The sequence below is a fragment of the Anas acuta genome, chromosome 4 (genome assembly GCF_963932015.1).
Source record: "Anas acuta chromosome 4, bAnaAcu1.1, whole genome shotgun sequence".
NCBI lineage: Eukaryota > Metazoa > Chordata > Aves > Anseriformes > Anatidae > Anas > Anas acuta.
The window spans coordinates 46,992,621-47,280,978 of NC_088982.1; the positions used below are offsets into that span (position 1 = coordinate 46,992,621).

At 39.0% G+C, this 288,358-nt stretch overlaps 2 protein-coding genes, 1 long non-coding RNA gene and 1 other non-coding gene across 16 annotated transcripts; 3 read left to right on the plus strand and 1 right to left on the minus strand.

The window, feature by feature from the left end:
- Positions 1 to 5,086: 5,086 nt before the first annotated feature.
- Positions 5,087 to 39,209, minus strand: SPMIP2 (sperm microtubule inner protein 2). Its single transcript, XM_068681108.1, has 4 exons — positions 38,978 to 39,209; positions 31,582 to 31,811; positions 23,771 to 23,829; positions 5,087 to 5,360 (listed from the first exon to the last, which is right to left on the minus strand). The coding sequence occupies exons 1-4, from the start codon at positions 39,207 to 39,209 to the stop codon at positions 5,165 to 5,167; spliced, it is 717 nt and encodes a 238-aa protein (XP_068537209.1). The 3' UTR covers positions 5,087 to 5,164.
- A 1,049-nt stretch (positions 39,210 to 40,258) lies between these two features.
- On the plus strand, positions 40,259 to 46,953 carry LOC137856117 (uncharacterized). Its single transcript, XR_011096204.1, has 2 exons — positions 40,259 to 45,307; positions 45,510 to 46,953. It is a non-coding gene; the product is annotated as an uncharacterized lncRNA (long non-coding RNA).
- Positions 46,954 to 52,968: 6,015 nt separating this feature from the next.
- On the plus strand, positions 52,969 to 234,140 carry RAPGEF2 (Rap guanine nucleotide exchange factor 2). 13 transcript variants are annotated; one of them, XM_068681101.1, is made up of 31 exons: positions 52,969 to 53,452; positions 108,531 to 108,601; positions 113,443 to 113,499; positions 128,437 to 128,520; positions 147,464 to 147,539; positions 150,016 to 150,183; positions 152,797 to 152,814; positions 188,480 to 188,611; positions 196,575 to 196,752; positions 198,501 to 198,637; positions 198,983 to 199,141; positions 200,461 to 200,613; positions 200,939 to 201,103; positions 204,108 to 204,215; positions 204,313 to 204,516; positions 204,603 to 204,711; positions 207,538 to 207,784; positions 211,086 to 211,243; positions 215,644 to 215,884; positions 216,151 to 216,534; positions 218,163 to 218,374; positions 218,465 to 218,588; positions 219,368 to 219,391; positions 220,437 to 220,660; positions 221,546 to 221,731; positions 223,110 to 223,269; positions 224,229 to 224,305; positions 225,655 to 225,880; positions 227,355 to 227,914; positions 230,474 to 230,779; positions 232,026 to 234,140. In XM_068681101.1, exons 1-31 carry the CDS (start codon positions 53,384 to 53,386, stop codon positions 232,049 to 232,051), a joined length of 5,043 nt encoding a protein of 1,680 aa, XP_068537202.1. In that variant the 5' UTR covers positions 52,969 to 53,383; the 3' UTR covers positions 232,052 to 234,140. The 13 variants fall into 13 exon arrangements, with proteins under 13 accessions (XP_068537202.1, XP_068537195.1, XP_068537188.1 ...); XM_068681094.1 differs by lacking the exon at positions 224,229 to 224,305 and adding an exon at positions 108,042 to 108,069 and having other exon boundaries at positions 52,970 to 53,452; positions 223,110 to 223,262; positions 233,364 to 234,140; XM_068681087.1 differs by lacking the exon at positions 224,229 to 224,305 and having other exon boundaries at positions 52,970 to 53,452; positions 223,110 to 223,262; positions 233,364 to 234,140.
- Positions 234,141 to 259,478: 25,338 nt separating this feature from the next.
- On the plus strand, positions 259,479 to 259,597 carry LOC137856586 (U5 spliceosomal RNA). The gene has a single exon (XR_011096606.1). It is a non-coding gene; the product is annotated as a U5 spliceosomal RNA (small nuclear RNA).
- Positions 259,598 to 288,358: the final 28,761 nt, after the last annotated feature.

The following is a 288,358-nucleotide window of genomic DNA, read 5'->3' on the forward strand; positions in this document are numbered from 1 at the left end:
CCTTATATGCTGCGTTTCTGATCTGACATTCCAGATAGTTCTTTTATTGCATTTTCATAGGCTTGTCCCTGATATTCTGTCTCCAAAGGCTAAAATCTTTCTGTGGTTCAGGTCTTCTCCTACTGCTAATAATTAGGCAAAATTTTCATATTTTTGGTCTGTGAATTCTATCTGCTGGAAAGTAAATTTACCTCTGCATCTAGCTGTTAGCAGCTATCACTTTCTATTTCACAAGGTTAAGACAAAGTGAGAACCACAGAGCAAGTCACATATTCCTGACCTATCCTTGTAATGGCGAATGTGGGCGTGCATGTGTGTAGAGCTTTGAAACTGCTTCCCTGAGTGTATATAGAACTTCTCATGTACTTCATTTCATGTCACTCGTGAATATTGGGTGAATTTATTAAAAAAACAATTACGTTTCTCATAAAGCATTAGTTGGGTTTTTATCTGAACATGTTGATAATTCTTGAAAGATGTGCAGAAACACTTTTGCTCTTTTAGTGTTCTAAGGAAGTCGAAGGTCAGCCGACATTCAGTGATTTCAAGGCTAATGCCATAACAAGTAACATTTGATTAATACTACACCTACTAAAAAAACAACAAGCAAACAAGAAAAACTGCCTTCTGGTAAGACATTAAGCTAAGGACAGCATGTGAGCTGATGGTCAAAGCACTTGGACTTCCTTCAGCCCAGGCGAAAACTTTATAGTTCTTGCTGCTTTCTCTTACCATTTTGCTGCTCTTCAGAAATCATATGAAGAACTCCCTTGTTCTGACAGTTTTAGTGGAGGAGGAAAGGGGGGGGTTTGAAATTAAATTCCTTTATTGTTAAAAGGCTTTAGTCTGAAGAAAGTTAAATACCTATCTTTCCCCTCCACCAAAGATACTACCTCATTTGATGGGATTCCACCTTCTAGGGCTTTTTTGACTCTAAGTCTTTAACTTGGTTTTGGTAGCATCTTGCTGTTCATATAAATTAGTATGGCATGACAGGGCAGTAGGTATTTACAGATGTTGTGTTAGACCTCTTTAGGGCATGTTCCTGTTTTTATTTTAAGTGAATGAGAAGTAATATGAATGTACAGAGGTGTTTAAAATGTAGCTTAATTTTCAAATATTCCAAAGTTTTTATCAGTATTATGTAGTTTTTGTAAACTTAAATGCGTATTTTGTTTAAGTGGGAGTGCACAAGTCTTTCCAAAATCCCACATAACTGCAGTTTACACAGTGCAATTTAAAGAATGTATTTTTTTTCTGGCAAGACTAAACCATACGCAGAGGGGAAGAATTAGCTATTAAATTGTAGTATTTAATTGAACTCCTTAACCTAAAACAATAACAAGAGTTAAACACTTTTAATTTAAATAGTTACTTTCTGATTTGATATATACAGCTGTCTTCTGCCCAAAAGAAACAAATACACACTGATTCTGGAATTCTTTAATTTGTATTTCTAATGACATACTCTAGATGGTCTTCCCCACTCCCTATTAAAATGCATCTTTTCTCTAGAAGTCAGAAAGCCTTTTCAGACACAAACTCCTGCATATAAATTTCACACAATGATCACTTATCCCTCAAGTATAACCTCTTCTTCAGTTAAGAGGCCCCAATCAAAACTGAGTCTGAACTGCTGAATACACTCTAGATGTTTTTTTAGGTCAAGTGTGTTAGTTTGACATATATAGCAGGCTTTCCATAGCTGATAAAAACATGTGTTGCTATTGCATGCTTGGAGAGCAAAGGCTTTTTTTAGGAATGACTGAATACTAATGTCAGACTACATGTTTTTGGTGTTTTTTCTTATAGTTGTTTATGTACGCTATCATTTTGGTCTATTTCTTTGCGGCATTTGGTGCAATAAACTTTCTGAAATGAATGTGAGTGGTATTTGGTATCTTCCTTTTTACAATTTACTTCTGAAAATGTTGTTTTTGTTTTTTTTTTTTTTTGTAGTTTATACTTAACAGTGCATGGACATCCAATAACCAATTAGTGCAGTAAGTGAATGTTGCAAGAATCTAATAGGAAGGCTTCACAAGATTTGAAACTTAATTGAATACTATTCACATCTTTGGAAGCTGTACTCCAATTATGTATGTAAACAACAACTCTTATTGTATGAAGTCTAACTGCAAGGAATAGTGGTAAGTGAGGATCTTAATGGTTGGCATAGGTCCTGCAGAGGTTCCCTGTGCCTGTGTGACTAGCATCTAGCTCAAACGCACATGAGAAGAGCTATGTGTTGCTGTTGCATAGTACATCCATTTCTTAAAAATCACTCAATGTAAAAGGAATTAATGACCACCTTGTGAGTACTAGACTATAACATTGTTGGTGGACTTAAATTAGTTTTATAAGGAAGTCTTTAACTTGTGTCAAACCCTCCATGAACTAAACTTCAGTTTAGCATTGCAGACTGAAAAAGCTGAGTTCATGTTATGAGCACACGTACATCTGATTTTCAGTTGTGATATTTGCTTGGTTTAGAACTATCAGCTGGGTGTTACCTAGAAGGCAATGAGCAGCTCGAAACACTGGAAGCCTAGGATCTGCAGAGCACTTTAGGTTCTGCAGCTTATCGGAAAGTCTTCATAAAATAAAAACAGAGAAGAAAGGATCACTTGCAATTATGCTTAACATCTTCGAACAGGTGGGTCTTGCTTGTACTGTGTAAGTGCTTATCTGTAGAATGAAATTTTCTGAGATTCATTTGTTGGTCAGGCTAACAAGGATTGCATATAACAAAAGCCTACGAACTTCGGTATCAAGGGCTTTTCATTGTTCTCTGAATATAATTCCTGGCTTTCTGGTTTTGCTGTAGTGGTTATCAACGTTGAAGTCTTTGGAAATCGAGCATAAGGAAATAAGGAGATCTAAGATACTAAATGCTTCTGTACACAGTTGAAACGAGGAGAAATGTCTGCTGTGCTGTCTGCTACAACTCTGGTGTAGTCTGTGCAGGAGTACTAACAAACACAGTCACCTGCTATAGCTTTAGCTAAAATTGGTGTCTATGACAATGGAGGTTTTTTTTTTTTTTGAAAAGTACATTGAAATGTTAATGCTGTGGTAAGCTGTAACCTCAGTCCAAATTGTGTAGCTGCCTCCCTATTCTGCATTTAAGTGAGAAGGTTTGAAATGATTTAATAGTTAATGCCTGTAATAAGGTGAAAAACCTGTTACTCCATCCAGTCTTTCCTCCTGTCATACTGGCTGCATCTGCAAGCTTCTTGTGTTGTCTCTTGCTCTGTGTTCATTGGCTTGCTCATGTGCAAGTGCAACGTGTTTCAAGAAAAAAAGTTAATACTGAGTTCACAAGTTGAATTTGGCTCCAATAAATGCAAGTGTAGGGCAAAGGAAGAGGGACAGGACCCCCCTCAGCTAGGAACAAGAGAGAGAATGAGTTGGAGATCCAACTCTTGATGTCTCTGCTCGTGGGTCATTGTATTGGCTTGGGGGGTTGTGCTGTGGAGCAACCTTGGTTTTCACACAGGGTTTGTAAGGTCCCATGAAGTTTTTCTGCTCTGTTTTAACCGATTTTTTTAAAAAAAGTGTGGTTATGCTGTTGCTCTTGACAACTTGTTACACTTTTTTTCTGAACTATGCTTAGCCATTCTCTTCTAGACTTTGTATGGTATGGACTGCCTGGCAGGTTAGCAAGAGGCAGAGAAACAGACAGACAGGTGTAACATAGCCAAGCACTGGGAAGGGGTGGGGACCTGTGTTAATAAATACTTTGGTGTGTCTAAGACTACCTTCTACCTTTTGGCTTTTAAAATTGACAACTCTGCATTGTCAATTTTAAAATTTGTCAATAAACTGCAGTAAACTCTGTGCTTATATCAAAAAATGTGACTCAAAATATCAGTGAATAACTGATTTAACCTTCTAAATAAATGGCAAAGAAATACAGAACCTATGAAGAGATTCTCCTTACATGTAATAAGGAATTCAAGGTTACAGTAGACATGAGTAAACATGAGCAGTATCATAAGGCAACCATGTCTTGTGCCAGTATTCCACCATTGTCTTTCTCACTAAATGAAAAAGTTTTGTTAATCATCTATGCACCATATCCTTTGAATTTCCAAGTATTTGCAGTCAAAGAGAACACAACTGTCAATGTTAAATGGGATTTTGGATATAAGGGATATGTAGCTGAGTGATAAACCATGAGACTGTGACCTATAAGTCTTCCAATCACATATAAAATTAGCTTAAGTAGCCACATGCTAGTAATCCACATGCTGGAAAATTACTCTCATAATAGTTGCAGTCAGTTGCTGGTTTGGCACAATCCCAGAGCTAAAACAGTTTAAGTAGTACAAGTAGAGTAGCATCTTGTCTAGAAATCCTAAAGGTCAACACAAGGCCAAAGGGCTTAGAAGTGACAGCCAAGCACTCAAAAATAAATATAATCTCATAAATTGGATTTCTTCTGTTTGGAGTTGCAGTGATGCCATTTGCAATCTGGCATTTGGTATTTGAGAGACTCCTGTGAGGAGTCTCACAAGTAAGCTCCCACTTCTAGGGGAAGGGAACTGTTTGTGGATGCAGAAATATGGATCAATGCTTACGTCTGCTTGAGATCTTCCTGGGGTGGTTGTGCTGTCTGATAAAAGTGCTGTGGAGTCAAGGACTTCGATAATGGGCTCACAAGAATGTTTTCCCTTCTAACGTGGATTCCGATCCTGTATATAACACGTTTGTCTCAAATCTGTCCTTAATTTTATCAACCATTTAACCTTATTTTACAACCTCATCTTTTTCCCAGGTAAATTAAAGCCTGGAAGGTTTTCTCCTCTTTTCTACTTGTTACTCTTATGTAAATGTTTTCATTTTTCTTTCTTTGGTGTTTTATGGTAGTGTAGCACTTTTTTTTTTTTTAAGGTTTGCAAAGGTCATTTTAGCTTTAAGATGGACAAGTCTCCTAAAATTCTTCATGTCAGTTTTGAAAATTATAGATGTTTTGCATTGAGCATTTTTGAACTGTTTTTGATTCCCTGGAATGTGTAAAGTTTTTGACATTTATTCATGGTGTGGCCCTGCTTTATGTGAAATTGAAAATCCTATGCCACATCTCCAAACCAATAGCTTCTCCTTCCTTCTGTAGGTGGTGGGTGGCTGTAAGGGCCACTGCAGCCTTGGTGCAAGCACTTTAACTTTTCAGGTGTGTTTCTAATGGAGAAAACCCCTCACCTTTTGATTTGGGAAGTGCCGGTGGTTGAGCTGCCTGAATCACAGCTGCCCATTTGCTGCGTGGGTGAAGGTAGCCTTCGTATCTGCCCAAGTCCCAGGCGAGCCTGGCCCGTGCACCGTGGCCTTGTTGTTCGAGGATGTAGGGAGCAGGCTGCCTAATGTGAGCATGAAACAAAAATGGAATTAGTGCTGAGGAAAAAGGTGTTTTGTTTTCTCTTCCCCCTTTGTCCTGCTTTTTACAATAATGACTTCATCCTGTAGGGGCTGGATGTCTCTGACAGAAAATGGCAGCTAAATCTGGAGACTCATTGAGCGGGGTCTCCTGCATGCCTACCTGATGTGCCTCACAGGGTAGGTGAGGAATGGACCTAACTGTGTCAGCGCTGTACAATGAGGGATGTCACAAACACCAGCCTTTCAAGTGAGTGTGTCAGGCCCCTGGTATTTAAAACATTCATGTTAGGCCTAGCTATGGCTACACCCCCTAAGGTAGATAGCCTTCTCTGGGCTTTCATGATGCCACCTTCCTGCCACAGGAATGCAGTGGTCTCGCCTGTTGCCTAGTACTGGGTAAACATGCAGGGCCAAAGATGTAATGCCCGTTTGTAATGTTGCTAAATAAATTCTGAGTGCTGTGGGTAATTTGTTGGCTACTGGGTGTGGCTGGAGGAGTAGCTGTGTGCTATTACGTGCTTGCTTCTGCGCTCCTGGTAGCTGAGGAAGCTGGTAACTCAGGAATGCTGTTTCCATCTTCAAAAGGCTTCCTTTCCAGAGCCGCGTGATGCTTAAACTACACTGCTGCTAAGTAGCTAATCCAACTAGTTCATCGCTGGGATCATACTAAGCTTTATAGAAAAGCTGGCTTACCCCTCCCCCCTCACTTCTTAAATTAGCTTTCTCTGCTTTTGTTCAAAATACATAATGCTTTTTCTGCGTGTGTTTTTGTTGATAGTAGCTGCTCTGCCAGCCCCGGAGAAAGCAAGTATGGAGGTTGCGATTGGAGCTGTGAGGAGACTTCAAACTTTGGTATGGTCTGAGAGCTGACAGCTGGGTGGATTCCATTCCAGGAGACAAAGTGCTTGAAGCAGGAGTCCCTCATGATGTCTGTCCCAAAGGATCCAGGTGGAAAATCTCACCTGTAGGTGTTGCTATTTGCACAAAGTCCCGCTCCTTCTTCAAGAAAAGGGGATTGCACACAGAAGAGCTTGGTAGCTCTCTGGGGTGCCATCTCTGGCAGCACCCCGCTATGCTTTACATTGTAATGCTTCCCGTAGTTTGATGGTTGGCTACCATTGTGCGCACTTGTCTCAGCTGTGAGGCTGGGCTGAGTTACACTACAGTTGGGGTTGAAGCATGGCAGTGAACTTCAGAGTGGACTTCTTGAATTTCAGGGCACTTTTACGTACTCTGCAACAAGCATGGAGTGTCCTGATAGCACAGCTACATGTATGCCTGCTAGCATAGTATAGCACTGAGCAGCAATGCTAAGATGGTCTCTGGAGTTACCATACCTCTTCCTGGTCACTAACATACCTTAATCTTAGTGCTGTGCTGAGTTAACCGCACTGATTAACCCCATTCCCAATTCTTGATGAAGTCAGACCAGTGGCAGAGCAGGAATTTTCACCCTGTGCCTGTGGCTCAACATCAAAGCAGCTCCTGTTTGTTTTCCTAGCATTTTGGTAATTGCTGCAATTCCTTACAGAAAGGTGAGGTGTTGGTCCAAAGGCATGCAGGGATGCCATGGCTGAAGTTAGTGCCTGATCTTCTGAGTCACAAAATACATTTGTCATCTGACAGTCCTACTGGCTGGGCTGAGGAGGAGGAAGAGGAGTAGCATACTGCTTCATTTTCCCTTTCTGGCAATTCCTTTAAAAGCCAGAGAAATAGTGTCTGGCATCCAGGCTTCTGTCTGTCTGTCTTTTGGGGAAGAAAAGAGGAAACTAATTCTCTCACTCTTAAATGCTGCCTTGAAAGCTCATTGTGTACAATCACAATTGTGTCTGTAAGGGTAGAGATTTAGCTGAAAGTATTTACCACACAGGTACTGCCAAAGAAATATAATTGTTTTCCAAGCACCTGCTTCTCTACTATTACACATCTTTATTCTTTGCTTGGGATGCGTTAAAGACATGGAAAAAGTAACTCATGACAAGCTGCTGAGCAACACTTAGAAGTAGCAGCAGTTGGCATCCACTCCAGGGAAGTGCTAGTTTTCAGGCAAATAAAAGCAGAAGTGAAAGATGAAGCTTGTCTCTGAATGAGCTTCTCATTTGCAGCAGTGGGAAGGTGTTAGAGGCAAGCATGTGGAGTGTACAAGATGCTAATTTACTGCTTCACAGAAACAGCGTATGCTGTCAATTTTTAGATTGACGGGCAGGTAGTTGAGATAAATGCTGTATGGCAATGCAGAATCTTAACATCTTTCTATTTCAATATAGGAAACAGATATAATGCATGCTTCCTCTTGAAGCACACTGCAACCAGTGTAAATAGCTTTACCCTATGTGAAAGGGTAGGGGCAGGAGGAAATACAAGAAGAATGAGCAGAAAAGTAAAACTATGAGTCATAAATTGCAGTTCGCTCCACCGGTGTCTGTTATGAGTTCCTAATTCAGTCTTGGTGCTGCTTATTTTAATCTATACGGTGGGAATCAGAAGATCAAAAGCAGCCCTGACCAGCCAAGATGTGATTGTCACTCTTGGAGGGGATGAGTTGCCATGGCAGTCCCGGCAGTTGTTCCCAAGGGGCGGCCTGATCCTGGCCAGCTGCTGGGCAGCTGAGGACAGAGGGTCCCCTTGGGGGGAAGGTGCCTTTGGGATAATTAGACAAACATAAACTGCGTCTCAAAACAAAGGATTTCAGATGATTTCTTCCTGCTGCTGGAGATTAAGTAGTGGCTCTTGTTGCAAAAACAACGTGCTGAGAGACACCACAAGTTGCTGAAGAGAAAGGCAAGTGTCAAGCCCGGGCGTAGCCTGAGTTATTCTCAGATGCCAAGGGGAAGAAATGCAAGGTTCAATGGCAAGAGAAAGAACAGGCTATGTGCCTGCTATGGGAAGGAACACACATGGCTGTGGTCTCTGCATTCAGTGGACTAGGTTCCTGTGAGGCCAGGTCTGAGCTCACCATCCCGGTGCCTCGCAGCAGGTGAAGGTGATCACAGGTCTGCCCCCTTCAGCACAGTCCCCTTCACAGGGGGATGGACTGGGAGTCCTGGGCTGTGGGTTTTGTGTTAGTTAAACCACTCGACTGCTGATTCCTTGTTTGCCAGCAGAAATCTTCCCTTGTGTACTTCCTTGAAGCAGGATGCCAGACTAGAGCTGCTACCCCTGCCTTGAGCTCCCACAGCCAGGTGCCGAGGATGAGGGGGAAGCATGGCTCCTCTTCCCACCATTGCCTACTGTTACTTCAGCTTAGCTGTGACAGGGAAGCTGGACCCTGGAGGTGGGGCGAAGTAACACAGCTGCATCTGTCTGTAATACAGAAATGTGTGTTTTGTAGCACTAGTGCCAATTCAATTTTTATTTCCCCCAGCTGCAGTCAGTGTTAAAAGCAGGTTTCAGCTGGCTTGCCTAGCTCCAGCAGGGCATCAAAGAGCTCAGCACTGCAGCCCCTGCTGCCCTTCGTGGTGCATTGCCTCGGGCCTGGTTCTCACTGCACCGGGGAGTGCCTGAGGCACCCCATTGAAACTGCTCCTCACTGCTTCCTTCCAGGCCCTTGCCCCCACTGCGGCCTTCAGTGAGGGTAGCTGCCACTACTGCTAATTGCAGTAATGTCCTAATGGGTAACTTCTGGAGAAGTACAGTGCAAATCCATGCAGTTTCCAGTCTGTGACAGTTTCCTGATCATTGGGGTGAGCTGGGGGAGCCAAGCATCTCCCCTGGCTGTGAGGCCTGCAAAGGGCACCGCGCAGCTCTGCGTGCTTCAGGAGGGGACTTGCCTTTTGCATGAGTTATGTCTGTGACTGTCAAGTGCTCTGAGCACAGGTGAAGGAAGCTGCTGATAAATGAGGTGTAGCAGCTGCTGAATTGCTGTCATGCTGGCTGGGGAAAGGCGAAGTCACCAGAGAATGAAGATGAAGTGCTAAGCATATTTTGCACTTGGAAAGCGGCTCTGTGGAGATGATGGGGAAGAAAGCACCATGTAAAAGGCTTTCTGACTTCTGCTGCAGCTGTTGTTTGTCAGGCCTGATATTCCTCCATGCAAGGAGCTGCCCCCGCTCAGCTTCTTCAGATAGGATCAAAGGGGTCAGCTGGAAAAATCCATAAAGAGGTGGAACAACTTGAGGAAGAATGCAAAGGGCTTGAGCAGCAGCTACTAGGAAATCAAGGTCAAATAATGCCCCAGTGGCTGAGGCTGCACGCAGAAGCCTGAACTCTCAGGACCCAGCTATCGTGACTGGGTAAAAGATGGAGTCCATACCTCTCACTAGTTAATCTCTAGTGTGTGAGAAGTGGCTGTGTGCTGACATCTGCAGAGAACAAGAAACTGTTTCTTCTTTTGGTGCATTTGGCTCACGTGAGCCTGGGGCTTTGCTCTAGGCCTCGTGCGAAATCAGCAGCACCCTGCAGTAGCAGCAACTATTCAAACTGCTGCGGTTGAGGCATGGGAGCCCAACTGGAACTCAGCCATCTCGTTAAGTTAGCCAAAAACTTTATTAAGAATACAAACTTCTGTTTTTTTAGACTTGTACTTCAGTGTACTTTGAACTTGTCCTCACTTATTTTGGTTGTCCCTCCCTCCAGTTCAGGGCTTGTGACCACTAGTGCTATTTGTACCTTTTGCAATATGTTATTTCAGTTATACATTAAACACAGTGAAGCTGAAGTTTCTGTAATTTACTTAACTTGAGCAAAGGAAGCTAGATGATAACTGGCAGCTATTAAAAACTTCCCTTAAAACCAGCAAGAGAAACAAAGCTGCCTTCTCTCTTTCACTCTTGCTAGTACCCCGTGCCTCCTGGTGTGGTGGAAATTCAATTGAAAATTTTCAGTAAATGTGACCTCTGCACATCTGAACTTTGAAACTTTAACACTTTGAATTAAAAAGCATTTTGGTAGCATAAGTCTGATAGCCTACGGTCTTCACAAATCACTCAGAGCTAAAGACCCTGGCTGCTCTGCTTTGCTGAGCAGCTGACTCCAGCCTAACCACCACAGACTAGATGGACATACTGTGTTGCAGCTACTGTCTGCCAGTATCTGCTAGAAATTGTATAGCTTTCTACATTTTTTAAATGGAAAGCTCTTACCACAATTGACAAAGACTTGCTTCTAAAAATACAGTTTTGTAAAATCAGGTATATCCTCATCCGAACTGATGAATGAAGTACGATTGTTTAGTTTCTGGCTAAATATCTTAACACCAGTCTGCACAAGCGAGTATCTTCTTTCCTGTGTTCTTACAGATGCAGTAGCCATATGCAAATAGTTAAAATGCCGGCAGAAATAAGTTTTTTTCACTCCATCTTTAGAGCACTCCGATTTACCTTTAACATCAGTTCTCTCTGCATTTCTCACTCTAGAGGTCATGAGTGAGACGTGGTGTCTGAAATGAAAAGAAGGGACTTTGATTCTCAAAAGAGCTGAGATAGAAGATGTACAACCACAGCCTCTGTTAACAGTTTTTTCCTGCTTGTTGTGGGCTACTGGCAGTGTGGCCCATCATAAGGGTGCTCATGTTCATTTTCCCTGTCAGATCCCCCAGAGGAAGCCCCTCTCTTGATTTAGCGACCATATGCTCCCTTAGCACAAAGAAGCAAGGGCAATCCAACCGTACGTGAGTGAATGGTGGCTTCCAGAGGCATGTGAGCAAAGTGGTGATTTAGTCCTTCAACTTGACAGATCTGGGCTCTTTCACCATCTCTGTCTGCCCAGGCATTGTGAAACCTCTTAGCACACTGCAAAATTCCTCAACTGTAATGCCTCTTTCCCAAAGGTGCAATAAGGTGAAAAGTTGGCCTCTCAGCCTGTCATTTGGCATGCTTGCCGTGAGGTTGTAGGGCAAAGTACATGGCTGATTCATTTCTCTACCATGAGCCTGCCTGTGCTGAGGTATAATGCGGCATTGCTCCCAGGGGCTTCCAGCTGTGCTGAAGCAAAATATGCGTTTCTTGACCAGACTGATTTCTGCAATTTCTGCACGTTTTGCAAAACAGTTGACAGTACTGCTGAGCAAAATTTACAGCCAGAAGACTCAGCCCCTTCAGAAAACCAAAGAGAGGTTGCAGTGCATTGTATGTATTTCAATAGTTAATTACTAGGGCTCCTAACACGCATGTTGAACTGATGCTAATGTTAATGGTGTTTTTAGTCACCCTTTTCAGCTGAAAAATGCTATCACGCCAATGAAATGAAAAGCTTAAAGTGCAGAAAAGAAGGGTCTGCAGCCAGCAGTTTGCCTACTTAACAAACTTCCCCAGCTCCCAGCCTGTATCCGTGCTCTCTTAGTATGTGAAAAATGCTCTCTGTGCCACAGTGATGTCATGAGCCCAGAGCCCGATCGCTGCTGATGGGTTCCAGCTGGGCTGCTGATTGCTGGGAGGCACTGCAAGCTAAGCACATCCTGCCCTGGTGGAAGAAGCATCCAAAACCTACCTCATTCCCAATGTCTCCTGACCAAAAGCCCTGATTAGTTAGGAAAATGTTGACCTTCTCTGCTATATCTCAAATGCAGCAGCTTGCTGCTCATTTTGAGCTCTCTCTACCCGCCCTCTTGCTGATTGCTGCATTAGCTCCACGCAGGTGTCCACTACCTCAATTGAAACCTGTATTAATGGAGAAGTTTTTATATTAAGCTGGCCAAGAGATAGGGGCCATCTTTAGAAAGAAATCCTGTTTTGATGAGAGGAGGCACTCCAAAGAGATGTTTAATCACTGAACATCAAGCGATAATTAAGGTAAAGTTTTATATTATTCATGTTAATAACAAAATGGCACACTGCATGGGCATGCACTGGTCCAGTTACTCTTTTCATAACCAGAATCCTTTCTTTGCTTTCTCTACCCCATCCGTAATATTTTTTTCTCCTGTTCATCTTGGCATATCTAAAATTAGATGAACAGCTTTCCCAGGCAGGCACCTGTCCATGCATATCAAGTTTCTGGTGTACTGTTTGAAGGCCACAAATAGATTAGTTAGCTCTTTTCCTTACTGTACTGTCTCAAAAGGGAAACTGCTGAGGCAAGGTCTTTTAGGAATGTAAATGGCTGTCTATCCTACAAATGAAGAAACAAAGATAAATGTCAGCCACGTGTGACTCCTTGGGAGATGACTCGTTTCCAGCTGGATTGCTTTGGTTCAGACATTCCAAGCCAACACTGTTTTCACTGTTGAATTAGGAAATCAGGAATTTAATTGATGAATCTGGTGCATGTATTTTCAACAAATTGTATGTGTTTTAGAGCTTCATCTACAGTACAGGGTTTGGAGATTACTTGTGTGCTTCTCCCCTATCTGAAGTCTGGATTCAGCGCAGTAGAAGACTGCAGGTGAAACCAATTTTTTTCCAGGCTGGGTGTTGTGAAGTGGGCTCTGTGCAAGCTGGGCACACGCATGAGCAGAGCCTAGTACATGTGTTTGCACGCATGGCTTCTCAAGAGTTCTGGCTCTTCTTTTGTGGTGAATGCTCTTTGCTAATCCTTTTCACTTAGGACAGAATAATTCCTGATGTTTGTGGTTATTCTTCTTTTGAAGCAGGTTATACACAAACTGCGGTGGCACATCCAGGCTACAGTTTCAGAAACACTGCTTGAATTTAGTGTTGATGAAAGTCTGATGTTCCAGCTTGGAGTCAACGCGTCATGTGTCAGGCTTTCAGCAGCATTAACTTGCCAACACCTATAATAAAATCCTTATCCATCTGGCTATCCTTAACCACAAAACCAACAGAAAATCTCAGTTACTATCCAGCTCCAAACCTGTTTTCTTACTGAACCAATCTGGATGTGTCATAAGCCATTTAAAAGCTCACATCAGTAATGTTCAGTGGTTTTGTTTGAATATTTTGCAATTTAGAATGCTAATTCTCTCTTGAAACTTTCCTTGAGTAAGAAAGCATTGATTATGATTTTTTAAAATATATATAAGTTGCATAGATTGGTCCTTGATTGATGTTCAAGATACAGTTATGCAAATAAACCTGTATGTATCAGGATAAGAAACTCACGTCCACATACCATTTATTCTGTAAGGCAGTCAACATTTCTAGGTTGTCAACTCTTTGGTTAATTATTTGCATTCCTACCATGCCTCAGCTAAGAGGCAAATCTGATAATCATTTATGCTGCTACAGTAATGATTTTTTATTACATTGGCAAAGAGAAATTAAAATAGAATTAAGGTTGCAGAGGGCAGCATTCACTGGTAGGAAGAGAGGTGAATGAGAAAACGTGGTTTTACCCCACTGGGTTTTAAGGCTGTTTGCTAGACAGCAAGGTCTGTTGAGGCCCAAGAGCTGTCTGTTCGTTTTCAAGTTCCGAACCAAAATGTGTGTGGGAGAGGACTGGTTGAAGAAGGACATCTCCACCTCTCCAGCTTCTGCTTTTGTCTCCTCCTGGCTTACAGCCTTTTTCCCATCCTCTGTTCCTGTTTAGGGGCCCTCATGTTCCCACCTTTTCCCATCTTCACCTCTCTCACTTCACAGTTTTCCTACCTTCTCACTTAGACCTAGTCTGCCCTTTAACTGTTCAAAGGGCCCAGAGCACATACGATCACTGAATTTATATAATAAATGATTATAGATTTCTTTTGAGGATAATGAACTGTTGCCCCAAGCTGTACGGCTTGATCAGGTGAAAACTGCTAAAGCACAACCTCATCATGGTGGCAAGCTTGAGAAATTTCAAGTCTTGATTCCAGAGGTGTGAGAGCAAACAAAACCCATTCCTTTTATTGATTTTATTTTTAATAAGGGAAAAACAATGTAATTCCTCAATTCTGAAATAAAGATGATCTGTTATAGCTGAATTTTTTTAAAACCTGAGACTGCCCATCCACCAACAGGCATTTTAATGGAGTGGTGCATTAGGAAAATATTTAAATCACCATCAAGCACTTTGTTAAAAGGAACGATAATTACAGGTGGTGTTGCCTCTAATGCTTGGCATACAGAAACCTGACCTACTTTTAAATATCACTCAGGACAAAAATGAGAAGAATGAACATCACAGGTAGTACTGTGTTCCTGCCGTCTATCTGGACTGATGAGTATTCATATTTTTGCTTGAACAACATTTTAGAAAGACAAAAAATCAGCAAAATTTTCTTCCTTCATTAACTAAGTGCCTAAGAGATAAATGGCAAAGAGCTAGGCTCATCAAGTCAATATGAGGTTGCAGATTAAATGAGGCAATAAATTTAGCCCAGATTAAAAGTAAATTTTCTTGTAGCATAAAAATCGCCTTTCAAAGTTGTTGGAAATTTTACAGAATGCAGGCCAAATTTATAGGGACTAACACTTTGGAGCTATAGATGAGAATGCAAAAGCAGTGTACGTCTATGGGAATGGCTACAGTCACTGGAACCAGAGCACTGTGCTGCAGATGTTTGGGCAGGGAGGAGAAACTCCCTGAAACTGAAGAAATATTAGTTTGTGTTAAATATTCAAAGTTTAGTGCCAAGTAACTATCTTCTAAATAAATGCTGAGGCATATTACGTACAATTAGGCTAAAACCAATGAAATAGTTTCAGTGTAGTTATTGTTTTCTTCAATATTATTATTTTTTCCCCGAGGAGACTTTTGACAATGCATTTCTCATATATTATCCAGTTTATGGAATTATATGTCTTATTCTACATATGCCTCTTTTAAAATATTCAATAGTGTGTTTTTTAATTTATGACTGAATGCTTCAGCATCTGAGGAGGTAGGTAAATACTGTTTGTCTCATTCTTGTAGCTAAGGCAGCTGGGGAATAGGCAAGTCAATGCTTTGTGATATGATGTATTGGCATTTTGCTTGTGACTAGCAGCCTTCTCAAAACTGAAAGCATGACCTTTTGTGAAATGGCATTCTTTTATTGAACAAATGTGTTTTTAATGTATTCTGTTATAGCTGCTTGCTGTTGTGATTATATGAAATTGAACTGCCTTTTACAACATTAAAGGCTAGAGTGGGAACAAAGGGGCTGAGCTGGTTTTCGCTCTTTATTCTCTTCTGCAAATCTGCAAAAAAGATTTGTTGTAGCCTGTGCTGCAAATATTAGATCTTAGATTCTATGGTTTTGCTACAGGGTAGCCTGAAGTCATGAGTTAGTGATGTGATAAAGGGGAAAACTGAGCTGCAATGCTTTTTTATCACGTGTGTTTGAAAAAAGTAAAAACGTTTAGTCAGGCCGACTGAGTCTTTTCCCATTTGCTTGCAGCTTTAACTGGCACTGTAACCAGCAGTGGCCAAGAACAGGTTATGTGAGTTCTTTGTGAAACCCCTTTATGCAAGAGGCAACATCCTCTTTCCTTCAGCTGGAGGCTAAGAAAACTGCAGGTCAAATTTCTGCTTATGCCAAAGCCACACTTCTCTGTGGCCCCACAGCAAGCACAGCATCAGCAATTGTAATTCCTGACAGTTCTGAGGGGAGAGGAAACCTATTTATTTTAGAGAAATATGGAAGATATGTTCATTACCAAGAATGTATCAGCAGAAGGCACAAGAAAACAACGTTTATGCTTCACGGTTTAAAACAAAAATGTATTCTAGGTCTTGGATGTAAGGAAAAAAAAAAAGAATTGGTGTGCAGCTGGCAGCAAGAAGGTAGGAAAACTGACTTCACCTTTGGGGACATGACAGCTAGGAACTGGGACTATCAGCTTCATCTCTGAACATGTCCACAGTTTGAATGGTTTTGCTGCTGCTCACTTGGATAGATACTACTAAGCACCTAGGCAAAGCTCAGAAGAATGCCATCCTAGCCTTATTGTTAGTCATGGGTGCGTCCATGGAGATAAAAGCTGCTGAGAATGTAAATGGTCTCTTTGTTACAAAGAACTGCAAGATGTTAGTTGTTGGGATATTAAATATTTCTTTTTGTCCAAAAGGAAGAGAGTAGGAAAAATGCATTAACACTGGGAAGAGAAAGACCTTCATTAGTAACATCTGGGGTAGACTATTCCATTAACACAGACGGTGGGAAACAGAAGTCCAGAGGGGCCCAGTAGGCTCCCCATGGTGTTTGTGACTTGAGAGCCACTTGGGACAGCGCTTGGAGTGGTTTTTGGATCTGCTTCTGAGGATGCAGAATGCGTCTTCCTTTGACAGATCCTTTCCCATCCTCTCAGCATAAATTGTGGTCTATTTGGGGAATATCTCCATGGTGTAACTGGTCTCTGCAGAGGGAGGCAGCTGCCAGCACTTCCTACAGCAGTCATGCACTGGCTGGGCGCAGTTTGGCGGCTCTGCGTGTCTGACTCATGGTGGATCTGGGCCTGAGGTTTCAGGGAGTGGGAGGGGGGGTGTTGTTGTTTTGTTCCATTTTTATGTTTGTGCCTAAATTAAGCACTAAGGAATGATGAAGAAGAAGAAGGATGATCTTGTGGTGAAATGTATTCAAGTGGCAAGCTGTAACTGGGAACTGTTTCTGGCTCCACCACATCTATGGGCAAGGGCAAATAATTTGAAATCTCAGGGTTTTCCCATTTATAAGATGAGGATGAAAGGGCTTGTGAGAGTCTGAATGCTTGGGTACTTTGCTTCCCAACAGAAAGAGCTAGAGAAAATAAAATCATGGCTTTCAAATCAATAGTAAAAGCAGACAGCAGATAAATTTTCTGTCGCTGCCCCTTCCTTGCTCTGGCAGCATGGTTCTGGCTCTTGGGGGGCTCTGGGGCGAGGAGGAGGATGCCCAGCACTGCCCCACACAAAGCTGCTCTGCTGCGTGGCAAGGCAGGCTCTGCCTCGCGTGCCAGGGATGGCAGACGGAAAGCGATAGACGCTAAAGATAAGTTTATCTTTTCTGTGGTGTATCTGAACACGTAGTTTATCCTGCCACATGCACAGGGACAGCGCTGCACGAGAACACAAGGCGATTTATCTCCGGCTGTCTCTGACTACTCCAGTGGGCTTCACGGTACGACTCCGTTAATAACAGAGGAAGGGAGAGTTCATTCTGATTTTGCTTGCTCTAATGGGAAGTAATTCCCCTGAAGTCAGTGGGATCGCAGTAAGAGCTGTATCAATTCCTGCGCCCTCAGGCTGATGAGAAAAGTAATCTATGGTCATACTGCAGCAAGCACATTTTAGATATAGAAACAGCCCAAGGGAAGGGAAGCGCTCTGTAAATGATATCAAAGCAAGGCATTTAGCACACTAGCATTCAAAGCACAGGCGGCTGAGGAAGGCTGCCTCTTTGCCCAGCGTATGATGGCTGCTGCCCGGCCAGTTTTCTCCTCCCGACCTGTTTCCTTCACCAACTGGGAATCAGAAAATACTGCTGCATCATTTCTACAGACCCCTCCCTAGCATTTTGCCTTCCCACCTCAGCAAGAGGTTATCCTCTTCCACCCTCCTTCACCAGCCACCACTATGGGGCCAAAGAATTTCACAAGGCCAAAAATTTTCATCCCCAAAACAGACAGGCGTGTCGGAGAGGCAGATGGAAAATGACAGCCGCAGGCTTTTGGGTGAGCCCAGTCTCAGGCTGCTTGTGAGAAGACGGACTAAAAACATGAGGAAAAAGAGGATGCAGGGTGAGGAACTGAGGGGACAAAACCTGTCACTGCAGCTGGGACAGCCCTGCTGTGGGGCAAGCTCCGAGCACAAGGCTCAGCGATGGCTCCTGGCCTTCCCCAGCACTGGCCTGTGGCCCTCTGCTGAGACACCAGCCCAGCAGCTTGAGTGATTGAGCAACAGGGGGGAAACGAGAAAGGAGGGTGGGGGAAAGCTGAGAAACTTAAAAGAAGGTCAATGACACGGGTACTTAACAGGAGGAAACAGGGAATGGGATATTTCAGGGTGTTTGGCTTTGAGATAGCAACGTGGGTCTAAAAGGAAAGGGCATCTGATGTGGCCTCCCTGTGGTTATCGACAAGAAGTGGGGTGGGAGGGTGCAGACCCTGGCATCAACCAGCTGGATGCTCGTGTCTGTGGGGTGATGGAGGAGCAAGTTGGCCCCCCCCAAGGATCCATAAGAAGATCACAAATAAATGTTTTTTCTGTGTGCTGCCCCTGCTTTAATGCAGCCTGTCTTCATTCTGAAAGGGTGGCAGGCTCAGCGGGGAGAGAGGGGGGAGGCCAGAAGGAAGTGTTCACACCTCCCTTTCTTTGCAGCTGATCAGTCTTTTTTTCCTCTATAATAGAGTATTTGGGTACATTCCACGTACAACTCACACCTGATTAGTTAAAGGGGATTATATTAATGCAACTCAGAGTGTAGGCAATCTTAAATCAGCTTTAACTTTACAGAGGCGTATTAACTGCAGTGATTTATTTATTTTTTTAATCACTACAAGTATGTCCTCAGAGAAGATTGCAGCAGTTTTACTGCAGTAGCTGAAACCTTTGTGAGCTTTGTAAAGGAAAACCCTGCGTTTGCCAATTTCATGCCCTAGTCAGGAAAAAAAAACATTTTCACTTCTTAATTCAAGCCCATTCACTGAGTAAATGGCACGAAGAAATAGGTTAATTTGAGTGGTAGCCACAGGAAGAAGGGAAAATTTGGTCTGGATAGTTGAGGCTGGAAGTTCCTCATTGCAGAGCTACCGAGGAAAGTACCAGCTCTGGGAGGAGAAGGGGGGAATCATTTTAATGTATGGAGGGAAAAAGGGGAGCAAGGCTGGGGAAGCAGTTTGGATGGGGGCTGGGGATGCTGGTGGATACCTCAGCAGCTACATCATCAGGCCAAAACATCTCGGTTACTAAAAACTGCCTACAACTTGAGTTATTTGCTTTTTCCAACAAGGAAAATATTATGTCTTGTGGGAAGTCATGAGGATGACATACCCAAGAACACTGCATATTTGATCACTAATAATATAAAGTAAACATCTTTTAAATATTTCCAGCAACATCTGTCCTAGTTTAACTACTGGTTCATGTTGCAGTCTTTTATGGAATAATATTCATCACAGAAAGCAGAGCGTGTGTCACCGCCATCCATTACAAGAATTAAACTTGTGGGATTTTCCCTGTTGAAGCTGATTTCCTTCAACATTTAAAAAATGCTTTCTTCTAATTTTCCACCATTGCGTGACCCTGATTCTCCAAAAATTTAAATGCTTGCCTATGATCTAATATATCTAATACTTGGCTTGGATAAAAACGGAGCATGATGAGATACTGATTTAACTCATACAGGGTGTGTGTGGGGGGAAATCCAGAGAAAGATGCTGCAACAGTTTAATAAAAATATGAGCTTACCTTTCTGGAGAAAAAAATAATAATAAAAAAGTACCTTTGAGCAGCTATAAGAGATTATTCTTGTTCTCCAAAGGGGGAAAAGAAATCAATGTTACATAAAGGTAAAAATAGCAAAGAAAAGAATAACAAAGAGGTATGTGGACAAAACTCCTTTAGCCTTGGATGCTGAAGTCACCTGAATGAGGCACATTTGCCTAGTACTAAGATATATGGATTATATGTAATAGAAGCTAATGTAATAAGTAGGAATTTACATTAGCATTTGGGAGGAAAACATTTTTATTGACAAGCACTGATTTTTTGGTAGAAAGAGAAAAAAAAACAACCCTATGGATTATATAAATTAAAATTTATTATTTTTTTTGCCAGAAAAAAAAAAAAAAAAACAGCTAAGCTTCACAATTCATCCCACTTCTGAGTAAAAGTGTAGGCATGTCACAACTGAAATATATATATTTTTTTGGGGGGGGGGCGGAGGGGAAGTAATCCATGAATAGGCAAGTTTTTAATTTTTTTGTTTGTTTGTTTTTTGGTTAGGAAAAAAAAAAAGAGAAAAAAAAAAAACAACTTTATGTTTCCAGAGTAGTAAAATTCCAGCAACATTTAAAAATTTTCCATGTGAAGTCTCCATGAGTTTGAATTATGCAGAGAAGTCTTTGGTAGTCATGAAAGACAGAAGTATATTGACCCTTGAACTACTCTGGAAAAAGACAAAATTTTCCATCCCAATATACAAACTGATTGAGAGAAATCAAACCAAAAAAATGCAAGCAGCTCTGCAATGGCTCAGTCAGTGCTTTAAAGAAACCAGGGTGTGTCAAGTACCAGTTTCTCAGCAGAGATATTTTTCTCTCTCTCGGACCATCCTGACAGTGTTGCTGGACCAAGCTTGGGTAAGCTGTAAGAAGAGGGTAACTAACATAGTGCAGAAGGAGAAAAGATGGGCAGGAGAGGGAAAACCCCAGATTTTGCAATGAAGCAGATGTTCTGACACAAGATGGAGCCAACCAGTTTCACCGAGATCGCACCAGCTAAATCTGTCCCATGGCAGCAGTGCCTCTTGTCCACACAGTTCTCAAAAAAAGGACGAGCAAATCCTCCCACTGGATTCCCTCTGGATAGAGAAAGAGTTCAGCACTTCAGAGCATCAGTGAGCCTTCTGGCTTGGTCACCCAACAAAGAAGGAGAGCACAACTGTATGAGGCAGGGCTTCCCCATGGGGCTGTTCAGCCCTGGATGAGCCCAGTTTGTGTGCTTCATCTGTTGTGGTGATTGTCCATGCTAACAGCATAAGTTCCCTCATTTCTAGTTGGTATCAAAGCCAGAAATCTGGCATTCAGCCGGTAATATCATCTGGTATTATCAGCTGGTATATCATATCTGGTATTGCAGCCTCCCTGCCCTGTAAAGGCTGTTGGACTCTGTCTTTGGCTATGGAGGTAACACAAAGGGCAGGAGGAGTGGGACTGAAACAGCAAATGTAACTAGGCTGGTTCCCCCCTCTCTCTCTCTCTTTCTCTCTCGATTAGATGCAGACTCTGCAAATCAGAGATAGCAAGACTGTCCTAAAGATACTGAGTTAGTTTCCATAGCAATGAGATCTATGAGTTCTCAAAATATTCAAGTCTCTATTAGGCTAGAAGCAGATAAAAATAATTTGCTTACATAAAGGCATGCCAGATCTCATCCAGCAAAGCACTCGTTTTTAAGCACATGAGTATCGAGATATTGGAGCTCCATCTGTACCTGGCTGTTTCACTTGCCTGGGAAAGAAACGCTCTTGGTCAAAGTGCCTTTTTGTACCCAGGTAGCTCTTTCTCAACCCTGACACCCTGCACAGGACCCTTGTTTCCTGCTGTTAAGCCATCTTCAATGCAGACTTTGGGTTTTCCATGTTCCTCTCCATCCTTCCTCCATCATTCTCCTTAGTTCAGCCATGGGGCCACCACATGATCCAGGTGAGTTCAGAAACATTTGCAAAGAGGAAGAAGCACCCTCTGAAAATACATGTATTGAACAGGTGTGTGCTCATAGATGTCTCGTCTCACTGTGCTTCTTCAGCAAAGACCAGATGAAGTTATAAAGACATTACTGATCGTGCACCATGTTTTCTAACCAGAAACTTTCTTCAGCATCCTGACAGAGACAGCATGAGAGGATGGGGAGTCTCTGTCCCCACACCACATGGAGCACGCTGCTGTGGCACGTGTGAGGGAGGTGCTCTTGGTGACTCTGTAGCTATCCTCAATAAATGCCTCACTCTCATTAATTAACGTAATACAGGTTGGATGGAGCTCATTCAGAGTAACATTGCAAGGGCAGTCCTGCACAAAAAAAAAATGACTTCCACCTTTTGTTTTCAGTTGCTTTGCCGTAAAAAGGCATAAGAAGCTACCAGTGAGTATGTTTGAGTAAAGCCTTTTTCTAACCAGTGAACCTACTAAATCATATAACATCTCATCAAACTGATCTCTGAGAACACCACGTTCCATTAGAAAAATCTGAAATATGTTCCTTGTACTCATGAATTTCACCAATTATTTAGCTTAGAAATACTTTTCATATATTAGCACTGATTATAAGACTGAAGAGAATCATGACTGAAAGGTATGGTAAGGAAAAGAAAGAAGAGGCTATGGTGAAAAATAATCCCCTGTATATTTCAGACAGTATCTTAAAAAAAAAAAAAAAAAAAGACAGTGTTAATGACTTAAAGAATCCCAGCGTACCAGGAAGAGCTAATTTAATTTTCTAATAGTGCCCTCATTGTGAGACATTACATTAGCTAATTGAATGCATTTAATTTATTTGTTTCCAGCTTGGGTGACTTTGTTTTCCTATCCACCTTCCTATGATGTAAAGCAAATAAAACATTCTCCAACAGCAAGCTGCTGCTTCTTTGTTCAACAATCAATTTAAACCAGGATTACTTTCAAAGTGCTTAATAAGGTGCATGCTTTATGAATGCTTTACAAAAATGGCAAAGCTGCAATGCCGCCTGACAGCATTGGCTGTCGTCCAGGGATGGACTGAAGATATCGTTGGATCAGGGATTTTGTGGTAGCGCTTTTTGTGTTGTAGCTTGTCACCAGCCTACAAGAGTCTCAACAACACACTACTGTAATAACCAAAATAAGCAGTAAATTCATAACGCTTTCCTACTCCTGGCACACTAGGGAGCATACCCATGCTGTAGTTTAGGGAGCAATTACAGCTTTTGAAGACCAGCTGGCCCATCTGTTCCTGGTAGTGCTGCTACTACCAGCAACATGGAGTTCAGCTTGGAAGAGCTGCTCTGGCATCTGGGGCAGTGCAGGCGCCGATATGTCTGCTGAGCAGGGGCAGGATGGGTTTTGGCAGCCCTGGGAGCAGGTGGGCACATGCGGAGACCTGCTGTGGTGGTGGATGCACTTCAGTCATCACCTGCTGCTTCCCAGGCTAGTTCTAGGGAATTTAAGCATGTCCCATTTTCCATGGGATGTCACTGGCTTGCAGGCGTTAATGTACTCTATTTCCCAGTGGGAAATTCTAGGGGGAAGGAGAGGAGGTGCAACAAAACCTGTGAAGCTCTCTTTCTCCATAAATGCCCTCAGTCCTTTTCATGCCTCCATGTTTAACCTGGGTCTCCATTATAAATGCCTCAGTAGTCAAAGCTCCTGGTCATGGTGGACCTCTGGAAGTCTTTATGTTGCTAACACAATACAAGCTCTTTCCACATACATGGTTTTGATGGAGCAGCTTTGCTAGTCCCATAAGGGCTTTTTCTACTATCACTCTACAACTTCTGTAGCGTGTTCCCAGCTGAAGGTGATTGTTGCTAATTACTGCTTTATAAACCTGTGATTTCTTTCGAGATGCATTAACTAAAGTAAATGGGGAAATTAATTCTCATTGAAAAGTGAATGGGGTTCTGTGAAACAGGGCTCTCTCTTCAAAGGGGATTAAATATTCCCCCGAGAGCTCTTCCAGTTGCCTGAAACACATTGTAGTTTAGCTCTGGAATACTCCTATTGGTTTTTGACAAAATATCAGCCATATATTCTATTCTCAATGGTTTTCTGCAGCAATGGGTGCCAGCAGTAGGCTTTTATTAGATCTGTTGGGCTTGGCAGTCCAGTATGCTAATAATTTGCCTATTCCAGGAGCTCCTGAGGAACATCCTTATACAGCAGCAAATAGAGTAAATTTTCAACAATAAATAAGTGGTTACCATGGACTTTGGTATCGGTGTGTGGCTTGATCTTCAGCAGCCTGCCAAATGAGTCCTCTCTGTCAAAGAGAAACAGAAATGAGGTAAAATGTTAACCTTAAGGCACATCTGTAGTACCAAGAAGGAAGAATATAATATGTCCACTTAGGTGGCAATGTGACAACAAAGGTAGAGAAAGCAAAAAATGGCAATCATTACTTGGTTCCACATTCTGCAAGGGCTGCAGAGGTGAAGAACTTGACAGCAGTTTGACTCCTTTAAATTTCTGTAAAGAATTATCAAAAGAGGTAATAAAGTGTCACTTAGAGAAATGTGTCTCTGCAGCTGTTTTTAAGCAGAGGAACAGTTTTCAAAAAGGTGAGGAAGTATTTGAAATGCATCTAAAGGACACAAATGGGAAACAGAACAGGGATAATATGTGAAGTCCATGACAGACTGTGCCTCTGAGATCATGGGGCACAACACAGGCAGGGTAGCAGGTATCTCTGTTAAATATGTCGAGGCCTGACCACCAAGGAGAAGTTACATGTATTTTTTAAACTTAACTTGCTTGAGTGAGATGGCCACGTGCATTACATTTGTCTTGGGGAGAGCAGCAGTGCGGCACAGTGCGTGTGCTTGCCAGCAACACCCACACCCTGAGCAGTCTTTATGTTAATTCCCATCCAGCCTGTCTGAGGGCAGGACTCGGACCATATGCTGGGACAAAGTGGGTACAGATAGCTGAATCACAGCTCCTCTGAAGTTCAACAAAGCAGGAAGGCTGAATTGTTCTCTCTGACTTCTCGGCTTTATTTGCTCTGTGTGGTTGTTCAGGTCTTGCACAATTGAACAGCAAGAATGTCAGATGTCTACAAAGCATTAGCAACTGGGCTATTCCTTTTTCCTTCACCTATTGGATTCAAGCAGGATTGAAGCTGTAGCTCAGAATTTGCGCTGGCTATACTTAGATCAATGAGCTACACAAGTGTCATAGAATCATAGAATCATAGAAACACAAGGTTGGAAAGGACCTACAAGATCATCTAGTCCAGCCATCCTCCTATCACCAATACTACGCACTAAGCTACTAAATCATATCTCGTAGCATCTTGTCCAGGTACTTCTTGAACACTGTGATGGATGGTGACCCCACCACCTCCCTGGGCAGGCTGTTCCAGCACCTGACCACTCTTTGAGAGAAATAGGCGTCTGATATCTAATATATCAGATATTATTAAATATCAGACCTGATATCTAATCTAGATCTCCCCAGGTGCAATTTGTGGTCATTTCCTCAAGTCCTATCATTAGTTACCTGAGAGAAGAGGCCGACCCTCTCCTCATCACAACCTCCCTTCAGGAAGTTGTAGAGAGCAATAAGTCTCTCCTGAGCCTCCTCTTCTCCAGACAAAACAACCCCAGTTCCCTCAGCTGCTCCTCACAGGACTTGTGTCCTAGGCCCTTCACCAGTTTTGTTGCCCTTCTCTGGACATGCTCCAGGGCCTCAGTGTAATTCTTGTAGTGAGGGACCCAAAACTGAACACAGTACTTGAGGTGCAACCTCACCAGAGCTGAGTACAGGGGGACAATCACCTCCCTGGTCCTGTTGGCCATACTAATTCTAATACAGGACAGGATGCCGTTGGCCTTCTTGGCCACCTGGGCACACTACCGGCTCATGTTCAGCCGAGTATCGATCAATGCTCCCAGGTCCCTTTCCTCTTCACGGTCTTCTAGCCACTCTGCCCCATGCCTATAGAGTTGCATGGGGTTATTGTGGCCAAAGTGCAGGACCCGGCACTTGGCCCTATTAAACCTCATCCCATTCACCTCAGCTCAGCACTCCAGCCTATCCAGGTCCCTCTGAAGAGCCACCCTTCCCTCAGGCAGATCAACACTACCTCCCAACTTGGTGTTGTCTGCAAACTTACCAAGGGTACACTCAATCCCCTCATCCGGGTCATCAGTAAAGATATTAAACAAGGTAGGCCCCAGTACCGACCCCTGGGGGACACCACTTGTGACGGGACGCCAGCTGGACTTACTTCCATTAACCACTACCCGCTAGGCACAGCCCTTCAGCCAGTTCTTTACCCAGAGAAGAGTGTACCTGTCTAGGCCACGGGCAGCCAGTTTCGCCAGGAGAATACTGTGGGAGACCATGTCAAAGGCTTTGCTGAAGTCTAAGTAGACTACATCAACAGCCCTTCCCTCATCTACCAGTCTGGTCACACGATCACAGAAGGAGATGAGGTTGGACAAGCATGACCTGCCTTTTGTGAACCTGTGCTGGCTGGGCCTTCCCTTCCTTCTTGTTGTGCTGTTCTCCTCTTTCCCTTTGTTTTCCTTAGGACTGTGCTAACACAGCTGTGTCTGTCTTGTGCTAAAGGACTCAGAAATGCACTTCAAAAAATAAGCCTTCCCCTTCCTGACCAAAGGCTGAAAACAGACCCCTCTGTGAATGGGAACCAGGGCCACATCTGCAGCACTTGCACATCTGAACCTCAGGGCAACAATGGCTCTGAAGGACAACTGCATTTCCCTCACAGAACTGTAGTAGCCTGGTTAAAACCTTTATGAGGAGGTCATTGTATAGGCACCTATACTAAATGTGGATCTATCCTGTTTGCTGAGAGGGATCGGGGCTTGCCAGCACTTCCCTGGCTGGGAGGGGGACAAGACTCTCCTTCCTGCCCCAGATGCTGCTGCAGGCTGGAACCATCTGTCTCAGCAGTCACTGCAGCTTACATTTTGGGGGATGTGTGTGTGTGTGTTTTTCTCGTGATAAGGTGTGTAGAGAGATAAGAAGAGCATGTAGCAGCTCTGTTTCACAGAGATGCCAGGGGAGATAAACCCGAGCTGTTCTGTGGGTTTCTCTGGAAGACACGCACATTTCAGTGTGAAAACTCTTGTAAAAGTAACAGCAGCACATCACTCTGAAAACTTTATTTAGATTTGACTGCTCTGTACCTTTTGCACCGAAGGGAGATAATTCCTGCCTTGGGGAGGCTGAAGCTCCTGGGTTACCTTTGCTTACCCCAGCTTGAGGAACAGAGCTCCTCAGGAACACCTGTCCTCTGTGTATCAGCTGTGCCTGCTCAGGCTCAGCTTCATGCAGTCACGAGCCTCAAATCAACTGAATTCCTATGGCCTTCAGGGTAAAAAGCACAAGTCCCTGGCACCACCTGCCCTGTGCCCACATTCCTGTGTCTGGAGAGGCACTCTGACTGTTTCAAGAAAGTATAAGCAACATCAAGGATCAGGGGCTATGGGCCAAGCATGAGGCCAAAGCTAACGTGACAGAGCAATCAGCTTTTGAAATCAGTGGCTATTGAGCATATCTCACCCTGATGCCACTGTGATGGGCACATAGCAGTGTTGGTGGGAAGGGTCTGTTAGGTGAACCAGCAGCTCCTTGCTCCAAATGCAAGGTATGCACACATATATACATACGCGATCTGCCTTCGGATGTAGCTGAGGGCTTCTCAGGAGTCACATGTGGGAAGCTGAGTGCAATTACAAATAATGAGCCAAACTCCACACCTGTTTTTGACCAGTAGAGGGATTTTATACTCAGCTATGTTAGACTTAAATACCCTTCATCCAAAGGTATAAGCTTTGTTTTTAAGTCTCTTTTTGTATTAAAATGAAGTATGAATGTTGCTATTATATCTAGTTTTCCTTATTAATAGTGAGGGCTTATGCAGAACTATGAATGTGCATGATACTTAGCTCGTTAGGGAAGTTGCTTCTCTATGATAATCGCTCAAAGAGAGAACAAGAACTTCTTGCGATAAGGTTGTGTGGCACAAAAGGCAGTTATTTTTAGAGATGGAGGAGCATAATCTTCCTGAGCTTTCTGCATTGGTTTTTCTTCTCCATTATGAAATAGATTATTTCTGTAATAATTTTATTTACAGGAAAACAGCTAATGATGTTCATGAACTTGTGCTCGCTTTTGCAAACTTATGCAAAAATGAATATAACTGGAAGAAAACTGTTGTAACAACAGTTTTAAAACATCTTTTTTCTTTTATTTTGAAAGAAAAAATATGTGGTTTTGGTTTTCCATTCCTAGAAAAATGTTTTTTGTTTAGCCAAAGTATTTCCTCCCCTATATCTTCATGTTCATTGGACAAATGCAAGTAACAGGTTCTTTCATTCTTTTCTGTGGAGACAAAGAGAGTATCTGTTCTGTCCATTGATCACTTTAACTAAAGTTTTTTCTTTGCATTTATTCTAGCTGGTTGTTTTCTTTCTCCTATCAGAAATGTTACTGTATTCTTTATCTTGAAAAATTCACTGTACTACAAAATAATGTTTATGTCCCTACAAAGCTATTATTCAAAACGTCATCTAGAGAAATCATCCTCAAGGAACCAAAAGCACTTGTCTATGAAGAGAGCACATTTGTTTGGTGCAATCAAGGAGATATAAATAAGGGTTGCGAAGTGTCATCTCTATGGTGACAGCATTAAGACCATTGTTCAGCATGCACTGTGCTTTCACTTTCTGAAATTTGGGGGTCTTAGCTCACAATGCTTCTGCCAGGGTTAAGAATTACCACTTTGTACGATATGTTTGAAAGCATTATTTTAATAAGGCTGGATGTCTCGGATGTGCTTGGTTAGAGTATTTCAACAGTGTGAACAATGGTAAGAATAAGTGTTGGATTTTAGCTTAAATTGTTAAAGATCTTATGATAAACAATGCACTAAAAGCTTTTTTTTTTTTTTTCCCAATTAAAAAAAAAAAAAAGCTATTTGTTACAACTTCACTAAGCAGATTTTATTTAATCTGTGTTGACTAATATCTGAAGACCGGGAATGTAAGAACTGAAATTATTTGCTGATGCTTAGACATTTGAGAGAGACTGCATGTCTGCTATTGATTTGATGTGAAGAAAATGGTTTGGAACTTTCCATCCTAGAAAAAGCCCACTTAGTTAACAGATTTTATAGCTTATTTTGTATTTGTATGTTAAAAAATTACAGCAGTTGAATGCTTAAAAGCTCATTCTATATTGGAGAGTTCACTCTTTTTTCCATTATCAGATATTAATAATAAAATGTTTTATTATGCTAAATGTGACTGCTTTTTGCCACCCAGGGAAGGAAGGATCAAGGCAGGAGGGCCTTAGGTCTACCGTGCAGAGCTCAGCTTTTCCTGGCCTCTTGCATGACCAGAGCAGCAGAGGGTGTTGGGTTGTAAGAGCACATTTTTAGCAGCTTTCTCCATTAATGAGGCAGACCTAACCTCTCCCAGCTCTGCTACTAAAATCTGGGCTGTGTGTTGGCATATGGCATTGCCCTTGGAACATACCTCCTCGTGTTGGATGAGTCTTTCCTAAATGGCTACTGAAGAACACGTGGCTCAAAGGCAGTGTACCAGTGTGCCCCACTTTGGTTAAGATGGAAGAGAATTCAGCTGTGTTTCACTGACTTCTGAAAAGTGGTATCACAAACCTAGTGTGTGTGTATGACTCACACCAATACACACAGGCTATGGATGTGTGTAATACATGTTCACACCCTTATTTGTGTTGTCACAAGCTCTGACTCACACCAGGTTGGTTTCAGCGTGGAACGTTCCTTTGAGTAATGGCAGGAGGTGTTAGTCAATACAACAACTCTTCCCAGGACTGTACGTCTCTTCAGACTTCTCAGAGGAGTGATTGATTAGGATTCAGGGTTTGACCCAGAAAAATGGTGCACAGTGAGGGCAGAAAGGGTGTCCTCAGGGATGAAATGAGGCTTGCAGAGTGTTTGAATGCTCTTGACTTTTATCTCCTTGCATTTCATTAAAGCACAAAGGATCAACTCCTAGAAATTAAAGATTTATCAGTTTAGCACCAGCTATCAGTTCCTTTCACATGTATCTGATAGGCTTTTTAATGCCAGTTAACTCAGCCAAGCAGCTCCATCCACTTGTTACCCTTTAGCTGTAGCTACTTCCATGCTGTGCTACTGAATGCGTTCCTTTGTTGAATGGCTGTGAATAGGGGAAAATACACTGGAAAATGCTCTTCGCTGCTTCCAGGTGGAAGGATCAAACAGGACTATTTGCCCATCTATCTTGCTTTTCTCTCTGGGGAGGCAGTGGTGGTGATGAGTAGTGTGTATGTTTGGGAAGAGAAAACAAGATCCCCGTGAAGACCTAAAAGGGCAGCTGTTCACAGCTGATAACCTGGGGCCTGGTCACTTCTACTTGAGGGGACAACAAATCAGGTTCAATGTGGCACTCGGGCTTCTCTTCATAGATGCTCAAGAGGCACAGAAAACAAACTCAGAAACTGGTTTCCCGTGAATAGATTTTAAGTCAAGGCAAACTTCACATCTGCAGAAAATTCAGGTAGAAAATGGACCCTGAAGGGATTGTTACACACCACTCTGCCTACGTGGGATGGGTCCTCTCTTTCAGGTTTGTTCCTGGTCTAGAAATCTTTCATCAGCTTCCTGCATTAGTGCAAAAGCTAGATGCTTTCTTTTGGCTCCCTGACGCTGTTTCTCTTTCCATCTCTTCAAAAGCCTGTGCATCTGCTGTTCCTAGCAGTTTCCTAATCATTGTACCACAGATTTCCAGTTCCTGAGCCTTCTCTTTTTACTTCTTCTAGGTGTCTTGCTCTGCCCTCTGGGAGCTCCCTTTCTGCCCCACAGGCTTGTTTTCTCCTAGGAAGGAGAATTTCTCTTCCCTTCACTGTCTTCTCTTATTGAGTTACTTGTATTTTCATCATGGTGTCTAACACACAAAGAACTATGAAACATAGATACCTTCTGAAAAAGTGTTAACTGGATTTTTCAGAAGGGTATACTTGAAAGGATATAGTGTGCAATGGGAGCAATGCAGCACAATGTAAGAGTACCTTAGATATTGAAAAAGCTTGTATTAGGGCAAAAACACTGTTAGTGTTATGTATTCATACAGCCCTAAGCTAATCATTTTGGGCTTCTAAAACTACAACACAACAAACATAGAAATGTTAAAATATACTTGTATCATCACATGTGAATTTGTGTGTGTGTGTGTATACAAGAAAAAAATATATATATATATAACTATATATATATATGACTCAATTTCTGAAAACAATTTAGTTATATATATATATAACTATATATAACTATATATATATATATATAATTGTTTTCAGAAATCGAGTCATGGGACTTTTAGTTATAACCCTGTACAAATTAGAATTACCTTGAAGTCAGCTGTGGCTGGATGTGTAAGGGGTTCAAAACAAAGAGCAAGAAGAAATTCAGGTGTCTGAAGTTCCTTAGCTACTTCTGCTCCCCAGGTTCTGCTTGGGACTGAGTCACATGTGGGTTTGCAGAGCTACCAGATGTCTGTGAGCATGCAAGCCCTGCAGGACTCTGGTCACACAGAGGTTGAACACCTGATGCTTTGGGTCTCTGTAGCATCTGGGAATTGGCCAGGCTGCATCACTTGATGGCTCACATCATATTAGAGCTTGCTCCTTCAAGCAGCTCCCTCTGCATCTCTGCTCTAGCCATGTGGAAAAATCCAGCCCTTTGAAGCATATGTTATATTATTTTAGGATGGTTAATCAGGTTATTTTTCAGGCATCTGCATCTACCTAGGAGCCTGAATTTGGGCAAACTGTTCCAGAAATATGTCTAGAAGCTTCTACAGGCTGATATTTGGTTTAACACAGTCTTTAATCAAAGTACTAAATTCTCTCTTATTCCTTGCATAGGCCATGAATGCTCTCAGCCTTAGTGACAATTCAGGATGAAACTGCAAAACAGAGCACAGCTTTGTTCTGCCTTCTGGAGTTGTGGTATTTTCAGTTTTGACATCTCCCTTACCTTGATCTGTGCTCCGCTCTGGAGATTTTTCCTGGCAAAATGGCTGAGCTCTCTCACACCCCACCCAATTTCTCCAGGGCAGTCAGATCTGCGAGGTGGTGCGCGTGAACAGGAGGCTGGCCGCCACAAGTAGTTAGCATCACTGGTACCCTCTATTGCGGGAGATGTCTCTCCTATGTAGTGAGTGTGTTCAGCCCTCCTTGTTCTGTGATCACGTATGGCATCTGGGCCTTAGAGACAGGAAAGACAGAGAAAGTAATTATCTAGATAGCATACTGAAACAGCTGAGCAACAAAAACTTTATTTCCTTTTATCTTGCTTATAATGCAACAACCATATAGCTGTTCCACTTTGCAAAGGTATCATACTGCTTGTATTATGTTAGAGTGTCTCCTGGAGTGGGGGTTACACAGGGCTTTTTTCACTGAAATATTTCCTTTTCCTGCTCTAAAAACATGGCTATTGGAAAAGGAACATGACATGAAACAAAACAAAAAGCAATATTTTTTTGATTGGATGCCCACCTGTGAAAATGGTACTTTAAGTTTTACTCCTACAAATGAGCCCATGAAATGAATATATATTAGCAGAAGATATAAATATAGAGTGGCTTTGGTTTACTAAATTAAGTCACTGTAGGCTTTCTAATCCAGTATTAAAGTAGCTTTAATTCATTTTAATCGAGTTCACTGTCAAGTTAAAATGTCATTGAGTGCAAAGACACTTGAAATAATGAAGCCCAGTAATTTTTAAGTGACACTTCTCAGGTCATTCAGAGATGTGTCTACAAGGAAATCTATTGAAGAATTGAGGAAGGGTATGCCTTTTTAAAGCAAAATGGGCGTGAATATATATTACAGCTGGTCAGGTGCAAATCCAAGTGACACAGCACAAGAACAGTGAAGCAAAGCTATGCTCTGTTCCTGGTCCTCTGAGCCTCCAGGTAGGACACCTAGCTGGAAAACACCACAGTTCCCAGCCAGCCTGAGTACCTGAGTTTTCTTTTGTTGAAAATCAAGACAGAAGGGTGGATGCTAAGGCTCAGAGCTGGCCTCAGTGTTTCATTCACTCTGAGGTTCACCAGTAGCCTCCACACCACCATTTCACTGTCCATAAAACAGAGGCTATCATGTCCTTAGCAAGGGGTGCTGTGAAGTTCATGAGGTGCTGTTCAGACTTTATGGACTGAATATAAACAAGTAAATCATGTACTTTGAAAACTGCTTTCACAACATAGATATCTGGAAACTTAACCAGAAGGCTCATGATTGCAGGCTGTGCCTCTCAGCTGTGCAGACAGGGCAAAGGAGTGTTATGGGAACTCATAAATCACCAGAGTCTTCACAGCATTGATTTACAGTCTGAGATTAGTATTGATATTTTTACTGCCAAAATCGAGGGTTGTTAGATCTTGTCGGCATATGAAGACAGTGTCTGCCTTAATGGTTATTACAAAGCATTTGAATTGTAGCTTCAAAAAAGATATCCCAAGTTTATCATGACTAAGTTGTGAAGACCACAGCTCACTGAAAGGACACTCTTGTCCCCCTTCCCACCATCACCTCTATTATTTGGACTTTGTTCCACCCCACCCACCAAACGTCATTCAGCCAGATGAACCTCACACAGGTTTTCAGCTGAGAAGCAGACACCTGTTGTATGTTTGTTAGGAAAAAAAAAATATATATAGAAAAAAGGAAAGCTCTAGCAACATTTAATGGTTATGATGGAGGACAGGTTTTTGGGTATCAAGCAGAGTTCCTACACCACAGGCTCAGTCCTGGAACTGTCGCAGGGAGAAATCATAAAGCATGGGAAGTCATAAAGCAGAGGAAAGCCTCTGGAAAAGCCACAAGCCATGTTTTTTGTTAAAAGGACAAGCCATTAAGAGTGTGCTGACACAGTCTCCTACTGGAGCAGCAGCTGATGATGCCAGACAATTTCATTGCTGGTATAGATTTAAACCAATTCCCTGTTGGTCTACTGATATTTATGCTATTGCTTTGGCTATTAGCTATGTTGATGCAGGCTGAGGAAGAAAAAAAAATACATCCTACTGTAGCTGGCAGAAAATAAAGGTGCAAAACAGGAGGGTGAGTTTTCACATGGAGTTTTTCCCAAGCAACTACTGGAAATGAAGCAAAACAGAACAGAAAGGAACTCCTTTTGTGAAATGCCTGGGGAGTCATTCCAGAATAGCTTCTATAATTATATGTTAATCCAGTTGAACTTTCAAGTGTAGATAATACAGGACTCCTATCATAGGCAAGGGATTCATTTCCAAGCCATATGTCTTCTCAGGATCCATATTAACTTAAAATAGATCACTATGTGCAGAGACAGTTGAAGCAAAGACTGTGGTAGCCCAGTTAAAAGTCAAGTTAGCCTCTCAGTAAAGGCTGATATTTTTGTTTTGTCTGCCTTACCATGGAAGGGCACCTTTTAAAACCAGTTTCAGACCTATTCAGCCTGGAACTACACACTAGGCATGGGTAGCCCATGCTCTGCTTCCTTTAGCATTGTGCCCATGTTTGTAGCAGCTGAACTCTGCAAAGCAGCTATAAACTGAGCCTTCTCCTCTGACTTAACAGCTGATGTACAGTGTGGATCCACAAGCTATGCATGACAGGGCCATGATAATTTATGACATTGTTTAACTAATTAAAGTTGACAGGGAAATTTTACTAAGCCTCTTTCAGTGGTCCAGTTTACAGCACAGCCCCCAAACAGTCACATTGGCATGACTGCAGAGGCAGTGAACTGTGTCATAGGTGCAAAAATAAAAAGCAGAAACCTCTTAAATCTGCTTTGCTGCCAGAGAAAATATAGGTTGGAACTACGTCCTGATTTTTCCATTGGGTTTATTATTTTTCGTCTCCGTAGCCTGAACTCTCATTTGACTGTACATTCCACTTTCTGCAGAAGAACCTCCACTAATTGCATGCGTTATTGTTCATCCAGGCTTCAGAGGAAACAGTGTCTTTGGATAATCTGTAGAAATTGAACTGTAATTCAATAGAAAGTCAAGTAGTCTCTCAGTGCTTCCCACTGTGATTAATGCTCTGTAAGGAATGCCTTCATGTTTGTCATACAGAAAGCAGAGTTTAGACTTTCTTTCTTCTTTGCAGAATAAGGGGGAAGAGTAAACAAAGAAATCAATTAGGAGTGTTCCGTTAATAAGGATGAAGATGGAATATATCTGTCACTGGAAAAAACCCTGGCTTCGCTCCCGAGGGACTGCCTCTCAACAGTTTTGGCTTAGCAAAGGCGTTCGAGCAGGCTATTCTTGGTCAGATAAAGAGAGGTGCTGCTGGCAGCTCATGCTCTCTGGAGACTTGAAATCTCTACAGTATGCACCCTCCCTTGGTCCAGATGCACTGATTCTCTAGGCAGAGTGAAAGACATCTATTTGATCGAGGTTTTGGAGAAAGCTGTGGGTAGGTTCCCAGAATGAGGGGAGAGAGGGTGGTAAGAGTGACAATTATTCAAATAACACTGAGACTGGTTTTCCTTTTTGGTTTTGTTGTTCCTGCTGAAATAGTAATTATAAGTTAGGGCATCAAATTGTATTATCTTAGTGTAAATTAATAAATCACTCCTAGCAGTCTCATTCCCTAGCAAGCACACATGCTAGTTGGGTATGTTTAAAAGCATAGAAAACCTAATCAAAGATAAACCAGCTCTCTGTTCTGTCTTAAAAGTGATAAGCCAAGTCACACTGGATGCTAGATTTCTTATTCACAGGCTATAATTTCAAACATTACTCCAAATGTGAGCATGTCTTTCAGGCTTGTTTTATTTCCATTATTTTCTTCAGAAGGTGGAGGAAGAGATTCAGCATCATAAACTGCTTTCCATCTTTTGTTCACCGAATATATCTCCTCTTGAGAAGCAGCAAGTAGTAACAAGTAATTGGAGGTAACCACTCATGAGGGACAGCGGAAGCAGAAGAGTGTCTGTCTCCCACTTTTTTTCTTTTTTTTTGCACCCAGCCAGGGCTGCATGTAATGCCACACACCTTTTATTGGCACCAGTGAAGCCAGCTTCAGCTGCTCTGCCTGCCTACCCATGGCTTCCCATTGCTGAAACAACTGTTTCTCAACCACATGGTAAAACATTCTTTTTTTTTTCCCTTCCCTGGTTATTTTTAACACACATCACTTCCCTGATCTCATTTTCCATGTGGCCTTGGGGGAGGGAAACAGTTGTGCCAAAACAAACAGTGCGAGATGGGAACCGGTGGCTGACGATCAGGAGCGTTGAAGCCAGCATCACCCCGAGGAGAGCAGGGAGCAGCACCGGGAGCTGTGCTTCCGTGGGCAAATGCCTCTGGGTCCTGGTGGGGCCGCCTGCAGGCCTGGGGTCAGGGCTGTCAGCAGAGAAAGGCAGGTGCTGAAGGGTGGCTCAGGTCTCCCCATCTGAGCTTCCTGGAGGATCTGAAGTCACAAATAGCCCATGCTCTGTGCAGAGTTTGTGAGTTCAGTCCCTTGGTAGTTGTTTCTTCTTTAGTGCTTTCCTTCCTTACATATATGTTAGGAAGATGATAAGGCACTTAGACACAAGAAGTGTCATCTTAATACCTTGGTTAGATATCTTCAAAGGTGACATATACCAGCTGAGCTTCAAGTAGTATTTAACTCTGCTTTTATTTGCTCAGCTTTTTCTACTGATTGTGATTCAGAGCCTGTGGCTGGAAGAGAGCAGAAGAAATAAAAGCTAACTTTACTTTTCTGTCACCTCACTCAAGCAGTTAATCAGGATTGTCTGCAAGAAAGACTGAAAAGATACTGTGAAGAAGTCCTGCTAGGTCAGGTTTACCATTTGTTTGTCTGTTTTATCATCTTTGCTTCCGTGAAACAATGTTTTCTGAGGCTATGTGATAAGGAGAAATCCCTTTTTACCGTCAGGTTGCCAGTTGGGTCAGGAGACCTGGCTTGAACTGGTAGAAATGTTAGGACATAACTGTGAAGGTATGTGAGCATGCTACTTCTGAGAAATCAGATCATGACAAAAGAGACAGCTGTTTTGTTGAAATCACAGCGAAGAAACTTACAGATACCATTACAGAAATAAATCCTAATTTATTTTTAAGGAGCTTAGGTAATTAAAAAAAAATAAAAATCTAAGCCATTGGCAGTGGAGTGGTAATCATAGACCTATCCAGATTATTAGGGACTTGAAATGTAGGTGCTTGCTTCTTTATCTCGAGAGCCATAAAATGCATATGAATAACATGTTAATTTTGAATCAATCTGCTAACTTGTAAATCTGCAATAACGTGCTTGTTTCATTACAAGCACCAGAACCCTATAAATAATCAGGTGCAGTTTGCTTTTCATTTTACAAGATATCAGTGTCACTAATAGCAAGCTGTGCATTCTTGATTGGCGATTATGTTGCCACGATTAAGTTACTTCTGGTGTTTTAAAAATAACCTTGACTGTTACTCTTGTCTCAGAATTGCCTGGCAGAAATCCCTCACAAGAGCAATGCTGGTGCCACACAATGCTGCTGCAACCTTATTCAATTGAGGACCGTCAGCAAGAAGGGTCCAGAGCACTCTCCAAGATTAGTTTCTGAGGAAAAATGCTTTCCACAGAAAACATACGCTCCTAAGAGATAATAATCCACCATCCACTGGGAGTAACAGCAATCTTACCATTAATTTCATGATATTAGATAAAAAGACAGGGTAGAATGGCTCTTTGGTAGGAAAAAAAAAAGAAAAAAAAAAAAAGCTCTTTGCTCAGTAAGGAGCACAGAGGTTGTATCAAAATAGGTTTATCTACCATGACATTTTTCTAAAACTCACTTTTTTTTTTTTTTTTTTTTTAAATGGTATTAGCAATGCTGTAAAAGAGCTAAACAGATAAGGCAGGCTGTTCTTGTCACCAGTTGCTACTTGCACAGCTTACACCATGCTGTTACACCACTACCTGCTCCTTCTGACAAGGAGTGGGGATGGTGTCATGCTGGGTCACAGCAAGAAGGCAACTCAGCCTCCAGGTATTGTGCCACCAAATATATCGGCACTGTACCTCTGTCTGGAGTATTGTGTGCTGCTCTGCTTCCCCATTCTTACCAAGAAAGGATTTCTTAAAATGAGAAAAGGTACTGAAAGTGATTGGAGTGGGTGTACGTATCTGCCTGTGCCCCTCTGTTAATCTTAGCAGCTGATAATTAACAGTAATCTGGAATCAAAGCAAATGGATTTGACTCTACATTTTCAGGAAGCCTGAATAAATTTTACTCTCTTCTAGTCTCTGAAGTGACTGAAGGGGCTGTAGTAGAGAGCTATTAAATAATAACTGTTCTGAAGGAGGCGAATAAGGAACAATTGCAACATTTCATAAAACAAAAACTAGAATTAAATTGCCAGGAATAGATTTAAAACTTCAAAGGAATTTCTTTTTCACAGTTCATGGCCAAATTGAGTCACCTTTCACTGCAAAGAGGCTGTAAAGCAAAAATTGTGACTGAGATTTAAGAGCAGTTTTGGAAAGGATATTGGATTATATAAATTCTTGATCTGACCCCAAACTGCAGTCATTATATTCCTGTGACTTGTACCCCTAGATAGGAAAACTACTGCAGTGGGTAACTTGAAGGGCATATACTCATACATTTGGTGATAACGAAATGAATATACTGTATTTTGAAACAATATATGCCATCCAAATATTGTCTGTAATATTTTGAAATTTGAGGAAGAATTAGAATATTGAAGTAGTTTCTAACATCATTGTTTGATTATTACAAGATACAAGTGCACTAAAATTATCATCTCTAAATTTTTATTACTCAAAAATCATTTAGTGATGGTCGTGATTCACACTATGATGGAAAAACAGGCCCCAAGACAAATTCAGATACAAAAAATACTTTTTTTTTCAGTCCATCAGCTTTGTTCTTGAGCCTGCTTTTTAAAGCTGATATGCTTGAAATTCAGATGGGGTTGTAGTAGGAAGACATCGCAGTAATTGCGGCTAACCAGGAACACGGGGGAATCCTTGCTTGCTGTCAGCAGGAGGCTTTCATTCAGACCCCCAGAAGAGAATCATGCTCTCTTCTCCAGCCCTGCGAGGGGGGTTTCATCAATAGGCAGGTGCAGGGCATGCTTTTAAAGTAATGAATGAGAACTGCTGAGCAGAGCACAAAAGCTACAAATTGAATAAGTCTCCAGTTCACATCAGCATCTCTGTGTGTGTGCACTTGTGCATCTTGTGCACAATAAATAACCCCTTATGCTTGAAAAATACCTACATACTTGGTATAAAATGTATAAGCAAAAGACATAGATTTCTGTCTAGGCTTCAAACTGTCCAATGAAATAAAAAGAGCGGCACTTGTTAGCAGACCTTTTTTTGGGGTGGAGGATCCCGGCATTGCGACCTACCTGAGAACACCATCCTTGCCTCCATCAGGGCCAAGCCCTTGGTGACTCTAGTAGGGGAGGGAGGCTTGGAGTGGGCTCTCCCTGCCTGGGGAGGGTCCCAGCTCTTCTGCACCTTGGTTCCTCTGCCCATCGTGGTGACAGTGGCTGGTTGTCCCCTCCTCTGAGTGCTGGGGATGGGCGCCTTGTGACATATCGTCCCCCAGGCTCCGATGGGGTTCTGACACCATGACATCAGAACATCCTCAGCTGACACCTTGATGGGTGCAATAAGTCTTATGGAAACTGCCTACTAACAAGTAAAATGATGTGTCTTTAGGAATTGTTCAGTTGTAAAGACCCTGACTTTTTTTTTTTTTTTTTTTTTTAATGTTTGCTGCCCAGTGGGTTCTTTCTCTAAAATGATGGCAACATCACTTATGACTCTTCAGGATGCTCCACACCATGAAAATGATCTCCATAGGCACATGCTGCTCCTTCTCTAGAGCTCCTTTTCTCTGGTTCACCCATTATTATTATTTGTGTGTGTGTGTGTGTGTGTGCTGGCAAAAGATACAGAATAAGACTCCCAGATAAAAGTCTCGCTGGCGTGCCTGTCAGAGCTGCCTTGTTTCCTGCAGATACTCCAGCTGCTGATTCCATCTGCTGTCTCCTCTTTTTTCTTTCATTTGTAAACACCTTAGGGCATGAGCCCTTCCTACGGGTGTGTGATCCCAAAGGGACTGCAACGGTGTAATACAATCCCTCTCTGCCACGGCAATATGTGTAATATTAAAAACGCTCTGCAGAGACTCCCAGTATGTCTCCAACCGCATCTGAGCTGATAAGACTTGTAATTAACAAGTAATCAGGGATAACGCAGCATTCGTTGACACTCCAGTTAAACATGCATGACAGCTCTGATTTGTGTATTGAGGCTTTCTTTTAGTATCAATAAAATAGCTCGCTTTTTCGCAACCTTCCCTACAGGGTAATGGGGAGTATCTAGGAGTATGATTGGAGATGCTTGTCAGTGCATGACTTCTGGCAAATTCTGATCTTCTGAGTAAGACCGAGGCTGGTGGACACTGGGCTCTGAATCATCACAGGTTACTTGCTCAACCGCATTTTGCTCCTGGCTCCTCCTCTTGACCCTCCAGCTGCTCCTCCCAGCCTGGCTTGTCAGCTCTCCCCTCCTGTTTGAGGCCTGTTCCCCCATTTCTCACTCCTCCTCCTCCTCCCTCCCTGTGCCTCCCCTGCAGCCTCTCCCCAGAGCCTTGCAGCCAGCTGGCTTCATTCTCCATCATGCAGGGCTGGGAGCACACCAAGCCTCCTCCTGGCCTGGCCAGGGCCTCCTGGGTGCAGCCTCCAGTTAGCGTCCGCACCAAGTGGTGGCAGGCCACAGTACCTTGCCTCTGGGGCCAGGCTCAGGGGTTGGCTTTGTCTTCCCACTCGTCTTTGTGGAAAAGTCTAGCCGTTTCAAATACCAGCGTAGCTGAAAAGGTGTTGTGCTTGCACCTGGTGCTGTGCTTCTTTCCATCTGCTGAAGCTGGCATTGTTCGGCTCCCTACAGTAAGGGGGATAGCCTGTACTTTTCTTGTGTGTCTTTACACTATACAAACTTATTTTACAGTCAATGTTATGTACCTATTTAGGAGAGTAAAAAGCCACCTTTCTGACTGGCATAGATATGATTTGTATATAAAAAGCCTAATAAGTCATGGAAAAATAAAATACAGGAAAACACATGTGCCTTATGGTTGGTGGACTACAGATAAGATCAAACGATTTCAAAATCTTCAGCAGTAACAAGGATGCTAATTTCATTTAAAAGGCTCGCAAAAGTGCATCTAGTTTTGAAGCAGCCACACAAGAGGTGTCAGGACTCCCTCAGGGCATGCAAAGGAGCCACCTTGCTGCAGGGCTGTGTTTCCGAGATGGAGGCAGAAAGGAGGCAATGCTGCAGCATGCATTCTGCCATTGCTGCCTACTTGGACCTGGTAGTTTCTTAAAACATTTCTAAATGAACAACTCTGGTAGCTGGATGCAGCAATCTATGATGTAAGTGAATGTGTGAACTCACTGACAGGGTTTTCTGCTGAAAAGCTGAAAGAAAACCTGTATGTTTTGCTTACTGGGAGTTCTTGGTAGCAGATATCAATATTGCTAATTATTTGGGCCTGGCTGTGTGCTGGAGCCACTGCTTGGATGCAGTGTGGCAGTTTCACACCAGTGGGTAGCTCTCTCACTCCCCCTCCTCCAAAGACCAGAATGCTCCCAGCGAGGTGAATCGTTCCTCCTGCAGTCTGTAGTGTGGCATCTCAGCTCCAGCTGCAAAACTTGGAGTTAAGATGCCAGGCTGGGGGCTGGAGCAACTGAGCTGAGGGCTCGTGCTCTTCTGCCATCCCTGCTGTAGAGGGGAGGTCAGGACAGCAAATGCTGGGGTTAGTAGCACCATATACCATAGTAGCAAGACTCACCAGGACTCATCTTTTGTATCCTCAACAATTCCAAGAGCATATTCAAAATTTTATTTTTTTTTTTTTCATTTTAATGGACTGAACTCTTCTATGAAGCATGCTCTGGTGAGCCCCAGCTCACCGAATGGCTCTCAGAGCAAACTGTAGGAAGATGCAAGAGGACTAAGAGAAGCCTGATGTAGATGATGTGCAGCCACATTAATTATTGATCATGTTAGTTGATGAGTCGTGCTGAATTGATCTGTGGCAAGATAATGTGAATTAAAAGCCGCTTGAATATTTAATTCCAGGCTTTTTGGATATGGCAGGAATTTGAATGAAAGGCAACACGTGAGTCATGACTGGAATCAACTTTTCAGTAAAGACAGGTTATTAGAATAAAAGGTACTACCCAAAGGTAAATTCCAATTTATTAGAGGAGAAAACTCTTGCATGTAAACATTTTAATGGGAGACTAGAAAGCTTTCCAGATGAAATTTCCTAAATAGATGATGATAGATGGAGATTTTCTTGTTATTAGTTTAATTCCTGCGTATATGACTTAATTAAACCTTGCTGCATCTGAGGTAGGTAGTGCCTGAAGCATCATAGGAAAAAAGCGAGACCAAGGTGCTGTGGGAAGTGAAGGAGGGCTCTTGGCTGAAACTCTGTGTTTGCTGCAGCATAGCTGGGGCACAGCCTGAGTGAACTTAATCCATGCATGACTGGAGATAGGAAGTAAGGGGGATCCTTTTAACATTGGATATATCAGAGGGTTTTCTGATGATTCTGCATGCAGTGCTAGAGGAGCCAGGGAGCCAGTGCCCTGCATGCCAGCAGCACTGGTCTGGTGGTGAAGGAAGTCCTGCTGAATAAACAGGTCATGCCACCTGAAAAAGAGCCATGGGGGCCTCCTCAGGGCCTCCTCTGATTGTACTGCATTGACCCACAAACCTTTCTGAAGGACTTTGTGGCAGCATTAATACAGTTTTGGAGATTGGCATGCATTCTTGGTTGGCTTAGGTGCTGCAGCTCCAAATAAATCCTTCCCTGACTTCTCTCAGCCTCTCCACGGAGAAATGTCCTTAATGCAAAGCAGGCTGGTCCCGACGTAGAAATGTGTTTTATTTCAGTGTTTAGGGCATACAGGCTAGCATTCTTAGAGAGAAGAGAGGGCTCCTGCCTACTGCCATTTCTTCCTCCCATTCCTTCTCGCTTCATTCCTCTGGGTACCAGGGAGCACTTTGGCAGCTGAGGGTGTTTGCCTTATTTTTCTCACCCTTCACAAAAGCTGCCCTCTGCTTAACATGCGCATTCCTTCCTTCAGAGCCATTTTCCTCTGTGGACTCTTGAGGCTAGCCAGCAGCCAAACAGTAGGGTGAGCTGCATGCAAAAGCCTTGATCATTGACAGGCTGTCTTACAATTTCTTTCTTGTATTCAAGATGCAGATGGATGTTATTAGAAAGGTTTTTACTTTGAATGTGCACAACTTGTCCACATGCCTGAGATTAGCGCTCAATACTTATATAATGCTTTTCATCCTCAAAAGGGCTTTACAAGCGCGAGTCCTCAGAAAGCTCCTGTGAGGTGCGTTCATTTTGTTATATATTCTATAACAAGGAGGGACACATGTCAGTGACTTGTTCAAAGATGTATCACTCAGTAAGCATTATAAAGGAAGGAAATCTTTACACTTCCCTGGTGTTCCTCTCTGATGTTTTCCTGTCAAAAAAAATCATAGTTACACCATGGCAGCATGTTTTTCTGTATGAAAGAAGTGATTAGTGACATCAAAAATTAAAATGCATCTCAGGTTATAGTAATACTAGATAAATACACAGCATTTCTAAAATTTATGAGGCCAAATTTCCTACTGCACTAAGCTTCAAATAAAGCGGAACAGGAGCTGAAAGGGATCATCAAAGAGACCTAAGCTTGACAGAGGATCTGGAGCGCTTGCCTCAAACCATACTTCAAAACAGAGGGAAATGATTTTAGAAGGAGTGATGAAAAATGTCTGTCTTCTCAGTTGAAAGGATAGTGCAAGATTTTTTTTTTCTGCTTTAACTGCATGATTATGATTAAAACAGCTACAGTAACAGCAACAGCCCCAGTATGAACTCAGTTCTACCAAAAGTTCTTGTAATATTGCATCTCATTTCAGTGAGGGGGCTGAAATAAGCTGTAGCTGTGAAAGGCATCTTTATAATTATGTATTCTTGCTGAGCTTTTACTGGCGTGATTGCCTTGGCATGCTTTACCTCGCACAAGCAAGCCAATAAAAGTTTAAAGTGTTGACCAGCAGACATGATCTGGCTAGGGCCAAGATCATTCTGTGAGATGTGGTTTCTAAACCAGGTCAGTAAGCCCTGGGGGAGTGTCTATCAGCATTAGGGGTCTTTGTACCCTCTGTGAGCCTCTGTACATGCATAGGTAGCTGGTGGCAAAAACTGGCTAAGAAATCAGTAGTCACCTTAGCCCAATAAAGAATTCTTAAGAGATGGAGAGTTGCTTGTCCTGAATAAACCATCAGAAGATTTCAAGGGGAAGGGGTCTACTTTATAGATACACACCTACTTCATGCTCCCCAGGGAGCAATAGGTTGCGATTAACCTGTCTAGTCCAAGTCATGAAAAGGATAAAACTAGACAGGTTAAAGCAAGTATTTATTTTAGTTCTGCTTCAGCTTCCTTCTTTTGATTAAGCCTTGTTTTCTTCATTTTTTTTTTTTTTCTTCAACTGGGTAAGTAACCACATAGCTATGTCTGGTGAAAATAGGGCTCTGCAGCATCTCGAGAAAGATGTTGAGAATTAGTTATTGAGCTCTCTGGTGTGGCAGAGATGCCCATCTTCTCATGCTACAAAAAAGTAGGGTGAAGGAGTGGAAGTGAATAAGCTAGTCATGTTTTTTTAACCCTACAAAAGGATATTTTTTTCCTTGAAAATTCTATATTCAGATCTTATCTCCCTCTAGCTGCTCTTGGAAGGGTATCTGGCCCCAGAAACTACTCTGGAGAAATGGGAAACGTCAGCTCTTTTCTGGTTTTCTGACCACCATACAGTGTTTCAGATGAATTCATGGGAACGATGTGCAGAAAAAGTCATGAAAATTGCTGTTTGGGAAATCACAGCTGGAAAAAGTTATCACATTTTTATGGATTCCACATCCACGGCCTTTAATGTCAGCTACCTTATTTTGCTTTATAATTGTGTAAGTGACTACATCTGGGCCAATTAAGCACTTTCGTTTGCCTTTAAGAGTTGGAAGACACTGCATGATTTAACCTTTAACATCTGGGGGAAAGAGATGCTCTACCAGGGCTATGCGATACCTGCATGGTTTTGATGACAAAACACATGTATGCTCATTGCAAAACCACGAGGTGTAAGTTACTGCCTTAAAGCTATGTAATGCTCTGGATGTGTTCAGCACTTGTATTTCTCTTTAAATCTTATGAGAACAAAGAGTTGCAAGGACTGCGGTATGGGCTCAGGCAACCTGTGGACTGGTCTGTAACAGATGCCTTCACATCTCCATCCCTCTACAAATACCTTTCTTATTTCCCACAAGACTGCCCTTGGAAGCATCAGGTTTGAAGCTCTCACAAAATGAGGTGCAACTTGACTCCCACAAGGTGTTTTTTTTTTGTTTTTTTTTTTTTTTTTTTTTTTAAGATTTAACCACGGTAGGGAAATAATTCCCCTCAGTTCAGTGCTGCTCTCCAGGTTCAAACCAGCTGAGTATCTACACCGCTACCACTAGTTTCAAAGAAAGTGTGATGCTATTGCTTGAAAGACCCCTCTTCACACTTTGAAGATGTGCTGATGTGTGTTTTAATCAATTTTATTTACGTTGCCCAGGAGTATCAACCTGCTGTCTGGCTCATATATGTGGTGAGTGGGATCTTTAATAAAAATGTATTAGTGAGGAGTATAGGTTAAGAATTACAGCTACTTCAAATAAAACTTCAGAAAGTCTATTTGCATATAACAAATATCCGTGTGAATACTTAACTTCAGGAGCACTGGTATTATTTCAGAAGCATAAGGGACCAAGACAAATTAATTAAAGATGAAATTTTCTCTTGTACTTCAGCTCTTTTCCTCCACGACAAGAAGAATCTAACTTCATCCTGAAGGCAAGAGTAATGAGAAGGCTTGAGGCAGAATTATAAGCTACTTGCATGCATGGAATGAAGTTACACAGCTAAGTTCAACCTGAGAGACTTATCATTTCAAGAGTCTGAGCATTGCTAACACGATACAGATGTTGCCACTGGACAGACAGGCACAAGATTGTTTTGTTGTTCGTTATGCACCCCTTCCTGGCAGCACTGCCGAGCACAACTCAGAGAGGTCGCTCTATCTGGGAGTTAAAATCATTATTTTTTTAAATTATTTTTTTTTAGCTGGAGATGAAAAGGAGCATGTCTGTCCTCTGTTGCAACACCATGGGAATTCCCAGCAGCCCCAGCAGGGACCAGAGCCAAGGAACAGACCCGTAGCTGTTTTCAGCAGGCAGAAGCCAGCTCATCTCCTTGAAACACAAAGGTTTTTGTTAGACGAGGACCTGGGCTGTAATATGAAGGTACACAGAAGCAGGAGAAATGATCCACCTGAGCCCTGCCTCACGTGGATGCTAATTGCACATGCACCGGAGCGTGTGGATTCCAGTCTCCACCCTCCAGCATATTTGAAGGAGGATATTCCTGAAGTATGCCAGGACTTCCTTGTCCCAAGGACTAAATACATTTGGCTGTCTCCATTCCAGCTAGCTTGAGCTGAAGAAAGAGAAACAAAAGCTAAATACGGGTAACACAAGGGTGTTTTTATTGCAGCAGTGCACAGTGCTTTTGTCGTGTCAGTCAGATGCCAGCATATGTCAGCAGTATTTCAAGTTGTTAATGCATTGAAAAAAGGGAAAATTCCGAGCAAATAACTTCCCTGTGACAAAATCTTTAAGGGTTCACGTGTCTTTTGAAATGAATGTCTTCCAAAGAGTCACTTGGTTTCCCACAAGATTGTAATCTCCATCCCTAGTACCTCTTTCTGTACAATTGCTTCCCACATTTCAGTTTCTATTCCTGACTTAGAAAACACTTACAAGATAAACTTGCTTGGCTGCAGACCTCCCGTTGACAACTTCCTCTAACTGTAGCAACAATGAGGGGGGCAATCTTCTATTTTTATTTTCTGTAAACTTGTTCTGGAAGCCAGAAGGATGTTCCCATGTTCTTGCAGCAATGGTTTAAGAGGCTGATAGTGGATGTTCCAGGCATAAACCAGTTGTTAGAGAAGTAGGAAGATTTATCACAGCTTGCTGCTGAATGTTTAAAGAGTATTATAAGTATCTGCTTAATACATAGAACAAACAGTGAAGTTTACGCACACAAATGGAGGGAAAGTGGTTATTGGAGTGTGTCTTAGAAATAGATCCAGGTAGTACAAATAACACATCAGGTAAACTTCTATCCCATGGTTAGTAACAGCTCACCTCTGCAGTGTTGCTTATTTTTGTCAGTTCCTTCATGTCAGATGAATTTCATACTTGGATTTATCACTATGTATTTTCACAATGTTAGCTGGAGGTGGAAACAGGAATCTCTCCAAGTTTCCTACAAGAAGAAAGACATAGAAACTCTTATTTTTCTCCACTGGCATTACTGATAATCATAGATTCTGTGGAAAACACACTTGGTCATAACAACCTTTTGACACATGATCTAATACAAATATTCTTGTTTGATGGATGCAGCGGGGCACTCTGCATACACAAGGTTAGGCATATCATCATTAAACTGTCAGGACCAATCAAGACAATTCCAGGGTAGGCTTAGACTGCTTTGATAGTTTACCTCAGCGTTGGTCTAACTGGAATATGCTTTCCTGGGACAAGGAAAAATTAGATTTTAATGCTGTTTTATTCCAGGTACTAGATGGTTTCTTCCTGGAAAAACAAATGGAACGTAAGTTGATGGAGTGTGATATCACTGATTGTAAGTAGCAAAAATATTAACTTTTCTAGATTTTACTGAACTTAAAGCTGATTTTATCTACTTAAATTGGTACCTAGTACTTGTCACATTATGATAAAGGTGTGAATATGCTTTGCCAGGATATGTATGAACGGCATGGAAACATTCACTTAAGCTCACACCCACACATCCCCATATGCTTTGAACAGATCTAAGTGGTGACTGAAGGATGAAGAAGGCTGAACAACACAAACACGCTACACAACGATTATTATTTTTGAAGCAGTGGAATGATTTATAAAGGTCACTAGGAAGCAATGGAGATGCAAATGCTCTTCTAATGAGTGCTGGTAGTATCATGTTGGAGCACATTCACGATGCAATGTAGTGCGCAGGGAAGAGTGCGGCCGATTCCTATAGAACATGATGACAAGAGTAAAGAGGTGAAACATGACGGGAATGCGGCATCTGGGGATTCGTTCCAAGAAACATTTCCAGCGCAAGCTCATCGAGCAGTGCAGTAAACAATGCTTGGTGGCTGACCGAGGAAAGGCAATATGTGGAATAATTAATCAATAATTCATTACAGAAGAATGCTACCAGCTGTAAACTTAATTTATAGAATAATGCCCTGCAGAAATGCCAAAAATTATAAATATATTCATGTTTTTTGAAAGGGCTAGTATAGACCGAAGCCAAATATGTCAATCGTACATAATAAAACTGATTATCTTAAATATTTTTTCTGATGGTAGACAGTGAAAATTAGGCAATCAGTATAGAATCCTAATAATGAAAATAGCACATTTGCAGTGAAAGGTCTTAATAACAGAGTTAACAATACATTTTTCTCTTATGAATATTTCACATCTTTGTGCAGAAATAAAATTCCCACTTCTTTTGTGTTTCAGTTTCCTTGCAGAGAATTGCATGCTTTATTTATCATTCTACGTGATCTATTATCAGAACAGATTTAACTTTGTCAGCTTCTAGCGTTTATGAAAAGCAGTATCATTAGATATTAATGATTATCTGGCTACCCATTGTTAATACTTATGAGTTAAATTCTTTTAAAGACTTGGCCAGCTTTGAATAAATAGTAATCCTGTCTAGATTGGCTTCTAGACAATTTCCCTGTTTCATATTTCAGCACAATCATGTAATGTTTAGGTTGTAGAAACTTCAAAAGATTATTTTAAACAACTCAATTACAGTTATTTTAGAAAGAGTAAGTTTGTGTTTTCTTTCAGGAAATATATTGGTTTAAAAACAAAACACAGAAATGTAAGTTTGGGCTCTAACTTGTCCAGTCATGAAAACATGAATAAGAATGAGGTATTTTTTTCCTTATTTTGGATGCTACTTAAATATAGCATTTGAAATATATGTGGCACTGAATATATAGTTCACAAAACTGCGATATGATATACTTCAACAGCTGAAATTGCTCCTATGTATATCCTGCTTATATTAGATTGTGGATGACTATTTGGGAAGAAGTAGACTGCATTTTTTATCTATATCAATCAGAAACCACAACTAGCATTTCCATGACTGAGTGATAACGGGTACATGTGTATGATGGTCACAAGCATTAATGAAGCTTGTGTTGGACCTACTTGTGCTTTCTTCAGAAACTCGGGCTTGACCTCTTGAGAGTTCATAATTTGGTGTTCATACAGTACCTTGCACAGTCAGCGGTCTGTTATTGTGCTTCTGAGGTGCTCCCACAATACAGATTTTGGCTACTCTTCCCTTTGTATAGTTAATTCTATCAGCATGGCTGAAGGGAACACTGTGTGTGCTGTGAGTTCTTCACAGATGACCCTATAAATACTTGGACAGCTGGTTCATGCTGGTCCCTGAGCTGCCACTGCTAGTATTAAACTCACTAGTTAAAGCTGGTTTAGATGGATATGTTTGCAGGTACAGCATAAGTTAAGTGACAAATATTCCCAAATGCAGTGACATATTCTACATGCAGTGACAAATTCTGAATAAATGTATGAGATGCATCATAGTAGTCACAAACTCTTCTCTTGTTCCTTGTAAGAAAAAGCAAAAGACAAATTTTGTTTAGTGGCACATGCCAGTCTCTTTTTTTACAGCATTTTGAATTTTGTGCTGCCTTACAGGTACAAAAGGCCAACAAAGCAACAGTAAACATTCAAATAATTATTTTAGCATGGACTGTATCAACTCACTGATATCTTTTTATCTTACCCTTCTAGTTCAGGGATAGAGAGTGGTGGTTATCTACTGTGCTTGTACACTGGAGATTTCTAGTTGAAAAATAGCCATGTAGCTAGAGAATGCATTAAAAACAAAAACATGTTCTTCATGTTGTAAAAGACAATAAAAAATGGAGTTGCAAATGGTAATAATCACATCCATGTATAAATTCCAAAAGAACAGCATTCTTGGAAATGTTGTCATCCCCAAAAACTGAGCATAGAGGCTAAGCTTGTTCGAAGGAGATGGCAGTAGCCTTACTTGTACCAGGAAACATTCATCCTTGTCTTAAAATCCAATTAAATTGGATTCTGCCCAGCCCAATGGGAATGACTCCTATTCTCAAGGTCAGCTATGGAGTGGTTCATCAGATTGGCTCCCCTTTATGTTCCACCAACACAGTTATGAAAGTAACTTTTTATGCTTTCAGGGAAGTGGCCAGAAGAGAGCTGGGAAGAACTTGACAGGCAGTTCTGCATACTGGAACTCATCTGTGTGAATTTGTTTCAGCTGCCACCCAATCTTCAGAAGATATATGAAAGTGACAATTTACCCAAAGAAAGGAGATCAGTGAGTTTTTATCTGCACTGACTATATACTTTTCTGAAACTGTATAATTTACTGAAATCCCCAAAGAGACAATGTTCTATTTCCCTATCAGAGCAGGCTGGCCTCTGCTGAACAATCCAGGTATTAAACTCTTGGTGACCAGTAACTGGTGCCACAAACAAAAAGCTGTGTGGCTCAATCAAGTGCAAGCCATTGAAAACATGAGTGTCTTTTTTTTTTTTTTTAACATGAGGGTCAGCTCACAGAACAGCTGAATTTTTTCCTTGGCATTTTAGTAACTTTGACTTAACCATTTCAATTAATCCTTTAAAGTAAATGGAGATATTCGGGAAGACAAAAATCCTGCAATTTATAAGAAAAATGCATTTCCTGAAATGTTTTAAAATGGTGACTAATTATAGGATGTTTTTATTTCTTTTTTAACATAACACTACTAAGCAATATTATATCAAGCTGTCACATTTTGAGTTGCATCTTCTTCATATGGCTGAACTACCAGCAATGTATGTACCATATGCACTGTACATGGTTAACTCTTGATTTTCTATTGTTCGGTGGGGTAGGAAACCTATGTAGAGTAATGATGTGACCAGTCCCCAGAAAAAAAATACCAAAACACAACAAAACACTGTAAATCAGGCTGCTTAATGTAGATAGACTAAGGAACAACCAAAAAGGAAACGCAGTATGAATGGCAGATCCTGATATATGTGTATATTCTAAAACGTATTGATCTACTGCTGAAGTCAGAAAACAGGAAAGACAAAAAGGCTGCATTTGATATTGTATATTGTACTTCACTGAACATTTGCATGAAAAATAGTTTTTTTGTTTTGTTTTGTTTTGTTTTCCCAGTGATTAACAAATGTGTACTTTAAAAATATTTTTCTGTGTATCTTGGTGATTATTTTGATGATTATTTTTGATGATTATATATTCCCCATTCAGATGTAAGAGCTATTCTAATATCAGGAAGAAAAGACAACATAGATGACAGACTTGTATCCACTGTGGAGATAATAAAAAAATCAGAAGCATCAGCGTAATACAAACATATTGCTTACAGACAACTAAAGAAAGTGTAAGTGCAACATATTCTTAAATACTATTGAGAAATTGTTGAATGTATTTTTATGTAATTCTCTAGCTTTCATCCATTGCCATCTCCATTGTGGTGTGTGATAGGCCTCTGACATACATCTATAGCCATCAAGATTTGTTACTCTGATCAGCGTATAAACAGATCTCCCCAACTCCCATCAGCTGAAGTTAAGTATCATTGTGAATCACAGGTATTCTGTTAACAGATAACAACAAAAATGAATCAGAGTGAAACCCTTCACTTTATGCTGTTAAAGCTAACAGGTCTGAAATTAAAGATAATTACATATTAAAATAGAGTGGGTAGCTCTGTTTTGATTTAGAGATACGAACATGTCAGGCAAGCTTGTCTGCAATAGGAGAGATTCAGTGCCCCGAAGTGATGGAAGAGAAGAGCCCAAGAGAGCATTCCTTGCATTCCTGTGGCACTCGGCGCGTACATATGCCCCACAAAAAAAGAAAATCTTAGCACTCCGGGTTGGTATGCTGATCTTCAGAAAAGCTGGTACTTCCATGTAGCTGCAGGCTTGATTAGTTTGAAGAAATGATACTCGCTGGATGATGAATGTGAGGCATATTTAAAACTTATTTTTCAGGGCAAAGGACATTGTATGTCCAATGCTAGTTAAAAATAAAATTATTCCCCATAAGGACTACTAATAAGCAACCAGAGGCAAAATATAGCTGGGATGTGGAGCTCTCCCTGTTTCCCGTGGTCTGCCCAGAATTATACCCCACATACGAGTGGGCTTAGCCCAGAGAGTTATCTTCATTAACGAACCAAAAGCAGGTTTCATTCAAGAGGTTTAGTAGACTACCATTTGAGGACACGGCCTGCTTGAGAGTCATCCATGTCTAAAAGCATATGGCTTTGTCTCTTGAGACAAGAAGTGTTTGTCATGCAAGACAAAAACTGTTCTCCCTATGAACGTTCGTTGTTTTTCACAAATAAAAATAAAAACAAACGTGCTACCTTACAATAAAAATGTGCAAACCCTTATTAGTGACTGAAAATCAATTCCATCAGATTTCTTCATGTCAGTATTATTTACACTGCCCAATACGTAGCAGCAAAGGGTACACATTGTTTACAAAAGCAAATACAGTAACAGTTCTACATTGCCACTAATGACACATTAGTAACAGCTCCCTGCTTAGCATTTCTTAAGCTGCTGCTGCGCCGTGTTCAGTGTCGTGACAAACAAACCTGACCAGCCATGAGATGAGACCTTTGTGCTCTAAAGCCTGAGCTCAGGTGAGAGGACAGAGCCGAGGGGAGCCCCCAAACGTTCAGCCTGTCCCCCCATGCTGCAGCGAGGGCGGCCGGCCTGGGTGGGTTTTGGGAGGAATGGCAGCAGGTGGCCTGCCCGCGGCCCCCAGCCACGCCACCCTACAGGTGGGGTCCCAGAGCTTGGCGGCACCCTCGGGACGCTCACACCCCATCTTTTTGGGGCGAAAATCGCCCAAACGACGGGCGGCGGCTCTCGGGGCAGGGCAAGCTTCCCGGGACGGCTTGCAGCAGAGCCCAGCTCGACCACCGAGCCCGAGAGCCCACCTGGGGGCACCGGGGCGGCAGCGGGGGCCCCAGCGGGACCCCAGCGGGGGGGAGCCGGGCACAAAGCGCCCCCCTCGGCCCGCCCCGTCCCGCCCCGTCCCGCCCCGGCGCTCCGCCTCCCGGAGCCAGCAACTTCCCCGTGGCCGAGACGGGCGCGGAGCCCCCCAGCAGCCCGGATGGGAGGCGGAGGCGCCCGGGGGGATGCGGCGGAGCGGCAGCGGGCCGGCGGCAGGCGCAGGGCCGGGTAGAGCGGGAGCGCCCAGCCGCCGCCGTCAGGCGCCCCCAGCCCGCCGGGCGCCCCCGCGCCCCCTTCGCCACCGGGGCTCGGTCTCGGTCTCGGCCTGCTCCGGGCGGCGGCGCTGCTGAGCCCGCGGTGCCCCCCCCTCGCCTCCTCCTCCTCCTCCTCCTCCTCCTCCTCCTCGTCGCCCCGGCCCGCAGCGCCAGGCCGCGGCCGGCCCTCCCTCCTCCTCCTCCTCCACCTCCTTCTTCTCCTCCCCTCCCTCCTTCCCCGCCGCCTTGCCGGCGGAGAGGGGCGCGATGGCGTCCTACGTGGATAACAGCTTCCGCCAGGCGGTGATGAAGAACCCGGCGGAGCGCAGCCCCCAGGTAAGCGGCACCGGCACCCCGAGAGGGAAGGGAACCGGGGGGCACCGTGGGGAGGAGGCAGGGACGGGGCGGCCGCAGCCGCCAACTTTCCTCCTTCCCCCCCTTTCGCCCCGGGGGGGTCGCGCCGGCTGCTCCCGGCCAGCGGCGGGGGCGCACCGGGGGTCGCGGAGGTCCCGAAGCCGCTGGGGACCGGGGCCGTGCCCGCGGGGCGCTGCGGGGTGAGCGGCGCCCGGGGCGGTCACCGCCCGCTGCCCGCGGCTGGGGAGCTTTTCGCCGCGCCCCCCGGCTGGCCCTGCGGGGGGCTGCGCTGCCGTCCGCCCCGTTTTCCAGGGGCTCTCCCCCCTCCCCGCCTTGCGTCCTGGGAGCTCGGCGTGCTCCGGGTTTTTAGGAAGAGATGTTTTCGCAGATTATTTTGGCACGGCGCTGATTGGCCGGTGGCGCTTTCAAATTGGGGGCAAAGAGGAAACCTTGACTTTCGGGCTGCACCCAGAAGTCATTCCTCCTACTAGGGAGACGTCATTGTGGTAATGTTATTTTTATCCGCGTGGAATACGTGTGAGAAAATAAAAGCTTCCATGGAAAAACATGCTGGCTGCATAGGCATCATACTTAGCATGTCTCCTTTACAAACCTTCTGGTCCCCCCCGTCTTAATTTTTTTTTTTTAAGCTTCTGGAATGTGTTTTTGTGGTGCTAAAGTTGTTTCTTTGTCCTTGTTTGACCTTTCCAAATGTCTGTTCCCGAGGGTTGAAGCCGGTCCTTCAGCGCCTTGTGGAAGCTGGAGGAGGCCGAGCGCCCTGTCCTGGGGAGAGCGCGGCTGACGAAGCCGCGGCGAGAGCCCTCGCGCTGGGAGAAGCGCGCAGCCCAGCACGGGGAGCCGTGGTGGCCGTGCCCGACCTGGGCAGCCGGCTGTCGAGGGACGGCCGGCTGTCTGCGGGGAGTGACACCGGCAGTTGCTCAGGAACCAGTCAGTCAGGTCGTGGGGCCACCGGGCTGGGCTCAGGAGCCGAAACTTCCCCGTGACAGCTGTGTAGGTCCGCGCCAGGTGAAGCGAGCTGGCCAACTTGTGTCCCTGCCAGCCAGCCCTTCTCTCTGCAAGGGGTAACCAAAAAAAATAACTGGGAGTAAGAAGTGACGCAGTGAAAAAAAAAGTCGGCTTGAATGCAGGGACAAAGCTGGTGTGAAGGGCACAGAACAGAGAGCTAAATCGGGAACGCTGGGGCTGCATTAATGCACCAAAACTTCAAAAATCAGCAGACTGAAAGCCTGCTGTGGCAGTCGCCACAGGAAAAGAAACCCACCCTGAAATCCACGGAGCTGACGCTGGCCAAAATAAGCCGCAAATACGACCAGATTGGTGGGAAATGTAACGTGTCATTAGCGCTGGGAATGCTTGAAGCTGGTGATCAGGCGTGCCCTCCTGTCGCTGCTGGTGGGAGCAGGGCTGCCAGAGGAGCAGTCCCCCTGCCCTCCCTGAGCGGCTTGTCCCGAGCTATGCTGCGGGCGAGTTTTCTAGTGCTTGCTTTCCACTCTGGAAGTTGTCTCAGTTTTATCTTACAGCGGTATTGGAATTTGAAAGATATGTAGCTATGCATGATAGCTCTGTAATGCAGTTATCAAGTGAAAAAAAAAAAAGTTTTTATATAAAGACGCCCAGACCTTGTTTTTCCGTCCTCCCCAAAAGCAAGTTTTTACCATCCTTATTTTCCTTTCCATATGTTTTCTTTCCTTACTACAGGACCTGGTAAAGGTAGTTACTTATTTTTGGCTTTTGAGAACTCATTAGGTGAAATCATTTAGAGTCGGCAGAGGGTTGGAAAGAAAATATATATGTTTATCATACTCATGTCAGTACAGGAAATAACATAAGAGGAGTGTTAGCGTATTTACTGCTTACTTGCATTAACAAACTCAGTGGGACTCAGCTTCTCCCAGATGAGGGAGGTGTAAACTTGTGTTCGACATTACTATTTTGGCCTGGATTGTCACGGTGCAAATTTAGTGAAGTGACTTCACTGCAGGCTCAGATGAGAGGAGTGACAGCAACATAGGAAGCTCTCAGGCACGTGTACAGTGCCGATGTCTGTTATCTCTGACAGAAATCATTGGAGAAAGCAAACTTAGCTTTGCATGAACGTATGTAATGCAAAAGTCTCTTGGTAATTTTGAACAGGGCTGTCTTTATGGGGGGAAGTCAAACTATTCTATGACTGCTTTGGGAAGCTCTTAGTGTCATACCTCTTCCATGTGTCCTTGTTTAAACTTTTTTTTTTTTTTTTCTGAGTTTTGTGAATTACAGCTTAACACTCCATTGCCAAAACTAAAAAGAAAATAAAATATACGTAGCCTGTACTAGAACATGTCTGTTGTGTAACAGCTCTCCTCTGTAATTGCTTTATTAAACTATTCATTTTCTCTTTAAAGACTTGAACTGGGAAGTTAATTTAACTACTTTGGGGAATCTGACTTTTAAATGTTCATAAATTACAAATGGTTTTATGCCCTTAAGCTGTGAGTAATAGCAGTCTACTTTTTTTCCTCCCAAATGTCATCTTGTATGAAATTTTATAGCTTTATGTCTTATCAAAACCATTTCTTATCAGCTTCATGGACCACCTTAGGGAGCACGATGTTTCTTTCTGGTGTAGTTTGATTAAATAAAATAAATACGGCTGCTTTTGTTTTCCACTAAGAGAAAACAAGCCCTAATCTCCCTCTTTATCTGAACAGCTCATTTGCATGGCATGGTATGTGACTTGCTGGGTACTTCAGAAACTCCACATACTAGCTCACTGTGTTCATGCCACGTAGTGACGTCTGCGGCAAGAATTTTTAACGTATGCCTTAAATGTGTTGGGTGCTGAAGGTTTTCTTCTGGAAAGAGCCATCTCAGCATGGCAGTGGCTGAGAAGTCACAGCATCAGTGGGCACCTAGCAGGAGAGGGGAGCACTGCGCCGCTCCCCTTGGTTGGGTGCTGGTGTGTCACTGCAAGGCTCGAGACATCTAAACAGGATGCTACTGCTGGGCAGATATTCCCTTCTTGAGTACTTGAGAGGAACAATGGTTTAATTATAGGATGTACCTATGCTTTTTCCAAATAAACTTTCAGTTTGTTCTCCAGTTGTGTTATTTTTAACTCGTAGCCACTGATAGTGTGATTGTGTGCAAGCTTAAGATAAGCCAGAAATGAGCGTTTCCTTCTTGCTATAGTGATCTCTTAGCAAATAAAAGGGAGGCCCTTTAATTTAACAGCCATAGGAAAGAAGTGTTTCACAGGTGAGTCCAGTGTAAGGGAATACATTCAGGTTTATCGTGAATATAACTAATAAACTAGAAGTTAACAAACTAATAAACTAGAAGTTAGTTGTTAACACCCCCAGAGAATGAAAATCCAGTGTCTGATGAACCAGTGCTGTCTTTTGGTGGCTCTTGGGTTGTAGCTGGGACAGATGGCTGCAGGCAAGATTAATAAAGTTACGGTAGATTTGTACCTCTGCCATAGAGGTCTTTCTTGCCATGTTTCAGCATTTAACTGGGAGAATAAAAAACAAAGTAACTACTGCAGAAAAAGTGAGACCTTTACCTGACAAAGCAAGGAATGTGTGTGTTTAGCACAGAAATAGCTACAAAATATATCTTTGAAGTAAGGATACATTTTTTTGCTCTTAATGTTTACTCTTGAGCTAGTGTTGGTACACAGCATAACTTCAACAAACTCAGCTGTAGAGTAGGCTGCTTTGTGCCGATAACCCAATCTGAGAACCCTTGCGTAGCTCGGATTCTTTCTTGCGACCTCTCATCGCAGTCTGTCAGAAAAAGTTCAGGAATGTCTGATTCAAAGCTTCCACCATAAATTTTCATGTGCTTCCTCAGGCTGAGGACTCGCACTTTAACAAGCTGCTCGGTGTTTCTCTTGTTCTGAAAGAAAATAGGTTTATTTCCAAGCTTTTCTGAAGGAGGGTGCGTTTTCCCATAGCCCTTCACATCTCTGTTGATAAGGGCCTTGGGAATGGTGAGAACACAGAGGAGTGAAGTTGTTGCTTTTCTTTTTTCTTTTTGCATTACTCCTCCCTGTAACAGGGTGAGTACTTTGCAGGTTTCCCTATCCTGTAGGAGTGAGTTTCACCGATGCTTGCAAACACCCGGGTGTGACGAGGGAGCCTCCACCTATAGAGCAGAAATAGCTGGTTTGAAGCCTTATCCTCAACACGTGCCTGCTTTCTCATTGCATCAGGAGGTTGCAGCTGGGTTAGCTGTACAAATCCAAGCTAATTGGAAACTCGGTAACTTGGAAACTGCTGGTTTAACTGTAGCAGTGATAAGCTCAGTGTAATTTCCTACTTCATTAATCGCTTGTTTGATAGAGTTTGCTTTTGAACCCCGCACTGCTGTACCTGCAGGAGCATCTGGAGCTGCTTGGGGCTGGTCCTGTCCCTGTGAGTTGCAGGCATGCTTGTGACAGCCCTGTGGGCACGCGCTCCTGCCCGTAAAGCTGTGAGCATTGGTGCTGCCTTTCATTGCTGTGGCACGCTTGCACAGAGAAGCTCCTGAAGCGAGCAGCTTGTGCTTGCTGGGCCTGAAGCCCGGGCACCCATCCCTCAGCCCACGCTGCTCTCACCTGCTCGCCTCCCCCAGTGCCACTCGCTTGGAGCCCCGTCCTCCCCCACCCACACCCTGCCTTTCTTGCGGTCTGTGCTGCTCCACCGCACTGAGTCGGAGGCGAAGCCATCAGCTGAACCACTGAGGCAAAAAGGACTTGTAGTTCTTGCTTGCCGTGGGAGCAGAGCTAGAGCAGTAAGCGGTGCACAAGCGTTTCCCCTGAAGTCACGTTTCCCCTTCGCGGGGAGGCACGCTGTTTGCTGCGTGCTCAGGGCGTTTGTGGAAAACACTTCGCACCCGGGGGGAGAGCTGAGGGGAGGTGAAAAAGATTTAAATGTAATCTCAGGAGATGCTCTATTTAGTTTATACCAAGTGCAGGAGAGGTTAGATAAGTTTTTGTGGAAGGAGTTATTGTTTTTCAAATTCCAAGACTTTAAAAGTCTGTGTGCTTATGCAAATTATTGAGTGGTAGCTCTGATTCATTCTGATGAATTACTGATTTGATTTTGATAGCTTTTTTCCTAAATCAAGATGCTGCCACTTGATCTGTTAGCGCGTTTTGAGAATAACTGCATGTATACCGAACAGACATTGCAAGAACTTTGACTTCCTTATGGAGGGCTTTTTGTATCCTCATGAGAAAATATATTTTGGCTTGTGTTTGGGGAATTTTCCCACAGTAGGAGATCTAATTTTTGCAAGGTATTGTTTGGGAATTGAAAAGGAGCGCTGGCAGAAAGATAGCTCCACAAAGAGCCTTTGTGAAGGGCGGCCCAGCCTGCGCGCGCTGTTTGCTGCAGCCAGTGTGGCAGATTTAATTTGCTGGATATATTTTGCATGAAAGGATGTATTTTAGTAAGTCTCGAAATGGAAGTAGTGTTCCAGTTTGCTTGTTCTGAACTTTGTGAAGTACAGAAGAGAGGAAGCCTGCTGCAGCGCTTCTCTTACAGCTTTGTTTTGGGGCTGAAACTGGCTGTTTATTCTCTGTGCAGCTCTGTTCTGCACGCGTATCTGTGGATGGATTTCTTTGTGCGTCTCTGTATTGTCTGACCTGAATAAAAGTGATTTATATCCCATTTTCAGCAGTCCCTGAGAGTTCTGGCTAACAATGATGGCCAGTATGTATATCATTACCTGATTAAAACAGTGAAGGAAAAGGGTAAAGTTAAATTAATTTAAGTGTTCTGGGAGAGTGAGGGGGAGAAGGATTGTTATTCTCAGTCACTAATAAAACAAAGGTGTTTTGCTATCCATAAAGATACTAATACAGCAAAATTTCCACATTTTTATCTTAGTTACAGGTACTCTGATAAACCCTTAAACGGACACAATGAAAATCTGCTATCAGTGTGAATTACCTGAGAAAAGGGATTAAGTTTCATGGAAGGCATGTTGGCCAAGCATGTCTGTTGCCTGTCTTTATTTAGCTGATTGTTTTTGTTTGCTTGTTTGTGAGTGTCTTAAAGTGCTTGGCTTAATAAATGAAAATGCTTATCTAATAATTATTTGTGGTTTGCAAAAGGGGAGATTCATCCTGCTCTCCTTGGGATGATGCTCCTAAATTTTGGATTTTTTTTTTTTTTGTGGTTTGTAATTGCAGTTTTGCTTTTTCTTTTTCAAGGGTAGTTTTGTCTCCTATCTGCCTTACTTTTTCTGCATTTGGAGGGAGAAATAGCAGTGCAGTATTTTCTGTTTGAAATTAGTCATTCAGACGTCTTGTCATATTAACCAAAAAATAAATACAAACTTAGCGGGATAAGATAGGATGTTACGCAAATGTGGTCTGTAAGCAGCTGATGGAAAAATAAGGCAGTACCACCAATACAGCTGGAAGAAGCTTCTGCTTGAGATTTGGCTTGTTTAAACAAAAGGCTAAATCTTTTATGGCACATTGTATTTTTCTAGCAGCAAAGCTTGTTTAAGAGCTTTGTTTCCCATGCTGATGTCTTCTGCTGCCTCACTTGTGCTGATCCAACTGTTTGTGAGGCTACAACATAAACAGGATAAGTGATACAATCTTGTTAGCTGAACAAAAGAAAATGACTTTTGAGAGGTAGGGTGTGAGGTTTCTTTTTTCTGAAATCTGGGTGGTGCAATGGTCTGCTTTAGATTATGGCTCCAAATGGCAGTCTTGGCGCATCTGAAAGCGCGAAGACTTGTATAAGGTGGAGAATAAGCACTTACATTGTGCATAGGATCTTCTGAACAGCTTGACCTCTACAGAGAGCGTGTGGTGCTGTGTTATCAAACACTTTCTTGCAGTATAAAAAAATAAATGGATGAGATGTTACAAGAGTATTTACTCTTGATGCATTTTCTAACATGGGAATGTTTTTAACCAATGATGCATATGTGCAAGATGCTTCTTGAGAGAGAGGTCTTTTTTTTTTTTTTATCAGATGCTGATGCCTGATATGTTTCTGTGTGCTCAATATTGACTCTTGTCTGTATTTGTGTTGCTTTGTTGTACGGGGTATGAGAAATGGATGCTTGTGTGCTTTCTTCATAAGGAAAACAAAGATGTAAAGGGAAACTTAATTTTGTTGGTATGCGAGTTAAGAGGCGAGCACGCCTTTTCCATTTGTTATCTGTTGGGACATATCTACAATACATACTCTACAATGTTTTTGTTTCGATTTTGAGGTGAGTGCTTAATCTTGTTAGGAAACCTTCCCTTCACCTGAGCAGAAGACTTTGTCAAAATACTTGACCGGGCTGAACTCAGTAGCACGTTGCAGTTGTGTATGTAGCCAGCACGAACTTGACTGGCTGTGTGTATTTTGGCTTTGTCAAAGAAGTATCAGGATACACAGCATACACAGCAGTGAGTATTTAAGTGTGCTTTGAATGGAGAGAGTGTGCCTTGGCCGTGCAGTATTACAGATTTCTTTGTATGTGGGGATCAGAAGTGTCCTCCCTGGTCTGTGCAGGCAGGAGCCACTGCCACAGGCACAGTGCCTGATGGCTGACCGTGTGCTGTCCACTGGCTTGCTGTGAAGGTGGCGTGGCTACGGTAATGAAGAAGCAGCGATTTTGTTTATATAGCCATGTCAATAGTTTGAACTCCTGGCATTTTGCTGTATTGATTTATGGTGGCACTGAGTGTAGAGATAGCTCTGGTCTTTCCAAGTTAGCAAGTACAAAATCAAAATCTGTTTTAAAAGGTGTTAAGATGTGATTGTATCACCAAGGAGGAGCACGGCATGCTGAGCAGACAAGATGGTGTTGTTGAGGTATTACTGGATTCTATGGCAGTTGATTAAAAAGCTTTATTAAAAGAAAAGACAGACGCTCCCCTAGGCCAAACTCCACAATTTCTGGATGTGAGATTTACAGAGATTCTGCACTGAAAAGAGTGTTAAGAGCGATGCAGGTGCCTGGTGCTGCTGAAACAGGACATGTGGCCAAGATGCTTTGTGCTGCTGGGCTTGCTGTTGGAGCCCTAACAAGATGCTGAAAGCTGCAGAGATGCTATCCATCGGTCTTGACACAAGTTGTGATTTCCTGTTGAAGACAGTTAACGATTGGCTGCTTCCCCAGTGAAAGCAGTAAATGGCCCATTGATTGAAATTACATTAGTACTATGCCTTTGTAAAATATTAATTTAGCTTGTGGATAAAATGCATGTTGGTTTATTGCATCGCTTCCTTTCTGGCTGTAGTCTCAAAGGAGTAAGTAGCAAATGCATCTTAAAAAATGAGAGGAATGGCTTGTGGAGGATGCTGTGTGAAACAAGAAATAAGATCTTGCACTGGTGTGTGCTGTGAGTGCTGGTTACGTGGCCTGATTTATTAAACTCTTTTTTATTGGTGCAGTAGCTAAGTAATTTCTGGAATATATTGCCTGCTACAGAGGTAGTGAGCAGACAGCAAGCACTCCAAGTAAAGCAGTTTTCACTCTGAGTTATGGAAAGGCAATTTTGAGGGTCTTGGTTTGCGTAGCACTTCACGCTCTCTGTTGATCTGCTGTATACGCTTCTACGTGGTGCCCTGAGTGTTGTGGGCCTGTGATGAATCCATTACACAAAGCACCCAGAAATCCTGCCTCAGAGGGGTCTCCTCTGCAGACTGAGCACTTCTGTGTGACGCAGGTGTGGAAATGCACGTGGCTCTGTGAGCCACATGCTGACCAAGACCAGGCACTTGTAGGAAGGAGGGTAATTGTGTTTCCATCCTTATTACGGCTTCTCTGTGCCTGCTGGAAGCTGCTAATTAGGGCTGATGCCTTGTTTTAATACATGATGATTTAGTGGGAAGACGCCAGCTCCTTGGTCACAGGCCACCAAATGACTATCAGATGGCAACACAATTCAAGACTAGCTATTAAAAATGATTTGAAGTAACAACGTCAAGGAAAGAATAATTGGTGCAGAGGTTTTCAGAGGTGGAGGAGAAGAGTTTATTGCATCTCTGCTGTATCTGAGGCAGCCATCTATTTTAGTGCCACGAGCTCTTATTTTACTAGACAGAACATTGATGGATAGCGGGTCTCCACTACTCCTAAATCCTCCTGGAGAAGCTTGTAGGGCTTTTATTTAGGGTGACTCTTAGAAGAATCTCTCCTCAGCTGTTGAAAAATGTGTAGACAACTGGGTACTGCTGGAGAACGATTACATACGTGATGTGGTGCACAAATGCTTTGTTAGCTTTATAAAGCAGTTGTAAGGAACTGGAGCAAAGAAACCTGAGCTTTGCTGTAGCACGTGTTATTGGTCCGCATGGGGAGACGGTGTATTTATGAATGCCCAGGTGAAACATCAATCCTTTTTTCATTTCTCCCTTCTCTTACTCTTTGTACCTAGCCCTGTACTATGGTTTTGTCTCTGTCCTGTTAATCTGATGTCTTGTAGTTTCTTCTTTTCTAAACCTGGGTTGGTAGTTTTTGTTTTTGTGCCTTAAGGTATTTACCTCAGGTATTTTTCTTAGTAGGAGGAGAGCACTTAAAAATGCCTATTAATTTCAGAGTGGGAAGTAAATTCCTCTTAATTTGCAAAATACAATACAATGTATATTACAGAAATTATTGTTGACTTGTAGAAGAAAAAGTAGAATTACAGTATATCCTCGTTTGAGCTGGAATATGCCAAACCTTTAACTTCATTGGGCTGACAAACTAATGTGGCTGTTTAAGGTCTAACTTTCTTATGTGAATGGATATTCTATGTGAGTGTAAAAATAAAGACAAACTAATGGACTTTTCATACCGTCTGTCTTAGCTGGACAGTAAGTGAACGTGTAGCTGTGACGAAAGTAGCACAGTTCATAGTGACACAACCTAAATAAATCCAGTCAGGTTTCCTATTGACATTGGCCCACGTTTCAGCATAGGAGTTACCTTACACGTCTCTCGAACAAAGGAGGTTTGTTTGAAGCAGGTGTTCTAATGGTTACCCTGGCCTTTACAAATAGTTTTTTGGTGAAGTATTACTTCAGCTGGCTGTGGGTAACTTCATAAGGCGTCTTGGCTTATTGCACGTATTTTCTCAAAAGGGCCATCGTGGCAATAGCTTCATGATGCTTACTCCCTCTTACATGGCTGTTTATTTTTAGAAGGTGCTTGTCACAATTTGTCAACCACATGCTGGCCCGTCACCTCTGCTGTTAAACAGCTGCTAAAATGCAGTTTCTGGGACGACTTTGTAAACCTCATATAACGAATTAATACCTACCCCGATTGTTCCAGGGTAGTCTTATTTTCACTAGGAAATATGCAGCTTGAGCTTGCCAGCTCTGCCAAACCCATGAAATGATAGAAAAAAATAGTCTTATTAAATATTGCGACTATACCACAACACATTAAATGCAATTAATGTGGTGGAATGGGTGTGAAGGTATCTGGTGAGTTGCCTGAGCATGTTGACAGACTTGGATTTTATTTATGAACAGCAGTGAAATAGGCTTCTAAATCAGTTTGTTGTGAATAGGGCTAGGAGGTGGTGAAGAAGTAGCAGTGGCAGTGCCTGGGCTGGTAAGACACGACTTCGTACATGCTGCATTGCTTTAGGAAACTGCTGTCAGGCTTTTAAAGGAAAAATGAAAATCCTACATTGTACAAGTGACATCTGATCTCTTCCTTGATTTCTTTCCTGTTTCTTCTATTTATAGATGTCTTGTTTTGGATTTATCTGAAAGCCAGGGTCAGGAAGTACAGTCCTTCAAAAATGCTACTTGTTGTGGGTTTCTGGCATGTCCTCTCCCCTCTCCTTCCCAAAAGGAATTGTGCAGAAAGTATTTTTCCACAACAAAGCATGGATCCTCAGCCCTGCAGACTTCAGGCTTTGTTGACAGTGGCATATACTGCTTCACCTCCAGACCTAGAGCTGTCCTGTCTTTTAATCATCCCTTGATGTCCACGTCAGTTGTACATCTGATTAAAATGCAAAAGACATTAACCACTTTATTGGGAAATGTTACTGCTTTGAGCAGTGTCCACATGTGGGTTGGGATGTGGGGGCAGAGGTACATGGTCTGCATCCTATTTAGCATCCTATTTAGCAGGGCTAATTTCCAGTGTAGAGTTTCAGATGACTAATGACTTTATTTTAGACTGGGAAAAAAAAAATATAAACACACACACACACCTGGGGGAGATGCTCAGCCTATGCCTTCACCAGCTGTTTAGGGGCATGGTCTTGGTGCCAACATCACTTTGTCTCTCCTGTCTTGAAGGAGAGGAGAATAAAAAGCCCAAGGTCATGAAATGCATGAAGCCTTTTGCTAATTCTGTTGCAGGAAGAGGTTTTTCCCCAACTTGGAAACAAAAGGCAATTTCTTCAACTGGCCTTCTGAGAGAGTGTGGCAATTCTGAGGGCAGTAAAGATGTGGGATAGAAGTTCAATGAATGCTTTTGATGAAATAACTGCTTTTGTGGTGGCTGGGGTTCAGCGCAAGGTCTTAAATTCTGGCCTGATTTCTCACAAGCAGCACTGCTTAGTCACTCATGTTTGAGCTGTTCTGTTTATGCAGGAAAGTGACTGAACTTGTATGCTCCTGGCATGACTGCTTACAGCAAGAAGGACCTTAAAGTACTCTTGAGGAATAGGTATTGCAATAAGGAACTTAAAAGTAAGCTATAATTGAAAACAACATTACAGTCTTTAACTTAAGGACCCTGCCACCAAGTCTTCCTGTGATGGTTGCTTTTTTCTTTTTAATCTAAACCTGTGTACTTACTGAGACTGCTGATGACCAACAACTCCTTCTTTTTGTCATACGCATGACTGTGTTATATTGAATTATTTGTACCCTGTAATGACTGTTTGACTGCTTGACTTTGTTTTATTTTGTTTTCTGCTTCCATATGCAGTAAACTGTTTAAAATCAGAGCTGTCAACAGTAGCTGAATGTCTTTGTTAACTTCAGGTTCCTGTATCTGGCTGTTGTATAACTTTGTATAACGGACGTGATTTGTGTTTAGCACTTTGTGTTTACTTTTAAAGAGACTTTGCAATCTGTTGCCTTGAACAGGTTTCAAGAAAACAAATTGTGAGTTTAATTGTCACCGCTTAACAACTTCATTCTCAGTGTGCAGTGCCATTTGAAAGAGGTTTATGAAACCAGCTTTGCGTGTCTGAAACTTTTCTTAGCTGCTAATTCTAAGTACTGGACAGACTGACTTGAATTTATTCAAAAAGTTGTTACAGCATTTGTTAAGAAATGCTTATGAGCAAAATTTTATACATTCTAACCGTTTTGATGCCCTGTTGGTTGTGATTTCAATTTTAATTCGGTATTTAAATAAAAGGTGAGATAAAAAAACAAGTGTCCTTCAGATATGAACTCCAGTGCTCAGAAGGCTTATGACTAGTCCTGCTCCTCTTTTCTTGGGCAAAAGTTCCCATACAATCAGCAGAGGGAGAGAGAGTACCTTATGTGTTTTCACAAGTTTACTTTATAGTTCCCATTCTTAAATCTTCACTAAAGCAACTAAACTGCTTTCATGTTTGTCTTGTATTCCTAATTGCTAGCCCTGTAAAATAATAGGGGACTACACTTAGGGCCAAAAGAAAAATATATCTTACCATCTGCTAGCTCCTGTGCCTTATTTTCCAGCTGTAAAAGGTAGAAGTCTGGTAAGCACCTTTTCAGGTGCTCTGATGTCTGTTGAAACTTGGCCTTGCAGACACTGGAGTCAGGGTGCCTGTAGAAACAAGCAATTGTGTATTTAAAAGTAGAACTGGTAGCTGTAAAGTAAGGTAAGACCCCATGTGTTGGGTGTCCACTACTTTGTTTCATAGTTTTGTGTCTAAATGCTCTCCAAAATGTCAGAAGGAGCACTTATCTTTAAAGATGAATTTTTTTCAGAAGATGATGATGAAGTAGTGACCATATATAAGTGACTGTAAAAACAAGACCTAGCTGGTCTGTAGGTGAGCTATTACTGCATCCAGTGACAGACCATTGAACATGGTGGGTGGACTGTGGACACCACAACGATGTTCAGCATTGACATGCTGAGGCACTTCAGCAAACTCCAGGTGTAACGGTATGGCCTGTGAGATATCTGCATTGCAGCTGGTTTGGTGGAAGGATGCAAATAGCCTGCTTAGAGCACACCTGCAAAACTCGGTGATGCTGCAGTCATGAGTCATTGAGAAAGTTTTAGTTAGGAGCCTACCATTAAGGAAGATAAATTCATGTAGCGTAGCTTTTCAAACAGATTCTGAGTTAATTCACTCATAAATTCTTTAAGAATATTAAAAGGAAATTTCTAGGGAATTAATTCACCATTTCAGCTTCTCAGAAGATCTGTGAAGAACTTGATTTTACCTCTAATTTATTTAAAAAATAAAGTAAGACCACCTGCTGGCCAGAAGATTGTCTTTCTATGCAAGATAGATACAGAAAATGGGGTGAAAAGCTTCCAGGTAGGGGCTAAGATAGTGACCTAATAAAAAGCCAGGTACAGAAAAAATGCTATACTATTAAAAGCATCACCCGTATAGTGGGTCCTTTGTACGTGCATGTCAGCTTGCATACTATCATCACCTAATTCTGCTTCCTGGATGAGCAGGAGGCTTTTTTCCATTCTCTAATTGAGAATCTCCAGGTTAGTACCAACTGGGAGTTTGTCTGCTCTTTCTGCTGTTTGTTCTCTGTTCTTCTCATTCTCTTCAGCCATCGGCTTTTCTTTCTGGGGATCTTTATTTCCCCTTTGTGCTGCCAGGATTCAGCTTTCTAAAATTCTGAAACTATTCACTTTGGTAATGAACAATGCAAGAAAAATGCTTTAGGGATAAGTAGGAATTTAGTCTGTCATAATCACTAAATTGTACTTGCTGCTTATGGAGATTCCTTTCCCAGCCTCAAAAAATGCTGCTCTTATAAATCCCATATAGTGTCAAAATCTGAAGGATGAGATGGTGATTGCACTGACATCTACTTGTATGACGAATTATTTTTAAAGAAAAAAAAACACACCAGTTATTTTTTTGGCTTGTTACTTAGGAAGTCTCTGTTCAATCAGTAGTCTGTGGTTTACATTTGCTTTTTATTAAAAAAAATAAAGTTCCTGGTAATAAAAACATGATACTGAAATGGCACACATTAGAAATGGTTTCTGGCTGCTTATATTAAAAAAATAAATAAATAAAAAAATCTATTCAAACATCTGCTTACACTTGTATAAAATCAAGAAAATGTATTTGCTGTCCTGTGCAGTATGTGTGGTTACTTTTTTTTTTTTTGCATTAGGAATAAATTATTGCAATTGAAACTTAGCTACACTTAGATTTTATTGATTGATAGTACAAAGTGTTTGAAACAGGAATGTGCTTTAAATGTTCAATTGTGGAAGAGTTGTTATTTTCTTACCATGATGTCTTTTTCTAGTTAGTTACATTTGCTTCTAATATAGATACAACGCTTCATAATTATCCTCAATTTCAACAAATAGTGTGTTCTTTAAAGAAACAAAACAAAACTTCTCCATGTTGTTTAGGACTGTAAAATACAATAAATGAGTGTAACAAAGACATACTTTTCAAATTGGTATTTCATATTTGGGACGAAGGATTGAATAAGGGCAGCAGTTTTAGCAGTCTTTCCTTTGTTTTATTAAGGATGTAATCTATAAAATCAGCTGGCAAGTAAATTATTCAAACATTTGATGCCTACTTTAAAAACATACTTTGTGTGCAAACTTAAGTACAAATGAATATTTTGTGTGTGTGTGTGGAAATGTTTACTTATCTTTCTGTGCAGTTTTTCATGCTTTTTCTGTTTGTTGCTTCTCATTTGGCATTTCACACAGTAGTGGTGGGTAAAGTTATGGATCTGGATCCGAAGAAATGTTTTTGTGTTGAGTGTAAGGTTGGACTGAGGGTAAAAAGGTATTTTTATATAAGAAAGCAAATATTTTAGTGGTAAACTGCTTTGTTCTCTGTTGTCATTACTGCTGGAAGAGCGGGCAGAGCACTTGAGTGCTCTTTCTTCCAGCCAATTTGATTTCTTGTAAATGAACCCTCTGGGGTGTATTTCTGTGTCCAGCTCCTTTGAGCATCACTGGAAGTTGCTTCTACTGCCAATGATCGCAATCTGGAAGGAAGGCTTTTTGTTGGTTCTGTCTTACAACTGCACTGCTCTTCTGTAATTGTTACCCTGTGGACAGCTGAAGGACATTGCCTGTTTAACAAGGTGTATCTTCAGGCTTGTCTCTTTTCTGTTGATTGGACTGGAGTAGGCTGCTATTTGTGGGGACTTGCTAACAACTGTAGAGCCATGTAAATAAGGGGGAGTTATTAAAGTTGATTCTGAATCACCACAGGCTCTTTAACTGACCTCCTCTGTCTTTTTGCCACCCACGTGCCTGTACTTTTAACACTCCCATGAGAAAATAATGTTGTGTGTCCTCCAGCTCAAGGATGGCAAAAGCTGGTTCTGATGCCTTGCAGCGTAACTTGGTAGGTGACGGTGTAACCATCACGGTCCTCAGTAGCTAGGGCAGTTATACCAGGCGTATACGGGCTTCTTTGGTCCCTATGGTTAGCCCATAAATATACTTCAAATTGTGATGATGAGAGAAAAGCTTTCACCAAACAAACTTGATAGCACCAACAATGATTATTAATTACATTATCTGTGTAGTTGGTCAGAATTAAGTGGACTTTTGTTAGAGAGCCTGCTATGGTTTTGGGTGACTCACCCTCTTTGACCCTCTTAGAGAAGGAGGAGTGCGTAACCCTGTTTTTGTGCAAAAGAAATGCAATGGCAAACTTGACAGTGTGCATTGGGTCGTTTCTTATGAGCAGGTGCAAATTATTTGAGAATTATACAGGCAATAATTGTTCTTGCAGAACTTGGAAATTGTAGCTCTAAGTGTAATTTTAAAACAAATAACCTTCAGCCTACAAGTCCAGACCTGGACAAACCTTTCTCAAGGTTGCAGAAGATGCTAAATAATGACATGTAATGAGGTTCAACAGAAGTAATCAACAGCCAAGTAGATACTGTGTATAACTATTTTATCATGCAGATGAACGTTAGCTACTATACCAGAACCATGTCTTTCTAAGAGCTTGGTGGTTTTCGAAGGTTAAACCCTGAATGCATAGTGTAGGAAAAAGAATAAAATATAAAAGCATAGTAGGTCAGAGTACGTGACGTACATTTCCAGGTAGCTTCTTTTTCCCCCCTCTGTTAACTGTCTCCTCCAGCGACTTGTTATTTGATTTGTAGTTCTTTAAAAAGCCATATTGTTTCGTTTACCGTAGTCGCAGAAGAAAATAACTTTCAGAGAAAGGTTAAATAAGGAAAGCGTGGTGGACTTTGAGGTCATAGTGCCTGAGCCCAATTTTTGCTTAAATACATCTGACTTGAGTTTTAAGATAACCTAATTAATTCTAACTTACAGAAGAAGGTCTGTGAATATCTTATTGCAAGGGTGAAGGGCTTTTTCAATATGACCAGCTTTTTTTTTTCTTATTTCTGTTTCCCTCCACCCATGTTTGTGGCTTTCACTCAAATCTAGGTAGAAGCGTGCTTTAAATGCTCTCAGATTCTAGCAGCTCCTTGATCTAAGTAAAACGTATCTGCAAAGCTGTTTCTACACTGACATAAGACAATACAATGCCATAATAAATTGCATGCAGTGCTACAGCTGCAGGAGATTTTTTATATTTCGACTGGGATTCTCAAGAAAGTTATGTCTGTGATGTTTTCCTGTACAGTAGTACTGGTGTAACTGATGCTCTGATCAGTTTTTTCCACCAGCAAAAAATGCTTTTGATCATTTTATATCACCAAATACTCATTTTGTTCTGAGAAGCGACACATGCGGTACAAGCAGAGCAGCTTTTGCAGATGTCTCCCCTACTGTCAGCTAGGTTTGAGTGCCTTCGTAGGCTGTTCTTTTTATAAAACTGTCTGGAGAGAGAGTGTAGGAGTGCTAATAGCAGCTTTCATTTTCATGAAATTTAGTGAAGTGTTTGCAGTCTCCTTGATATCTTCCTGTATAAGTATTACTTCACCAATGAATTAAATGACTGTTCAGCTAACTGATCTGCAGGTGTTCCTGCATTTTTGGACATCTGTGATGTTGATGGATGTGTCTCATCTCACTGTGCTTCTATTTATAAAAAGTACCAAGAGAAGCTGGAAACAGTCCTCTGTCTTTTTCTAATAAATTACAAAAATATGGTACAACTTGTTAGAAAGCCCTTTTTGAGAGCAAAAATGGGGAGTGAAGAATGCTGAGATGATGAATATTGCCGTATGAAACGTGAAACCACTAGGCAGGCTGACTTGAAAGTAGGTTTTAGACTACTGACTGTATTTCATATTTCAGGAGGATGTGCAGGGGCACAGGATGATTAGGTGTTTTGTAATATTATTTCCGATCTTACTAGTCTGGCATGTCATACAAAGGGAAAGTACTACTATTGTAAAGAGGGGGAAAAATTGCAGGTTGCATAGACTCACCATTGTATAGCTATTTCATGTGTGTAAGCAAAATTTTCCTGTGGGAAGAGTGAATATAGTTCTAGAGTAACAAAAACAACCTTTCAGTAGTTTTCTGCTTGGCTCCAAAGTGGTGCTTTTACCGGGGGAGGGGGAGGAGGGGTGGTTACCTGGGGAGTTGGCTAAATGATTGTCCATCTTTCTTTGACAATACGTTATCTTTAAATACAGATCTGTTGCTTTAAGTTCTTGTTGCTTGAAAAACTGATTGTGACAATTTGAAGTTGAAAGCTACCCTGCTAATATAAATTAAAATGGGAAAGAGCTTCAAATGTCTGGAGAAGCATACTTGCGTGAAATGTCTACATTCTGTCTTCTTTATTTAAAAGCAGGCAGATCAGAAGGAAACTGAAGGAAGTTATCCATGCTGGCGCTGGTGAGCACACCAATGCCAGCATTGGCATATAAAAGAGTTCAGAATAGAAGCAACATCTAAAAATAATGGATGGATAAAAAACTCAACTCTCAAGCAAGAAGGAAGAAAGTAAATAAGACTGTTAGGTCTCTCTCAATTTCTTCTTCTTAAAGTAAAGCTTATTCTCTTGTAGGTTATGCTTCTGCATACAAATAAAATCTCACAAATACTGTCAGCATTTTGTCATCATCAGAAGTGGTTGATATTTAAGATAGCCAAGCAACTTATGTAGCTTTAAATGGTCTAGAAGCATTAAGAGTAGGATCTGTATTTGTGTTTGGGATGCTGTTGTTCTCTTAAAGTCTGTGTTGTATGCAGGGTGTGTGAAATAAAAAATATAGCATAAGTAATGTTTAAAAAGTTTTCCTTCTTCATTTCTAGTGTGAAACTACTGTGGACAGACATTGTATTTTGGTAATCTGAAAACAGAGCTGTTGCTGTCATAGCTAAACAGTAATTTTAGAGACAGTACTGGTTGGGTAAACTGTAGAAGCAAAAAATAGACTTCCAGTAGTCTAAGACTGACTTGTTTTTCATGGCTGCATTGTTGCTCATAGGAAGATTCATAATTTAATTCAACCTTGCTCCGTAAACAATGGAAAAAGTTATTTTTTTCTGTTTGCTGAGTCTTTTTATATCCTTTGAGAACTGGCATGCCAAACTTGACAGTAAAACTGACTCTTTTTTACGTCGGCTTGTTTTTTTCACATCTGAAGTTAAGGAGCAACTTCTTTAAGTAGTCATAACCTAGATTTACCAGACTTAGAAGTGACTCATTTTAGCACTTCTGACAGCCTACATTTAACAGCACGTGTCATGCGTAGCAAAGAGACAGCAGCAAGTAGATGAGTGGTCCGTCAGCAGCTGCCAAGAGCGTACACTGGATTTAAGCCATAGCTATTAATCAGTTCTGCTATGAACAGGAAAAAAATGTATCAAAAGCCTTTAGGGCATTGGGAGGGGAAATTCCTTCACTCTACAAACAGGAAAAATACACTTTATGTAGTCATGCAGGGGCTTCTTAAGTTGCCTGAACTAGCAGAATTGCCTTCAAACTGTTTTACTTGAGCGAAATTCATTTTTTGCAAGTGTGTTAATAAAAGGCATCTCTGAACACTCTGCTGAGGCTATCAGACGCTGATCAGCTTTTAAATGGCTGCAAAGATTTTGTCTATCAAATTCTCTGCCTGTAAGTGTGTTTTCACAGGATGGAGAAAAAAGGACACGAACCAGAATTAGTTCTGATGCTTTTGACAGGTCTTGCTAGTTCACTTTTCCTGTGTTACTGTCTGAAATCTTTTTTTTTGAGGGCCAAGAAGATGTGACTGTCATATTCCTAAGTTATAAACTGTACAACATGAAAAATGACTGAGATGTCTTTCACTTGTGTGCTGTTTCTAACAAAACGTAAGTTGTACTGAGTTGAAGGTAGAAACCCAGAAATTGGTATATTTGTGTAACTCGAAGAGAATCTTTCTTTTGGATTTATATAAGCTACTCATACTGCTTAAGTTCTTTAGCTGTAAGAGATGTATCCAGCAAAACCCCCACAGTGAGTCACAAACACTCTTCTCTCAGGAAACTTTGAATGTTCCGCTTCAGGAAATGGAATATAAACAACCTTCTGTGAGAAGACTAAATATTATTTAGTTCTTCAAATTTTAATAGTAAAAATTTGATACTTTCAAGGCCAAGAATTAATCAAGTGTGACCCAGTAGTAGTTGTGCTGGCTTTAGAAGTTTTTTTCACGTTTTTTCTCTATCACTAATGCCAAAGTAGTTGCAGAGATTGGGGATGGGTACAGCTAAAATGAGTGTTCAATTTGATTCACTTGTCTAAAATTTTGAAGTAGGGGGTTGGAACAGGAGATAGAGCTATTAAAAATAGATGACTTAATATGCACCATTTTTTTCATGTATATTTGAATCGTAAAAGCTGAACTTGTCTTATAAAACTTCTTTTTAGGCTGAAAATTAAAGCTGCTCTTGGGTCATGTAAGGAATGGCTGCCTGTCCATTGTCAAAATGTCACTTCTGTTGCATAGTGATTTAAAAATAAAAACCTCAGGAAAAAAAAAAACTTCAATCTTCTACTGTAGATTAAAACTCTGGAAAAATACCTGTTCTGCAGTGGTATGTAGCCACTGAATCACTTACATGAACTTGAGTATTTGCTTAATGCTACAAGGAGTATTATTTTGCATAGGATAAGCCTTTAAATTTCTAAACTTGTTCTAAGATTTGTTCTCAATATGAAAATACATCTTATTACAGGTATACTTATATTTCTGTCAACTTGAAAGGGAACAAATCAGTTTCCCAGTTGCTACTGGGAAACTTAAAAGATCCTTACAAAAAAGTAATATGTCTCCAGTTTGTGGAGATAACTGGACACATTTGACAAGATAAAGCCTCAGCCTCAGCATTTCTGCTGCTGCATGTGGCAGATTTTATTATTTTTTTTTTTAATACTGTGAGAGACAAATGACTTGGCAGCAGTGAAATTAGAAGAATGCCATACCTTCAATTAGATGTAACTTCATTAAATGTCCACAGAGGTATATACTTTTGTACTTTCAGACTGAGGAGGGGATGGTTCACCACATAAGAAGCTAGGAAAAGGGATCTTGGAACTAGGGGAAAAGCTAAACCTGTTTCTGCAAGAAGAGGCTACCGTTAGTGAATGGAACCACAGCTTTATTTGGAAATAGCTACGAGTGGTACAAAAGCAACTTTTTTCAGAGTAATAGCCTTTTAGGCATTCTCAACCTTCTTTTACTGATTCCTTGTTTTGCTGCAACAGTGTCTGGAGGGGAATCTTAATGAAGAAGAATCTTAAATTAGTACCAAAGTGTGCAGTGAGGAATGTTGCTGGTATCTCTTTTTAGTTCTGACCCTTCTCATGTTTTTCACATTCTGTTTAGCAATTATGCTGTCAAGGATGCTAGCTGATTGACAGCTATACTTTGCATATTGGACAAGTGAATGACTGGAACAAAACAGCCTTTGTGGCTTTGAAAGAGGCCTGCATTGTGTTGGGTGGAATATATGCAATTTTATGCTGTTATTTAAAATGCAGGATTCAATTAAAAGAAGTAATGCCAGTTCACTTATGTAGCAAATAGGAGGGAAGTAAACATAATAAAATAAGTATGCAGATGTAGTCTTGTGTCTTTGTGCTTGCCAAGTTCAAAGGCTTAGCACTGTCCTTGCTGATATTGACCTGATGATGAAGGCCTTTCTTATGGTAACTTCCATATATTTAGTAGTTTTAGGAGGCTTAGCTGAAGTTTCTGTACTTCAGAATGAAGTCTCGGTTGAGACTATTCATTGAATGTGTGTCTCCTTTCCTTCCATCTCCCAGGTGCAGAGCTTCCTAAGGTAAACTGCACAAGTGCTCAGAGTGAATGGGCTGGAAGCAGAGCTCTTGAAAGGCCTATGGCAGTCTCTACGATAAAGGCTGTGCTGTGTCCTACAGTGCATTTCTGATGTGCATGATACTGATATTTATTTCTGAGCCCACTTGTAAGAAATATGTTAAATGTATCACAGTATATAAAACAGGCTCCCTGACAATTTCTCTGTATACACGTTTCAAGTTGACTGAACACCTTTGAAATTCCTGGCCAATTCCTTTGAAAGGAGATGAGGTTTTCTTGTAATCACTTGTAATAAGGATTCTTCCACTCTACAGTGTGATTGCACTGATCTATTAAGCACAGTGTATCCTTAAGGAAAAAGGATGTGAGCGGTTTTTATAATGCAATTAAATAAGAGCTAAAAAGATAACCCTCTTAAGTCTTGACGGTTTTAGCTTTTGCAATCTTACTATTTTAGTTAAGAGACTTCTGTAATGCTTTGACTTCACGGTATCTGCATGGCTTGCTTGGATCCTTTTCAACAGTAGACTTGTAGTTCTGAGTATAGAACTTATAAATTCTTGGTTGGTATCTGCCATCTATCACCCTAATCTCTGAGCTCCTCTTTTCACAAAAACTGCCAAATACTTGTCTGTTGAGGAGAGTGTTTTACCTCTGATTCTGTAGTTCATCGTGGATACTGTGGGCCACGACCTGCAAGAATTTATAATAAGGTGCTTTAAAGCCTGTAGCATGATTTCATGTCCTTCTTTTATACAAAATGATGTAAACATAAAGATTTTAGGTGTATCAAAAGAGAAAGTGAGATCTTACCCCCAACAAAATATGTAATCTATTCATATTGTCTGAGAGAACTTGGAGTTTGCCTTGTAAATCTAAAGGTCATCAGTCAAATGTCCGACTTCATGGCTATCCTTGTCATGAAAATATTTTCACAGTATTTCCATATTTTTTGCAGTTCTAAACAAAAATGCATCCTGTTGATTGTGTAAATATATCCAATGGATATCTACTTAAAAAAAAAAAAAGGCAGTTTTCTTGAAGATAAGAGGTATGGTCACCCATCAGGAAGAGACCTTGTTTGTGGACAGGAACTCTGATTTTTATTTATTTATTTATTTATTTTTTGAAACAAAGACTTATCTTTCAAGGAGGAGAACCCACTTTTTTTCTGTTTAATGAAAGGTTGCTGGAAGGCTGAGTGTGATGACCATGAGTCAGGATAAACCCATAGTTGTGAAGAAGTGTTAGAAACTCTCTGGAATCTCAAAGTATAGAAAAACTGTTGGTATATGATATAGGCTAGTGAGGAAGAGGAAACAAACAGTTCTGGAAACATATTTCAGTATATCAAGGCCTCACTGTTGAAGCAGGTGCGTTTATGACACAGGTGCAGTAAGAATACGCACAGAAATTGAACTTCTATGGAGCAAAACAAAGACCACAATCTCATCTCACCTGAAAACGTTGCTGCCAATGACAGTTCTGCTGATCTATAACCCTCCTAATGGTGGTCTTCAAGGGTTTGTCTAGCTGTTATCACTATTTTACTTCTCACCATCTCATCAGGACCTCTTACCTGCCTGGACTCTAACTTACATTACTGTGACCTAGCTGATAGTCCTTGTAAAGTGTCCCCAGGTTCCTTCTTTTGGGCTTGAAGTTAAAGGAGGTAGATATGGGAAAGATTAATTTTTGGATGCTTAGCTTTTACAACATTTGTGTAACTAGGGTGGGGAAGAAGGGGAGAAGGAAAGATGGTTATGATGACTTGCAAATGCCTCCAGGCCTTGAGTTCAGAAAATCCTAGGGAGGGGAGTGGTGGAAAACAAGGTGTTTGTGGCATTGATGAGAAGGGGGAGGAAGGCAGAACGGAATCAGAATATTCAGAAAACATGTTTCTAATAACGAGATATTACACAGAGGAAGTTTCCTGGAGAAGGTCATCAGAAACCACACTGAGTCACTTACGACTTGGTTGCACAAAGTAGCTGAGGATGTATTTATTGTAGAGGAGATTTGTGTGCATGAACTAGCAGGAGATGTGCCTGTTGATTTGGTAGTAATGTTTTTGGCTCTTCGTTCCTCTGATTCAGTGTTACAGCACAGCTGCTGTGTGGGACTAGCTACTGTGCATGACTGCTGCAGTATTTATGAAGTGCAAATGAATGGGAGTCTTCTTTGTTTGCAGCAAGGCAGGTTAGAGATAATAAATGATAATTGTTTGGTAATGAGAGAGATGTCACTTTGCAAATGAGCTTAAACTACGGTTCTCTTTTAGGCAATTGCAGTCTTTTGTTTGCAATAGCAAATGACAACTTTTACATAACAGAAAAAGATGGTGTGCAGAAATTATCCTAACACCGAATAAATCTGTTGAAGTATGATCTCATTCGGTTTCTTAAGGCAGCTTTGTCCTTACCTAAAGCAGAAGCTAAGAAGTTTAGAAGTATGATACTAGACCCCTGTCTACCCCAATCATGCTGTGGTGTATTTTGCTCTCCCCCTGAGCCTCTTGAAGCTTTTGCCTGCTGTAGGACTTGTTGTTTTCAAATAAGCCAAACCAAAACAGTTGGTGCCTTTCAGATTTTACTGAAATGTGGAAAAAATGGGATAATGTGTTTGTTAGAATTGCTAATTCTGGGTAGTGGGATTTGCCACTCCATAGCTATGCAAAGGATAAACAAAATGCTCTTACCGTCAGTGCTTTTAGAGCACTGCATACACTGTGAATGCTACTTAATGCTGAAAAATGAATTTAATACAGGAAATCCTGTTTGGGTGCCACTGGGAGGATGACAAAGGAATGCGTTTCAGAAATGGACTTATTTGGCAGAGCCAACAGCTGGTTTTGAGCCCCGCTGGCAGGCATTTTGATAGCTCTGACTGTCTGTTTTTTTTGTGTTAATGTTGTGGCTGCGATTTTCCTGTTACCTTTTTTTTTTTGTAGTGCTTTTCTTTCTGAATGCCATTTTCGATCAGTACCCAGTGGCACAATTATGTAATTACCCCCCTGCAATCCAGATCACAGACTCCTGCGCAACGAAAATGTCATCTTACAATTTTGCGTTGCTGTTTTCCTTTCTTTTCTCATGCCACTGTGTGACTGTTGTGTGTGTTAATTGGGGCGTGTGAAGGAAACATATGGGGAAGGCCAAAGTTCTGTTGGAGTGATGCTGGAGTACTGCGTGTCTGATGTATGCATCTAAAAGGGACGACCCAGGAGGCATTCGGGAAACTACCTGAATGATTTGAGCTGTTGGAGACTTAGATTTGGGGTAAAACCAAAGGTTTGGGGATTTTACTTCCCTTTCCACAAACTTCTAATTCTGTGGGGAGATAACAGATTAGCAGAAGCCAGTGGCCTCCTTGGTTGTAGTGCTACTAGATTACAAGATAGACGTAAGAAATTCAGAATGTAAATAATTAAAAAAAAGTGTTGTGGTCAGTGCTTGAGGGAGGGGACTGTTGGGGTCTGAGCAGTTCCTAATGCTTGAAATCATAAACTGGCTACAATTCTGAAAATAAGTGGGTATAACACAGGTGTGCTGCTGTGGGTGCTGTATGTGGTCAGCTGCGCAGGGGCGATCAGACTGCTGGTGCTGTACTCACTGGTAAGCAGCATGGTGTGGGTTCCAGCTCTTGCTACTTCTGGAATGACCTGAGGCATTTGGCATGACTTGGTTGCAGTCCAGCTTTATGCCACAGAAGTGTTTAATGGAGATGGATGACTGTACTTGGTGTATGTTATCTTGATGTTCTCTAAAGAATCTCATAAACCAGCAAGGTTTGTGTTAGCTGGGGTCTGGATTTAGTGACTGACTCTGAATTATACTCCTCCTAAACTCGCTTTGGATTGATGGACTCAGTGCTTGCAGCGTAGTATTTTAAATATAACTTTGTTTAGCTACACTAGCTTTTCTAAGTTTATTGTGTGCCTGCTCTCGCTTGTAAGTGCAGAACTATGAATTTGCAGCTCCATCTTCCCTCCTCCCTTCTTTGAAAGGAATCTGTTTATAATTCAACAAAGCAAATAACCAGCCAGTGTAATTTTTTTTTGAGCTGTACAACTGCTGTGAAGCATGAAAACTGAAGAGTTGAGTAAATATTCAGAGTTGCTGTTGTACTAGCTTTGGTTCTGCCCTTCTCACTCACTACTTATGAATGAGGGGAGTAAATGAACTTTTCATTTACAATAAATACATTCAATAGGGAAAAATAAAGGGTAAATCAGGGAAGTAACTTTTCATCCTCAAAGAAATTTTGAGGGTTTTGCTTTCTGATTGACTGTGGTGAGTTCCTTGAATGATGAGCTGCAATACAGTTGTTAGTGAAGGAACCCTATTTCCCCTGTCACCTCAAGTGCTGGTCAGGATACAGCTAAGGATACAAGCTGTGTTTTGTTTCTGCATGAACAAATGTTGCTAAGTAATGCTTGAACTAAAGTTTGTGAAGAACTTGATATTAAATACTATTCTTCTGCATCTCTGTTCAGAAAGTTGATTGTGGGCAGCTTATTTTTTTCCTCAGTAGTGGAGGCCTGGATACTTAGCTTTTTTTTTTTTTTTTTAACATAGCCGAGTATCTTCAGGAATATGGGTATATTAAGCTAGGACACATGGGTTTAATAAAACCATAACCATTTCTGTATTCTTCTGAGGTACCTTAAGTAAGCCCAGTGCTGGTGGGAGGAGGAGAGAAAGAGAAGAAAGTGTTTTTTTTTTTTTTTTTTCCTCTCCTGCGATCCAAATTGAGCAGCAGATTATGATTGCATGCAGTTTGAGAAATGCTAATTGTGTAGGTCTTCCAAACATGGAGCTTGAATTATACACTATACAGCTTTGCTTGTTCTTTTTTATCTTGGTCTTGTTTTTTCAGATAAACTTTCCTCTCCAGCATTACTCCAACTTTTGAACTAAGAGAGCATGTTCTCCTTTCACAAATGCAATTGTATTTTTGTGTTCAGTGTTTTACGGCATTGGTGCATGTTCAAAGTCGCAGGGGAAGGAGATAAAAATGCTTGGCATCCAGACAGAGTGCATCTTGGGTCTGGCAGCTGATGAGTAGTGGTGGTGGTTGGGGAACAACCCAACATTTTAATCTTAAAATCCTGCTCATTAGAAGAACATTTTAATAGGTATTGTGAAGTGAAAAAGATCTGTAGGCCTTACCTTGCTCAGTGTGGGTAGCTTTAGGTCATACAGAGACATTTTTGCTTTTCAAACTGTACTAATTCAGTGGTTAGTGTAGAGTATACAACTTTATTTTTGTTGGCAGCACCAGGTAGACACAGTTTATTTAAAATGGTGCATTCAGAAAGCTTTAATGGCAAGAAGCATTCACCCATTTGTAACTTGTGGTGCTCTCTGTGTAGGTAAAGGCTGAAAAGGGACTCCGTCTCAGAGGTACACAAAAACCACAGTTTCTCTGATTCAGCTTGTGGAGAGAAATGATGCAAGGTTAATCCTGTCTTGTTCCTCCTCCATATTCAGATGCTGTCAGGTAGGAAGGGAAGGATGAGCGCCAGAGCTGAGATGGGTATCAAAGAAAGGTTCAAGAGTCCTGAAACCGAATTAAATACCTGGTCTGGTCCTTAAGAACGAGGAACTGGGGGTATAACTCTCCTTGGTATTAACTTAAGGGTCAGATTGACACTTGAGTGTAACCCCAAAAATGTTTACCACTTGTTCATTCCTCTGCACGTCCTCTTTCGTAAGCTGGAGCCAGTCGGAATAGCTTGGGGCAGGCAGTGGGCAGGGAGATGGAAGGGTGGGCCGCAGCCTGTGGGAAGGGGAGGGCTCCGAAACACGGCTCAGCGAGCCCGCAGTCGGTATCGCCCTGGTGGAGTTGCACAAGCTGCCTCACGTGTCTACCAAATTATGGGTACCGTTCCAAACAGGAATGTATGTGACTATAAAGCCTCACCTGTCAAACTGCCCTGTGCAAAGAAGGATGCTGACCTGTCTTTTAATAGTATAAATGGAATGAATAGATTTCTTTTGCACACATTGCAATTCTGAGGTGGGCTGCAGCGTGAGGCTTGAATGAAGCAGCCCTCACGCTTATTTCACTCCAGGTGTTTTTTTTTTTGTCTTTAAGTTTTTAAATAGCTCTCCCCAGCATTATAAATGACTAAATAGACTTCTTGGGAACAGTAAGGATTGGACCCACTGTGCTTACTGTGCTTTGGCATACTTGATAAAATGCAGGTATGGTCTCCATTCCTTTTCATTTTATGGTGAGAATAACCTGCACCTTGAAAGCTAAGCATCCTAGGTAGCAAGGCAAATGGTTGAAGTAGCCACAGCCCCATGGGGCAGAGTCTTTGTTCCTTCTCCAACGGGTGCTTTCTGATAAAGGGCAGGTGGCTGAAATGTTACTGGCTCGTTAGGGATGGCAAGGTAGGGAAAGGCCAATGTAGCTTATTGCTTCTAGAAAATAAATTGAAGTCGGTGCAATCTCATTCTCTTAAAGGTTTCTCCTTATTTCTATCCTTGCTAGAAACTTGAAAAGATTTTAGTTTTTATTAAATATTAAGCAATAATACAAGCCATAAGTAGTACCGAATCTAAGCAATCAAAAATTGCGTGACAGGCTTCTTGGACTATGAAACTGGATTATTAACGAAAGGGGAGGAGAGAGTTTGTTTTGTTTTTCCAATATAATACACTTGAGCCTTGTTTTAGGACTGAAATAGGAGACACCCCTGGGTGAGTGAATCCATCTTTTGCAGTTGCAGGCTATTATGCAGCAGAGCGTCTCCTAAACTGTTTGTGTTCCTTTCCAAATTCCCATGGCAGTGGTGCTCATGTTATTAAGCCAGCTTTGTCTTTTAATTGTCTTCTGTATGTTATATTTTGCTTTGTTTCTAGAGAGCTGCAGTTGCCTTTGGCCTCTCCTGTTGTGCTAATATAGCCAGCTTCTGGGGAGTTGTTTCTTGAAGAAAGCTCTGTTATATACTCACTCACATATACTCAGTTATATAGGAATAATTTGAACAAAATGAGCAGATAGTCTTAAGAGTAGTTTGTCAAACAGCAGAAATAGTTCCGCTCTTATCTTAGATTTGACTTCTCTCTTGGCTACGTTATGGGCCCTCACAGCTGTTAATGTTATCAAGTAATATGCAAGTTATTTTTTATTAGTACAAAAATGCTTTTGCATCATGGATGACTGATTTTTTTAAAATGCGATTAAAGTCCATTAGTTTAGATATGCTTTGTTTGTCTTCTGACTGTGCCTTCTCAATTTTGTACCTCTAACAGACTTCTTTTTGCCACAGGCATAAATTTGTAAAAACATTCAGTAATGAAAAGATTAGATTTAATATCATCCCAGAAAGGTAGTCCAGTAATTCCTTTCTGTAGTACTATCTGTAATACTTTGCTGCATTCCCTTTATCTAAATCCTCAGGTTTTGTGCTTCTCTATAAATGGTTATGTTCTCCAGCTTTTCTAGTTTTCTACGTGGCACTGTATTCAATATGGTGTTCATTAAAAACATCTAATCTTTCTGGATCTTGTCTTAAGAAAGCAAAAAAAAAAAAAAATCCACCCAAATATAACCAAAATGTAACTAAAAATCTGGTTTTGGTTATATTGTTGACTATGTGTTGTAATGGCTTATATTTTTCTCTCTGACCTTAAAATTCATTCAAAAACCTTGTATGCTTGGAGATGAGAGTAACAGTTGAAGAGCCTGGCTTCTTATTTCCTGAAACTATTTAATGAAAACAGGTTTAAATGAACCTATTACAGGTGTTGTTTTGTTCTGAGTGTATTTGTCTATCACTTGACAGATGCACTGAAAATCCTGGCATTTCAGTATTATGGAATGAAAATGATCCAACCTTCTGATTTTAGTACATCAACCTTTTTCCCATATACAAAATGCAAACAAAAGATATTTTACACTCCCATATCCTTTTTTTCATTAATGAATTTCATTTTCCCTCTTATATCCTGCGTTATATTTTATTCTTTGCTATTTATAAGGATGCAGTCAATTCTGAAGATGCCTGTATTTTATCTCCAATCACAAATGTTACAGAACAAGCCTGTTTCTTCTTTTGCTGCTCTCTGTTAAAGTGCTTGAAGCAACTTTGGATGTTTGAGTTGCCTGGCGAGCGTTGGCTCCGTTTGGTGCCGATCCCACTTTATATCGCTGCACGTCCTGGTGCCAAACTGTGGCCGCTGTCATGGAGCGAGCAACAAACACCGCGGTCAGAACAAACGCAGGCTGCTGCTCAGCAAAGAGAAGGGAGACGAGCTCTTGGGAGCGTGCTGAGATGGTAAAGAGGCATAGTTTAGAAAAAATACCCGTCAAGATTTGTTGTCATTGTTACCAAGCGTTGCTATAAAGAGCAGGAGTCCTTAAAGTGCCTTGGTAACATCAGAGTAGCGAAACGACTGCAAATGGATGTCAACACGTGCAGCCTGAAAGTAGAGCGATCCCTCCAAAGGAGGGGAGGGAGAGCAGTGTTTCTCGTGTTGTTCTTGGTATCCAACAAACTTTTTCCCTTCATTAGAGGCTACAGAAATGGTTCAGCTGCATCTCTGTATGCCATGGCTGATTGTAGATAAATCACTGCACCTTTCTGAACAAGGCACATTGATTGTTTTCAGTGAGTTTTACAAAGCCACTGTTATCTAGGATCTACTATAGACAAATTATTGTTGCCAGTGTCACGTAACAAAAGTGTCAGCACTGGTGATGCCACATAAGAATAGTGTAGACCTGTTCACACAAATGTTCAATTTGAAGTAAAATTATTTGTGACTTTTTTTTTTGTTTTGCAATCTAGTAGCTGTCCAACCTTTGGCTGGATAGTTAAAGAGAACAGCCATCGTGTGAGTTGCTTGTTAAAATGATGATTGTACTTGGAGAAAATTAAAAAAATAGAAATCATACAATTTGTTGAAAACAGGTAAATGTAATTAACAAGGTGAATGCCATGCATCTGTAATTCTCATGGTTCCAGGCTCAGCACAAAACTGAGTTAGTTGTGTAGGCAGATCTCCTTTCCATGTAAGCTATTGATCACCTTTGTCAAGCCACCTTTCTTCAAAGTGCACTCCTTTAAAATAATGACAATTATGTTATCTTAATGTTATGCTCTTGCAGTCTGTACTCCAGAAGAAGAATGGGAAGAGATTTTTGATATTTGAAGATCTGCAAAACCATATTCAGGAGATAATGTCTCTTGTGCTAAAAAAAAAAAAAAAAAAAGGAAAGAAAATTAATTATTTTGATAGAAAAAGAATGAAGGAAGGAAGTTTTGCTCTTCTGGAATACAAAGTTTTCTGTTTATCTTAATAGGTCAAAATTATTCAATGTCTATTTACGTGATAACTGTACAGAAATATAGGGAGTGTAAATGCTTATTTGCCATAAACCCAGTGAAATGTAGAACTAGTAATCATCTCTGTGTTTTGTGCACAGTGTCGGCATGCAAATCTCAAACACAAGTACAGAGCAGATCTGATATTAATGTTGATGCTGTTTGAAAGAAGAGGCAGTGGTCTGTCTTTGTTTGGGAAGGCAGGACTGATAAAAACACAACTGTAATAGGCTGGCTGTATATCAACGGGCTGCTTGTGTAGCAAGTGCCTGTGGTGGAGAGACCTGCAGAGGAGGGGAGGAAGGAAAGCTGTGGCTCCCTTCACTTGCTGCTGCTGGGATACCCTTGAGAAATAAAAAGGAGAGAGAACAGTATAGGTCATGGTCTTTCCTGATCATATCTCCGCTGTGGCGGAAGCGTTCAGACGAGCGGTACCGCTGTCGCTGTTCTTCCTCAATGTTTGTTTTGCTGGGCAGGAGGGGATGTTTCCTTCTGCAGTACCCCCATACGTGGTGTTCCTGCTGCAGCTGGCTTGCTCAAATTCTCCTCCTCAGTTTTGAGCAACTCTTTTTGTTGTTGCTTTTTTCTTTCTTAATCTGGTGATGCTTTCTGCTGTCAGTGTTGTGTACATAATAGTACAACCTTAATGGATATGGTGTATGGTCTGCCTACTTTAAACGTATGTTGGAGTAGGAAAAAAATCAAAACCAGAGAAGGAGGAGCTGCTTTGTATTAGGGCACAAGAAATGCCTACGTTAAAATCTTCTGTCCAGAAGTCAGGTGGAGATTACCTGGCACGTTTAGACTTGGATAGCTGGAAATGCTTCTTCCAAATAAGGACTTTGTGCAGGGCCTTGATACAGGGAACAGGCATAGGGAAAGACTTCTAGATACTTGGCTCAGTCATGTGTGGCACTTATTGCAGATAATAAACCAAGAGCTGCTGTAACTTACATAGTATTCAGTTTAAGTAGATCTAGTATACCATTACCTGCCTTTAACTTGTGCTAAAGAAATGATGCTTTCTCATTTGGTCTAATGCAATTTGTTAACTTGAGCTGAAACTAGAAAACTACCTCTTAGCTATCTTATGCTATATGATGCTTCATAAGCTTTGCGGTGTTACTTACTTTGCAAGTAAGGCGATGCATTTTTCAGGAAAAAAAAAAAAAAGGTAAGCAACAGAGACTTACTACAATAAGATAACTTTGTAACATCAAGACTTTGACACACTGCTGTAAAAGTTAATGTGTTTTTGACTACACAGTTGTCTATTTGATGAATTTGTTACAAGCTACTGTATGCTATGTTTTTAATATCTGGAAGCTATCTGAATTAATGAAATCCTTTGATACTTAAATGTCAATTTTTAAAGAAGAGTTGGAAAAAATTAGTCTTTTCTGAAAAATGATGTAAAAACTTAATTCCATGTTGCATCATGTGTGTAGTGTCTCCTTACAAGCTAATAAGTGAATTAGCATGTTTTCAGATGGGGCTTTATTGTAGTTCCAGATGTCTGTAGACTTGTGTGATTCAACAAAAGATTATTTTGAAATGGTTCTGGCAGTGACTACAAGGGAACTGGATCATCAATATGCTAAGATGGAATTGATGCAGAGTTGATTTAATTTTGAACCTAGGCTTGTTTCTCAATTTGAATATTTGTCAGAGGGCTAAATGTGTGGCAGCACAATTTGCTGTAAACAATCTCGAGTGGTTTTCCTTAATATAAACATGCAAGGTAGTTAGCTAAAGAATAATGCACTTGATGAATAGAGTTTCACTTTGTTATTCCTGATGGAAATAGCATTCTTCTGCGGGACACAAAGGAGGAGTCACTAATTGGTGCTGGAAGCCTGTGGCAGCACTCGATGTAGAAATAGGTTTTTCCTGCTAGTAAGCACAAAAGAGCAAGCTTCCTTCCACATAATGCATGACAACTTCTGAGATTAAAAAGCAAGACAGTTATTCTTCATTGTTGTTCCTTCACTTACAGCAACTCCACTAATTTTAAAGCATGTTGTACTTTCTGTTGGGTTGTGCTTTTACTCTGTTAGCTATGCTTATGGTTTTAATTCTGACTGTAACTTGTTTCCTTAGTGCTTCTTCTGTCTACCTCTATTTTTAGTTTTCTTTTTTTTTTGTGGGCATGCCTACCTTTCATGTCTATGTAGACAACTGAAACTTAACTCCAGATTTGCTACAGTGGTGTGAAGCTCAGCGCAGACAAACTGCCAAAGGTTGTATACAGCTTGTCAGGAAGATATATATATAGTTATTTTTAAGCTGTGTAGGGCAGGTGCAGACTTGATCAACTCAGATATTCCTGAATTAAGAGCCTGCCAGGTTATATTTACCTACCTGGCAGACTACGTCTTGCAAATGTGTGTTGGGAGATGCAGAAGTGTTATTCTGCAGGGCCTGGTTTCTTGGTGCTTGGCCATGCTGGAGGCTGCCAGGAGCCCCTGAGAGGGGCAAGCTGGAGAGCAGCTTGGCACGAAGGCTGCCCCCAGTGACCGCAGAGCAGCCTGCCATGCGGCGAGTGCAGTACTGTTGTTGTAATATGCTTTCTCAATGAGAAATGTAAATTTATGCTCTTCTGAACTAAGGACGCTGATGAAACACCTAGGTATTCCCAAAGGAATTTAACGGGTAATAGTACTAATTCGGGCCAGTGTTTAGAGTAACTTACTGTAATTGGTGCCATCGGGAAACCAAAAAGTAGTACATCAGAGAGGAGATCTGACGTGGGTCAGCAAAATTTACAAATCTATTATGAGGGGAGGGAGCAGCTTTCTCCTTTTTCTCCCCTCATCGTGGCTCCCTTACTACTTAGGAAGTGGGGATCCATCCATAAAATGGTGCTAAAGGCACTTTGATTTCCTTGTCTCTCCCTTCTTGTGTCTTTGCTGGTCAGCTGGGGGTTAGCTCAACGTGCTTGGTTTGGAGGGTTGTATGCAATAAATGCTTCCTGAACTCGTTCTCCAAATATAGTATAGCTCTTTTCTTGGTTGGCCAGCAATACAGGCTTTTATACTAGCTTCTTCTATGTCCTTAAAAACTTAGGGTGTGATTACAGTACAGGTAAGTATGTCCTGACAGACCTCCCAAGTACAAAAATCTTAACGAAAACTCAGATTTTTTTACTCTTTCCTACAGTTGCTGGATGTACAGAGTGAAAGACAGCTCCATATTTCAAGACATATTAAAATCCAAAAACATATCCACCATTCAGTAGTTTGTAATTATTGTTGAAGTTTCTTTTACCTAAAGAAGCTAGAGTGATGAGAGGTCACTTACATAAACTATTGCATTTCTCTTGTTTGCCTTTTTGTGTCCTTTTATTTATGTATTCTTGGGATGGAGGACCTCTCAATTCAAAGAAAGGAGGAAAAAAATTACACCTTGACCCTTGCTTGTAATCTTCTCATGTAACTGATTGACTGCTGAAACAATAGCAGTCACATCTGATACAACAACATCTTATTTATAGATGGAAACAGCTGCATCCTCTGTCTTTGCATGCAAGAAACCCTATTGTTTTCAAGTCACCAGGTTAATGAGAATGTGGGAAAACAAAGGCATACTATAATGGTATTATTAAAGATAATTATTTAGCACAAAAAGGAAGGGAGGATGTGGCTGGAATGATGTGCTCGTAAAACTGAGCTAGGTGTGGTGTAGATGTAGAAGTTATCAGCACCGACAACTGAAGGTATAACACGCCCTTAGGTTCCCAGGGGTTCTTGTGTCACTCTTCAGTTTGGCTGTGCTGAAAGCATCAACTTCCACAGCTCTGCAGCTTCTCGTGACTGACAGCTAAACTCTAAATAACAAGTTCAGTATGCAGGGAAAAGTCTTATACTTACACTCTCCTACCCCCAGTGCCTTCTGCTCTCGGGCTCCCCTCAGGTGGATTGTGTGTCTGGGGTGTCCTGAAGCACAATGTGGTTTAGCAGCAGGTAATGTCAGGCTGTCCTGATGGTGCTGTCGGGGCAGGGGATTGCTGAGGATGCAGCAGGGAGTGCTTGGCACTGTTTGGTGTGACCAGCTGGCCAGCTTTTGAATCTGGAGCACCGACTTTGGGAGCTATAATAGTTTGCTAATCCCTCTGTTGTCATCCTTCTTTTTTTTTTTCTCTCTGTTGGATGCCCTAGGTGGAAGGAAGGTTTTCTCTTCTTGTGCATGCTCTCACAGGCTTAAGAGCATCTTGAGCTTCTTTATGGGTCCATGGAAGTCTGTGGATGAGCAGCCAGGACATGTTTCCCTTTCCTGGTTCAATCACATACTCAGTGATGGCAGCATGTAAACCAGAGCATGGGAAGAAGGAAGGAGCCCAGTCCAGCATGCACTCTTTGTGCATCACATGCACTTAGCTGGAAGGTGTTTCTAGTGTTTCTAGTCTACTTCTTGCTGTATGAATGTAAAAATAAAAATAGTGCTAAGTGGAAAACACTGGATGATAGGAGCAGCAAGGGTGAGCATTTTTACATTGCAAGCTCAAGTGATAACAGTTCGAGGCTGGTTTAAGACTCCTCTTGTGAAATACAATTATTTTCAAGAACATACCTTTAAAGTATGTACAAGTTGAAGTCTCTGACTAAATGATCAAGAATGTATTAAGATCAATCTGAGTTTCTGTACAACATGCAGAAATGCCTCTGGCATCTTCTGCACCATACCTATAATTTATTGCGAATGCATCTTCTGAAAGGTATCTGGTCCTGCTGTAAAGCGATTGGATTTGCTGGATTCTTTAGGTAAGCTGGCTGAACATTTAAACAGTCTACAAGAAAAACAGACTCCAATAGCCCCCTAAATTCCTAGTTTGAATTGCCTTGTTCCAGGTTCTGGGTTATTGAATTTCATTCTACTGCCTTCTGTTAAACTATGATTTGGAAATCTGTCACATGGCACTTGCTTGTAGATGATTATCAAGTCTCAGTACCTTGGAGCCTTCCTTTGGTTCAGCTAGCTTGAGCAGATGAGCTTTTTTTTTTTTTTTTCTTTTTTCTTTTAAGCTCAGTAAAAAGCTTGCATTCTAGATCTGATGGGTTACTTTTCTTTCCCTTATAAAGTGGTTACAATAGCTTTCGGGGAAGAATCCCATATCCAAACTGTGAAATATCACAATACACTAAGTAAGTTGTGTTTTTACAATTACAGTTGAGGATTTCTTTTTCTAATTTCAATTTGGCTTCAGTTTACTAATTTAAAATATTATGCTGCTCTAAGATACGGAATCTTTTTTTTTTTTTTTTTTTTGTGGTGGTATTACTTTGGCATTCTTTCTTGATCTTCAGATGTAATTTTTTTTTAAAAAACAAAACAAAACTCATCAACATGTTACTTGGCTTATGTTGCGTTTTATTGTAACTTTGGCTCTTGATTTAACTCATCTAGACTGTTTTTCTAAATGAGACTTTAGCAAGGTAAACTCTGGAACATGTCTTTATTTTTAGAAGAAGTCATTATTAGGGAGATGTTTTGCAGCGTTCAGGTCTCTTGACCCTTCTTATCGCATTGAAAATCTAGCTTCAGTAATCTTTTGGTATTAGACTGCTTTGTTGCACAGATTCTTTGGTAAATAGATTAATCTCTGGGTCTTGTGACTCTATTAATCTTGCTCTGCTGCTTAGGTTTGTTGAGGGATTTCTAATAATTAGGGCATCTTTGTGCTACTTCTCAAAACACTTACTGTGTGTCCTGGGGTTCAAATGGTGAAGTAGGAAACAGCGCAGACAGCCAGATAATATTGTAGCAGTAAGAGGTTGTTTGGTTAATTTTGCTTGCAATGTTGTGTAAAAAGCTTATAAATATTTGAGTAGTTTTTTTAAGACACTGACCTGAAACAGAACCTTCTAAAATCATGCTAACTATGGGGCGTGGTGGCTGTATTGGTATGCTCATAGAGGAGAAGAGAAGTTAAAAGGGGGAAAAATACTTGTTTTAAAGTGCAGGCTCTTTGTTGCATCTTCTGATACTTCACTACTTGTGCTTGTAAACTGTGGACTACTACTAGGTCAAATGAAGTACCTTAATAATGCCAAAATGTGTTTATGCAGTAACAGGATTCTTCTTTAATTGCATCTGGGACCTTAGACATGGTGTGATTTCTTACTGTAAAAATCTATACTTACCAAATGAGCTTATTTGATTTGCCCCCTAATGCCTTTGTTAATAAAACGTTCTGGATAAAGATTTTGACACCAGAGGCAGGTACTAAGATGCAGTGGAATATGTCCTGGGAAGAAATTAAAGAAATTAAAGCTTCTGAGTTATGTTGCAGCTCTGCTTTGGTATACTTCTTCCAATTACTTAATTTTCACAATTTACTGTTGCTTCACAAACTGTCTTAAGCTGCTTTTCAATATTAAGCAAATAGTGAATACAAGAATCCTTTGTTTGCTTTGCACAGTGCTACTTGGTTGGTTGGTGGTGTTTTTTTTTTTTTTCTTTTTGGGTAAGTAGCCTTACCCATAAACCTTTTTCCATATGTGATGTATGTTGTTGTTTAGTAATGCATGTGCTCACCAGCAAAACACACTCCCAGAAGTAATCTGGAGACATGTGAGCAATGTCTGTGCTGTGAATGCATTCCAGGCCTCTTGGACTTTCCTCTGCTGGCTTGAGGTCAGAAATAAAACTTATTCTTGGTAATAGTCATATTAAGCACTCAAACAGCAGGCTGTTCCAGTGAATGAAATGCCATTAACCAGAAGGGCAATAGGAGCGCTTCTTGGTTTTAATTTGCTTAAGAGAATGAGATTACAGCCAGAAAATTGTCTTGTCAGCCAGCCAGATATTGACTTCTTGGTCTTTCATTGCCAAATGATCAAGCTTCTCCATTCCTCTGCCAGCTCAGTGCAAGAGCCAAGAAAGAAAGCTTGGGCTATTCATTGCTTTGTTGGACGGAATGTTACCTATCAAAGATCTAAGCATTACTTTTAATTTATAAGATCTGAGAATTTGTGTAGGCCATTTTTAATTAAAAAACAACCAAGCTGTGTTTTTCCTGTAGTCATGTTTTATTTGAAGATGATATAAAAGTATATTATAACTTGAAAGTGAATAGCATATTTATATTTTCTAACACGTATCTTGCTTTCAGTAACTAAACTGAAGAGAGTTCAATATTAAATATTAACTTTAATTTAGAAAGCCTGGAAAAGCTGAACTTTGGATTCAGGTCAGTTGTTTTGGTATGAAGTACTTGACAGATTTTGTTTAATTTTTTAAAATGAGGTTATTCTGTGAGCATAACAATATGTGTAAATATTTGTGTTTTCAAGTGTTTGATGTTCCCAGCTTGTGCCCTCTGTGCTTCCCAACCCTTTTGAAAGCTTGTTGCTTCCATTTTCTTCATGTTTCTTGATTCTTCTTTCTTGCCTGCTGTAAATCTCTCCCAGGCTGTCAAATTGGGTTAAGACTAGCTAGCAGGCTTGTAAGTGATGAAAATTGAGAGAAATATATACATCGTGCACAAAAGCCTTCTTTTTAAAATCAGAAGAATAAATGCATTGAAATAAAAGATGGGATCCTTGATTCAGTTGTTTGATTATGTACTTTCTGAAAAAAAATAGTCCTTTGGGTCAACCCCAGATGTTTCTGTCATTTCTCTGAATTATCTGTTGACTTTTATAGATCAGGTCGGCAAATTTCACCAGTTCCTGTAAAGCTGTTAGTGCAGTATTGAGTTTTCTGCCAGAGTATAAAATCAAGCTTAAAAACAGGCTTTCTTTGCTGACAAATCATTATCATTCCACTCAAATTACTTCTGTAAAGTGATTTTTTTAAAGACTTTCCTAGATTTAATTTAATGAAAAAAGAATTATGGGTAGCTTTTGAAAAGCGTGTGTGCAGTCAAACCTTGTGCAACTCAGTTTATCACTGGAAGCTGCACTTTCTTCTTGAGCTCTCTTGATCAGTGGTGACTGTTTACTCCCCTTTCCCTGTCCTGAGAGAATTCTAAATCACTAAAAGCAAAAATGAAGCTGCCTGGCCTTAAATAAACTTCCATTGTTAACAAGAAATAACCTGCCGACAACAGGAGGTGTTCAGCTTGCCAAAGCCTAAAAAGGAGAAGTTCCCAAGGATTTTCTCTACAACGTTGTAGCTCTGAAAATTACTTATTCTATTCCACTGCTTAAAATACAAAAATAGTATAATTAATTCCCAAAGCACTTACTATTTTCAAAGTAAATCCAGAAAGCTTTATACATAGCATAGTACAAAACTGACATGTAGATTCTTTTCTTGCAGTAGCTTGGATAAAGTGTTGTCTTGTCACTTATGGGCACTGAAACATTTCCAGGGTTTCCTGGACCATGGTTGAGAAGCAATTCTATCCTTGAGATTTTTTTTTTTAAACTTTTTTTATTTTATAACTGAGTGGGGAAAGGTTCTGAAAAATCTCAATGATATCCTTTTTCAAGTCCGTGCTGTCAGCAGTTGGTTTTCAGCCTTGCACTGCTTATAAGCCTCTGTAGGAGAATCTAAAGGAGAGGCTGGTTTCAGTCTTAACTGACTGAAGGCTGGTATGCATCCCTGCACCCTCACCATTGTGACCATTCCCACAAACACTGAAGTAGCCCCCTGCTTTCCCCCACCCCATGTTATAGTTGAGCCTACATCGTTGTCCCTAAGCTCCCTGGAGTTATCAGCTAGTTCACAGCAGGACAAATGTCCTTGCATATACTTCCGTGGCCAGCTGTGCTCTGTACTTGTACTGTGTGTGACTGCAACCTTAACCTAGTAAATAGCTAACCTCTAATAGGCAACATCTTACAGAACATACAAGCTGAGTAAGAAGTAAGTTCACAGTGCAAGTTAATAATTTCAGAGAGTATGCGTTCTTGCATTCAGTCTCGAGTTCAAACTTTTTTTCACATGACATTGAAAACAAAATCAAGATATCCTTGGATGGGAACTGCTCTACAATTTCAGTTTCTTTGTGTGGAAATCCATGATTTCGTGGTGTACTAAAATGAAAATGTCGCATTTCATTGCTTGACTCCCTTCTCTGCCCCCCGAACCAACAACACAACCCCAAGGCATTTGTTGTTCTTGACTTCTGACTTCATTCAGAAGTCTTCCAACAAAAACACGAAGCACACAGGAATGTCAGTCAGTGGTGCAAAAAAAAGAAAGTGCGGAACCATCCTCTCTGGGTCAGACAACTGTACAGAGTCAGCTAAATCACAGCTGTGACACTAGGGAATGTCCTCTGGCAAAACTGAAGGAAACTTGAGGAGCAACTGTCTCTGTCTGTCCTTCAGGCTGTCCTTTATCTGTACAGTACCAGCTGAGCAGAGTTGGCAGATGGGCACATGTTGTGCTGCATCAGTATGTAGTCTGAGCCTGTGAAGCGGTCTCTGTAAGGCTGCAGAAAGGCATTCTGAGTTCTCAATTCTGGAATTTCAATCTGGTGGTGTTGGTGGGGTAAGGACACCAGTGGGTGCAGGTTCCCTTGAAACCGCATGCTTTTTCAAGGCAAGTAGCAGATTTGGGGCCACTGCAAATCTGAAGTGGAAGTGGTGAGTTAGGGTTTGGCTAAGGGTAGGTAGCAAAGCGAGTGGTGGCAAAGTGCTGCAGTGTGTCTGAGCCCTGCAGCCATTCAGCAGGGGTGTCAGCATCAGGCCAGGCCTGCAGAGGTGGAGCTGAGGTGTGATGTGAACTGCAGGCAGCTGAAATCTGCTGCTTGTGAGGGTGATCAGCAACCAAGTTTTGCTTTTGCTCATTTGTTCAGTTGTAGAAGAATCACTTGCTGTCCAGAACAAGCAGTGCAGCCATGGTGTTCTGCACTCCAAGTAAGGAGGGGAAAGAACCTGTGGGGTCCCCTATGTCTGCGGACAGCCATAAACAAAGTTTTCAAGAAAATCACTGCATTGCTGATGGTTTTCACAGGAACATCCAGCTGATGTGCTTGTCCTAGAATTCCCAGCTGCCTTTTGCACCTCCACAAGTGCCAAAAGGCTTTAGTTAGCAGTACAGTTGAAACCTACGTAGAACTTTTACCAGATTTTGCAGGATTTGGCTGGCCATAAAATGTGTGGGGCCTTGGAGCTGCTGCTGCATTCATTCGGTCTTCTTCTAGCATCTGAGACTGCCAATAGAGGTGAAAATTTCTTTCTTCCGCTGGTAGTTATTTAAGCTGTGTGTTTGCCCTGTAGCAGCTACTTCAAGGCCACTAATTCATTTTTATGCTGGCCATCAACCATGTTTCTGCCTGCTCTGGCTAAATGCTAGCATTACTGAAGCTGTGGAAGAGAGTGTAGTAGAAATTTTACTGAACTAATTTATTTGAATCAAGGATTAAGAAACAGAAAATAGATATGCTTGCCAATCTACAGCAATTGCCAAGTTCATGGAGGAGCAAAAAAACTTCAGATCTTTATTAAAAAGTGGGACTTGTGGAATAGTGTAAAAATGTTGGTGAGGGAGGGAAGGCAGAGGGTAGAAACTTTGACAGAAGTGCTCGCATGTAATACATGGGCCCTGCATGTAGAAGCAAAGGCTGGAAGTACTGCAGTGGTACTACCTGTTGTGAATGAGAAGTTGGTGGTTTGGCTGCTGTTTCTTGAACCAGCTTGCCTGAGGCTATTAATTATTTGCAGATTAGATAGATCAAATCAGACAGACAAACCACCCTTTGGATATGCTGGTCACTAGACATAATAATAATCTGTGTTCAGTGTCACAGGAGGAGGTTGTTTTAAAAGGGAGAAAGTCTCAACCCTGAAAGGCTCCCCTGTTGGTTGCTATCTGGATTACCCATACTGTGATGATCTTTCAGAGAGGTCAGGTCCTGCCAGATGCCGGAGTGACACTGAGTGGAGGCACAAGGAGTGCTCTGAGAAAAGCTTGTGATGATGTAGGGACTGGATGAGTTACTCCTGAGCCAAGTTTCTAGACCTGGGGGCAGTGAGCAGGAATACAGAGACACCCTGGGTTTCTACAGCGTGAGTTTACATCCAGCTCAGTTGCTCCTGAGTTGATTCCCTTTGGATCCACCTCCTGTACCTTGCTATCCAAAGTCTCTGTGGCTTATTTCACCAGCAGAGAAGTGCTGTCTAAACGTGTGGAAGCTGTTCTGGGTATTGTCAGGTTTCTCACCTTATGAGCCCTGTGCAGTGGGGTTGGAGGTGGAGGAGCAGAGGCAGTAATTAGCTCTGCTGGTGCCGATGGAGGCCACAGCTAATGACAGGCCTGCCTACATCTCAGCTCCTCATGCCGATACCACAGGACCATGTCTCGTTGTCCCAGTGCTCTGCAGCCCAGGAGACTGTGTAACTTGTCCGCTGTGTCCAGTCTTTGTAGGAAGCCTCTGCTTTTAATTACAGTCAACAGCGATCCCCCTTCCTGCGTGCCCAAAGCTCAGGAGTGATGGTGAGTGCCGTGCAGCAGTGGGTCCCACCAGCTGCTCCTGGAGTGAGCCTCCTCGGCTACTGCCTGATTCCTCTCTGTTTCTTGCAGGCTGCCCTCATCCTGAGCTGTGGTATCATTGGGAAAAGTTCAGTGCTGTTTGGGATCGTGTTTGTCACTCCTGCGTTCATGTGTCAGACTCAGGAAAATGAGTGGAAAGATCTTTGTCTCTTCCTCATTTTAGAACATTCTGGGCCTGTGCAAGCAGGTGATTAATATTAGTCACATTTCTTAGTACGCTCTTAGGAATGTGTGTACATACTGATGTGATGCTTCAACCTGTTGGGTTTCTTGTGGCATTTCAAGGGGTGATACGGGGCACTGGTGGGAAAGAGCTGGCCTACTATCCATCAGCCCACTTTGGGGAGGGGAGTGATGTTTCACTGGGGTGCTGAGCTCTGCTTGGAGATGCTTTCAGTGTTGAAAAAGGGAGTTGTTATCAGTAATCTGCTAACTCAGGAGATCAGTAATCTCGAATAAGGAATGTGCATACTTCAACATGCAATTTTGTAGTTCAAATGCATGAACTTAAGCTGCTGTAAAGGTATGTACTCAATGTTTAAGAACAAATGTCATTTGTTCATCAGTTGATAAGCAGTATCTTAAGATTCACAAAATTGGCTGCTGTCATATGCCCAGTCTAAATCAGTCTGCAAAACAACCGGTAAGCTTTTTTGTATCAAGACTGGTTAAAAGTTCATAAACAATGACACTTGAGGTCGTTGAGAAATACTCTGTTACGAAACCAAGGGTATGTATTTTATTATACATGAGGAGTTCAGTGTTTTCTCTTAAACTCTTTGCTTTGTTAATTTATGCTAAGAATATAACATCTGGTTCCACTCTGAGAAGACTATGGAGTTTCAAAACCTGTTTCCCTTTAGTATGGGGTGGATTAAGATCCTGGGAGATTGCCTGCTGCTGTCCTGCCTGAGGTTTTCAGAGGGTGGTGTGTTGGGTTCCTCCCTTCCACAAAAGTTGCTGCTGGTCCTTTGGAAGCTCCACTTGTAGATGTCAGTGTTTGTTGGAGCTGGAGAACTGCAGATTAGGGGAGAAGTTAGTGTAGCAAATGGAGGGATGTACTTGGGAAATGTAAATTAAAAAAATCCATTGTGACATGACAGCCAGGCATCGTTAGCAGTTATTAGAAATTAAACGCTAGTTCAGTAGACAGCTCATAGACCAGATGTAAACAGTCGCTGCTGTTGGACTGCATTGGGTTTTTAACTGAGAATCGCTTGTCACAGAGAAACACCTGGTGGCATGGCTAGGTGAGAGCTGGAGCTGTTGGGCTTTAACTGTTGGTGAAGTTAGTGAACAAAATATCCAGAGCCAGCCAAGTCAGGTAACAGGGTAAGTAATAGCTCAGCTTTTTTTTCATAGCTGCTAGTCTTTTCAGCATCTTGTGAGTGTGAAAATAATGTCTGTGTGGCTCTGTAACCCATGGTACCAGTGCAGTGGTTTAAGGCATGGGATTTGAGGTTCAAAAAATATAGGTGCTGAGTCTGGGTTTTGAGCTGTCTGCTGCAAGAATTGGATTTGGATCTGTTGGTGTGATGAGATGAGAGGGATTTCAGAATGCTGTGAAAGAGCAATCTAGAGCTGCTAATGAGGAATGCTAAAGAGAAAGGGGTTTCCAAATTCCCTCAGAATTTGACTGCACAGCTAAACAAGCTCGGATGGCTTGTTCCCTCTACAAGGCAATTTTGCTGGTCTGGCAGAGCGTTCCAGCGAAGTTACACCATGTGACTTCGCTCTTAGTTCTTTAAGCTTCTGTGCTATTCCTGATGGTTTTCCCTTCTGGATGCAGCTCCGGGTTAGACTGAACCAAGGGAGTTAAGTCCTTCCCCTTAAGGGCAGTGATCCGTTTTATCGGCTGAAGCTTCTTGGTGTCGTTTTATCTTAATGGGCACAGGCAGAGCAGATGGGCTCATCCGGCTGGCCGGCTGCCGGGCAAGGGGGGTCCTGGCTGCTCTTCGTGCCGCGGGCAGCCTCCTGTGGGTCTGGACGTGCCTGTGTGCGTGACCTCTGCTCACCGGACTTAGATGATGAAAGGGTCAGCACACCTGCCCTTTTAAGATGTGGGGTTGGCTCACTGAAGACTCAGACACTTGCCAGAATAAAGTCCAGGTTTTGGCAGTGGAAGGCTTTTTTTTTTTTTTGTGTGTGTGTGTGTTTGTGTCTTTTTTTATGGTATTCAGAGCTGCATTTAGGTGCAGAGTGCTGACCTACGAGTAGCCATGCTTCACCACTGTAACCCTACAGGTGCCTCAAATCTTTTTTTTTTTTTTGTAAAATTTGACTTGAAAATGTCTTAGGCCTTTGGCGTTCTTCTTCTAAGTGTTGAATAAACCTGCCCAGGCTGGATCAGAGCATGTCTTCAGTAAGCCCATCTGAGATATGGAAGCTGATACATCCCCAAGTTATATTAAAAATAAAATAAATCCTTTCAAAATCCTACCATTCCTTATATGAAGGGAGTTGGGGAAACTAGCCCCAAGCCCAAAAGATAAAAATATGGAGTTATTAAATGCCGCCTGTGTTTCAGAATATATTTGAGCTGGCAAATAGATTTAGGCTTGGAGATTGTTCTGTGGAAAGTACTTTAGCATTTTGCTAATGTTCACCTCATTTGCACAGAGGGGTAATCCCAGCTCTGGGAGGATGTGACCACTAGCAGCTTTTGAGGGGAATTTTTGGGTGTGAATTGATTTGGCATGCAAATACATACTTCAGTATGATCGTTTGCCTGACAGTTTGGGAATTATTTTCATGTGATCTACTGTTGATGCTTCAAAAAATATTAGTAGATTGGAAGAAATGCTCTGAAATATGCTGCTGTAAGTTCAGCTACTACTAAAAAAAAAAAAAAACAACCCACAACAACCCCGATTCTTTGCTATCTCCTTTTAAAACAGGAAATCAAATGAGAAAGCCTTTGTTTAAAGTATAAGCTGAACTAAAAGGAGTTGTATGTTGGAAAAAATGTCAGCCTAAATGAATTTTAAAGCTTTGTTTAAACATGATATCAAAGTTGTATATTGGGGTATAAACATTCTTGAAATTAGCTATGGTATAATCCTTTCTCTCCCTTTCCTCGTGCTCTTATTGTATCTGCACTTTTTTTTTTTTTGATTTCTAAATGTAAAGAAACTGAGAAATATGATTTTTCTCAAGTAAAACCTAAACTGTCCAAGCCACAAAGGAGCTGTGCAGTTTTATTTCTGCGAGTACCAACGATTGCTTCAGCCGTTGTAAAGGAGAACTTTATTTTTGTTTTGTTGTGTGTTTTTGCTTTAGTTGGTTGTAAGCCAGCAATATAAAATGCTTGTAGGCCAGTGATGTAAACTCACTATTTTCTGTTGATTATAGTACTGCCGAGATATTTCTGTTGTAAGTTCTGGCAGCGTGCTGCTTCCAACGTGCATTGGTTTCTTTTGTTTCTGCATGTGAGTTGTCATGGTATCAGCCAGCGAGCTCACCAGCTCAGCCCCTGAGGATGCTGATGTCAGTCTGCAACAAATAACCCCGTGAAAGGCTTTTGGGGTTACCAGGGCCTCCCCGGGGGATCTCTAGAAAACCTGATTCTACAAAGCAGGGATGCTGTTACGCACTGGGTGGTGTTGGAGTTGGTGTGCTGCTGACTGGGTTGGCAATTAAATGTTTTTGGGAACTGTTTTTCTCAAGGAGTATGTGAGGTTTGTGTCTCTGGGCTGGTTTTGTTTTTGTTTTTTGCTTGGCAAGGAAAAAATACAAAAAGTTGAGGGTGGAGTTTGCTGGCTTTCAGCACTCAGGACAGTGCTGAAAAAAAAGGCTGTGATTCACAGCCAGGATTCTGAATGGCTACAGCACAATTAAGCTATGCAAAAGTTTTGGTTTAAAAAACAAGGGTAAAATGCTACTATTCTAGAGAAATTAGGCAGAACAAGCAGTTGAGACAATTGTGGCTTCAGATGCAGACAGATGATAGCAAGTGATTGTGCTGAGATGGCTTACCAGGTTATCCGTTCATCAGCTGAACAGTGTTGCCTTCTTAGGCTCTTAATAAATTTACAAAGGTTGTTTGCAACGATACATATAAAATGTTCACACAAATGGTTATCACAGATCAGCTGGCAAATGACTGCTCTGTAAGGTCGCTGTAGTTTATTTGCTTGTGGCTTGGAATGGTTGTCCCTTCCAACAAATGGGATGCACTGTGAGTACCAGTATACAAGAAAATACAAGTTGTGATGTTTATCTTTCAAACAGTTGTAGAGATGCATTTGAAGAAAGATGACTGTATAGCCACGATGCTGAAGTACTGTGACCTAAGCTTTACAGAAATTCAGTTTCTCAGAAAATGGGTTGTTCTTGCCCACTGCAAGAAAAATTGTATCAGGATCTCATAAAGACCAAGTCTGGACCGATGTGTTTCCTTTGTGGTGATTTGTTTGATTTGGTTATAGGTTGTCTGGACTCTAGTGCTTGTGGGTAAACTGGTATCATAGGTATCATCTCTGCCTGCTTTGAAACCTGTAGATTAAATGAAGTACCCTTAAAAAAAAATAAAATACATTGATATATCTTAATCTTTCCCTGACAGCTCCTGGGGAATCCTTTAAGCACAGCTAACTGTTTTAAGCTAACCCTGTTTTAAGTGGGCAATCCTACTAGATATGCTTCGGTCTCCTTTTCCTGGCCACCACCCTAGTCACTCTTAGTGATCTCATTCTCCAGGCTGAGATCCTTCAGAAGTTTCTGTCACAATCAGGAACCACCTAGGAGCTACTTTCTGGTGGTTTACTCTAGTATTCTTGTACATTCAGTTTATTTTTCCTGTTTTATTTATTTATTTATTTATTTTTAATAAAATCTGTTGTCCCAAAGTTGCCTGTCTTATAGTCCTATCTATGTAGATACATTTATAGAAAACACATTTCTGCTACAAGTCATTGTTTAAAAACAAGTTCCACTGTATGTAGTAGCTTATATTTGTTACAAGATTGAATTTCCTCTAGTAGGTTATTGAATCTTATTGCATATAACTAATGGAAAACATGGGACAAATAACATTGTCTCAAAACAGTTTGAGGCCCTCCTTATCACGATTAAAAAAGCAACAGCAAACAAAACAAAAATACCCATCCCTAGGAACTGGTGTAACTACAACAAAAAATGTGAATGTTTTTGCGATGAATGTGAAAATGGATAGAACAGCTTCCAACTGTTGGCTATAAATATTGAAAAGGCGCAGAAAGGCAATTATATATATTTGAAATGGTGAATAACTTTAAGTGCCTTTCATAATTATGGACTGTGCAGTGAGTAGGAGAGAGCTTTTGTGGTGAAACCGTTTTGTTTGCATTTGGACATGCGACCAAAGACTGAATTTTGGACTACAGAACTTAGCTTTTGTGTTAAGCATTTAATTGTCTGACTTCTATGAGTCTGGAAAGCAGGACAGAAATGCACAGCACTACCCTGTAATTTCCTATGCTCATTAGTTTGTGCACTGACTTCTATGAGATGGCAGGCTTTAATTTCCCGTCTACCCTTTCTACGTTTAACCCCATCGTATAGGATGGTTATAATCATGACTGTCTTAATTTCTTTACTTTATTCAGCTAAAAGCTTGATGACCAGCAGGATATGTTAAATCGATTGTATTAATTTTGAGCTGGTGTTAAAAGTCTGTTCCTGTGGGGTGGGTCATTGAACCTTCTAGTTCGGTCTTATATATTTGAGCCGGTTCTGCTGGCAAGATTGAAAACCAGGAACTGTTTATATCATATGTAAATCTGTGAAGCATTACATGGAAGTAGAGGTTTTTAATCCAGTTTGCATTAGGAAAAAAAAAAAAAAGTATAGTGCAAAAATAAAGATAAATGAGATTTTATTTCCAGGGGAGCTTGTTTAAATAAAACATATTTGAAAGACAGGAAGGCTGACTGAAGTGTCCCATTGAAACATCTTGTTTCTCCACATCTATTTTAACATGATCCTATTGTGTTTCTCCAGCCTCTGAATTTTAGAGGCAGTAATGCAGCTAAAGATTTTTGAGAAGCACGTTTTTGTTCTGTATTGGAACAATTCCCAGTTAAGACAGACCGGGAAAATAAGAATTTTCCTTTTTCTTTAGGAGGTTTTGGAGTTGTTCCTGATGAGCTTCACGTGTGGGTGCTTCAATTCCAGATTGAATTTGCCTGCTCCTTCTGTTTCCAATTGGGTTTGAAAATTCTTTTCTTAACCCAGAACAAATGTGCCTGCCTTTAGTGAAACTAATAATAACAATTTTTTTGTGTGTCAACAAGTCTAAACAGGATCAATACAGTTTCTAGAGTTCTTTCCCACTGCCTGGTTGAAGCAGAGGAAGTGAAGGCTTGTGCTGGGTTGCTGCCTTTCTGGTAGAGGCTGATTCCCAAGCTTAGTCATGCCTGATTACTGTGGAGTAATGTTTTGTCATAGGTTTCCTGAAATACAGTATGTGCTAGTTGAGACAAATTCCTGCAGGTTGAGGATGGTAATTTTTTTCAGAGCTCTGGCCACAGGTTTTAAAGTAAATAATTTAGCATTTGGTGGCTCTAGCAGACCTTTAAATTCAAAAGTTGCCTTTCAATCTCAGTCACCCATTTTGAATATGGATAAGGAGGTAAGGTTGGTTTTTCTTTGTTTGTGTCTTTGTTTTTTTTTTTTTTTTTTTTTTTTTTTTTCAAACAAACAAACCTCCTCCATGCAAATTGTCCCCTCATTGTCTTGGGGAGCTGCAGGTTTGAGAAAAGCTGAGCTAGTGCCTGGAGCAGGCAGTTCAGGAAGAGGCAGAATAAAAAGGCAGATGGGTGACAAACTAGGGACAACAAAGCTGCTTTGCTAACCAGCAGCTGTCTTCCTACCCTCTGTATGTGGCTTTGCACTCCACCTGTCTCCAGTGCCACTTGTTCTTGCTTCCCACCCCTCCACTTTCTATGTTTTTCCTGTGTCAGAAGAAAAGGGAGAAACTATGATGGCACTGTGGGGTGATGGTGCTTGGTGGAGCAGCTCTGCTGAGCTGACTCCCTGTGCATCTGTGTCAGGAATTTTGAATTTCCTGATGAGCAGCTTGGCTGGGAGGTGGTGGTGCTGCTCCTTCGGACGGGGAGGGCTGTGTTGGGCTGGTTGGTGTTCTTGTTATCCTAGATGACACTTGGAAACTGAGTATATTAAGAATTAGAAATTTTATTTTATGTTCAGACAACTTATTATTTGATTGGTTACTTTCCCCCATCACAGTTCAAAATAGTATCTATGTAGCTGCCAATTCAGTCACTTAATTCTGTATTGAATTGGTAAATTTTTTTCTATTACTGTGCCTCTATTTTTGAATGCCACAGATCTCTATGTAGCATGCTGTGCAGTAGTAGGAATAACTAGCAGAAAAATGCTGCTGTAGCTTGTAGTGAAGTTGAAAAGAATAATTTATCTTAAATTTCAGTGTATTAGTTTGTATTCTGGCTGGCTTCCCGTGTGTCAGCACCCCAGCCCTGAATATGAAGGTCCTGATGTGAGGGAAACAATGTCAAAACTCTGTCCTACATGACAAATCCTTCATTTTAATCTCCTCAGCAAATTACTGCTGGTATGGCTCACTGATAAGTCCATGCATACCTGGGCATGCTCCTGCACAGCAACTGTGAGAAAGTTTATTTTTTCTGCTGCTGGGAAGCTGAAGGTAGAGTACTTCATCTTCATTTGTGTACAGCAGGGATTTTGGTATCAGCAGGACTGGATTTTTGTGTCATGCTGTAAGTCTGTTCAGTCTGTACCTGGCTTTGCTCCTGACTTTGACAGTTTAATATTTGCAAGGTGTGAGCTCACTCTCAGAGTAAGGTTTTGCCCTGCCTTTGGTTTTGTCTTGCCTTTGGGTTTGTCTGGGATAGCTGAAGTTGCTGCTGCCCTGTCTGCCCTGGCTTTCCTTCAGAGGCTGTGGTCTCTGAAGGCAGGGCCGTGTATGTCCTCCGGAGTTGCTCTTTGTGAGAGCCTGGCACGTTCGTGCGGACTGCCTCGTGTACACAAACCTGCTCAGGAGCAGATGTCTGCTGCAGACACGGACTTTTCTGTTTAAGCCGGATGAGTTGCTGCAGTAGTCTGGCCTGTTTCTTTTGGCAACGCTGGCACTGCTTTGGCCTTAGGGTGCAGTACAGGCAGGTGCTAAATGAATGCTAGAGAAATAAATGCTTGGTATAGGTACCTGAATTGCTGAGGGTCAAATGATTTCAGGTGGTGGATGCAATAAAAAAAAGGGAAAAAGACAGAATCCTACAGCTGCAAGGAAAGAGACAAGACAAGACTTCAGCAATGTTGGTTTTGATTGTGACTCACTATTCCTCACTGGGAAGAAAAACTGTGCTTGTTAGTATATGATTTGATGGGGTAAAAAAGCATTAAAATACTTGGAAAGGAAGGTTCTACTTTAAGCAAAAATTACCATTCAGGCAGCCACATTAAAACTACACATGCCCCTTCCGTGCTAGCAGTTTGGTAATGCACGTAAACCAGCAGAAGGCTTTAAGGTCCCACATTCTCTTTGCCTTCATCTCCCTGAGCCTGACATCGTGGTCCCCATGGCGATGTCTCGAGTGGTGCCAGTGCTGAGCCTGCTGGGGACAGCAGGCAGGGAGCTGCCATTTTCCCAGCAGTGCAACCAGGTGGCTTGGGCGCCGTTCTGGGCCTGAGAGGTGTGAGCGGGCTGGGACTGCCTGTTCCATGACCTCCACTCACAGCCTTCATCCTCCCTGGGGGTTTGCTTTTAGGTACCTCAGTCTAAGCTGGGTTATTGTGTATTCTGACAAGGGCTGGCCTCTCAAACTGTTGTATAGTCAGCAGGCAGGTTGTTCGGAGCTGGAGGTGAATTATCAGGTGCGTTGAGAAGCTCTTTTTCCCCTCCAAGGAAGTAAATTAGGGAATTAGCTTGTATTTTTTTTTCTTACCCTTTGATTCAAAATGAAACGAGCTATTGTAAAGGTAGGATGAAAGCTTCTCTGCGCTTTCTTGCCATGCCTGCACAGAAATGAGTGAATTTCTCGCTATCAGAGGAACGAATTTCTCAGACCAGCATTTTGCTTTTCAACTGTGGCAAGGATGATGGATGGTTGAGTTAGGCTGGCGTTTCCACATCTTACTACAAAGCAGGATGGAAAAAGTACAAAACTTCTAGGGAGGCTTAAATTTTTCAGTCAAAAGTAGTGAATTCTGAAGTGTATCTATCACTTCAGTGAAGTGAATGTTTCTTAAGCTGCTGTGAATCTGGGGCCAACTTTCTGGTTTTGGCTTGTGTAACTGACACTACCAGCATGTTTGAAACAAATGCAACATCTGTACATAAAAAAAAAAAAAGCAGATTTTTATTAGAAATGAGAACACAGGTAAGGTTTCAGGCTGTTTTTCTACAGACCTAATTGAAGCTGAGCAGTGTTAAAGCTCAAGTCTCCCTGTGTTGTTTTGAAGCATAGTCGGAACTTTAAACTGAGCCAGCTGACACCACTGAAACATAGTAAGAAATAACAGCGAATTAAGTTTCAGACTGCTCCACATACAGCAACTAAACATTTGACTTTGGCTGTACTACAAGCTTGTGTATATTAGATTTCAGTCTTCTAGCTTGCTTCTTCATTTAAAGAAGAAAAAAATGCTTTTAAAACTGTGCTAATTTGAACATTGCATTAACTTTTTTTGCTCTTGGAGATTCCATTGACATATTTTTTCAAACTGTTGCCAAGATCTTTATGTAGATCTCAATTCTTGCAGCAAGATCAGCCAAGTCTTTATGTTGTCATTGCAATCATCTTTTTTCAATGGATAAAGTCAGAAAGCAGAAAGCTGGTGGTTTCTCAGTACTTTTTGTATAAATCTTCCTTGCTGTGGCAGAGCATTTAACCAGTTATATTGGTGATGGTGAGTTTTGCTCCTTCTGACTTACAAGCTGTTATAAAGTATTGGATTCCTTTTTTAAATAAGTTAAACTGTATGAAGAACTACTTTCTCTGAGCTTTCGATGGCTCAGTCTGCCACCTTGTGGTAATTTAAGTACATCTATTGTAAAAACAAAAAATACATCAGACTGCTGCTGCCATTTGTATGCTTTTATACATTCTGGGGATTAGTGTTAACATGCTGTGGTCCTAAAAACTACTTATCTCAAAAGATGTTTAAGTCCCAATGTTGCTGAATTTAATTGCATCTTTTAAGGATTTTCTCAACTATTCTGCTTAAATATAAAGATATTGCATCCATGAAAGACAAAGTTCTTTTCCTGAGAATTTTGATCTTTTAGCTTTCTGGCAATTGTCTATAATACCAAAATTGAAAAATTTTGTAGCCAAAGCTTGTATGTACATGTGGAATTTTTTTGGGGGTAGAGGAAAGGTGGCTTTTATTCTGCCACTGTTTCAAACATTCTGAATTTACTTAGGATTTTAAAAGACACGGTGCAAATATTTTTGAAGGACTCTTGCATTCCATTAACTCACTTTTAATCAAGACGTTCAAACAACACTAAAACATCCATGTTCGATAAAAATGTTTGCTAAGTAAACAAAGCATAGCTTTTCCAGAGATAAATTGAAAACTGAGGTGACTAATGGGGATAATTTATTAATCTTCAGTTTATTTTTTTTCAAATTGCTTTCCTACTTTTTAATGCTGCAGAATGGGAGTGTGCAGTGCCTACTGGCAGTATATGAAAACATATGCAGTGCTTTTGGATGGCTCTTTTTTTTTTTTTTTTTAATCTTGCACAGTTATGCAGAATTTAATGACAGGGTTGATACATGAATTTGTTGCTTAAATTTCAGTGCTAAGCTTTCGGTGGTAGAGGGAGCTGTTTCCTGTTAGACACCCTGTGGAAAAGCTCTGCCTGAAGAATGGGCTGCAGCTCTTGTCAGGAGCTGTTGTCTGATCCAGTGCTGGTGCACATCACCTGCAATGCTGAAACGCCTGGTTTTGACAGGAGAACAAAAGGTCTGTGGATCCCTTTTACCATGCACTTATACTTTTACAGCTGTGGGTCCATGTAACCAGGCATCTTCAGTGGTTCTTCTGTTAGTGAATCCTTCACTGCATGTAAAACCCACGCCACCCTGGAGAAACCTCAGTGCCAGCCCCGAGGGCAAAGGATTATTCTCCTTTTCAGTGCATGCCTGTTGTTGCACAGACTTGTGGTAAACAACTTACAGCAGCACCTTCTGACCAGGCTCTTGCTAGTAGTGATGGGTTATGTGGAAGTCTGATTCCCAGTGATCCACTCCCAGTTTCCTGGGGCAGCTGGTGGCTTGGGCAGCTGAGGCACTGCAGTGCCACTAGGACAGACAGGCTTGTGGCTCCTGGGGGTCCCTGCAAGGCAGCAGCAGGCATGAGCTTTTATATGTTTTTATTAGTATAAAATGGGGGTGTGAGGGAAGGCGTAGAACAAACCTGCAAGTAGCTGTTTTTTTTTTTTTTTTTTTTTTCCTCCTCAAAGCCGCATATACAAGGTCCCTCCATCCCAGATGATGCATAATTGTCTTTGTCCTTCACTTTGTCCTCTGCTCCTTGCAGGAGGACCAAAGCCTCCAGGGAACAGAAGGACCAGAACAGAAGTGAAATCAAAGTTTTCACTTGTGCATTTCTTCTGCTTTTTTGAACTGAGTTTTTCCATTTTTTTTCAGTGTGAGGCAAAAATCATTCTTTTAGGTATTGAATGAAAGATATTTATTTAGTCTCAACCACTGGCTGCAGCTCCTGGTGTCTTTTCTTATCTGTAGAGTGGTTTAAACAAGGACAGTAACACTCATACAATAATATACTAAACTAGATCTTATTTTTATTTTTCTTAATTAACATTAACTTCTCCTGGGGGAATTCAGCACTCAAGTCTCCTCCTGAGCATCTCACATGGCATTCTTTCACTGTGTCTGGATACTGAAGTATCTCTGTACTCACATTCAATTTTAAATAAAGTTTTCCCAGTGACAAAATATTTCACAAAATAGTTTTGAAATTCTGCATTACTTGAAAACATATTCTTATAGTGAGTTATAAGGGCGTTAGTTTATTCTTAGCTTTCTGTCAGCCTCAGCTAGTTTTTGTGAGCTACTGCTTTGTTTTTCAATGAAGCAGTTTAAAAAAATGGATGGTGAAACAGTATTAAATCCATGAGCCAAAGTTAAATCATCATAGATGTGGGCTGAAATCAAGCTTTCTTAAGTGTAGTAGTGATCTAACATCAGCAAACCCTCTAGATTGATGTTAATTCTTCCACAGTTGCACTGTGGGAAGTTTTAGACTTGGGTGATGTTTTCATCTCTGTATTAATGTTTTTTGTTTGTTTGTTTGTTTTTTTTTTTTTAGCTGGGTATCAGAGTTTCACAGTAAATGTAAAACTGAATGTAAAATTTGTCATGTAATTAGTATTTATTATTATTTTTTTAGTTATTGCATGCCAATAATTGTCTGTTCATGTCATCTTTTTTTCTCCCTTAAGCTTGTGGTTTTGCTTCCATTTGACGAAGGTACAATTTTTTAAATGTTTACACTGGGTTATTTTGCAGACTATTTTTGCACTTTTTTCTTTTCTCTTGAACTTAAAAAGACTATTTTCTTGTGAGCTTGCTTTATGGAATAAACAGAAGTTCTTGGGTACACTGGCATTGGGAAGCAGGGTAGTTGCACTGTAGCTCACTGGAATTCTGGACCAGGATTGTTTACTGAACATGAGCAATGATGGCAAAAGCCGAAAGGTTTTCTGTGTTTGAATTTTATGATGTGGCCATTAGCACCATCCTTCCCTGTGTTAGTTTCTGAAGTAGAATCAAAGGTATTCATGCAGATTGCGTTTGATCGCCTGTAAATGTGTTATTTCCAATATTTCTGCTGCCCATAGCAGGAAAACTTTAAATGCTTTATAAAAGCAGAATTTTTAACAGCTTGTACCAAATTGAAAATCCTAATAATGTTTTCCATATGTTTGCAGGATTTGGAGATTGTGTATTCCTATTTACATGGAATGGAAGCCTTGTCTAATCTGAGAGAACATCAGCTAAGGTATGATGCTTTGTAAGAGCTACTGCTTATGTGTGGAAAAAAGGTTTACACAATTGTGTAGAAACAAACATTTCTTACACAATCTTCTATTTAAGCTGTATTTTATAGAAAGCATAATATTTTAATAGGTGTTTGTCACTTGCATTTGATGCTCCCATCAAAAAGCAAGAAGTTTGCTGCCAGAATTTTTATTATCCTTTCATTTTATTAAAATGGAGTCCAATGATTTATATGAAGGAGTGCATAATTTTTATTACAGACTTTTTACAGAAGTTTTGAACTTGCATGGTAGTAGGTATAATCAAAGTTAAATACAATAAAGAAAGTGGTAATGTTTCTACTTCAGAACATTTTCAGCTGAAAATAGTTTTGTCAATGCTTTAAACTCTTCTCACTGAAGCTGCTTCTATCATGGGTATGTACCAGCCCTGAATGCCTTTGGGAGGACTACGTAGAAATAATTTTCAATTGCTTCTGATAGCTAGGTGAGTGTGTAGTGTCTTGCTGCCTCTTGTTTGCATCTCTCCATCGAAAAAGGCCTACGTAAATCCACTACGTACCTCAGTCTCCAGATCTTGTGTCACCTTGAGTGTCTGGTCAGCTAAGGATTTTGTATTGCAGACTCTCACTATACTTTAGACGGTGTCTTTGACAGACCTGCTACTATGGTTATCCTTCTTGTTTCTTAATAGAACTTCATACTGGAAGGTTTCCAATAGAGAAGAAAATCAAAGATAAACATACGCTAGTCTGGAAGATTGTTTGAGGAGCTGTATGGAAAAGTAAAGAGGATAGTCTTCTCCCTGAAAGAGAGAAAGTAGAGCTGGGCAGAGGACAAGCGCAATTTTCTGTGGGTTTGCCTTTGATATCAAAATTTGAAGCTGAATTTTCCTATTTGCCATAGGAGTGTTTTTTTACACTTTTTATCAATTTCCTATCCAGACGATGCATAATTCACAGCAAATCCTCATCGTTATTGATTTTAAAAACATAAGCTTAATCCTCAGTGGCACTCAAAGGCCTGTTGAATTCTAAGTTAGACACTTCATTGTTGTATCAATATGTTCATGATGGCAGACATGACGTTTAGAAAACAAAAATTCAGTTAAAACAAGTATAAGGATATATAAGGGTATTGCTTTGGCCATAAAATAAATTTTTTTCCAGGAACTGTCAGGATTTCAGCTGTCAGGAAAAGAGGTTTGAATTTATCTGCCATAAGTGAAATAACTTTTTTTTTTTTTTTTTAAACAGTCACTTTTATTTCATTATTTTTGAAATATTTAAGGCACTAAAATAGTATATGTTAATGCATTAACAAAGTAAAGAAATAGGAGGCTTGGTAACTATACATTGCACTTGTGTACCATACCTTGAATTCAAAAGCTGGCTATCACTGCATCCATTTATTACTTTATTGTCCTAACGCTTTCTTCTTGTATGGGTGCATGTATGTATCCCTATATGCTCCTCTCCTCCTGTTTTCTGTTATGGATGGGTGTGTTTTCTTTTCAGGCTGAGACCTAAAGTAAATGCTTTATGTACAATGTACAACTTCTGGTCCTGAAGGAAAGTCTGCACATAGTCCAAATCACTTAAGTAATGCAATAATCATGGAAGCAGTCTATTATTTGGGTTCTGTTTCAGTTTGTGCTTCCTTTTGTGCAGAAGTTTGAGAAAAATTATGTGCTACACATGCAAATGATACTTAGTAAAATAAACAAAACATACAAACAAAAACAACAAACTAATAAATGTCATCATCATATTTCTTTTCCCCATAAAGCACTTTAATAAAGTAATTTAAATAAAAACTTCCAGATGTACTTTATATTATTTTTTAAAGACTTGCATTTATTTGATTTTAAGTCATTGTTTCAGTTGTCTTCACACAAATATCTTACTACTAGCTGAGTCTTCTAAGAGTATTTGGACATCAGTGCCTTTCTGGCAGATACAAAAAGGAGGCCTGCACATCTCCTGTATGCTCTACAAGGAAAGAGAATGAACTACTATTATTTTGCATCATGGGGCTTGCCAACATTTACCGCATCTGAAGATGCTGAAGCAAATTTGGCTTGATTAATGCTCCTAAAAGTTCTAATTTCTGGTTTCTTGCTTCGTCATTCTGTTGGAGTCTTAATTCCCAAGCCAATGTCCTGTAATGGTGAGAAAATAAAAGGTGGACTTTGTCCCAATGTGCTCACGACACATTCTGCAATATGAATGTTGACTTCAAAGTAGACTGTGTAATTACTTCTCCTTTGAATTTAATCATGCCCTCCTTCCAAAGTATTTTCTGTTTTGCTATTATATGCAAAAGTTTCAGAATATCAAGATTTACATAGCTGGAGTTGAACTGATGTTAACTTGTTTACAAAGATCAAAGCATGCACATATGGTTACATGGTATGTTGATTTGTACTTTTTGGCTTCCTGTTCAGAATGAGGTTCTTGCTGAGGAATGTGTGGAACTTGGGCTAGCTCTCCCAGCACAGTACGTTCCTAGAAGAGAGCTTCTGTTTGCAGTGCCATACATGGAAAAGGCTGGATTCCCTGCAGATGTGGGACAAAAAGCTTTTATAGCATCCTTTAAGAAACAGCATTTCTTGTGGCTGTGGGATGCCTCAAAGACTTCTGAGATGCATTAAAACTATTGTAGTAAATACAGCCTTCAGTAGTGAATAATTTACCTTGTGGTTTTCTGATGAGCTCATCTTGAATTTATTACATGTGTTTAGGAGGTGGACAAAGATCACATTTGAGTGAAAATTCAACAGCAGTATTGACCGGAACTAAATCAGTTTTCAAAATACTTGAAAAAATAGTCTATTTTTTACTGTAACTTACAGTAACAGCAATTTCTAACTGTTCCAGTTTAACACAAGAATTGAAATGCTTGTCTACCTTCTGTGCAAGGCATTTTCTCCCCTATTACCATCATAATAATGGTACCAAAATGCTATAAAACTCAGAGCCAGTGGTGAACTTTTGTGACTTTATCAAGAATGTACTTCCTCTGCTTTAAATTCATATGGGAACAAAACTTGCTTGTTAAAGTGATTCTGTTTCCTATAACTCCTACTCTTGGATGGCCTGGTGCCCAGAATCTTTTCAGACCAGTAGGGTACAGACTATCCAGCATGTTTTATAAGCAGTATTTTCATTTTAAAATTTGATAGCTAACAATGACTTTTCATTTTCTTATGCTATGTTGTCACCAATAACCTCACATCCACTTGTAACAAACTTCTCAAAGCAGAGGACTGGTGAGAGAAGGTGAGGACCCAGGCACTGGAAGCAGACAGTAGCTTTTTGGTTTCTGTATAGTTTTGGCAAGATTTGATTCTATGGTGGGAAACAGTGTCTGAAAAAGAGGAAGCTCTATGGTTCAAAAAGCTTCTTGCTGTGCAAGGAAGACAGATTTTTCATTAGCAGAAAGTTGTATATAATACACAAGACTTAATTATATACAACACAGAAATTGCTTATAAGAGGAGTTCTCGGAGATGGTCCAAAGACTAAATCCAAAATACTGTGTGTGTGTGGGTGAAGGTGATTAAGCTTGATTCTTGAGAAAATGGAATTATGATCTAAATTCTTTATGAAAAATTGATGAATTATCAAGGTACCACTACAAGCCTGTCACTTATGGACAGAAAAGCATTGGTTTTTAGTGTGTAGACGTAAGTAAAATTCTGAAAGAGAGGAGGGCAAGGGAAACTTTTAACAGTCTACTGGCTATTGAAATCAATAAATTAGGAAGTTGGCGTAAACAACGATAAGCCTTTTAAACAGCACACCAAACCCAAATCAGCTCTTCTGGACCTCATGTCAACTTCCTTGAGTCTTCTTGCTCAGGCACGTTTGTCTGCTTTTATGATATTTCCATGGATAGCCGATCATTGTCACACTGATGACAAATCCTGCAAGGGATGAGAATTTCTTTCCTAAATTTAAATATAGTTTCTTATTTGAATGTTCATATGAGCCTCTTAGGCAAATCTCTGGATGATTGTCTGTCAAACAGCCCGTGTGTTTGTGGTCAGCTTCAGTGCCCTGGGATGTCCAAGGGAGGCAGTGGGTTTTGTTTCTTTCCCACCCTCAGTAAATTATTGCGCCTATTTCCTTAAGACAATAGACAGAAATGTGTTTTTTCCTTCCCACCAAGTTAATGTTGTGTTTCCTAGTATGTGGAAAGGTCTGTTATAGTTGCTCTATGTTATGCATTCACTATTTGCCTGACAAATGTGGCGTAAGTGTTTTAATCCTCCTCTCTAGACAGAGGATTTTCCTACAGGAAATTCTCTCCACTTTGAGCCCTCTGGGATTTTAGCATTAAAATCTGTTGGTAATTTTTTTAAGTTAAGTTGCTGAATTCTAACAAAAAGATTGTTAGAATTGATTTACCATGATTTTTTACATTGATTTACCATGTAGCGTAACTTCTTGTATTATCTATTGAGCTTGAATGTGAGCTAATGCAATGTGATGGTCTGTTTTTTTTTAAAGGTTGCATTGTTTCTTCATAAAGCAACATACTTTTATCAGATAATTTTATAAAATGGGATCAGTATCATTTTACCCACTTTATAATTTTTTTATGGGAGCAATTACATGTAATGTCCTAAATCAAATCTGATTTTGGATAAACTAATAGCTCTAATGCTTAGACTTAACGATTTATGCTCTTAAATTAAGAAATTAGCTAAGGTTTAAATTGATGGTTAATTTCTGTAAGGGCTGGAGGCAAATGTGAAAATGCTGACTAACTTCAGAAAGTGAAGTCTTTTGTGACACTGATACAAATCATAATTAAAAATGACTTCTTTCTCTTTCAGACTGATGTGTGAAACTGTTAGATATGAAAGGCATGAAGCAAATGAAGTCCTGTACTAGTAAGTGTTTCTTCTTCCCTTCATATGGTGTTAATTCTAATTATATTCTGAGTAATTCATTCTGAAGTGTGTTAAGAACAGCATTTCATGCCATCTCCCTCCCCCAGTGCAGAGTCTGTAAACATCAGTAAGCTACTCCATTTTCATCATGAAACAATGGAGAAATTTACTGGTTCTGGGGAGAGAGCTTCTAGTGACTTACTTGCTGAAGTGTATTACATTTTTTTATTCAGTGAGATTATACAGAATTAGTAAGTGGGATGTCTTCTCGTTACAATAAGTTGTCATTTGGTTTCGCATCAGTTTTGGCAAAGTAGTAGTGATCAGCGTCTCGTGCCAGAGGTGCCAAATTGACAAATCTAACGTGGCTTGTAATTAACTGGGATGTGATCTAATGTCATCTCAGATTTACGATAAACATCAGAGAGCTGCAGTTTCTTCATTTATACAATCAACTTACTGGTTGATTTATACAACCAACATTTATACAGTCAACTTACTGGTTGATTGTATAAATGGTTAAATAGGTTCATCAGATTTTCATTCATTGCAGCTAGTCCAGGCTCTAAATGAAGATTTGCTGGGTTGTCTGGTATTATTTGAATATTAATGCATGCAAAGAATGCACCTGTGTGCCTCCTTTATGCATATATATTTTTTTCCTGCACTGACAATCGTAAGGAAGATGTGATTGAACAAACTTCAATGCTAAGCCTTGACTATTCCACAAGGTTAAATTAATGTCTACTGAAACATATTAATCATTTATGTATGGGAAATGCAATGTACAAGGTCAAAGTCTGTAGATGGGTAGATTACTTTGTAATCAGATCAATATAATCTTTGTAATTAATTTTACAGATTAATTTGCTAGTGACCATTGTGCTGGTGTTTTGTCCTTCTGTAGGCAGTTGGGTTTTGTGTCCGTTATATGTCCCAGAGTTTTTGTTTGGTTGTAATATCTTGGCTCATTCTAACCATTCAAATTATATGCTGAATTAATCAAGGCTACTACTTACACATAAAAGCAGAGCAGGGAAAGTTATCAGGGAATACATGTCTAAGAAAATAAAATCTGCAAACAAAATTGTGAAATCAGAGTTAACCTGAAGTGCGTTTTGCCAATCCTTTGCGCTGATTTACTTTGTCACTCCTTCGTGTGACTTCATCTTCACCTTGGTTGTTTGCCTGTCATTCCTATTTACTCACTTCTTGACATTTTTTTTCTCCTTGATTTATTCGGTAGATTTAATAGGCAGTTTGGCAGTTTCTACATATAGATGCTAATGCAAAATGTACTTGCTCTAGCATTTCACATCTCTGAAAAAAAAAAAAATGATAAAAATCATTCAGTGTTATCTTTTGGGTTCAGACTATTAAATATTAGATCAATGTTTTGAAGTCATGAGTGTATATTATGCCAATCTGAGTTGTAGGTTTATATTTTATTTTAATGGGCAATTTGAGATCTGTGTGGTGAGAAAATCCCTTAGACCCTAAAATCTAATTTCAGCCTTCTATTTTTAGCACAATAAACCTGGAGGGATACCTTTTTTTTTTTTTTTTTTGCTTATATTCAGCATACATACAGGGAATGGTATTCTTCTAAGCAGAACTCCAAATTTATAAAGTACATGTTGTGAGAAACTCTTAGAGTACTGCAGGGGATAAGCAATATGATAAAGGTTAGAATCAATGCACTTGGTTATAAGATTCAGGAAATGAACTTGGAGCACACAACCTGGTCGTTTGCATTGAACGTGCCAGAATTCTTCACTCAAAATTCTTCTTTCATTCATGAAGGCTAAGGGCTTTTTTTATTTGTTTTTAAATTAAATGGGAAGTCTAAGTCAGCTTTTTTTCCCAGCAATGATATGACTTGCATGGAAATTTGAAATCGGGTGCTAATCTTCTGTGTTCATTAGAAAAATCTATTAAAATAGCTGCAACTGTTGGAGCTGTTAATTGACCTGTGTGTGTGACCTCCCTGAGGCACAGCTTAATGTCTCGGTGAGAATAAGCTAAATTCTTATCTGTGGATGCTAACGTGAAAACAGATATACTTGCTTTGTTTATTTTATCAAATTTCAGTCATTGTTAACTTTCTGTTTGTACCTGCATGGTCAGCTGCATTTATGAAAATGGTAAATTTCTGTTGCATGTAGGCAATGCTGAAAATACTTGTCTGCATTCGGTATAAACACAGTAAACTTTTTATCCTCCTGTTTTTTAAGAAGTTGTTAATGTTCTAAGTATCTCTGTAGATCCTTTTTTATTGGCCAAAGGGATAAAATGGAGCATGTTGTTTAAAATTGGCTTATCTGCATTTACTTTACTATCAGCGGGTGTGCATGGTAGTGACAAATTCTCAAACCCTACGGCAATATCCCTGTTTAAACGGAAACTGGGTTATTAAGAGTGGCAGTTCAGCTCGAGTTATTCTTCATTTGCCAGTCATCCTACTACTTTCATTTGATGGGAGGTTAATGATAAAAGGGCTTAAAACCTTCAAGGCAAAGTTACAGAATTGAGATTTTACTTGACACGCATACCTGGCTTTTTTTAACCTGCTTCCTTTATTCAAATCTCCCTAAAAATCCCAGTTAGAAAATAATTAGTTTGGTCACTTGATTTTGTGGGTAGTTAAAAGAAAAAAATATGTTTTTCATAACTGTGTAATAGTCACAGTTGTCATATCCAAAAGTAAGTTTCTAATTAACATTTTTCTTGGAAACCAAAGTTTTAAGAGATTTTTAGATAGATGGTGCATGTATCTCTGGAGGGTAGAACAGAATTTTTCAGATCAAAATTTAAATATTTGCTATGGTAGCAGAAAGGGATCTTTGGCAATAAATATTTTACTTCTAAGCTTTTGATTTTTTTTTTCTTCCCTTCCCCCCCCTCCCCTTCCTCATTAGTCATACAGTGGCTGGATTTGGTTTTCAGCCATGCTGTTCCATATTTCTGTATGTATTTGAAAGTGTCTCAATTGCACGAGCCTCCCAAGTCCTGTGTGAGGTGTCCTAAGTACACGCCTGTGTTCTCTTCCTGTAATTTTTACTGTTGCTGTAATTAAAAAGCATGCACATTTGAAACAGAACTTGCTGTCTTCTGTTTTAGATGGAATAAAGTCATTGCCCTATCTAAAGCTGTGTTTTAATATTGTGCAAAAAATTTTTTGTTTGTGGTACAGGAGGATTAGACTGACTGTGGGAATGCCTTAGCAGAGATGTTCCTTGGTATCTAGATCAGTGCATCTCAGTGCTCTTTGGCTTATTCTGTGTGTAAGAAGTCTTGTATATCTTTAAGCTTCCCTGTTTTCGTTACTGCAGACATCTGACTGGCAGAAAATATTTAAGTTTTGATGACCTGCTTTCCGAAGTCACTCAGTAATAATACCTTCAGTGTTTTGGAATTGCCATGCTACAGCACAGCATGTTTTTGTGCTTGTCTTCTCTTTGGCTTCTGTGCAGTTGAGCCTGGAGCTCACTCAGCTGCTGTTTATGTTGTTTTAAAAACAAGCAAAGAAACAAAAACTCAACCCAGGTTGTTGGGAAGTGTTTCATTTTTTAGAGAGTTTTTCAACCTGATAGGGATAAGCTTCTACCTACCATGTGTCCCTTCTGAGGAGATTGTGAGATGCTTAGTTTGGATTTAAGCTGGTATCAGTAACAAATTTCTCTGTCTGTAGCAATTTAGTAATATGCCACTTGTTTTGATTGTGTTGATTGTTAGAAAAGGACAAGTATTAAAAGAACTGTACTTGTCTCCTGTGCATCTTGAATTGTAATGTTAAGGTCTGTGGTAGGAAGCATCTCCCATTTAACACCAATGTTTCTGTGTACTCTGCCATTCAGTTGTGCAACCTTGTGTCTTTTAATTTTTTTCCCAGTGGTCTATATTGTGAAACAAAAGTAGAATGTGTACTTATAAGCTGGAGGTGGGAGAAGGAAAATGTTAGCATAAAACTGATTTATTACTACAGAGAATGTCCACAACCAAGATAAGAAACGACAATCTCAGATTTTCTAAATTTCTGATTAGGTTGGCTGAGTTTGTTAGTAGGTGGTTTTACACAATTATATTTTTTTCTTGCCACTTTCCTTATTCTCTTGTTGTCAAACAATCGTGTACTGACGTGAAAAACATCCTCTCATGCCAAGACTGCAGTGCTTATGGTGAGGCTGCTAGTTGTTAGTATATTTTAGTTAATAAGTGGTCTTAATCTATAATAATAATCTATAATAATAAAGTTTAAAAATCATTGCTGGGGGGAAAGGTATGAGAAGTGGAGAAGGCTATGAAAAGGCTAACTTCAAATTCCTTTTGGATATTTTCGGTCTAGTTGCTGTATTATCAGCACCTAGCCTTAGCCAAGTTTTCTGAGTTATATCACTTCTGAGTTACACCACTGTGGCAAATCTCCAGCCCCCAAATCCTTGGTTTGGGCTCGCTGTGAGGAGGTCTCCAGCACCAGGTTGGCCCGGTCAGCAAAGCCGGAGGTGATTTAAATCTGGAAAGGCAATAAAGGAGAATGATTTCTTAGTTGCTGCTAAAATACTTAGTTTTCTTAAATATAAATGTTAACATTTTTTTTTTTTTTTTTAGGTGAAGAACATTTTAAGAATACTGGATGGCACTAGCTTTGTGTAGTTTTGGGGAAGATTGTGTTAGATGGTTGCCCTCAGGAGCTGGGGAGGTGGCTGCAGAGCAGAGATGGCTGGGGACATCCTTGACAGGCTGCTCTTCTGGAGAGGAGACAGGCTGAGATCTGCCCGTGGGTTGTGCATTGCACATACAGCTGAGGAAGGATTCTAGATGTAGTTTGCAAAGCGTCCCTATATCTTAGCCAGACTGCTAAAACAGTTTTGTTTGAATCTGTAGGTCGATGTCATTAACACACAGTTGCTCTGTGAGAGACAGTCAGGTGAGAAATGGATCTGTTGGATTCTTTAAGAATGGGAAACTGAGAGTTGATTTTTGAAGTCCTACAATAAGAGTGATGTTGAGCAAGTTCGTGGATCTCTCACACTAGAATATTGCCTGAAGACTTTCAAAAAGATAGAGGCAGCAAAAAAACAACCAACCAAAAAACCGCACAAAGTGGCTCACCAATTATGCATAGACTTACTTAACTGTGCGATGAAGCATAAGAAATATGAGCTAAAAGGTTGCTGGTTAGCTATTGCTGCGGGTTCTTGAAGCAGAACAGCTCTGCAGAGCCCACCTCACTGAAATTGTTTTCTGACACTTGTGTTAGGGAGGTGTGCTTGTGTGTTCTGAACATGTTTACGAAGATTTACAATGGTGATCTCTTAAAGACAAGTTATTCTGTATAGATATGACCTCTATATACACAGTTATGTTTTTTAAATATTAAGCTTAAAGCCTACAACGTTACAGAAATAACTCAGAGGAGTGTGTAAGGATCAAGCTAACATTTCAATTAGTGATATTCTTGGTGATCAGTAGTATTTATTCTCTTGTATGGTTAATGCTTTGCATGTAACCAGACTTTTTGATTTTGACCAGGAAGTACCTGGTTTTAGAGACTCTAGGTCACATTTCTGCAGTTACTGCTTTTTTTTTTTTTTCATGAATGTTATTGACTTCAGAAAATCCCTACAAAAGGTATCTTCCTTGATCCTCTGTGGAATATGAGGCATTTTGAAAATGATTTAAAATGCTTTGAATGAACAGTAAACTCAGAATACATCTGTTTGAGGAATCTCTCTGTATCGGCATCCTAATTTTGAGGTAGACATCATCAGGCAATAAGTATTAATTCTGCTTATGCATCCGTAGATTTCTGTGGAAGTCATACAGTAGTTTAATAATGCAAAGAATTGCCACAGCATGACTGGTCTATGTTTTCTTTTTTTTCCCCCTACCCCCTAAAGTATTCCTAAAGGTGCATTATACCTGCTTATAGTTGGGCGGTTGCCCAAGTAGCGTTGGGATACTGCCAGTTCTGCACTGCAGTAAATCAGCATCCTGAATTTATACATCTTCTTGTGGATACGTTTTCAATGGGGAATATCTTAGGCAATGTATATCATTAAAACAAATAAATTCAAGGACTTGGCAGTTAGGTCTCTGTAAGCAGACACAGGAATCAAGGCTTCTTAATAGTGTCAGTGATCGATGTTACAGTCTGTTGGCTTTGCACAGTCAGTTCCAAATTTGTGTTATTGTTTGACCTGATTTTGAGACATTAAGACTAAAATGAAGTTTTTGAAGGGATTTTAATTTGCAGCTTCCTCATGTTTTACTAAAGGCTATCAAGTTTTTATCACTGCTGTAATTTTGAGAATAAAAGCCTTGATTTTTGGAGAAACATTGTAATGGAATAAAATTTAATAGCAGAGTTGTCTGGCTATAATGACCACAGAATATTTTGGTTGCAAGATCATACTATTTTTACTATGACTGTCATCCTTTTCCTTATGATTTAGGAGACTATATATTTTTTTTTGTACTGAATTTCTCTTCTCTGACATCAAGGAGCAGTAATTCACTGTCCGAGTTTGACATCAAAATTTCAATGACAATATACCAGCTAGATTAAATATATTTAAACATATAAAGTTGCATTATGTATTTAATAATCATCTATTTAATCAGCTAAGTCTAACAGACTGGTACTTGCTAACGAAACTGTAATAATCTGATTTGATAGAATTTTGTTTGCTTTTACTGACATTCTATTTTAAAATGGAGAGATTACAAATAAATGAAATACTCTGAAGAAAACCATGCTCCTCATGATATGCTTTCATATACACTGAGGAATTGTTTCTGGGACTGAATGCTTCATTTATTCTTTGTTTCCCAGTCTTGCTACCAGAAGATAAGACACCAGTTTTCATCAGATGTCCATTAATAAAATATAACCACAGGCATAAGTTGAAATGTCCGTGCTAAGATACACATTTAATGAAAATTAGAAGCTCTAATTTGAGTTAAGTTTTATCACTGGATATAGTTTGACTTTCTTTTATTTAAAGATAAGGATAAGAATAAACATAGTTTGAATGTGTTCATTTAAAAAAATATGGAAATTTTATGTGGCAGACATTCAGTATCCAATGTTTTATTTCTGTGTTTGGGATATACTTCTTAATGTCACGAAGCATATTTAAAATGCTGTTGCAGATACCAGATATCTGCATAACTAACTAACTAAGATTACAGACAATTCTGCCAATGCGTAAATGAGTTTTTGATTATTCTGAGTATTGCAATGAAGGAGTGCTAGCGGGTAGGCTTTTTGGGCAAAGAGATGTCTACCTGAGAGAACTGTTTAACTGGAAGACATGTTTGACATACCAAGCCACTTCAGGGCTGAAAGTCTAATTGTGGCAATGGTTATTCAATTAAACAAATGCTCCACTATGTATAGCTCTCAGCATACAGAGTATAGTTCAAATGAGCAAAGAGAAACAGACAGATTAATCTGCTGAAACAATATCCTATGGAACATAAGCCTGCAGAGCAATGTTCCTTCTAATTTCTTCTTGTGTAGCATTAAATGCCTGAAGGAGGTCCCAGTTCTGACATGTCAAATTTCCTTTGTTCCTCAAGTGGAGACCTGGGAGTATGAACAGTGTCTGTTCTGAATTATTCTGTGTTTGCATTCTGAAATATATTCAACTCATATTGAGTACGAGTTCATAGAAGTGTAATCTGCTAGGTACATTTTGGTTTGAGATATAATTTCTTTCATCAAAATAACTACAAAAGTTATAGCTGTAACAAAAGTTGTAGCTGTAAGAGCAGTACTATATACAGTTTAAACAAATCTTGAATCGTTTAGTAGTTGAAAATTTAATGATCCACCAAAAAAAAAAAAAAAAAAAAACCAACAAAAAACAAAACCAAAAAAAAAACCACACACAAAAAACAAACAACAAAGTAGGTCTTCCACAACCAAGAAAATGTTCTTGCCAATTTCTTGATGTTTTCTGTGAAGTAGCTTGGAAAATACAGATCATACCTCTGAATTGGAAAGTAACTTTGTTGGGTGTTGATATTTGATGTAGCGGTGTTGCTGAGCACTGGATTGAATACCCAATGTTGAAGGGAGAATGACGCTTCTGTTGTCAGAGCTCAGCAGTAGTTACATGCAGTTTCCATGCTTGCTTCCATTGAGTCCTGTGTACTCTTCAACTTCTTTGCTATTTTAAATGGGTCAACTGAGAAATATGATGAGAAAGTGGTCGAGGCAGCAAAGACTTCTGTTTAGCATATGCTTTCAAGTCCAGATGCTTAACATTGCCACTGAAGTGAAGTCTCGTTTGACAGAAATAAAGCATGTTTGACAGCAGCCATCACAAAGAACTGCAAGTTCTCACCCTAGTACGTGTGTGTGACATTCATCGTCCCAGTGAAACCACACGCACTCAAGTAGTCATGTGCTGAGCATGATTCATTGTTCCAGAGGTTTTGGAGTGCAACACCCCAACTTGAGAAGAGAGAATTAAAGGTATTGCAATGGCCCTAATTTGTAGCTATTTCTAAAGACCTAAAAAAAGTCATGCATCAGGATTTGTTAGGTGTAGGATAGGGGAGGTTTTACTAGAGACAGCTTGGAGATTGGGATTTATTGGGTCTTTCAATAGGTTGAGTCAAATCTTCATTGTTTCTGAGCATTTTGGAAGTTTTTGCACTACCTTATTTGATCAGGAAATCCAAAAGCTAGCATTGGAAAAACTCCGCTACTGTATAATAATGCCCTTCAGAATTGGTTTGTGTGGGGAATGTGTATTGAAACAAGTTGCTTTTTGTGCATTTTTTTTTTTTTTACTGTTTTGGAAACGTGAAGTTTCCAAACTGGATGGTTTGAGTGCAGAGTAAATTCATAGTTGTCAAAGTTCTTTCTTCAGCTTCTTTTTTCCTGTCAGTTTTGAAGTAGAGAAGTACGTTGTCTGGCTGCAGGTTGTAGTTGCGTAAAAAGGACTACGTCAAGGAAGCTAGGGAGGAAAATTTAAGGGAAAGATATTACAATCCAGTGTCTGGATTTCCTTTTCTAGTTCCTGAATTCACGTAAGTCAGGCTCTTCTTCATTCCGGAAAATTAAATATAGATTCTCCAGGAAATCCCCTGCCCTCAAGCGCTGTAATATTAGGGTCAAGGTTTAATGTAGCTTTATTTGGGCTTTATACAGCTGATTTAAATGTAGATTATGAAAAAAGAAAGTCTGCATAGTGGTAACTATTCTGGTATTGGCCTTGTTTTGCACCACTTTCAGGTTAAAAGACCATTAAATTGTGGTACCTGAGTCCTTTTGTTGTCTTCATGGAATAAAAATCCTGTCTTCTGCTACAGACCACTTCTTGTTCTTGAGTTTCAGATTTTCTTCTGTACTGCAGCTGTGTGCTCTTAAAGGATGTAGACCCATGAGCAGTAATGTTATCTTAGTGTGGTAACACAAGTGTAATTGTAGTGACTGGTAGCCTGCCTGTGTGACTGGTAGCCTGCCTAAAACCCTGCTGGTTCTGTGAAGCTCAGATGGGAATCCCCAAGGTTTAATTGTGTTCTTGTTGGCTTTAACATAGCTAGGACAGAATGACTATGTGTGTTAATTTTCTCCAACTGCCTCTTAAGATTTGACTTTTGGGTTGATATAGTATCCTGCTGATTCTCAGCAGGATAAATTGCTTGTGACATCTTTCTTAGTAACAAATCGTGTTTGCTGTAACCTGGGGAGGAGGATAGCTGTGCTCCATTTGGTAGGTACTATAACTTGAACAGTTCTCGGTTCCATCCAGATAAATACCCAGAACAGTAGATAAGCTGGAAGGCAAAACAAGAGAAACCACACACATGCACACGCACGCACCAAAAGAAAGAAACCCCCACAGTTGTACATATTTGAAGCAATTTATGCCATTGTTCTAAGGCCAAGAAGTGAAGCCATTTCTGGCCTGCAAAGAAGATCGGTGAATACCTGCTGGGAAGTGTACAGTATGTGCCAATAACTGTCCTGATTTCAGGTGTTTCTGCTCACTAGCAGGGAGGAAGGGAGGAACTCAAAGCTACGTGGAAGCGCTGCCTGTCCAGGTTGTGAGGGCTTTGTTTTCAGGCTGGAGTGCATCTTCCACTGCACTTCTAGTCTTATAGTGCCAGACTGCTGCTGTGTCACCAAAGGTAGTTGTGTTAGCCAGCACTGGCACCCTTAGAAAACTCCATGTTGAAAAGATCTGCTTTGGCCAATGCTGGATGAAGTGCCTGAGTGCAGTTAACATATTCTTGCAAACCCAGTCAGAGATGTTTTTTCTACAAAATCCTTTTAACCATAGTTTGTTGCCAACCCTTTGATGCCATCTTCATGAAGACAAACAGTTTCTCTGTGCACTATCAGTGGTAGGCAGTATTCTAGCAGTTAAAGAAAACTCAGTAATTAGGCTTAGGTTTCTTGTCTATAATTATTATTATTTTGTTTTAAAACAAAATGTAAAATGTGATCTCAGAGAAAGCAGAGGCAGAACACTCATTTAAAGGCTAAAATGACATCCTCCTGTGGTTTGAAAAAGAGCTTTTGTAGATTAATACTGTAGCTCCTCTGCAGTTTCTTGTGTAGTTCCTTGTAGGCAGAGAAGTCCTGAGGAATGTAGGATGCGTTATTGTTGAACAATGTGTCAAGCACAGCACAGAAAATGTGGAAACTCAATGGAAAACCACTTTATGTTTTAATAGTGTAGTGAAAAGCACAGAATCCTTAAAATGAAAAGATTGTACGTGGTTTGTGTAACAGCACTTTCTAGCAAAACAGCTGGCTGCCAAAATAGCTTTGTTAAGGTTTAATTCAGAACAAGTGAAGTGCAGCAAGTGTTGAGGAGCACAGGATTTAAATATATTTTCATATAAAAGGAGTATATCAGTCTCAAATTTGTCTGTGCCTTAATTTGGAGGGGAATGTGTGTTCTGGGGAAAAGAGTGTTTTCAGCATGTGTGTTTTCTTAAGAAATGTTTTGTTCAAGACTATATTAAGACACAAGTAACTGTAAGGATGAAAAGAATGAAAATACATCAGTGTTCTTGCTCTTGAAGACTGTCTTGGAGATATTTATGATGTTTTGTTGGCTGGCACTGAAAGCTTATAAGAACACACAGTATCTTTTGAGGAAGGTATCTTGAATGCATTTATCTTCTGTAGTAAGCTTCCACAATTATGGTGCACCAATATTAAAGATGTGTATACATGTTTTTTCAGATAATTAAGGAGTTTAATACAGTGGGATTGTTTTGTTTTTCATAACATGATGCAGGTACCTTAGGAGAGCTTGGAGGTTCACAAATATGAGTATAAAAGTGGCTATCAAAGTGCACATAAAGAAAAAGGAAAGCAAAAACAATCAAGTAACCAAAATCAAACTTGAGGAGATAGTATTATCACTCTCAGCTGTCAAATGAATGTATGTTTTTTTAATTATATATAAAGTAGACAAAATATGGTGCTTGTGACAGATAAATGAGGTGCAAGAATTTTTTTTCTCCCTTTTTTTCAGGGAAAGTGCAATGGATAAACCCATGAACTGTCTCAAAAAAAAAAAAAAAGAAAAAAGTTGAATGATTTAACTGAGTGAAAAGTCATGCTGTGTTCAATCCAGTAAGAAAAACTTAAACTACTGCAGTTAAATGTATACTCGTTATAGCTATTTGTTAAATAACTGGAAGTTAAACTCAAAAGAAGCAGAAGGATGGATTTGGATATTGAACATATTGACCGATGCTTGTGAAAACCAGTGTCTGTCTTTCTCTTTGGAGTTAAAGATGCCCAATGAGAAAAGGTAGCTAAAGCCCCTTATGAATAGATGGTTTGGCGGAGGGATTTAAATCAATCATTGGCCTTTGAAGGAAAAAGAAAAGCTTGTGTATTACAAGATTTTGCACAATTTGAAATATTTGACTGTTGGTTTAAAGGCATCTTTTAATCTTGTTTCAATTCTTGGAAATGGCATTCTGTAAAAAGTATAAACAAATCTTCTAGATTTTTTTTGCCTTAGTGTCATAAAGTCTCTGACCCCAGCTGAGTTTATTTTTTTTTTGTCAGACTACACATTTATACTTAGTCAAATAATTTTTAGGAAAAGGAGGAAAAAAAAAACAAAAAACAACAAAACAAACCACAAAACACTTCCACCAGCTTAAGTGATAATATAATGCACTGTAATATGTGTGGAAAAATTATCATTGAAATCCTAATGGAGTTACTTCCTGGGAACTTGGGAAATCAGTTTAACAAATCAGTCTAGCAGCCTTTGCTGAAAATGACTATCTTAGAAACTTTCAAGTATGCTGATTGTTTTTTAATGGATGCCCTTCTAAATACTAATAATCTACACCAAACAATGAAACAACCCAGCAGATGTGCAGTTCAGCAGCAGTGCTGGTTATACGTGTGTCAGCTTAGGATGTGTTTTTTTTTTTTTTTGGGGGGGGGGGTTAGGAAGTGTGCATATAGATGTGTGATTTTACTGAGGTGTTTGTTTATGCTTTTAAGAGCTTTGTTGTCTTTTGAAGTGCTGTTTTTCTCTGCATTAATCTGCCTCTCTGTATCTATGTGCAATGTTGATTTTTCTGGAGTAACAAGTTTGAGGGCAGTATAGATCCATATGAGAAACAAGCATGAGAAGCACGTTTCTAAAAAGTCAGGCTGAAACACTTCAATTATGGAAATCAAAACTGTTTGTTGTCTTAACTGTGATGGCATGCGAGTGCTTAATTTCCTATTGTGCATCAGTATACAGTAGTATTTCCTGAAGTCTTCATTTTGAAGATACTAAGTGTTCACTCCCCAGAGAAGACTTTCCCTCTCTTTAACCTAGATGAGTTTCTGCCCTTGTCAACTGCAGGTGTTTTCAGTCTAGGTACTGCATCTTTTTATGCAGTAAGCTTTTGTGTAAATTCAGCAACAAAACACATTGCATCCCAGAGAGCTTTTGTGCCTATTTTTCTTTTTAAATTAACTTCTTGACTGTGAGCTGTGAAGTCATCTGTGAACAAGGTACATCAGAGGCTATCTTCTATGACTTGCTATGGTACTTGCTCTTGGCTGAGGTGTTTTGCCAATTTATTTTTGACTGGCCTGTAGAACTGCTTACAGACTTAACGTTTGATAAACTTGCGTATCAAACAAGTAAAAAGCCCTGCAACTTTTTGCTGAAGCTTTCCCGTAGACAAACCCATGGTGGAACGTATGGTTGCAGTTCTAGGGAAGTATGGGTGGGGCATGTGCATGCACAAGGTCTGTAGAGGAACACTGGTGTAGCTTCACTTGCCAGAAGCTACTGATGTAAACTTCTCGATCAGTAAAAACAAAAACTTTGAAGACTTGGTTGCTGAACCCAAGTTCATTAATGTTATTAAATTAGTAGTAAGAGTGATACACTGTCTGAAGTGTTTTTAAAATTTATTGTTGTGCTTGTATTTACTCTGCTTGCTTCTTTTTAGAGCAAATGCATTGATATGGTACAAACTGCTGCACCACACAGTCCTAAATGACAGACTTGTTTTGCCAGCTTGGTCATAGGCTGATAGAAAAAGAAATATTGGCTGCATTATCTTTGTTAGTTGAAGGGTTTTTGGACATAGACGATGTCCTAATTTTTCTCTGTTAATTCTCCATGTTTCTGCTGTTTGTCCCTTAACTCATGGTTGTATTGCACAGTGTAAAATGGGAATAGAGTAACTTTCTGAATTTCAGAGTTTGCCATTTTGCTCTTAGCTGTTTTAAGCCAGCTCCCTTTCTCTTTCGACCCTGCCAATGCAGGTGCTTTTAAAATCTTGTTTCATCACATAAAAAAAAAAACCATGCTGCTAACTGCACATAGCCAACTTACATTTGAGGTTGGGTTTTAATACTATGCTGTCATCGTCATTAAAGGATGTGGGCTGTTCTTGCTTGAAGTTAGAACTAATTGTTGCTGAAGACTTGAGACATGTAATTTTAAAAAATGAAGGTGCTACAGATTAATTAAGTAATCTGCATCTCTTAGAGTGTCACTGGGGACATAGTTTTCGGCTAAGAACACTAACACAGTTACTAATGGGATTCAAGTATGCCATTACTGAGCTGCTTTGGAAGAAGCAGTGGGAGTGGCAAAAAACAAAGTAAAGTACAGGCATTCTGAGTACAGGCTGTTGAAATGGCACAAGATTTCTACTGCAGCTATTTCTAGTAACCTTAAGGAACTACTTTGTTTTCCTAACTAAACATTACTTGAACTTATCCAAGAATTTACACCTATAAGAAAAAAAAAGTATTACTCAAGTAGCAAGTTCTCAATCTACGATAGAATGACTGCATGACAACATCTTCATTTGTGTCCCTTGGTGGTGAGAGGAGGGACAAACTTTTATTAGCAATTTATTCTTGGGCTGCGAAGAAGCACAAATTGGCCAGTAAGTAGTAGCAGTAGATAACGCTGACTACAAATCTTACATAGGTTTACCTCTGCAAATGTATCCAGAATTTCCTTACTGTGTGGAAAGGCAGAATGATGCTGAGGGGCAGGTTTCTTGAGAAAAGGAGGGAAGATTTCTAGAACTAGGAAAGGAGGCCTTATTTATAGAGTGAAAGATGCAAGAGGAAAGTAATGGATTCAACAGAATACAATGTAATGTATTTACTGTAGCTTGATTTCCTTTTGTTAGCTTTCAATTAGATTTCACTGGATTTTTATGCTGTTACCAAATGGATAGATACACATTTTAAAAAGTGAAATATGTGGGATGAGACATTCTAATAATGTATACGTTTGCAGGTAGAAATTGACTACTTTGATGAAATTGTTCTGTAAATGATTGAACTAGGATCTTCTTTTGGAATTTTGAGCATTTTTGGCTCTTTGTGATGTTCTTTCTACTGGCAATTTGGTAGTGCTATCAGTTGCTTAAATCAAGTGTCTTACTCTGTCATCTTCTTTATTGCAGCCCTGATGATATTGGTACCTGTTGGTATATCCTGCTGTCTGGTTCAGTCTTCATTAAAGAATCCATGTTTCTTCCAAGAAGCAGGTATGTCAGCTATGAATAATCTGCATTTAAACAAAACTCGTGTTAGATGTAGAGAATTTGTAGAATTAAAAGGCAACCTTTATGCTTAATAGAAGTGCGGAAGTATGCACGTGCTTTTCCTACCTTTACTGGCTTGTAGTAGTTTTATGTCTGCAGCTAGAGTTGAAAGCCCATCATTTTCGACACTGCACAAACACCCAAAACATCATGAAAGACTGCTAATGTAAAAAATAAACACAAAACCAATACAAGTACAACAAAAAAAACACTTTGTCCCTAAACCACCAAAACAGAATGAAGTACTGGGTAGACTGTTCCTCTGAATAATCAAATGTGAAGCTGTAGTGCATCCTATGATTTATGTTGCTTTTCTGAGGCTTTACTTTGCACAAGACTTCGTGCATGTTTTAACATATGCTTAGATCATGTTACTGCCAGTTTTGCTACTTTTCTTTAATGTTATGCTTTGTGTAAATGAATTTGCAATAAAAAGTGATATTTTATGTGGGGAAAAAGAAAAGTTTAAGTGTGAGACTGTCAAAACCTATATCACTTCTGTAAAAAAAATATATATATAAAATATTACGAGCTATGGAAAAAATACAGAAAAACTACAAAGATCTTAGTGGAAGCAGAACAGAATCACTTCAAAATGCTGGTTATGTGCATATTCATTCAAACTAGTATAAAAGGTTCCTTTAAAGTAAATAACACGTAGTAAAATTTGTGAAAGGCAGAATGAGCGAATGACCCCTAGAAACTTCCTTACAGCTTTTAAACAGTGGGAAGCCAATTGAAAGCTAACATTGGTTGGTATACGAACAATTAAATATTCAAATCTGCCTCTCACTGGGAGAAGGACACTGGTCTTGGGCCTTTCATTTGATGATGATTGGTATGTTTTTGGTGTAAGCAAATATCTTGCATATTTAAGAGGACAGGCATTGCAGATAAAAAGGCATATTTGATGTGCCATCAAACAGCACAGTATATGCTAAAGGTGCAAAATTGGTTATTGTAAAAAATAGCACAACAACAGATTATAGGATCCCTGCTGTTGGCAGATGGAAGAAAATTGTCCCATATGTCATCTCTAAAGGAAAAAAAAAAAAAAAGCTGGCAGAAAGTGCTACCTTTAGATGCCAGGAGAAGGGATACATGATATCTGAATTAATTTAGGGTGGTTGCATATAGTCTGTCACAGGAATCCTCTGTTCCTTTGAAATGCAGCAGTAGTTGTGCTTCAGGCATTTTTTGACATTCGATAAGAGGTGAAATTTTATAAGATAAACAATGAGCTTGTGATTCTTCCTGGGAGAATGAATAGAAAAGTGCAGATCCTGTCTAAGAAAAGCATTCAAGGATTGCTTGCCTGGACAAATGGAGAAACGTTATCTGGGACAGTGTCTCAGTCTAAATCAGAGATTTCATATTGGTGAATTTCAAGTATAGAATGTGGCTTTACAGAGTTCTATAATTGTGGATGGAGTCAAGTAGCTGCCAAAGCCAGTATCTTGGGAAGCAAATCCAAGAGAGATGATTTGTTAATTAACAAAGATAGCATAACAAGTCCATGAAAGGAAAATTAAGAATCTTGAATTTAATGATGTGAGATAAAGTATGACTGGAGAGCAAAAACAGTCATTCTAGTAAGAGGATTCACTCTGCAGAGAGGTTATGGTTATTAAGAGGATAGATGAGGGCCTTATTTAAATTCAGTACAAAGCTTGTCAGGATTTTTTACATTGCGAATGAGTAAGCTGCAGTATCTGGGCCTTGGACCTATCCATGAAGAAGAAAAATGGGGAAAGTGAGAGAGGGCTTAAATGAGGTTAAATTTCTGACTTGGAATATTGGTGGGTCATAAATGATTTTTAGTTTTTAAAGCAAAGGCTTGAGAAGAAAACAGCTGGTTCAGCTTTACTTATGTGTGTAGTGAATTGCTCTTAAGGAAATCGTAAGCTGCTCAGTTATTGGGATTGGGTACAGAAAACAGTTTAACAATGATGTATGAGGTAACCTAAAGGGGTTTGTACGCAGCAGAAGGCGCTAACATCAATTTTTTTATGGTGCTGTAGTAAAAAGGGGGTGAGACCTTCTCAAAAGGCTGCTGATGAGAAAGAACTAGTAGGGAAATATTTTGAAATCTAAAGAGTAGGGTCAAAAGTAGGCAAAAGGCAGTTACTGGATAACAGCTGACTTAAACTGACCTTCTACACATACACAGGAATAACTGAAGAGCCTTTTTGTTTATTGTGTCATTTGGGAGTCTTGATGTGTTTTTCTGCTCTTTCAAAACAAAGCAAAAACCCCACAATAACAAAAAACAAACCCATGAATTTGCTGCATTCTGCTAAATGCATCAAGTTCTCATGAATTATTGACCTCAGGTAACAGGAAGGGACATAAATATTGTGTTGTTTGGCCAAAGTCACTTGAATAAGCTTACTGTAAATTCTTATTTAGACTTAACGTTTTTTTCATCTCTTTCATCTTTGTCAGTTGAGAAAGCTGCTAGGAAATAATTTTGCAACATGTGCAGCTGTGAGTAAGAGAGGAGGATGGAGCTGAGGAGAGGCTGTGTAGGAGCAGAAAGCATGTTCTTCTCCACTAAATCCGAGTGACTCAGAAAACTCTTGTTCCTTAAACTACTTTTCCAAGATATCAGTTTAATCAGTACACCCTCTCCCCCAGTCCCTCCCATCTCCAAGCCTCTTACCATCCAAAACCCATAATTTTTTTCCTACTTCAGAACTATCCTCTCATCTCTGCAGCCTGCCCTGCACTCCTGCAGTAAATCCCTTTGCCTGGGTTCCTCAGGCCATGTCCTGCCCGCCCAGGAAGGACCTCGTGGGTGCCAAGGGCTTGTTCAGATGGCAGGTATCTCCTTACCTGCCCCTGCCATAGCCCATCTTAGGCTGTGCTGGCATCCTTTAATCCTGTCTCTTAAGTACCAGCCACAGATACCTTTCCTTCCTCCTCAGAAGAAGCATTTAAGCCTTGATAGGAGGCTGTTTTCTGAAGAAAAAGCTTTGCTGCTAATAACTTACTCAGGGAGTGCTGAGGTCAGAAGCCTGAAGATGTACAGCAACCCTACACCAGCAGGACCCATTCTGATGGTTTGGTCAAGCTCAGTCTTTGCTGAATGATGGGTGGGCAGTAGCTGGTGAAATTTAAAATAAACAAAAAGTGGCATCTGCCCCATCTTCAATGAGTAGAGTATTGAGAGAACATGCCATGTTTAGTTGGATTTCACTCTTAACATGTATCTGTATGAGCCAGAGTGAAAGTAGTGCCTGGTTAGGGTAATTCAGATAGCCCTAGTGAATACATCAGCCTAAAATCACAGAGGTGTTTTCTCAGTCCTGTGCTGGATCCCATCCTGCTCTTAACTTCAAGGCTGTTGGCATTTCAGCCTTTAAGGAAGAAGATGAAGTGCTGTCTTCAGATCGATAGCTGAAACTTTGAAGTACTTCAGTGCATTGAACTGCACATGCTCAGCACATTATTTACATTTGGGGCCTCTGTTAGCTAATATAGCTGCATTAGCTTCAGATATAGCATCCCGAGGCTCATTGGTAGATAACACTGGTAATACCGTTTTGTATATTTTTCATGCATTTTGTGTCGGTTGACCTTATTTTTTTTTCATGTTTTTGTTTCCAAATCCACTGTAAACAGCACAGAGAATTCTTTGGGGAGAGGGAGGCGATGACTAGGGCTTGCAAACAGATAACTTACAGCTGTGAAGAAGAGTATCTTAAAAAAAAAAAAAAAAAAAAGAAGAAAATTCAAACAGCCTAAAATCATAAGAAATGACCGTCCCTTTGCTTTCCCGTTCACAGCACAAAGAATAATACAGCACTCCAAAAATAACCAGCTCTGTAATGTACTTTATGCAGTCAAATAGCTGCTAGTTGAAACAGTTTAAAAAGAGCAGCACAGCTGCCAATTTTGCTGAAGTTATATAATTTACTGGGTGACTTATAAAACTACTTGCAACTAGCTTCTTGACAAGTCTTTAATTTAGAGTGTTTTTTTTTTTCTTTCTTTTTAAGTTGTTCAAGATAGAATACATGATGTCCTGAACTGAGTAATTTGTTTGGGGAATTTTCATGTCTAAACAATGTCTGTTTCATGAAAATAATTCCAAGTAAATCGCTTTATTTGCCTATTGTAATATAGCTTTAGCTGTATTTGTTCCAATGCCAAGCTAGCAAATCGTGTTCATAAGGGCTGGATTTCATTCAGTTAATGTCTTATTTTGGGAAAACATACAATTCGGAGTTCTAAAGAATTCTGACCTTAACAGTTAAGCTGCCATACTTGTGGTTTAATAAAGTAAAGCTTAATCTTGTTCTCCTATTTAACTTCTGTACGTTGCAACAGTGAATTTTATTCTGACAGCTTCATGTGAGGAAGACATTCCCTGCATATTTTGCTTTTACAATTTTTCATACCACTTTTATTAATTTTTTAAATTAAGCATACCAAGCAAATATTAATTAAATTAAACATTCCTTAACTGCCCCCTCCCACCATGACCACCAAACTAGAATGAATTGGCACTTTTTCCTCTCACCACTTTCTCTGAGCTTCTGTGCCCTGAAGCATTTCACATGGTAGAATGAGGTTTATGTATTAAGTCCAAAAAATAAATGAGCAGAAATTACAGTTCCCTGAAGGTTGTCCTGGCTTTCCTGTGTCTTCACATGGTCACTGTCAGCAGTAACGTGACAGTCCCTCAAAATATCTTTGGAATTGCCTCCAGCATCTCTAGGTCAGCTCCATGCTCTCATCACACTTGCTCAGCGGCTCACACTTCCTGTGTAGTTTTTGTTCCAGGACTTTGCTTCTAGTGGAAGTTTTACCACAGTCCTTCATCTTTTTGGTTTGGAACAAACGTATTTCCTAGATCTCCCAAAACTAGCCTCATGCTTCCGCATGGCCTCCACAGCTGGAGGACGTGGCTGACTCTTAGCAGCTAAAAAACCCACAGAATTGCTGGACAGATTTTTCTCAGGGAAATGCTCTGGTGCTTGGGTTTTTATGCCTCTCTCCCAGAGGTCTTCAGAGACTGAAGTCCCCACTCTTCAGTTGCTGTAGCTTCTTCTTTTCTTTCCTTACTGCCACAGCTACCCTGTTCTCTCACCCTTTAACATAAGGCTGTGCTCCTTTTAGCAAGCTTACCAGTCCTACATATGAAAAATTATTTAAGCTTTTTCTTCTGACTAAAATATTAAGTTTTCAAGTTGAGAAAACATTTTTTTTCTCTCTCCAAAATTAAAAAGGATGTATCTATTTGAATATGGATGATTTAGCCCTCTAGTCTTTCTTATAGTAAAACAACTTGTAAATGGAACATAGTATCAAGTTCTACTGGAGAGCAGATGAAGAAATTATGGACTTGATTCAAATCTGTTTAAAGCAATAGGAAAATTCAATTTGTGCAGAAGTGCTTATCACTTTACGTTGTGAATGGTTCGTGATGCATGCTAGCTTACCTCTTCTACTTCAGGTTTCTTCTAATTCAGGCTGGTGGTAGTGAAACATGGTTTTAACTTTATTGCACTTGATAGGTTTATTTAAAAAACAAACAAAAAATCAATTATGAGCTTCATGACTTGTTAAATAGCTTTATTAGTCTGTGAAAATACAACGATTGGAGGCTATAGTTATTTACAAAACTTTCTTGACAACAAAAGGGCATGGACCTGGAAAAGTTTATTTTTTCCATTACAAACAAATAACTAAAAATGTTGGTATTTTTTGTCTGCATCTCTCCTTTCTTAGGTAGAGAACGTAACTTTCTTGTCATTCTTTCAAGAATGATAGGTGGCATTTTAGCCTTCTGTTTTTTTTGTGACCATCTTTCAAATGGAAGAAAAAGTTAATTAGAAAGAGCACAACTTTAATATTAAAGTACTCTTGCCCGAATAATAAAGATTGACACTTTGGTAGTATGTGTATGCTAATATCTTTATACTAATATCTTTGTACTAACAAATTTGCAAGTTGTTGTTTATTAATAATGGCTGCGGCTGGCTGCAGCTTATGAAAACTTGGAATGAAACTCGTGATTTGTCTGAAAGACAGGGAGCAGTGTATACTTAAACCAAGATACTTTTTGCATTTAACTGAAGAGATGATTTTGCCCTGAGAAGGAGATGGTTTTTGAAGGAAGGAAATAAAAAGATTTGAGGGAGTTGTAGTTTTGGCAGCTGCTGTTTCAGTAATCTAACCTACTCAGGGAATCGATACAGAGCTGTGTGGAGCTTGTTGAGCTTTTTCCTGTTTCCGAGTTTTGCTTATGGCTAAGCATTTTACAGCATCATGGTGAAAACACAAAGAGCATGCATTGGAACTTTATAACAAAAGATAGCAGTCCAGGTTATGCTTTTGAATCTATTTAAGAAATTACTTGAAAATAAGTGATTTGGATTTAGTTTGATTTATATAAAGTATATTTTTTGCTAGTTCGTGATGCTAGATTTTCCTGTAACCTGCTTGTTGCATTATTTCTGTATCCAGCTAATGCTGCTCTGAAGCCATGTGCATGACTTACCTGAAAGGCTGGTGGAAAGGTATTGGTGTGGGCTGACAGCCAGTGCTGTGTTTTCTGCCTGGTTTGAATGACTAGGTTCAGCATTTCAGTCCATCAACTGAAATTAGGATGTGGAAGAGATTGATCTCATGGTTTCATCCAGGGCAGACTGATCTCATAAGCTGAAGAAAAGTTGGAAGTCGTAGTGGAGATGTCTATTTATGGATGAGTGTATATCTACCATGAATTAGTCACAATGGATTTTATATGAACAACTGTTTTGTACCATCTGCATCAATCTAAAAGTCTGTGTATGTCCTTTTGGATGATGATGTTTACTGTTGAAAACACAGGATTAAATCGTAGCTCATTTGACTGTAATTACTTTGGGACTCAAAGTCCTGGAGAATAACGAAGTTTGGGTGCAAGAAGAAACACTTCATTGGGAGTGCCTGGGCTGGCCATCTGCATTGGATGTTTGTCTCTGGCTGGTATCATGTTGCCAGTAAAGCCTGGAGCTCGCTAATGGGTGGCATTGCTGTCTTCACCCTGTGGTGCTGGAGGGGCTGGAGCTGCCAAGGGTCTGTCCCTGAGCTCAGCTCCCTCAGGGCCAGCTAGCAGGGAGGATATTTGGGGAGTCTGTCAATCTGTCTCAGTCTGGCCTCCTCCTTTAGACCAAGCTACGGTCAACTCTGGTCATATCTGAATTAGCTGAGCCATAAACTTTGCTGGGTCTTGTATTCTCCTGTCATATGCTGCTTCAGCAAAGTTGTAATGCAGGGCATGTGCTACTTGTACCAGCAATGTTATTTAAAACTATCCTTCCTGTTTGCAGATTTTAAAATTGTGAATGCTTAATGTTTTTTACAGCTAAATGAGTTTGGTATTACGTACGTTTTGCTTTATCCCACCCGTCTCCTGTTCTGCTGAATAATTTAGAGCTCATTGAGGCTTGAAATTGGTCACTTTCCAAGTGTGCTGCTGGTATCTGAGGTGTTGGGAAATAGCAGAGGAGACAGTTCCAAAATGATGAGATTGGGTGGTGTCTGGCCTTGTTCCTGTCAAAACAATTATTTCAATGCTACTGGAGTTTTGTTCTCGCACAACTGATAAAAATGTTAAGGGACTTAATCTATTATGTTGGCATCCTTTGAAAATAAAAATAGAAAGTCAGCATAGTGGGGTTAGTGCTACCAGGCTTTCTTCCAAGTTTCTAATAAGGAGAGGAGAAGGTAACAAAAGCAGAAAGAGTCAAATGACCTGAATAACTTTTAAGGGAGCCTGACTACTTCTGATTCCTGTTAAAGTGCAGTGGGTTTTCATGGGTGGAAGTAGAGCTCGGAGAGAAGCAAACTTCAGAAGCCCTCACAAGCTGACAAATGCTGGCTTTTTACTAGTTTCTGGGTGTATATCCTAGAGCCACATGTCTCTTTCCATACAAAAGACCTGAATGATGGACTTGAGAGGTTCCGGGTCATCTGCTGATGCTCACATGCATTAGTGGAATGATCAGAACAACTTCAAGTACTTTCTGCCGGAAAGAGACAATTAACTGATGATGATATACAACTTGTAGATTCAAGAGTCCTTGTTCTGGACCAATTTTTCATTGCTTCGCACACTATAATCATAAGATAAGTCAAGATGGTGTTTCTTGCCACTGTTCCTGCATTTAAAAAAAAAAATAAATAAATCAAAGTAGACTTTCCTTATACCATGCCTTTTTTTTTTTCATGTCAATTATGTCAGTCTTCCTTGGTGAGACCTCAACTGTAAAATTACTAAAAAGTTAAATGTCTCAATGCTAGTAATAAGACGCTTAGGAATTTGTAACATGGAGCATAAAAGCAAATTATATAATAGTGTAAATTTAAACATAGTGAGTCAGTGAACAAATAGAACTTATTTTTGGAACGTCTGTATAGAATAAGCACAGTCTAAGTGTTCAGTATGGGTTATATCAAAGATGAAGAAAAATGATCTGAGGCTAGATGGATAATAGAATTTTTCTGTATAAGTGTGTATTTGGTAAGTGAATGGATTTGAAGGAAAAAAATAAATGAAAGAAAGAGAGGTGTTTAACAGACTGGGGATAGTCTTTTGGCAGGAGGAAAGCATAGGAAAGGAGAGAATCCTGAAGATATCTGATAGCAGATATCACAGATATATTTCCTTTGTGGACAATACCAACTCACACATCCCATTTGTTAAATGTTGAAAAGTTGCAGTTAAAATTTTGGCTATTCACTGTTTGAAAACTATGCTGAAATTATGTGATTTTTTTTTTTTTTTTTTTTTTTTTTTTTTTTTTTTTTTTTTTACTGGGAATGTTTTAGAATGCTCTGTAGGATAAATGGGGGAAACATTCATTCCACTGAGAATTTGTTTTTCTTGAAGACGGGGACATATTGTAGAAAAATTTAGGTGGACTTTGGTTGATGCCTGTTCTCTAAAATGTGTTAAAATGTAGACTGCCATACCCGGGTGTTTGCTACTGTGTATGTATCTAATTGGATCTTTCAGAAGAGAACTCTTGCTTTTTCATAACTTCTATTGCAGCTGGTGAGGTGACATACTTTGCAATCCTTTCCTAATGGTAACTACTAAAAAAAAAATGAGTTGAAATACAAACCTTCAAAATATCAAAGCATTCAGTTGCTTGAGAAAGCTGCGTTTTGCGGGTAAAAGAGACCTGATGTTTTTTACGTGCTATCAGGGTCTCTGGGCAAGGTCAAAAAGTATAATGAACTGAGAAGTTGTCTGGTCATTGCTTGCCCAAAAGGAATGACAAAGTGAACTGTGTAGAAATAGCATGAAAAATGCCAAAGAGTGAGATGGATACTGCTTGGAGAGAGGGAGCTAAGTGTACTGGAGAGCAGGAAGGCAATGATGCTGGCCTAGGTATGCTATGGTGGGAAAAAGACTGTCTTCAGCAGCACAGTGAAGTTTTCACAGCAACATTCACAAACCAGAGAGGTCTTTTTTTAAATCCTGAAATTAGACATAATTTATTACTATTGAACTGTTGCTATATATTTAAAAAAAAAAAAGCACCACCTACAGAATTGAAGACTATATGTTGTGTACTCTGTGGAAAGTCAAGGGGTACCTTGGAATTCCTGTTGTGCTTACAAGTGCAAGACTCACAAGTTAGGTATATTTTTAGATATACTTGTATATATTTTTATGTATACACAGATATAATATATAGATAAATATACCCAAGTATATTTTATGAAATATCCAAGAAAACTCCTGATGGAAGTCCAACATGTTTGTGTTACGGGATGGCTGTGGCTGTTGGGGTGTGTATGGGCCTTTTCTTTGATTCATTTGAGCTCGAATATATGATCTATAATTCTATATATTTGTCTTTGGAGGAGAATAAACTTGATAAGATGAAGTAGTGACTTACACTAGCAGGACTGAAGCAACAGAAAGCTGGAAGGAATCAATAGGAGTATTTAGATTATTAGCATGATCCTTCTAATGTAATTCTTCTAGAAATAGTGATTTGAACAAAATGTTATTTAGTACCATAGAAGACTTTAAAATGCATGAGAGTTTTCATTCTGAGGTAATGCTAAGTTTCAAATGCTGCGAAAACTAAATCCAGGCACACTAGACATAATATAAAGTGCTAAATGAGCAATAATTTATTTTCAAATTGTAATCTAAATAACTAAAACAAAATTGTCACTTTTGTTTTATTATTTTAGCTTGTTTATTCATTTACAGTTATAGGTCACCTATTACAAAGATATCTTGAATGCATCTGCATTGTACTAATAAGATTTATGGGAACTAGTTATCGAGGTCATGCATTTAGCTCTCCATGTGAATGAATTGATTGTATTGAATGAATTAGGCATATAAGTGCGGGTGAAAAGTGTCACTGTGTATGGTCTTATTTTTACTACTGCAGAACCAAATGACATGTCAAGTTGCTCATTTTTTATTTTTTTAAAGATGACAGTTTCTAGCACCTTAATTGTGAAATCTATAAGGAGACTTAAATGGCTTACTAAATATTTAACAAGGTAAGGAAAAAAAAAAATCTATTCTTGTAGTATAGAACATCTAAAGGCTTTGTATGAGGCTGGAAAAATACTTCTCTGTTTTAATGAATTTCATGAATGTTAATTAGCCAAACTGTTCTGACAAGGTCTTGCCTCTTAAGTAGTGTTCTCCTATAGCTTCTCATTCTTTGAGACTATTATATAGATTTTGTGATGTCACAGCTGTCTTCATGGCAACATAGACGTCATTAAGTAAGAAGAAGTATAAACAAAGCAGCCTTTGTTCAAACCATTCGTTGAAATATATATATTTTTAAATTACAGAATTAAAAAAAAATCAGGTTAAAAAAAAAACAACACTCTAATCTTTGAATGTTTTCCAGGACAAAGTAATACGAGGTCTTCTAATTTAAAAATAAAATAAGTTTTTTTTTTTTTTTCCAAAGGGAGAACTTTTCTGTTAACTACTCTGATGAGGTAACAGCCTTCTCGCTTTCTGTATTACAGATGCCGCAAAGTTGAACTGCTGCAGCAAGTACAGATACATAAATGCCCCTCTCTTGTTAGTGTGTATATGAAAGGGTCATTAAAAAAACAAACGCTAAGTGGTATTCCGGTCTGAAAAGTGTTTGTGATCACCTGCTGCTATAAAGGCCCTAAACATCTACCATCATCTACAACAAACCTGTGAAACAATATAGGATTCTTTGCAGCACTTCAGGGAATTTCAGATTGGATTTTTAACTGTTTCAGCTTAACTTTAGTTTTAAGGTAGCATTATAGAAACCTAAAGTGAAAAGCAACAAATTCAAAATCTGTGATTTGAAATCGCAACCATGCTCAATCTAATAACTGGGTAGGATTTTAAAACTAGGCATGCTTTTAAAAATAGTAATCTGTACTAAATTATATGAAATTCATCCTAAGGCGTATGTTTGGGGATTGACTAAAGGGGTTTTCCCTGGAAGCAAGCATTCAGGATCTATCTAATTTCCACTTATTCCCTGTGGGTTTTCAGGAACTTCTTTTGAAGTGCTCTCAGTAGTCAGCTGTACTTTACCAGGTTAATGCTACCTCTGATCTGGGTTGTATGTTCATAAGAAATAAATAACTGTTACTCTATTATGTAGGTAAAGTCTGTCATCTGCAAGGATGTTGACTAAACATATTCAGAATACTAAAAGTCAGTAAAACTTTCAGCTTGTTCAAGTTAAACTTCGCTCAGTTTCAGTGGGAATTGTTTAGACATTTAATATGGTTTAAATGTCCTACATCAGCTGCTTCACACTGCTTGGCACCCTCTGTAGGACTGGCTGGGTTCGTCCCTGCTTGACACCTTGCTGCTGCAGCACCAGGGTTGCTTACCTTGATACCACGATTCCTCTGCCACCACAGACAGCTGATAATCTGGGTTTCAGACAGAGCAAAGAGCTGCAGTGATGCTTGAGGCTTTTTTCCTTTCTTCTGAGCACCCCAGACACTGAAGTGGCATGTACTTAGCTCTGGCATAACGAGTCCCTTCACTGATACAGGAGCTGTGGTATCTGAGACTGTAAACATCGGAGTTATCACATGACACTGGAGAAGTCTAATCATCCTTATCCGTACTGTGTAGTGAGCTCATGTCTGCAGGATTTGAAAACAATGACAGGTCTGCAAATGCCTTTTCAGCTCATTGCAGTTGCCAATATCTCAATTTTCCTTTCATCTGGAAAGCATTTCTGTAAAGAAGGTATTTGAACCTGATGAAAAAGAGCCATAAATGTAATAATTACTGAATCTGTTATTAATCTGAGAATCTGTTGGTTTTGATATGCAGATGGCCATCACACTTTAAAATAATATTTAACACAGGAGCAACTTGGGGCTTCACTTTTGCGTACTTGCTTACTTATAAAAGATGGGCTCTAATTGCAGTGATAATCAGAGAAGTCAGCCTATATTATACAGGCATTCAAACGATAAGATAATGATCGTATCTGTCTTTCAGTTGACAAATCTGTGCTTTCATGGCTTCCAGTGTGCAGCTGTAACTGTGGGGAAGCCCAGCGCTGCCTTCCCTGCCAGCAGAGTGCTGCTCCCAGAGCTGCTCTGCATGCATGAAGGGCTCTGCCTCTTTTCCAAGGGGTCAAAAGCTGGCCACGCCAAATTTAGTTTCCTTCAGAACACTTAAGTGCTCCCCTAGGGATGACTTGTGCATGTATGTGCCCTTCTAAATCATAACTTTTTTTTTCCCCTCTTCATCCCTGGTAAGGGAGAATTGAGTGGAGGAACGGACTGGGTTTCATCTCATCTAACATACTGATGTGTGAAACCCAGCTAAACCTAGGAAGATTTGAATAAGCTATTAAAAGGGTGCTGATTTTTAAATTCTAGACAAATAAAAACTAGAAGTAGTGGTTTTAATTTGGGGGGGAGGAGGGGAAGGTGGGAGAACTTGTCTGAATCCCTTACTGTCTTGCTACGTGACAGATAGAAAATGGTGTCCCCATTTTTTTTCCCCTGTCTAGACATCAAATAAATGCTGCTCTATGATATTTCATCCAGGAATTTAGTGTGAATTTAGAACCAAATCGAACCTTTTGGCTTTGTGAGTCGAATGTTATTACATCAGGCTTTGACCTTGGGATTTGTCAGCTCAGCCACCCTGTCCGTGTTGGTGTCTGCATCACCGGAGAGCAGCTGATGGGTGGCAGCAAGCAGCTGCAGGTCCCGGTGAGGTTGCGGCGCTGGTGGGAGGGAAAACATGAAACTATAACAGTGTTTTGCACTTAAAAATGTGCTAGAGCACATCATGGCTGAAGTTGACGTAGTGGACCGTATAGATGACCACCATAATTTGTGGAGTTTTCTTTGTGAAATTTAGATATTGTTTCACTAACACGGGTAATTCATACGTGAATTAATTATTACTGTAAGCTGATACAAGGTGAATATATATATATATATATATATATATATATATATATATGTATATATGTAAAAAAGCTTGTATGATGAGGAAAAAAATGAAAGTTTTATGTATCCTTTTTCAAGAATAGTTGTCACTAGTCAAACTGGGTTTTTCCTCTGACCAGTCTTTGGTCTCAAAAATAAAGGGAAGAAGGGTTTGTAGTTCAGAATCCTTCTCTTGGTGTTTGTAGTCAGTGGAGTTGTCTTCAGATTTTATGTCGCTTTTGATGAACGTGTTTACATTCCAGTACCAAGAAATAACTTTCCATTTGGAAACTAGGCTGATGTGAAACCAGAAATGTGGAGGCCCAGTGTGAGGGGACAGTGCTGGCTGCAGGATTACATCCTGCCTGGTAGCTGCCACCCTTCCCAAGAACATCAGAAGGAGCATCGGTGTGCATGCGAGGCCATCTGGGGACCTGGGGAATGGAGGGGTCAGGTCTGGAGAAAACTGCTTTGTTATCCAGTGTCATGGTAGCAGTAGAAAGGACGGGCTGGCAGAACAAGTCACCTTAAATACCCACGGGTTCTTGGCTGTCTATACATTTAAGTCCTTACGAAAACTAATGTGGTAAATTTGAAGGTTGATCTTAAATTATTCTTATTTTGCTGTTAGCCGCTGGCGTTTGTATTAATTGTAGTTTCATAACTGTAAAGGCTTTTTAATGAAAAATTAAAATGTAAACTTGGGAAGCACAGAAAGCCTTAGCTTTTGCTTGAAACTTGTCTTCTGTTAACCAGCACACTGTAAACTGTGTGTACACATCAGTCCTTTGTTGAGGCGTATGTCTTCAATATAACAAGTGTACATAGTAAGGTATACTTATAGAGAAAGGAACTGGCACTCACAGTCAGTGTAAGTTTTTTATTTTAGAAAGCATGAGAATGGAAATGAAACTTCAATTGAAATGGAAATTCTGTGGATTAAGGCACCTGCTTTCAATATATATATATAAATTTTAATGATAATGAATTTATTCAGAGATCATGCTTTTGAATAGTCAAGCAGCAAATTAGACTTATGTTTTGTCAGTTGTGTTGGCTTTTGGCAATTATAGTTAGGGAGTAGTTGCTTGGGGAGGATATTTACCTTTTTAAGAGCCTTTTTTATCACCCACTTTCAAAATTGCTGTGCTGAGATTTATTATAGATGCCTGTAAATAAAATTGGTTGGTATGTCTTTAAGGTTTTTTTATGTAGATTTATATTCACATCATGCATCCAGTAGCTTTATGGGAAATAAAAGTAACTGTGATATAAAAGGACTCCAGAAGTGAAATTGCCTCCAGGACAGGTACTGAGGAGAGCATCTGTGAAGTTTAGCACTCAGGGGGCCTCAAGTCAGAGCTTATGTGGTAGCAGGAAAGAAGTGTTGGAAGAACTGCTGCAAAACAAGGTTCTTTGGGGAATTTAGGTGGGGCAGCAATATCCTAACTCAACAGCCTTCTGGCTGTCTAAATTACTGTTAACCTCTGCATCCCCTAATGACATCTACCATCACAAAGGTAACTTTAAACTCTTTTGGCTTGCTTTGGTGAAATTATTATGAACATCACTGGGGTTCTCTCAGGTTCATCACTTATTTAGCTACAAATCAGCTAGCTATTCTTAGGATTTGAAATTAATAAGGCTTAGGTAAGATGATTTTATCTTTATGTAATAAGACAATTTTGATTTGAAATGATTTAAGGAGTATGATACAGCCAGATGTGAAGTGCCTATGATGTAAAATGATCTAGTGCATTTTAAACACAAAAAATGTGGTTTAACCTTAAGTTTCCTAATGAAATTAAATATTCATAATCTTAGTCCACACTACAATAAGGAAAGAAGTAAATCTGTAGTCCTTTGAAATCAGCTAATGAGGGCTTTCTACATTTTACTTCACCTAGCGAGTGTTCCTGTTGACTACTTAGGTTTATCACCAAACATGCAGTCTAATTGATTTTATACGGTAAGTCTGGTGTAGCATCAAAATCCGGAGAGAACAGTACCTAGCAGCAGTTACTAAAACAGAGCCGCTATTGTGAAGATAACATCAGCCCTTCCACAAGCTTTGTTTGCTGCTCTTTCTTTGCCATAGCCAGCACCCCTTGAGCTGGCTGACGCGCAGATGCAGAGCAGTGACCATCTTTGTGTGGCTCTGCCACTGAGCTGGCTGGATCTGCTTCTCACTTTCAAAGGGGTTCTTGACTGCAAAACCTGTTAGTTTGGGTGCAGAACCATGAAGATGTGCTTACCCACATGGCTGCAGGCTGTTCAACCCGTGTAGGTCGTGGTCCATGCAGTGGCTGGTTACTGCACCTGGGGGTTTTGAGCAAAGGAGCATCACTGCTCTTTGACTTTTGCTTTTGTGCCAAGCTCTGACAAAAAAAAATTTGATAAAAATTTACTTTGACATCAGTCTTATGAACTGAAACAGTGGGATTGGCAGTGCTGTAGTATCCCAGCAGGATCCAGTATCCTCGAAGTTGCATGTCATCACACATTTGTGTGACTACGTAGCGTTACCCAAGTAGCGCTCTGTAACAGGTAGTGTGCAAACACTGGGATGGATGTCCTGCCACAGACAGAGCTGGACACTCCTGGAGTGTATAAAGTAGTGGGCAGCCACAAGAGATTGATTCCTCCTTTGCACTGGTTACGTGAGTTCCACACTGATAATGTATTTTCAGTAGTAGGTTGAAAGTCATGGTGTTGAGCTGGTATGTTGTGTCTGGGTAGAGACCTGCAACACTTAAAATGTTCTCTGGCCTTTTTTTGGCCTTGATTTACTTGTCTTCTTGCATGCAATACTTAGTAAAGTTTATGGTTTGTTTATAGTGTGAAGGGCTTTGTGGTCTTTGGTCAAAGGTAGTATGCATGTGTGGTGCACTGTGTGCTCTGACAAATGTTGTGGTGTTGTAGGAATCTGAGTGAAACAGCAATGACGTGGTTATTTGCTGCAAGACTTTGTGTGCTTCTGGGAACAGGAGAGTTTTCTCTGATGCAATAATTCAATGTGTGCCTTCTGTCATAATATGTTGGTTACCTGTTACATTGTGCTGAGGGTTAAAATACAAACAAGTTGTTGGGAAGAGTAGAACAGAATGTCCCAAAATGCTACTTTTTCTTTCTACTCTTTTTGCTAAAGCCTGAAACTTTTGGATGGTAGCAGTGATTAGTAAAGCGCAGAAGTTTAAAGTTGATGCTTATGGACAACAATAGGAGAAGAGGAAACTGTCAGGGGGGAAAGTGTATATGCGTTTTCAGCTGAAATTGGTGTTTTCTGTGAGGCTAGAAAATGTGCTGGCAGAAACAATGTAGTAGCATGTTCTAGACTAAAATTAATGGCTGCAAGCAAAGAGGGAATGAGCATCCGCAAGGAAAAAAAAAAAAGAGTATTTCTGTGGTTTTAGTTACAAAATCAAAAAAGTGACTTCCTAATCACCACTTTTATTTTACTTTTTATTCTGTTTTTCAATCAATGAGATGATTTACTTTCCCTTTTCTGTTCCTTCCTCCCTTCCCCATGAGATTTTAAGGAAAAACTGTGCCTATGGATCAGGTTAATGACCAAGAAAATAAGTTTGTCACTTTTTCAGTGGTCTAATGAATCAAGATAATGGCTTCATTTTCTGCTATCTTTAAAAGTAGTTGAAATTCTATAAAATTCAAGATGTCATTGTAGAGTAGAGCACCCTGCGTTTTGTTGCTGGACTGTAGAAGGAAGCATGTGTTTGCCTCTAGGAAAATATGCATTTTGTTGAGAGACTTCTTTATTGACTGTTTCTTTTCAAGAGGCTTAGTATTCTGATTTTTTTTTTCCTATTGTAGAGGTCCCATGTACCATTAAACACGATTATTATTTTGATGAATAAGCACAGCTGGCATTTCTTTTCAATATCTGACTGCCTTCTTTTTGAGCTATAAACGTGCTGTTGTCAAGAGATTAGCCTTTGGGGTAGTGAGTTAAATTGTTCATTTCCACTAATCGCTAGACGGGACAGACATGCAACTGGTTAGACATGCTGATCTGAATGGTGTATGAGCTTCTTCCGTTTTGCTTATTGTGATATATGTATATATATATATTTATTTATTTAAAAGTTACTCACTGACGGTTTAAGTGCGTCATTATGCCTGTGCATTACGTAATTGGTTAAAATTCAGATTGTAAAATCTTTGAGTCTGGTTTGTAGTAACTGTAATAACTGCCTTCTGAAGTTCTTCAAACCCTTTTCCTATATCTTTTATCCTTGTATTCTCATTTATTTTTGTATGAAAAGATGGGTACCCACACACACTTACCCAATGTGGAAAGGAGTATGGATACGGGAGAATAAGAGGAAATAAAGATGGCTTTTGAAAAGCCTGGGAAACTTTCAGAAGTTCAATACATAGCAAATAGATCACTATCTGCCCTGAACGTAGGGACGAGCTGAAGTTGTGCCTAGAGAGCTGTACATGGGAAGGTTTCCCGTGCCTGCTGCAGTGCTGGGTTGAAGAAAGGGAGAGGCTAAGTAGTTAGGCTGGCTCTTAGAAAATTTCAGAGCAGGTTTGTAAGGGCAGTCTACAAGAGGAGCCCAGAATTACCATGTCGCCTATCGTCTTGGCTGCAACAGGAGAGGTCTGAGTTAGCCAGGTGCAGAGGGACAGGGAAAAGCACACACTCTAGAAACAAACTTCAGCTGGTTATCTTTTCTTCCACCCTGACCGCATATCTAGCACAGGAGGGCTTGTATTTCACTGAATTATGTACTGGCTCTGCACTGCACCTCTGCTGCTGCATTTCATGGATTCTTTGCGGTTGAGCCTGCAGAGAGGGCGACGGTTCATTTAATAGAGGCAAGCACTTCGGAACTAGAAACTAAAATAGCTATTTTATCTTATTGGAAGCAAAAACATAATCATGCCTAATTGTTGCAATAAGGTGGGAATTTATAATGAAAGGCAGAACATACTTTTGCCCTCATCAATTTGGGAATACTCTTACATTCAGCATATTTATTTTCTTAATTTATTTTGAGTAAAAAGGAATTATTTGAAGTTGATCAGTCTTCTTATTCTTCCCTTGGTGTGCTAGTTAGCTTTCTTTGTAGAAATGGAGATGGCTTAGGTAACTTAATACTGTAATGCCAGAAGAAGATGCTAGACCAAACTGTCTAATGTAGTTCAGAATCATCCATGCATCTTAAGTACCCAGTACTTCACTGACACTTGCTTTAGTGCTAATGGAATTATTTAGCAGTTGCTCTTAGTAAACTATGTAAATCAAAAATACACTGGTGTCCGTGGGTAACAGTTGTGTAGGAGGACATGCACATGGAACTGCATTGTACAGAGGTATATATATTCTATGCTTTATCATTTGTTAAAACATAAATATGCCTATGGATTGCATTGTGGATCTGACTTCTGTTCTGATGGAGGTGTTTTTATTCTTCAGTTTTGGCAAGCGCTCTGCAGGAAGCTTCAGGCGTGGCTGTGAATGCATTGTTTTAGAGCCATCTGAAATGATTGTGGTAAGAATATTTTTTATTCAGTTTCTTTCTTTCTTTTTTTTTTTTTTTTTTCCAGAGTAGGATGTAATTTTACAGACCAGCTTTGGTAACACTTCCGTTTACAATAAAACGTAGAGTCTTTTGTTTTGCCAAATGAGCTTTATAAATCTAAGATATCGTACATAACTTTCTTGCCTTTTCTTGCACGTATACTTCAATGTTGTGATAAAGGCATCTTTTTTATACAGTTGTTACATTTGCTTTTGCAGTTTCCTTGTAAAGCTGTAAAGTTTGCTTTTTGCTAGCAGAATAGTGGATTTGTTTTTTTTGTTTTGTTTTGTTTTTAATGCTGCCTTACTCATTGGTAAGTGTAAATGCTTTACAGTATTAAACTCTAGTTAGTTTAAATAATTGTTTGACTGAATTACATTTATTTTCAACTGTGAGGTTTTAGGAAAGAGTTTGAATATTTTAAGCTACTGTCAACTTCTCTACATGAGTTATTTTGTTAGTGGTGTCTGCTGTAGTCCAGTGGCAGAACAGCATCCTCCCTTGAAGGCTCATGGGCTCATGAGTTTTTAGTTCTCATTTGAGGGTCCATCATGTGAACAAATGCACAGTCAATGAGCTGAATGCTTTTTGCTGTGTTGCTGAGATAGTGATCATTTCACAGTACTGGTGTGACAACAACTAAGCCATATATAGATCTTAGTTCAAATATAGACTGTGACATTAAACATTTTCCTAAAAAGTGACAGTTTCTGTAAATCTTGGAGAAGCCCAGGAAGTTATAGTATAGCTTTAGGCTTACAGAAGAGAGAAGTTACTTAATTGTAACTCTTAAAAAGTACTTTAACTTCCCTTCTTGTAAATGCAGGCATGATTTTGTAGGTTCTAAGCACTTTGATCTTGCTTTAAACAGATAAAGCTGTTTGTATAATGGTAGCTTTTTGTCACGTTTTGGTCATATCCCTCCTTCCAATTCTACCTCAGAAAACTATCTTATGAATTTAATTCAATACAGTGAGAGACATGGAAGGCAAGTGTGAGAAATGCAAATCCCTTTTTCCTTATCCCTAAAGCTGTCGGCAATTCTACTTTGTTTAGAAGCGGCTAAATTATTCAACAGCAGCCCATTATTATCACCCTGTACTGGCCCCCTGATTTACCTTGCCAGCTTGTGTAACTGGTATCTGACCACAGGTTCAGGAAATGTCGTATTGTCCCAGGTTTGTTTTCTGGAGGGGTACTACTTAGCTGGTGTAGTTATATGCACGTCTACCTATCTTGTGCATTCCTACCTCAATAAGTTGTGAGGAAGAGGGATACAAAGAAAGGGCATATGGAAAGAAGCTGACTAAAGAGGAAGATAAAAGTAGGAAGCTTCTGTACAGACAGACAATGTTACTATCTCCTGGAAAAACAGAAACTGTATTTGTTTGTCCCCGTCATCTGTCCGTGTCCTGCCTTCCCCCCCTCACCCCCCATTGTTATGCTGAAAATTATGTTTAGTGACAAGTATGTGACACTTCTGGTGGATTCCTTGCAATTTCTTGGGAGTTTTTGTCTATTTCTTTTCCTTACTGAAATATACCGAGGACCCTTGCTAGATGCCTGAAACTCTTCTCTGCATCTTCAGAAATAGTTTAACCCTGCAGAGTAGATCGGAACTGAAAAATGAGTTAACTGAATCCCATGTATAGCCAGTGCTGATTTTTTTTTTTCCCATTTCCCTGTTAGTGTAGAGTAAGGTTTCTGTTAGTAGGATGAATGCAGAATAGATGGTCACTTTCAGCCAAATTACTATAAAAAGATTGTTCTTCTCTTTCAGGAAAACCAGAATTCTCAGTTCAAAAATTTCCTTTACAGTGTGCTATTGTGTAGTAGCTTAGGACTATGCCTTTTGAAGAATCTTAAAATTAGAAGCCTAGCTTTATATTAGCATATACCTAATTGTTATTTTTATTCTTCCTGCTCTTATTTTGAAATGATTTGTTCGTATATAGATCCAGTCTGTTAGATATCCTTTTTATATGCTTTCAAAATATTGAAGTAAATAATACTAAACAATGCTGCCTACTGAAGAGCAAAGCCTTTGCCATATGATGGTTAGGAAAGATCCCAAGGGACAAACATAAGTCAGTAGGAAAACTACCAAGTGCTGTCCCGTACAAGTTTTCTTTTCAAAAATGTGGTGAAGTGTTTATATCTGTGCAAGAGAAGAATTGAGAGGGGAGGGAGGAAACATTTTTTCCAAAAATGGTCATACTCAGTGCTTCTGTTTGTAGCAATAATTGCTTTTTTTTTTTTTTTGTCCCTCTGGGCATTTGATTTTCTTTTTTGTTTTAGTAATGGCTTTGCTCTTTGCAATGCAGAAAATGCAAGAAACAGCGAACTGCCTTTTTTTTTTTTTTCCATTTGAAATAGGATTTGTTTCTAACATGGAGGAACAGTTTTATTTCTTTTGGGAAATGACACTTGCTTGCATCTATTATAGGTTGATTATATGGATGAAAATGAAGAATATTTTCAGCGCCAAGCTTCTCATAGGCAATCTCGAAGGAGATTTAGGAAAATCAACCAAAAAGGGGAGCGACAAACAATTATTGATACTGTTGATCCTTATCCTGTGGGGAAGCCACCTCTACCTAGAGGCTACCATACGGTAAGCTGCCTGCATTTGTTTCACAGCAACATAAACAGTAAAACTGTTGAAAATAAAAGTCAAAATGGCTAGAAGTGCTGGTATTTCTGAAGATGGGTGTTTTGCTGGGGAGTTTCCCCTTAAAATATTGTGAATTTGGCTCCATCGGCTTATGTCTTAGTTCTGAGTTGAAAGTTTTTTTTTTGACTGTGATTGTCACGCATTATTTCTTAGTGTTCGAATCACTACTTGGAATTGTGAAAGAAACTGTGTTCTAATTTCCTTTTGATGATAGGTTTCAGCACAAATAGTGTACAGTGCTATTGGTCAGTTGATGAAGTGCTCATTCATGTATATGATAACAGTTGCTGCCTGAAAAGGACTGTACTGCATTGCAGTAGGCCAAATTCTTGGATTAGTTCTGTTATTTCTTCTTGGAATCCAGAACTTAAATGTCAAATTAACCTTTATTGATGGTCTGCCTCAAGAGCCTTTTATATACTTGGTTTCAGTGAGCTACAGTCTCTCCTTCATCAGGGAGATCACTTGGTCATTTTACTTGCTTTCTTTTACATGTATTTTGAGTAATCTTATATATTGAAGGCTTGCAGGCTTTCTCTTGGGATCAAAATAATAATTGTTACTCTACAAAATGTTTTGTTACATAGCTTTCAAATTGGGAAAAGCTCTCCTAGATTAATGTTTGGTATTGATTACACATGTAAGCAAAGTACTGGAAAAGCTGTTTGTATTTGACTCGCACTTGATTGCTTAAGCCCCCAAATCTGCAAGAACCGTAAAGGCATGGGCATAAATAACTTTGTGTATATTTAATCTCAGTGAGTTCATTTGGCTCAGTTTTGTACAATGTAAGCCACATGCATATAAATTTGCAGGATTAGAACTTTAGTTTCTAAAATACCGTCTCTGATCCAATGCAGAGTTGTAGGCTTTTTCCATTTTTCCTTTATCCTTATTCCTTGATTTGTTTGCCAGTTCCCTGTATATTCAATGTGTCTGTAAGTGTGTAGATGTTTGATTACATCTCCTGTTAATTATACAGGCTTTTCCTCATGAGTTGAATGATTACGTCTTATGCCAACAATTTGTTTTTTTGTTTATACAACAGCTTTTAATGGTTTAATTTTCAGTGCTGTTTTAATTGCTTCTAAATTTATTACGGATTGAGCCAGTTCACTTGGTTTGAAGATGAAATACTACTGATTTGTTTTTTGAAAAAATAAAAATGTGGAATTGTGCTTTGTAGGAGTTACAAGCACAGGAAGAATTTTTCTGTTGATGTTAGATGTGTAAAGAGCTTAGTAAGCCATTCTAGTGTTTTTTTTTTTTTTTTTTTTTTTTATCTAATATGAAGGGTAATATTTAGATTACACACAGTGCCATTTGCATTAGTAGGTCTATGCCTGTTGTATAAATTTCACTTTAGGTATACATAATGAGTTTTTCCAAGTTTAACTTCAGTACTAAGAGCAAAAGCCCATTGTGTACCATTTTGTTGTGTGAGTTCATAATGATTTTGTGTATGTGTTGGCAAATTCATTGCAGAGGGATTTCATATTGAGTTGGAAGAGATTGCCAAATAAACTGTAAAATTTGCAATAATTTCAGTCAAATGTTGCTTTAAAAATGTAATATGATGCGTATGACTCACTCTGCTTTTTTTCAAAGCAAATATTGAGTCAAACAAAACTCAAATGAGTTTTACAGTGTAGTAAAGACTGTCTCCATGCTGGCCCATTCCTTTCTATTTTTACAGTATTTGGTGATCTTAAATACATTGTTCTCCCATTCACTTCTATTACCAATTCCTTTTCTATTGCTTCAACCACACGTGTTAAAGACTGCATTGTCTTTTCTCCCTTCCTATTTCCTGTCCCTTGACGTTATATTTTTTTAGTCTTAATTTTTGGAAAAATCAACTAAGAAAGCGGATGTGTTGGAAACACATAGGAATTCAAAGCACGCTGTAGAACAGATCTTGAGGTCTTGTCACCCATCTATCCATTGGTCAGCATCTGTCAAGGTCTCATCTTCGGTTCTACTTCTGAATAATCTAAGCAGCATTAAAAATGTAAATGTACAGGTATTGCAGTAAATAATGACAAAGGGCAGACTGAAAATGGATGAATACAATGGATTTGTGTTCAGGTTTGCTCTTCGTTGTGGATGGGTTCTGGTTTAGGTGTTAGATATGTGAGACTCAATACAGCTGCTTTGATAGCATTCTCAAAATCATCACAATGTGTAGTTTTGTTTTATTTTCTAAGTAGTATGAACTTTTTGTTGATTAAATTATTAATGCTTAATTTCCAGTAGTTTCTGAATGTTTTTCTTCAGAAAGTGTTTTCTGAGGAAAATTTTATGAAAATGCAGAGGGAAGTATTAAACTATCTTAAGTGGAAATGCATGGCTGTGCTTTTCAAGAAGTTAAATGCTGTGCTCTTGGTTGTGGCATGGCTTTCTGCACACAAAGCCAACATGTAGGGGACAGCGGGCCCACATTAACATAATTTTAACATTATCTTCATAGTGGTGGAATGTACTATGGCATGTCTGATAATGTTCATCTTTTCCTTTCCTCCTATATGGCATTCATTTCATTTTGGCTCACAGGAATGCACTAAACCTCAGGTATTGTAACTTACTGTGTATGGTCCAATAACAATGTACTTGTGGGTTTGCAGTGTGATGTGTTGATGCTGATGCAATGTTCCGGCTAAAAGTGCCTCCTAGCCTTTGCTTTAACGCTGGAGCAATTTCACTATAATATTCAAAACGTGGAGTAAGTGTGGAGTTTGGTGACAGCACAATACCTCTTGCCTAGCCTGTTTGACCTTTCTTCCTTGCTTTGCTGTCATGTGATTTAGCAAAAACAGATTAATAAGCAAAGGGTACACATGAAATAGTGATTGACAGACATTTTACTTATGCATCTCTTCTATGACATAGAGGACTTACTCTTTGATTTCTACTTCCAGAAATAAGGACTCTCGTAGGTGTTTTGTACCTTTGTCACTAGAACAGGGAAATGGAGTGTGACAACATGAGCACAAAGATAAATGCTTGCAAAAGTGACTTGTGCTTTTTTTTTTCTGTTGATGTGTACCGATGTGGTAAAAAGCAGTCAGATTTTATAGACTCCTACCAACGTATAATGTGACCATTTTTTGAAAGGCTAAAGGACTGGGCACAGGCTTGCCAAGTTAAGGGAGGAAAGTGTGCCTGAGTGAATAAAGTATTTTGGAATGGCACCAAAACACATAAAGCACAGTTTTGACTAACATCAGATCTCAAATGCAATCAAAGAAATTTGAGGATCTGAATCCCATCTTTGGCACTTAAGTTGCATTTGTCCATGCCAAAATAAATAAATACTAAGCACCCACCAAATCCAACATTTGATAAGAATGTGTCTTGTCAAGCTATTAAATGTCTCCACTGTTACGCATTGAGAAATTTGTTGTGATGCAAAGAACTGAAAATAAAACAGTTTTCTTTACCTCCAGAATTCTTCCTTTCCCTCAAATATCACTTTGGTCAAATTTTCTGGTATTTAATTAGGAAAGATATTTACTTCAAAAGTTTCTTCCATATCACATTGCTCAGTTAATTCCTTTGAATGACTTCAAAGGATTAGATTTCAATATGGTTCCAGTATCATAGGCATTGACTTCTGTGCTGAAACTTGTTGTTCTGTAAGTATGGTACCTTCTGTGTAGGAACTCAGTTCCTTGAGATCCGCGTTCACCAGTTTTTCAGTGGAATGTGAGTCCATAAAACATTATGGCTAGTAGTGATAATGTACTCCTCAAGTTATGATATGAATTTGAAGTACTTCATAATGTTTTGATAATTTACCCTACAGCTTGAAGTTCGAAATAATGAGATTTCTAGGGGGAAATTGGAAAATTGAAATCTGAAAATTGAGATTTCTAGGGAGAAGAAAATGTAAACTTCATTATGTATTGAAATAACATGACGTCCTTTTTGACATCATTTTTACTTTGGTAAAATGTATTTGTTCTGATAAGTTCAGGCCAAGCTGCTTTTACTTGAATCTGGAAAACCTTGTTGAGATTTTTTTTGATAGAAAATAACTTTGTTGCTTGTTCTTATTGTATTTCAGAAACTGTTTTTAATAACATCTTCTGACTTAGTAATAGGAATTGTATTTTAACTTTGAAAGTGGATTGTCATTTGCATGTACGTTTACTGAAGGCTGTTTAACACTGTTTGATTTAGCCTTGGTTCTGAGGGACTTGACTGAAAAGGGGGGTGGGCCTGATCTCCTGAGAAACTGTAGCTTTCCTATTTTATGTTGATTTTTTTTTTTTTTTTAAATTTAAGATAGCATGGTCATTTATAGGATGAGTTTAAAACAGGGTGGACTTTTCTTGCAATATCTTATCAGCAATAAGCTTTCTGGCTGCTCTGTGAAGACTTGGTCCTGCCACATCCGAGTGTTGCCAAGCTGGTGGTTATAGGCCTAGTGCATGACAGATTTGGTGTAAGATAATGAAGTTCATAAAAGAAAAAGAACTTTGCTCAAGATGAGATGCTGTTCTTTAGCGGTGTAGAGGTTGCAAGTAGTGATTTATAACTCCTTGGTTTGTTATAATCTGTCCCTCCTGTGCTTTTTGATATTAAAACTAGGCTGTGGGCTTCTCCAAGGCTGTGCTATAGTCTTCACTTTGCTACAGGTAAAGCATCAGAGCTGACCATGGGGCTTTCAGAGAGGTGCTGATAGGCCTGTAGATATAATGCTGAAGCACCAGTGAACTGTCCTGAACAGAAACTGTAGTGTGTGACTTTTCCTGTCTGAGAATCTGTGCAGGTTTGAATTAGTTACCAGATTTAGGAAAATTGCTGTGAGTGCAGCCTCAGCCAGGCTTGTTGAAGCTAGAGAGGTTCCTGCACAAGGTCCCTTTACCTTCAGGTGGCTTTCTTGTCCCATTCAGCTTGAGATTCATGAGGGGACATCTGGTTCTCACCCGTCCAGAGGAAAAGAACATTGATAGAACAGTGACCATCAATAACCCTGTTTTTTCCCCCAGGTTACATGCATGTTATAATTTTATCCTCTCAGGCTGTGCTGTGGAGCCACTCGTCCTGCCAATAACATTATGGGTAGACGAGTATTCTCCTTAAGGATTTTTTTTTTTTTTGAATCGCCTGAAAATTTGAATGAGGAGAGCAGGAGATGAGTGGGAGGTTTTGGGGGGACTTTTTTAAGTGTTAGAACTTGGTCATTTGAAAGTCAGGAGCAAATGAACAAGTTGTAGGAACCTTGCTTCTTGCTAATAGCTTACCTTTCATTGGCAAACTCGCCTTTTTTCCTGATGATATTTGTGTTCACATTATCTAGTGAGAGTCTAAAAGTCCTGGACTGGAAGTATATGTTCAGGTGTTTCTATTTTATGGAACAGAATTGCCATTTATTCCCAAAAAATTGCATTATAAGATGATGAGCAGTGTTTCTTTGTGGTTAATACAGTAAGTCCAAATTCGAAAGTACTGATTCTATTCCAGGACTTTGTGACAAATGCCCAATGTAATTTTGGGCAACATTTGATGTTAAAAAACAGCATGTTATAATTACTTCTCTGTGTGTGTGTTTATTGTGTATATTGTATAATATACATTTTTGGTTCTTTTTCATGGACCATTTCAAATGATCGTGAAATAATGTAATGTGCTTGCTTCTCAACAATGTAGACTGTTACTGTGATATACCTTGCTACTATGTTCACGCATTGTATTCTATACAGTAAATTGATGCTAATATCTTAGTCTTAATAATATAGAATTCCAGTCATTGTAGTTTGAATCAGTTGGAACAGTTTCCAGATCAGAAGTTCCAGCAAGAACCAGACTTGTTCTGTTTGTGGTTTTGAAACATTCATTTCAGTAATGTAAGCAGAGAAATAGTCAAACCATAATTGTACTAAATTTACAGTTTATTATCTATAGAAGGAGGCACGATATGCAAGTACGATTTAATTGCATGTTTGCACAAACAATACGTGTTTGCATGAATTAATTTGTATTGATACAATCTTCAGTTTAAAATAACTTATTTAAAATAAATTCTATTTATCGTTCCTTAATGGAATGAAAAAGAAAGTGGCTAGCTGATTAATGCTGTCACATGTTATTGCCCTTTTACCAGGAGGGATATTTGTTCAGTTGCTTTTGTCGGCGTGCAAAATTCAGCATGTGATTTCAAATGATGCAACTCCTCTTGTTATTCCATGATGGTGATCCTCATGATTTGGAATGAGGTTAAAAGCTGTATGTCACACTAGGAAGTAATACAAAATACTAATTGTGTACTTAGTCTGTATATGTAATATTTTGAATACGTGCAGTAATGCTAATTCCTGAAGTGTGCGGTTGTATTATATATGAAAGGGTATTCTGAAGTGAGGCACATAAGAAAATATGAAAATTGTGGGGTAGTACCCGAAATACAAAATTCCTGAGAGAGTTTGGGCAGTGCCTGCTGACCTCTTTTGTACCAGGGTTACATATTTCTTTATGGGAACATCCACAGATAATGCAAATGACAATATGTAATTCCCATCCCTACATGCTGTATTTTGTGGCAAAATGTAGGCTCTTAGCCACACAGCTTGCTTCCTTCATCTGTGCTGTAAGGAACTGTTACTGTTTGAAGTACTTCATTATATTATGTATTATTGTTAGTATGTGAGCAACACTTTTTATGTGGTGTAGCACCCAAAGTAAACCCAAATTGTTAGATCTTCCTCCTTTTAGAAATGCCTACTGGCAAACTAATGCAAAATTAATGGTATGCAGTGTTATTTACTCAACTTGCAGCTTCTGTCAAAGGATGTCTATTTTTGTATATTACATCATCTCTGCTGCAGAACTCATGCATCCATTGGGATTTACTGTTCTTTCATTCCTTTTAGAAGGGCTTACATTGATATTGTAACTGGATTTGTAGTTGTGATTGGATTTGGAAATTCAAAGAGTAGTGCACTTCAATTTATGTAATATTTTATGCAACTGAGGTGTCAGTAATTTTACTGACAGTTTGATTGTTTCAAATACATTACTGACACTGGGTCTTGTTTACAGCTTGTAGAGTCAGACAGTACTTTATGACCACACGCATGTGAAGCTTTGGTTAATAATAGCATAATTTTCCAGTATAACGTGAAGTTTTTCTGGTATTTCTGAGTTGTGTTGTGCCTTTTTTGTTATACATAATACTGCTTTTCTGATATGGAGGGTATAGGACTAAATGCGAGGTTTGTCATTAAAGCAGAAAGCTGTTCATGCAGCAGAAAAATATTTTTTTCATAACACTTTCTTAAACTGATCATTGCATAATGTAGCTAATTACACATATGGAATTTCTACCACTTAAACTTGATTAGAGTTGAAGAATATTTAAAAACAAAACAAAACCTATTTAGCCTTAAATATTTCTTAAATAGCATAATTAGTATAACATTGTTTTAGAAACAGTTGCTGCATATAGAGTGCATATGGGGTAATGGACCTACATATGTATCATATTTGTGTAATACCAATACAAATCCTTTCAGTATTGGCATCTATCTACAGATGAGCATCATGAGTGATGCTCCTAATGTGGATATTTGCTCACTAAAGCATAGAAAGAAGCTGCCAGTTCATTTTCCCAAGTAACTGAGTGTATGTTATGTGATCTGTGTTTGACATAGTGCCTTAAAGATAAACTTACTAGCGTTTGGTGTCAATCTGTACACAAAAGACTGTTTCTGAGAACTAGTAAAGGTGCTTTTGAATTTGATTTGAATCTTTTAACATTATTATTTTGAGTGCATTCAAAGCTGGTAAAAGTAGTTTAGGTATCCTGAGCAACTAAGAAAGTATATATAGAATTGAAAATGGGAAAGATGGATTGTTGCAAATCCAGCAGATGAGTTGTTCTTTCACTTTATATTTTGGATTTGCAAACACTTTCTTAGACCACTAACTGGCTCCTTAACTGGTCTTGTGATTTTTCAATTGGAGGAGGGGGGCAAGACTGTTTCTCCACATTTTGAAATATTGACATTATAGTCATGCTTAATGTCTCCACCAAATGTGGAACCTATTCCAGCACGTTCAGATGTGCCCCTTCCACCATGAGTTTTGATGTATATCAGATGAGTTTGAAAAAGAAGAAACTAAAAGCGATCCAAGAATTTAGTTATCAAACAGGTACTGTAAACTGCAGCTCCTGGCTGCTGGTTTGGTGACTTAAATCTTAAGCATTGAATTGTAGAAGTAAATCAGAATAGTGACAGTAAATTAGAAGTAAGTTTTGTATACTGAGTTTAACGTAGCTTAGACTTCCATACGTTTGAAACTTTGTACAACTTGCAACTTTTCTATGTGGAAGTAACGCTGAATGTTTCGTAGAAATTTATACTTAGGTCTCTCTGTGAAAGGTGTAATGTTTTTTGACTTTTTCTCTCAAAATAATTTGGGTCATTTTGACAATTATTTCTTAAAAATAAGGGACAGTTGAAGTTGTATGGTATTTGTTACTGATGTAAGTGAAAGATCTGGATAAATATTCCTATACAGTTGCTAGAGCACAGAGCTCTCAGAATATGATAGTGCATGGTGTATATTACACAAGGGAGGATACGCAGGGATGCGAGGAGAGAGTTCTCCAAAAAGAAAATGATCTTATGCTGCTAAACTGTTTTTTTGTTTTGTTTTTTTTTTTTTTTGTAGTGCTGATTTTAATTGGGAACCCCTGGAGTAGGCTCCAGGGAGATTCTCCCTGGATAAAACTGTGGCTGGAGAGAAAAACAAAACTTATTTCCTTCTATCAAATAATTGAAGTGAATGGAAATCCTCTGTTACAGCACCCAGCCCTTTCAAAGTTCAACTTCCTTAAAATGCCAACAATACATAGTTAGTTACCTTAGGAGACGTGCAAAAAACAGGAGGATGGACAGAAAGGACTTGACATCATATATGGGAGCAAAAACGACACACGATTTCCATTACTGGGGGATCTGGAAACCTAGTAGAAAAGGGATTTTTTTTTTTTTTTTTTTGCCAGTTCAGTATATGTTTGCACTTTGAGAACACAGTGATGAGAGTTTCAGATTTTCTTTTAAAATTTCGAAGTAAATGCAAGAAAGCGTTAGAAAGCAGTTTGCTTAAAGGAAAAAATAACCTTCTACTAGTTATTGGCAAGAATAACCTGCCAAAATCTCGCAACGAGCAACAACAACAAAGAAACAAACAAAAAAAAAACCACCACAATAAACAGCTAGTATTTAGAGGAGATTGGGAAAAAATCTGGGTTTTGTTTGTTTTTAATCCATTAGTGTCTAATACCAGAACATTAAATAATTGTGCCCTGGTGGTCTCTGATGCATTGAATTCTGTGTCAGAAGAAGCATTGCTGCAGTTTGAACATGCCAGCTTGTTGTAAACAACTGTTACAGGACACAGTGGGGCTGGTGAAGAACATAATGGGCCAGAATTTGGGCAGTTAACTGACCTCAGAAAAATCCCTGAGGTTTATTCTTACCTTTAATGACGCAGTGGTAGGATACATGTGGAAGAAGTATACAATTATCTGTCTTAAGTAAAGTTTTCCTGCATAGAGAACGAAATTGTGGGCGCACCCCATGTAAATGAACCCATGTCCCTGGAATTCCTGCTGTGAAATTGGTATGGACACGATACGAGGTTTTTCTCTGATTTTTTTTTCTTTTTTTTCTTCCCACTGAGCTAGTAAGAAGACTTGTATCTCAGTAGTGAACCTCTGCCCAAGCAGGTATGGATGTCACGGTATTGTTTAGACCTGGAAAAGGGGCCTTGTCAGCTGTGTCATCATTCTTGACCTTGGAAGAGTGTTTGCTTTTTGGTTTTCATGCTTTTGTTTTTCACAGTTTAAAAGCAGAAGGTACGTTTTCTTGTTCTTTGATTTGATTAACATTATTTTAAACTCTTACACCAAAGTGAGAAATTTTTATGAATGGTGAGAAGAACTTCAGCTATACCATCAGACTGCGTTTTCCACTCCTGAAGTACTGAAACAGTTAAGGAAACTAATCTGTAACAGTTCTGCCAACTGGATTCATTAATACCTCAAATTTCAATGTCTAATTCTTAGCATTAAGGAATGATAACATGTGCTTTTAAAGGTGTGTTAACTGCATTAAACTTTAGGCTTATGTAACCGATAACCCTTCGCTTTATGAAAAACAGGTAAATTAGTTAACTATCACATTTTAAAGTTACTTTGCAAAGATGCATGGTAAAAATATTTTCCATCTTACAAATGAGACTTAACACCATAATGTTGTAGGAACACAAAATGTGTTCACTTTTCTTTAAAAAAAAAAATATATATATATATATAATTCTATATATATATAGAGAGAGAATTAAAGAGTAATTAAATATGGTGTCCAGAGAAAAGTTTCTCTGTGCTCTGTTGCAGTGCTGGGCCTTGGGTCAAGTAGGCTTTGTAAGGTGATTTTGATGCTCTGAAAATGGGCCGCTGTGCCACATTTGGAATGAGTATCCATCAGCTACAGTTTTTCTTCATGTCTGTTTTAATACAATTGTCACATAGCAGAAGAGACAATTTGATGGCAAGTATTTTAAAAGAATTTTTGCGTGCCATCGATCTCAAAGCAGGAGTGAACAGAAACTTTGCTTTCCTGCCACCAGAGCTGTGCACAGAAGGTGACAAATCAGTCTGCAGTCACAGGGAAGAGTGGCAGTCTGCGGCACATCCACCCAGCTGAGGCACCAGCCTGCCTGCTCCGGGCTTGTCATTATTTTAAAGATCCGGATTATAGGTTCATCTGCAACAACAGCTCAACAGAAGGGCATTTGTTCAAATGGTCTGTAACATGAGTAAATGTGTTATCAAAACAGCACACGTCGGTCCGCTGTAACTGTTGCTTTGGTGTCGCCAGTGGTGTGGTGAACATCAGTGTAATGATGATGATGCCACAGTTTTAGCAACTAAAAAGTTAATTTGATGAATGCTGTTGGTTTATCAGCGAAGTGGTATTTTAGTCATAATAATTCACCTTGTACAATAAATGTGGTAATTTTCCTTTATGCAACAGAGTTTTATTTAAAGTTCTCAGAGTTCTAGAGGGAATGCAAATAGGTCAGGTGTGTCTGTATGATCAGATGTCTGCCTCGTGCTGATAAACAGGAACTCGGCCCTATGAAACTGGGTCATGTGGCTGGCAATTTAAATTACTGGCAGTAAGTTTGCCTAAATACACTAGGATAAGACTTTTGTATTGTATGGGGCATTGAAATGTATTGTGACACCTGGAGTGAGCTATTGTTTTGGGTTTATTGGTTTCTGTTGGTATCTTTAAACCCAATGGGAGCCTCAGATTGTTATTTAGTGAACTCTCTCATCAGGATAGTGGAAAGGAAAGAGCACCAACATTATAAAATTCAGAAGCATGCTTCTGGGAACTAAACAGTCCTGTGTCCAGCAGCCCTGAGCTTAAAGAACAGTTACAAATGTTTGTTCCTTTCTGTGAGAATGAGGTGGTGGTGGGGGGATAGTGAAGATGGCATCTTCTGCCTTACCTTTTTCAAAATTATCCTTTTGCACCCTTTGGTTTAGGTGTTTGTAGTCTACCTACACCCGTGTGTAGTATCTGTGAAAGAGTCCTTTTGCTAAGAATGCTTTGGAAGCGCACATAGTGATTGTGGGTTTTGTGCCTTATTCTTTGTATTTTGTAGCTCTTCGTTTATTAATATATTTATTTCATTTTTCTAGCTACTGAAGTCATGATGTGGCAGTAAATTTGATGACTCTAGAGTATTTTGCTGTCTTTTGCCTTAGATTTTGAAGAAGGATATTGAAGGAAACTCATTTATGTTACTTTATGTTGCCTTTAAAGGAAAGGGGAAAATATGCTAATACCTTCTGGTTTTGAGATACTTCAGGAAAATAATGGTTTATGTGTATGCAATCTGTATACAATTTTAAATACTCTTGCAAATAGTTGTGCTTTAAAACGACTTGAAATTGAAGATTTGCGCTAATCTGTTGTTGCAGCATTTCTCATTAGCCTAAACAGGTTTAATACTCCAAGCACTGTTGTCACTGTTTAGGAGAATAATGTCTGTGAGAGGTGACATTCTGGAATGTAAAATAGTTTAGAGGCATTAGTCAGCTGGTACATGCTGTTGAGGTCTGCATCTATTTCCACCTTAAATTCAAAGCTGTTGTTTATGAATCCTGAATTCTGTCCAAGGATTTCCAACATTTGTAGTTATTTTCAAGGATTTTATTTATTTACTTATTTTGCATTTTTTAGTAGGCTCAGGGGGAGATGCCATCTTTCTTATACATAGAATAATTTGAAAGCTGTTGGGGATAGCTCGTCATGTCCATTTATTGCAGATCTGGTTCATTAGCATCTCATTTCAGTCACCTAAAATCATTTGCAAAAAACTTTTTGCTCTTTTCAAACTTTAAATCTAACCAAGGAGTTCATACATGAGTTTTGAAATACACATGAACGTAAGGTTGTATTTAGGTTTTATAATAACTATTCATACTTGTTTATGACAAGCTTTCCAGGATATATTTTTTCTTATGTCTCTGACTGATTTACATTGCCTTCATTCATTCCGGAAGGTACAAAGATTCATTGAGCTTCTGTTTTATTAATTTTTTAATGAAGTGTAATTTATATGTGATTATTTTTTGAACTGATAATGGAAAGTACACCTGATTATATTGCACCACTGTACAAAGTAATGGAAGTGGTGACAATTGAGGAGAAAGTAATAGGGGAATAGAATCAAACGTTTATTTCTTGAAATTGTTTTGACTCACAAATTGCTTGAGTTGTGCTTTCTATACCTAATTACATAAATATCACTTTTCACATTCTGAATGAAGAGTTGTTTTTTTTTGTTTGTTTGTTTTTTTAATATTCTGGAAAATCACCAAGTTTTCATCAGTCTGGTTCACATGAACATCAAACAGAGTGTTAGGTTTCTCTACGTTTTGTGTTTGTTATATGAAATATTCACTTAGTTTTCTGACAGCAGAGTAGAGACGGATGGTAGTGACCAGCACAAGTAGTAAGGCAGCATATCAGGGTACTGCCACCTGGAAGTGTTCTCTCTTTTTTTTTTTTTTGATGCTGTTTTCAGGTTTTTGTTCATGCTTTCATGTTATTCTTCAAGGCTTATGCCACTGATACGTAGGTTAGATTTTGCTTGGAAATAATAGCTGATGCAGGGTAAGATAAGCGTTTGTAGCTCAGTTAAGGACATGACGGAGTCCAGAAAGTGGTGTGTTTCCTTCCTACGCCTGCAAGATACTTCTATCTTGGCACAAATTCAGTTCTTCGTGACTTGAGCTTAAAACGCCAAACACAAATTCTGCTCATGATGTTAACTGTAAAGCCACCAAATCGAGGTGGTCGTAATTGTTAACTGTTAACTACAAGTATTTTTCGTTTTGTACTAGACAGGTTTTGTCTGAGTTAGTTGTAGCAAGTAACTTCTATTTCTGGTCAGGTCTTTGTCAGAGAATTGATGGTGCTCAGCATTTCACGATTTTATGAGGCTTTAGCATAATGTAATGTTTTAAAATCACCTGTTAGTTACACTGGCACATCACAAACACTTTAAAGATTCTGATTTGTAATTCAGTCATTTAAAGAATAATTTATCTTTAAAGGAAACTTTTTAGAATATATTAGAAAACCAAGGTCACGAGTGTCATTAAACTCTCAGAAACATAAATATGTTTAATTTAATATGTGCTGTGTGTGTAGTGGTGTCCTTGGAATAACTGTGCAAAAAAAAAAGACCAGATTCAGTTTCACTAATTTTCATAGCCTCATTTACTAGCAATCACTGTCAGTATAGAAAGAAATCGCTGTGTAACAAACTAATTATTAGTGGATGTGTTATTTTGGTGAAAGGCAGCTGCAGATTGCGTTACATAGTGTTCGTTTTTATGCCTATGTAACAACTATTAAGTCCCCCCCCAGCTGCTGTTTAAAAAAAAAAAAAAAAGACTTTGAAGTTATTTTTAGCACAGATGGTCTCTGATTTTAAAGAATCTGAGGTGAAGTTGCTGAGAGGAGGGCTCCATCTAATGCTGGGGCCTGGGAGACCTGCTCCTGCCCACCACGGTGGGCTCCCCGTGCCCGTTAGGTGCGGCCATCCACAGCTGGCTGCCGGCCTCTTCCCGAGCTCAGCCCCGCTGCCTTTGAGCTCCTCTGCAGTGTGGTGCTGCCACTGAAATGCTGTGCATCCTTGAAAATGGGAGGGACTGGGGAAATTTCTCAGTTTAAGATATGGTTCCAGGCAGGGTGTGTGTGTGTTATAAAAGCCATATGTATGTCAGCCTCTTCCAGGTCTTGCATCCCCTTTTGATTTTAGGGAGGTTTGTGTAGTCAGTGTGTGCGGAGAAGCTAGATCCGTACTTGGAAAGACTTTAAATGGCATTTTAAAAGGTTCCGAACATTTACGGGCCACAGTCTGTGGATATCTGTGGCCTGTCTAGCAGTGAAGCAGCTGACAATTTGCAAGCGCTCATCAAGTGCACTGTTTATAAATACTTGATAACAGTGTTTACAGCTCTGCAGCGGCACTCTTTTGGGTGGGGGAAAAAGGGGAGGTGATGTCAAACCTTCTGCTTTACCCTCATCTTCATGGAAAGTCCTGATCAGCACAGGGTTTGTGGAGGTAAATGCTGGTTCTTGCTCCTGCCCTGGCTCCGGCGGTACCCTCAGGAGCCAGCCACGAGTGCATCCCTCCCCTCTGGGGCTGATCCGATCTTCAGAGGCTGATACGATACAGGCAAGCACTTGTTGTTTTCTCTGCATTGTCCACCTCTACCTTAATGAGTGAAATGGTTAAGTATCGGAGGGGGCGAGCCTCGAGGAATGTCTTCCATTTGACTTGAATATTTTGGTGGATAAAGGGAGAGGGAGGGAGGGAGAGAGCGAGTGAGAAATGCACTTACATCACTAGGACTGCATTGAGTGTGCCTGTGCAGGTTAAGAGACAGACTACAGTGTCTTTGCTTTCTGCAGGAAGCAGCAATGCCGTTTGTATCCTAAGAGGAATTTTTTATTTAGAAAAGGAAGCATTCTTTCTACCCAGGAAATGGCTTTCCTTGTGCGTTGCTATGCCAACTGCCTGCAGCCATGGTCTTCCAAAGTAAGCACAATAACGTAATTATATTGGCGTATTGCATTCAGACTCATGATTCTCTGGGTTTCTGTGTGTGTGTGACTGTGTTGTATTTCTGTTTCTGACTCTCTTGGCAGTCGACGGGCTCGTCTCGATTGTGAGGAGTGGGCGTCATAAAAATTAAATGTCCATCAATGTCACGCTGCTGAGATTAATTGTGCAAACTTGGTTAGCTGAGTGGAACAGAGATCACTGGTCACTACTCTGTCAGCATCATTAGCAGCCAGGGGAGGAGGTCCCTGTTCGCGTGCGCTGCCCTGATTTTGGGGGAGTGGAGGGTGGCGGTGGCGGGGGGAGGCTGCGTGTGTGAGTGTGTGTGGTTGCAAATGAAACAGGAGTATTAACAATGCTTGGCTGAATGCTGGAGGCTGGTTCCTGCACCCTGACTAATATAATACTGTATTAAGCCTTTTTGAGGGAGTCTCTGTGCAGTCAGCCATTTTAGCTTTTTTCCTCCTTTTTCTTTTCTTCCCATTCCTCTGTCTCGGGGAATGGTTCTGTTCCCCTGGATGAATGCTGGATATGTAGGGTTTCATCAGGCTCTGTGCACCCTGACATGCTTAGACTTTCAGTGTTACAAAAATGGAGACTAACGCTGTCGTTTGGATTGCTTCTCTGCACTACAAGTGTGAGGGGGTTTTTGAGCTTACCAGTAGTGACACTTTTAGCTCCAGCTTGGTTTCCCCCCCTCCTCCTCTTTTTAATTTAATGCTGTAGAGGGTGACTTGCCATCCATAAGAAATTGGTACATGATGTGTAAATTCAGTTCAGCTTCTGTTTCTTCATTATGAAACCACTTGCAATCCCGGCTAACCATGGAGTTATGGGCCAGCAGGAGAAACATTCAGTAAGTATTGCAAATTCTGTTTGTTCTATCAATAACCTGTCACGGACGAGTTGCATGGAAATTGAAACTGCTTGTCATCCTCCTCGTGTACTTCTCCTGATTTGTGAATTTAATGGTGGGGTTTTGAGGGAAAGCAGTACCTGAGGTGGCATTAGAATCTGTGACTGTGTTTAAGATTGTTTTTAATTTAGAAAAGGCAACTCTGTAGGTTTTTTGAATGTTAAAAATGTACTCGGAAAATACTGACATACTTTCCTTGGTCAAGAAGCTATGAGCGTTCGGTTAAAATCTGTATGCATTTGCTAAAACTTTAAAGAAATATTTGAGCTGTATAACAAGTGATTTAATTGTAGTTGGTGATAAGAGTAGATTTATTCTGTATAATGTATGGTGCTGGTGTGCTGTTGCCTTGTAGCATGGCGTTGAACATCTGTGATAGACTTATGCTGAAAATGCAGAAACTGTTAGTAAAACACTGCATGAACAAAAGGCATAAGTACTGATGCTTTATAATTGATCCCATGAGTCAGCTACACCTTTGTCATGCTTTAATCCCATAGGCTGTCGATGTTTATTGTTTGTGAAAAATGCATTCATAAGCAGAACAGCAAACATTATTTAACAAGGCCTCAGGTGTCTGAAATTAGAAATTTACATTTTACTTTATAAAAAGATTCTAGGAGTACACATTCCTATCACTTAGTTAACACATATATATCTTCATGGTAGATTTTATATGGTTTGATATAATGTTAAGTTTCTTGAAAACCTTTCTACATTCTGTGCATAGAGGGTATGTACTAGAGCGTGCATGGGAATGTGGGCAGTATGTTCAGCATATACAACTAACAATCGTAAATATTGGAAAGATGTGATAGCAGGAACTTTTTCAAGGAGGAACATTTTCTTTACAAATTGAATTTTTATTTGGTATAGAAATACAGAAAATAAGCTAGAAATATTTCAGAATGTGTCTAGTGATTTTTTTTATGCATACAGCAGTTTCTTGTTGTAGACTTTGTTCTTTTAATTTCTTCTTAATTACATTCTAAGTATAAAGCAGTTCATGTTACCAAATCATTGGGAGTTCATGAAATATTTAGAACTTAATCTAAAAAAAAAAATGCACACACAAAACCCACACTTCCCTGCGTCCTGAAACTCAAGTACTGAAGAAGCTGAAATAGAATAGGATACCCTAAATTTGCAAATTGAAAGAAAATGAGAAAGCTGTATATGTATTGTTTTCCCTGTTCTTTTTACTCTCCAGAGAAGGTTGATGAAAGTTTCTGGATTTATTCTGGTTAACACAAAGTCTGATTAATACGAAATAATAGCTTATAAATGAGGGAAAAAATAACTTGGTGTATTAAAGGCTTTACATTCCAAGGTCTGACGTGTTTTAGATGCATTACTCTGAATTAATTACAGATTAATCCACAGATATATTTCACTCTGTGGACCAACATATAAGAATAATGAAAGAGGAGAGATAAAAGTATCACTTTTTCTTACAATAAACTAATTTTCGTATGTCAACATACATATAAGATAAAGAAATAGTATTATGACATAGGGCTGGCACACAACTGCAGATTTTGCATTAACAAAAGCCATGGTGAAGGGTTTATAAGAAGTTTAAAATGAAACTGTTAGGATACAGAGAAAAACTCTACTTTGGCAATGAAACTCTCTATGCTTGTTCTCCAAATAAAGGATTTTTGTGTGGAAAATGGGACTGAAAAATCGCAGTTCTTTGTAGATAGGGAAGGCAAGCTCAGAGTTTTGAGGTATATGGAATTTGTCTTCCTTTGACATAAAGGAAAACTTACTGAATTAATCATTTTTGAGAAGTTATTTTTATGCTAGCATGTTGCCAGAATCCTAAATCTCTTATTGATGTCTGACAGATCTGATTTCAAGAAAAGAGCTGTAATTACTTCTGTGACATCCCACCTATGGTCTCACAGCTTGATTTGCTGGGACAATCTGGAAACGAATGCAAAATCTCCAGTGCTCTGTTTCACATAAAATTCTGCGAAACAATTTTAGCTAATGCTATTAAATCTTATTTTAACACTAGTTTAGTAGGCAGTGCGGGATATGGGTTAAGTTTACTGGTCTGTAAAAAATGGCATGCAGGATGGCCCTATTGTGTTCATTGTGGTTGGAGTGGAGGGAGGAAAAGTGGAAAAAGTGTTACTCTTCCCAGATTACTTAATGTAAGAAGTAAAAATCAGCGGCGTCCATCAAGTGTACAGGTCCACATGCCTCGTCTTTCATAAATCGGATAGGTTTGAAACAGCAGCCAGTATGAAGGTGGTGGTTGCTCTGTGGGTGATATTCTGTGATAGACAACCACTGTCGTCTGTGAACAGGGAGTGAAGGCTTGCTGAGGGGGGAAGATGGCAGAGAAGGTCCCCCCAGTTGGCTCAGGCCTTCTAAAATGTTCTTTCTATCTCATTCCTTCTTTCCCCTTGTATGTGTTGTTTGTAGGAACTTTACTCAACACAATTAAAAAGAATATTAAAGAGTGATAGGAATAATGGCTTTTAAATTATAACTTGAGACACATAGTTCTTTCATGAGTGTGTAATGATTAACAGCTCTTGGAGTCGCTTATGCACAGTCTGTAAGAAAGGGTAAGTTACTTTTTGACTTTGGGTATTATAGAAATGAAGTCTGCAAATAAAGGGTATGTTTTACTGGCAGCCCAGTGACTCTCCTTTAGGGATCGTGTAGCCGCTTCAGTCTTTTGATGTCCTTGACCTGTCTTGAATTACTGAAAGATATTGAAAGCAATAAGTCAAGTCTTTGGCTTGCTATTGCAGTATTTTAGTTCACAAAGATTTGTGACCCCATGCTAGGGGCCCTCTTGCTCCCTGGAATGAGATGGAAACGAGTGGTGTTTTGACGAAGTCTTGGGTTGTAATTGCGCAAATATGGCTATCTTAATTTCTTGTGCAGGAAGAGTGTTGATTGGGATGCTTGTTTAAGAAATGTAAAACTTTACAGAAGTGTCTTTTTGTTTCTAGAAGAGATAATTAGTATCAGCTTAGAACTCAAAGAATAAAGGCAGCCCAGGATAGTTGCTTGTCCTTTCAGAGAGCATCACAGCACAGGGAAGAAGGGTGTAATGGTGTGATCAAGTGGCTACATTTGCTAAGCTGAACAACCTGAGCTGACCTCATACCTGGATGTTTTTTAAATATACCTGGAAAAATACACTATATGATTTTTTTTCACATGTATATGAAAAAAACAACAACGACAAAAAACAAACAAACTAAAAACACCTTCAACTTGGAAGAAACCTGCTATCTGCTGTAGCTGATGATGATTGTGAGTTTATTCATCTTAGTGAATTGCATTACGCTGGGAATTGATACCATTTTTTTTTAAGGCACCTCTATTTTGGTTCCTTATTGAAAAACAAGATTTCGATTTTGCACCTTTCTGATTATTACTTTCCCTTTTCTTAATACATTGGAATATAAAAATATTTTTTTCTCTGCAGACCAATAACGGAGTTGTGGATTTTTCATGTGATTAGGAATAATTATTTTGCCTCTTCATAGGTGTGTTATCTTTAATTGTACATGGCCACGTACAATTTTCTTCCACAAGATTCATCTCAAGTTAGATAGCTCTGGTTTCTATTTGATATTTTGCATCAGCTTCATTGCTCAAGTGGCCAGTTTGTGTTTATATGGCATACTGATCAAGTCCTACTCAGAAGATGAAAGCATTAATTTTTTTCCTTCTCTGGCTTTTTGGGGTGTTTGTAATGACAGTGTTAATGTGATTCATTGAAGCAGTGCAGAGCGGCATTATCTTCATTTTTCAGATAGTTCTGCTGAAGCAAATCTTTGGCAAAAAGTAAGGACAGTTTAGAAAACTTCACATACTTATTTCTCAGTATAGCTTGGCCTTAGTGCTCAAATTACAGATTTTATCTGACTTTTCTGTGTTTTGGCCCAGCTCAGGCACCCATGGTCTAATGATTGTCTGAAAGGTTGATTTTAAGTGACTTGCCTGGCATTGTAACAGAGATCTGCAGTAGAGTTCTGGATAAATTCCTGTTCTCCAGGACAGCATTTAACTGCAAATTTTCTCAAAAGCTTATAATTGGCAAAATTTGGGTCATTTCGTATGAATGACAGTGAATGCATTAGTGACCTGTGGAGATGGCAATGAAAACATCTTTGGCACATATGAAATGTTGTGCCATCTTTCTGTGACTGTTTCAAGGCCTTGGAGACAGTACAACATGCGTTTTATTTTTAAAGTATGTGTTTATATATATGTGTGTGTGTGTATATGTAGACATACATAAAACTCCAGCCACTTCTTTTTATATATATATAAAAAATCTGTCTTTGCCTTCTTAAGAAGTAGCTGAAATTTTTCATTTCAGCATAGATGGTTGGCACTGAAAATCTGTAATTTGAAAATAATTTAAAGAATTTGGAATGGTTTAGGTTGGAAGTGACCTTTAAAGCCCATCCAGTTCCTATCCCCTGCCATGTGCAGGGACACCTCTTACCAGACCAGGTCACCCAAAGCCCCATCCCGTGAACACTTCCAGGCATGGGGCATCCACCACTTCTCTGGGCATCTCTAAGGTAGTAAAAGTTCAAAAAGACTGTGGGGAAACTAGCACTATCGATAGTACCAGCTTCATTTTACATTCCACAGTGACCGAAACTAGTGATTGTGTTAAAGTGCTTATAAGGTGGTATTTATGATGGTGCACACTGAAAGGTGTCATTTATAGCTAGAATACAGATGTGAACCTGGAAAGGAAAGTCAGCTCCTTCTGAAATGTTATTTTAGACCAACTGACTAATTCTATATGTTATTACTGAGTTGTAGGCACACCTGCCTTATCTTCGGGCATGTTAAAATTCCAGCTAATATTGGGAGCTGATGATACCCAGCAATTAAAAAATAATTAAAAATTCCAAACCTCTAAAGACACAAAACAAAAAGACCTTAAAGCCCTGAAGGTACCATTGATTTGCTTCTGATTTTACAAGTTAATAAATTCAGCAGAATAATAGAAGCTCTGAAGTGCAGGAGGTAATGGAATGCTGTGTTAAGAATTGTAGGTTAAAAATATCAGGGAATTAGGCAATGTGCAAATAGAGTGGCACCAAGTCCATTGCAACAAGAAATAAGCATATTCAGCTATGAAAATCCTGTGCCTCAGTATCTCAAGCATCTTCCACCTCCAAAATATTGGTGCTCCCTTGCTTGATGGAGAGTTTTCAGCGATACTTGTGCTTGGACTTGAGCTATTTCCAGTTGATGTAGTCTGTACGGTTTAGCAAATTAACCTGTAAAAATATTCCAGCCAGATGGAGTAAGTTATATTTTTGGAAACTTCATCTTTAATTATCTAAGACAGGAAATCTCAAATTGTGATATACAAAGAACTATGTGGCTTGAAGGGTTATTGGAAATTGCTATTGGTAGTGTGACTTGTTTGTGCGTTGTGATTGCCAGTGGTACCATTCCATTATGCACAAGTGAGGGGAAGTGTCTTGTGTCCTGTGCTCTGCTGCTAAGGTGACCTGAAGCTTTTCTGCACAATCCTTCTGTACATGATGGTTTTACAGGTTGTCTGCAGGATCAGGGAAGTAATTATCTGTGTCAAAAAGATCACTGCACGTGATTTGGCAATTAGAAAGCACAGTTCCCTAATGCTCAAATTTGTAAACTGGAATTGGGTAAACATTGAAACTCTGCTTTGACCATCAGCACTCGGAAAATAAATGAGGCTGATGCTGGAAACTTGTAATATATAAATAAATAAAAATTCCAGTTTATTTGAAGTTTGGTTTTCTTCAACATTCCTGTTTTAGATAGGTTTTTATTCCTTGTTGTGTTCTAGGCTTTAAATTGCTACAAATTACTCCTTAACATCATCCTTGATGTCTGAAAAGCTGAACTAATTTTATTAGCCCTCTCAGGAATACACATTTGTGTGATTTTTATATGAAATAAATGCAGGATTTTCAGGATCATTTTAAAGTCTGATTTTAATTTTTTTCTATCTTAGATGCAACAGTTGATATATAGTTAAACATTTACTTTTCTGTTACTATACTTGATACATTCTTGTTAGCTTTATCTGAATTTAGAAATGAATAGAATTAATACTATTAGGAAAAAAAAAATCATGGTAGGGTATTTGAAGAGTAAACTAGTATTCAGGGTAATACTGAAGCAATGTTTCCAGTATTCTTTATTACCAGTGGCTGACAAGTGCTGCTGGCTGTGAAGGCCCTACACGACGAGTGTAAGCAATGTTAAGGGTTTGAGAAAAATGAGATGTCTCAAGATTTACCCTTGACCAAAGCTGCTTGTACCTGACACATCTCGTTTTCAGTGTTGTATTTAGAAATGTCTGGTAGCTGTAGTGCAAGAAAAGCATGGGGTGACCTGTGCAGCTCTGCAGGCTTTTTAGGATTCTAACCTTGGTGTGCTTAACCTGCCAATCTGTCCCTGAAATGTAAGTGACACTTGTACACTTCCCAGTAGTGGATGCTTGGTTGTTCTTCCAATTCTGTTACCTTGCCAGCAGTCTTTTTTTTTTTCTTTTTTTTTTTTTTTTTTTCCCCCTGCTGTTCATTTTGATACAGTGATGATTCAGCAGAGAACCGCAGGAAGAATAAACTGTACCGAAGGGGTATCTGATCTGAGCACTGCTCAGTGGGTTGTTTGTGGAGAGCTGATCCTATGCCCAGTAGCTGGAATTTATAGGAGCATTTGTCATTCCTTCCTAAATCTGTGTTTATGCAGAGATATTAGGAGGGTAGATGAAGGACAACAGATTGCAAAGCTTTTATGTGGGTGATGTTGAAGGTAAATAGCCTTATATTAACATATCACCTGACCCAAATACTGCTGCTGCATAGCTCCTAATATAGCTGAGACGTTTTACTGGATACAAGAGCTTTCGTCTGATTTCTTGCTTGGAAAAGACGAGTATCATGACAGTGGTATTTGGTGAAATAACTGCATAGACGGGATGAAATCTAGAGTAGGTGTAGTTTGTAACTTGTGATGCTGGATGCAGCTCCTAGACTAGTTCAGTATAGTGATGTGCAAGAACAGGGGTTTAGCCTCTGGCCAAAAGGCAGCTTCTGTATTTCTGGATGGTGCTGGGCACAATGTGACCAGCTGACCTGGCACTCTCTGCTTGGTCTAAACTTTAAGCCAGAAAAAAAAAATAAAAATAAGGGTGTGAGTCTTTTGTGATCTGGGGTCTCCACTACAGACACTAAAGCACAAAACACCGGCATGTTTAGCTCCCTTCTCATGAAAAGTGAAGGAGGATTTTCCTAAGTAGAGAGCAGCCTGCTATATCTACCAGCTGGACTGGCTAGTTCTCCAGCTGTTCCTGACCCCTGTGTTACAGGCAGTCAAGTTGATCTCTCCTGTAATATGCTGTTCCTTCCAAAGCCAGTCTGGAGTGCCTTAAAAAGGTATCAAATAATTCAGTCTCTTTCAGAGCTCAACAGGTGCTGTGCTTTCTGCTCCTTGTGGTGGGTGGCAGGTGGGAGGGTGGCTGCCCCTCCTTGAGTCGGGAATGTCTTCGGAGTGCCGGTTTATCGAGTCACTGTAAATGACAATGGAAAGCTCTGATCTATGTGACAAAAGGCAAAGATTTGCCCTATGATGTGAAGATGTCTCTCTGCTCAAATACATGACTGGCATTTGCAGCTTATAATGGAGATGACACTTCTCATTTGGACTGGGAACCTGAAGAAGGGGTTAATGCTAGCCTTCTCATCAGCCCAGGCTTTTTGACATGATTCAGGAGCCAGTTTCTTTTCCTTACAGAGGAAAAACAGGCTCACGAGCCGTAATGTTTTGCACTTGTTTGCATCCCATTATAGCTGCATTTAGTATCTGCTAATAAGTTAATGCGCTATTGCAGTCGTGAAATGTAGCTCCACGTAGTGCTTTTAACTCGTGACCTGTAGGTATCTTATTGCAGCTCTTCTGGTGCTGGTGTCCGGGTGAAACCATTGCCAAGGTCTGGTAGCAGTAATGCATCTTCTCGGTGACTGCAGCCACCTGATCTACACAAGTGTATAGACAGCCGGAGGGGAAGCATGTTGGAAGCCCAGACCATAAGCAGTGCTTGTGCTCACACTTCTCAATCTGCGATTTCTTTCACTTGCTCTATAAATATTGCCTCGTTTCATCTGAGGAGTCTGTCAGCTTGCTCTCTTACAAGCACAGGCGCTGTGCACTGGGTCATTTGGACACTGACTGGGTAGGATTTATTAGTTTACAGCTTGACTCCAAACTGTGACTTTGCAAGTAAGAAAAATGGATTAAAGCTTTTTTTTTTTTTTCCCTTCTGTGAAGAATGATTTCATAAAAATGACGTCGTGCTATTCTGCAGGTCTGCTCCCTTTGTGTATTTAGTCATGTTGGCTTGCTTTATAGTTAAAAATAGGCTTTTACTGTTCTGTGCTGCTGTTACTCCTGCCGAGCCAAGAAAATGGGAGCTGGATTGTGTTCTTAGGGCTCCATCCACAGCATTGTTTCCTAAATTCCTACCACTGCTGCTTGCCTGCCAACCTCCTAAATGCTGTAGGAGTTGCACGAGTGTGGGGAAGGGCTGCTGTGGGATGTTCTGCAAGGGCAGAGCAGAAGGGGAGAACGTGGCAGGGGCACTGGAACGTCAATTTAATCCTGGGAGTGGAATTAATGGTTTGAAATTGGGGTGGTGGAGAGCATCATACGTGGAAGCTGGATGCATTTGGTTGTGGTTGAACGTAATAATAATTCTAGACTTTGGGAAATGTAAACCAAGCTGCAGGAGTTATTTCTTACTTAACTGTATCATAGGTTTGTGGACTCATCAGCCCTCTTCTCATTTCAACCCAACTAGGTTTTGTGTGCTCTTGATTGTTATTATGATTTTAAAATTGCACTTAAGCAGCAAAAAGTACCTTAAAACTTTCATTGTACTGTGTCTGCCTCTGTTTTTTCCCTGATCAGGGTGCAGCTTGACCTCTAAATCTTAATTTACTCCTCATACTGATCTAGGAAATAAATAAAAAAAACCTTCCAAATACTTGGCAGGCATTAACTCTCTGCTATTGCAGGTTGCTCAGGAGAGAGCCAGATGCCTTCCTGGTGTGCTTGTATTTTCAGTTTTGACTCACATCACAAGTGGACTATCATCAGATTTTTTGGCCTTTGAATAAGAAGTTGAATATAGAGGATTTTTCATTGCAAGATTGTTGAATAATGTATGATTTTTTCGTCACTTTTAAGGAACCATGAGGAAAAAGAAAATGAATGTATGGATTTAGGAATGTTCATGAAGTGTAATTTGAATAATTAACTCTGTTTGGAAATGATGGTCCACTGACTTTTTTTTTTTTATTTTTTGCTAAAAAGTAAAGCTTTGACAACAGTAGGAGCAGAATAAAACACAAGCTAAAATGAAAACAATGTTAGTTTCTGTTAATAAGTGTAAAAATCCATATGGTATGCGTACATCTCCTTGCCTGCTGGTGTACAACTTCTATAAACATTTTTTGTTGTCTGACTTGGGAGGGTTTCTGCCCTCTTCAGTCTTGCTCAATTCCAAAAGAATAGGTCACTTTAGTTACTAACGTTCACTCTATTACCTTTTTAGTTTTGTGGGGAGTTGAGAGATTACTTGCACTTCAGAGCAAAGGATTTCAGCTAATTCAGTTTAGCAGAGTTTCCAAGGTTCGTGAATACAGCTGATATTCCTAAGTAAATGGATACTAAAACATAGCTTCATGAACTGTAGAGTTCATGTCAGCAGTAGTATACAGAAAATCTAGTTATCTGCCTCTTCCTGTTGAAGGAAGAGGTTGTTTAGACAGATAAATGTCAGTCCTACACCTGCCACTTCCATTAGTATTGCACATTTCTAATCCTTCTGTGATGATGGTGCCCAGGGAAAACTAAATTTAGGAATTCCTGAGTTAGAGTAATAGTTTTTTCTTAAGTGGTGGTTTGGTGTTGCAGCTGGGGTTTTATTTCGTTAAGCATGCAAAGATAACATGTTAAATACAGTAAATGACTAAAACATCTACCATGGTTATGAAAGAGTAACCTCCTTCATCTCTGGTGATGCGAGGTGTTGTAGCCAAGACCATGCTGGCACCATCAGAAATCAGTGGTTAGGATTTGACTCCCAAGTTCTCTGGTTATTACAAGGTGACCTAATGAAACAGGTGATGTACATGTACATATCCAGGATCTTTATAGCTTATCTTCTGATGAATAGGAGAAAAAAGATTAAAGTTACTAACTGTATTTGCAGAATGGCCTTCAGTCCTAGTATTTCCAGATGATTTGTGTGTTCTCTTATTTTTCTGCAGTTTGGCAATCCTATTTAAAATGTCTCTTCCTAAATAGGCAGCAATGAAATATATATTCAACTGATACCATGAAATAAGTTTCTACATGGATTGTTTTTTTAGTGTACTGTTTACCTAAGGAAGGAATACAAGGGCTGATTTAAACTTTCTATGCATGCCCGTACAGACACAAATAAATGTATTCCTGGAAGCCACATCTGAATGTCAGCATTTTGAGTGGAATAATATGATGCTTAAATTGACTGTCTCCTTGCTGTAAAGCAAGCTTGGTTTTAGCAGGCACCATAAAGCTCCTCTTGTTTTACTTGTATAAGCCAGTAGGGAAACCATTATCTCGTGAGTGGGTTGTTTTGGACATTGGAAGCATTGGGTGAAAACAAGGCTGGGCTAATTGAACTTAACATTTGATATTGCTGTTTTGAATAACACTTTGACTATAAATAAAAGCTCAGCCAGTTGTTTCAAAATTCAGTGGAAAGTACTCTTAATGTAAAAGATGGGTCTCTATCAAGTTGTGTAAATAAATGCAAGTGGCTCTGCGCTGCTGCTGCACGGGGCTCCTGAATGGAGTGGAACACCTTTGGGAACACATTTGCACTCACCAAAAGACTCTCCAGAAAAGAAGAAAAATGGTCCTTTATTTTTGGTTCCCTTTCCCTACAATCATCACCCACGAGGAGGTCTTTTGTCCAAATTCCTAAATGTTCACTGTCATTCAGAGGAGCTGGAATCTTGTTCTGTGCAACAGAACAGAAACTCTAGGGTTGTTAGGATTGCATGATACCACATACAGTCTTAAAAGTTTGTGTCAGGGTGAAAAAAAATGCATTATTTTCTTTGGCTACCATAGGAGAGAAAATGTTAGCAAGGCTGGGGGTATTAGAGCAGCATTCTTTGTGATTGTATTGCCATGGCATTAATACTGTTACAATTTCAAGATTCATAAAATAAGTAATAAAGTTATTTGCCTAGTCAGTGAGCACAGCATTAAAAAAAAAAAACATTGGTAGAATAAAAACATTATTAGGATTTTGCAGCATTGGCCATGTAGAAAGGGAAAAACTTGCCATTTAAAAATAATCTGAGTGAGTTATCTTGCTTCTGTGCTATTTTTACATCAGAAAAACAGTGACACATTATGAGAGTAACAAGTGTTACCTTCATAATGCAAATATGAAACCTTACTCTGTACATTAATCTCTGAGGTATTGTCTCTAAGATGTTCTTAAGCAACCTTTCTTTTAAAAATTATTTTAAAAATATGCAAATAAACTTGTAGTATTACTAATATATTATTAAACAAATAATAAAAATAATAAGCAAATATAAATAAAAATAAGCAAAAATTATGTCTTCATAAGCAAAATTGTCTCATTTTTTCAGACTGTTTAAAAATTCTTTCCAATCATTATTTCAGAATGTTCACTGTTGTGTGATTCGGAATTTTAAAGATGCGAATATTAAAAATACACATTTCTGCTTTTATATTAAAGGGTTAAATATAATATTCTTATTTTCAAAAGGCTTAATGTGTACCTTGACCACTTGTGCTTTGGAATATATATCTTGCAGTATTGCAATCTGTCAGTTAATTTGGGATGAAGCAAAACTGTGAATCTTTGTCAGATGAGGAAAACAGGAAACTTTATTGTAGAGCAAGCACATGGCAAAACAAGTAGTCTCGGTACATGTTTTTTTAGTTGTAGATGGACATTAGTGGAAGAATTATACGTTTCTTTCCTATTGCATAGGTTAGTGAAAAGCAAAATTATATTGGGAAAAAAATATTCTTGTGAGCCATATTATAAGGCAAACGTAAGCATGTAGTTAAATCTCAAAGTGTGGCATTGATATGTCTGCAGACATTAAGTTTTAATAAACAATGATAATAATTCCAAATTCTCAGGTCAACTTTGTCAAATGTATTTCAGTTCATTATTTTACAGAGATAAAGCTGTGCACAAATGGAAATCTCCAGTTTTTGCATGTTTACATAAAAAATATTTTCCTTACAAGTATACAGAATACAGCTGTCTTTACTAAGAAGCTGCAAGTAATAAAAATCTAAAATGTTATAATGTTAATCGTGTTGACTTCTGTGGTTTTCTTCTTCCTTTGGTTAGGCAGTTTCTGAATGAAAGTGTGACAAATCAAGCTGGCCTCTGATTTTTCTGCTTGGAGGAGTGACATGGATCTGGAAGGGATTTTCTGGGTCACTGCCATTGCACACTGCTGTTGCACAGCGCATTCATAACTTTGCCTAGCTTCAGTTCAAAACCTTCTCTGCCACAGCTCCTGTTGAGCATGGTTTTGAGAGTCTGAGGTTCAATAGGCAGCAGCTTTTAACTTTCTGCTCATTATTTTTTGCACCTGTATTGCCTCTTGCTCTAAATGTTTTGAGTCCTTCCTCTTTCTAGATAGTGATCATTTCCTTTCTCAGCTTAGGCTAAATAACTGCATGCTAAAAACTCCTCTTACGCTTTCTCAAATACTACTTTTTCCTCTTTTGATAATTCTGATAGTTCTCTGAATCTCTTCAAGTATATGACTTCAAGTTGGAAACGTGTAGCTGGGGATGTGTGCAGTATTCCAGCTAAGGTCTCTTGGGGGGCCTGGGTAAGAGCCCCAAACTCCTGTATTTCTGGGTGCTACATGCACTCATCTCATCAGGTTCTTTTTCTGCTGCATCACCTTGGCAGCTCAGTCACCCTCTGGGCAGCTACCTACTGGAACTATTTTAACAGTAATTTCTGACAAATAAATTCATATATTGTTTTGTTCTCAAAGTCTAACATCTTCTTATGCTAGTACGCTCATGCTCCAGGTAGGCATTATCTTGCTCTCAGGGACGTGTCCTTTTTTCCCCTACTTGGAAAGATTTACTGTTTGGTCTTAATCTGTAAGTTTTCTCTGTGATTGGGTATGAAACAGAAAAGCAACATGTGGTGTAAGAAAGTCCTGCTGATGGAGTCTTCAGCATTTGACACTGCACACATATCCTAGGTCTTTGCTTTAACCATTTTAAAAGCACCCAGGATAGATGTTCTCAGCTTTGAGCTAGACTCTTTGCTTGTCTGTAGTGTTTTACAATCCTGAGTGGTGCTTTAAAGCTGGAAATAAAATCCAGCAGCAGGTGCCATCATTATTTACCTCTGCTGGTGTAATTTTGTATCCCCCTTGTGCTTTTTAGAATGCTGCATAGGAAACCTGAAATGAGTCTGTACACAAGGTGTACTTGAGCGTCCTATCATTTATTTAAAATGTTCTGCAGGATTTAAAACATCTTCTTTGAAAATGTTTGAATTAACGTTTCCTGTAAACATATGTGTACACGTAAAATGTTCTTGAACTTTTTATGCTTTTGCATCCTTAGACATAAATCTTTTTCTGATTTCCTGTGGAAGCAAAGTTTGTAACCGTGTTTGCTATTCCTTCCTCTCCCATAATTACTTGTAACAGGCCAAAGAGTTCAGAATTTGCCATTACAGATTTCCAAAACTCCTGAAAGTGGACCATGTTGTTTCCACTTTAGCAGCAGAAGTTAATATATTAAAAATCAAAACAGCCACAAGAGCAAGTATTTAGAAGTATCATCAACTGGAACATGCATTACATTAGTATGGAAATCAATTATTCCCAGGAGGGAAATCTCTGCAAAGCTAGGGTTTATTAATTTTGTCCTCTACGTCTATTGCTATTTAACAGGGAGTTTTTGCTGCAATTCAGTAGCTGAGCTGAGTTCACAGCGAAGCAGAAACCTTTGTATGAGTTCCAGAGAATAGCATATGTACTGCTGTACAGCCTGTGTACGTGTTCCTGCTAAACCCCTGGCTAGGCTGCTTGGGTTCTGAGAAATATTTGGAGCATTTTGCCTGATGGTCATGGGTGTATGGTTCCCCCTCAGTTTTACCTGCAGAGCAGTGTGGTTTCTGTCAGAACAGTGTATTTCTTCACTGTGCCAAAGGAGAGAAATAGAACACTGTTTTGTGACTTTTTGGGGTTGTTTTCCTCTCTGCCACTCAGATAATTCAGAAGAAAACTGAGGTGCCTCAGAGTGGTCTATAATTGCAGCTCAAGGGCCTCTTGGCTGTCAGTTTTCATTATTTCCATGGTAGGAATTCCCTTCCTAGTTTTATTCAGTATTTTTGCACAGCACAGACTCTGGGAATAGTAGTGCTTGGTGAGACAGTGAGTTGGGTTCTCTCACCATGAGATGTGTGCTATGTCTCTAGACATAAGACTAGAGTAGAATTTCTGCATTTTACTATTTGAGCATGAGCATGTTCAAGGTGACAAAAAAATAGGACCTGATGTAAATCTTTAAAGCTTTATGAAACAGCACAAACTGGCCAATATAAAATACCCAGTGCTGTTAATGAAAAATATGGGAGGAAGCCTGGTAAAATCCTACCTACTCTGTTCTGCAAGGCTTCCCTTCAGCTGCACTGTTTGGGTGACAACTTCAGTAGAGCAAAAATCTTGCAGGAATTAAGCTGAAGATGCAGACAGAACAGCAGATCTTCTCGATGAAGGGGATTTAAAAATCGCACACAGTGCTTGAGCAGTGGTGCTCTTGGCAAAATCAGCTTTGCTCTTAACTCTAGGTGAGGCAGCATAACTGAAACGTTTTGCAGGACACGTTTCTCCATGCTCAAAGAGTTGTCTGTACTTAAATGTATATCCACAGTCAAAACAGCTGGGAAACAGTCATTTGATATTGAATCCTTGCACAGCAGGACCACTTCAACCATCAGAGTCGGTATTTTAAAAGTACACAATTAGCCTTTGTTGCCAGTTGAAGAAGTTACATTTTTACCAAGTATTTTCTGAATGAGATAGACTTGTGAATAAAGTCCTGAATAAAGATCTAAATAAAAAAAAAATAATTTTGATCTTGCAGAACTGCTGCTGTTCGTTATAAATACATAATGATGCTTTGTGCTCCAAATCTCAAGAACCTGAGAAAAGCTTTTGAAAATGATGTCCTCAAGCTTACTATATTTTAGTTCAAATCATTCTGCATTTTTCTTTTGTATTCTTGGTTCACTCTCACTTTAAATAATCGATGATACATTATTATTTTTTTTTTTAATATTGAGTTGTTGCCAATACATTTGTGTTTGCTGAAGGAACAATGCTTATGCCAAGTTTCCTGAAAAAGAAGCTTGAATATAAAACACTATAGTGGATCTGTTGCACAAATGCTGTCCAAAAAAAAAAAAAAGCAAATACTAACAGAGCAACAGAGCTGGTTCTACAACAGATGAGGTTAAGTTACAGAAGAATGGGTGTGTGTCAGTGATGCATTTCATACTTTTCCTTTGAAAAGTGTTTTTTCTGACAGTTTTTCTCCATTCCCCAAATACCCATTTACATTTCACCACCTCTGTCCCTGTGCAGAAGTCAATAGTCCTTCAAGCAGAGGATAATTATGTTCAATGCATTAAATGCTCGTAGGATTAGCTGCCGAGAGCTATGAGATGTACATGAAGTGGCAGGCATTGTGTGTTTTGTAAGGGGAACAAAATGAAGTTCCCCCACACGCTATGTCTCGCTTGCTCTCTCTTCCCAAGACCAGTGTGTCACATTGCATTGGTTTAAGCCTCCAAATAATTTTATGGGGGAGTACTTGTAATGAATTATGAGTGCAGGAGAAATATGAGGAGCTTGCCTGAAAAATCCTCGTTACGCTGCTTTGCTTTTTGTTGTTGTTGTTAGAGAGATTCTACTGTGGGCTTTGTATATAAACAATCTGCTCAACAGATTGCACGAATGCAGTATTTCCAGAACGGGGATTGTCTTGTGTTGTAATCAAGATGAAAAATGTTTTTAAGAGTAGGTCTTTGTGAGCTTTGAGTCACTGTTTCACACGAAGGTGTCTATTTGATTGAGGAAAATAAGTAGATTTAAAATACGTGAGATACTTTTGCATAAAGTAATTATGTACAGAATGCATAATTTAAGGCGGAAGGTTTTTTTCATCTGTTTTTAGCACTTAACTCTTCTCTTGCTGAAGTTTGCAAAGAAAACATCAATACTTCTTAATGTTTTCCATCCCACCTCTACATAAAGGGAATCCTGCTTCCATGGGAATCGCATCCTAATTTCAGCTGTGCATAGCTTAAACTTTTCTTTTAAATTTAACTCTGTGCTGGACATGTCAGCCTGCATCATGTCTTTAGGCAGAATCAATAGAAGTTACTTTATTATTCTGTAATTACTTAAATTGACTGCTGTGTTTTAAATCACTGAACCATAAAAATCTTTTCCTTGATGTCTCTCTTGGTTAGGAAGTGAATTATGTTGAAATAGCACATAAATAGTGCACTGATGAATGCCCGCCATTAGTAGTAATATTTCTTCCTTTAGTCATTAAATATTGTAAATCTGAGTATATCATTAAAAACCATAAACAAATTTACAGATGTTTAATAGAAAAATAAACAGTTACATAAAGTAGTGAAATGAGATGTTAATGACTTGATGGGATACGGAAGTATGCAGGGTTTGAAATCTAGGCTATTCTAGTACAAGATAACTTCAAAATTTTAATCTTGAATAAGGAAAAATGGGGAAGATTTAAGGCATAGTATTTCTTGTATTTTCATAATATGAAATTTATTATATTCTTTCATTAATAAGCAAGTACAAGATGTTTCTAGTAATAGTACGAGGTTACAAGAAACAGAACATCTTTCATAGTATTACAGTGTTTTTTAGTACATTATTAGAAAGCAGGTTCTACAAGTAAGTGCTGAGAGGCATATATTTAGAGGCTGAAGAATCAGTGTTCGTGTTTCTTCAATTTCAGAAATTGGAAGCATGTCAAAAAGGTGGTATTTTGTGTAGTCCTATGTCCACCATGCAGTGGCACATTATTGCCTATAGATCTGTTCATTGGGAATTGCTTAAAACAATGTTACGCCATTGCTCTCAAATTTCGTATTTCTGTGGATGTTCTTCAGCCAGCCACTGTGCAGGCTTTGTAAATCTTTCATAAAGTGCTGAATGGCCTTCAGTGGAAGACCTTGCTTATAAAATGCTTACTGATGGGTTTGGTCTAAAATGAGCGGTGTAGTAGAACTCTCTAACCAGAGTTCCTCTTGTACTTCAAATATATACGTTCATGTTTCTTTCCCATTATTGCATGTATACTTTTTCCACATGTAACCACACTAAAAAAAAAAAAAAAAAAAAGTTAAATAAATATCCCTTAATATACACCTTAAAGACTTTGATATATTCCCTAGTAAATATTCTGAAGATATACTCATTTTCTAATGTACTGGTTTAGTAGAGCAAACCTAATGACGTCCTGAGTAGAGGCTGGACAGAATGCAAAGGAGCTCAAGTGATCCTCTGAGGAAGAGGACGAGCCCAGCACAGTCCCCACGGTGGCACGTAGTCACTGCCTCCTGTCATACAGAAAGGCATGCTGGAGAGTAGGAGAAAATCATGATGTACTTAAAATAGGAGGAACATATTCAGAGCAAAATAATTGTTAGCTTTGCATGCATAAAATGGTGACTCACTTTGAGGGTGGAAGTAATAAAATGCTGCTTTTAATATAGGAAGATATGATATGGTGTAAGGTATTTTCGAAGTGGAGGTACTTCTGTGCGCTTAAGAAAGTTTCATGTAGTGGTTCAAGTTTATATTTATTTCATGACTTTCAAGAAGTAAATGCTTGGAATTCCCAGATGCACAGTTTTTCCTCCAGATTCCTCTACGTGTGTATAAACTGTTTAAACATGTACATGTATACGTGAACGTTTATCAAGAGCTACAAGTACACACACAAAATACTGTTTTGACCTCTGCCAAATTAAGATTAGATCTTTGGTGTTAACTATTTTATTGATTCATGCTCTGTTCTGAAAATTTATTTCCCCTGTTATCTTATACCTTTTTAGGTCTTGGCGTATATAGCCTTAATGTTTTTCATTTACCCAGTTTGTCCTTGAAATAGGTTATCAGGGCAGTTATCTGGTCCTTTTAATGACTCTCAGTTATTTAATATAGTGTCCATGTAATACACTTTGTAGTTACATTTATTGAAGAATGAATCATGTGTTTATTTTTCTAAATTACCCTGCCATGTTTTTACTCCATCTGCTGGGTCATTCCGATGCTGTGACTGAGTGTTCAATAATAAAGTTAAAAAATGCTCTATATTGCTGACTTTGGCAAAGCTGTAGTTCAGTCTTTTGTGGTATCACAGTGCTCTTTACGTAAAACATACAAGTTGCATTTTCTTTTATTACTATGAAGGACTCCGTAAACCTAGCTGTCAGATCATAATAATGCAGAAGAAAAAGTTGGCTCTTTGGTTCTGATGTCATCAGTGGTGTCTGCAGTCTGTCCCAGCTGATGCTCCAAGGGAAGCGGTATGCCCTTAAATTTTCTGATATTACTGTGTGATCCAGAGGATAAGGCACATGTTTTATCTAGCCTTTATGTGCTTGAAAACATTACAAGAAAACCTTTATTCTTCTGGGATACTAAATGCTGAAGGCAGTCTTAAACTGTTGAATGGAACGAGAGTTGAATGCAAGCACTGAGTGCTCAAATTTCACAATAAAGTGATGTTCGGTAGCACAGAAAATAGATCTATAGTAGTGCAGTTAAATGTTGTGTCTTCCAAATCTTCCAAAAGCACAGATTGATGTTCCTAGCCAGTTCTTCACTGGATGTACAGCAGAGCTTCATGATGTTATTTTCTAACAGTGCTTTTTTGCACTGCACATAAGAAATGGGGTGCAAATACCCTGGTCTGAGCCAGACAGCCTTGTGCAGGTTGCTGGTACTGCTCAGGCTGTTGAAAGCTGCATTTTATTCTTGAACGACTTACTGGAAGCTGTTTACCTGACATTATTGCCCTCCACAAGGGAAACGGGTGGCCTCTTGTGTTGAAAATTTAGATGCCTGCATTTGTCATTATCATCAGTGTTTTGCTTCTTTCCCATGATGTGCATTAAATATTTTGAATAGCAGGATGCGGCCAAGACAGAAATGCATGCATTTCTCACGCGCTCCTCGAGCTCACCATTTAGACGTTTCAACTTTTGACTGTGTTTTATTTCTTGTCTCACAGCTTCTCACCTTCACTTATTTGAGGATAGGGCAGTTGAGTTGGATGTCGCTTTCAGGCATATAGCACAGAGACGTAGTATTCTGCAAAGATGTGAGCATGTGCTTCCTGCTTGTGAATAGTCCCATTTGATTAAGATCAAAGTGACTGGCTGGGTTGCCCTAAGTAAAATGCCTGCTTCTGATCTGCTGCTGTCACCACTTGGCAAGCCCATCACATGCAGCATGGCTTTGACTTTAGGAGCTATTCTGAAACTGGTAGTCACCAGACATTCAGCTGATTGTCTACAGCCAAAAAAATATCAGAAGGCTTGCTTTTATTTGCCTTGTGTATTATCACTTGTGGTGGAAACTCCTCTTCTAATCGCCTGTGTAGGAGCAAAATATAAATCCTTGCTGTTCATTTAAAACTCTAAGTGCCACCATTATATTAAACGTATTAAACGTAGCTTGATTTCTTTTTTTTTTTTTTTTTTGAATATACTAACTGGGTTTGCTTTGATGTAAGGCTCTAAAGGATTGTTATTGCATTGATTAACAATAAATGCAATTGTTAGTGGCTTGGAGATACTTGAAATGCACTGTGAAAAATGAACGTGTTTGGCTGGGCTCAAGACTGTAGACGTTACCTCCCTTTGGAGGTGATGTTTATTTGTGACTGAAACAGCTACCACTTGATAAAATACACAGCTTTCAGAATATTAGGCAGCACCTGCTCTGTGAGTTATCATTAGGCGTGCAAATCATAGGTGACTTGTGTCTGCATGTTAAAATAATATATAAGATTTCTACTCGGAAATAACCCTGGACTACTTTAATTCTAGGAGACTATATTTTCAGAAGTAAATGGAGTTTTCATCAACATGTTACAAAAGCCGTGATGATTTACTTCCTATGCATTCTGCCTATGGGACATATACTTATTTGTAGAATGGTTTGAATCCTAATAAAAAAAAAATACTGATATCCTGGTGATTACACTAAATACTCTGCTGTTTTGTGCTGATTGAAACTCAAAGATTGCAAAGGGAACTAGCAGGGTCAACAGGTATTATAACTAATGCTTTTTTTCATCTTATGTTTTCTCCTTTTGATATGTCAACAACACTGGTGAACATAATTAGATTTTTTTCTGGAGGCAGTATCAATGGCTTTATATAGAGTATTAGAGTATTTTAGAGTATTAGAGTATTGCTTTTGTTAATTGCCCTTTCATTGTTGATTGGTATATGAAGATCAAATCTAGCTCTGGGCTAGCTGAAGCTTTTTAGGGTTTTTAATGGTTCTTGGTTTTAGTTTCTCTTGCACGTAAAATAGTAAGAATTTTTCAAAGCGTAGCCATTTTTGCTGTCAATTCTGTAGTCATACTGCAGTAAGGAAGAAACCCTTTCTAGGTGTATTGGAATAGGAAATGCCAGTCAGCCTAAATACGACTGAGATTTCCAGTTGGCTGTACTTTCACCACAAATGCTGAAGTCAGGGTTCTTCCAGGGCATGTACCATATGCAGCTTTAAGCCAGGCAAGCAGCAGCAAAATCATTCAGTACATCTCTGTAGAGCTGGTTGTTTTCTCAAGCACAGTTGCATTTGTGACTTCAGCAGGCTTTTTGTCTAACCATTTATCCTGATTTACCTATTCTGTCTTAACACTGAATTTTCATTTTCATTTTCATATTTTCATTTCCATCGGGGCAAATTGTAGTAGCACTAAGGTAGCATTAAAAACTGACGTGGGTGGACACCCTGTACATGGCATTCTTCTTACTCTCAATTGAGGTGTGTTTGTATCTGCCTTGTCTGAGTGGAAGTAAAAAGAAATTAATGAACAAAATTTTTCAAATATTGAAGTATTTATTGCATACCAAAATCAATACTTAAACATCCTTTTATATATGATAGATAGTGGTGGGATGCAAGCTTTTTGGGGAGAGGAGTATTTTGCTCCTGAAATAGCAATTAAATATTGCTTCAGACAGCAAATATTTTCCTTTATCAAAGTTCCCTTTCTACAGCCTGGCAACGTTGACAGTTCTTACAGATTTTCATGGGACCTGAGTGCATAAAGCAATAGTAAAATATATGTCACAAATGTTTGGTGGATGATTGTTAAAAGATCGAATGTCGTGTCTTGTTTCATTCCTCAGCGAAGCACGTGAGCAAACTCATTTCAGGATTGCAGTTCATTGCTGTTGTGTCGGTTTTCCCACATTTCCTATTTGCCATCATGTTATTTAGCTCAAAGTATAACGGATAGTTCAGTGCCTTGGGTTTTACTTGTCTGTAAAGTACCCTGTCGACTTCAGAAGCAAAAGAGTTAGCCAAACCCAGAGCAGCGTTTGCTGTAACTATGTGACTTTACTCACTGTTAATCCTACTCCACAGGAAACCATTGATATTGAAGGCAGCACAATATTCATATGAAGTTCAATTCTACCCAAACTGTGTAGTAAGATACTAAAGAATTTGCCATAAGGGTTATCGCTTCATTGGTGTTTGTTCTCAGTTGTTTTTTTTTAATCTCTTCTTATATTTGCAACACTTGGTGGTATATTGCTGACTTCTGCACCACTCTAAAAAATTGGAAAACTCAAACTTTGATGCTGCATTCTCAAACCCCAATGGTTTTCTTGATGTAGTTGGTGCTGGCAGAGAATAAAGTGTGACATACATGATTTAAGTTCATTTTGCTGTGTATCTACCTCAAATTGTAATGATGCTTTTTCTGCTCCACCTATAGCTTCCTGCAGATTTCACAAAGCTGCACCTTACTGACAGTCTCCACCCACAGGTGACCCACGTTTCATCTAGTCACTCAGGATGTAGCATCACTAGTGATTCAGGAAGCAGCAGCCTTTCTGATATCTACCAGGTAAGACTGGAAGGGATACTGATGGGAGGTGCCGTTTCAAACAGTTCTGATGTTAATAGCTCAATGCCCGTGTTGCCGTGTATTGTCACTTCTTGTCTGAAGAAGTGATCGATAGATTTTAAAAAAACTAATTTTCGCTTGAATCAGAATAATTTCAGGGTTGCATCTGCTTCTTACTAGATCTGATGTTTGAAAACTCAGCAGGTAATCTGCAGTGCAGTAACATGACATATGTTTCCTTAGTCTGTCACATCCAAGTCAGCAGTGCAGAGGTGTAGTGTTTTTGCAATGTTTCAGGTTTCTACTTCATGTATTTTGTTTGTATTTTGTGGCTTTTTGGAGAGAAAATGTCCTGAATTTCAGCATGGAAAGCCAGTGTGACTCTTCAGTAGAGCTTTCTGGCTGAACTTAAGAGGCAAAGGGACTTTGTTCCCTGACTCCAGCATCTCACCTCACCTTTCTGAGTGCTTTGCCATTTGCAGAGAAACAGCTGTGATGTTTACTGCTATTTTGAGAGGACTTTGAGATCTGTTGAGCTGGGCATTCTGATAAAAAGTGAGATCAGATTTTCAAAAGTATAAAGTATAGATTTAGAACTTTGTCAAATGAGTGGTGTTTTTTTTTTTTTTTTTTTGTTTGTTTGTTTGTTTTGTCTTGGTTCTGTATTTTGTAGTTCTGAGATGTATTGGCTTCCAAATCTGGCACAAATCTGTCTGGGAGAAAAAATACTCAGTGAGCAGCCTGTGCTGGCCTGACTTAAGGGGTATATTCTGATTTCTCCACACTGTAGAGAGCTGGTACTAGCCTCTTGGTAGCGCTTTTTCTCCTGACTACCTGGGAAACATAGGGGAGCTTGAACTGGTGAGATTTCTGAAGCTATCACACAGCTGAGGGGGCTTCTTGTTGCAAAGTTCTGGGCTATTCATTTGGAGCAGAACTTGCTGTGAAACATATCTCAGGGATGCCTAAAACGTTTGAGGTGTATGTACTTGTTTTAAATATATTTTAAGAATATATAAAAATAATGATATGAGGAAGTCTAGATCTTCCTTTTGGTATTTTCAGTTCTTGCAATGTCCTCTGGTAGGAAACCATAGCAATTTGTTTAAATTAAATTTGATTCACTTTTTCAGAATAACATTCTTTTTCTCAGAGGTAGGCTTAAAATAAAAATCTCCATTCAGTTTAGATAATAATTGCAATAATGCAAAGTCTTATTTTTGCAAAAAATATGTCAAAGTAACTGAACATTTTAGGCAGAACATATGTCAGTCAAGTATATTTGTCAAAATTTCTTCTGAAGAGAAGATTACTTTGAGATGGGATTTATGTTTATACTGTGAGGGTGAAGAAGAAGTAAAATCAGCTTTGTTCTTTGTCTTCTATAGATTTTCATACCTTTTATTCTAAAGATTTTATGCTTAAGCATAAAAATACCAAGTACCTCTAGAGAGACACTTGTAGGTGGCATTTAGATGGTTATAGTCATGCAGTTCATCTCTAGATAAGTTGCTGAAACTTTTACAAAAAGTTTTGGTAGAAAACCCTTATAACTGTAAGAAGGATCACTGAGTTCCTGGGAAATTAAAAATACTATAGGGAAGCTTCAGAGAAATACTTGTAGAGTCACCAATCTGGTGTATATCTCCTGTAGTAAGGTGGGTTTTTTTGTTTGTTTTTGTTTTTTTTTTTTCAGTAATGAAATCAACAGTATGGTTGGTGTTTAGAGAGAGTTAGTGATTTTTATGAAGTATTTACATGGGGAATATTTACTTTAATATATTTACTTTAATATTTAAAATTTAATTTTTGTCTAATTAAAAAAATTGAGGATACTATGTCACATGCTTTAGAAAAATACTTTGCTTTCTTCAATTAATCTGCAGTTAATTGCTCATTTAAAGAATTCTTGGCACAGGTGTATTAAGATCTGTGTAATTGCACAGTGTCAGAGTAATTACTAAAATAACCTGTATCCCTCGAGACATCAAGTATTGCAAGCATTTATTGCAGAATGCTTTGTTTTAGACCATACTTGAAGATTTTATTTAAAAAACAAAAGCACACCTGAACTGATGAATTCAGTTGTAGGAATTTATAAAGTTGGGAATCATAAACTCTCTAATTCTAAATTAATTTTGTAGTACCAAGTGCTGTCGTTATTAATAATTTCTCATATTGTCACAAACCATTAATTTTTTACTTCAGTTTCAGTTGTAAAGCAATATAATGTAGGAATGTTAAGTTAGGCTGTACTGCAAGAAGAAAAAAGTGACAAGATGAAACAGTGGTAATCTGAGTATTCTAGGATCAAGTCTGGGATTAAGTAGTCAGAAATACTTTTTGAAAAAGATTGGATCAGTCTTTTCACAATTATTTACCTTTTAATTCTTCCCCAAGTGTTTATTCAAAAATGATAAACCATAACGAGTCATCTATGTTATTTTTTTGCTTAAATTTTAATAGATCTTAGGCAAAGCTCAGTATCATCGTTGTTCTAATTCTGTTCCATATTTAAAGGCATCTTTCCACTCAGTAGAATGGACTTCTCTTCGTTATGTCTAAGTGGAAAGGAATGATTCAGAAAGATTGCCAACTTAACTTTTTTTTTTTAATCAATCAAAAGGTTTCTTAAGTTACTATTAAATGGATCTTTGCTGTCAATGTCAGAGTTAACGATATGTCATGTTATGCATCCTAGTAAGTTTTAGTCCTGTAGCCGTAAGAGCAGCTGTTTGCAGGAAAAATATGTTCATGGCCTTTTCAGATTTTTTGAATAAATCATGAAGCTGAATTTTCAGATGCTTTCAGCATTGAGCTGAGAATATTTCCTTTTAAATATTAATGCTGTAACTAAATTTGTCAAACGTTGTACATGAAAGAACTTCTTTTAGGCTAAGAATTATTTACCACAATAAAATAAATAATGCTTTGTCGTTATCCACCCGAGTCTAAAAATAAATGTCAGGTGCCCATCAGTAAGGTTGTTAATGTTAGAACTTTTATTTTAGGGAATAAGTTCACCGTTGGCTAACTGTGTAACGGGGCTGGAGAGGAAGGGGATGCTGAGTGTTTGCTTGCATGAGGGCTGGTATCTGCCAAGAACAATACTTTGCTCCTGCCTTGTGTTGACTTGGCACAGCAAGTCGTTCACTGCTGCTTCTCATGCTTCGTTATATACCTCTTCCTATACGCTCCTGAACGCTTCCTATCCCTGACATGTTTATTGCCAGCTGATGAGCCCGGTTTGAGAGTGGGGAGATTTAAGCCTGTGAATGCGTGTTATTCCTCCTCCCTCTCTTGGGAAAGCATTGTGTTGCCTGAGCTCCTTCCTTTGCCAGCCTTTCTTTGCCTTATCCTGTCCTTAGACTGGTGGCTTCCTGGCAGCCCTACGTGCTCGCCCGTGTCTGCCCCAGACGCTTCCAGCAGTAAAGGAAGTGGGTAACATCCTTTCAGTGACCCTCCCAGGATGCGGGTAGCACTGGGAAATTTTCAAGATGTCAGCTTTTGTTTTCTCACGGGTCTGATAGCAGAACTCTTCAAAGAAAGGTCCATCTTCTGGAGATTTCTTGGGCATTCACGCTATTTGCAGTACAGTTTAAAAAAATCTGACAAACTTAAATTTGTGTGAGATTTGTGTCTGCAATAGTTGTAATTGAATGTAATATATATTATCATAAATACATGAGAAACAGATACATATTATAATTAGTTATGTGGCTTCAATTTGGTAGCAATTTATTGATATTGTAACCTTTTACCCAGTGAGTAGAAAGCTACTGTAAAACAAAACCTGAGCTGTGATTTCTCTCTGTGGAAAAGCTGGGTCCACTGTGCCTATATAGTGACAGGAGAAAATCTTTTAAACTAGTGGGATTTCTGCGAATGACTTCACTGAAGGCGCAGTGCCAGCATTCTTGGTGCTTTCTATCAATATCAGCTTAAGAAATAAAAACAGAAGATTTTTGCTGATAAATATTCTTAACTTCCCCTTTTCAGTTTATTTTTTGGCCTTCAACCACAGTGATGATAACCTTAAAAAGGTGGATTTTTTTTGAGATGGGCTTGTCAGTTTTATCTACTAGGTTGAAGAGTTGCATCAAACATAGATGAACCTATTTCTGATTAGCACAAAAGTTGTCGTTAATTTTTTTTCCAGTTATTTCTCTTGCATGCTTGGAGATTCTTTGTTTTTTAGGTGGTGGTGTTAGTCACAGAAAGACATTTAGTCTTCAGAATGGATGTATTTCTTCCTCAAAATGTTTCCTAAGGTGTTGGAAAAGTATTTTAAAAATTCTGTTTAACTACTGATTTCCTAGTATTTTAATGTGGTTAATTCTATGTCTCTCTCTCTTTTCTTTTTTCCCCCTATTTCTTCCCTCTCTTCTGTGTTGTCAGGATCATTTGGGAGCTTTCACCCCAAACCAGTGTAGAAAAGAAAATACTAATGACCAGATCTTCCCACTTTGGGAGTGTGTTAAACAGCATAGCCAGGTGGTCAGAAGAGGCAGTTCTCCCACTGTATTTAGCATGGGTACAGACTCCCCTTGAATTCTGTGTGTCATTCTGGGCTCCACTATATGAAAAGAGTGTTAAGGTCCTTGAAAGTGTCCATGCAACAAAGCAGATGAAAGGGCTAGAGGGCATGTCCTGTGGGGCACTTGGGTCCTCTCATCTGGAGAGGAGGTGGCTGAGATGTGGCCTCCCTGTGCTCTGCAACTCTGGTCTTTGCTCCCTGGTTACTAATGATAGGATGTGGTCTATTACTGTGATTTTTTTCCCCCTCAAGAATCGGTCAGAGCTAATGGCTAACTGAGGAAAACGTACTCAGCGCTCCCTTATTTTCCATCTTTTTGTACTTGTTTCATTGTATTTACTTAATTAGCTCCTACCCCTCAAATTGGGAAGTAATTTTGGTCTTGAAGGCGACTAGCAATTGGAGCAACCATTTTTATATTGCTTCAGTATTAGTCTTATAGACACTACTTAAAAATGGGGAGGTCTCCTTAGGTTGTGAATGTCAACTAACTCTTCACTTCAATGAAAACGTCAGTCTCCTGACTTTCTTGTTGGTGATGTGACAAATAAAATCCTAGGCTGTCACTGTCACGCGATTCATTTGAAGCTTCAGCAAATTTCTCATGGCATCTTTTGAACTGTGAAGGAAAATTTTCATCACAACTGGTATTCAGATTTTGGGGAGACGGTGTCTTGTAGTTTAAGCTGCAACTAGCCTTTTTCATATATAAATCCAAAAAGATTACATGTTAGTAAACCTAGTATTACCCAAGAAACAAACACAGCATGTACTTCTGAAAGCACTAATTTCTGAGGTGTATCCTTGATAAACATTCTTTGGAAATTTTTAAGCCTCGTAATTGACCATGGACAAATCCTGTAGGGTTTTCATCCTGTGTTTTGGGTTTTCTTCTGCTGAGGCTTACAAAGATGCCCCTATCTTCAAAGGAGCTAATCAGGATTTTTTCGTAGTCTTACACAAACGCATGGCTATTGTTCCCATGAGGGTTCCTGTGCAGATGTGCTTGATTTTTGTAACCCATGGCAGAGTACAGAGGTGGACCTAGCTTGGAATGAAGTTTAATGTGTCAGCACTAGGACCCTGAACACTTCATCTCATATTTAATGCTATTAAGCATAAATAACTAAGCCATTTACAGTGTTTCTGTAGATCGTGCATTTCTAATGTGAAGGCATATCCAATTATTTTTCGGAATGTAGCAAAACTTGTGCAAAACTTTTTGCATGCATAAGCTGAGAAGATGTCCTTGTGAGATGAGTTGCTTTATTCTTTCTTACTAAAAATGTGTATTGCCTACATGGAAAGGTTTCATAGTCTTCTTTTGCTAACTTTCGCGTAATAACTGCATGTTGCTTGAAATACATTTTTTTTCTTATAAGATAAGGTGACCAAAGTTAATAAATGTAACTACTGCTCTGTGGATTACTGCATTCAATTCTGAGTTTGTGTTGCAGTTTTTTTTTTTTTTTTTTTTTGTAACTAGTAAGCAGCTATTACTGTTCCTATCAATGACATTGGTTGCCAAAAAGATCTAACTAGCTCTGTAAACAGTGATTGTCCCTCAGGAAATACTGGTAGCTTTTAGCTGCAATATTTAAGGTGTTTTCTAAACACAACACAAAATTGCATTTAGCTTATATGGGAATTATTTTTAAAATTGTGTCATTTTTTTTAAGAGGGTTTCTGTCTTAAAGCAATAAACTAAAAGTAGACAGTCAAATATTTTTTTTAAACCAAACAGTATGTTTGTTGGTTTTTTTTTTTTTTTTTTGCACAGTATGTGGAATTTTCTTGGGTTCCAAAGTATTTCTTCTATGTTGGCACTGTGTGACAAAGTTTAATTGTGCATTTAGCTTACCAACAAGCTTTTGAGAAGGCTTCTGCTGGGCAGGTAGGAGGGGCAGTTGTTAATAACAGGAAGGTTTGCAGAAGGGACTGATGAATTAGTCACACAGTCACTGGAATTGTCACAGTTGGAGACTTATGATTCTGACAGAACAGTGTCATAAGCCATGTGTCTACTGACTCATCATCACTAATTTTTCCACCAGTCTCATTTGATGAAAGCTATTTTGTACAAGTAGTTAGAGCAATTGTTTCACATATATCATAGGGAATTTGCATGTTAAACACAGCAAGACCACTAATGAAAATACTGCTAGCAGTATTCATGTTTTGTGAATTGTTTGTGTGACAGTAACAGCCTTCTCTCAACTGCTTAGGAAATGCTTGGCACTTTTTTCTTTTTAAAAACAAAGTGAAAGTAATTTGAATATTGTGTAGGTGCTGGTAGGATGCTTTTCATGTTAACAGGACCCCATTACAAAGCTTGTGTTGTGCTGTAGGGCAGAAGTGTTTAGGAATGCTACTAACTGACCTGATCCATCTTCAGCTGTATGCTGTCATTCATAAGGTGGATATGTATGATGGCATTAAAGTAACAGATGTCAGCCACATCTGGTCAGGCAGAAGTAGGGAAGATCATTCTATAGATATACAAACATAATTTGTCTTACCTTCTCTGTGTTTGGAAGGTGACCTATTTTTTTAAAAAACAATTTATGTGAGTCAGATCGATCAAACACGCTTTGGTTGCTGTGTTTGTCCCATTCAGGATATTTAAAGGAGACATGAATGCATTGTTTGTGTTCATATAACATCTGAGAAGCTTGATTTGTCAAGCCATGTTGTAAAACTTTCATTAGAATCTTGCATTTCCTTAAAGTTTATGATAGCTAAGCCTTGGCAGCTCTTGTGGCATTAAATCAGGTTCTGAGAAAGAGCAACTTCATCAGCCATGACAGACAAGTGTTTGTAGGATTTACTAAATGTTCGGTCTTAAAACAATATCATTAAAATGTACCTTTAGGTGTTGTCCTAATAACCTCAGGCTATATACGGACTATTTTTTCATTTTTTTTATAACAAAAAAAAAAAAAACAACAGGCAGTTTTAGGCTACAGAGAGAACACAATTTTTGAAGCACGTTGATGCAGTGCTTACTTCACCAGACTGCCAACGTAAGATAATATTGCATTCATAAGTGTCTGAAAATGTAATGTTGGGATGGGAACAGAATATGTTTTAAATTAACTTTGATTAAAATAAATAAGTGATCTATTTCAAGGAACAATTTATTGGAATAAACTGCCTACAATTCCCCCAAGACCTGCTAATTAAATAATTTATGTTGAATCCTGTTTATGTATGGCTGATTGAAACATGTTAAATGCCTTGTTTAACATTGTTTTGGCGTTGATAAATGGTTTGTTGTTTTAAAAAGAAATGTGACGAAAAAAGCAATACAAAAATTCGTTTGACAGATTAGGTAGCATTTTTCTGTATATTAAATAGGAAACTAGAGCAGTGAAGAACACATGTGAATGCTTTCATTTTTTTAATTGTTTATATGCGTTAATTTAGGCTACAGAAAGTGAAGCTGGTGATATGGATCTCAGTGGGTTGCCAGAGACAGCAGTGGATTCTGAGGATGATGATGATGAAGAAGACATTGAAAGAGCCTCCGATCCTTTAATGAGTAGAGATATTGTTAGAGACTGCTTAGAGAAAGACCCAATAGACAGGACAGATGATGATATTGGTAAGTATTACAAAGTAGCAAAATGACATCAAACTTGTTCTTCTTCACCAGAAAAATGTAATTTTTGAGCTTGGGGTTTTATTTTAGTTGTTGGCTTTTTTAGTTGGTAAGTTTAGTGTTTATTCTGTAAGCTGATCTCTAAAGGCCAATGAATGAGTACAGCCAAAGAACCGGAAAATGCACAAGATATGGGGGAAAGCTATCAGTGCTGACCTTTTAGGTTTCAACATTCAACTTCTAATTGAAATGAAGACTGATTTATGAAGTAAGCATTGTTGCTTACTGGAAATTGTTAGAAATTTGACAAAGTCATCACTGGATTCTTATCAAATTTTTTTGTTTTAAGTTGTGATTTTTTTTTTACAACATTTGTTATAAATAGTGGGGCTATAAGACCTTTACATAAATGGAAATCTACTAAAACTAATTTGCTGTGTTAATGTACGGACTTATACATTGAAAGCAAAGCTAGAATTCTAATCTAATCTGTTTCACTGTCTCAGGTGTTTTTTTGTGTGTGATTGTTTTGTTTGTTTTTTTTTTTTTTTTCCATTCATCAAAATACACCTAAATGATGATTTGTTGATTATGACATGATAAAGGGGCTGGAGCATAACTTCTATGAGTAAAAACTGAGAGTTGAGACAGTCCAGCCTAGAGAAAAGAAGGCTCAAGGGGAATCTCATCCATGTGTGCAAATACTTGAAGGGAGGGTGTAAAGACAATGGAGCCAGGCGCTTCTCAGTGGTACCAAGTGACAGGACAAAAGGCATTGTGCTCACTGGAACAGATGAGGTTGCCTCTGAATGTCAAGAAACACTTCTGAACTGTGCTTCAGGTGATGAAGCACTGGCAAACACTGCCCAGAGAGGCTGTTGAGTCTCCTCCTTGGAGATCTTCAAAAGCTGCCTGGATATGATCCTGGGCAACCTGCTTAGGGTGTCTGTGCTTGAGCAGGGTTGGACATGATGACCTCCTGCAGTCCCTTCCAGTCTCAACCATTCTGTGATTCTGTATAAATAAAATTTTAGGAAAAAGATGGAATTGTATTAACTATTTCTAGTAGGTTTTGATGAAAACAAACGCAGAAACATCTAACCTCTAGGGCATATAATTCCTCATTCCACGACTATTAAGAACAAATGTGCTCTGTATAGCTATGACTATATAAAACATCAAAATATGGGAGAAGCACATAGTTGAGTATAAGTGCAACTCTAATACATACAGAAGCCAGAAAAGCAGTAGTCACCTGTAAAACAGTAATCCTATTCTGCCTGGCGCATCCAAGGGGATCTTTGTAAATGTGCCAGATGACAACTCTTTTTTTGTTAACATGCTTAGACTGGACATGGAATGGATGGGTTTACCAAAGAAGATGCTCAGTTTTGAGAATTTTCCCTGCCTAATGTCTTACTATGTTTTATCCGAGTCGTAATGGAGTTATTGCTTTGGCTGGATGGAGAATTACAGTTTCATTGCCTGTGCTCAGAGCTCTCGATTAAATTACAATTTGTCTATTATGCTGACTTTTACTTTGCAGGGTTTCTATTGATGGTATGACCAGCCAGTCTGTGCCTACAAAATACCCAGTAATTACAACAGGCCACTGTAAGAGATTTATTAGTATACAGAAATGATTGTGCAGCGTTTTAGCTTAAGTAGCCTTAGGCATCTTTCTGAAGAACTATCTTTGCTGTGCTTTGTTGTTTTGACATGCACAACTCAGTGGGCTTTTTCTCCTTCAGAACAACTACTGGAATTCATGCATCAATTGCCTGCTTTTGCCAACATGACAATGTCAGTGAGGAGAGAGCTCTGTGCTGTAATGGTGTTTGCAGTTGTGGAGAGAGCAGGAACTATTGTACTGAACGATGGAGAAGAGGTCAGTAGAAAGTAGAAGTTACTTCTGACTCTCCTGTTATACCAGACATCCCAGAGTCCACAGTGTTATGGTCCTGTGTTTTTTTTTTTCTTTAAAAAAACTTAACTTTGAGCAGGTAAATTAAGTGTCAAAATTTAGTGTCATCTCGTTCTTCCTTTGAAAGCTTTTTTTTAAGCCCTTGCACAACATTTCTTATTCAGTAAAAACATAAGAAAATAATCTTCATAACATACATACTTACTGTCTGTTGGAAGGGAGGGGGAAGAAGGGGTTGTATCTGTATAGCATGATATTACGATGTTAAATGATTTTGTCTTCATGTATCCTGCAACATTTAATTTGTAGCTGGATTCCTGGTCAGTCATTTTGAATGGCTCTGTGGAAGTGACGTATCCTGATGGAAGAACAGAGATACTGTGCATGGGAAACAGTTTTGGTGTTTCCCCTACCATGGACAAAGAGTATATGAAAGGGGTGATGAGGACCAAAGTGGATGACTGCCAGGTAGAGTGTCCAACTGTAACACATGCAAAATTAGGTACATATAGAAATAATTCAACTGAATAGCCAGACAGTTTTATTTCAAACTGGGTGTATGTATAAAATCTGTAGTGCATAACCCTGTGCAGTACTTGGAAGATACGGTTCCTGCTGTTTGTACTTACGGGCTGGGAAATTGAATTCTCTTTGTCCGGATAGGGATTGTTTTGGATGAAGAGGTTTGTCTGTGTGCTTTCTGCGAAACTTAAGGCCTAGCAGCCTGCTGCATATATCCATTGATTCAAAGTTTCCTTTAGTAAGATCTCAAGATCTGTTAGCTATTATAGTCTCTCTTACTGCGGGTAAGAGCCGTTCTTTGTTAGCAGGCTCAGCTACTGAATCTTAGACTAATACATCTGTCCCATGATGAAGAGTAGAAGATGTTTTAGTTTCAGCCAGTCTTGACCTTTCAAGAAACACATTCTGACCTTTGCTTTAACACAAACAGTTGTAAGGGAGCACTTCTCATAGCATAAAACAGCTAGCCTAATCTGGATATGTGATGGCTGCTTACTTCTTCCCATCCAGAAGACAATAGCCAAGCTCTGGGTGAATTAAGTGTTTTTCTTGGTCCTGATGGCTAATTAGCTTCTTATCAGATGCTCTTTGAAATGGGTGAAAATGTGTTAATGGAGCCTAACTTCCAATAAGTGCATAAATTGTATCTTGTTAGAATAATGTTCTGCAACAAATCCAAACAGTAGGAGATCTGTTTCAGCTACTAATAGCTGCTGGAAATAGAAAAAATCTCTAAATAAATTATGAAGAATGCAGAAGAAAATTCTATCTCTGGGAATCTTGTGCCTTTGTCCTAAGTATGTGCATGATGATTTTGCAGCTAGTCAATCAAAAAAACCCACTATTTTCTGTTCAGTTAATGGCCCAAATTAATTTAAGGAGACAGTTTAATCTCAAGTATTTGCAAATCATAGTGTACGTGTATTTCTTTCCGAGTTGTAGTGGGTGGTCTTAATTATATTTGGATAGTGTAGGTACTAGACATATTCTGAAGCAGGGAGATCAAAGCAGCTAAGCAAAAATGGCTGGTAATGCCACGTCATTTTGTTCTGATGAATCTTGGCCTCCTCTGATTACAAGATTGTATTGGAAATACCGTGTATTCTTCTGCTTACTCCAGCTGAATGGCTGGAATAACAGATTTGGCCAACCGCAGGTTGAAAACCTTCTTTACCTTTTCTATTAATAGAGTGCTTGCATCATAAGTCTAAACAGTTTCCTGAAGACTTTACCTTTTAATACTGGTGTGTGATGATTCTTTCCAGTTTGTTTGTATAGCCCAGCAAGATTATTGCCGTATCCTCAATCAAGTGGAAAAGAACATGCAGAAGGTAGAAGAGGAAGGGGAGATTGTGATGGTTAAAGAGCACAGGGAGCTTGATCGCACTGGAACAAGAAAAGGTCACATTGTCATCAAGGTAAAAGCAAAAGGGAAAGATTCTTGCAAAGGTCTGTATTCTATAAACTTTTGAACTTGGCAAATAAGGCCCGGGATTAGATGAAATATATGATAACATCTATTTGAAAGTAAAAATTTCTAGTTTTTCTACTTTAAAAAGTTATGCACGTGAGTAACGAAGTGATTTTTGTAAAACTTAATTACAGAAGCTTTGCTTATCTCATCAGTCATACCAGTATTGTTCTTTCTATTGTAATTCTTCAATATGATTATAAGAAAACAAATTTTTGTTAATTGAAAATATATTTTATTTTTTAAGTGTTTTTTCTTTCTTTTATATATAGGGAACAGCTGAAAGGTTAACAATGCATTTGGTGGAAGAGCACTCTGTGGTAGACCCAACGTTTATAGAAGACTTCCTGTTGACGTATCGGACCTTTCTTTCCAGCCCAATGGAAGTGGGGAAGAAGTTGTTGGAGTGGTTCAATGACCCCAGCCTCAGGGATAAGGTTAAAATCCCCTAAAATTTATACACTTATTATATGCATTAAAAACATAAGCTACTAAGAATAAAATTATTTTTTTGAGCGACTACACTGAATAAGACACAATTTTAGTGACAGAATGCATGGATAAAACTATAGAAATATTCTTACTGTACTTTAAGTACAAACTTGTTCAGGCAAGGTAAATTAGCCATAATTTACCTTGCTATGTTATTACTACTTAACTGAGTTGCTTGTAAGTATAGGGAAAGCTATTTTCAATAATGAACATTTTTATTTAACTCATTTAACGTAGTTCTATTGTGCCTTGAAATCTGAGCATGTAACTGAGTCCTGTTGTCTACATATAATAGTAATTAACACAATTTGGCGAACATTTGGTGGTAATTTATCATTATATAAAGATACTGTAAAATAGAGCCACTGTTAAGAATCTAATCTATTGAGCAGTGTTAGGGGGAAAAAAAAAAAGAAACACAAGACAACAATCAAACAGCCCCTTCCCCAGTCAAAACTACCATGAGATAAGAATGAGGCCCTGTGTATTCAGTTTTGGCACACTGATAGCAGCACGCTGTCTATTGAGACTATACTGAGCTTCCCACTGTAATGCTTTACTTTGAATGTATGTATTTGTCAAATGTAAAACAGTAGTTTTAAAAAAAAAAAAAGTGTTTTTTTTTTTTTGTTTGTTTGTTTTCAAATTTGAAGCTAGGGGAATAATATTAAAATTTTGGTTTTCAACTTTTATTTCCATTTGGGTATTTTTCTACTAGAAATGCTAGTTTGTCTGCACGTTGGAGAAAGTATATTTGGTAGAGAGGCAAGGCTTTGCTTCAGGGAAGTGCTCATTGTTCCTGTGAAAATCTGACTGCTATGTACACTGGAAAGCTGCAGCTAATACTGTTTAGCACAGACCTGCTAGAGCTTCAGATCTATAATACCATCTTTAGACTTACTTTGCTTGTCCTCCCGTGGATAATCTCAACAGCCTTTAAAAGCATGAGCAACCACAGCTGCTGGTATCAGGTCTGGAAACTGAGCAGCTCTTGTTCTGCCATCTTAAGAGCCAACCCTTTCTGTCATTGATCAGCCCTGACAGAAGCGCTGCTTGGTTCACATGCAGGAAAGGCAAAAATCAGAAAAGCTTGGGAGGAGCAAAGATAAATAAGTGAGGAACACAGGACCTGGAAGATTTTGTCTGTCTGGTTTAGGGGCTGGCGGAGGAGAGGGAAAGAGGTGATAAAAACTTATGGAGCACCATCAGTAGCCAGTGATAGACTGGGACATTTGAGATCTGATCTTGCTTATGATTTTCCTTTCAACCAGGGTACTTGACATAACATCTTAAACCGTTTTTTAGAGCTGCTCTCCTGGTTGAAATAGAAGTAGTGGCATTCTTCTAGAAGTCACTGTTCAACTCTTTTCAGTGCAGTGTCTGCTGGGTGCAGCAAGAAGCCCCTACATTGAAAGCAGTATTGATACTGAAGTATTTTAAAATATAGGATGTGGTATGGCTTGCAACTTCCCGTTTTGCTTAAAAATTTGTAGTTGTCCCAGATTTCATCTGGCTCTTCCAGTGTGATTTTCAACACAGATGTTTAACAGAAAGGAAGTTCATCTTCAGTTTTAAAGATGAAAATGTCTCAAATATGCCAGAAATGCTACCTCTAGCCTAATTCCCTGTGGCTGAGAGCTGTAGTGCAGAAACTATGCTGTTTTCTCCTTTTAGAAATTTAATCTCTCTAGGACTTCTATTGTAGTTGATTAGATTGGTTGTGAATTTCAGCAATTCTTCTGAATTCATTTGTTTTTCAGCACAAAAGGGAATCCGCTTGGAAACTGCATGAACACAATAAACCATACAGCTCCCATGAGGGTAGCAGAGTTTGCTTTTGGATGCTTTGTCACAGATCTTTAGAATAAGAGGTTTAGGTTTTGTGCAGAGTCCAAGAACTGACAGTGGCTAGCTTTGTGATTAAAATTTGTATGAGATTCTGTTCTAAGCTCCAGTTCTTGAAACGTTCAGTTTTTCTCCCTATTGACTTGCTTCCTCAGCAGAAGAAATATACCTGTATTTCTGAGAACATTGAGTGGAACAACCATTTTTGATTAAGGAGCTTTTTGAAAATTGCATGAATCAATCTTAGCCATAAAGGTCAAAAATATTCTATTTTGTCAGGACAAGTGCTGCTGATGTTCCAGGTCAAATCGCATCTAAAGACCAAATTTTAGTGGGAGTATATATTTAAAAAAAAAAAAAAAAAAAGGAAAAAAAAGGCTCTTGTTATGTGGCTTTACTGTTCAGGAATATTAATTGATAATATCATTTTTTCCCCTCCCTAACAAACTGTAAAATACCAGCTAACATTCTTCTGAATTGATAATCATAGTTCAATGGGGGACCTCGGGGATGAAGAGAAGGGAGGAGGTGTAAACCAAAAGATTGAATGTAAGAAATAGAATTACATGTATTTGCTGTTAAGACCTCTTTTCTGCTTCTCAAAATAGCTCCTTTTTCCTGCCTCTGTAAACATACAATAACTCTTTTACACAGGCAAATGCCTGATGAAGTTAATGGTGGCTTATCTCAACTTTTGTGAGTTTCAAGAGCCAAAAAAAAAAAAAAAAAAAAAAAAAAGCAGCTTTGTAATCATGTGCTTGAAGAATTAAGCAGATTTGGAAATGTATGTGGACAGGAAATTGTTGTTACAAATCAGAAATGGATCTAATTCAGTGCCTCATACCTGTGTGTGCTCTATTCCCTGCTCAAACAACTTTGGTACAGCCAGTGTTAATTTTCTAACTTTTAGTAATCTGTATGAAATACAACCCTTAAACAATTTTAATACTTCATTCTTTCCTTGTGAACAGTGAAGTTTGGGTATGTAGTATTTAGAATCCTGATGGAAGCTTAGAGAAGCTTTAAGAAGCAGTATTTTTAAAGGACTTAGCAATAGTGCTGATCTGGGCTTTCTTGGGAAATAAATTATTGATTAATTTTCAGGTTACACGGGTAGTATTGTTGTGGGTGAACAATCACTTCAATGATTTTGAAGGAGATCCTGCTATGACTCGATTTCTGGAAGAATTTGAGAACAATTTGGAGAGGGAGGTAAGAATGTTTTTTTCTGACAATTTTAGATAGCATGGAGCAGTCAGTCTATTATTACACATAACTCATTATGCTTCTCTTTTTTTTTTTTTTATAGAAAATGGGTGGACATTTGAGGCTGTTAAATATCGCTTGTGCTGCTAAAGCGAAACGAAGATTGATAACCTTAACAAAGCCATCTCGAGAAGCCCCTTTGCCTTTTATCTTGCTGGGAGGGTCAGAAAAGGGATTTGGCATCTTTGTTGACAGTGTTGATTTTGGTAGCAAAGCTACAGAAGCAGGCTTGAAACGTGGAGACCAGGTATGTCATTTTAAAATGTTTTATTTTTCCCCTCTTTTTCCCCCATTCTCTTCACTAAATAAAAATAACTACCTCTTTATTTTTAGATACTGGAAGTAAATGGTCAAAACTTTGAAAACATTCAGCTGTCAAAAGCCATGGAAATCCTTAGAAATAACACTCATCTGTCTATCACTGTGAAAACCAATTTATTTGGTAAGTTTATGTGCACTTTGCTCTAACTTGTGTTCTAATTTAGATAGGATTTTTAATTTTATACATAAAACATTTGGAAATGACTTAAAATGATTGTTTGAAATACTTCTGAGGTGGGAAGAATAGGAGAAGGAGGTTTGCAGCTTCTAAAGGGTCAGAGTTGAAAATTGTAAAGAAAAAATTTCAAATAACATCTTATGTGAAGTCACTTGACTCTCACAAGTGCATATTTTTGGATTAAGAGGAACTGCAGTGACCATTTAGCTTGAAGTTATAAAACATGTCCATATGTGTAACAGTCCTTCCTCAAGAAAGAAGTCTTTTTTGGAAGTTCAGTTGTTTGGTGATTTTCATCTGTCAACAGCATATGCTCATACTTTCTCAGTCTGTTCCTTGTGAGTGCAACAAGGTTCATAAAAACTTTCTTACTGGCTAGGTGATGATAATCTCTGAATAACCCTCTGAATCTTTTGTTTGTCTCTTACAAGTACTCACGAAGTCATGAAAGAGTCTTCTTTAAGCAGCTCAGGACCTCAGTTACCATCATAAGAAATAAACAATTTGTGGGTTTTATTTAATTTTTACCACCGGACACTTGGATTATTAACATAATTCCGTGATATGTTCCCGAAATACCTCTTTCATGATGAGGTTCTTCATTGCAAATAAGTAGGACAGCGTATTTCCACAGGATTTCACTGAATTAATTGATGGTTAAATATGCTTAGGTTATCTCCAAAAGTCACTTGTCAAATCTGTTTCCTGGGGATTTTTTTTCCTTTGCAGTAAAGATTCTAATGTTTCATCTGTATCTGCTTGTTTAGCAGCTATACATAGAGAAACAAGCACATGTGTTCTTTGTAACTTGCTTGTTTTTTTTTTAGTATCATGTATTGCTTTAGTCTTAAGACTAACATGATTTCTTCATAAATTGTGCTTTCTCAGCTTTTAATCTTGTCGCTCTGCTCCAAATACCAAAATCACAGTAGAGTAACAGAACAGAACAGTTACTTCCTGTGCATTGCATGAAATACTCCTTATCAACAAATCCCCAAACCAGTTTCCTATTTCTTAACAGCGTCTTCCCACCTGTACTTCTCTCTAGCCCCCAAACTCCTTTTCTGTACAGTATAGTTATTGTTTTTCCTTTGCTTTTCTTTAACTCTCCGTTATTTGAGGCTTTTAAGGACTCCTAGTGATTTGTTGTGTACTTCTGGAGGAATGGATGAATGTTAAGGACAAAAAGAATACACATGAGTAAAAGCCTTGCCCTGAATACTCATTCTAAGCTGCTTGCCATTGTTCTCACTTTTTCTACAATTCTGTATTTTTAATCATCAATTTAATAGAAAATACTGAAGAAACAATGATTTTTTTTGTTTTGTTTTCAAAGCAAATTGCTTTTGTACATTTAGCATAGACTTATTCGGTAAGTGCCAGCTGGCTGACATACATTTTATTTCTTACCTTATCTTCTCAAAGCCCCTAGTATCCCCAACCCTATCCCTGAGTTGAGATTATTCTTTTTTTTTCTTACTCCTCCCCCGTCTTAATATGCATCCCTGTTTTATGGTGGTTTTCCACTTATAATAAGGAGGGAGCTGTTGACAATACAGAGGGCTTTTCTTCTTCCTAAAATGAAAATCATTCTCTCATTTCTTCAAAAACACATTGTGCTGTTTCTGTACAAACAAGTTATTCTTTACAAAAATATGTAAATAATTAAGTTCTTCCTTACCTCAACATCCTACACACAAGATGGTATATGTATCACTACTTCTTGGTATGTTCTCTACTAGACCCATAGCAGTGGCCTTGTTTCATTTAGAAACATTCAAAAAAAACCACTTTCTTATCGCTTCCTGAAATTCAGGAGGCATTTGTGCATAGTTTTTGTGTGGCCTCCAGTATTAGTCTTGTAGTCTATCCTAGCACAGGTTCATTATCTTTGAGAAGTACATTCATCATTACAAACCAGATAGTTTTCAATTTCATTACAAATCAGATAATTTTCCACATTTATCTATGAATACCTTTTCTCTTGCTCCAGATGTCTGACTTGATCAGCAAATCGGTTTTGTTTGTATATAAATACATTGTCACTTTTGTGAAGTGCAAAGTTGTAGTAGAAGAACTGGTTAACAAATTCATCAGTTGTGTCTGCCTCTTAGATGACTCTGTTAGAGACCTGTGGGAGACAACTGGGAGCAGTAATAAGTTCAGCCTTTTGAGGTTAGAATTATGCCATACCCAGTCTGTTGGCCTTCTAAGACTTCAAGTTTTCTTGTACATAAGGACACAACAGCCATATCAAACATCCAAGATGTCTCTTAAGTATTCTCATAGTTTCTCATTTTTTGTTTATTTGTTTTATGACTTTGTTAGTTTCCATTCTGATTTCTGACTTAGGATCCTGTTGCTGTTACCTGTCTGTGAGCTTTCATTGCTGGCCATCAGTTTAAAACTTTCCTTTATGGTGGTTAATTTTCTTATCTCATTTTTGTCTAGTGTACTCTTTAATGCATGGTACTAGTCTGCAGAAGTCTATGTCCTTAGACTGAAAAGTCAAATTCTTTCCGCTGACACCATCCAAACAACCATGTGGTCATCTAGTGTATCTCTTTTTCAAGCTGGGCCAATTTCCTGATTATTACAGAAAATTAGTGTCTTTTTTAAAAAAAAATAATAATAAATCTCTAAATTCCAGTAATATGTGAATTAACAGAATGTGCTAAACATTTTTTTCTAACTATTAATATTACACTGGTCAGGTGCACAGTCTTTTTTACATTTTTGTTCTTCTTTCCACTCTTTTGTCTTGTGCAGTTTTTAAAGAACTTTTAACACGGTTGTCTGAGGAAAAAAGAAATGGTGCTCCCCACCTGCCTAAAATAGGTGATATTAAAAAGGCAAGCCGTTATTCCATCCCAGACCTTGCTGTTGATGTGGAGCAGGTAATAGGACTAGAAAAAGTAAATAAGAAAAGTAAAGCCAACACAGTTGGGGGAAGAAATAAATTAAAGAAGATACTTGACAAGACTCGAATCAGCATTCTGCCTCAGAAACCATACAAGTGAGTGTTCTTTTCTTAAATACTTGCATTGTGTTATGTTTTTAAAAACTTGTAATGATACTTCAAATTTGTCATGATCCTTTAATTATTTTCGTTAGAGAACAAAAATTTATTTTGTTAAAGAATTGTTAATTCTTTAATTATTACAAAACACTTTTGTATCTTCTAAAATGCTAGAAGAAAATGCTAGTCTAAATATTTGAATGACCATAGACTGCTAACAATACAATTTGTGACATCAACAGGAATATATTCTTATACAGCAATGGCATAAATACTTTTTGATGGCTTGTTTTTTTTTTTTTTTTTTTTTTAAGATAACTGTTAACTGGAAGCATCCTGGGCAGTTAATTTCATACTAACTCCATATTTTGCTTGAAAATTGCTGGTAGAAGTAGTAAATTCAATTTATACACAGTCCAATGGTCTATAAGAATGTATGCATGATGCTGTAAAGGAGACTGAAGTTAAAATTCGAACTTTGGTTCTCTGAATAGAATAAAGCTAAATCTGGTTTCTGATACCTTTTATTCTATGAACACCTTTTAGAAATGGAGTTCTGCTGAGGAACTCAGAAACAATGAGCTTTATATGGTTTTATGGGAATCTGGTTCTTGTCCAAGACAGATGGCATCAATGAGAGGAACATGAAAATGGCAATGAATTGTAGAGTGTGTAATAATTGCTGATGTGTAATAAATATTTTCTATTTTATTTTCACTTTCTGCATACCATTGAGGAATATCTATATTATGTAAACTCATGTAAAAAAACACCTAAAATGAAAATCTAGGATTTTTTCCTGCTATCATTAAAACAAAATAAGTTTATTAGGTTTTCCCACTCAAAAAATGAATACTCTTCTAAAACTTATTAGCAACAGAATAAATAGGATGTTACTGACATCAAGGTTAGAGGAGTGTAAGTAATTATATACAAGTAATGAATCTTTCTCAAATTGACACAGATGGATTTCAGTAGAGGAGAATCTGTAAATCCTTACTTTATGCTGTTTGTCTTTACAACTTTCTTTTTATTTCACGGATCTTGTATGTTTGCTCCTGTGATGAGCCGTGCATCATCTTGGATGTGATTTTTGCATTGTTCACCATTATTCATAGCTTTTGCATAAAATTCTCATGTTGGTTTCACTTTTTTCTTTGATGCCTTTCATTTTTGTGCACTTTTTCTGCTCAGGGACCTCTTTGGGTAAGACTTGAGAAAACAGTACACTTGACCTATTTTATTTTCCTTTTGCCAGCTTTACTTCGTGCATTTTATATATAGCAGTTTGTCTGCAAAGCTTGTTGACGTTCAGTTGTTTGTCTGCACAGTTTCTGCATAGAGATATATAGCTGTAGATTTACCTATTTGTGCTTTTCTTCCTGTTCTGTAGACACATCTGTCTTGTTTTTCCTAATACATGCAATACAATTCATTATTAAAGGACTTTACCTATTCTCACATCTTCAAAAGAATAAAATAAAAAAAAAAAATCAAGTGGGATAGAAAAGCTGATTTACTTATTAAAGTACGTATTTAAAGACTTCATGAGTCAGCTGGCCAGCTTATGAGGTGAAACTGTCCACCTTTTCTTGAAGGTGAATGCTGCAGGTGTCTCAGTGTCTCTAGAACATATGCTAACTCTTAGAGTTTGTCAGCTTCATGAGATGTTAAAGTAGTGACAAAGACAAATTCTGAGCAGGAGATAATGCCTTCCTTCAGTCTTGCTTTTTAGTCTGATAACATCAAGTAACTTTCCAAGTTGAGCAAATAGCATAATTTCCTCTGGAGCAACTGTGAAATCTCCTTCTCTCTGCCAGCTCTGAGGCATCTCTTGAAGTGTGCCTCTGGCTGCAGCCACTGCGTAAGCTCCTTGGCTTCTGTACTTGTCGCCCCTTCAGATTCAGAAGGTTTTTGCTTCAAATAAGGATTAAACATGGCTCCCACCTCCAGCCGTAGCAGAGCTCTTTCTGGCCCAGAGTGGAGCATCCCAGATGATCCTCTCTCCTCTGTATTTGCAGCCCTTCAGTGGGATGCAGAGCATGCTTTATATTAAAGCAATCGGACACTTGCTATTCCGCTATCCCTTCTATCACATTGTTATTCAGCAGGAAAGTAATTTCTTCTTGCTATCTCCCTGTATGGCAAGTGTATACAGAAAGTAACAGAAATTTCCTTTGACCCACAAAATAAATTACTGCCCTTATCACTAGGCAAAGTATCTTCATGGGGTGTGGAGTCTTCTAGTGCTGAATTTTTGGGGTTAATTTCTGGTTTGCATAACCTGAAACCAGAGTCAGAGTGAGTTCTAAATTTTAAAAATAGAGTAAACTGAGTAACTACTTTCCAGTTAAGTATATGGACACTTGGGGGGGAAGCTAAGAACTTTAGAAACATTACTTTTTTAAAATTTCTACAAATTCAAACATCATGTTTCAAAAGTTCAACACCTACTTCCTCGATGTCCTATAGCAGTCACTCTGCTTCACATGCTGATTATGAGCTTCCAAGCAATAAGCAGATTAATTCCTGCTATAGTAGGATGATAGCTCTGTCTCTGATCTATCTAGCACTACTGACCTTTGAGATGCAGCCTTTCACAATTTAATAGACAAAATCATTCACCTTTATCACAGAATGCTTTATTTGCACCTGTTAGACACTTTGGAGGGAATGCCAGTAGCACCCAACTGTGGATATGTACTGTGGCCTTCCAAGTCAGCTGGCGTCATTTCAATTACATTTAGTGAAGAGGAACTCTGAGAAGGTGATACAGGGTAGGAAGGCTGAAATGGGTGAGCTCAACAATCCTCCGTTATGTGGCTGTTGAGATATCTTAGGCTGCTCTATGGTTACAGCAACTCCCGAAATACAGTTGCAAATCCTCTCTGTGATGGGGTGGAAGATCTGTGAGATTCAGTTGTCAGCGGCTTTGAGAGGACGGCAGTACTAGTCAAAGTTGGGGTGATGCAGGAATGGTGATGTATCTTTTGAATAAAGATCTTGGCCCATGAGATAAAAATAATGAAAAGATGACAAGTGTAGCAGATCCTCAGAGCTTAGTGGTGACCATGAGCATCTGCTGTCACTGTGAACAGGCAGGTCTGATCAAGGTGAGTGGACATTTGGGTGCTGTTGACAAATCTAGACAGAAAGCACTGCTGTCTGCAGAATATTAACTTCTAAACAGCAATTCCTCAAAGCGTGGAAAATGTGTTATAGAAACCCCCACGTGCCACTGCTGTAGTCCAAGCTCTGAATGTTTGTAAGTGCTGATTTTATTTCTTTCTGGATGCAGTGACATTGGAATTGGCCAGTCTCAGGATGACAGCATTGTAGGACTGAGGCAAACAAAGCACATTCCTCCTGCTTTACCTGTCAGTGGAACCCTGTCATCCAGTAACCCTGATCTACTGCAGTCCCATCACCGCATCTTGGACTTCAATACAACTCCAGGTGAGGATCTGTTCTACACCATAAATTTACTTTTTTTAAAATCAATTTATTTTTCTTGTGTTTCTAGATATTGAAGTATCTATAAAGTTGTTATTAACTGTACGCTGTCACCCACAGAGTAGCCGTGTATGAATTAGGATTTGTTACCTTGCTCCAATATGCTTTACCCAGATGTGTATAGATGAATGCACTTGAAGTATGCTGTATACAGAGTGCTTCTTACTGTCTTACTCTTGGCCAGTGACTTTTTTTTTGCTTTGTATTTTATAGTCTGCCCTGGTAGAACAGTTTTTACAAAGACTGCAGTATTTTCAAACAGCATAGGAGATCATAAGCTTAAATTAAATTGAAAGGACATTGGACACATTGTGTTTTCAGTCTTTTTCTGAACAGGCTTCTTAACTTCTTATATAATCTTGTACTACATCTGTAAAGGACAGCGTTTTCAAGTTGCCTTTTAGTTGGCATTCCCCTGCTCTAGAAGAGTCTAGAGCTATATGCTGAATGCTTTATATGTAAAATGATTTAAAATCCATTGTGAAATACTAAAAAACAAACAACAAAACAAACAAAAAATCAACCACCGTATTTAGCAGAGAGGAACAAAGTATTGGTGGGGGGAGGAGTGAGAGTGCAAAAAGGGGAGAATGAGAACCTTGAGAGCCTTATCATATCAGAAGCGTTTAGCTGGATATCCTGGATGGGGAGGGATTTGGACTCTTAATCTGCCTGCAGGAAGGTTCTTAACTTGAAACCTTCTCTGTGTCAGGTATCCAAATTTTTGTTGTTAAAAGGTAGCTGCTGGAGAAGGATATAGTAACAATACTGTGCAGACACTTTGAAGTTTTAGTTTAATACTTAAGAGTATTTCTCAAAAACAGAACCAACAATTCAGTGCCTTCTGAAGTCTGAGGGATTTCAAACCTTACCTAAAAGGACAGTGCTTAAATATCAGTTTACGTACTATCCCAGTCAGTACAGTTTTCACTCTTGAAACTGCAGTACTGAGCATCACTTCCCCTCATTTGAGGGGAGCACTAGAGAAGAAGACTACAAGACAGTGGTGTGTGGGTTTTGTTTCATTTTTGTTTGAGTGTCTAAGGTCGCTTCTGTGAGTGGGAAGATTGTTACATATTTTTAATCTCACAACTAGTTTCCAACACTGAAGATATTTCAGTAAGTGCGTGACTATTTAGTCAGCACTTTATCTATAAATGGGTAGAAAGTCAATTCTCCAGCTTGCCACTTACCTAGACTGGACCTTCTTATAATGTACTGAATACAGCAAATGTCTCACTACCAGAGCTGTGGGGAGTGTTTTCTCAGAATTCAAGCAAATCCCATTTATCAAGAAGAAAAACCATTGCAGTTCTGAATATCCTTCAGTTGCAGATGGTGTTCAGAGAATTTTAATAAATAAACGATGTTCTACTGTTTGGCTTTTGCTTTGGGAAAGCAATGATAGAAAATGATGTAATGCCCCTGCTTCAATATTATAGCAGCTTTTGTATTGTCTTTATAGAAAATGTAAGTAATTGCTGATTTTTTTTTTTCTTAAAACACACACACATCCATGGACTGAATATTTTTAAAGGACTTTGTAAGTGTAATTTTTTTTTCCTGGCTGGGAAGCCAGGGGGGAAGAGGACTATGCAATCAAAAACATAATGGCTTTAGGGATGGTTGCAAGAGCTGAATTATATCACTGCTTAAAGATAGAAAAAAATTAAAGCCTACAATTTTAATTTCTTTTATTATGTTAGCATAAATTAAAGCTGCAGATGGAGGCAGCTTGTGCTAAATTGAATGCACTGGAGAAGAAAGAGAATAGTAGTAGAGTGGCCATCCTTTGAGGCTTTGGGGGATATCCCTCAGGACAGAGAATAAAACAACTTGTTGTTTTAGAAGGATAGTCTTTGAGGAGGAAATAAGGACACTTTTTTAGCTTGAAATCTGCAAGGAGTGATTTTAGTTTCTCTTCTGATTTGCACAGGCTTTTGCAAATATGCTTGTAGAGGTTTATTTTTTAATGTTCAAATAGTCAATAACACGTTGATTTCTCTTCTCTGTTTGATTGGAAGTCAAAATATAGTAATGATGAGCTGTCAGTCATTGTTACTTTTTTCACCCCATACAAGCTATGTAAGTGACTAGATTCCTATCATAAAACATTGCTTTCTTTATTCCAGTTTCCTTTTTTGAAAAGGAGTGAAGGGGATGATTACAATTCTCTTCAAGTGCTGGTTTATTTAAAAAAAAAAAATTGTACTGAAAAACTTGCTGACATTGCTATGTCTGTAGTAATTTCTGTTGCTTGTAAACTTCTCTGTATTCTGTGTAGTGCTTTTGCTACCAGCTCTGATAGGTTTGCACCCTGAGAAATCTGATGGTAAAATACAGTAGAAGGATGATGGTACTCTGTTTTCCTCTACATTTCTTCATATTAACCTGCTCTGCTGGATCACTGGAGTTTTCTCTTTGCACAAAATACTTGCTGCTTGTGATTACTAAGTGAGTTCCCACCTTAGTATTGTGTACAGAAGTTTCCCATCTTTACATCATTCCTCTGAGTGGCAAGTATTTCCGTAACAGCAAGACTCAACAGGATCTAGAGAGCATGCTCTTTTTATTAGCTTCTTCGAATGGCTGCATCTTTGGCATCTGCCATTCCCACAAAGTCAAAAAATGTAGAAATGATTTCAGGCTCTACTCTGTATTCTTCTTCAGGTAATCAAAATTGGTTTAAAAAAAAAAAAAAAAGGATTTATGGATTTGACTCAAGTACTTGGAAATGGTTAAACACAGTTTTAATGTGCTTGAATGTTAGTGCTTCTCAAGTTGCAAACATACTCATGTGAGCTGAAAAATTATAGGCATAATGCAATTTGTAAACTGAAATGTTTAAGCCTAAGTGGCCCTTGTGGCATGTAAGCCAAGTCATGTGAGAGAGATTTATCTTACTGCCTTCCAAATGATGATGTTGAAGACATGGAGCAGTAGAGGGATGACATTTTTGCTTCTTTTGTCACAAGATTTCTGTTCCTGAATAGATCTTTCTGTAGTAACTTAAATATGTTACTGCACATGTTATGTGCATTCAGGTCTCTTTATCATAAGCTGTCAAATAAGATTGTGGTTGTATCAACGTGAATGTTTTCATCTAGCAGCTGTTATTTTTTCAGTATCTTTAAAAATAATTATCACTTCTGTCTGTAGATTCAGGAGGCTTTCTATTGTTTTTTATTTTTTTGTTCATATGACCTTTATGATCTTTAAAAATAAATTTTAATCAGAGAAAGAACAGATGACCAGATATTATGCCAAAACCAAGAAAAGGTTATTCATAATAAAGGGAAGAAATTAAAATAAATAGAAATACTTTATCTTGTCAGTTAAAAGTTTTAAAAATAAACTGAAGTTCAGTGGAGGACAGCAGCACAATTTTAGCTCTTTGTTTTCTCTTTATAATACCATGACAATGAAAAAACTTGAGTTGATAATGTATCTAGATTTCAAACCATTAACAAGATTATGGAGATAGCAAATACAACATTTGCTGTTAGACTGATAATTTTCTAGGTTTCCTAAAAACAGCTGCCTTGTAGGTGTTCACTGTAGGGTTTGTCATCAAACATTTGAAACAGTATTTGGAACTCAAATATTTAGGAAATTTTTCTATCTCCAAAAACTTGCTCTCTGTGCCAATATTTTAGTAATTAAGAACTAAAAGAATCCATTACATTTAATATTATGAGTTAAACATATCAAAGATTGTCTATTTCGCTAGTTAGGTACTTGGATGCATTAATGCTACTGCAGCTTATTTACGTATACAGCTGGCCATTACACCCGCGTCTTCCAGCTATTTGTATGGGTATGTCTTCCCTTTGTGTATGGCACTGTAGTTGAGTGTCAGACTTGTAGCTGAGTGTCTTAAAAGCATCCTTAGGAAGACTGACACTCCTGTCACTTAATTTGATCATATGTCAGTGCACAGGGTAGTGTGATTGTCCTTGATTTTTCTCAGGCTTGAATGAAACTTAACAGCACTGAATACCTGTGAAAATTGGGCTGCATATTAGCTTATCTGTCCATACTTGGCAAATGTTTATATATTCTCATAGTCCACTGATAGCCTAATTTCTTCTTCTTATCCTGGTAGCTTATAGAACCAGTCCTTCATTTCAAAACAACAAAAAACAACAACAACAACAAAACAACACACAGACAAAAACAACAAAGTATTCCATTAGAATGGGAGAGGTGAAACAGTGATACTGAAATAGAGTAATAATTTATAATTTGATTTAACGTGACCAATATTTTTGCTTGTTCTTATACTGTTAATTTTTTTTTTCTGCATTACTGAGTTGCATACCTTGTATGTAATTGTTTTTCAGACTTACCAGATCAAGTTCTGAGGGTTTTCAAGGCAGATCAGCAAAGTCGCTACATCATGATCAGTAAGGACACAACAGCAAAAGAAGTGGTCATACAGGCCATCAGGGAATTTGCTCTCACTGCAACCCCTGATGCATATTCACTATGTGAAGTCTCTGTCACGCCTGAGGGTGTAATCAAACAACGGAGGCTTCCTGATCAGTTATCCAAGCTTGCTGACAGGATACAGCTAAGTGGCAGGTGAGATTAGACACTGTGAGCTAAAGTTGACTGTGTCAGTTTATTAAATTATATTAATGCTCCTATAAATATTTCTAATAAATAATAATGCTCTTATTATTACATTACTGAAATTCTGTTTCTTTACAAGAAATCACCTCCTATGCTTCTAATTAATATCTATGTGTCTTGAAATTCAATTTTTTCTATGATGCCAACTGGTCATTAATTTTCACTAGTATTTGAGTATATTGGATAAAGTCTGGTTTGGAATTTTGTTTTTATAGGTATTACCTGAAGAACAACATGGAAACAGAAACTCTTTGTTCAGATGAGGATGCTCAAGAGTTACTAAGAGAAAGTCAAATTTCTCTACTACAGCTCAGTACTGTTGAGGTGGCTACTCAGCTCTCCATGAGAAACTTTGAGCTATTCCGTAACATTGAACCCACAGAATACATAGATGACTTGTTTAAACTGAAATCAAAAACAGGTTGCACTAATCTAAAGAAGTTCGAAGAAGTGATAAATCAAGAAACATTCTGGGTAGCTTCTGAGATTCTAAGAGAAACCAACCAGCTGAAAAGGATGAAAATCATCAAGCATTTCATTAAGATAGCACTACACTGCAGAGAATGCAAGAACTTCAACTCGATGTTTGCTATCATTAGGTATTGCACCTTAATAATTGTAATTCTGAATAAAAAACAAAGCTTTATTTATAAATAAAAAAATGTAATTAAAAATGTTTTAAAAAATGTATTAAACAGAGTAAACTAATTTATACTGCCAACCTCAGTACCTGACAATGCAATAAGGAAAGTATTTTCCAGAAATCTGAACTTGATGTGGAAATGCTTGCTAAAATATTATTAGTAATGCTACTGTTTGTGTACTTATTGCTCAAGATGGCGAGGCTAGAGGCACTGTCAACATGACAGTAGAGAAACTACTAAACTTACCTAAAAACAAAGACCAAAAAATCAGGTATATGAAAAAGAATGATAATGTTATCATAAATGAATGGGTTATTTTCCAAAAGGAAGCTCATTTTATAGTTCCCAGTATCTTGAATTCATTGAGACGTGATATGTTAACTGTGGTTTCCTTTGTATCAGCAGTTTCTTGGAAAACTCTGATAATAGTCAATAACAGATTACATTGCTATATGATAAGCTGCAAATAAAGGTCTTTTAATAAGAACAAAAAAAGGTACTAAAATCTGAAACAGAAACTTTTCTTAGTAGTACTGTAGTAAAATAAAAAAGCAGGAAATTATAATGTTTGTGGTTTTACGCATTTGTAAAACATTCTTATTTCCTTTGGAGTCTCCCAAGTTATGCAGGAAAATGAAACCTAAAAAATTAAATACTGCCTCCTATGAAAAAGCTTGGGCAAGCTGCATTATCAGTGATGATTTTATGAGTGTCTGGCAAAAGCCCATGCCACATTGAATCAACAGACTGACTGTGACACTTGTTCTGAAGATCATTGGGCTTGAATACTATCCAATTAAACATGGCAAACTCTGAAGTTGAGGATGCATGTTAATAATCAGTCAGCATTTGCCAGACATAAAAATCTAAAGATTTAGCTCAGTTATTTCAGCAGGCGTCAGTAACAAATAAGCAGCCTACCTACTAGCAAGAACTTGAATAAGGGAGAGGTTCTACATAGCAAGCTTCTTGATAGTTAGAAATGAATAGCAAGACAGGCTTGCTGCTGTGTAATATACGTCCTTTACTGATGTCATTAAGGGAGGGGAAAACATTTTTGTAGCAGCTACAGCTTTAGAATAGCTTCATATACAGAGTCTGTTATAACTATTTGATCTAGATACAACAAAGTCAGATGGAGTATTGCAGCAAGAAGTTGGGTTGCTGTGCTATCACTATCTAAATAGTATGTAGGTAGAATTTTTTTTTCTGCCAGTCTGAGGTACTTCTGTATTTTGATATTGTTATCCAATTCAGATGCTATTCCAAAGCAGTTAGAATAAGTGCAGGCAATTAAATCTTGTGGAGAATTTGTACAAGTGTAACTTTTATCTGCTTTTGATTACATCATGCAGATATCTTCAGTTTTTCCAGCTTTTATAAAAATGAAATTAATTGCTCTGTAATACATGCTGGCAAAAGGAAATTTTTCAATTCTGTTATTTTATTGATATTGCTGTGCTGTACTATTCTGGATAGATGGTATTTTTCCTGTACAAAATTTAACGTGACCTTTTATAGGATTTATTTTTTTTCTTTCCATTCCTCTTGAACTTCTTGCACTTTTTTTTTGTTGTTTCAAGTGGCCTGAATTTGGCACCAGTTGCAAGGCTCCGAACTACTTGGGAAAAGCTTCCAAGCAAGTATGAAAAACTGTTTCAAGATCTACAGGACTTGTTTGATCCATCTAGGAACATGGCAAAATATCGTAATGTCCTTAACAGTCAAAACCTGCAGCCCCCTATTATTCCCTTGTTTCCTGTTATCAAAAAAGACCTTACATTCCTTCATGAAGGTAAAAGCAGAAATACATCATCTTTTACTGGCTAAGGAGAACCAACTTTGCTACATAATAAACAATGTTCTTAATTGTTGTTGATTCTAGGAAATGATTCAAAAGTGGAGGGCTTGGTCAACTTTGAGAAGCTGAGGATGATTGCGAAGGAAATACGCCATGTTGGTCGTATGGCATCTGTTAACATGGATCCTGCTTTAATGTTTAGAACTAGGTAAGTTTGTTGTCTAAGGCAGAGCTTTTCTCAACTGAGGGAAAGCTAGGTGAAAAAGGTGCTTTTCAAATGCCCCTCTGTGTACTTGGAAGAAAAATATATTAGTTATTTTCCTATCAGCAGGCCCTCGGTAGTTGTTCAGTGAGCTCCATATGCACAGAAGGTTTTTCACTTTCATGGTTGGCCTCTACCTCTTTCGTGTTGAATTGGATTACTATGAGGATTCTTTTTCTTGTTAACAAATTACCAAGATTGTGTATTGTATATATCAAAGCCAGTTCTAAAATTGGAGAAATCACGCAATTCTGAGTTTATGAATACATACATATAAATAAATGTTTTATATTATTTCTTAGCTGCTAGTTATTTTATATATATATAAAATAATAATAATAAGAAGAAGAGCTTCCAACACTGCGAGGGAGAGGAAGACACTCCTGAACACATGTATTAGTCTGTTTGAAATGTCCATGTGTGAAAGCCTTATTGCTTTGATTAAATAGAAATGGGAGTATATCTGAAATAGTTTAAGCTAGTGTTGTTAGAAAATGTGGAGTGAATGATCTTTGGCTTGATGTTAGACCAGCTTTTTGCATATTCTTTTTCTTAATTCGAACTAGAAGAGTTTATAATATCTGACTGCCCAAGTCAAGGCTCTTTTTAATGTTTGTGGGCTTCCAGAACTGCTTGTCCTTGGGTCTGGTCTTTTTCTTTCTGAGCTTATGATCTTTCTCTGTCTCTTAAACCCATGCTTTACTCTTCCTGGCTCTCACTTGCAGGAAGAAGAAGTGGAGGAGTTTGGGGTAAGTGGTTGGAGACAACACACAGCCCTTATCATTTTCTTCCCTTATCATTTGCATTGTTTCCTACTTGCTATCTTTAATTTTCTGGTGCTTTGACATTTTTTCTTTCATTAACCCACTTTTTTTTTTTTTTTTTTTTTTTTTTAACTGATGGTATGTGTTAGGCCAGAATTGCATTTGCTTTTGAGGTTAAAACACAAAAACAGTAGAATATTTGTAAGTGATTGTAGATATCAGTGGGGTGTTTCCCCCCCCACATTTACAATTTCAATTGCCAAAGAAAATGACTTTCACTGAAAGGAAAATTATAGAATTGGAAGTTTGCAACAGCTGAAAAATTGCTGTTGACTTTCTTATGCCTAATAAGCACTTAGCACAAATACAAATGTTAAAACTCACAAATCTGCTAAACTAACTTTTTTCACACTACAATGTAGCCATCATTTTTACACTTAACAATTCAGGAACAATGCATAGCTTTCATATATACATACATACACGAAAATGTGCATGACTTTTATTTCATCATGAACCAGCTGATTGTTTTATTTACCAAAAAGCTATTTCAAGGAAGTTTTATTCCATAAAGCTCGGCTTTATGTTTTGTATGTGGTCTGATTTTAGAAGTATTTAGGGAGCTTTCAAAACTCCTTCTATTATTTGTATTTAAATATGAACCTCAGCTACAGTCTTCTGTCAGCATTGCCTTGCTGCATGAGCTTTTCCTAATGCTCCAATCTTCTGAGTAACTGGCTTATGTGAGAGAACTAGCCTGAATGCTTTTCTCAGTGTGTGAAGTGATACTGCCTAGTTGGAGCAGAACAGGTTAAAATATTTATGTAATTTAAATAGTGCCTGTAACCAAGTAAAAAGATTTCCTGACCCTCATCCTTCTATCTGTTTGACTTACTGGAATGAGGCATGTGAGCTTTGACCATAGACTGACATTCATGCAATCTTTTGCATGTTTCATGTTTGTTAAGTGATACTGTGTTTGGACTAAGTCATGCTTTTCCTTTCTTTCTCCCCCATTCCTTTACTCCAGGTCTCTCAGCCAGGGCAGTACAAATGCAGCTGTGCTGGATGTTGCACAAACGGGGGGTCATAAAAAGCGTGTCCGTCGCAGCTCTTTCCTTAATGCTAAAAAACTGTATGAAGATGCTCAGATGGCACGGAAAGTAAAGCAGTATCTCTCAAACTTGGATCTGGAAATGGATGAAGAGAGCCTCCAGACTCTCTCTCTGCAGTGTGAGCCAGCCACCAACACATGTGAGCATTGACATTTGGTATGGGTTGTAAGGAGGCTGTTAAATATACTTCTGTTTCTTCTGCAAGGAAATCATTGGGAATGGTAACTAGACAATATTACCATTGAAAATGATGTCTAATTATTGGCAAGTATTAAATCTTAAGGAAATCATCTTATGGATTAACAATATATTAAAATAGCATTTATGTAGGAGACAAGATTTTTGGAATAATGTGGTGCTGCAGTGCATAACCGTTCTTTTGATTTGTGTGTGTGAAGGATGTGGAGAAGCCAAGTGTTTTTCTACCATTCTGATGTACTTGGGCTATTGGTGTGAATAGGGCTGGTCGTCCCAGATGACTTGAATTTGAGAAGGGAAAGGGCATGGCTTCATGTCTAGATATTTCAGAGACATCATGAAGAACTGTACCTGGTGGTAGCTGGAAATCAGTTATACTTAATTTGAGGGAATACTGTATCTTATGTCCTTGCTTCAGGGTAGCAAAAAAAAATATGCTAATTATAATGTGATTATGTACCCCAACTTTATAATAGAAATTATGCTTATCTTAAACAAATTGCCATCCTTATGATAGCTCAGCTTAACTTCTGGTCACATTTTTGATAACTACATCAATAGTCATTGTATAAGAGTTTTATTTTGAGAAAGTTATATATGTTAAAATATGTACAATCTTTGATAAAGTACGTATTTTAAATTGAATTAAATCTCCCCCTCTTTTCCTCCTCTTTGGTTCTCTCAACATATATCCTACTACATTCATTGATTCAGTATATGAGCATATTTTAATTATTAATTGGAGGGCTTTACATTTCTCGGGTTGAAACTCACACTATATTTGTAGCTCATAGTCATTCTTTGCTTTCTCCTGTTTCTTGCAAAGTGCCAAAGAATACAGGAGACAAGCGATCTGGAAAATCTGAGACATCACCGGTGGCTCCCCGGGCAGGAATCCAGCAGAAAGTGCAGCAGCAGCAGCAACATAAAGTAAACCAAGCATTGCAGGTCCCTGCTGTATCTCTTTATCCCTCTCGCAAGAAAGTGCCCGTCAAAGACCTCCCACCATTTGGTAAGTCAAACAAAGAAGCGAAAGGTTTGATTGGTTCATGTCAGGGAAGTACTTCTAATCAAATCAGATACAGACATTTATTTCTAGTAGTAGTGCCTGCAAGTTATGCCAGTTTCATGCAGTGTATATATAAAATTTTCTTCTCTGGAAATGGGAAGAAAGAAATCTGCTAGGAAAGCATCCTTCTGATTTAACTTCCAAATCTGTGTTCTAATGCATGCAACATGTGAATCATTAAGAACTTCCTACATATCACTTAAATGACTTTTAAAAGCTTTTAATAAGTATAAATAGTATAATCAGCCCTTCCATTTCCCTTACATGATGGTAATTTAACAATAAATGAAGTCTGATTTATCCTTGTATTAATTTTACTTGTGCACTGCTTAGACTGTTGGAAAAGAGATTAGAAGCAGCAAAATGGGCAAGAAACAATTCAATCTTCATCTAGTTCTTCTTGATTTTACCGTTAAATTTTAATGTTAAAAGGACTTTGAAGCATTTTTGCTCATGGTGGGAAAGTTTCTGAAAACTGACTGGGTTATGCTGATGAAGGATCTGTAAATTATTGATATTGTGATCCAACAGATCAAAGACAAAATCTGTGGAATGCTTTAAAATAACTTCTACCACAAAAATTTGCAAAACTGTCAGAGAAGCTCCATCTTCACTTTTAAGACTATGCCAGTGAGGGGAAGAGAAAGATAGTTGTTGCCTCAAAAAAGCAATTCTTTGTCCTAGATCTTTACATCATACATCATCTTCAGGATGTTGTTACTCTTTAGTTTGCCAAAATAAGCTAGTGCAGAAATAGTTCTCTAAAGGGAGAAAGACAACCACAGGATGGCCTTGTTTTGTAAGCCTAATCTTATTAATCTTTCTGGCTTTCTTTGCCCTTCTAGACTGCTTTGTGAATGGAAAAAATTGTACTATGTAAACCTTGACTAACCAGTGAGATTTGAGGGTCTTGTGCGTTCTCACCATTTTAGTTCAAGTTTGCCAGTAACCACTACAATACGTATTCCTGATTTATAGATCAGGAATGTATAGGCATTGCATTGTGAAACACCAACTCTGGATTACGTTTTCTGCCATAAAATATTTATTTTAGTTGGCCAAAATGAAACACGGACTTCACTAAAATGCAAAAATAAAGCACTACATTTGAGCAGGAGTAGGCTTAAAATTTGTTTCATTTAAACTGGTGTCAAAAACTCACAAAAAAAAAAAAAGAAGGGGGAGGAGGAGAGGGGAAAGAATGTTTTTTTTTTGTTTTTTTTTGTTTTTTTCCTATATGGTGTTCCCTCTATAAATGCATAGTGAAATGGGAAGATGTATTTATATTGGACTTAACATCTGCCTACATTCATTCTTAAAGGCATTAACTCCCCCCAAGCTTTAAAGAAAATTCTTTCATTATCTGAAGAAGGAAGTCTGGACCGTCACAAGAAACAATCTGAAGACACAATATCAAGTGCATCTTCACAGCTGTCTTCTCCTCCCACCTCACCCCAGAGTTCTCCAAGGAAAGGTACTGGGCATAAAACATTTCTCATTCTGTTTCCTAAAGGTCATAGACTTTGGAAACTGCTGGGAGAGGATTTTTATGGTCAGGATGAATTACTAGTGCTCTTTCTTATGTCACATGTGGTCAGCAAGAGAGGAGGAGGTAGTGCACCAGTGTAATAACTGGAAGTCCTACTCGTTAGCAGGAAAGAAAGCCTGAACTGATACAGGGTGATGATGCATGAGGTCACTCTACAGCTGCTTCTGACAAAAATATTCCAATCGTCAGTGTCTTCTGCCAGTAAAATGCAAGTCGCTGTATCAAGATACTAACATTAATTGAGTTCATTAACCTATTAAAGGAATTATTTATTGTGTCATGCATCTAAATGGGGTGTAACCTATGGATGACAAGCAGGCTTCAGATATTTGGGATATGAATGACTAATAAATAACACTTTACAAGCAGCATAACTAATTATTCAAACAATGTGTATTTGTACTTGAGGAATGGTATTGAACTTTAGAACTTTCTTGACTGAGTTCAGTTTTAATGATTTCACAAAACTATTTAAAAAATGAATTAAGGTTATTCAAAAAGGTTTGTTTTTTGTTTTAGCCTGTTTGCTATTTCATTTTGCTTGTTCTGATAGTAAATCGAAGAAACAGAATTTTCTTTTTTTGTTTACGCACAAGTGAGTTGGGAAGTATCATAGCCTAGCTGTATTGCAGACAACTTCTAGTTTATTTGCTTTTCAGAAAATCATTAACGTTGCATTTAAGTTATATAATACGTTATGTTAAAATACATATATTGGGATTCAGTCTCCATAATAAAAGTTCAGATTGCTAAAGAGATCAGTGTTTTGGAGACTTTCCTGTAGCAGTAACTTTTCACAAACTGCACGGGGTTGATAGGGATTGGAACCTTGTATACCACTTTCTTATCAAGTGGATAGTTAAACCCTTTACTTAACCTAGTTTGTGGTAGCACTTGTCAGCTGAGACCCTCTGGTTCCAGACTAATGAACTTAACCAGTTCCTTCTCTCTTCTTGGAATTGAGAGCAGTAACAACTAACAAGTCACCATAGACCTCTGGGATAGGTCCAATTGGAAAAGACCTGAGATCTAAAAAGGGGAGAGATTAATATGGGAAGAAAATACAAATAAATACCTATCCCAAGTCTCTATTGAAGTTATCTTTACTAAGGTCAGATGGAGGAGGATGTTATGTAGAGGAGAGTTAGGTTATCATCTTCAGTCCTTGTAAGATCTCAGCATGATTTCCCTCAAATGATTTATCAGCAAAGAATGAATTTAGATAACTTTGGTCAGTCCTTGTGCATTTCTTGAAAAAGGAATTGGGATTCTGTCTGTGGCTTATAGTGAGAGAAGATATTTTATTGTTCAAAAAAAAAGAAAATCATAGTGGTGATTTTAAATTTAAATTAAAAAAAAAAAATCCTCAGCTAGGTGGTGACATGAACAAAATGGAATGTTCTTTCAGAAAATCTGGCAGCAGTAATTCTGTATTCTCAGTGAATGTGAATTGGGATAGATTACTTGAAGTCATCTTGACAGTTAGTACAGACTAAAAGCAAAAATTGAGAACTGCAATTGCTTGTAGATGTGTGTTGCTTAATAATGTTTAACTTTTAAGAGCATTCAGCACAATTTTTTCCAACGCTAAAACAACAGCTGAATTTGCCCATGTGACATTTCATAGTTTGCAGATTTTATTGCAGTTTGGCAGTGTTAATGCTACCTCCAAATTACCATGTAATTCTGTTAATACATGATTATTGTCTTTTGGAATATTATTCATTAGCCAAGTACCACAAAGAAAACTTGAAAACCCTGAATTATTATTACTTTTTTAAATTTAATTGAAACAACACTTCAGCCACGGTACGTAATAAGCAGTCAGCCCAGGCATCTATGCTTCATGTTATATCTGTTGTTCATCTCTGAATTGTAGTGTTAGAGAACATGTATGAAGTCTTCTGGATTACATTTAAGCGTTAATCTTGTCCAGTAAACTTCTTCTGGCCCAGTCTTGGTGGCAGTATTTAAATACAGGCTATTTTTTCATCAGAAGTAAGATTTCATGATGTAGGAACACAAATGTAATGCATTTGAAAATATTTTTGGGGAGGAAAGTAGAGAGTAGAAGGTGAGCAGCTGGTTTCTAAATGAGTAATTCATATTTCCACAGTCTTAAACTTATTAAGAAATAGAGCGTACAATGTTATAAAGTTAGGCTGCTTGTTTTTTTGTCTCTTGCAGTGCTGCTTCTGTAAATAAAATGTTATCATACTTCTGATTTACTACTGCTACTGTAGTAAATATTGCCAGCTGCCTGGGGATAGCTGAGCAGGCTTCTAAGAGTCTGATTAACGTCATGTTCCCTTTGCAGGCTATACTTTGGCTCCCAGTGGCACAGTGGATAACTTTTCAGATTCTGGTCACAGCGAAATTTCTTCTAGATCCAGTATTGTCAGCAATTCCTCTTTTGACTCCATGCCAGTCTCCCTGCATGATGAGAGGAGACAGAGGCATTCTGTCAGCATTGTGGAGACAAATCTTGGTGTGGGAAGGATTGATAGAAGGATCATGATTGAACCAGATCAATACAGCTTAGGGTACGAACTTTATTCTTACTTTCATTATACTTGCATATAGTGTGTGTGTGGCATGTTTTTGTATATATGTCTCTCTCAAATATTCTTTTCTAACCTGCTCTTAAATCCCACTATTTAAATGCTGAATCTTGTGATAATGCTACATTTTCTGACAAGAAAATGTTTTGCCCTCCTGAGCCTATTATGAGGTCTACAGCAGTAAGACCTAACTTCCAGTAGACCTTATCTGAGCATTTAGTATTGCTGCAGACTGTCTTCTCTTTGTGGCAGACTGGTATTCTAGTCTGTTTTTTTAGGTGAAGAATTACCTGAATTAGATGACAGATTATTGATACAATTATTCAGGGTCCAAGCTGAGAAGAGAAATAGCTAGTAATTTGCCAGTCTGCTTTATAGAAAAGTGCAGATATATATAAGTCAAACATTTTACCCTAAATCTCTCTACTAGTCAACAATAATTGGAAGCTAAAATTCACACTAGGCTGCTGGTTTTCTAGGTAATTTTCTAGGTAATTAACTTCTGTAATGGTGGGTAAGCTAGTGCTGTGAGGAGTTCTCTGAATCTCTGTGTGTGAGTCTTGGTCTGAAAATAATTGGAGCTCTGGCTCTGGTTTAGTCACCAGTTGTTTTTCTGAGCTGTTATTTGGAAGCTTCAGTTTTCTGAATGGTTTCGGGGCTTTTAGTCCTGTGGGGTCTGTGGATGGCAGGCCTGTTCCAAAATGGGCGTACTTCAGCTCTGGGAATCCCAGGCTATGCAAGCTCTTTATTCAGAGGTCTTAAATATTTGGAAGACCAGGATCCCAGTCTGTGTTGCAAGCTGCCCTGGAACCACAAATCCCAGAAGCCCTGATCGCTGCTAAACAAAGCTGACACTTAGTCAGTTTTGCAGCTGCTGTGCAAGTTAATAGTGTCAGACTTACTCCATCACTGAAAGGCTATGGAGAGCATACTTGTTCTAGGAAGCAACGTGTTTCCAAAACTAATGCTAAAATAAATTTCCTTTGCAAGAAATACTGTAAAGTTGGCATTCAGAGTTTCCTAAGCAGTAAAGGATGTGAAAAGCAGAAGCCTAAACCTGAACTGCAGCCACCTACTGCTAAGGCTCAGTTCCTGACTTATGATCCTTTACTTTGCTTGTCTGGAAAAGCACTAGGAACCTATCTATCAGTGCTGTTTGCTTGCCTTAAAAGGGCTGCTGCAAAGTTAAGATTTTACCTTTTGAAATGGCTTCACTGTAGCACTAAGTTTCATCAGGATAGCTGTCCAGTAATTCTTCTTTTTGCTTTTATTAAGGATGAGCTTGAAGGGAAAGTTTTCTATGCTTTGAATTAGTCTTTAAAGTAAATAGAATGTAAATTGCATCAAAACCTCCAATATGCTAGCTTTTTTGTTGATTGTCAGATTCTTTGTGTTTTGCAAGTGAGCTCCACTTTCAACACTGGATTTCTTTTTTTTCTCTTCAATGTGTCCCTAGCTCTTTTGCACCACTGCCAGAGAACAGAGGCCTGTATGCTGGAGCAACTGTGCTGTCTTCTCCTAGTACAGAAGAACTGTCACAGGATCAGGGGGACAGAGCTTCGCTTGATGCAGCTGACAGTGGCCGTGGTAGCTGGACTTCTTGCTCGAGTGGTTCTCATGACAACATACAAACAATACAGCACCAGAGAAGCTGGGAGACGCTGCCTTTTGGACATGCTCATTTTGATAATTCAGGCGATGGGGCAGGACTCTGGGCCTCAGGCAGTCATATGGACCAACTGATTTTCCCCGATCATGGCACAAAGTATGGCAGGCAAAGTCAAGGTAGGGAGGGCCTTGATCAAGCACAGTCCAGAGCAAGCTGGGCATCCTCAACAGGCTACTGGGGAGAGGACTCAGAAGGTGACACAGGTACCATAAAGCGGAGGGGTGGGAAGGATGTTTCCATTGAAGCTGAAACCAGTAGCATAACGTCTGTACCAGCAGAGGAGTCCAAACCAGCTCCCATGCCCACACACATACCGGCATCATCCAGCAGTACAAAGGGGCTTATTGGTAAGTTCATTTTTGTTTGCCATGAATTACTTTAATTCATTTGCCTACAGTACTTAGTATTGTTCTAAAACTATTTTTCTATTGTCTGGTGTGATTGTAAAGCAAAACTAAACATTTTGTAGTTTCTCTCAAATTTTGCCCTTTAACTGTGCTTTTATTGCTGGAGAAAATATCACTTATTGTTAATTCTCAGTTCTTGCAGCTCCTTTGTGTTTCAAGAGAGTCTGCCATACATCAAAAAACTAGCTCAACTGCTGGACAGTGTTTTGAGAAAGTTGATGTATTTAGGTGTCTGTTCTGAAATGAGAATTACGCTTCACAGTAAGGCTCTGTATTCTATATTTAGGTATCTATAAATGTGGCCTGATTTATATTTTTAGCAGTGTTTTCCTTTATACATTTGTATGACTTGTCTGATGATTCCTGACTTCTGAATGTTCCTTACTTCTGAAAACAAGGTCACTTTGGGCTTAAATACCAGCTGAGATGTTTCTTTAGGCTGATGAAACTTAAGAGGTTCCGAAGAAATTAGAGCTGAAATGCATTTATAGTCATTCAACAAAGTAAAGATCAGATAAGGTATAAATTAATATAAAGGGGGCTTTGGCAAGGTTTCACATTTTTCTCATATTGTTCCTTCTGCACATCTCAGATATCCTTGGTCCATCTGAGACCTCTGCAGGGTTTGTTTTTGGTTTTTCATTCCTTTCCTTCCTCTTTGCTGTGGGTGCCTTTCCTCACCTTAATATGAAGAATGATCTAAAAGCCATTTTACCACGACACAGATGAAAAAGTCTGGCAGATTAAGGTCATGCTGAGACCATTGTGATAAACTGCTTTTCCATTTTCAGCCAAAGTATATTGCTTAGCAATGGCCCATTGCCTCAAAGCTTGGGTGCAGATCTGAATCCCTGAACTATGAAGAGAAGGAAGCTCTTCAGTTCAGTACTTGAGGTTCTGATTTGTGCCAGTCTCTAATTTTACTCTTTGTTGCACTTGGTTTCCACCAGAATGTGGAACAAGCATGCTTCCAAATTTGCCTCTTGAGGCAGTGCTTAGCAGTACATTTTTAGACTTCAGAGAATGTGAAAGCGATCTGAAAATGGCAGCTGCATGCTTCCATGCACTTCAGTACTATTCACTATCCTGCAAATGTTGCTCTGGGTATCACTGATCTCTTGCTATACTTCAACAGATATTTTTTTTTTTTCCTACAGAATTTCTGCTGTATCAAAATTACTTTTCAGAAATCCCTTTGAATAAAATTTCTCAGATTTTTTTCATGTTACTCTGCTTGGTTAAAAGAATTTGTGCAAGAAATATATTTGGATTCCATTTGGATGTCCATTTGTTTTTGCTAATTGCAAGGCATTTATCTGTAAAATCCCACCAGCCCAATAGCACCAGTCAGTTTTAAGCTTGTAGTGCCTGTTCAGTCAATTTCATACTGCATAATGCAGGGTGATATTGTCCTCATCAGTTGTGCAAGAATATAGGATGTGACAAGCCAGGGAAAGTGAATTTGCTGTGCTAGAGGTTTTTTTCTGCAGTGTTTGCCTTTGTACTGGAAGTTAAGTGACCATGTTAAAGAGCTAGACCCTCAAAAAGTGTTAAGAATTAAAGTCCAAATTAATTGGTTTAAATATGTAATTCCAAAATACAGAGTCATAAAAAGCAATGTCTATCTGCTCTGTTCCTAAAGGTGTTTAAAATTCTTAACCTCTCTTTCTTCCCTTGAAATTCTTTGCAAGAGTGAACTTCTAAGCATGTCCAGAGTTAAGTCTTATTCAGGTAAACTTAAGCCTCAGTGAGATCCGCACGCTAATTGATGGTCTCCTCTTCTCCTGTGCAAAATGTAATCCAATCATTGTTCTTATGGGAATTCCCTGATGGTTTAATTTTGCAGAGATTACAACCGTATGAACAGTGGACAACGAAAGCATGAGAAGGACATCCATTTCTGTTATCTCTTGAAACTGTAGCTTATGTCTCATTTAGGAAGATTTTTATGATAAAATGATGTCAGGTCCTTGTCCTTTTTTTTTTTTTCCTTCCCTGCAAGATGCTAAAAACAAGACATTTAGGGACAAAGTCAATCTTCAGGATCAATACAGTAGTGTATTTGGGGAGCTGCCTGTATTCTTGATGGCTGCCACTTGTGTGGACTCCTGGAGTTGTTTACATCACTGGTCTCTGTGACCAGTTGATGTCTTCTTCGATGTAATTGGTGGGACAACTTCAGCTGCCAAGTTTGAACAAACTCCTCTTGTAATTTGGTGAATTTTATTGAACTAATACTTCACTACTGGAAGGATATCTATATCCTGTGTATGTTGTATGTTCTATGCTTTCTTGTGTGGTTTACTTCTCAAGATCTCATTATCTATTGTAGAGTATTTGACTTTTATCCATCCTTCTTAAGGATTTTTTTTTTTTCTGGGAACTTGAGTTTGCTGCTGTTTAACTCTCACTGTTTATTTTTCTTTAAGCAGTTTTCTTATTATCTCTTAAAATAATGTTTGCTCTTTTTTTCTTTTTTTTTTTTTTTTTTTTCTGCAGCACGAAAAGAGGGTCGGTATCGGGAACCACCTCCAACTCCTCCTGGTTATGTAGGAATACCTATTGCTGAGTTTGCAGAAGGTGTTTCCCATCCAACCAGAAAGCCTCCAGATTACAACATAGCACTTCAGAGGTCTAGAATGGTGGCACGGACATGTGAGACCCATGGGACATCAACTCAACAGCAGCAGTCGCATGGCCATTCAACTAGCAGGCCTGTGAACAAACCTCAGTGGCACAAACCAAATGAGTCAGATCCACGTCTTGCTCACTATCAGTCTCAAGGGTTTTCCGCAGAGGAAGATGGTAAATTTTTAATTGTTAGATTTTGAATATGCTGCATGCAGAAATGTTCAGTCTTTTCACAGACACAATGCAGATTACACAGTAGAAATTCTTCCCATAATTTGAGCTCTTCCATCTTTCAAACCTTGCTGTTTGTTTACTTTTGGAAGGGGTGAAAATGAGTTCATCTAAAACATTTAAAATTTGGAATGTAGGTCCACCTGAATCTTCTTGGACAGCCAAGCAGTTGACTTAGACAACTTCTCTGGAGGCGCCTATGATCCAGGTAAAATCCTGGTTGCCATAAAAATGCATAATGCTTGGCGCTAGCCATGCATTTAATAGTCAAAAGACTTATTCTGGTCTACAGAAATACTTGCCCCAGAGAGTGTCCTTGGTCAGGTTTAGATGGATGGTCACTCAGCACACTAGCTGAAACTCTTACAGTTGTGGACACTGGGTATTCCACACCAATTGCTACACATAACCAGCCCACTATGATTTTGCTATCTCGCTTGCCAAAGTGTGTTTGTATCTTTATGCTTTAGCTTGGCTATGGCGGTACAAAGACTCTGCAGACATAATCTTTCTGTTTTTCTGTGGAGTGCAAGTGTAGCTGTATTACATCTTCAGGGCTAGATGCTCACAATTTAGGCAGGGTAGTGCCCAAATGACGTGTCCGAATCTTTGATGCTTCGTTTTGCTTAATGGTAGAAAGGCTAACCTTCCCCTTCCCTCCCTAACTGCTTAGATACTAAATCTTTATGTGCAGGATGAACTCTGCAATTGAGCATGATGAAAAAGATGAGGCTTCTTTAATAGAACTACCTCAAACTTTAAGAATTCCCATGGTAGTTTGGGAATTTTAATCTTTTTTTATCAGTAACAACTAAAGCTGTGCTCAATTTTTATGCAATCTTAATTTAAATAAATCAGTAGAAAATAGTAACTTCTGGCGGATATTTCCAGGGAAAAATGTAAGAACAGCTTTATGAAGCTGTTAGATATCTAGGGGTAGCTGTTGTGTTCTCAGGCTGAGGAACTGCACCTAGCTCAGAGCGGTTGTCTTATTTTTTTTGAGAACAGAATTTCAAAGAGGTACTTTTCATGAGACCTGAAATGTAAAGTGATTTAGATTTGTTTTTACATATATACCTAAATGAAAGGAATGGAAAACACGTGAACATAGTACAGGTTGTTTCATTCAGTAGCAGTCTTGTTCTGCGTGAACTAAATTATATTTTCCCCTATCCTATTGTGTTTGCAGAAGATGAGCAAGTCTCTGCTGTGTAAGACTTGGGGCTTTTCTGGATCCAGAGTGAGCCACCTTAAAGGAGAGCACAAGAAGACGTCCCTAGAATAGGAGCCTTGGAACTATAGTTAAAGGATGGTGGACCTGTTTGCCTCCTTCCCTGCCTTAAAGCAGCATGGGGCTTCTTCCTCTGCCCCTCCCCTCTGTCCCCCTCCCCTTGCATGTGAAATACTGTGAAGAAATCGCCCTGGCACTTTTCAAACTGTGTTGCTTGAAATGCACAGTGCAGCAATCTCCAAGCTACCACTGTCGCTGTCTGCCACATCACACAGTATCATTCCAAATTCCAAGATCATCACATCAGGATGATAACTCTGGCTGCACTTCCCAATGCCTGGAAGGGTTTTTAAATCTTCCTTTTCAATTTTAATCACAACCCTAGCACTTAGTCTCGTTGGGATAACGGGATGAGCTAGTTGTCGATTTACATTTGGCCTTTAACCTACAAAGAGAAAATGCATTGAAATCCTTCAAGGAGGCAGTGCTTATTTGCTTGTTTACAATGCCTTTGTTACAATTTTGTATGTTTGTGTTCTGAGATCAAATACTGCGTCTGCATAGTAACTACAGTATTATTTCGTACCTGTAAGTAGGGTTGCCAGCCTGAGCTCCCGGACAGGATATTGCTATCACGTGGCTGAGCAGGGCAGAAGGGAAGGCAGAGGTTGCAGGACACGGCCTTTCCCAACCATCTCGCTTCACCCATAGCGTGCCCCACCCTGGGACCTCCAAAATGTGTGCCCGTTAGCAGGAACGGCACCAGCAGCCGGGTCTAGTGTCAGTGCAGCACCGCGTGCGTGCACCTACCTACCCAGTGAAGGACCAGAGGACGCTGTGTCTCCCATACCTGTGCCTTGTGGAATACAGGGCGGCATGCTCTAAACAGCGTCCCATTCTAACGAGACAGACGGCAACCCCACCTTTAAGTTATATATTATTTTTATTTTATTTTTTTTACTATATAGTAGTTATATTGAAAGAGAAATTAACTGGATAACATTGCAGTGAAGGCAAGCTGGGATGTCACAGCTCCTGTCAGCTGTTAATACTGATTTAATAACCTCCACCTTGACTTTGGCATTAGGGGATAAACAAGCCTTTAAGTAAAGAAAAATAACCCGTTTAGATATGTCAGCCTTTGCAATGCAGAAATAGTCACAACTGTTAATGGCTTCGTGGAACACTGCATGTGTAGAGAAGGCCAATGTGTAGCAACCACCTGCTCACAGCTGCTATTAACCCTATAATGACTGAAATGACCCTCCCCTCTATTTTTGTGTTGTTTTTGCACAGACTCCGGAGAAGTGAAGGCTGCCAATCCGAGTAGTACTCAAATGTGAGGAACTGCTGGTCTTGGATTTTTTTTTTCCATTGAACTCAGCTGATCATATTGATCAGTAGATAAACGTAAATAGCTTCAACTTTTAAAGATCAAATTGCAGTGTTTTTTCACTGTATCAAGCAAATGTCAGTGCTTTATTTAATTCTCTCTCCTGTAATCATAGCTTTTGTCTATTTGCTTATATATCACATTGTCAATTATGCATTTGTAATTTTACATGTAATATGCATTATTTGCCAGTTTTATTCTCAAGGCTATGGACCTCATGTGCATATAGAAATACAGAATCCTAGCTCTATCACAAGTTGCACAAATGTTATATAAGCATTAAGTAATTGTAGACCATAGGACTGCTAATCTCAGTTCGCTCTGTGATGTCAAGTGCAGAATGTACAATTTACTGGTGATTTCCTCATACTTTTGATACTACTTGTACCTGTATGTCTTTTAGAAAGACATTGGTGGAGTCTGTATCCCTTTTGTATTTTTAATACAATAATTGTACATATTGGTTATATTTTTGTTGAAAATGGTAGAAATGTACTATGTTTATGCTTCTACATCCAGTTTGTATGAAGCTGGAAAATAAATAAATATAACATTAATGAAGTCCATATTGATTCTTATGCATTTTACATGTTCCACATACTTGAACAAATTTATGAAAAAATTTTACTTCTCTGTGTATTAATATTAAAGGGACATTGCCAAGTGATGTGGGCAAACTATTGGTGTGGAGTTTTTCTTCATGTAGTTATGCTGCTGTTGGTATGTGTACTGAATGAGAGTGAGTGATATGTTGTGTGTCCCCACCAGAAACATTAGAGAAGCTGAAAGGAGGAGTTCCTAGAGCAATGGCCCTACGTACCTATAGCATGTAAACAGTTTTAAAGGCAGGATCGTGTTGATTTGGCCTTCTGTATGGTGTGAAAGTAAAGAACGCGTGTTGTAAAATGTGGGTAGGGAGAAGTATGGAAAATGATCCCTTGCAGTTTTTACTGAAAAAAAGGTATTTCAAGTAATAAAGGTCACCCAGTAGTCTCCCCAGTAATAAAAGTTCATATTAAACTCAATTCAATGTCAAATCTGTAGTTTTTGTTGTTGTTGTTTTCTCAGATGTTAGATTGGTTTATTATTTTCAGTAGTATAGGATATAGGAGACTGGTTTAAAATGTCACTGCTAAAGCCTTTATCAGCTATATCTCACTTAACTTTAAAATGTTTGACAGGCATTGTTTCCAAGTTTAAAAATAATTTATTGGGGGGAAAAAGATTTATATACAATAAATACATTTTTAGATAGTAAAAAATATTCTCTGTATAGATTTTAATTGCTTATAACATTACTCTAGAAATGTTCCACACTTAAAGCAATGATAAGCTAGTTAAAAAGGATTGAGAGATATAGGACTTGTGCAAATATTCTCTTTGCATCACTGGAATCTCTAGTGCTGTAAGGGGAAGTTACAGCGAGTATTAGCTTTGTGTGGTGTGCATGGGTGGAAGTAATCTCAGCTACTCTGTGGTTAATGCTTATTGGGTAAATTTCAATGATCTAGAGAAATGTTGTTGGTTATGACGTTAATAGAATGAAAGTACATTCTCACATGTTTTATCTGCAAATTTCACCTTCGGTAATACTAAAGGTGCATTGTTAGGGAAATAATTCTTATCAGTTTTGAGGTATGTGAACTGTTTGCATGTGTCAACTTTTTTCTGGGCACTTTGTGTAACGCTGAATTAGGCAGCATTCCCTCTCCTACTGCTTATGCCTGCCTTCTGTAATGCATACTCTTTCATAATACTGTAATTCATCCTGTGTTTAGAACACATTATGTAGAGGCAGCCTCAACACTCGTCCAATCACGTGGCTTAATTCACTGTGGATTGGGAGATGAAGAATGCTTACCACAGAAACCAATTCAGTAGAGGTGAAGGTATGATTTATGAGATAGATTTTATAGTTGTTCAAGAGCATTCACTCAGAATTTTGTACTTGACTGTGTGGATGCAGGAAGATGTGGAAAAGTGTACCACTGATGGCTAGGACTTGGTATTATATTAAGAAATTGCAAAAGACCCAAATCTAAGAAAAATGTTCTGTCTGCAGAAGTGTCATTCAGTATCTGTACCTTTTTATAACTTTTAACTGAAACTTGTTGAGGTAAAGGCTACATCTTTATGCTGTACATTAAACACTGGAGTCGGCTGTAAATGTCATGAAAGCTGAGGTATTACATGTACTTCTTCACTGGACTAACCTCAGGCACCTGAAGTATGATCACTTTATTTTTATAAATCTGGGCCTAAAATACTGGGTACACCTAAAGTACAGAGCACTTTCTATTTAATAATAATGCATTTTAAAAAATGATAACGCTTTGTTTGCTTCAAAATAGGTGGGAAATGAAGCAAGTTCAAGACTTCCTGTCTCATGGACTGTACAATGCTTGAGATAAAATCAGCTCTGGGAAATGCAAGTAATTACAAGTATTTGATACTTCTGTATTACCTGATATGTGATGAAACCTCAAGAAGACTTCTATGGACAAAGCTTGTGTAGTACCACCAGTCACTTTACCGTCCATTAAATGACACAGATCTACTGTGGAAAATATGAATATTGTTAAGAATACTCTTAAAATTGAGCCACTCAGGAGAAAGCAGCCATCTGAGATGATCAGTGTATTTTGGCCACCTATCCTTAGGTCATCCTGCAAGACTCTTAAGTTCTTACAGTCTTGCATGTGAAAAAGGCATGCTTTGAGAGAAGGCTGGGAGTGAAAGTAGGTTTATTACTGATGTGAAATGGAAGTCAAATACTTTGTTTTCCATTGAAAATGTGATAAATGAAAGCTTCTAGCTTTTACTAGGATATGAAAATCTTTAAACCTTTGTGTGTTCATATACAGCAACTATCCCAGAATAAGTATGTATGCCCTAGGTACGAGAATATCAGCTAGTATTTAAATTTCTAAACTGACACTATTATATTATAGGAACAAGCCAGGAAGCTATAAATCTTGAGGGCATTCAACTATTGGCGACCTCAAACTGCATAATCTAAACTGATACAGTTTGAGGGAAGAAAAAAAAACAAAAAAAAAATCTTTACTTGTCCCAGGGTCAGTAGCTGTGGCACAGATAAATTGCCTTAGGTGTTGTGCTCAATCTTTTTTGAGGCCAATCTTTTTTGAGGCTTATCTCATCACTGGAGGAATATGAGGGTTTTTGGTTTTGTTTTGTTTTTTACTGGTTTCTATTGAGTTTTGTATAGTAAATAAGATCTTCTGAGCTGTGGCTTTGTCTAAGAGGAGGTAGTTTGCGTGACACCAGTGTGGCATTGCTTCCTTCTTGTCTGTGGTCTGTACCCAAGTGAAACGTAGGGAATTGCATTGATATAAAGCAAATTTTCAATCCTTCGGCCTGCTTTTCAAAATCAATGTACAACTAGGAAGGGGTGTTCTGATTCAGTAATGAAGGGAACCCTTGTGTAATCCCCCAAGACATGTTTGGTGTTGGGATGAGCATGCCTCTGGTGCTGGTTTTCTGAAGGGGGAAGGCTTTTCCGCAGCCTCCTAGTCAAAAGGTTAAGAGCTTACGTGCACCTCTACAAATGCCTATGCTACTCTCACCTCAAGTGTTCTTCAACCAGAGTACCTCTTGTCCTGTGTTCTTGCTTTCTCATCAGAATTAGCTAAGCATCAGGAGGACAGGTAGGGGAGTGGAAAAGCCTTTCTGAATCCGGTGCATTTTTAATTTTTTACTATACATGTCCCAAACTGCTCTTTTTAAGTGCTTTGTTAACTAAGGCCGGGTATCTTTGGCTGCTTCTCCTCTTCCCAGCACAAATGTGCTTTTCCTCCTCCTGCCTCTTTTGTTGTTCTTCAGATGCAGTTCTCCTGCCTTGTTGACCTCTTCCTGTTGCTTTATTAGCTGCCTGCTCACAGTTTCTCTGTGCTTCCTTGCAGAACACTGTACCACCCATTTCCTTCCTTCCCAAATGGGGCCTGTGTGCACGCCTCAGAAACAATGGACGGAGGCAGCATTTCGGTGCTCAGAAAGCTTGAAAGGAGCGCACCCAGGCAGGGCAAGTTCAGGCTTTGTTTCTTTGTCTGCGTGTACATAGCCCTTTTCCCAATTGTTTCCCCAAAGCTGGTTTGTTCAGCACCCTATAGATAACCAAAGCATTGTACTTGCTTTGTACTTGGCAGTAGTTACGACTTGATGAATGTAGAACTGCTTCGACTCACTGAAGACTACCAGTAACAAAAAGCTCACTGAAGACTACCAGAAACAACAAGCTTGGGACCCATGGAGGGAGCTGGGGAGGGGAGACCTGGGGGTGGTGTGGTTCTGGCCTGGCTTCTCCAGCCCAAGCAGGGATCTTAAAATGTAGAAAGCTCTGGTGTGTAATTAAAAGGATCTAGTCTGACTCTTAAAAAAAATATATATATATATATTTATATTATAAATATATATTTTTATATTATAAATATATATTTATATATTTATTTATATTTATTTCTGCTGCTTTTAATCATGTTTGACCGATATCCATACTCTCTAGAAAAGCATGTTTCCTTCCAAATTAGTGTTGGAGAACTCGTGCTGTTACAGACTTGTACAGGACTGCAGTTCCCTCGTTGCAGGTACTGCAGCATTTTCTGGGCTGGGGGGAATCAGGCAAGGGGGGTCTCTGCTCTCACACTGGCACCACAAGTGGTAGTCCCTCCACAGGGAAGGGCAGTGGTGCTCAGTTGGGCTGAAGCTTTCTGCTTGTGTATTTTGCCCTCTCTTTGCCAGACCTGACACATGACAGGCCTATTTAATGCTTCTGAACTCTTCTTTCCTGCAGTTCCTTGGAGGTTGTTTCTGGTTCCTGGATGTTTAAGCCTGTGAACCTGCTGGGGTTAAGGAGCCAATGGGATACATCCTCCTTCTCTTCTTGAGTGGGATGTAATGTAGCAATTGCAGTCAGCTTGGAGCAGCTTGCAAATCCTAATAGCTGCTGAATAGCTGAATGTGTTTAGGTATTTAGTATGGTTTTTCCTTTAGGGGGTTGGGCTAAGGCTTGCAAACATCAGCAAGTGTCCTGTAAAGCAATATTGCAGCCAATTTTATTTCCCCAGGTATCTCTGGCAGGCATTTGAAGTTATGTCTGTAGTTCCCTTCACATTACCTTTGCATTAGGCACATGAAAATGTCCTCACTGGTGGGCAAGGCTCTATTAAAGACTTACTTTTACATCTGGTTGGCACCTTGAGGACAAATGTTTTCAAAATTTCTCTCCACGTGTAGAGTGTAGCCACTCTCTTTATTCATGTTGATATCACCTGTAATTATCACTAACTGGGATGGGTTGGCTTAGTTTTTGCGCAAATTGCCTGGATGGGATGTAAACACTGCCTTGGTGTCTTTACAACTGTTGGCCTGGGGTTAAGTGCCTGATTGCAGCAATTTTGCCTTTGTTTCCCAGGACTGGTGTTTGTCTTTGAGTGCAGTGAGTTCTTCCTGAGGCAGGTGTTGTGCTCTCTGCATCTTTTACAATGTTTTCAAACCTCTGAGCTGCTGGGGTGTCACAATACGATGTTTGGTCTTGATATGTTTTTGATTTTTTTTCTCATCTATTATATTAATCATTTGTCAGGTTTAGGGTCATTGACGTTTCTGAATTTGTATGGTTTAACTGAAATCAGGAGTTTGTAGTAATCAGGTGTTTGTAGTGAAATCAGGTGTTGTAGTAATACCTGCAGTGTCAGCCTTTTTTCCCTTCTTGGTTGTGAATTTGTCCTTGGTTTTAAAGTTGTCCTCATGAGTGTGTCCGTGTAATTTTAATACCTGTGGTTGAAATTTCATTCTCTTTTGCCTGCTGTTGAAGAAATCAGCACAGCTGAATGCATTTACTGCCAGCTGTTGTGTTGGTATTCTGTTCCTCTGCATCTGGTGCTAGTCCAAGTGTCACAAACATTTTTCCCCCCTGTTTTGAAGCAAACTAATGCAGTAAGCACACCACACACTCAACACTTAAATGAGCTTATCTTGGGCATGCTCTCATTTGCAATAGTCAGTGTCTTCTGGCCAACACACAGGATATTTTCCCTTGAAGATGTTTCTCAGCATGTAGGCAAATGGATATGAAATAAAATGCTGATTTTTTTTCCCCCTGTATCTTAAGAAGTCCTGGCTTGTATGGTTATAATATTCTTCACACAGTTCATAGGTGCCTGAATAACTTACTGTTGTTCATGGCAGCTGGTCCCACGCTTTCTTTAGTCCCTATTTGCAGTCTTTGTAACATGGAGGATGCATAACTGCATGTGTTGCTGTCATTCTCTGGGCTTCACATCATGGAAAGGAGAAATGCGCTCATTTGTAATCAATAGGAAAATAATCATGCTGTGTTTTTTTAGCAAGATTTCTGTAAGAAATGGTTATAGATAGCCCATTCAGTTCAGTGATCTACCTTTATTTCGCCCCCTCCCTGACGTTGCGGCTGTATCACCCAGTGTTCCAAGTATCAGACTGTTTCATTAAGATGCAGACCTGAGTTGTATTTCATTCTAGTGAGCATTCCCGAAGACTATGTGAGTCGCTACCTACTTTTCCCAGAGCAGAAAGCTCCAGTTGAACTCACCCCGCAGCAATCGGCATTCTGTAAGTGAGAGGGTCCTGCCCTCAGCCCCTGTGGGCATTTATGAAGGTTGCCTCTTGACGTGGGTCACCAGCAAACAGCATCGTGCTTGAAAGCGTGAGCTTTTAAGGATTTCTGATGCCCTGAATGTGCACATAAATAAAAGGTGGGGGAAGAAGACAAATTGCAGGCCTGCTGAAAGCGGTCGTGTTCTCCTGCATGCCGAATGAGCTGCTTGACAGTGGTTCAGGTTCCGGTGGCACGAGGGGCTGCAGGCTCTCTCCTGGGCTGTCCCATTTCCAGCACATCACGAATCCCTGCCAGCTCTGTGTCCTTGCTGAGGACAAGGGCACGGAGCTCACTTAGCCCAGTGATCAGTGGCGATCTTTTGATTATTCGTCTAGGTTCATCACATAAATTGCTGTTGCTACTGTTTGGGGCTCGTATGTTAATGCTCTATGTTATTTTACTGCTTTCCTTTTCCCTTTAGCTGTAGTTCTTAGGATCTTTTTGAATTTAGCCTGCAGCAACAGCTCATATTAAATATTGGTACATTGTGTCAGCACAAGGTGCCCTTCAGTCCCCTCCCCACTTCACTTTCACTTACCACATCTAACCTGGGTACTTAATTTAGACTGAAAGCCCTCCGAGAAAGGCAATATATGTGTGGATAACTTTTATTTATTTCCCTAACAAAGATGACTTTTTTCTTTCTGGAAGCATGGTCTGCATTGCCAAGGTTTAAAAAATAAATTATTAAATTAAAGATACACACTTAAACAGTTAAACCCAAAACAAAACAAAAAACACTGCTTGCTCAGTGAAGGTCACCTTCTTTCACCTGAAATATTATTTTGTAAATGAAATGTGCTGGGATTTTAGAAACATGGAATTGGCCAGATGTACGCAATCAATACCTTTCACAAATCTGCTAAAAATATGTACTTAATAGAACGCTGCATGCTGATGACATAGCAGTTATTCCTGTTACAATAAATTGTGCTTTTGAAGATGAATGTTCAGCTAAATTTTTTGACCTCTTACCTCACCTTATACTTAGGGAAGAAAAATAGTGATGGAATGACTGCAACTTGTGTTGTTACAGTGGTCTGGAGAATGTGTACAGATATAATACTCATTTCAGTCTTCACCTTTTACCTGTTACAAGCAATGACTTTAGCACTTCCAGCTTCTCATTACCAAATGGCATGTTTCATCTCAAGGAGACAGGTGTATGAGGAAGGTAATTAGCCCAAGGCATCGGGTGGATATCACGCAGACCTCACCTTCTCTCAGTAACCTGGGTACGTTTGTGTTCTGGCCAAACCACAAGTGCGCAGACCACAGAGAGTACCCACAAAAAAATCTCGAATGCACTTAGTTTTCACAAGAAGGTGTGGTAGTAATTCTTTCACTAGTAGTGTTATAAGTGTCAATCAGGTAAGATCAGATGTCTTTTCTTGCCATAAATTAGTGATAAAAATAATCCCAAACTAATATACAGAACAAAGTACAATTCAGGGAACAGGGTATAAAAATAATGAGAAAATTACTCCTTAAAATGTGTCATGAGAAGTAACACCATGAGAACAGTTCTGGAACTTCGTGCTTTAAAATCAGAATTCCTGTGTTTGTAAAGATCATGTTTGTTTGTAGGGTGATTTTGCCTGCTGATCATTACTTTGAGCCCTTTTAAGGTCTTGCTGAGATAATATTACTACCTAAGAGGTAGTGATTATAGGCCATCTATGTTTACGGCATTTACAGATGGTCAGAGTGCAGGGGCAACAAAAACAAACAAAAAAACCCACCTCTTAATTTCATTTCTACAACATTTGCAGCTGAAGGGCTAGGGCTTGGCACCTTGTTTCTGTCACCCAGCTGTTTCAGGGGGAGCTGGAGAAGTCAAAGCCAAGAGGGTAATGCTGTTTCCAGTGATCTAGGAGGGAAGGCTGAGGGCTATCTCTGTGTCTACTAGAGACATCGTGTGCTGATTCCGCAGTATTGCACGTCTTCTGGGGGTACCTAAAAAGCACGTTTTGTGATTTCTGTTTGTGGAAGTGTTGCACGTCTCTCATTTACCCCCCAAAGATCCTTCTTTTCCTCCTAATGATGCTGCTGGAAAATCCTTTCATTTTTATTGCAATATTTTCCTAAAGAAAATTGAATTTCATCCTTCACCAGGCTACAGACAGCTAGAAGAAGAGGTGGCATTCTAGAAAAGTGTGTTATCCACATGTGGATAACAAAGACCTCTTGTACACTGAAGAGGAACCATTTGCAATGAGATGTTTAAATTGTTTTCTTTCTTATGTGTGGATTTTAAAAAATAAATAAATAAATAAATAAAAACGTGGTGATCTTAGGCCAGCCCTGAGTTGTTGGCAATGGTTATCACATCCATGGAGAATGGAAGAGTTAAGAGCACAATACTCTAATCTGTTACAAATAGAGTCCAACTTTTCAACATCTTTATTATTCCATTTTGAGCAGCCTGCTTTCAAGCCCACAGAAGCTCTGGGAGCACATGTATCCTGTCTGTGCTTGGAGATTGTTTCTCTGAAGACAAAGCTTGTGACCTGAGATCAGTGAAATTCCTTTCTCCAATGGTTTATGGAAAACTTGCGTGAGGATGGATGGGATGTCCAAACCTTATTACATCAAAAATGAGCTACTATCACAGGAAAATATAGCCACTAGCTAGAAAGTAATCTCTGAAACTCATGTCTCTTTTCTGGAAAGAAATTTTGCTGTCTGCAAACCTATTTCAGTTGCATTGACTTTCTGTTATAAATTCATTAATGTATACTTGCAGGTCATATGCAGTTTTAAATTTTGGTCATGCTAAGGATCTGTTGGGTGTTGTTGCTATCGAGAAAGACAACGTAAAAACAGGTCAGCAACTGAAAAAAAGTGTAAGAAACAAAATACTTGACTTTTCATCTTTGTTTCCTGCATGGACTTCTCTGAGATTTGAAGGCCGGTATCTCCTACAATTTCTGTGTGCCATAGGAGCACTAGTTACACATCGTGAGGATGCTCTCAGGTTTCAGAGAGGTGTGAGCTGTACGAGAGTGCAATATTGTGTAGCAAACTCTGGTTATTCAGGAATGAAGGGCCTGTCTCAAATGCTTTACAAGGGTTATAGAAACTTATGGATTTGTTTCAGTAATAATGGGCTGCCTTCTGCAAAGCATGCTATTGAGAAGTGTTTTTCAAGCTGCTTTATTATCATATCAGAACTGGAAGAAAGCAAAAATCTGGGCACTGGAGCTTTTTGGAAAAAACACACACCAAATGCTGTGAGCCTTGTTTAGAAAAACAAAATGATGAAAGCTGACAGCAGGTGGCTGTTCTCAACGTGATCCGTCAGCAACAAGTGTGGTGCTGAATGTTTCTTGGCGGTCAGCAGGCCATCTTGGATGAGAGCTAGTATGCAGACTTTTGGCAAACAGGCCAATGTTCCCACTAGCTTTGCTCCCAAGCTGGTGTTCCACTTGAGTATTCAGTCACTGCCTTTAGAAGAAAAAACTTAATTTGCAAACACTTTCCAATGGTGGAAGACGCATAGTAACAGCGACCTGGTAAGTGTTGCCAATAGCAAGGCAAAAAATATATTGTTCTGGACAGGACCAGCAGTTATGGTTAAACAGGAAACTTCAAAATCTGACAAAAAAAAAGAAAAAAAAAGGATCTGTAAAGATCTCAAGTGTAAATGAGCAGAATGGCTCAGCAGAATGGCTTTTCAATACCCAAAGTATTCAGCTAATGAAGGATTTAAAGAAAAAATTGCCTCATCAGATAATTAGAACTTCTTGCATTTACACTCAGTCGAACATAGATCTGCCTCCAAGTTTCTTCTTGACATTTGGAGTGGTTGTTTCATAGCTATGCTTGCCAATTCCTTGTGAAGGATGTTTAGCCCTGTCTGTGAGCATGTGTTTGTCTCCTAGAAGTATGCAGTACTTGCAAAGCATAGTTTGTCTAAGTGTGCACAGAGTCAGAGAATGGCTGAGGCTGGAAGGGACCTCTGGAGGCCATCTGGTCCAACCCCAGATCAAGCAGGGCCACCCAGAGCAGGGTGTCTAGCACCACATCCAGGTGGCTTTTGAGGATCTCCAAGGAGGAGACTCCACCAGCTCTCTGGGCAGCCTGTGCTCCCTCACTCGCACAGTACAAAAGCGCTGCCTGGTGTTCAGAGGGAACCTCTTCTGTTCCAGTGCCTCTTGTTCTAGTGCTGGGCACCACTGAAAAGGGTCTGGCTCTGTCCTCTTTATATCAACTTTTCAAGTATTTGTGCACATGGATGAGATCCCCCTTGAGCCTTCTTTTCTCCAGGCTGAATGGTCCCAGGTCAGTCTTGGCCTTTCCTGAAAGGAGATGCTCCTGTCCCAACATCGCCTTTGTGGGCCATCTCTCCTGTGCTTGTGAGCTTGGAACTGGACATAGCATTCCAGGTATGGCCTCACAAGTGCTGAGCAGAGGGGAAGCATATCTTCCCTTGACTTGCTGGCAGCACTCCTCCTTGTGTAGCACAGGACACCATTAGCTTTTTTTTTTTTTTTTTTTTGCAGCAAGGGCACAGTGCTGGATCATGCTGAAATTGATGTCCACCAGGACTCCCAGATCTTTTTCTGCCAAGCTGCTTTCCAGCTGGGTACAGCATAGACTGGTGCATGGGATGGTTCCACTTCATGAGATTCCTGTCAGCCAGTTTTGCAGCCTGTTGATGTCCCTCTGGATGGCACCATGACTCTGTCATTTCAGCCACTCCTTCCAGTTTTGTGTCATCAGCAAACCTGCTGAGGGTGCCCTCTGCCCATCTTGTAGAACATTAATGAAGATGTTAAACAGGATTGGAGCCAGTATTGACCCCTAGGATATACCATTAATTACTGGTCTTCAGCTGGACTTTTAACCACTCATTTCTGCCCCTTGGTCCTGGCTGCTCAGCCAGTTTTCAGTGCGTTCGCATCCAGCTCATGCTCCAGCATTTTCTCTGTGAGGATCTTAAGGGAGACAGTGTCAAAGGCCTTACTGATGTCCAGGTGGACAACATCCACTGCTCTCCCCCCATCTAGAAGTTCATCAAGAAGTTCATCATAGAAGTTTGTCAAGTTGATCAAGCTTGACTTCCCCTTGGTGAAGCCATGCTGACTACATCTGATGACTTTGTGTCCTTCACATGCCTGGAAATGGTTTCCAGGATTAACTGCTCCATCACCTTTCTTCCCAAGGATGGAGGTGAGGCTGACTGGCCTGTGGCCTCTGGATCATTGTTCTTCCTGTTATTGAAAATAGGACTAACATGTGCTTTCCTCCAGTCTTCAGGCATTTCTCCCAAATGGCATGATTGGTCAAGGATCATCAAAAGTGGTCTTGGAATGATATCTGCCAGCTTCCTTGGTACTGATGTCCAAGTCTATCAGGGCACATAGACTTACAAGTGTCCAGTTTGCCCAAGTATTCCCTAACCTGATCCATTTCCACCAAGAATATGTCTCCTTGTTCTAGATCTTTCACCTGTTTTTTTGAGACCTGGGGCTCCTGCAGACTGTTCTTGCTGGTAAACACTGAGGCAAAGCAGCTATCCAGTACATCAGCTTTCCCTATCCTGTGTCCCCAGGGGCACCGCTTTATTCAGCCGTTCAGGGCCCACATTTCCCCATATTTGCATATGTAATTAAACTCCTAAAAATGTTCACAGGCAATATTTTCAGAGGTTTTACCTTTGAAATAATTTACTGTATTAACATAAGGGCCTTGCCACAAGCGCTGTGTACAAGCAAAGCTCTCTTCTGTTCATGTATTAGCATAAGGGCCTTATTACAAGTGAACCCATCTCTTCTGTTTCACAATCTGTTACATTATAATCATGCTCTACATGCTGTTATTGCTGTTGGGGATAGATCCAGCTGGTACTTATTATCTCGACAGATTCAGTGTATAATAGGAAACTTCATGTACTTGTATCAGTTGACTATAACCTACTTTAAGAGTAGAAAAACAGCCTATTTAGTGGGATAGCTAGCCACTAAAAGAAAAGAGTAAAAAATGCTCTGAGCAAATGAGGTTTATCTGTGTTTTTCTCTTCGTTGATATTCCTCAGATTTATTCAAGAATATCATTGTTATATAATTTCTTTGTGTTGTGAACTAATAATTAATCCAAGGAATAGATTTATGGAATAACATCAGCCAAGTTCAAGCGCCTTCAGTGCGTGTTGTATGTCTCTCCATGTGCACAGCTTGTGACGTATGTGTGGAAGCTGAATGTTTGCAGCTGCAAATCTATGGATAGGTTTAAAAAAAGCTGCACTTCTGTTTCGAACTGGCATGCATCAGCAGGTTCATTTGCAAGCCTGAGAAAATTTCTGCCTTCAAGCAATATTTCTCATATTATCATCATGTTAATGCTGGATAATGTAATAATACATTTTCAACCCTCAAATATGAGGTGTTAAATAAAAAAGAACCAGCTCTATTTTAAGAAAGTTTTTTTTTTTTGTTTGTTTGTATTTTGTTTTTTTTTTTTTGGGTGGCAAGTTTCACACATCCAAAACAGTACTTATAGCAGCATGCTCTTTCTGCACGGAGCTATTAGATGTTTTAAACGGAAAATATTTTTGAATTTTTCTTTCATTAGCAGTATCATCTTTCTCTGATTCTGTTTTTCTCTGCTTCTTCCACCTCCTTCCCTCCCACCTGCAATGTGCATCTTCTCAGTGGTACTTAGGCCAATCCAAGCATCAGCTGCCTTGGAAATGGGCAGACCCATCTCTGGCAAGATGTTCCCACTCCGTGTTAGCACAGACACGTGATATGCCAGATACAGAAACTGATACAGCTGAAAGCAACTTCAAGGAAAAAAAAAATAATCTGAATCACTTTCCTATAACGAGCAGTGTTGCAGAAGAAGAGAAGGCAACATGTGGCCAGGAAGAGGAATGGAGCAGAGCAGTGACCCCATTTTGGCAACTGAGGCACTGGTCTTTGCTTGCCCTGTAATTCCTTATCATCGCAACTGTTGTTAGCTTTGTGTGATGCTGGCTGATTCCTTGGTTGCATGGGAATGTGCAGAACTTCACTGGTCCTGCCACTCTGTGTGGTTTTCTGCCTTGCCCCTAGGCAGTCAGTGCAGCTAATGGTCAAGTGTACAGGAGAGCACAGGATTTCTGTCTGTACTACAGAATCTGTTTGCTCCTAAGTCCTGTAAAATGCTGCTTTACATGATGCCACGCTCGCGCTGCAGCTAAGCCACTTACTACAGTAGAATTTTTTATAGATGATGTTACACTGCAAGTGGATCTTCAAAGGTCTTCAAAGAAGACAGAGAGGAAAATCTGGTGCTAGAGGCTTCAGTAGATTAAATGTGATGTTGACTTTCTCCATTTAGACATAAAATGAAAATTTGGTGAGATATACTAACAGTCAACCTCTTCTCCTTATATTTTATTTGTGCTTTTTCCTTGTATTTTAGTTGGCCCTGTGTGCGCATGTGGCAAAAGATATTTGTGCTCTGTCTATGTGCTTAGCAAAATTTGTGCTCCGCTCATCTGTGCTTCCAATGATGGTGTTTGTTCTAGGAGTAAACTGGAACAGCATTGTTGATACAAGGACAAGTGGCTCAGCTTCCTTTCAGCGGAGAGGAATTCCTGATGCCACTTACGTAAGTATCTGAAGGGGTTTAGCAAATGGCTAATAAGTGACTCTCAGCTCACTAAAATATGATTCAGCACCAATGCAGACAGGGATGAACACACACTTCCATTTTTTTCATCTCTCACTTTAGCTTTATCTTCACTTCTTACACTATTTTTCCTCATATTCCTCGTACACAGAGGCCAAATTTAATTACACCCCCTCCCAACACAAACAAAAACCCAAAGCCAAACCACAGTGATTCCTGAGTCTATCAAACACAAAAAGTCTTTGCCTAAATAAGGTTTTGTTTAAATTACATGATCTGTGTATTAAAATGATCAGTCTTATTTTTAAGCACAGGAAATGCATTGTAAAATACTTCTGTTTCTTCACTGAGGTGTGCTCATCAGTAAATGTAAGGACTCTTTTCAACTCTGAACCATTTACAGCATAGCTCAACTCTTAGTTTTGGGTAGCTAGTTTCATAATGGTTAATTTCACTTAAGCTCTCAACTTCTAGGAACTACGCTCTGGGTTTCAAGGAGGTAAAGAATGTAGGCAAGTACATCTCATATCATGTCAACCCCCCAAGTTTTATTCCTCAAAATATTTTGAGGTAATGCAAAGAATTGAGGCACAATCTAAGGAAATGGGTGTTTGCAAAGAACGTGCAGGTTACCTTTAGTGAATGCTTCAAGTGTATGTGAGAACACTGGTGTTCAAGCTTGTTCCTTGCTCTCTATCACCATCAGACTTTCTAATCTTCTTGACATTGCAGCCTCCTGAAATGACAATTTTCACCAAAATAGGCACATTAACCAAATATACCAGTACAAATGAGTACTACTTACCTTTACTGAACAGTTTGCAGAGAGGGTCTGCCTAGGGCCTGCAATGCCCGGTAGGGTACAACAGCCATACCACCTACTTTTTGCCCCTAGTTTAGAAGATGTGCATTAGGGCAGACTCAGCAGGTACTGCTCTGTAGGTACCTGGTGATGGAGTCTTTACAATGCCTGTCTGGAAGTGAGTGTTTATTAGGCTAGTTGCAAAGGCAACTTCATACCCCCTGAGGCAGTGGTTCCTGTGTGTTACAGAAGGCATTAAAACACTTCTGCAAAGAGGTTGAATATAAATGCAGCAATTCTTAGTGCCTGTCTAACCCTGTGCAGAAAGCTGTGGCAGCAACAGCCAGCTACGTGCCTTGAAGTCACAGTGGAGGATCTGTGTTTTGGACCAGAAGAGGCTGCGCTGGAGGATGGTGTTACAGTTAGCTGTGCTAGCGGGAGGCAGATGACTGGTTTTAGCACCTCACAGAAGTGCTGCTGTGAGAACAGGCTACATGTGACATAGTGGTTGCCTGAACTTGGAAGGGTGAAATAGAATTTAACACTTGGACTCATATTTGTGCACAGCTGAAATTTATTCTTCACTGGGCATGGAGTTTTTAAAAGATGAAGAAACAATTGCGTCTTTATGTCTCTACAGGCACATGTAGCACCATGTATACCTATGAGTTCAAAATTTGATCTTAACACACTTTCCATAACTTTACAGATAATTCTCTTCAGCCTTAAGATGCTTGTCTTTTATCTTTAAATATCTATATTTTCAGGCAGAATGAGACTTTATTTTACTGCAACACAAATGAGCCACAGCACACGAGCTAACTGTTAAGATTAGTTAATACAGTGTTAACCATTCTTAGAACATGGAGCTTAGTAATGCTGGTAGTGTAAACACAGAGCTAGAATTGAAGTCTGAATTTTGGAGGGTAAATTTTATTTGGTAACAGTTCTGGCTCATTCTTTTCTGTTGCATTTGATAATCCCAAGGTTCTGGGGATTGCTTTTACTTTCAGTATTTGAAACATAATGGTGTGTCATAGGGATGTGATGAAAATTTTGAGAGCTTGTTTGTTTTTGTTTCTTTTAGGCTTTATATTTTACATATACATGTATATGTATTTTCCCTCTAGTTGATCTGCTGTTAACAGCTGCTTTGGCTTTAGCTTATTGGTGGTTAACAGTCTCCCCAGAGTGGTGACTCGCGGTAACTGCAGACTAGCTACGTGCATAAGCACTTCCTCTGGTACACATGAGAAGTTCAAATGTAAAGTAAACTATGATCCAGATATATTTTAAGAATGCATGTTCAGGAACACGCTGTTTTATCGATTACCACTTTTGCAGTCTAAACTTTACCTTTTCTGTAAGACTTCAAGTGCATAATTAGTCACGGAGAAGTCACGTATTTAAAAAGCTTACACCTGTGAACTACTTTAGATAACATGGAACATATGGTATGACAGCTACTACCATCTCTAGCTACTTCTGCATTTAGGTCAAAACTAATCTTGTACTTTTGGATTATCTGTGATCTATATTCTCTAACGAGGTGATAGTATTATAGGTCCAAATCCTACATGGAGGTGAGCTCTATGTGTTATGCTGTTTTACGACGAAATAATGATAGAGCTGAACTCAGAACACTTTCCTGGTGAGATTAAGTTATTAAATACTAACATTATTGTTTAGTGAATAACTTCATGGAGCTGCTTCCTATTCAGACAGCTGGTTCAAGCCACTGCTTTCTGTGATGTAAGCTAAGACAAGTAACTTTCAGATACCTACATTTAGGTATCATCTTTTTTTGTCTGGAAGCAATCTCACTCTTGAAGCCCAGTTCTTCTGTCCTCACAAGGGCATTTACTGGAGGTGCCATAGGGTATCACCCCATCTGGTCTCTTTAAAATAGAACATTCAAAATATCTGGGATATAGGGGATTTATTTTTTTTTCTTTGTGTGTGTGTGTATGATGCTTTTAGTACCTTAGAAGTCTGAAAGAGAAATGTGAAGACTGATAAGAGTAAAATCTGAAGAGGAACAGGTGTGTGGGGGAGTTTCAGGAGGAATGATTGAAGGAGAAAAGAGAGTGGCAGACCTTGATGGCATTCAGTCAGCAGCTTATCAGTGTCACAGCTTATGTTGAACACAATTTCTCAGGACAACCAGACTGTAGGGGTTTAAAAAAAATAATTGTCTGAAATGGACTATACTTAGGCTAATACGAGGGGTTGCCTGAAGCTATTGATTGCAAGGAGCCATACAAATCCCAGAGAGAGAGATGAAAATTAGTGGTTAAGCAGCTCTGTCTATTATTGACTCTACAAAGCGGGACATAGAATGGAGATGCAAAAGGTCAAAATCCCTGCAGCTCCTAATGCGCACACCCAAGACCTGCATGCTGTTACCAAGCCAAAACCCAGGAGACATGAGGAAGACTGTGTACCTGGTGTGCCCTGTCCTTTGCGTCACTGTAAGCTGTCGGGGTCAGAACACTAGGACACACACATCCTGGGGCTTGTACATGCGTGGATACAAGAGAATGAAAATGTCCCTCCAAACAATAAAATAGGCATTGCTACCTTAGCTGAGCTCTGTTGCTGTAATATTGCAGCATTTCCAGTTCCTTGTTTCCACAGGCTTTACTGCCCAAGGTGACCTAGAAGCCTCTGATAACTGAGCAAGCTGATCTGAAGAGCTCAGAACTTGCTGTGTTGGAAGAAATGACTGACTGCAGGGATCTGGCATTGCTGTAGACAGAGACTGGGTTGATTGCATATGCAGGCCTAATATAGTGACACGTTTTTCTGAGTTATCCAAGCATAATATTCCACTGAAAAATGCATTTACAATGTAAAATGGTATATGTACCCTTATGCTGTCATGAATCAGCATTGAATGTCAATAATTTAACTTACATTTTTCTTTTGAAAAAGGGTCTCTGGCATGGAACTGTCAAATGATTATTATCTAGTATTTATTGTGTGACAGCAGCCAAAAGATCTGATTCAGAATGGATTACTTTGCAGCTGGTGTTGTTACTAAAAACACACATATATAAAATGGCAATGCCTGCCTGAAAGGGGGGGTCTAATGCTAAGTTCTTGATTTAAACAAAAGTTCAGCGGAAGCATAAATGCATTTGAGTAGGGAAGAGTTCAATGTTCAAGTGCTAAGCTGACATTAGTGTATTAGAGTGTATGGGGGTGAGCTTTTAAAGTTGACCTGCTGACTGTTCCCCCATACCCTACTTCAGTTTTTGTCCTGGAGCAGCCTCAGAGTGAAAGAACTGGATTCTCACTCCGAAAAATGCTCCAGGAGCCACCTGATGTTCACCAGCCACAGATGGGTGTTCAGTTCATGGGGAAAGATGAGAGCTAGTCCAAAACAAATAAGCAGATGGACCTTAGCCATGTCTAGGGTGAAGGGCAGGTCCTCAGGACCAAGAGGTTTTCCTTATAAATGTGCTCCTATCTGTCCACATTACCTCCTGGTGGTCTACAATGCCACACTGCCACATGCTGCCATGCTCCATAGGTAGTGTGCCACCCCATAAAATGTTTTAATGGCTGATAAGGGAACGGCTGCAGTGCTTGGAAAGACATGAAATTTCTTTCTGGTAAGTAGCCTGAAGCTTGAAGTGGGAGACGAAGTTAGAGAGGTGTACATGTAGTGTGTGTGGGAGGGGAACCTTTTCAAAAACTCTTTTCTAATTTAGCAGTACCTCCCATTTCCAAGTGAATGCAGTGTCATGGGTTCAAAGCAGTGTATACGCAAAGGTGGACAGACCATTTTCCTTGGGAGCTTATGACTACTAATGTGAGCTTATAAATAAATTAAGGAGTGCCTTCAAGAAAAAAAGAAATCTTCTTTCTGAGCTAGAGAAATGTACTTTCAGGAAACAAGTGTCTGCAGTTAGTACCCTCTGCTGTTTCCACAAGAAAATTAGACATCAACCTTTTTGAGAGACCTTATATATATATTTAACATCAAATTAGTGAGAGTCTAACTGTAAATATATTTTTACTGGATTCAAGCAAATTGATTTGTGCATGAATGATGTTTTGTGACACAATTACAATATATTAATTGTGTCTTCTGTGTCACTTGCAAGAATGTCATTATTGTAATAGGAAATTGTAGATATGACTGAAGATGTATGTCTGTTATGGGTTTAGTTATATTAAAAATGAATGTCTGAGAGATGTGTTGCACTTTTTATTAAAGTTTAATCTAGTATCAAAAATAGCAATAATATCACAAGAGACCTCACGGCCCTGTAGTGTAAATTTTCTGCTCACAAGACAATTTTAAAAAGGCATACGACTATTCTTTTTTTGTTTCTTCTTGGCTAGTAGATGTTGTTCACATAAAATAACAACGTTAAGGATATATGCCCCTGCAGTATGGTAAAGTTTTCTGCAGTGTTTCTACAAAGCACATAACACTTATTTCCACAGATGCCTAAAATAAATGTCCAACATGCTACAATTCTAGAAAAATAAGGATGAAAGTGTGTACAGTAGTGACTGCTGTCAAATTCTGTTAAAATGGTAACAATGAGATCGAATGTGTCTGTATTTGCTGTGAAATTTGGCTGTCAGACCTCAAAGTATGTGACAGGGAGCAGCATTACTATGTTGGCATGTGGGTAGGCAAGTCAATGATTAATCACTGTACTTAAATGCTGCTGCTAGTGTCTGGTCCCTGGGCCTACCTGAAACACACCTGGAGTCTTTATCAACCTTTCAGTGCTTGGAAAATCAGTAGAGAGTGGGCGTATGCATTTTGGTTCTCTCACATAATGTGAAAATACAGTCATGGTAGCGACTGTTCCCTGTATGCGCCACCAATGAGGCTGGTGGTGTGGAGGAGGCTGTACGTTTTCAGATGTGTAAAAAGATTTGTACAGACTTATCTCTTTATTTCCCTCCCCTGCACAGAGAGATCATTTCTCTGAAATTACTAAAGGAAGGTGATCTCCACTAACGAGGCTCTCAGTGATGCTGGAACACGAAGAAAAACTAGGAAAGCCCTAGGATGGGAAAATGGGGCAGCTAAAACGTCTGCTGTCACTGAGATGCTCTAGAACTTGGTGGACAAGGGGAGGAAGAGTTAGAAAGCACTTGATTCTAATTGTAAGCAGTTGTGGCTACAAAAAAGAAAAAGAAAAGAAAAGAAAAGAAAAGAAAAAGCTTAATTTTTACAACAGTTGATTTTAGGCCTTTCCAATAGATAACAATCAAACTTCAGAAGAAGAAGCTGTGAATAAATAACAGAGGCTACAAAGTCCTGTTTGTTACTTAAAATGAAAGAAATAAGAAAGGTTTAAGGTGTGAGTAACATTTACCTCCTCCAAGGTAGAGAAGTTTTACTTTTTCTGGGGCATGCACGTGATTTGTAAGGGGGAACTCGAGCCTTAGAGAAAACAGATAGTTGAAAGGAATTAATGAAAGGTCACTGGAACAAGGTTCAGAGTTAGATTATGTACCCAATAATCTGACAAATAAAAACCATATGTCTTTAGGCACAATGCAGCCTGTTAACTCAATAGCAGAGAAATTACACAAAGTGATTAAGGAAGCATAAGAACGTGTGTATTTATAAGTGTGAGTATTTTCATATCAAGCAATGCTGAAAGTAGATGTTCCTTCTTGCATGATTGTCAGGGGGTGGCTGTGCATCTGTACAGACTGCCTGCCCCTGCCAAAGATGGTTTATTTCTCTGTGGTGACTGCCACAGAAAGGTTATTTTGGGACTGGGAACTCTAATTGAAAGGTGGGAATTTTCTTATATTAAGCTCCAGCTAGTACTGACATTACAAAAATTCGTAAGGCTTTGAGACTAAATGAAGTACTAAAAGCAAACAAAATGTAGTGATATTCTATAGCATATTTTATGCTTCAGGAAAAAATGTTGCCAGAAAGATGGTAGACTTTTTTTTTTTTTTTTTTTTTTTTTTTCCCCTTCAAGGCAGAAAAAAAGACCACAAATAACTTACATGCTTTCTTGTGATAGTGTTCTAATTTCCTTGAGGTAAACTCACTAGAGAGTGTTACAACTAAATAAGTGATCATGTTTAGTAAATATATATATATATTGCCATGTATTACATATTTTTCAGCTGTAGCAATCTATGACAATGGGACAGAGCATGCTGAATTTGAACATAGTAAGTTTGTGGAAGAGGGGAGGTTTAGACCTGACATGGCTAGAGCCAATTATCCCTAATGTAACAGTGTATTGGGAAGTGGTATCAATCAAGCACATGCTAGAAAAGACAACAGAATCACTGTGATTCACATTTAACATTGTTAAACTGCAGAGTGATGTTAACGAAGCAGAAGTTGTTAATTGCTAATAATTTGGTCGCTACTTAGAAGAATGTCTATTTTGTTTGAAAGTCTAGTTGGCATTTGCAGGTGTATGAAAACCTGGATAAGGAAAAAAAAAAAAACATCCTGTAAAGCTAACAGAGTTTAGGGTGCAGAGAGTTCTTCACATTTCATGAAAATGATTGTGTGAATTTATCTCCATTGTGCATTGAAGCACTGTACAATTGTCAGGTCAGTTGTATATACATGTAGGTAACCTCCTATAATCATGAAAGCTTGCATCTCCAGTTTAGCTATCTACCATGGAGAAATAAACAGTGTTTTTACTCTTACTCACAGAGAGTTGTAAGAATAAAGGTTATAAGTCTTCAGTTTTGCCTGAGAAAGGAGCAGTTATCTTAGCAGCTATGTCTACACCCCCATCTTATCTGCAGCCAGACTGGATTTGGAGAGAGTTAAAGTAGATCTGAGTAAACTGGTGTCTATCTGAATGCACAAAATTCCTCTTTGATTTCTGGATTTCTGAATATGTGTTTCTGAAACACATACCTGTGTTTCGGTGGCTGTCTCTGTGCTACTTCGCTATCGCTGCAGCTATTGGTCTGGGAGCATACTCGGTAGATGTTGCTGTATTGCTTCTGATGCTGGGGCTGGTTCAGGGATGCAGGCACTGCTTTGTTTTGTGCAGCATTGATGTGCCTTGTGTATAACTGCTGGGAAAGAAATGCCAGTGCTGTCAAAAGAAATAACCTTCAAAGTCTTATGACTTTGGCATCCCAAATAGCTATATATTTTGGAGAAATAAGCAACATTTATTGAACTTGAGATTGACTTGAGATCAGTAGGTCAGACTTGGGCATTTGCCTGAAAGAGCATCACCTTTGTCAGGTCAGTGTTGACAGGGATGGATTAAAGCCAGTTCAGTTAGTGAGCCAGGGAATGCTGCAGCCAAGGTGTAGGGGAGCTGCCCCTGCTGTGACAGCCAAGCCTGCTGTATGTTTGGGTTTCTATGTGGTATGTTAATAGCACTTGGCTCTTTCAGATAATTTGAAAACTGTTGTGGAAGGACTGCTAAATGAAGGGTCACATTCAGCAAGAATTAATTTAACCTCAAGCAATGATATGGCTATGATGTAGGTTTGTACCACTGAGGTTTGTCTATCAGCACTGCTACCTTTTAAACTGGTAGATGTGTTTAACCTCACAGTTATTTATCATATATTGCTCTCTTTGGAATAGCTGCACATTTCCATCTGCATATGGACATGCAATAATCTCAAACCTATTAATACATTTTACTCTGGCTTTCTGGGCCATTTAATGGGCTGTGAAATGGTACTGAAATGTGAATTACAAAAAGAAAAGCCCAAAGTACTACCTGTAATGGATTTGTGTGTAGTATGAAATAGCTGTCTCTATGTTTGCAAAAGATGACTTTATCTTCAGTCTTGGGGCAAAAACACAGCTGTAATTTGAAGGTATTGTATTTTCAGCTCAGTGTCATACTTTCTAGAAATATATTAGAGAGGACAATGAAGGTGCAATGCAATTCCAAATAGAACCATTTTTTTTCCAATTCATTTCTGAGACATTGAAATAAATATTTGCCATCTGGAATTTTCAGTTGTATAAGGTTTCCGTAAGAGTGCATATTATTGTAAGGCAGTTTATAGAGCAAACAATATCTAGTGTCAATGTACAGTATTGTGCACTAAATCAATGAGAGGTGCTTTTGACTTCAGGTTTGCTCAGGTTCACAGATGAATTCATTAACTTCAGTCTCAGAAGTTGGCTGTGAGATGTTTTAGCCTCCTCATGAATGCATTCACATTCCTTTGTTCTAGGACATGCAGGTGCCTTGCTAACAGAGGATGCTATTGATTAAAATAACTGCATTTTTATTTGTTTGTTTTCTTTCTTTCTTTTTTAAGTACTGTAGAGTAACTTACTGGGTTGGTGTCCCCATGGAAAACATCCAAAGAATTTCAGTGGGCTTTATGAAGAAATACAATTGATTCAATGAGTTACACTTCATTGCCTTATCTCATGTTTTGTTGTAGTAAGATAGGTCACCATTACTGATGACATCCATTTTTTGATGCTGAAAACTTGTAACACTTTGAGCATTTAAACCCAAGTTACTCTGGGCAGTATCGTATTTGGTACTGTCTACCCCAAAGTCTCATTTCCTATTAAAAAATAAGTGTGAAATGTGGGGTGGAAAAAAACTCAGGATAAAAGATAAAAAACAAACAAACAAACAAAAAAAAATGGATAGGACACTTTAAAACTTTTTGCTCTGGAAGTGTACAAATAACATAAGTATTCCTACTCCCATGTCAAAGACATCTTTTAAGATACTGAATCACTCTTGTCTTTTAACCTGCTGTGTTCCTGCTGCTTCTTTCATCCCATTTCCCAGACAAGTCTGTGGCTTTGCACCATCCTGGCTGTACGTACTGCAGACAGACAGGGTGCAAACACCCCAGTGCGCTCCATTCAGTGCAAGGTGTATGTCACCCTGAAGCCACCCCTGGCACCACCTTGCTTCAGGGAGTGACTGGAGGGCATCACACAGTGAGCAGCACAGGGAGGAAATCAAGAAAGGAACTGGACAGCTTTTGTGTCAGTGTGTTTGTTTTGTGTAAAGCATCTTCTCGAGCCTTAGCTGGCAGTCTGTGAGCTGCAGATTACGTTTTGCCGTTGCTAGGTGGCAATGTGTCTTCAGGAAAGGAGGGTCGGGGAAGGGGGCTTTGCTGTGGCGCTTCAGACGCCTGTGAGGTGGCAGGACGAGGGGGAGAAGCTGCAGACTTCCCCCCCCCCCCCCCCTCCCCCCCTCCCGTTTTTGGGGCAGGGGGGCATCTGGCTCATGTATAGACACTCACAACCTTTTATTATTGATTTGTGTTATGCCGGGGGAAGGAACTAATCCGTGTTTTGCCTTAAACTAATTTAACACACAGGGCATGAGAGAGGGATGTCAATGCCAGGCGCAGGCCAGAACTGGGGAACAGCGGGTGCCTCAGGCCGGGGTGCTGCAGGGCCACCTTGCTGCCGCCCCATCCCGGCCTAGCTGTTCTGCTCCAGGGGGTGGCTGGGAGCTAACAGGGAGGAGGCTTGTTGACTAACTTAAAGGCTGATGAGTATTATTGTTTTATTATTATTATTTTACATATTTATTTATTTATTTATTTCCAGTTAGCAATGTGTTGCAAGATGTAAGCCAGAGATGTCTTGAAATCTGCTGTCTCAAGAGGCCATTTTGAGAGTACCTTTGCTTCTGGCTCTCCTCCTCTCTGTAAGAAGACCTCATGTTACTTGACTAAACATAGATTAAATTACCCAGTGTTGATTTATTTGCTGGAGATAGCTTTTGCTGTAGAGCAAGACAGTCCCATATTCTGAAAGCTGTGATCTGTATAAACAAATGCCATTTATTATAGATGGTGTAATATGTTCCAGCTTTATTTGTTCTGAGCAAGATGTGCCAAGGATACATCCAATGTTTTTTTTTTTTTATACTGGCAGTTGGGGGTGGAAGGGAGAATTCTTTTCATCCATCTGATCCTGGTTGTTATTTACTCAGAAATGACAATTATTTTAAAGAGAATTAATTATGAGCCGCTCAGAGAACTCTAGTTCAGTGCAGCTGGTTGTCAATGATCTACTCAAAAGCTGTAATTATTACAGGTTTGGAAAGAGAGCTGAAATGACCCAGATGGTTAGTATGATTAAACTGATCCAAAAGTCACCAGAAGTAGTACTAATACTCTGTTTCTACTGGGTACAACAGTGCATATAGACCTGCTATAGCAGGGGACAGGTGCTAGCAGACCAGGCTGAGGTGTCTGAGAGCTGTATCATAAAGACATCAAGTTGGACAGGCTTCTGAAGCACAGAGTCCCTAGTGTTGAAAGCTGAGAGGTTAAAAAACAAACACTGAATGAACTAGAACCCCTCTGCCAGCCTCTGAGTGGTTATTCACCCGTATACAGTAAAGGGATAAAACAAAGAAAATAATCTGAGAAGGAAACTGAGGGCAAGAAGAGCCCCAATCAGAGTAGAAGCTCTGGAAAACAATCAGGACAAAGTTTAAGCAGTGTTCTGTTTTCTATCATGTCTGCAAGCACTATAATCCAACAAAAAATAAGTCTGTCAATAGTCTTACATGTGACTAGTTTTGGAGCACTTGATGTACTCTGGCAGTAATAGCTATACAAATGTGCTAGTGGAAGCTGCTTCCCTATGATAAAAAGAAACACGTGACAGAAATGTTTAAAAGAAGCGAGGAAAAAGCAAAAAATGCATTGATGTGAAAATGTATTCATAACTGCTAAATCTGGTAATAGTAGGCGAAAAGAGATGCTGGGAGGACCCTTGAGACTGAAAAATATAAGGGAAGGATCGTAGATGCTATATGCTTTCTTCAGCTAAATGAACTTCAGTTCAGCTTGAGGAAGCTTTTAAAGCTTGGCAGGTTGTTTCCATAAAATAGGGCCCTTCATGGGAAATAGCTGTAGTAATATCAGAGCATGCACCAGTCAGGTGGCTGTGGGGTTCCAGTGAAGCACTGGTGTAGCGTATGTATTCTAGGAGTTCATATGGAATGACTCTGGTTTCTCTTCAGATTGTATAAATCTTTTGCATTTTACTAAAGATTTCCGTGGAGAGGAACAAGCCTTTTTTTCTGGTATCAAGGCCACTTGAGGCAGCCCTCGTGAGGGAGGCTGACAAGGCACAGGTGGAGCCAGCAGCACCTCTTTCCTTGCCCTTCAAAGGCAGTCCCCAGGGAGCAGGGGGCAACCAGGATGGGCAAAGAGGACATGGTGTGGCAGTTTGCATGGGCACTGTGCACTCGGAGAGGGCAGAGCATCTCTCCCTGCTCAGGAGAAGTTCATCTACCAGCTGTCTACCTATAGCTAAACCGCCATGGTCTGCACTAGGAGGAGAGCTCTTTCTAGAAAGTTTGTGGCAACCCAGACTGAGTGCTCACTCAAAAATGCGGCCCTTGAGGTCTCTGGATGCACAGAGTGCCTGAGCCTGTTGCTGCCCTCTGAGGGCAGCAGAGACACCATGTGTGTGAGGTGTGTAAGCAGGTGGATGACCTGGTCAGCCTGGCGGCTGAGCTCAAGGAGGAGGTGGAGAGGTTAAGGGCTATCAGGGAGTGTGAGGAGGAGATAGACTGGTGGAGCAACTCCCTGCCAGGCTTGAAGGAAAGGCACTGGGGTGAGACACCCAAAACAGTGGTGGACCCTTTTCCATGTTGCTGTCAGGCAGATAAAGGGGACCTAGGAGATGAACAGGAATAGAAACAGGTCCCTGCTCGGCATCACAGAGAGCTGCCCTCCCTACTAGCCTCACATTCCCAGGTGCCCTTACACGACAGATTTGAGGCTGTGGAGCTTGAGAGGGTGAGGATGAGGTGGAAAGTCCACCCAGGAGGTTGCCTAGCGCAAGGAAGTCGACTCCAAGCCTCAATTCTGCCTCCACTAAGAAAAAAAAGTTGTGTAATTGTTGTAGGTGACTCCCTTCTCAGGGGAACAGAGGGCTCTGTATGTTGGCCTGACCCTACCCATTGGGAAGTCTGCTGCCTCCCTGGGTCAGGGACATTGCCAGAAACCTTCCCAACATGGTGCACCCCTCTGTTTACTATCCTCTATTGATAGTCCAGGCTGGCAGTGATGAAATTGCTGAGAGAAGCCTGAAGGTTATCAAATGGGACTTTAGGGGACTGGGACGATTAGTAGATGTATTGGGAGTACAGATGGTGTTTTCCTCCATCCCTACAGTGGCAGGGAGGGGTACAGAGAGGAGCCGGAAAGCCCACCTGATAAACATGTGGCTCAGAGTTTGGTGCCAACACAGATTTTTATTTATTTTCTGACCACTGAGTGCTTTACTCAGCACCTGGCCTGATAGCTGCAGATGGGTCCACCTGTCTCTAAGGGGAAAACTGATACTAGCCCAGGAGCTGGCGGAGCTCATTGAGAGGGCTTTAAACTAGGTAAGAAGGGGGACAGGGATGAAATAAGGCTTGTTAGAGGTGTTCCAGGGGAACAATGTCAGGGCCGGGGGAGAAGGCAATGGCCCAGTTGAAGTGCATCTACACTGATACATGCATCATGGGCAACAAACAGGAGGAGCTGGAAGCCATCATGCAGCAGGCAGGCTATGACTTGGTTGACATCACTGAAATGTGGTGGGACCACTCCTATGACTGGAGTGCTGCAATGTCTGGCTATAGGCTCTTCAGAAGGGACAGGCAGCACAGAAGGGGTGGTGGTGTGGCTCTCTGTATTAGAGAGTGTTTTGATGTTGTGGAACTTGAGGCTGAGGCTGGGAATTATAAGGCTGAGTCCCTATGGGTTAGGATCGACAAGAAGGCCAACAAGGCAAGCATCCTGGTGGGGGTCTGTTACTGACCACCAAACCAGGATGAGGAGATGGAGGAGGCATTCTACAAGCAGTTGGCAGAAGTTGTGCAATTGCCAGCACTAGTTCTCTTGGGGGATTTCAACTTCCCAGACATATCCTGGAAATACAATACAGCTCAGAGGAAGTAGTATATGAGGTTTCCGGAGAGCATGGAAGATAGCTTCCTGATGCAGCTGGTAAGTGAGCCTACCAGGGGAGGTGCCCTGCTTGACCTTCTCTTCACAAACAGAGAAGGACCAGGAAGGAAACAGAGAGATGTGGTGGTCAGGAGCTGTCTTGGACAGAGTGACCACAAAATGGTAGAGTTCTCTATTCTTGGTGAAGACAGGAGGGAGATCAGTAAAACTGCTACCTTGGACTTCTGGAGGGCAGACTTTGAGCTGTTCAGGACACTGCTTGGCAGAGTCCCTTGGGAGGCAGTTCTGAAGGGCAGAGTTGTCCAGGAAGGCTCGGCACTCTTCAACAAGGAAATATTAAAGGCTCAGGAGTGGTCTGTCCCCATGTGCCTAAAGACAAGCTGGTGTGGAAGAAGACCAGCCTGGTTGAACAGAGATCTGTGGCTAAAGTTTAGGGAAAAAAAAAAAAAAAAAAAAAGAGTGCTGAAGCCAAGTGCTGGGTCCTGCACTTGGGGCACAACTACCCAAAGCAGTGCTACAGGCTGGAAGATGAGTAGCTGGAAAGCTGCCTGGCAGAGAAGGACCTGGGAGTATTGGTTGATAGTTGGCTGAATATGAGCCAGCAGTGTTCTCAGGTGGCCAAGAAGGCCGACAGCATCCTGGCTTGCATAAGAAACAGTGTGGCCAGTAGGTCTAGGGAAGTGATCGTCCCCCTGTACTTGGCTCTGGTGAGGCCGAACCTTGAATACTGTGTTCAGTACTCACTACAAGAAGGACATCAAGGTACTTGAACATGTCCAGAGAAGGGCGACAAAGCTGAGGGATCTGGAGAACAAGTCTTATGAGGAGTGGTTGAGGGAGCTGGGGTTATTTAGCCTGGAGAAGAGAAAGTTCAGAGGCAACCTTATCATTCTCTATAGGTACCTTAAAGGAGGCTGTAGTGAGGTGGGAATTGGTTTATTCTCCCACGTGCCCGGTGATAGGACAAGGGGGAATGGGCTAAAGTTGCACCAGGGCAGGTTTAGGTTGGATATTAGGAAAAAGTTCTTTACTGAAAGGGTTGTTATTGGAATGGGCTGCCCAGGGAAGTGGTTGAGTCACCATCCCTGGAGGTCTTTAAAAGACGTTTAGATGTACAGCTTAGTGATATGGTTTAGTGGAGGACTGGTTAGTGTTAGGTCAGAGGTTGGACTAGGTGATCTTAGAGGTCTCTTCCAACCTAGATAATTCTGTGATTCTATGACTTGGTGGAAGAGGAAAGGCAAAACAACAGAGTGCCTACTGGAATGTTGTGTAGGTTCAGAAAGTGCTCTCTTCATTTGACTAAATTACATAATGGAGACAGTGAACTGTGGTTCATTATCATGGATATTTTGTTCAAACATCAATTGAAAACAAAATTAAAAAAAAAGTCACCATAATTAAAAAACACAAAAACAAAACAATAAACAAACAAAAACAACAAACCAAAACAGCAACAAACCCACAATGTCTCAGTCACATGCAGTTGTGAAAGTATATGGAGGCAATTAAGACAAATCTAACCAAAACAGTATGCTTTGAGATCCTTGGGGCTACTCAATAACAATAAGACTGGAAGTACTGGCAATAGAAAACAAAAGCTGTGAACAGCAAGAGAGTCTTGAGAGGTGGCTGTGGGACTGGATGAGGCTGTCATGTCAGACAGTCACATATTCTAGAGTTACAATTTCTACGGACCCCAGAAGGAAGCAAGACAGGGTATCCAAATTAGCTGGCTTGACCAAGGGATAGGCAATATGCAGAGCAGTTTGTAGGGTAAATTATCACCTGATAACTATGATGCCCATGTGATGGAGAGGTCACAAGAAAATGAAAGGATTCACACAGATACCTTAAACATCACTATTAAGTTTATGTGTGTCTGTGTGTGTGTGCGTGTGTGTGTGTATATGTATGCATATTTGTGGTGTTGAATTACGTATTGGCTGGTGGTTAATCACTATATTTGCATAGAAAGTTAAGACATGATGAACTGTCCCCTTAAAAGTTTCTGGAATTAGCTGCTGACTGTTGTGTGACTACTTGCATTGCATAATGTTGATGTGTTAGAAGTCTGACACCAAATGCAGCTGATCTCTGCTTGCCTTGGATTTCTAAAATCTACTGTGTGCATAACACAGATGCGTATGCAACTAATAGATATATTATGCCAGTTAGCCCTCTTTAGGGAAGACGAAATTCCAACATAATAATGATTCTGTATAAAGGCTTAATGTGATTTAGATGAGGCTGTCCAATAACTTGCAATATACTTACTATATTTTAAACAATGCAATTGGACAGTCTTCTTTCAAATAAACTAATCTCACTGTTATGTATACTTATTGGTATAGACCTAGAGAAAATCAGTAACTGCATTGTGCTGTTAATTCCATTTATTTCTCTATATATTTTACATTACAGTTATTCAAGTTGGGTAATTACCTGAGGATTCAAAGCTAAATGATCGTTGTTGACAGGCTGTAATGACTTAAACCAGCATCTTCTTTTCAGTGCTCCTGTTAAAATGAAAGCAGTTATAAGAGCATATTCATAAGTTTTCCTAGCCACTGTACAAATATTTTAGAAAATAAGCTTCCAGAAATACCAGTTAAACAGATACTGAGCCAGCAAAGACACCAAATCAAACAGAAGAGATAGGGAAGGCCATTAAGAGAAAGGATTAAGGTATTCATCTCTGAATGGCGTTTCCATTACTGTGAAACTACTTGGAATGAAATGGGCAAATAGCTTTGAAGAAAAAATAGCGACATCGTGGTGGTATCATTTGCGTAGGTTATTATGTGGTGACTTTGATTTGGAGGAAGAGTGAAGAAGAATTGGAAAGGGATTTTAATCAGAGTTGTTAGCAGCAAAAAAAAGGAAGGGCAAAATGTGATTCATGCAGTGGAGCATACCCTGGGCAGTAGGCACTTGCACAAGTGGAAATACTGTAATTTTACTTGGTGATGCTCTCTTCCTCTTTCTAATTAGGCTGTGAATATAACAGTTAATGTTTGCATGGTGCCACATGCAGCCTTCCTAGACCTCCCTCTCTTCTGGCTAGTGAGAACAGCAACACACTGTGCTGTTCTGAACTGAGCATGGTGGAAAGAGGAGTTTCTGGAAATCCAAAGTAGGGCAGTCAGAGGCAGGCAATACCACCACAAGACTGCCACTTTTTGTCTCATGGTTTGCATTATCACTGGTGACCTAAGCAAGGGGCCTGGATTTGCAGAGGTTCGTTCAGAGTGGGAGAGCTTGTTTGTTTATTTATTTAAAGTGGTAGGGACCTAGTTAACACAGAGGATGGAAATGTAATTGATTTCCTTAGTACTCCATGTTTCCTGACTTTTTAATCTCTCCAGGGCCTTTATTCTATATAAGTGTACATACCTGTCAAATGGGTTGAGAGAGAAATACATCAATTTCTTACTGAGAAATGTGTATCCTGGAACCAAACAGTCACAGCAGTCTCAGGACACCATGGAAGCAGCTTAGAAACAGAGATGCAATTTCATCCCCTTCCACCTGCCCCCACAATATTAACAGTGTCTGAGGAAACTCAGAAAATTGCTCAGTGTGGTTTATTGCTCCTCTATAGTATTTCCAGATTGGTTTATTGCTCCTCTAAAGTATTTCAGAATACTCCAGTTCTGTGAAGTTCTGATACCTTCAGAGACATTGCTGTCTTGAGCCAAAGCTAATTAATTTTTCTTATTATTTTAAGAATGGATGGTGTACACTGAGTCTCACTGCTATCAAGTAAGATGTTCTGCAGATCTGGATGGCTCTGTAAGCAAGGTGGGAGAGGCAGGTCACCACAGGTATGGCAAAGGTGGAAGAGAAGGGTGGTAAAAAGTTTGCTGTATGACTTTGAGAGGACAGAGAGGGACTGAATTTCAGAAATATTTGAAAGAATATTTGTTATGCTCTACAAAAAAAAAAAAAAAAAAGGAAAAAAATCTATATCATAGCCCAAATAATGTGCAATTGCAATCACAGAGCCTCTTATTATCCTACTATTCAATTTATAGAGAATGTGTAGTAAGCACTGGTTGCTTCCTTAGCACCTGGACCCAGAGTGCTCTGGTGGCTTGCCATTATGCTCACCATTATACTAGAAGTTGTTCTTGATTTTAAACTTTCACTTTTTTTTTTTTTTGATCTAGCTATTATCTTTCCTGAGCAGCCTGATGTACTAAGTTCAAATAGTTTTGTAACATCTCGTGACTTTATACAACCCTAGTAAACAGAAAACAATATTGAAAGAAGTACACAGTAAAATTAGTAACACATTGTTACTTACAAATTTCTGTGAGCTTCCATTTGGCACTGATTTCACCCAATGTGTGTCTATAAAAATAAATACATACATACAGTTGTTCAGTTTGCCTCCCAAACCAGCCAATCAGGACTACAAAGTGACTTTCATTCCCATGACCGTACTATACTAGTTAGATAGTCCCTTGAAATTTGTTTCAGTCTAAAAGTCAGTATAATTTCTTACATTTTCAGATTCTGGCTGCTGTTTTTGTGAAGCAAAATGTGCTCTAATGATACTATCTTTACTAATTCTAATCTAGCACTTAAATTCAGACATTGCAGCAGGACAGACTTTCATACTTCAGACATCCAAGACTGTGTTTCAGTACTGTTTGCAGCATTTGCTCAGGGTGTTATTTATGTACTTCAACCCGGTAACCACATCAGATTTTACAGCCTAGAGAGAATAAATAATCCAAAATATAATGGACAGAAATGTCAAATTGGTATTTATACTGTTGGGAGGGAACAGAATGCCTCTTTATTTACTTATTAGTAAACCAACTTTATGAAACTTACACATAAGTATTCAAAACAGGTGTCCCAAGGTAGTGTGCAAAACTTAAAAGGTGTCTTTCTAGTCTTTCTAGTTTATATAGCCTCATTCACCTTCAGAAGGGACAGGTAATAGTTGTGTATGTTGTGTTGGTCGATGTAGTTTAAGAAATTTAGTTAAAGTAAGTTATTTCAAAGGCAATGTCTATCTCACCATCTGCAGAAGCCCTAAATTTCAGCCATCACGGTGCTAAAAGGTGACTTGTCAAAAACATAAGTATCTGTATTTCAGGCAAAACTGTGACTAGAAGATGAGAATGTCAAGCATGTGCTTGGTGCTCTGCTCTTTTTTTTTTTAAATATTGCTTGTTTCAGATCTTTATTGTTCTCCAGTTTTCAAAAATGTGCACATGCTGTGCTTGATAAACTTGGATAGCAGCATTTAATCTCCAAGCATCGGGTCACTGTGACTTTCATTTCTGTTATTGCTCAAAGAATGAATCACTTCAAATTTCCTATTAAAAATATTTCCTTTAGCTCCATCTTGCTGCTCTGTCCAGTTTAACTATCTGCTACTAAAGACCCGTTAATACGAAACTGAAAATATCTTGTTTTCCTTGCTTGCTTTCTTTGGAAGTTCTACACCTATACATTGGACTGAGGCATCTATGTAATGTTTATTCCTGTTTTCGAGCAAATTCTAGGACTCCATTTTCAATTTCCAATATATGTTACTTATGTATGTATGCTGCAAAGTCTTTTCATTTCCTATGTTCCCGCTGATCTGTTACCAGGTTGCTCTGATTTTTTTCTGTTTTGACACCATAACAGAATATTGTGGTTGTGTAGTGTCATGCATAATGCCATGAAAACACACAAAACCTGGAACTTAACTAAACCAATATCTCTAAACCCAAACTGGATTTATTTTCAGATGCCTGCTTCAATGGTTAAAACATTATGAATGCTTCCCTAAGAAAATACAAATGATTTTTTTTTTTTTTTTAGAACAGACTTTATACAAATTTGATTCTTAGTAGAAATTAAAACCTATTAGGTTGGACTCGAAAGCACAGAATCTGGCAGCATTTTAAAAGTCTAATTTAAATCAGCATAGTGTTTTCTGTGTTGTCTGTTTTCTTCCTCTATCTCTTCTCTGTTCCAAGTTAAAATCTCTAAACTCACTAAATCTCAGATGTAGAGAATAATTTTAATGTTGTAGTGGATCTCAAGACTGTGACTAGGGCTGAGCCTCAATGAATCTTGTATTTGCCTAACAGTTTCTTTTCTTTCTCACAGGGTGTGCTCTGCTAATTAATCATTCTTTGAGTTGGGAAAAGCATAGGCATAAACATACATGTATGTGAAAGAAGATGATAATTTTACATTTAAGGGTTTGTTTGAAAGCTATATTTTTTATGGTTTATATGCCAGAAAAAGCCCCTATTACCTATCATATATTCAAAAAAAGTTAGTATTTGCAAGTTCTCTCAAAGCAGATTTACATTGTATGGAATCCTCTTGCATACCTTGAAAAAATAATCCCTATCTCTTTTTTCCAGTGTAGGTTTTACCTATTTGCAGCCATTCTGTGACAGCTGTTATAGTTCCCCAGAGATTCATTCTTGGATTTCTTTTTATTTTGCTCTATCACTGACTATTTATACTGCCTGCTGTTGACTTTTTTTCCAAACCTTGAAAAAGGTTGTGTCTTCATATGGTCAGAAAAACCTGGCAGAATGCTGTAAAGAGTATCCAAAGGCTCTCCCTCAAATATATGTGCATAGATATGTATGTATAATATATTTAAGTGCATGCCCACATTTTAAAGCTAGGCAAACATGGCCTCATTGATAATACATTTATGATAAATCAAACAAACCTGACAAAAAGGTTTTTGGAAAGAAGGTGCTGGGAAACAAATAAACAAAAAACCCATGACCTTATTTAACCTTCGTCTTGATGACTACTACAAAAATAAATCTTGCAAGAGGCTATGCGGAGCATCAGCCCTCTGAAACGAGTACTTAGAAGCTGCAGTGGCAAAACACTGCAGGTGGCAGGCAAGAGTAATGCCAGGCAAAGCTGGTTGTCAGATGAAAGCAGGCTTCTCAACATTGGAGGCTATTGAGGCTTTTGTGTGTGCCTTGTGTAGGAATGGCATCATTTTCTACATAAATCTTGGGAAAAATCTCCTGTAATTGTTAAATGGTCCAGAGAATAAACTAACAGTTGTGGGATTGAGATTTTTTTTTTTCTATTGAAATAATTAAATAAAAATCTGTGTGTGTGGGGGTACCGTTTCAAAAATAACTCAAACACAAATTTCTCCCCTTGGCAAAAAAAAAAAAAAAAAAAAAAAAAAAAAAAAAAGTAGATCCAAAACAATTTATTTAACTCAAAAGAGAATGATTTACTTTCAATCAGAAGAGTCAGAATAATTTTCTAGGAGAATGTGACCAAATTTGAAAGGGGAAACTGACATTTTTGCAGCCTTAAAACACAGACTTTTTATGATATTAAAATGCTTCTTAGCTATAAATATATACTAGACTTGATTTGAATTCACAAGGGTATAGAGTTGAATCTCCAGTCAGTTTTGTTGCACAAATGTGTAACTATCAAGTTTTGATTGTTGCTTTTCAAAGCAATAACAACATACCAGATGCCAGTCAAAGAAACTGGAAGAAATTGTAGGATCTGAAAAAGACTGTTGAAAAAATACTTTTTTGGTGTGCCTACTGCTGTCATGGCAAGTCCTCAGATACTTCAGTAAACTCCGCTTGGATGGCTGTGTGCACTCATGTGAAATGCCCATTAAAATCAAGAGGAAGTCTGTAGAGGCTCAGAAGTTTTCAAGTATAGAATTTGCTGCAGCATTATTGACTAAACTGCTCCTCTAAGTAGGTATGGCTAAAAAATAGATTGGTCTCTGAAAGCACCAGAAGCAGCAGGTCTCAGTTCATGCTTTCATCTTAAGTAAGGCATATAATCCAGAATGAGAGACAGCAGAAAAAATAGTCATCATGGAAAGTCAAAACGCTGTGTTGTGCTTCCTATTAGTTAGCTCTTTTGAGAACTTAAGTTGTACTCTTAATTTCTGATGCATCCTTTTTGTGCATTAAACAAGAAGAGGTGACAAATCTTTGTGTGACATTGGGACGTAAATGCCTGATGCTCCTCTGAAATAAATAAGGTGATCAAAAGGATGGATTTTAACGCTGTAAAAACAATACTGAAGTGTTTGCTCTTCTGACAGGTGAGACGATGTTTTCATTCAGCAGCAAAACCAGGGTGGGCAAATGCTTAACTTTAATGGGATGGGAAAGCTATGCATCTATGGAGAGGTCTGGGCAAAATGGCTGCCTGCAGCCTTTACCGTTAATTAGCTGCAATACTGGTTCAGCAGCCACAGCCGTGTTTCGTGTGACCTCACTGGTGTGGCATCTGGGTAATTATCTTTGGGATAATGAGCCCTTTCATCCATAGCAGAACAACAACATCTCGCTTGGCTTGCAAAATATCAGAGCCAATCTGCTGCTCATCAGGGTGCCTGCCATCCCCTTTGTATCACACCTTATTTCAAACCTAACCTTTCACATCCTGCATTAATTGTTTTTAGATTAAATATTAATGAATCCATTTTAGCAGCGTAGGGGGAGGGGGGGAGAGCTAATAAACACCAAATATCATCCAAGTGGTAATTTGGATCTTAAATATTCTTGTCTGAGTCTTTGAAAAGAAAGAGAAGCAACATTCCAGATCACTAGTTACAAATGATCATAATCTTTTTCATCTACGGAGAACTGTAATTAACAGCAGGTATCATCCTTTTTCCTCAATTGTACAGTTCTATGAAACTAATTCTTCCTAACTATTCACTTAATGTACAAAAATTGTAGAAACACCCACCTAAAGATTGTACATTTTTCTTGATCTTTTAAGTTTCCTCACCATGCTGTAGAGTAAGGCTTTTCAAACATTTGACCCTTCACAGAGGTTTCCCCCTTATTTCACTTCATTCTTAAAGGGTAATGTGAAGACCTGCTTGATTCCACTGAAATAATTGAATGTGTCATGGCTAAATTTCTGTAAGACTACTCTTTCATGTTTATTGATGAGCTATGAAGCTTTTTCTTTTGCTTTGAAGAGTACTCATGAAGATAAGTTGCAATTTAACAAGGTGTGGCAATCAGTGCAGGAACATGACATGAATCGTTAATGCTTTGAATCTTTGTTTCAGCAACATATAAATAGGAAACACAAAAGCTGGATGTTGCCGAGTTTATGTGTTTTCACCTTTCCTCCCCTACTTGGACAGTACAGTTGGGCTTCTTCTGCAGACTTTGATTAAACTGAAAGACAGAGAATTATGGTTTAATTTTCCTCATGGTCTGAGGCAAGGGCACTTCTTCCAGCTAAGAGAAGTTATTGAGTTCCCTTGAAATGTCAGCTAGAAAGGTACCCATTGACTACTATAAAGCAGCAACATCGACATTCATTCTGTTGTCTTTTTTTTTTTTTTTTTAATATAAGCTAACACTAATAAATCATAATGTTATGAGACCTACAGGACATACTTTTGATGGCTCTGGAAATCTTTCTCATTTCTATTCACATGGCTATCTCTAATTTGCTTTTATGCTCATTCAGCTGTAACTCCTTACTGTTTTCTGTGTCTTTGAACTGTTAGTTATTCATAACTCTTGTTTTTCTTACCTTTGGACCAAACTAATCAAATGCAAGTAATTAATTTAAATTGCATCTAACCTGCAGATGTTTCATTACCACACTGAGAAGGTGAGAAACTAAAGATTAACATGTGTAGGAGATTTGCTTCAGGAAGTCAGGAAGAGATATTATAGGTTTTGTACATAAAAGATGTATAAAATTTTAAGTTGCTCAGTCATCATCCTCTGCAGAGCTTAAACATTACTTTGAATTTCAGTTTTTCGATCTTTGAGAACAGTAGTTGAAAAGTCAGTTTTAAATATTTTATGGAGTTTACATAAGTAATTCCAAGGCAGCAAAGGCTGTTTACCCTCAAAAGTTATCTCTGTCAGAGTAATTCTGCAACTCAGCTTTCTGACTGTGGTTTCCGTGGTGTCTTTGGATTGGTAATGGGTATGTTTTGGGGAAGAAATGTGTTGCACTGGACTGCCCCTGCCTCACCATCTAGTGCTGATGCCATCGGATGGATGTTTCTCTCAGAACCTCTCTCCTTATTTTGAATATGTAGTGGATGCAGTTTCTGTAGCCATTTCCCTGTATTAGTTATCCTCTGTGAAGTTCCTCTATTGATCCAGTCCTCTGTTCTGTTTGCCCTCTCAACTGCTGCCACTGCTTTGATGAGAGGAAAAATAAAAAAGTCAGTCACCTACAAAGGTTCTTCCTTTTCAGTGGACAGGCAATTTAGTGTATAGGCTCTGTTGCCATTAAAATTCTCCTTATGAATCTCTGAGACATCACCAATGTGCAAAGTGCAAATATGATGGAACGCAGTTCGCTCAACAAAGGTTAATGAAGACAGCCTATTAGGACCCTGCTGAGTTTGTTGTCGGATGCACTGTAGTAGTGCCTAGAGGCTTTGCTCTCAGTGGAGCCCAAGTACAGTGAGGCAGGGCATGCACCATATGCGAACAGACAAATAGAGAATGCTTGGAAGTTCACAGACAAGGCTGACAAAACACAACTGAGGTGACTTTCTTGCTTAAAAATAGACTTTAAAGTCTGTGAGAACCATTCACATATGCCACTATCTTCTACTTTTCTCGGGTGGCAATGGGAATGGGTAAGTTGTTAAGGACATGGCTTGAGGAGGGAGACAGAGGACTACATGTTTGACTGTTTGAATACATGTCAGTCAAAATGTGGTCCAAAAGGATGTCTCGGAACAGACCTTTTCAGAAGAAGGTGGTGTACTTTGCACTGTCACTGTCCCAGTCAAGCCAGTATTATTCCAAATTCACAGGGAGAGACTAGGATAAAGATGGATGAAATGTCTTCTAAAAGTGAATGGGAGTGACTGGGTAAGGCTTATGTTCGAGGCTGAGTGGCAGAAGATGTATATCTGAGTTACAAAATGAATCCCCATCTCCTGCAACACACTTTCACATCAAAAGTATGATCTTTCCTTGCATTCTTTGTTAGTCTAAACCAAAGTATAGAGTCAAATGTACCAGGAAAATCTTAAGCACAGCTGTTTACCAGTTTTATACTTTTTTTAGAAGTTTCAGGGCATTATCCATCTGTAATCAAATCCTTCATCTTGCAAACTCAGGCCATTTTTTTGTGCATTCAGGATTTGAGTCAAATCTCTTCAAGACATGGACTTACTGAGAAATCCTCAGTTTTCCATTCAATTTTACTTGGAAGGTATTTTTTGTTTTTGCTTCATTCCCAGAGTTCTTTTATAACCAATAACCAGTACATGAATGGATTTATATTTTATTTTCACGTTGAATAGAAATATACTAAGCAATTTCTTTTTTCTTCCTTTTATTTGCTAGTTCTTAGCCTGTAACATTTTTTTTTTTTTTTTTTTAAATCTAGTTAGATTACTTTAAAAGCATGGGTATCAATTGTAAGAGACATCTATTAGCCTAGAGGTTCATACTTCTCTCACTTTAAACAGCCTTGTGTTCCTGTGGCACTGAACAAGCAGCAATGTCTAGTGCTTACAGGGAGACTTACAGAATGGTGATGCCAGAAATGTTTCTGACTGCTGCTTGCTTGTTCTGTGGCTTCTGTGATGCACTGTCATCCTTCACAGAAGTTTTTGAACTTGGTCTCTAAAATTTACTTTCTTTAGATGACTATGGGTAGATTACCAGACTGATTTTCAGAGTTGCTGAGTACACACAGTTTTCTCATGCTTTAAATAATTCTAGGCAGGCACCGCCTCCAGAAAATCAGGTTGTTTCCTCTGATAACAAGCTACGTGTGTAGACTGCTAAGGTTATACATAAATTGGGCTTCTTTCACCATATCTATGTCACTTAAACTGTCTCCCTCCTCCCTCTGATCGATGCTTTTTTTTTTTTTTCTTCCTTTCTGCCATCCCAGAGTTCATGACTTTGCCTCAGGTCACTTGGGATGTTATTAATGGTATGTCTTCCTTATATTGACAGCAGAGAAAAATGATGTTTTAGATGGTTCAGACTGAAGCGCTCCTCTCCCCTCTTCTGTGTTTATCAGAGGAAAGAACTCTGCTGCTGCTGTCAGGCCAAAGTCAGGAGTCTGGGGTTTGGTCAAGTCATCTGAAGGTCATTGAGCCTCAGGACAGCCTGGCTGTTTCATGTACCAGTCCAGTAAGGGAAGCTGGAGACCACAGCACAGAAGCAGAGGTTGCTCAAAATATTCCAGTCATTCCAGACATACAAGAGCTGAGGACAAATATCCTGCTTCTGACTTTAGGGGTTGTTTCTGATCTAGAAGAGAGGCTGTTTTGGGACTGAAGTTATTTCTCAGGGGTGAGCTAGAGAGTAAGCTGTTTGATGGTAGCAGGATTATACCTGCATTGCCTTCTGGAGGCTTTCTGAATTCTCTGTCCTGGTTTTGAGTGCCAGAGGCAGCTCTGTCCTTTCTCTTTTCAGAGCTGACAGGCAATTGGTGCTATTTTAAACAAGTCATTCTCTTTTCTGAGTGCTGACATGCACATGGTAAAATATTAGTATTTCATAACATTGTGAACTATTGCCGACTCAGGAGCTCCAGCCTCACAAATCAAACACCCAGGTTGTGAAACGCACATATTAGGTTTGTTAAATTTGCATTCTGTTAGTGAAACTTGAACAGTTCTGGTTTCCAGGCTTCTCTGTGCTGTGACAAGGACTAGAAAGGCACTGCTGAAAACCATGAAGGAGAGTCAGAGGTTCTTCAGTAGCTGATCCCTTTTAGCAGGAATGAGAAAGATTCTCTCCATCTTGCATGTGGAGAGAACCTTTTGAAGCAAATCTTTTTCTATTATGGTGCTGACATTCTGGACCGAAGGTATCCTTCCCATGTTACAGTAGTCTCCTGTCAAGCTGTGTAAAATGGACAATCTGTGCCACATGGCTTAAATTTGGGGCATTACCAAATGCTGTGGCAGAATGATAGGAATGTGGCAGAATGGTAGGAACAAATGTCTCCTGCCTCCGGAGACATTCCTTGAAGCAACAGCTGAGCTAAGAGGAGCAGGATTAGAAGTGTGGTGTTTAATCTAGCAAAAAGTTCTGTAATTTGCAATCTCTCTCCTTTTTTTTTTTTTTTTTTTTTTTTTTTTTTTTAATGTATGTCAGCATGAGAACAATGATTTTAAATGCTTGTGGCTATAAAAGCTTTAACATGAGATTAGTGTTAGTCTTGTAGTCTTATTAGGTATTCTAGTTATGTCAGAATGCACTTAAAAAGCATTTTTAAACAATATAAACCACTCATGTTAATCTCTCTCTCCTGTGAATGACTTTAAGCATAGAAAGATCTGATATTTGGCAGGTAACAAATGCATTTATAAAGAAACTTCACAATTGCATGGTTTCTGAAGCATGTTAACATAAGTCAATGATGTCTGGAAACCAGTGGTTGCCAACCAAGATGGTGAAAATAAAAATTGGTGTGGCACAACTTCGAGATATTATTTGGCCATGACTAGAAATCTAAGTTGTATCCTGTGCTTACCGACAAGTCACTTAACTTAAATTTCAAATAAGTGAACAGACTATACATTGTAAAATTCAGTAAACCATTTTTTTACTTAAAAAATCACACACAACTTCATGAATTTAACGTACTTGAGAGCTAAATGCACATCAAAAGAGATCACCTATATGGAACTATAGGTGTAATGATGGAAATAGTTTTTCAGATGAGTTCCTTTTTTGGTATCCTTTCCAATCCCGTCAAAGACTGGAGATCTAGTTTTTCAGTGCTCACCTTCCCTTGCAGTGGAAATCTGCAATTTTTAGCTTTTATGACATATCAACACAGAGAAGTTTGAGCTTGTCTTTTCATACCTTGTCTTCTGGGTAACTCCTGTCCAGCTGATGCACTTCATACTATACATATATATAAATATATAGAGTATTTTTGTCTGTGGAGTGCTGACACTTAGAAGGCATTATGCTAGTTAGATGTGGTATCATTTCTGGTATAGTCAAGCTCCAACAAAGGAATTCCAGGTTTTACATACAATTTCTGCTTGTTTGCAGAGACTAGGTAGGCTCAGGCTTGTGGCTGTGTAATTCACTGAGGGCTTTTTCTTGTTTGACCTCATGTTCTCCAGTCAAGAATTTTGAAGCAATACTTTACAGAACAACTATAACAATCCACATGGTTCCTATAAATTTAACAGGATGCAATACAAAATAATGCATGTAGACAAGAACTTGAGTTATGGTGCTTGTGGGGACCGTAACTTTGCATTTCCTGACTTTTGAGTGTTAAGGTGGGTTTTAAATTCTTCGCCATACTAGCATTAATATAGTTTAGTACAGGAAATAACTTACCTGGCCCTCCCCTATTTCTCTTCTAGACCTCACCACCAATTTCACTGGGTTTTATGGGGAAATAAATGAAACTCTTGCTATATGTGTTAGATCAGCTGATTCTTGCTCTGCTTGACTTAATGAATCCAGGTCATACTTTAGATAAAATAACCCTCAGTATTTTGCTTAGTTTACACAGCAGGAATAAAGGAGAAGGTGAGAGAGCTGCTCCGCTGTGGCTGCTTGTTAAACAGCAGGGAATGCAGAAGCTTCTAAATAAAACAAATGCTTGCAGGCAGAGAACTTGAAAAAATGAGTTTAACTAGAGCACTACTGCGTCTATTTAGCACAGAGGGCATTTTGCAGTACTGTAATAGCAATTTAAAGGTTAATACAGAGCTATAAATGAGGGGTTGTTTCAAACCTAACACAGTTTTCTCTTGGTGAATATGTTAGCAGCAATCTGAAGAGTAATCGTGTCAGCAGTGAAGAAGCAGTGTTGTTCTCAAAGGCTCTATCAGAAATAGGTTTAAAATTAAGACAACTGATGAGAAAATGATAGGCCTAGACTAGAACACTGCTTCTGGAAGAGTCTGCAGTTTTGATCTTAATACTGATGCACGTGTTTCCTTCTTTGGGCTTAAATGAAAAATGTTAATGTTTGAAGCCATGATGATAGGGAGAAAAAAAATCTCCATGAAGCCCTTAATAGTCTATAAACCATTCATGTAGGGATATGAAAGGCAGACTTAAAGAATTAGCTGTTACTGCCTGACTCATTTACTTTCTGAAATACTGGCAGATGCAGCTGTAGAATTCCCCATTGAAATTTTCCTCTCGGCACTGCATCAAAAGAGTGTAAACATACTCAGCATTCTTGATAATTCCAAGGGCACTCAAATATCTTTTTTTTTTTTTTTTTTTTTTTTCTGTTTTGTACATCATCATACTCATTTCAAGGTGGAAAGATTGCCTTTTGTTTCATCCCATAAATACCTAATTTGGACATCTTAATCACAGGTGGTCACTGTGATTAGAAACATAAATTCTAGCATACAATCATATATTATGTCCTAGGTCAGAATATATTTTTTAATGTGGAAAGAGAACTGTAGTTACAGAAAGATAATGCAATGCATGGTACTCTGCTGTAGTATTTAGTAAGGTGAATAATAGGTTCAGTAATTCTGGTAACCATTTGTTCTGTTAAGTCCATTTCATTTTATTGCATCTTCCTAATTTTGCTGCTCCTAGCACTAGTGCTTACTGGACTGATGCAGAATTGACAAAATACCTATCTCTCAGGTGGCTGATAATCACATTTGTAAGGATGCGTGATCATGCAGCGCAGATGTACAATTACACAGGAGATAATACCTTAATTCTAGGTACTTTCGTTTTATTATGGGGCTACAGTTGCTACTCTACTAGTTCGCATTAACCTCAATTTTTCACTTTAATTCCATCTATTAGCTTTGTGCAACTAAAGCATCATATCTTACCTAGGTTCACAGCACTTCTCCTCCTGTAGAGATTCAATGTTTTTGATAATTTGAATTCCCATCTTCATTTTAGTTAAACTTTAGAAATTCAGGAACCTCTGTAACTACTTCTGTTTTCTTTGCTGTATGAAGCTTCAGAGTTTTGTATTATTTCCTGGAGTTTCACTGATGAATAACTGAATGCACAAACATCAGCCCAGTTTCTTAAGAAATGGGGCTTACGTGCTGTGCTGCTGTCAGTTTCTCACTAATCCTTTTTGAACTCATTGCCACATTGACGGACAGTAGAGATCTCAAAGGTATGAAATGTCTTCAAGCTTCTCTAAATTGGCGGTTGGATAGATGAGTGAGATCCAAATCAGTGTCAATTCCATGGTGGCAGCAGCAATGACAATCAGCTGAGAGATGCAGGAGCCAGACAGCCAGGTATGTGTGCTGGTCATTCAGTGCAGGCGATGCTCTGAACTGCTCTTGGCACCTGGAGCCTGTGGCAGACGTAGGAGGCTTGGGGAGTGAAGGGGATGCAGTGAAGAAGGAGGAGAGGCAGCAGGTGGAGAGAAACTCTGCATGTGTGTCCATAGAGAACTAGGTGTCTTCTGGTCGGCTGCCTGTTGCACAGCCTGGTACAGAGGTTATGTTACATTTTCAAAGTAAGAATTCTTCCCTTTTTTTTTTTTTTTTTTTTTTTTTTTAAATCAAAATGCAGCTATTTAGAAAGATGTGGAAAATAACAATAAAATGTAGAGTTGTGCAAAAACTTTACATTTTGGTTTGCTTTTTCTCTCTATCCTTCCCATTTTATTAAGTTCTCAGAATGTAGCAATCCCTGAACATGAAGAAAATTAAAAATATTTTTTGATTCTAAATTCCATAGCTAAGAAAAATAAATGAATACTACAAATCCATTACTCACCTGGCTCTAATGCAATCACTGCTACTCTACATTCTACATAAATCCTCTTTAATATTCATCATACGTTCTCACTCCCAGGAGTTTGCTGACCAATTTCAGTCATCGCATTAGTAGGTTGCAACTTTCTGTGGAAAGTGAGAGGGGATGAAAGAGACAAGTGACTGTGTGTGATGATGGAAATAATTGTCTCAGAGCATGACGCCTCTTTTCTGTTCTCTTTGGTCTGGTAGAACACAACTCTTTCCTTGTTGGCTGGTGATAACATTACTCATTGGTGAAGGAAGCATTTTTTTTTCAATGAAAAGGAATCCACTTTAAAAATAGAAAACAATTTTTAATTGCATTCCAGTAAAGTATGTCACAGTTTTTTTTTTTTTTTTTTTTTTTTTTTTTAATCTCATTTAATCTCCTCAATATCTCTGTAGTGTATGTAGTGTGGGGAAGATACCAAAGAAGTCAGAATAAAAGGGAAAGGAGCTAGGAATATACCCCTAGTTGTTTTCTAAATCTGACGACCATACCTGATTAGCAGTAACATTCTTGGTCAGCTAAATTACCCTAAATGAATCATACTGCCAAGGTATAAATAAGAGCATGAATCAAATTTATTTGTTTAATAGTTGTTATTCCCATCAGAATATGACCAGAATTTCTTACTGAGACCAAAATTTGTTTACGGCTGTCAGTATTTTGACTTACAGTATTTTTGCTAGCAGAAACTGCTCATTCATGAAGGGAAATTGGTTAATGAAAATATTGATTACAGCTTTTAAATACAACATGATAAAATGTTGAACTGATATTAACAGAAGAGTAATGAATAAATACTATATTGATTTAATAGTCTTGACTGATTTTTAACCATATGAATGAAGGAGTTTAAAATAAGCTTGGATTTATATGTTTTTTCTTTAAAATAATTAGAATGGTGGAGACCTGATTTTTATGGACTTTCACTGTGAGACTGACCCTTAAGCTTTGTACAGGTGGATATCCAATCCTTAGTCACTGTGTGTGATGATTTTTCAAGCAAGTCAATCAATATCTCAAAATTGATCTTACTGGTGTCTCTTTCTATGTGATGTATCAAGGATGGTCTGAAGTAAGCAGCACTGTGTCTGCCATTTTTGTACCAACCATGTCAAGCATGATGTTGATATATACTCTAATTAAATTATTGTTGAGCGACCTTAAACAATTTTAAATTTGTTCTTCACTTTTTTTTTTTTTCCCTCGTCTCTTGTTTCTTACTTAAGCTGATATGTGCTATCCAGAGATCTGAAGCATGAGGAAAAAATACAGGGAACATTGATCTTGCAGTTTACACTTCTTCAGAAGTAGCACAGCAATAGCGGAGAAGAACACAGCTAGAAAAGAAGTGTTTAGAACATCAGGAAATAGTCTGAAGAAAAAGGGGAAGGTGGAAGGAAAAAAAAAGAGTAGAGAGTTGACCTCTTTGGTTGATACATGTAAGAACAGTGGAAGCTACTTTTCAAAAGAAAAAAACAAAAAACAACAACAACAAAACAGAAAACACAAAAGAACAACAAAACAAGCCACCAGTCCTAGAGAACAAAATAAAACTTCCCTGAAGTTTCTAATAAAATGTTGGCAAACATTGGAGTTTATAGATAATCTCAGAGTATTTAATTTGGGCATCAGATTTTAGTCCTATTATAGGTACAAGTTCTACCATAGATTCAAGGAAAGTAGATTCAGAAAAATAAAAAAAATCCATCCTGTGTTTGCAGGGTGGTCATCCAGTGCTATCAAATTAAATAAAATTGGGAGTTCTGTGCATCCAACAATTAAAAGAAAAAATTAGAAAAATGAAATTCTGACCAAAGCCATTTCCTGTCATCATATGTACAATTGCCTTGTAATGATGCAAGGAAAATGGAAATATTTTGAAATGCACTTTGAATTTTATTTGGCAGAAATAGATGTAGATGAAGGTAAGGGTATCACTCCCTGGTATGTGCTCTAGAAGAGAATTTACTGAATATTTATAGTCACCGTATGAAGACTGAAAAACAATGTCAAAAATGAATATAATGAACAATTCTGAAGAACATTGCCACTTGAGGAAATGTCACATGAAAGTTGCAGATTCTTCATGTACAGGGAAAAAAAAAAAAAACAAAAACACAGAGAAACCGTTGATCAAGATGAGCTAAACAGAAAGGAAAAGAAAGTCCTGGGGCCTAAGGAATCTGCTGGATTTGCTGACATAAGGGAGGAGAATCTGCTAAATTTCAAAGGGCGTGTTGAGTAAGAGACTGACCTCTCAATGAAGGCTGGTAATGGAGAAGAAAGGAGAACTGGGGCAGCAAAAGAAAAAAAGATACCGACCAAAGTATGTGGAATTGCACATGAAGCTAAAACTAAAGTAATCTCTTCATCTATGCAAAAGACAACTAATATTTTTAACAAAGATCAGCGGATTATTAAAGCCAGAGGCTATTTTGAATGTTGGGTTTTGCTTTAATATTGGTGGGATTCAGGGAAATCAAGATAAGAAAGGTTTTAAGTGATGATTGAATAGTGTCATTGTTTGTCATATTCAATGACATTAGAATGGAAAATACAGTATTGTGACAGTTTCTGCATTGTTCCTTTTCATTTATCTTTCTCTTAGCTGTGCATTTCTCTTCTGTTCTATCTTCATTCATATATTTCAAAGTGACTCCTTCTCATTCCATAGCATAACAAATAAAGATAGTTGTTATTATTAGGTTTGGTGTTAACTCAATTAATAGAAGTCCACAGAGAGGTGCATAATGTGTACCCGGATGTTTTTAGTCTCAGTACATTTTTTGCAGATCTAAATAAGACCAAATAAAGGCATTACTCTTTCTTTCTTTCTATCTTAGATGTAGTACATGCAGAATGTAGTACAGCATTAATGCAGGAATGAGTTTCCTGTTCTTAAAAAGAAATTATACAGCACTGAATCAGATTAATCCACACAGGTCTCATGTAATAATTAGATTAGGTGAACGTGCAGTAATGCTCTTCAAATGTTTACCCTCTTTCAGGAATATTTGCAGAAGTGGAAGAAAAATTGTTTTCTATTCAAGAGTATTGTGGGTCAGGGATCAGTGAAGAGAAGTACACTTGCAAGGTAAAGAAAGTGAATTTGAAGAACTTGATAATAGTATAATACAAAATGCCTGACTGTGAATGAGGTATGTTGTCGTTTAAACTTGATTTGTTAACTGTCCTTTCAGAGCAAGGTCTGACACTATAAAGAATACAAAACTAGAGGCATCAAAGATGAAAGTAAGAGTGTACACAGGAACTCATATAACAGGGACAGGAAAACATGGTTCTAATTTAACCTCAAAGGCAATGTTGTTATTTGGTGATAGAAAGAAGGTCATAGCTCTTGAATGTCCCCAAAGAGTAGAAAAGTAACAAGGAACTGAACTCAATGGTCTAAGCTCAGTGTCACTCATTACAGTACAGAAAGGAATGAACAAAGCCAAAACTATGGCTCGTATTTGACTCTGCTTCAAACTTTTCTTTGCATGATACCAGGTTTCATTTTATTGGTATGTCTGCTTACTTGATGGCCAAAGAAGCAGAGTACTTCTGAACAGGAATAATATGGCGCAAATCTAAGGTGACTTATGCAAACATTTATCATTAGTTGCTTCTCTACTACTAGTGGAATTACACCCATATAAAATTAGTACTGGGAAAAGGCAGTCCAGGTAACTACTTGCTCTTTGGGACATATTAGAAGGTGTCTATTTCTTCCCATTATCCTGAGTATACATGAGCAGCTAACAGGTACGTTTTTATTTACTGGGAGCCAAAAGAATGCTGAGCTGCAAATACATTTATGCTCCAGAGACATTTAACAGGGCTATAAAAAGAGAACTTTTCAAACTTGCCGTCAGAAAGATGCAATGGGCTCCTTGCAGTTAATAAGTTGTTTAAGAATTAGGTGCTTCCTCAGTGTTTTGGTAATTTAAACTGACAGAAACATAGTCTACTGCTCAGTAATGGCAGGTGAAAACTAGGCCTTGTGGGAGTTGATAGGAATTCTGCCATCAGCATCAAGGGAGACAGGTTTTGCATATTCGTTTCTGGATGTGTGAACATTATATTCATGAATAGCTAGAGTGAAATTCTCTGCATATATCCATAAATCTCCATTTCATGTTTCTACATACAAAATAGATATAAAATTGCATATACTATACTCTGGAGCCTATAGTCTTGGATATGAAAAAAATGGGTCCTAAATATGCCTGCTGAGAAATATACAGATTCCCTCAGAAAAGCCTTAGATGGAGAAATTTACTGCTGGCTATATACAGTATGTATGTGTATCAGTTGCAATGACACAAAGAATGTTATAGATTTTCTGAAGAGTAGTGTGGTATCAAGTTTAAAAGGTGTTTGAGGAATATAAAATACCAATGAAAACTATAGGGGAAAAGAAAAATATACTGCCTATACATTAGAAAAATGGAGTTAAGAGTATTAAACCTTATGGACAAAAAAACTAGCTACATTAATGTAAACATAATACACATAAATGTAATACAGCCCCATTTTTAGGAACAATGAATAACTTGCTGAAAAAAAATCCAAATTTTCTTGTAAGGACATGAATTCTGAGAGATCGTGGATCATTAAAGTTTTTGGTAAGCAGCAGAGATGGATGACCTTTCACATTTCTAAATTACATTGTATTTTTCTGTGTTCCTTTTGTGTTCACTTTCCATAGACAATTGTGTGATTTAGTTTTATTGGCATGGCAGTTTGCAAAAAGTGAGTTTCAAAGTTATGTGTGTGAAGATGAAAGGAAAATGGATTTTAAATTTGTGTGTGCAAATTAATCTCTCCAGCTGTGTTTGTGCATTCATCTACTCTGGGAAACAGGTTTAATGGTAACGTTTCTTTGTATATGCTCACAATGAATGACGTGCACAGTAACTTGTGAACTCTTTAAGATCGTCCAGAGAACTAAGGCATTGTTTCTGAGGGTTTTAACAGTTGTGTTTCTGTATTGAGTTTCTTTTTTTTTTTTTCTCTGTAATGAGCAAGATTGCAAAGATCTTGCCCTTCATTATAAAATGATTAGAAGTTTTCAGTAAGCAGATGAGCTGTAGAACTTTTTGTTGCAGCGTTAAGGTGGGTTTTATTTTCACTGACATTTAAAATACATTTATTATTATCTGTCACATTTTCTAAGCTGCCTTATCCCAGCTCCCTACAACCCATCTCAGGCTCACTGGGTACTATTTAAAAGAATACATTTTCTGTCTAAAAGGGTAAAGAATGAAAACCACTTAAGGTTTTTCAGAATAGACGATCTTTTATACAAGTTAGTTTCAAAGAGTAAAATTGTGCTGCAGTTCTACAAAGCCATTGAGACCTGTGCATAGTGATGCTGATTTACAGTATTCATATGCCTTCCATGTTAATCTGTTGTACGGAATTTAATTCAGGCATTTATTTGAATATCTTGATCTGATGGGGATGAGTTACTTTATTGAGTCAAGACCAGACAGAGGGAAACTGTCCTTTTTGGGTAATCTTGTCTATTCCTTTCTGAACAGGAATTAATTTCCTCGTATTCATGCTCTCTGGAGCTTTGTTCAGGCTGTTTTTAAAAAGCATCGAGTGATGGAGCTTTCAGTGCAAACCTACAAGAACTTTTACAAAAGGCCACTACTGCTACTGATGTATCAGGGAATGGAATGTGAATTAATGTACACCCTTAATCAGAAGTTTTAGGATACAGTCTAAGTTCTAATGGCTGGATCACTTTATTTCTCAGCAAAAGCCAGAACAATGCTTTGTTTACATACTGAGCTATTAAAGAATGGAAATTGGCTGAGCACAGAAGGTGTTTCTTCCATTAATCAAGTTACAGTTCCCTCTGTGCCACTGAAATCCAAAGTTAAACTTATAAGTAATCTGATTTAAACATTAAAATATGCTCTCTCTGACTTGCCAGATGGCAATCAGTAGCCTGCAGTAATCCAAGCTATATTTCTCATCTTTAATTGCCCCACATTTTTTTTTTAAAGGGCTTTTTTAGTTTTCTCTGATATTCAGTGAGAACCAGATAAAATACAGCAATTCCACTGGGTCAGTGTGCAGAGATTTCATTTTCAGTCTTTAATACTGCATTTATATTCTCTTTCTAGATTGCTCTATAACTTCTTTCTTTTTTATCTATGTAGAAATTAAATGCTGTGGCACAAATTCATGTTGCAGAAAAAAGTCTTTACAATTGAAGGCAGATTGCGTCCTTTCTCTTTGCAAGAGGTTTCTTTTACTTCCCTAATGAAAAAGTTGTTGAGTTACAAAGCTAAACTACCAGAGTGCTTAATTTCAAACTTTGTCCATTGTAGCTTCTTTTTCTACAGTTTTTGCATTTTCACATATGGAGTCATGATATTGTGCCTAGGTGAAGATATAGTCTTAGAGTCAAAATATTTCATGTGTATTTGGCTTGCAGATTAGCTTTACTTATGTTTTTTTTTTTTTTTTTTTTTTTTTTTAAGTAATTATTTTTTTTCCAATTTTATTTCAAGTCTCTGAATAGCATTTAACTATATTCAACCTGAACATTGTTGACAGCACAACTCTGCAGTGCCTATGTGAGCTTGGAAGGCAGTGGTTCACAGGAGAAAACTATTTGTCCTTTGACAGTGTGAGCCTGCTGATCAAAGACTTAAATGCACCTAAAGTGTGACTGAGCGTTACATGTACTCTGGCAGAAAAGAGAGTATAAGAACTAGCTTTTGTTTTTGATTTCATGCTGCATTTTGTCCTCTGTTGATACAAGTATTTCTAAATTCATATTTCAAGCTGGTCATGGAAATGATAGAGGTGAAGAAAACAAACTGACTGTCATCTTGTCTGTTTCAACCTCAGATCACGTCACTGGTCCAGCTCACAGGGTTAACTTCTCAAATGATTTTTTTGACACATCTGATGGGGGGACTGGTCTGGGAATGTGAATGCTCGCCTTGGAGCGATGCTTTGGTTGTCTTAAACTTTCTTTGCTATTAAAGAAAACATAAATTTTGAATTACATATTAGTTGTGTTGAAGAAATTTTCACTTTTACAAGGAAAAAGCTTTAAGGAAGATGGGCATTTTGCCTAGTATTTAACGTTTATTTTCTGTGTAATAGAAAACAAATGGAATGAAATGGATATATTGTCATATGGTAGCTAGATAACATTCTGAATGTAGCTTACTTGACAAAACCTATTCTTAGGTGTCTTCAATTATTTTTATCATGTCGGGAATTTTAGTGTTGTAATAATTAACATAATTATGTTTGTTGAGATACAGAAACTATCCCCTGTTAAGTAGTGATTCTCTTTGTAAGTGGAAAGCAGAAGCATTTTTTACTGTTAGAATGCTTGGGTTGCTTAGGAAAATTATTTTTGTTTATAGCAAAATGCAAAGGTAAGCTGTAAAAGTATACTAATATAAGTGTTTCACTTTGAAAACAAAATGAATAAGTAGTGTAGCCAAGAAGAATCTAATCTGTTAATGTAATTAAATAAGTCTGGGAAAAAAAAAAAAAAAAAAAAAAGCTTTGTAGATAGGGTATAAAAAACAGGCTTGTGATGTGGTTCTTAAAAATTTTTCTTCAGAACAATGTTTGGCACAACTTGTGATACGAATATAAAAACAGGCACCAGGCTGGAACTGGTCTTATAGTGTGCTGCACTGAGCTTGAGGTAGGGGTGGGTGATGCGTTATTTTGCCTAATAAGGAATGTTAATGTGGTATCTTGCTTGGATTTCTTGTGAAATTCGAGACCATTCAGTGGGATAAATCTAACAAACCCATAACTGTTTGTTTGGGCTCTTTGTTGTAGTCCTATGTGCCATAGGTCTCATTGGAGGTACTAAGGTTCAGGAGGGGAAGTGAAATCTCAGACCTATTGCTTTAACCTGATATTTTGGTCAAACTGCTTGGAGTATCAACCCCCTCATCATCTCTGTCCCACCTCCTCTCAAGAACTGGAGTCTCAGACTGCCTCAGGAAGTTTTCTCCTAATTAAAACAAACAAACAAAAAAAAAACCATATAGCTCTAATATTTAATCCAGTTTTTCATATATTAATAAGATCTTACATTGTAGGCAGAAAGATATACAGCAGGTATCTTCCAAGTTAAAGAGTCAGGAGAAACTATATGGCCTCTTCCTTGGCCAAAAGCTTGCTGGTTATGGTGACGTTCTTGCGTCACTTTCTAACTACAAGTTGTAAAATTGTGTTTTCTTAAACAATTATACTTTGTCCATATTTTCAGAAAGCCACAGCCCATTTGGTGATACATGTCCTCCAATTGATGGTGGAAGAGATAGAAGTTGGAGTGGGACAAGGATTTCATTTACATAGAATCTAAGTTCCTGCAAAATGGCTTGCAAGTTGCATGTAATATCAAAATTATACATTCAGGTCCATAGCCTGGGTTCTCATAATGGTTCTTGGGGATTGAGAAAAAAAATCGTCTTTATACGACAGGTTAACAAAACATCAGTGTTAAGCACTTCGTTTCGGTCTGGTCAACAAAACTAATTTAACTTTAATAACCTCTGAGTGACATCACTATACAAGTTACTGGCAGATGAAAAGTGTGTAAGCAAACTGCTGTCTATTTTTCCTTCATTCAGACCTTTTTGTTCTCCTTCAGTAGTGAAAAGGAGCATTTCTGCTAAATAACATAGGTTATTTTGCTTGACTCACGTTTGTTGGGTTGAAGGACATGACAATCACAAGAAAACTAACATGAAGCACATTGGTTAAAGCAAAGCAAAATGCCTTTTACTTCCCTAAGTATATTTTTCTTCTGTCCTTGTTTATATATTCCAGGTTACCATGAACTCCAATTTGCTCTTTAGCTGTTCTTTTAAAAAAAGTCAATTCATCAAACTACTTATATAAGTGGGTTAAATTTCACTGTATTCTGTTGTAGTGGTATCAATATTTAGTAACGTTATTTACATAGGATTTTATTATTTACTGATCCTATGCAGATAGGATCAGGCATAATGAATTCCAGAGGTGTCTTAAAACTAACATGACTTCTTTATTACGAGACTTTCCAAGCATGTATTACCAGTCTCTAAATACTTAATATCGTTTTTTTTTTCCAACATCCCCACCAAGCTTTTTTTTTTTTTTTTAAATTCATCCTTTTAGTAAATATTTTTTCCTCTGAAAGTCGCTATTGTTTCAGAGAAAGTGGTTAACTCAGGACAATGAAATTTTGTTCACTGAAATAAAAATATGAAATCAGATATTTGGGACTTCATGTATACCAGTGGATGAATTACCCTTTTGATTCTTTTCTTTTTCTTTACTATACCTAAAGACGAGGTATATTTATGATCCAAAAATATAGTTATCAGTGCTTTGCTGTGATTATCTAGGGTTTGAAGCATTATATTATAAACATTATCCTATCTAAGAGTAATAATTCTAATTTCAAAAGTATGTGATAGAACCCTTAATTTGCTGTGAAGGAATGAAGTTAATATTCAGTGACTGAATACATGAAGTTTTCAGAATTTCTTTTCCTTCCACAGCCTTTTGTAATCTTATAAGTAAGGTAATAATATCTCATCTAGTGAAACAAGGTCTTAAACGTTAAACTACATAGATCACTTTTGTTAAGGCATGTAATTCTGTGCAGATGCAAGAAAATAAGTGGAAAAGAATAATGAATTATAAAACTTGGCTTCAGTTAAAACAAACCAAATAAAGGCTTTCAGTGTATATTCTGGTTTCTACACTTGGAATCAGATTTTATTCATTAATCAGACTTTTTTTTTTTTTTGATTGGCTGATTCAGTCTTTCTCATTAGACAAGAGGATGAACCTCTTTAAGCATTTCAGAGAAAACCTTTAATGCAAGGGCAGGGTGATCACCCCCAGTGGTCTTCACAACCAGCAGCATACATTCCTTTCAAAATCAGGGAAGTTGAAATCAGCTAAGGTAAATTTCACTGTTTGCTTCAGGCTAAGTGAGGCCCAATATACTGCTGGGACCATATAAATGAAAGATTTTTTTCCACACTTTAGTAAGTGTTTTCTAAATAGTAAGCTGATTCCAAACTGCCTCCTGTTTGCAGTAAGCCATGTGGTAAGAATTATGGATATTTGCTTTCTTTTTATTGTTCAATGATGTTGCTTTTCTTTTCTTTTTTTTTTTTTTTTTTT

Bases quoted from the DNA above. Each gene is read 5' to 3' on its own strand.
- SPMIP2 (XM_068681108.1), bottom strand. From the start codon at position 39,209: ATGTCATGGTGTCAGAACCCCATCGGAGCCTGGGGGACGATATGTCAC. The intron at 23,830-31,581 runs GTAAGGGAGATG...TCTCTTTGACAG, and splicing joins AGAGCGGAGCACAGATCAAG to AGAGGACTCATTTGGCAGGC. The intron at 5,361-23,770 runs GTAACCACTTAT...TGCTCACATTAG, and splicing joins CACCGATACCAAAGTCCATG to GCAGCCTGCTCCCTACATCC.
- RAPGEF2 (XM_068681101.1), top strand. From the start codon at position 53,384: ATGGCGTCCTACGTGGATAACAGCTTCCGCCAGGCGGTGATGAAGAAC. The intron at 204,517-204,602 runs GTATGTCATTTT...CTTTATTTTTAG, and splicing joins GCTTGAAACGTGGAGACCAG to ATACTGGAAGTAAATGGTCA. The intron at 224,306-225,654 runs GTAACAACTAAC...TTCCCTTTGCAG, and splicing joins TCTTCTTGGAATTGAGAGCA to GCTATACTTTGGCTCCCAGT.